Raw genomic sequence first — 269536 nt, forward strand, 5'->3', positions numbered from 1 at the left:
AAATAATGAGAAACTATCTCAAGATAATGAGAAACTATCTCAAAATAATAACTTAATAGCTCAAAATATTGAGAAACCTTCTCAAAATAATAACTTAGTAGCTCAAAACAATGATTTATCTCTAAATAATGACTTAGTAACTCAAAATAATGATTTAGTATCACAAAATAATTACTTAGTAACTCAAAATAATGACTTAGTATCTCAAAATAATGACTTGGTAACTTAAAATAATGACTTATTATTTCATAATAATGAGATACTACTAAGTAATAAGATAATTCAATATTTTGAGATAGTTATTTATATATTTTGGCATTGATTTGACTATTAATGAATTATTTTGGATATTAATTGAAATGACGTGTGAGAAGTTTAAAGAAAAAAAAAGTTATAATAAATGTAGTGAGGTAGAAAGTATATTTCCCTTTGAAATGTAGTGGAGTGGAAGTGTACTTCCCCCACTGTATTACAGTTATTAAAACTGCAGGTACTGAGTGGATATGTTTAAAGCTAAGTTGTAGCATCTATTAATATAAATATTTATGTTATTTAGGTCTTCCCCCTCCATTATTCCTTCAAGTCTAGGCTCAAAACGTACATGTATTCTTTAGTGTTTGCAGGCATTTGGGATGGTTCTTATTCTACGCCTTAACTATGTTTATTAAATGTGCTATGTGTTATGTGGTTGTTTTGTTTTTAGTCTTTCATTCTGTTTTTATTGCATGATTTTATTCTGTACAGCTCTTTAATCAACGTGTGTTGTTCTTAAATGTTCTCTATAGAAAAATGTGATTTGACTATAATTACAGTGACTGGCATCCACATGGTGGGACTTGGTTGGAGCATAATAAATCTTCCACTTCCAAGATGTTGTTGTTGTTTTTTTTAAATATTGTTTTTCAACCCAAGTTCCATAAACACTTTCCACAATAAAGGCGACCCTTCTTCTTCCAATGTGATATTATCCTGACCAGCTGTTGAACAGTATTGTGCGAAATTGTTATGCACTAAAGGTTAAGTGAGGACGCTTACAAAAATATTGCTATAGATTGTTTTTAATTATCAATTAACCTCGTGCAAAGTTCAGTAAACAGAAGAAACCTTAATTAAATGAATATGTGATGTAACCACACTTAGCATTTATAAGAGAGCCAGTTCTACTCAGTACACCTGCACAGTTTTCCAAGGTCCTGTGCACGTCGGTTGTTCCAAACATCTTGGAGAAGTTGCCACAGTACTTCTGTAGATTTCGGCATCTCAGCTGCTTCTGTCTCTTCATATAATCCCAAACTGAGCCCATGATGTTGAGTCCAGGGCTCTGTGGGGGCCATACCATCTGTTAAAGGAGTCCTTGTTTTTCTTGTCACTGAAGATAGTTTATTATGACTCTGGCTGTATGTTTGGGCTCGTTGTCATGCTGCAGAATAAACTTAAGACCGATCAGGCGCCTCCATAATGGTATTGCATCTCAAGTGCATAAAACCTTTGCATGGTACTGTGTTTATCTATTATGTTCTACTTTGGTATTTGATACTGTCAAATTAACACATTTAACAGGTTAAGATTACAGTTTCCAAGATGCACAGTCTCAGAGAGCTTAACTCTGATATCACTTCCAATTCTGTTAAATAGTATTTTTTTTAAAAACAATTAACTTAACATGTATGATGGCTTTATTATAATAAAGAAGGAAGAAGTGTGATGAAATATCCAAACAGCCTTTGCACGTAAACTCTAAAACACAAATACCTTGAAAAAAGCACCATTTGCAAAAACAGATAACAAAGACTTTCTTTTCTTGACACTAACCAAATTCACCCTGGAGTATTTGGACAAAATTGTGATTCATTCAGCCAGTTTTTATGGACCCACAGGCATGGATGCTGTCACTGTAAACAAGAACGTGTTCTTTACTGACCTGCCTGGTCAAATGAAAGTTTTTAAAGAGAAGAGTCTGTTAATCTTGGAGCGAGGGAATATATTGTATTTCATCTACATCTGTTTAGACAGGTGCTGGCCATCAGGCTTTCCGCAATGCTCGTACAGCAATGGATTTGCCCCCATGACAATGTTATGTTCACTCACTCCTCACATGGTGTGCTTCAAACATTGCTTTTGTTATTCAGAGGATGTCAACTTAGGACAAAATGTACATCTGTATTTATTTAGGGTATTGTGATTATTATGAGTTGTAAAAATGCAGCAGAGAACAGCGTGGGTTGTAGTCTTTAAAAACATAACCAATATTTGAAAAACTGTATTTTGAAAAACATTGAGCTGATTAACAACCCAACAATAAAAATTTAAAAACTTAAAATCAACAATAAGTGGGAGGAGGTGAAGGCTTTTTCAGGAGAAAGAGATAAAGAACAGGAGGACGTAAATCCTGATGGGATCCAGAACTCCAGAAAGCCTGAAGGACATTTACTAAGCATACTGAGCAAATAAAACTGTCCAACCGTTTCCTCAAATGACCCATTAAATAGAAAATACTAATAACATCACAAAACTCTTGTGGTACTAAAGATGAAGGCATGTATTTTGAAATAAAATATTTCTGTCACTTCTGGGTCTTCTGGCTCAACAACAGCGTAAACAGAGGGATAAAAAACATTGTCACGCTGTTCTACCCAGGGGGGGCAATTAACCGACGGAAGATGTACCTTAAGGAATTTCCTCCTTCTGTTTATCTTTTCCAAAACCTCTTGAAAAGTGAAATATTTAATTAGTTTCTGTCAACTTTGATGTCTGCAGCCCAACACTGACTTGGAAAGTGTTCATCTAAAAGTCATAAAACATCTGCTTTCTGCATGCTGGATACAAAAATATTAGGATTTATCTCCTGCTGCTACAGGGTGTTGTTGTGTTCAATTCAGGGTTTGAGGTATCTTGAGGGCATTAAACCAAATCTCCTCACTTTCATCTTCATCTCCCCTCCATGACTGTGAAGTAGTCACTCGGCTTATTTCACTGATGGAACAAGGTCGTGCAAATGTTGTGTCCGGTCAGTGCAATTAATATGTTTACAGATGTTGTGTTTTGGACACACCTCATGATGGCATCACATTACTCTCTGTACTCACTTGAATTAATATCAATCCTGTGGCCATTGCTTGTCCCAAAATATCCATTCACAGCATTTGTCATGAGTTAACCAGGCTGAAAACTAGGCCTACAGGATAAAAACTGCCAAATTTAGCAGAAATGTATCTCCTCCAAGATAAAGGAGATACACACCCACCCACCGTTTCTTCCACACATTTTAAAGTACTTTGATGGATCCACTTTAAAGCTGTTTTCAGCAGGTTTTTGGGGATAGCAAATTTACCAAAAAAGACTTTCTCCAAGCATTATAGCTTCTTTGTGCTTACTTTAAAGCTGAGTTTAATTCATTTATGTAAGATTTTATTGATTTTGAGGCATCACAACTTTGAGGCATTACAACAAATGTAATGTAAAGTAGAGAGTATGTTTACATCTTGAAACTGGAGAAACAATTACACCACCAGTTACTGTACAGTATATGCACATTAATGTAAGATCTGGCTGTCAATTTCGATCTGTCTGACACTGTGACTGCAGCGGCGGTGACAGTAGTGGCTTTAATTTTAATCACGTAGAAAACAAAGTGATACACCGGGGGCTTTGCTGTCCCTGCTGGACCACATGACCCAGATGCCAGTGTGGTGTCTGCTTAATTTAAGGAGTAAAAGAAACTTCTCTGCAGGATCATGACTAATGTGTATGTCATAATAATGCAAAATCCTGTTTTATACTCTGCGTATGCTTCACTTGTGCTGCACTTTAACTATAACCACCAGGCTGTATTGAAAAACAAGAAAAGCTTTGTTATAAAACTAGATGTTCTCCATGTGGAATAAATTAGCAAAAAAACTCATCACTGATGTGCTCACAGAACACCAATATAAAGGCATAGTGCTATTTTCAAGACTAAAGTTTTAACATGGTGAGTACCTTAGTGTTGCAAGTTAATGTCTACCAGGCTCTCATTTGACATTCAGCACCAGTCAAAAGTTTGGACACACCTTCCCATTCCCTGGAATGACAAAGTGTGTCCAAACATTTGACTGGGGCTGTATTGAGCCACATTCTAGACATTTTAAGACAGCAGCGAAATGAGTGGCTCCCAACATCCATGTCTCTTCCAGGATGACGATGCCCCTGTCTTTTGGGCCCGAGGGGTCAGTGGATGGTTTGATGAGTATGAAAATGATGTGACTCATATTGCATGGCCTTCACAGTCATCATATCTCAAACTAGTTGGACATGTATGGGAGAATTTGTACCGACGTATAAGACAATGCTCTCCATCAGCATCATCAAAGCACCAAATGAGGGAATATCTTTTGGAAGAATGGTGTTAATCCCTCCAGTAGAGCTCAGAGGCTGCAGAATCTATGCAAAGGTACACTGAAGCTGTTCTGGTGGCACATGCTAGCCATCACCTTACTAAGACACTTTATGTTGGGTTTTCCTTTAATTTGTCCTTTATCTGTTTAAGTTGAGAGTGTAACTTGATAGCAATAAGAAGTCTTTTTTACAATAACTGCACAGAAGAAAAGTTGTTAGCATACTTTGTTGTGCTGTAGTCATGTGGAAAGCTGATTGAATGTGCAATGTTTGCAAGTAGCAAAAGTCACAGGCTCACAGCAATACATGACTCATGAGAGGAATGTCTGCTTTATTTACTACTTTTTTATGGATTGCATTCAAAAGACAACATTTCATTTAAGAATAATAAAAGGAAATGAGCACAATACCCTTCTGCAACATTCATATGCTCGAATAGGTTTTTTTACGCCTCCAGTTTTTCCCTTTTTTTTGTAAATATCTGCAGTTGTCAAGTAGGGCTTGTAGTTTTAGCAGAGATCTTGCAAATGGTGTTACATGCACCACTTTCATTGAGGAGATGGAAACATCTGTGGAGCAGACACACCGGATATGCTCACTGTTTGACAGAAAAACTCATTTGGTTTGAAGTCGGTCCAACTCACTCTGCCGGATTTGAGCAGATCAAGAGTACACCGAAAGGGCGAGTAGCCTGGCACCATTGACGTAAAGAGGTAGAAAGTCCATCTTCTGCTGTCACAGAGGAAGATGAAAGAATTTAAAGATGCTATCTCTCTCGCTCTCTAACACAAACTTACACTTAACACCTACAATTTATTTTAGAGCACTTGTTTTTGATCAGTGAAATCCTCTTTGACTTGAATGGGAGGAGAAGACAGAGAGATGTTTCCTCTGATTAATACAAATGAGTATGCAAATAAGCCCCAGCACATATTTGCATATTCAAATTAGTGCTGAAAAGTAGTTTCATTTGATCATCTTTATGGGGTGGACTTCTTGTTGTGTATGACTCCTGAAATATCCAATATTTAAAAGATAAGGCTGGTGATTTTCCATAATTTTGATTGTTGTCAACAAAGCTCATGTAACCAACAATGAATTGATCCTACTAACAAGTACTGTGTGTGTGTGTGTGTATCCAGAGCCTGATATATCGTATTCCTCTGTGCCGTAGTACTCCATTGTTGTCATAAAACTATTGAAACCACATTAATGGGCTACATCATTGCTCTAGGTGAAATGTTCCTTCACCACAGATAGTTTGGTCATGGTAGTTTGTTTAGGAAATGCATATCACAACGATTGTCAATACCAAAAATATAGAAAATCAACACCCATATCCTTTATTTTCATGATACATATCTATGTATGTATAAATCTGTGAAAGAGACTTCAAGATGAAGTAACTGGAGACACTCAGACTGTGTTACAGAAGGAAACATCTTACCATGAAAGGACATATTTTCAAAACAGATCAATAATAAATCATTTGAAGTGTGCCGAATTTTTACAGCAGGTGCATAAGAAATGATTTAAGCTAATGTTTTCCATCAATAATCTTCCAGACAATGGCAAATATTTGGATATCTCAATGGACCTTTGAGCTCATACAGCTGCAACAACAGATAACAGATTTTGATCAAAACTCTCAATTTGTATTTAGTCACCATTGTTCCTCTCTTCTTTTTGCTTAAAAGGTTGTTTTGGCTTCCTGGCCCAGGAATTAGTGGGCATGATTTCACATCACGAAAGTATCTGCACCTGGGTAGTTTATTCCTCAGCCTATTTAGGTGTCTTCTTTGTTAACCTCTCTCTCTTTTCTCTTTCTTCCAGGTCTCCACCAGCCAGATGTGTTAGGGTTTTTGTTTTGTTTGCACATATCACGTATTTCACTCATCCACACATTGCATTCATTACTGTCGTAGCTGTCTAGCATTATTATATTTTAACTTAAGTTGATAATAAATGTTATTTTAGAAGCTTTATTCATGTGTGATTCCCTTCTTTGTTGCTGACTCTAAGCCAGTTTGTAACGCCATTATAATAAAAAATGTTAAGATATTACTTTTCTACTTTTTTGCATGTTTTCACTAGCAACCATAAGGATTATTACTACATTCTTGTCCATCACTACAATAAACGGTGAAGACAAAGACACTAATCATTTAAACGAGCAAAATGTGATAATTATAATATATATTCAGAACATTCAAGCTTTTTTTCAGTCAGGCTTAAAACATAGTGGCACTGAAGTTGCCTCTTTGTACTCAGCACTGCGCCAACAATCCTTCATACCAATAATATGATGCACTGCACTGCATGTAGGTCAACAGAAGAATCAAACACATAGTAAGATACTCTGTGATAGCTTTGACCACAAAATAACTCTTTGTGATTACTGTTTAAGATACAGTACACTGTTCACACAAACACATCTACACATTGGAGCAGAGCAGGGTCCAAGTTGGAAAATGAAAACGCTGCCTGCCAAAAGATAGAAACTGATAACTTGCTGGTCTGGTGCTACCAGGTGCAGAAAATATAAACACTCAGAACAGCTGCATCAGTCAAACAGAGTCAAGCCATGGCCTAAAGTCAAGCAAGCAGCTACTTAATAAAAAAGGACCGGAGCTTCCCTCTGCACTGCCAATACTAAAACAGATGATTCAGAACTCAAGAAAGAGGCCAGACTTAACACAAGGGGGCACCTGGGATGTTTCTATCTGTGAGAAAGTGGATAAAGTCAAAGAAAGTGTAAGGGTATATCACAGCAGATCTTTCAGTGATAGAAAAATGATTGATGCGAACATTTCTGCCCAGGTGTAAAGATGGAGGGGGATTTCAGTGTATCGAGTGTGACAAGCATTACAAACGTGATGTGAGACTGATAAAGGATCAAAGGCCCAAACACAGGATTATTCTACAGCACAGACAGTAAAGAACAAATAAATAAATACGACCAATAGAAGGAGAAGAAGGATTAATCTGGAGCATTTTTGCAAACCATAAAAATGTCTTAGGCACACAAATACTGTATATCTACGGTAGTCTGCAATTTCACATTTTAGAAAAACTGTAGTTGTATCAGAGATGTTGGAAGACAAAGATATGATTAGAAAATCTCAGAGAATATACCAAAGTGATAAACAAAAGCATAAATTCAGGTCCAAATGTAGTAGATGTACTTAATGAGATAGGTTTCTGAAAATGTTGGAATAAAATATATAAAAAACTTCAAATAAAGATTGTGAGAGCTGAGAATATCTTTATTACACTCACTTTCAGAATAATCATATAGGCTCACCTCCTGGTTAGATGTGTTTTATGAGCTAGAGCTAGTTTATTATGAACACAGAATCAAGGAGAAAGCATGCAGTATTTAATGTTTTCAGATCATTTTCTGAACACAATCACAGGTAAATCTAACAAGAAACATAATTTGGTTAATGGGACTTTAAATAAACAGAGGGGTCTCTGAGAGTTATTTTTAGTGACTGCATGTGTTCTGGGTTTGGGCCATGTTACAAGTTATGAGTTAAAGACAGCTGACTCTCAAGCAGTTTGTGTTTGCTCATAGGTTAAATGTGTGTTGAGGTTAATTCACATACTCAAAGAGACTTTAATAAAGAACAGCAACTACATATGGTTCACTTTCTCCTTCAAGAGAATGGTGATGATATTGTAAACAGGTAAAACATGACGAAAGAGCAAAATTGTGATAAGTCATTTTTTATTTATATATGGTTAACATTATGTGTCAGTGAAAGTTATGAAAAAAGTCCTGACTAGAGTTTATTATGCCATGCCACTAATCACTGGTACTTTTGATCAAATGCTTCCCTCTAGTGGTACTTTGTAAAACAACCTCTCCAATGTATTGTATTCTTAATATGAAATGGATAAACGGTAGGTTTCAGCACATTTCACTAAATCACTAACAAGCACCTTAAAATGAGAGGAAGAGGGATGTTTGATAAATATAATGTAGAGTCAATGAAGATTTTTGCAGGTTTTATATAAAACAGTATTTAGTGTAATTTAAAGCATTACTTTGATACTTTAGGAAAGCTTTAGATGAGAATATGTATCTTATGTCTCCATGGTGAAAATGTAGCTGAAACAAGCAGCCGGTTAGCTTAGCTTAGCTTAGCTTAGCTTAGCTTAGCATGAAGACTGGAAGCATGAGAAAACAGCAGGCTTGGGTCTGTCTAATGGTCTACATCAGCACCTTGAAATCTCACTAATTAACATGATATGTCTCGCTTATGTGAAAAATGACAATTCACACAAGGCTAGATATTTTCCTTGTTTCTAGTCTTTGTGCTAAGCTAATAGTCTGTTGGCTCCAGCTATAGCCTATATTTACTGTACAGAAAGGAGTGGTATGATCATCTCATCATCTAACTCTTAACAAAAAAAGAAAATAGTATTTCCCAAAATGTCAAACTATTCCTTTAAATAAGTGGCATAAGTAGCAAAGAGTTCAAGTTCAAACTTGACATTCCATATTTAAATTTACATATTTTAAATGTCAAAACAAAACACAGAAAAGTTAATCAAATCCCAGATGGTATAGTAGCACACATTTCTGTATCTTTCACTACATTCATGACTTTGCAAATGTGAGTGCTGGCTGGAGTCAGGCTTGCTGTGGTTTGCAGGCCAGCAGGTAGAAATACTTCACACCCACCACCACCTCTGTCTCTGCAGAGGTGACCCCCATTACAGACATAAACCTGGGGAGAGGAGCACAGGAGACAGAGAGTTTCATCATATCTCTCCAACATGTTAAAATATTTATGAAACATCCATGTAAAATATTTATCTTTTCTTTCACATAACACTAACATCCTGATTACTTTTTATCATGTGTTGGTAGTAAGTTTAGCTCCAGCTTGTCAAAAGCAACCAATGATGCACTGTATACATTCATCAGATTCATTTACATGTCAGTCATGGACAAAGACATGTGTATTAAACTACAATGATTAATTTAAGGCATGATTAACCGTTGACAGATGTCTTCAGAAAGTCTGACAGCCTTCTCCGTGTCATCTCTCAGCAGAGCCTGATAACTGGAGAAAGACTCCACCAACCCCATGTAGCTGGACAGAGGCATGGGCTTTCTCACCCACATACACTCCTGCCTGCAATGCATACAGTAAAATCCGACACATACACATGCAGTCAATAGATAAACATACATGTACATACATTTTTATAAATTCAGTGTGGAATTTGATGTAGATACAAATCCATCTGTCTTTAGTTAGCGTCACACCCAGTTAAATAGAGAAGGCTATTAGTGAAATTACACCCAGTAGAATATGCAAGAATGAGGGAAATTCAAGTGTGCCCAAAAATTAAAGCCAGAGTACACTAACATTTGTGACTAAACATGTTTTTGCATGACACAACGAGCTGCTGGCTGATGAAAATCTTCAGATCTGAGTCTGTATGTGTGAGAACAAAGATGTCAGCTGTCACTCACCACTCTTTGTCAGGGTAAGGGATGGTTTCGTAGGCTTCCCTATACAACTCAATCGAGCTGGGGCCGAGGTGAGGACTGCGGTAAGGATGCAAGGCTGCATAAAACTGATAAACACCAAGAGATGAGGACTCATAACACATTACTTCTGTCTGCTTCATCTACTAAACAGTAAAGTAGCTCAAATTCCTATTTATCTGTGTGTGAAATGTATGCAAGGTTTGTGTTCATGTCTTAAGATCTTTATTCAACATTTTAATGGTGTCTGATTTCAACAGCTGGATCATTTGTTGACTTGTTGAAAAATATATATGCAACCTGACTGCATTGAGATGAGTTGTACCATTCAGTTGATGAATATTTTACCCATAAAATCCACCAGATGATGCTGTGGTTCATTTTTGATGCAAGGCTGTGCAACATTCCTGCAAGAAAATCTCAATGAATATGACATGAGGATGTGACTGATAGTAGTAACACATGCAGGGCTGTCTCTTCAACTCACTGTCTCCTTTTTTCATCTTGGAATAACAGATCCACGAACTCACTACCTCCACTCCACCAAATAAATGAAATAGGGGCTCAGGTACTTTTTATAGTGTGAAGAAAGCTGATCGCCACTATAGGGAGGACTATGTTGGGCTTCTATGTTGGTTGCCTGGGTATTGAAGGGGTTTTAGCTGTTACTTTGTATAGGCTTGTTTGCATATTCAGATGATGTAACAGTGCCGAGGCCGCCTGGGACCATACTTCCCCTACATGTACACCATATATGTACCATATATGACTGATGATGTGTCTTATTCTTTCATTTTTTCAAGATTTCCTCCATAACACCTCAAAAGGTCTGCAGGAGCCCATCTGGTTGGGAACTATGTAGCAATATGTGTTAAGGTGTTGAGGTACCTACCCGATAACAAAACCACACAGATATGTCAATGTGTGGTTTAAAGATTCCTCATAACCCCCTGTACCTTAATTTGACCCCATTTAGTGACTTTAAAATCCCTTTGAATAAATATGGCTCAATTTTGAACCAGAACCCTCTCTATGTGCAACAATTCACACCAGCTGCAGTTTCCATTTTTGTGTATATGTAATAGAGCAAAAATCACTCTTCAGTTTTAACTGCTCACAGCTCATTGATATGCATGCTGTGAAGTAGACATGGCTTTGTATTAAGGAAAATAACAGGTTGGAAACCACTGCTCTAGTTAGGACAGCAACATTGAGATTGCATTATTGATTTGTTGAGCAATTATGAATGCATGTTGACGTAGGTTAACCGTATATGTGCCGCTTACTTGACCATGTGCCCTGAAATCTGTGCCCATAACTGTCTTCACAATAGAAAAAAAGGTCTCATATCCAGCTCTGCAGATGTGGTTGAGGATGTGAGTGCTCAGTCACAATAAAATGACTCATATATTATATCTGTGGGTGTATATATTCATATAATCAATATTCTGTAAGCACCTCTTTGCAGACTTGGTTGAGTGTCTGCGGGCAGCAGTCGGGGTAGCTGAGCTCCATGTCAATGGTGTAGTTGAGCAGAGCCAAGCAGCCATGAGGCTTCAGGACTCTGTGGACCTCCTTGAGAAAGCGTGGCCTGTCAAACCAGTGGAAGGCAGACATGGCTGTCACCAGGTCCACTGAGCTGTCAGCAAACGGCAGCTCCTCAGCCACACACTGTCTAAAGATGGAACAATAGCAGAAATTTGCAGCATGAAATATTTTTTTCAGTAAACACCTGAACATACAACGTGTTTGATGTTGATCCAGAGCAAAGCTGCTGGTAGTATAAAGGTTACGAGTTTGTCAGGTACCAGCTCTTGAATTATGAACTTCTTAAATTTGCTGTGTGAATATTAACCCAGGGTTTAGTGTACTTAGTGGCTCCAATTTACATTTATTTCAGATGTGCACACTGAATGTCTGGTGTGATCGTTTACTGCACTCACTGGGATTTTTTTGCATGCCTTCTCTGTCACAGTTCACTGATTTGAACTTTGCCTGTTTCTTGTTGTCTTTATTCCCATTATGCTCTGCACAAAGCATTAATCGCTGCACATTGGAAAATGAATGTGAGGTGGAAAACTTGCAGACAAAAAATGTGAATAATAACAAGATTAATAATACAACATGAATTGCCAGAATAAATTAATTGCAGATTAATTCAAAATGTATCTGGTATTTTTGTTTTGAAATAAATGATAAAATAATTGTAATTGAGTGTCATTTAAAATCCATCACTCCTAAAATCAACTTTAAAGTGTGAGAATCCAAACAACACTATCCTGTGTTAAGAGTTCATTTGTTCTGTTGTATGGGCCTCACTGCATGACCGACTTTCACAACAAGGGTCTCATTGTTCCTGCTTTGGCCAAGTTTCAATAAAGAAGCTTAACACATTCTCAGAGAAAGATGTGATGTTATGTCATGTTTTGGGTTTTTTTTTTCCTTCAAACATATACTGTAGCCTAACTTTGCATTTTATTAGACTTGCTTCATCTTAGATTTAGGTAACCCTCTTTATCCATAGACTTACATTAACTTAATTATGTCAAAAGAAAAACAAATCCTGTTTGACTGCAGAATGCCTTCAATGTCTTTCTTGTATTTTATGTGAAATATATTTTCTACAGACTCTAGTGTTTAAAAAACTTTGTGTCTCAGTTAGTTCATGCTTACCTATATGTGATGTTTGGCTCTTTAGCATGCTGCACAGCCATTTCCAGCTGGGCAGGACTCACATCTGTCCCCACCACAGAAGCAAAGTGTCTGGCCAGCAGCAAAGTGCCCTGACCTGAGCCACAGCCCACATCCACTGCAAGCTCAAAGGGCTGACCTTTCTGACAAAATATGCAACGTGCTATAAGACATTGTACATTATACATTAGTAATAAGATGCAAAACAGCATAACATGTTTAAACTCTGCAGTCCTTTTGAGGGAACTTAGTATGCCTAGTTTAATTTAAAATTCAGAACAATAAATGGTGAAGCCATCCTGCTCACCTTTTTTTCCAGGAAGTCAAGCACCTGTTGTATCAGATGATCTGATGGACAAATCCTGTACTTCCAGTAGGAAGAAGCATGATCCTTGCCTTCAAACAGGCGGTAAGCCATAGCTGGTGGATACTGCTTGACTGACTAACTTTCTGAACAGCAGATTTAGAACTGGAAACTGGAAAAGAGGAGCTATCTTCCACGTTGAAAAGACTGTATTTTCTCTGCCTGCAGTAAGATAGACACACACACACACACACACACACACACACACACACACACACACACACACACACACACACACAGAGAGACAAAAGAGAGAAACAGTGGGGTGCTTGGGAGCTGGGAGGTCCCACTACTTCCACTGAAACATGGTATGTTTGACAATGAGACCCTTTAAAGGGACAGCTCCTAAATGATTTTTTTATATAAATGTTCTCAGGGTAGTAAGTGGAGATGGACCAAGATGAAAGACAAGGGAGGCCGCAGATACCGAAGTATCACTTTTTAATCCAAATATAGCAGCCAAAGCAGAACAAAACAGAAGAAGACAGAGCAGAACAAATGATGCAACAAAGACTGAACTGGAAACCAGGGCTAAAATACAAATTGAAATAATGAGGGAATGGGGAACATGCAGGGAACAGGGAAAATAAAGAGCAAACACCATAAAAGGACTCAACAACAGCAGTGTAACGTGGGAAACCGAAAGAATAAAAACACTAAGAGTCTAAAAACCATGATTATCCATGACAGATGTGACATATTTTGAACTTATTTCTGTGCATAACAGATGCATCGATGTTAAACACATTGAATGTAACCCATGATAATCACATTCAATGAAAATCCAGGTCAGGGTCAAAGGTCTGTGTGAGTAAGGGTCAGTGTATGGGTCACGTGATGGTATGTGTTTCTGTCAGAACCAATAAAAAGCCACGGAGATGATGTGGGTGAGTAAAGAATGGTATTTGTGAAAGTGTTGCATTACAATAGCATGTGCAACGCTCCTCTGTCTGAATCTACTGGCTGGTTTCTCATATTTCCTATTCTCATGGTACTCTTTAACCAAAGGAGGTCATGTATTCATTGTCAGTGTTGTAGAAATGTGACACATGTGGTGGTCAGCAGAAGTGAATATGATAAGATATATTTAATTGTTCACGAGGGAAAATGTGTGTTGAATGCAGCTGCATATAGAAAAAAACTAGTTACATGTAACATAGATAGATCATTTCCATATGTACAAAATACAATATACTTAAAACCATTAATTATCCAATTTAATTTTTTTTTTTTAAGTTACATTCGGTCTGTTTCCCAGGTGAACAAACGACATTGGTCAATACTTGTGATAGTATTTGTGATAGTTTATAGTTAGCTTTGTTTAATCTAGTTAACTCACTTTATCCACATTGGTCAAAATCAATCTTTATCTCATCAACAAATGGTTCACACACACACAAGTCATACGGGTGGTTAAGTGGCACTCATCTTTAAAAGTTCACTCATGTACTGATAATTCTTCTTAATTATAATCTTGTTACACATATTTTATACTTGATTGCACTATTACAAACCAATATTATTGATGACCAGTTAGATATTTGCTGTTTTAATTCTGTAAAATAATACTCAAGGATTTTCATGCAAAGCCCCATAAACTGAATGCTTTTTCAACAAATGGCCAAACTAGATTATGTTAGGAGTTAGGAGAGAAACTTCTTCTTATATTATCATCTGAAGTTTAATTTTTAACACTGGTTTCCCAAGGTAAAACGTGTATAATATCACTTGTGTATTATGTCTCTCATTTGTTATTGAAACCCAGCTGGTCAAGGCAGAGTCCGCCCATCTAGAGCTAGACCTAGAGTTTCTTCTTTTTAAAGAAGAGTTTTTCTTTGCTGCTGTCACTAACTGCTTGCTCATGGGGAAATGTTTGGTCTCTGTAAAATAAAGGGCTCGGTCTACACCTGCTCTATGTGAAAAGTGCCCTGAGATAACTTCTGCTGTTATTTATGATTGTGAGTATATAAATAAAAATTAAATGGAATTGAAAAGATTCATTTTTGCTGCACAGACTTGTTCACCTTCAGTTACTTTATGAGCCATGAACATTAGGTGCTTCAGCTTCACTGATGTTGCACAAAGCATCTTCTACCTACTGAGAGAGAGCAGAGAATAAAGAAAGGCCAGTGAAGCAGTTATAACTAATAAATGGCACCCCAACTATGACATTTTTTTTAAAGAGCTTGGATTAAAACCTCCTTTAAACCAAAGCATACCAAAATTCAAGTTATGTAACCTCTCAGTGTGCCTTCAAGGCAGCAAGACATCAGCTGTGCTATTGGGAAACTGTTTATTTTTTTGTAGTTTCACTGCAAAATGAAATCTACTTTATGTTTGAGAAAACTGGCATATTACAGTAGAGGTTACCTATAAAGTTAAACTGACAAGCTTCATTTGTTTCAATCAGTCGTTGTCGTTATCTTGTCATGAATTCTTGTTATATATTAACAGAAGATAACAGAAGATAACAGGATAAAGTGAGATCTATTGTAAATAGGTCTCAACACTTTTGGTTATGACAAGCGACACACCAGCAGTGTTGTAAAGGTGATAAGTCTGTCAGATAACGCATCCAGTTAAACTGAAGTGAGTTTGCAAGAAAATTACTTGGAAAACAAAAAGGTATATTCAGAAATGTCCATATTTTAAAAGAATCAAGATTTTAATGTTTGGAAACACATCAGTTGTTCATTTCAACATCTCTGAGACACAAAAACACACATCTCTGTTTCTCAAAACACACATCCGATGATATATTGTTGATTATCTTGGTTTTGATGCCAGGACACAGTAATATTCCATTTGCCACTCTAATTCAGTGTCAGGAGACGTGACTCCCATCACCTCCAGAAACCTGTGAAACAGTGCAGTGAATGATTACTCAACTCAGTGCTCAGAGCACCACCAGAAGATGGATGAGTTAAGAAGATAAAAAATTGATTATAATGTACAGTTATCTGCTCTATATCTCTGTTTGAATGAGTTTGTGTGTGTGTAGGTTACCTCTTCTGTGTGCTGAGCAGCAGGTTTTCAGCGGTCTGGGGGTCTTTCTTGTGGTAAGCTTGAAACATGGACCAGGACTGTATGAAACCCACCAGGTTCCTCACTGAGATCGGACAGTTCACCAGAATAGACTCAATCCTGTTGTATCGTTACATAAAGATGTGTTATTATTTCATAAAAAAGACAATAAAATACTGCACTGTGACAATTTCTGGCATCATTAGGTGGTGGTGTGGTATTACCTCTTTTTGTCTGGGAAAGGGATGGCACGGTAAAGCTCTTCCAGCTTACCATCAGCTACACCCACCGGACTGCTAGTGTATGGCATCAGTATCTGCTTCACCTGAAAGTTAATGTAAATAAGTGTTATGATCACTATGTATTAGAAAATGTAAAAATGAAATAAGATGTGTTACTCAGTGAGCTTTAGAAGAGCTTTTAGAACTTTCACCTTGCAACTACCACAGCTTGAGGCTGAAGCCGATACGAGTACAAAAAAAGTACATTAAAGTGCAAACAACAGCCATTAGATGCTGGCTCTGAAAAGTCCCTAACTTTCAAAAAGTGCCAACTTCTCTTCGGAAATACGTCTTTTCTTTTTTGGTGTTTGATTTATGGTTTCAGTTGCTAAATTGAGGCCCTTCATTAAATGTGCTGGTGGTCATTTTATAAATTATTGCTTCATTAATAAAATTCAAACACTTACAGTAGACTCTGATGTCTAATGTGTGAGCGCTGATTGACAGCAGTGATTTCCAGTTTGCTCACCTGCTGCTCTCCCCAGGTCCAGGACTTCCACTGAGTTGGAATATTGACACTACATTTTCCTAAATTTAATGGTATCTGATTATTATATCTGTCCAAGCAAAATTTAGCTAAAGACACTAATGTTATCCCCAAGTGTGCACCACTCTGTGTTCCTAGCAGCACCACGCACTCCTTAACTAAAGGGTCCTGGCTCCAAATGGAAAAGATGGCACCCACCATGAGCTGCAACTCTACTCTTCAAACCAGCTCCAATGCAAACCAATGAACGATGTCACACCACTATCTTTCTATAGGCTATATTCTACGATACAACCAGGTTTACTGTTTTCCTGTTTCCAGAAAAGAGAACAACACCTTGACCCAGCTCCATGCATCGCTCATAATGATGAACCTACAGAGAATTATCAGCAACTCTGCAGCTCCCCTCACCTTTATCGAGCATTGTAATGAGTTTCAGCTCATTGCTTGACTGTCCGGCAGCAACTTTACTGTTTTGCTTCATCCTCAGTGCTCTCATAGCATTATTCAGCTGCAGCAGGTAGGCACTTTTTAGACAAGAAGCTGATATAACCCACTGCTCAGCACCAAACAGACACAGTTAGCTGTGGACTAGCTGGTTAACATGGTGGAGCATTTGGCAGCAATAGAGCCAGATATTTCCCTTAGGGGTTGATAGAGACAAAAAACACATAGCAGAAGAATTCTGGACTTCATCATGTAAACAGAAACATGACTCCAAATGAATGATAATGTTCCTTGGTAACTGCTGGATATGTAAATAACCAACTGTTAATAATTGTTATATCGACTTAAATGGTGAGAATATGTCAATGTGTTAACATCTTGTTTCTGCTGCCCCCAAGTGGCCAAAAAGTTAGACAAATATCCTTAGCCAATATGGCTAGTACACACATAAGCTCAGTATTCTTAGGCAGCCTCCCTTTATGTGTGTTCCACCAGAGGCCTTCAAAGGACCTGTGTGTAGGATTTAGTGGCATCTGAGCTACTGTAGAAACATGGTGGGCTCCATGGAAGAGGACCTGCTCTTATGAATATTATACTATGTTTTTGCCTCTTGATTCCTCTAAATCTTACACATTTTTCTTTTAAGTCCACACTCACCTCTTCATAGATGTGGCCGAGTGTTTCTCCACAGGTTTGGTAGTGAAACCAGGTGTTAGTGTCACTGAAGCCCAGCAGAGCCATGCAGCCACCAGGTTTTAAAACTCGACTTGCCTCAGCCAGGAATCGTGACTGATCAAACCAGTGGGCTGCTGATGCTGCTGTCAGCAAGTCTACAGAGCCATCTGGAAACTGAAGCTCCTCTGCTGTCCCCTTCCTGCAGGAACAATGAACACATCATACCTGTAACTCCAACTACTTCTACCTGGGTATAAAGAGATCAGCTGAAAACACAGTTTATTCATGATTTCAGTTGGGTTTGATCCATTATTTCACCAGATATTCCTTTTTGAACGTCAAACTTCATGAACTGGTTGGTAGATGCAGCAATTTAAATGCAAACAGCAGCAGGTTCTTTTGTTGATTCACCATCATGTCATACAAATACAAATATTATAGATACAATATTTAGAGCCATTGTAAAAGTTAGCCAGTTAGCTTAACTTAGTATAAAAACTGAAAATGTAACAACAATCAAAATGTAAATACAACAATTTGTGGTTTTATGGTTGATTATGTGCGGGACTATTTCATCTATTTCTTCTGAAAGATCCAGGTTTTATGCTAAGCTAAGCTAACCCTCTGCTGGCTGCTTCATATTGAACAAATACATACGAGAGACCTCTCAATCTTCGAATCTAACCCTCAACAAGAAAGCAAACAAGCACAAATGTTGAACTGTTCCTTTAAATATACATATTTAATGATTGAACATTATGATTTCATGGTCTTGTTTTGTAAAGAAAGTGTAGTTATGTCCACAAGGAGCAGCTTACACACCTGTATGTGATGTTGGAGTACCCTGGCACAGCTCTGGCCTCCTCCAGTTGACACTCACTGATGTCGATACCAACCACTTCCTGGAAGTTCGGCGCCAGTAGCCGAGAATTCTGACCCGTGCCGCATCCCAGATCCACCGCCAGCACATGTGGCTGTCCCTTCTGAGGATTTTAACAGATGTGCTTTACTTGTTGTCAGTTTTGTTCTCCAAATAAGCAGAATGCCATATTAAAGGGACTTATATGCTCTATAATGACATAGTGTACTGTATAATAACTGTATACTGTATTTGGTCATACCTTTGTGTCTAGGTATTGAAGAATAATGTTCTTGAGCTCTTCTGGAGGTGTAATACGGTACTTTTGGTAGATGGATGCATGATCCTTTCCCTCAAACAGACGGTATGACATGATGGTGTTTTTTTACTCTTCTCTTTCTGTTCTGTAAGTTAAGCCTTTGCAGGCTTTTGCTGCAAAACTGTCTCCTCCTTCAGTCTCTTATCTTGTTTGCTTCTTGTTTTCTGGTTTTTAGTCTTTTTCACCTGCAATGTTATTTCCTCTCTTATCGTGTGTTGTCTTATATTCTTGTCCGTGCGTTGTTAAAAGCTGTTTTCTGTCAGTACTCTCACACACTTTGCCCTCTTGCTGGCATTTAGCTCTTCACCCAGTTCTTGAAGTGCAGCTTTTCCCTCTCTGTTTTTATACCCAACAGACAGACAGAAAGACAGACATGGAAACAGTTGCAGTGTTAAGCAGTTACTTACAGAATAACACTTGAGAGAAGATATAGCTACAAGTTTGAAGAAAGAGAGAAAATTGTGTCTTACCAGTTGAAGGCTGCTCTTGATGTCAGTCCCAGTAACTCAGCTACACATTTGCTAACAATACATAACAGGCAGGCAGGGCCTCTTGCTTAACCCTTTTATGGCCAGAGAATATCTGCATGTTATACTGCATATTTTAACTGCAGCATAATAATATAGTAGAGTCAGTGGAAAACTATAGACAACACACTGGATTGTAATTACTGCACCAAGAATAAAAACTTGTTCTTACAAACCTTTGAAACAAGCACGTCACTTGGCATGAAATATGTGTTTGTTTAGTGTGATTAGGGTTGCCAACTAGTGATGTGTTGTTCGCGAACGAGCCGGCTCTAAGAGCCGATGCCCGTTTGAGAGAGCCGAATCTTCAGCCTCCTGTTCAGCAGTCCCTTTGGCTGAGAATCCATGCAGACAGGGGCGGGAGTTTATTTTGATGGTCACACCATTCGGCCAATCACATGCGAGGACAGACTAGGATCATACCATTATATGAAAGAAGGAAGGGAGGCAGACGCTCCAAAGACAGTGAGTGTAGTAGTACAGGCCAGATACACACAGCAGAGACAGAGACAGAGGAGGATGTGAGTGCAAGCATGTCAATGTGCTCAGTTGTTCTGTGTTCAGTTCAAGGTTTTTCAGGTGTTCAAAGGTTTGATTAAAATGTTAAACAAAAGTTACTGTATTTTTTTGCAATGAAAAAAATGCATACAAATAAGGCTTTTATGAAAACACTGAATGAAAACTTGCTTACCAATACACAAACCATTCATAATTGCTAAATCAGGCTAAAATAGAGCGCTCAGAGTGATACTAAATGAAGAGCCGTTTGGGAGCCGTAAGAGCTGGCTCTTCTAAGGGAGCCGAGCCAAAAGAGCCGAATCTTTGAAAAGAGCCGGTTTGCCCATCACTACCTCCTGGCTTGGTGAAAGTTTTTGCCTTTTTGTGTGTGTGTGTGAAACGATTTTTAAATTATTTGACTCAAACCTGAATTCAATTCGATGCATGTTTTTGCCATGGAAAACAAATTATTATTCAACAATTTATTTTTTAGTGTAAAATAATAAATCTTTTTAACAGAAATCTGTCCTGCTTAACTTAACAGAATAAAATAAATGTCTTTATTCTAACAGAAATCTGTCCTGCTTAACTTAACAGAATAAAATAAATCTCTTTCTTTAACAGAACTGTCCTGCTTAAAGCTGCAGTCTGTAGTTTTGAGAAAAAAGTGGACATTTGAACGAGTACAACCTCCAAGTCCCTCCTCCTTCCTCTCTGCTGTGCGGATCCTGCATTGTCATTCTCGTGTGAGAATAAGATTACCGTACATTTTCATATAAAACGCCCTGTCATTCATTGATTCCATTGACATTTTACAGACTATTTTGATTCTCACGGAAATACGGGACAAAGTGCGTCCCTTTTAAGCTCAATACGGGACGCGTAATTTTGTTTCTAAATACGGGACGATTCTGTTTTTCAAGGGAGGGTTGGCAACCCTCAAGCCCAATTTCCACTGGGTCCGTCAGCGGCACGTTACAGCTGCGCCGCGGTCACCGGAGCTGATAGGTAACACTATAATCAATGAGAGTATTTCCACAGGGAGCGTGTCAGCAACGTCTCAGCAACGTCCCAGCAGCGGCTCTCCGCGCCGCAGCGCTATCAATCCGCAGCATTTCTATTTTTCATGGACACGTTTCTAACTCGCGACAAGCTCAACAGAGCAGATTGCACCAGACGGGAAGTCAGACACAGAATCGGCATAATAAAACTTCCGTCCCCTTTCAAAATAAAACACAATGCGCAGATCACAACCTCACATCCACATTACGTCATAACCGGTGGCCCCAGGTCAGCAGTCAATCGATCAAAGGGTCTCGTTTCACGTCCGAGAAGCAAAGAAACCAGTTGTTTCTTGTTGTTGACTTTATAGACCCAGTTCGCGGGATCTCGCGATTATCGCGGGATCTCGCGGGAATACTGCTGGCTCGCAAGGCACCGCTCCGCTGCTGTAACGCTCCCGGTGTGAGTTGACGCTGGGCAGAGGACGGAGCTAAACTGTGGCGCAGCTGTAAGGTGCCGCTGACGGACCTGGTGGAAATCCAGGGTAAGTGTGACAGCCCGACTGCTGCCAGCAGAGAACTTTACTTTCTTGTCAGCAAAGTCACAATAATACATTTCAAGTAATAACATGCAGAGTCCTTAGCTTTCATAAAACACACTTTTACTGCATTTCATGACTAAGCTTTGTTACTTAATTAAGCTCGTGCATTTTGCAGCTGTTGTCACTAGTTTTCATTCACACCTCATAACATTTTTCTCTGTTCTCCTCAAGACACAACCTTAACCTTTCTATCTTATGTGTCCCATAGGATTTTTGGATCAAAATGTTAATAGATGTAACTATTTTAGTATCAAAGGTTAACTTCTTGTAGCAGTCCAACATGAAGTACTCTTTTAAGACAAGGTTTGGGTGGTGCAGACCTGGGTTGAAAATCAACTACAGAAGTCTTTGGTCTAGCGTCAGCATTTAGATTTGGACAACTTGGGCTACACGTAGGATGTCATTCATCTCAAGTGGGAAGTGCCCAATAGAGATGGCCCGTTCGCGAATGAATCAGTTCAAACGAACGACTCTTTAAAACGAACGAACTGACCTGATTCCCCGTTTCACTTCTCTCTCGTTCTTTCGTTCGCTATGTTCGCTGTTAAGTTATCAGAGTGGTGAAGAGGGACTGAGAAAGCCAGCCAATCGTAGGTTGTCTGTTGAGTCACTCGCTCTCAAGTTGCGTTCACAGACACGCAGGAAGGATACTGTTCTGTTGAAGCACCCTATTTCAGGGTGTTAGCGAATGTTAAACTAAATGCTTGCTTTCCTGAGTGTCTTTGAACGCATCTTGAGAGCGAATCACTGACTGAACGAGACCGACTGAGATGATTGAACGGAGCGACTGACTGAACAAGACCGACAGGAGAGATATGAACAGACTTAAGTATCTGGGCATAATCTCTCTTTTTTAATAACACACATAACAGTAACGTGGCCCAGTTCGTTACAATATATCTGCCAAGCTTTTAAACATGTTTGTCAGCATATTGGGTCTTTATTTCTTTATTTAGTAGCCCTTGCTAAAAGTGAACAAAAAATGAAGACAATAAATTAGCTGATTTAGCCAGAGTCTACTCTCTATTTACCTTCAATACATGTACATTTAATGTGAAGGTGTAAACACATTAGCCACTGTTGTATTGTACATAATCATGAAGTTGCAGCTATGTATTTACTTTGAACTACTGTGTTGTGTTGACCGTTAGCACGATCGCTTGAGAACGAGGAGCTGAGAACCGTGCATTATGATTCACCGTTAAACAACGTTGTACCGGAAATACGACTGAACGAACTAATGAACGAACTATATGAACCGATTCTTCCAGCTGAACTGACCGACGGGAACTGAATCTCGACAACGAATCATGAAATCCATCACTAGTGCCCAATGACTAGACATGCATCTATAAAGGTGTCACCGTTAGTGCTGAGTGCTTTGAATAAGAAATTAAGTTTGTGATCATAATTTTCTGTGGGGTCATAATTTTTCCAAACCACTGGCTAAACATATTGTTTATTACATGTATACGCTTTTACATTTTTTTCTTCTTTCTAATTGACCATTTGTTAAACTGAAAAACATCTTTGCTTTGTTTTGGTTACCCAGGATGTCTCTCCAGGGTAGCAAAGCGTGTTTAATTGTTCTCGAGGGATAATGGAGATAATGACCTACTGACCATTTCCAACTTCATTAATGTACTATAAAAAATACAGTGTCCCATCCCGGCGGGTCTCATTTAAGCCTTGACATAATCAAACACTGCTTCAATGGAGTTGAGCTAAACTTACATTTGTGGCGTCTAATGTCTTGATAATGTAATTTTTTCATAATCTATAAATTTCCCCAAGCTCTATGTTTGAGTACCTGGGGAGGATACACTGGAGATGTCATGGCAGAGTTGGACTTTAAGGAGGCCTGAGGGACTAGTGAGAGTCATTACAGTAACCTTACATCACTCATGACAATGTGTGTGTGCAGTATGACCAACTGTTTTGAAAAGTGTACAGTCTTAAAGATGGCAAAAGATGACATCACGTGTGTTTCATAATTATCTTTTGTTTGTTTCTGATCACCCTGAGCAACAGATGTGCCGTTAAACAATATTTTTTTCCAATTTAGAGTCGTTAGTTCTGCCCAGGGAATAACAGGATGACATTTTGTCATAAAAATCAAAATGCCAAAAAACCCACTAAATGAGGCCCCTTCATTTTCTATGACAAGCACACATACCTTGCAAGACCACGATGGCACAGCCGGCGTCAAGAGACTGTGGCGGGAGTTGTCAGCGGTTCCTGGCATAATTTTCTGCCATAAAATTTCAGCCTCTACACAATCATGTGCTTTCTCTTAACTGTTCTTACAGTGACCTAAATTGCAGATGGTCGCCACCCAAAACAGAGTGGGACATTTCTAAAGCACACAAAAACATAAATGTCTGGAGGGTAGAGTGGTCATGCTTGTATGAACATTCATAGCAAGAAGTGAAATGTCGTATTTTGAGCAAGTGGACTAGAGGACTTTTGCTTTTCACTAAACAGAGTACTGAAGTAATTTTTAGACATTATTTTCACACAGATGGTTAGAATCTACCTGGTAAAATCCACAAACACATGTACTGTACATTATAGAAAGATATTTAGATGCATCAATTACACACACACAAAGGTGAACACAGACTACTCATAGGACCGTTTGAGAGTTTGTATCTTAGGCATCATTACATTGCATTACAACAACCAGAAGCTACAATACAAAAACAGAAAAAATAAAACAAAACAAAAAATACAAAGCTATGTGATATGAAATTGAGGCCATATAAATAACATAAGCTTTGCTCTCACATGAGGCTGAGCTATAAATACCTTTATGGTCATTAACAATGTTAAGAAAAGTTACTATTTCATATAGTACTAATCTAACCATCAAAGAAAATTATACCTTTTCATATGCAGCCAATCTGTAAGAAATCGAACATGCACTAAATTCCATTGTAATCTCCTGCTGAGCATAATGACCGTCTGAATGCGTATCAACCTTTAAAAGATATAATATCAGTAGTTTGGTAACTGTGCTTTAAATTTCTTGGCAGTAGCTTATGCCGCCAACAGCTGCAATTACATGCATTATTATTTTCATTCTGATTGAAATCAGGTCAACTGTTTACATAGGTTGTGATCTTATGTGGTCTTGTGTTAACATTTGCCAAGGCATTTAATCAGAACGTCGTCCTCCCATTACTCCGTCCATGTTTTTAAAAGAAAGGAAATTAGTGGGGTCGAACTCACTTTTGTTGCAATAGGTGGTCTTCAAAGTTTTCCAACTGTTTTTAATTTGTTCAACACTTCAGTCTATCCCAGCTTCATTAATTTTCTCATCGACTAGTTTTTAACAGGTTATGTTTTATTTATCCTATCATCAAGGCATCGAACAATGCTCAGTTCTTTAAGAGTTTTAAGAGTCAAACAATCTCTCCACAGAGGCCCTGTTCAGCTTGGAAGCGGCCAATTTTTGGAAGTGGAGCAATGTATCGTCCCCACAGAGGGCATGTACAGAAAGAGCACAGCCAGAAAGTAATCAGGTGAAGTCATTCACATGGTACAATTTTTCTTTTGATCATTATCCAATTGATGGAAATGTCAGTCAATGTGGACCTGTTTATTCTGAATGAGGTGTTGATATGAAGCATTTTTTGTTCTCTGATCTTTTAAACCTATTATAGTCGAAATATTAGGCTCCATGTAGATGTAGCTAAAGTGTTTTGGACAAAATTCAGGTTGGTGGTCAAGACTCGAATTGATATTTGAACCTTATTAGAATCATAACTAGAGAATTCATTGGGGGGAAAAGGTGATCAGTACAGTACGTCATATAAACTGTGTGGCCTGATAGTGCCATTAGACAATGTGTGGAAATCATCATAGAGCTAAACTGAAGAGAATAGAGTACAATTTTAGTGGAAAATGACCAGCTCACCAAAACAGAGGAAGTTATTCATCTTTTTATCTTGGTCAGTAAATGTTTGTGCATGTTGTTATGGATCTGAGACATTTGTTCATGTGTTTTGCTTGCACACACTGAAACTTTGGACTCAAGATTCCTTATGAGGAAAAAAATTGCATTTGCGTGACAGATGCCATCTAGTGGCCAAAGTAATTATAATCTAGAGAGGAGTGATGCAACTCAGATCACTATTTATATAAGGTGATAGTTCGCTAGAAAAAATGACCAAAAATGGACTTAGCTGCATGAGACTGATGTTCGCTTCTTGTTTCAACCCGTTAGCTTTCCAACCACGAGTTGGGACGTTAAAAAAAATAACGTAAAGTGGTGTTCACTGTCGTAAATACTATTCAGGTATGACATTTAAAAAGCAGTAAACACCTTGAACACCGTTCTTTTGGTCTGAGATGTTATGTAAATGGAAATATTTCAGCTTTTTTATCTTTGTCCCGCTGATACATGTAAGGTGTTCCAGGTTCAATTTAACTTGTATTTATTCAAATTTTGTTGCTTTCTTCACATTGAATATCCTTCATTGAAATCATTATTATGACTGCTATGTTCTCCTGTTTTAAGCAACAAAGAACCATAATATAGTGTGCTTGTGAGTGTCTATAAATAAATACTGTAAAATCTAAAGAATAAACTCTCTCTGCTCTCTGGAAGCTTCATTAAGAATTAATCGCCCATTTATTAATGCATAATGAGGTATTTATGAATAAAAATAGAGCCCACTTACGAGGGGAGATGGGTCAGAGTAGGAACAGTGTGTAAGATACTTACACTAAAGTATGCACTTGATCTTAACTATCAACCTGAATCTGACCTGACTATGAGAGGCGTACTACACTCATTTTATAACAACTACATTACTTCGTGCTGTTTAATGTTTACATCAGTGATATTTATAACAACCCTGTTCTATAGAAATATCATCTGTCTATAACTAAATTGTCTTAAGTTGTCACTTTCGGTTCTGATCAGGTGAGAAACAGAAATGCTTTTTCATCGATAAGTCAAACTCATCACTTATGTGTATGATTCGGTTTAATAAATTAATTCAGTTTTGTTATGTTATATTCTATTATATATAACCTTATATATATATTCTATTATATATATTCTATATAAACGTTGTTCAAAATGAAGACCATATGGATTGAGATTTTGAAACTTCAATTATAGCAAGTTGAGGCTTTAGTTTACTTCTAAAACCCTGGTAACATGTTTGTTGATAGTTTTGGTCCTTCCCAAGATAGCATTAACATCCAAATGATTGGCATGTTTGAATCTCACGGGCAAATAGTTGTTTTCCGACAGAAGGACAAAGGGATTAACAGCAGGTATCAGTCACCACTCATGGTCACACAGAGCAGACGATGTGCTGTCTCGGTGTACTCTTCATTTTCCTCTTCTCTTCTCTTCTCTTTATGCTTTGAAATTTCAAAAACATTTAAAGATGATGGAGAATGTTTCTGTTGTCAAAATGTTTACTCTTTCTGGTTTAAATTTTACATTGGAACAAAGAATTGCTCTCTTCTTGCTAACTTTACTGTGGTATTTAATTATTCTGTTGGGAAATGTTGCTCTTACTGTTGTCATTATTATAGATAAAAACCTCCATGAACCGATGTATATCTTCTTGTGTAATCTATGCATCAATGCAGTGTATGGAACTGTTGGTTTTTACCCCAAATTCCTTCTGGATCTTTTGTCATCTCCTGTTATATCTTATGCTGGATGCATGCTGCAGGGTTTTGTAATACACTCATCAACCTGCTGTGATTTTTCTATCTTAGCTCTGATGGCATATGACAGATATGTGGCTATATGTCGTCCTCTGGTTTACCATTCGGTCATGACTAAACAGCGAGTCTCCATCTTTGTGCTTTTCTCCTGGGTATTACCTCTCTATTGTATGTTTATGAACACAGCTTCATTGCTAGAATCAAGGTTATGTGGCTCACACATAAACAAGATCTACTGTGTAAACTGGATGGTCGCTACTCTCGCTTGCTCACCAGTCAAAGCAAACACTGTTGTCGCATATTTTAATATATTGTTTTACTTTGGACATTTTGTGTTTATTATTTGGTCTTACATGTATCTGATAAGAACATGCATGTCATCCAAGGAGAAGCAAGGGAAATTTATGCAGACATGCATGCCACATTTAGTGTCTCTAATTACTTTTTCAGTATCTGTGCTTTTGGATTTATTGTACATGAGATTTGGATCAGCTGATGTATCTCAAGACCTCAATAATTTTATGGCAATTGAATTTCTACTTATTCCTCCAGTTGTAAATCCACTTATATATGGATTCAAACTTACCAAGATCCGTAACAAAGTGTTGAAATTGGTGTATATAAAAAGGACAGATGCAAAGTTTTAAGCCATGACTCTTCATGTTAGTGACAAGCTCTCACTCCTAAAACCTGCGTTGTAATAAAGTTATTGTTAGTTAAAGCAACTGATAGAGGAAATCATTTTTATAATGTATGTTAATGTAGGATATCCCCACAGTTCAGTGAGACTATCTTCATTTTGAGCTTTAAAGTATATATTTACATCCTCATATGCATATCTACATCTTATCTACAGCTCACATTAAATATTAAGCTGCTGTTTGTTCATCTTCTTCTGTGTGTCAACTTGTCACACTGTGGAGTGGTGCAAGTTTTCAAAGGATGCCAAACAAATGTGATGTTAAGTGAAAATCTGTAACTGTTAAATGATCACAGGAGTGTCAGTGAACAGCATACATTACTGTAACATCCAGGAGACATGCAGACAACATGAGTTCAACCAGGTGAGACTCAGCAGAGTAACTTTAGTGTGTGAGATAATGGCTGAAATGCACAATTTTGTTGACTGAACAAGAAATGTGGCCAATTTTCTATTTCTTATAAGCAATTGAATACTTAATTGTAAAATTGAATAACTTCCAAATTTCTAATGTTTTTAATTCAGTGTACAGTCTCCTTATAAGATGATAAGCGATGTAATCAGGAATGTAATTGTATATCAGCATTTATGTTCTGTGCATTATTTGTCTAGTTGGCTGTTTTGTGTGCATTTTAGTGTTGAGTTTCTGTATTATAAAGGTTCATCTACTGTTGTATGTGTGGCTTTGGCTTTATAAATAAACCAAACACATCTTGAAAACGACTATTCAAAGAATATTTAGACCACACAAATTCAAAGTTAAACATTTCAGTCTTATAATTCAGTGGTATTTCTATTTAAATATGACATATTCAGTGTTCCTTTTCATTGAGGGTGTCTTTTACCTCTCCTGTTTCCACTCTAAAGGTCACAGTAGCCTTCGGGCCAACAAAAATGCCTCACTCTCACTCAATCCAAAAAATATATGTGATGTAAAGGGCTGTGATGTGAATAATAATGAGCAGATAAGCGACATTAAACTGTAAACAGTGTGTAAGAGTGATGCTGCGGATTGTTATATGGCACTACTGTGGTAATGTTATGCCATGGCTTAAACAACTCATTACTGCTGTTCCAACAAGAGATTCCTATTAGCATTAAATTAATTAAATATATTTGGACATTGAACTGATTTGACAAGGCACTATTTCCTACCTAATACTACTCTTGGTAGGTGCCAAAGGCCTAATGCCTAGTCAAATTAAGGCCATTTAACACTCGGACTTGGTACTGTAACATGCCAGCCCGAAGCTATGGAGTACATTCATGTCCTCTGCATTTTTAGGGTGATTTTGAGGATGGAGCAGTCTGTGTTGGGCTTCCTTTTTCTTGTATTTACCCATGCTTTTATAACTGCCCATAATAAGGTGCAAGATAAAAATGCTAAATATATAATATTATATCATATGTATGTACACTGATACAAAAATCTAAATCTAGTCAACATATTTGCAGTGCAAAAGGTCTATTAGGCTACAGTAAAGGTGGATTTAGGCTTCTGCGTAGCAAAGACGCCGTAGGTACACCGTTGTTCCGACGCCGTCGTTAACCTTTCAAATTCTGCGCCGTGTTTTGTTGCGATGGATTTGAGAGCAGTATTTATTGATTTCATGCTCAGAGTTTGTGATATTTTCTCTCAAAACTCTGCTCTCGCGCTCAAATTTGCTGTGCGCATGCTCGCACTGTGTCCTCGCACTCAGTTACAACGCTGCTCGCGCAGATTTCCTGCGCTCACACTCGAGTTCTTCCTCTCGCACTCAGGGAGTTTGTGCTTGCGGATCTCTGCCCCGCTCTCGGATCAAAGCTGTAAACGGGTGCGTTCGCTGATCTTCGAGGAGCGTTGCATACGGGCGGGCACTCTTTCAACCGGGTTTATCCACTCCTGACCTCCCGTGCTGTATTAAATGTGGTTTCTCAGGATGTTTTTGAATGGATAGGTAATAAAATAGAAAATATCACACCATTTGATAAACATCAGATTCTTTTATATAAAGATAATCTTACCAAAGAATTTTCAGAACTGGTCAATAGGCTATTATTATAGTTTTGGGTAAATATCACATCCATTCATGCAAATGGAAAAATAAACCCAAATCAAATAAGTATTATTATTATAATACAATATAGCTATCTTAATGAAAATCACGGACGCTTGTGTATTTATTAAATTATATTTCATTCCAACAGTGGTCAAAAAAATGAAAGAAACCACATTTATTACAGCACCGGAGGTCAGGAGTGGATAAACCGGGTTGAAAGAGTGCCCGCCCGTATGCGACGCTCCTCGAAGATCAGCGAACGCACCCGTTTACAGCTTTGATCCGAGAGCGGGGCAGAGATCCGCGAGCACAAACTCCCTGAGTGCGAGAGGAAGAACTCGAGTGTGAGCGCAGGAAATCTGCGCGAGCAGCGTTGTGACCGAGTGCGAGGACACAGTGCGAGCATGCGCACAGCAAATTTGAGCGCGAGAGCAGAGTTTTGAGAGAAAATATCACAAAATCTGAGCATGAAATCAATAAATACTGCTCTCAAATCCATTTAATATGCTCTTGAATTAAGATAGGGAATAAACTCCATAGGTAAGGGGATGTGCTCCTTTCCTGAATGGTTATCGGTGTCCCTAGTTGAGTCTTTGTTTAGCTCCCGGCTTTTCCGGTCACAGTAAACAACAATGGCAACCGAAAGAGAGAGGATCTTGCTTCAGTTGTTGAATGTTGAAGAAAATATGCTTTTATTGCACTTGTTCAATAAGACGCTCTTCTACTTGGTCCATTTTCGTTGTGTCTACTTCCCTGATCCAATGGCGGGGTACAGGCGGGCGACCGGAAGTTCACAATACCGGAAATACGTCGCTACCAAGCAAACCAATCACAGCCCTTGCAATCTGCGTCGCCTCGACGCGTAGTTAGGATTTTTTGGAGGTGCACGTCAGGCGACAGCGTTCCGACGCAGAAGCCTAAATCAGCCTTTAACATCTGTATAGCAAGTGAACTAGCTCTATATTGGTGAAAATACTGTAAAAGTTAGATTTCTCTATTCTATATAACATTACACCATGCATGTTTCTTTCAAAACAAAGTTTCAAGTGATGGAAATTTTGATAAAAATAATGGATAGCCCCAAATGAATTCATGTTTTATGTTGTTTATTTTGTCCAGATATTGGAACTAGATGATGAAAGACTAAAGCTCTTCCAGACCATTGATTGGTCAGTTTGGATTCCCAGAGCGTGTGCTGTAGTCAGCCAACATATTAATAACAGTGAGAAGAGATTGTAGACGCTTTGTTAATTACACAGATAGTTAAACAGGACAGGACACAAATCATTATAGTATTTTTAAACATTAATGGATAATGATTCTTTAATAACATTTTTTGTCCTCTCTGGTATAAATGAAACAAAAAGCCAACGATTTGCCATCTTCTCTGTCACTTTACTGTGTTACTGTGTGATTTTACTGGTTAATATTTCTGTTATTGTAACCATCATCTTAGATAAAAACCTGCATGAACCAATGTATATTCTACTATGTACTTTTTGCATGAATGGACTTTATGGAACAACAGGTTTTTACCCCAAATTTCTCTGGGACCTGCTCTCTCCTGTCCATGTTATCCATTATGCTGGATGCTTTGTTCAGGCTCTAGTAATGTACTCTTTTGCTTGTAGTGACCTGTCTATTCTTGCAGTGATGGCATATGACAGATATCTGGCTATATGTCGACCCCTGCAGTACCACGCTATCATGTCAAAGCAAAAACTCTTTCATTTAGTGTGTTTCTCTTGGTTAACACCTTTCTGCACCATAGCTGTTAATATATTTCTCACGTCTAAATTACAGCTGTGCAGCTCGTATATTCGCAGGCTTTTTTGTGTGAACTGGATTATTGTTCAACTTGCTTGTTCCTCAGCTGAAACTACTATTAATAGCATCATTGCATACATAACTATAATCATTTATGCATTTCATGGTTTTTTCATCATTGGGTCCTACATGCATCTTATCAAAACATGTGTAAATTCTGTAGAAAACAGGGCAAAGTTCATGCAGACATGTGTGCCACATTTAACTTCCTTAATCACTTTTATGGTGACTGTACTTTTCGATGTTATGAATATGCGATTTGGCTCAAAAGATTTGCCTCAAACCCTTCAAAACTTTCTTGCAATAGAATTTCTTCTCATACCTCCCATAATGAATCCTATCATTTATGGTTTCAAACTCACCAAAATTCGGAACAAAATTCTCGGTTTCATTTATTTAAAAATCAAATGACTTTTGTCTCAAATCGTACAATAATGCATTTATTTTAAATAATATTTTTTTACTGATAGGAACTGAAAATGTCTATGTCCCCGTAATCTCTTATTCTGGATGCCTTCTTCAGGCTCTCGTAATTAACTTTTTTTCTTCCATTGATGTTTCTAATCTTGCAGTAATGTCATCTGATTATAAGTACATCACTAGATGACCACACTATGATATCAAAGGAAAATCTCTTTAAGTTAGTGTGTCTGTCTTGGGTAACACTTTTCTGCCTTATGTCTGTAAATACATTTCTGACATCTGGATTAAAGCTGTGTGGTTCATATATTTGCAAGCTCTTTTGTATGACTTACTTTTACCCCAGCTGAAATTACTTATACTAGCATTATTGCATAAATAACAATAATAATTGATGCATTTCATGTTTTCATTTGTTCTAACATGTATCTGAGGGGGCAAAGCTCATGCAAACATCCGTGCTACATTTAATCACTTTTCTTGTGACTGTACTTTTAGATATTATAAAAATATGACTTGGTTCAAAATATTTGCCTCAAAGCCTTCCAAACTTTGCTGCAATAGAAATTCTGCTCATACCCTCAATTATGAATCCTATCATTTATGGTTTCAAATGGACCAAAATTTGTAACAGAATTCTGGTGTTCATTAATGTTGAAATGTAATGATGTACATGTTCTTACAATAAAGACAGTCAGATTCCTATAATAATGATTTATATTAACTCACATCACACAATTATATGTCAAAATATAGAACTTGATTTTTATTACATTTAAGTGTATGTTTTCTTCTGTGTGTATTTTGAATTCTTTATCCATGAGATTTATGTTGCTAGATCAAATCCCTACTTTCTGTGTATGCATTAGGCATATTTAGCCTCAAATAATAGCACAAACAATGATGCATGACAAGAAAAAAATCATAATACCACAAAACCACTGCTAGGCTGAGGGTCAGAAAAAACATTGTGTTTTTAGGGTGATTTTGAGGAAGGAGCAGCCTGTGTTGGGCCTGTATTTGCCCATCCTTTTATATGTGTCCATAATGACTAGAAAGATAAATATGCTAAATATTCCCTATGTATGTACACTGATACAAAAATCGAAATTAAGTGAAAGTATCTGCAGTGAAAAGGGTCTATTAGGCTACAGTTAACATCTGAATAGTGAGTAAACTAGCAGTATATTGGCAAAAATAGCAAAAATACTGCAATAGTCAAATTTCTCTATCCCAACACATAACATTACACCATGCATGTTTCTTTCAAAATATGCTATGTTTCAAAAGAAAGTTTCAAAAGAAAGACATTTTGATAAAAAAATAGTGGATATCCCCAAATGCATTCATGTTTTATGTTGTTTATTTTGTCCAGATATTGGAACTAGATGATGAAAGACTAAAGCTCTTCCAGACCATTGATTGGTCAGTTTGGATTCCCAGAGCGTGTGCTGTAGTCAGCCAACATATTAATAACAGTGAGAAGAGATTGTAGACGCTTTGTTAATTACACAGATAGTTAAACAGGACAGGACACAAGTCATTATAGTATTTTTAAACATTAATGGATAATGATTCTTTAATAACATTTTTTGTCCTCTCTGGTATAAATGAAACAAAGAGCCAACGATTTGCCATCTTCTCTGTCACTTTACTGTGTTACTGTGTGATTTTACTGGTTAATATTTCTGTTATTGTAACCATCATCTTAGATAAAAACCGGCATGAACCAATGTATATTCTACTATGTACTTTTTGCATGAATGGACTTTATGGAACAACAGGTTTTTACCCCAAATTTCTCTGGGACCTGCTCTCTCCTGTCCATGTTATCCCTTATGCTGGATGCTTTGTTCAGGCTCTAGTAATGTACTCTTTTGCTTGTAGTGACCTGTCTATTCTTGCAGTGATGGCATATGACAGATATCTGGCTATATGTCGACCCCTGCAGTACCACGCTATCATGTCAAAGCAAAAACTCTTTCATTTAGTGTGTTTCTCTTGGTTAACACCTTTCTGCATTATGGCTGTTAATATATTTCTTGCATCTAGATTACAGCTGTGCAGCTCGTATATTCGAAGGCTCTTTTGTGTGAACTGGATTATTGTTCAACTTGCTTGTTCCTCAGCTGAAACTACTATTAATAGCATCATTGCATACATAACTATAATCATTTATGCATTTCATGGTTTTTTCATCATTGGGTCCTACATGCATCTTATCAAAACATGTGTAAATTCTGTAGAAAACAGGGCAAAGTTCATGCAGACATGTGTGCCACATTTAACTTCCTTAATCACTTTTCTTGTGACTATACTTTTCGATGTTATGAATATGCGATTTGGCTCAAAAGATTTGCCTCAAACCCTTCAAAACTTTCTTGCAATAGAATTTCTTCTCATACCTCCCATAATGAATCCTATCATTTATGGTTTCAAACTCACCAAAATTCGGAACAAAATTCTCGGTTTCATTTATTTAAAAATCAAATGACTTTTGTCTCACATGTTTAAGTCACTCAAAATCGTACAATAATGCATTCATTTTAAATCATATCACACAATTTTATCTCAAAACAGAGGGACTGTTTTTTCTTTATTAAGGTTAAATTCATGTTTTCTTCTGTGTAGATCCATAATATTAAAGGTGCTAAACTTTTTTCTTTTTTCATGCCCTCGACATATTTTTTTTTGCATATTTACATTTGTCTTTTGCTGATGGTCTGGTTAATTATACTGTTTCATTTTTTACTATTTGTGTTCACATCTCAGATCTTCCTTGTAAACCAAATGCTTTGCACTGACTATCTTGATACTTTTCACTAAATGCATTTTGCTGAATATGAAGTTTCTTGTTCTCTTTTCAGCAGACTTGTCAGTAACTTCTTTGTCTTTTAGAGACCTTACATCTCAGTTCAGAGAAAGTAAAATCTTAATGTTTTGGCTGAAGTTAGGACAGACCCAGAGACTATAATTGACACTGTTGAGAGTGTCTTTGTATTTTCTGCCAGCAAATTAATGGACTAAGAGAAGATAGAGATTTGTATCACACCTACCGTGTCCTTGACGAAATTGGCTCTTTGATTATTGTATTGGAAATTATTTTACCGGTCATCTCATCTCTAGTTTCTTTTTCTGGTTCATGTGTAAGCTTTGCTGATCCGAAAGAGTATTTTTTCCATGTTGAACTTGAAGTTAACATTTGAAGTTGCATCACTGAATCTCTGCTCCCATGTCCTAAAAATCTTTTTACATAAAATTTTAGCCTCTAAAAAAATCATTCCCTGAGGCCTGGGGCCCTAGTTGACTTTGGGGAATTGGCATACACCTTGTTTACTGTGGGATTTTTTCCCCATCTCTTTAGATATTATCAATACAGTATTGATCAAGTTATATAAGCATTCACTACAGTTATCTGCATAATCATTATTCAACTATTACACTAAAAATACCCAACAATACAAAATGATAGTGTCTCAGAATGGCATTGCTGTTAGTCCAGCATGGCAGATAACAATCAACATTTTGCAGCATGCTCAAGCCATGTATGGATGTATTAAAGGTTTAGTAAAGCTTCTAAGACTCGAGGCCATCACTGATGTCATGTGTGAGAAGAAGGTCAGGATGAGGGGCAAACAAGCTTCACCTTAGACGAAACTGGATGTGTATAAAACGGTTAGGGTTAGGGTTAGGGTTAGGGTTAGGCAGATTGTCACAGATTGTCACAGATTGTCATTGGGTGCCTGGTCCGCAGACCAGCCCCGGTTTACTTATGTCATGCACAGTAATCTATTATTGCATAGAACTCTGCCTGACTCAGTGTCTTTTTGACTCTGCAAGTTCTTTTGTTTTAATTGAAAATACATGTTGGGAAGACCGTCAAGTTTCAACTGGCTTTTTTCTGCAACATCACCTTTGTGAGAACTTTGAACACTCAACTTTATGTGCCCTCAGAAAGTTCATGTGACATGATTGTGGTATATGCCCTTCTCCGTAATGTCACACGTAGATGATACCCATGATGGAAGAGCAGTCCAATATGGCAAAACTATTATTCCTGTAAACTCAGTCATCAAATGGAGACAAAATTTATTTGTAGTTCATTTGATTCTGTCTTGTTTATTTCTTTCAAATAAAAACACAATAATGATCTCTTTTTTTTCTGAATATCATCTACCTTCTGAGCTATGACCAATATTTTTTATAGCAACAATGTATCAAATGACAATGTGTTAATGTCAGAGGTGTTACATCTAATGATGAAACTAAAGAGAATTGTTCTGCACAGGATTAACAGCTAGTGGACTGTGAGGACAAAAAAGGGTATTGGATTAGAATCACTGACTCTACCTTTAATGCTCTGGTTAGGACATGATAAATATGTGCTATATCCCCATTTTATTGTGTTTCTGTACAGCATCAATATGACCAATATTAGTATAAAATAAAATAACTTTGATTGCGTAAAAAAAAACCCTCAGAGCTGCATCAAGCAGATGATGATCTTGCGAAATGTCACACTTGTTAGCTGATGGGATTGTTTACAGCATGCTTGTGGGTAAAGACGACCCTGAGCAAGCTGCTGTCAATAATGGACCATGACTGCCACCCCCTGCACAGCACATTAACCAGACAAAGGAGCATGTTCAGTGGCAGATTTCTGTCGCTGTCATGCTCAAGGGACAGGTTGAGGAAGTCCTTTGTCCCCAGGGCCATCAAGCTTTATAACTCCACACTGTAGGAGAGGGATAACTGACTTTTTATTCTTATTTTTGGATTGATTGACTGACTGTATGACCTTAATATGGGCTAATGGATGCCTTAATTTCCTTTGGGATTATTAACGTATCTATCTATCTATCTATCTATCTATCTATCTATCTATCTATCTATGTATCTATCTATCTATCTATCTAATTGAAAGTAATGTAAGTGTAAAACAGATTACCCCACTCTCCCAACAACGGACATCTGTCTGACTGGTTTAATATAAAATAATCTCCAGATCTGATCTGTATGATGGGGTGATGTGTGTGTGTGTTCACTGTAACCCTAACCCTAATGTTATTCCAGCTGCTGAAAACAGCTGCTCAGCTGTAACAGATGCACAGATACTCTTGCTCTGACTGTTTCAGGCCATCCGTGCTACTGGAAGAACAATGTGGATTCTGTTCTGGCCATGGAACATTAGACCAGCTCTTCACCATCGTAAGGATACTTGAGGGGTCATAGGAGTTTGCATGTACTCTGGATATTCACTGAATGTGACAAAAAGGGTATTGGATTAGAATCACTGACTCTATCTTTAACGTTCTGGCTAGGACATGATAAATATGTGCTATATCTGCATTGGATTGTGTTTTTGTATAGTGTCAGTATGACCAATATCAGTATGAAATGGAAAAAATATAAAATGAACACTTGTATGATTCAATCAACATAGACATGTATTTTAGTTTCTGAACATTACTCAAAATATTTGAGTCCACAGTCAATGTCACTTCATCAAGTAGCTTTTGAAAGAAAGAAACTGAAGAAAGAAGCATTATTAATTAGCCATTGAAATAAAAGAGATCATTAATATAATTGATTTAACATCCATTCAGTGTGCTTGAAGGATAAAGAAATGTGATGATGTGATGAAGGAAGTGTGAAGATTGCAATTAAATCATAAAAGATGAACTCTTCTCCGGATCATTGATTGGTAGGTTTGAATTCCCAGCTCATGTGTTGAACAAGATAAAAACAGTCAAAAGAGAGAACAGACACAGGTGGGGGTTCACAGCACATGAGAAAGCAAAAAAATGGTCCTGGTATGACAGATAATGTTACTTTTGTGTTTTTCCTTTCAGGTATAAATGAAACAAAGAACCACCGATTTGTTATCTTTTATGTCACTTTACTGTATTACTGTTTGATTTTGCTGGTAAATATTTGTATTATTGTGACTATCATCTTAGATAAAAACCTGAATGAACCAATGTATATTTTATTATGTGCTTTTTTCCTAAATGGACTTTATGGATCAATTGGTTTTTACCCCAAATTTCTCTTGGATCTGCTCTCTCCTGTCCATGTTATCCCTTATACTGGATTCTTTATTCAAGCTCTAGTCTACTCTTTTTCTGGCACAGATGTTTTTCTTCTTACAGTAATGGCATATGACAGATATCTGGCTGTATGCCGACCCTTGGAGTACCACACTCTAATGTCAATGCAAAAACTCCTAAAGTTAAGCACCGTTCAGTCTTATAGGTATAAACTTGTGTTTTTCTGCTAGATTAAAATTATGCGGTCGATATATTCACAGAGTCTTTTGCTCAAATATGTTAACCACATTGTTGTATATATTGAATTATTCATTTTTGTACTTAATGGTTTGTTTATAGTTTGGTCCTACATATATCTTATCAAAACATGTGTGAATTCTACAGAAAACAGGGAAAAGTTCATGCAAACATGTGTGCCACATTTAGTCTCTGTGTTCACTTTTCATACACTATTACTACTTGATATAACGTATACTTGATATGGTTCAAAAGATTTGCCTCAAAGCCTTCAAAACTTTATTGCAATAGAATTCATTATCATACCATCCATGATGAATCCTCTAATTTATGGTTTTAAATTGACCAAGATTCGAAACAAAACTTTGGCATATTATATCATATTAAAAGAGGTATGCTAGGTCTGCTATCTTGAATGGGGATAAAGCAATTTATCGTGTGGCTTTTCTAGACTTTCCTAATGTTTTCACAATGGTAATTTAAAAATTAAAATTCTAAAAGTGAAATGAATCATTTTGGCAGGGTTTTGTGAAATTCAAAACAATCTATCCCCTGTTTTACAGCTGCAACAGTAGCGGCGGAGTGGACCACACAGCCTATGATGCAAGCATGTATCAACAGTGTTTTTGTGATTACTTTCAGTGCCAGAAGGGGTAGACAAACCCCCATGCTCCAGCTTTAAATTATAGTTATGTTTATGTTTTTTTATATTGGATGCCTTAGCCTGCTCCCTATGAGACTTGAAACTAGATAAGCAGTGGAAAATGGCTTTATGGATGGACACTGCACCACTCTGACTTACTATTAAGGTAACCCAAGTCTGATAAATGTTGAACACACTGAATAAAACATTGTGCTTTTTCCATGTCATCTAGTGGATTTCTTTTCCTGGATTTGCTATTTTGCACTTTCATTGAAGTGAAATTAAGGGTCCACCTTTTATTGACACATTGTCATGGTGAATTGTTGCTCCATTGTGCTCCACTGAAGATTGCGTCTTAAATTCACTGTGGACACATTTTACTCAACATACTCAAAGTTGACTTAAAAAATTCTTATCATATGTTCAAGAACAGTTTAGTTTCTCCTTTTTGGAATACTCTTTTCCTGCATTGATATTTCTCTTCTTGCATTGACGGCATATGACAGATATCTGGTTACAGTATATGCCGACCCCTGCACTACCACGCTATCATGTCAATGCAAAAACTCTTCAAGAGATTATGTTTCTCTTGGACACCTTTCTGCATTATGGCTGTAAAGACATTTATAACTTCTAGATTAAAACTATGCACCCAATATATCCACAGACTCTTTTGCTCAAATGGGATTATTGTTACTCTTGCTTGTTTCTCAGCTGAAATTCTTATTAACAACGTTATTGGATACATTACAACAATCTTTTTTTTACTTAATGGTTTGTTTATAGTTTGGTCCTACACGCATCTTATCAAAACATGTGTGAATTCTACAGAAAACAGTACACAGTTTATGCAAACATGTATACAACATATGCCCTCCTTTGTAATTTTTCTTGTGATAATACTATCTGATGTAATGAATATGCGATTTGGTTCAAAGAATTTTCCTCAAAGCTTTCAAAATTTTCTTGAAATATTGAATATGAATTCCTTATCATACCACCTATGATAAATCCATTAATTTATGGTTTTAAATTGACCAGGATTCAAAACAGAATTTTGCAATGATATGCATTCATTATTAACTTTCTTACTAATTAAGCCAACACCTACAATGGTACATAGTGTCCTATGATGTTTCTCATGCATGATGCTGTAAAATCTTGAGTGAATATTATGTTGTAGATTATGTTGTGTATGTTAAGTTGTAGAGATAGCAAAATGGAAATCCTGCATACATCGATAAATGTTGATCATTGTTAACTGACATTTGCATTTTATTACTTAAATTTGTGTTCACTTGTGTCTGGAGTATCTGCTCTCTTTTTCTGTGATTTAAATGATGAGTTCACAGTCTTGAAAGTCTTGAAATAACAGTCAGGTCCCCAGATGAACATTGACATTTTTTTTCCTCTTTCATTCCTCCTGTTCATACTGGCCATTAGAAGATCCCTGCATAGTGCACCCAAAGTAAGTGAGGGGGGCCAAAATCCACAAGCCTCATTCTGTGCAAAAATGTATTTAAAATTTATGAATCTTCAGCTGGCCAAATTAATCAAATGAAGTAGATATATTTCAATGTTACTGTCTTGTTGGTGCCAGAGAGAGGGGGAGGGGGGGGGGGGGGTGTGGCACTTGATAACTTGACTAAATACCTATTGTGGTTTATAAATGTATTTGGCATTGTTATTTACATCTTCTGGATGAAGCTAATGGTAAGATAAGATAAGTGCATCTTTATTGATCCCCCTTGGGAGAAATTCAAATTGACACAGCAGTACAGTGGGAAAAAAGGTAGCAGCATAAGGGTCAATAATAAATAAGACAAAAATAGGATAAAACAAAAATAAAATATTATATACAGTAAACTGGATCTTTGTAGAAATATATCATCTATATATAAATGTGCAATATGCAGAAGTTCCTGAGATTTACTTAAAGATATGCTCCTGACCACTGCAATCATTCCTATTGTTGAACTGTTAGCACATGCTTATCATATCACTTTCCATCATTATAACAACCTTTTGAAAATGTATACAGTGTGCCACAGCATCAAAATCAAAAGCTTTTTCAAAATGTTGTTATTACTACTATGTACAAGAATATTTCAACTGTGTACAAAATTCAATTAAATCTTTTCCCTGTTGTTTGAAGCATGGTTGTATTTTGATACTAATTTGTGAATGAGAGGGCTGTGTTTCTTCATGTAGAGATAATGTCAGTCTGAATGTGTCCTAGTTTGCATTGGCACACCCACTGCATCAATGCGTGGCCTCCTATCCAATGAATGAATGAATGAGAAGGCTTTTCTTTTTTTCTAGCAGGATAAATAATGTTAGTATGAACATGGCCTAAGGTTAAGTAGGCTGAGATTAAGAGCATTTGTAAAGGAGTTTAGATATAACTGATAACATTAAAAATATCACGATTTTCTCTCTTTTAGTTTAACTTGCATATGTATAACTTATCTGAGCAGGTAATTAATTGTAAAGCAGGTTGTCTTTTTGGTAAATCATTATCAGGGCTGACCTTTAGCAGTTGTATGAATATTTATGTACCAAATATTGGTCTGAGGTATATCTCTGCTAATAATACATGCTTCCTCATCATTTCTTAATGTGGTCTGTCTGCTCAGGGATTAGTGCTCACCTGCGTGGTGTAAAACAAGCATTAGGTGAGACTTACAGTCATTTTCCATGATGATATGAGGATGTCGTATATATGCTCACATTGTGGCAGTCATATTCTCGTCAATATAATTGTGCCCACATGTCAAATTCTGACAAGAGCTCTCATTTATAAATATATGTGCAGTTGAAAGAGTGGAGGATGTAATTCACTGGTAGTGTCTAGTATCTGTCTATTTTCGTATTCTCTGTCTTCTCTTTCTATGTTAATACTTTAAAATTAAAGTATGCCAGTGATAAAGTTAAACATTGAATTAAAAAGAAAAACAGGTGTGAAGCTGTCATTAAATGTTATAGTATGAAGTTTTCACACCTGGCTACAATATGAATCATTAGAAGACACATAATCTGACTGTTTTTGCTTGTTAGGCATGCCACTGAAAGCTACTTGTCTAATATTGTGTGCCAGATTTCATATTGCATAATCATATTTGTTAAACTCATGTTATGCAATGACATAAAGTTCTGCATTCATACATTATGTCATTATGTGCTCTTGCTGGGGATGCCTTCGATGATCCCTGGACCCCACATTGAGAACCACTGCTTTATTTCATGTTGAGGCATTTACACACCTCTTGGTTTTATTTACATCCTGAGCTCCCAGCACCTGCCACTCCCATTAAAAAAGACTGATGCTGTCCTTACTAAGTCCCAGGAACATTGCACACATGTATATAATCTCAGGAACTTCTGCATATTGCACATTTATACATTGCAGATTTGTTCACACAGAGATTCTTTACTAGACATTGTATTTTATTTTATCACTTTCACCCTTATGCTGCTACTTTTTTTCCACCACTGTACTGCTATGTCAATTTGAATTTCTCCCAAGGTGATCAATAATATCTTATTTTATCTTTAAACCAGTGTTGGGGAGTAACTACTTACATGTAATGGCAATAAGTAATTTAATAATAAAATAAATGTAACTGTAATCCATTACAGTTACTAAGAAAAAAAAGTATAATCAAATAATAGTTACTTATGAAAATGTTGATGATTACAAAGGGGGTTATAGTCAGACCTTTAAGATTTTTCTCAGGAGGGTTTTTTCCTCATTTTTGAATATTTAACATTCTTTGAAATTTTTTAGATTTTGTAAATAAATCATGATGTTGACCTTATTTGGAGAACACATGGACTTAAATTGTGTCACAGAACCAATTAAACCCATGCCAGACTTTTGACATTTAAAAAAAATAAAATATCCTTATTTTATATTCCAAAATCTACATGAACTAATGAATACATTTTCAAATGAGAGATAAATCTTGCTTTATAAGAAATGAGTTACATTACGTAATACATTTAAATAAAGATAACTAGTAATGTGTAACCTATTACATTTCCAAAATAACCTTTCTAACCCTGGTATTAACTGATGTTCACTCGTTCACACCGCATTCCGAGAAGACCCGCCCTACTCTGCCTCTGATTGGCTAGTAGGCATTCCCATCGGCAGTTTGATTGGTTAGAATTCGGCATGAGGCGAGAGCTGATTGGCTTAGTATAAGAACGTCAAAATCAGAGCCAATCAGAGGCAGAATAGGGTCGTGTCTTTGCAGAATGCGGGTGGGGAAAAGCAACACCGAGCGCACAGCAACCGCTCCGCACCACTTGGCGGCGATAATGCCCCATTTCTGTTTTACCAACCATGACAAAACATCAAACAGAAGAAGTAGGCCGACAGCAGACTGTGGATACTGCAGTACATGCGACCGTACAACTGATCTCAGCCCGTGTTCTGCTTTTTTTCTCCCTCCTTCCTTCAACACCAGCGACGACACGGAGCAAAACAGACGTCTGTGTTTTGAAGTGAAGTGCTATACTGAAGCCCTGCAACCAAACCTCAACTTTCCGTCTCCTGCACGATAACGTGAGTAGGCTGTTTGCGTGTTATATTTTTTTTTGGGGGGGGGGGGTGTCTGCAGAGGATGAAACAAACGGAGGGTTTGCTGCTAATATGATTTAGGTTCCGGCTATGTTTATGTAATATTAGGCTTGTAATCCACCAGAGCAGTGCAAGACACAAGGAGATGCGCCGGTCCAAATTATTTTAAACCCAAGCGTGCATCCTAAAAATGTGAACTTTTACCCTCCTCTCTGTAAGCCTTCTGTGAAATTTATCCCGCTTGTATTAAAAACACGACTGTGGGATTTTATGGCTGTCATCTTTTACCCTCTCAGCTTTTACCTCTGACAGCGCTGCTTGCCTTGTGAAGGTCTGCCAGGGACACACTGCATCATGTGCAATTCACACAGATATATATTACAAAGCATGTTAACGCAGTGCTGGCTGCATTAAACGTGTTATACAGGTTATGCTCTGCAGTGTTCAACATCTGCTTCTGTCTCTGCGTGTGCACACGAGATAAAGATGACTTAGTGATATGAGATGTGTATAACACTACAATGTATCCAGAATCAGTCAATTCCTGCTTTTTAAAATTGATTTTTTGTATATATTAAGTGACTACTGTTATGGTTTTGAATACCAAATCCTCCCAAAATGATGATTGCATCTAGACAGTGTTTCCTCTACATTGCACCTGTGAATGCTTTGACACTGCTCCATGTCTGTGTCATATGGGAAAAGCAGCCACAATTTTTTTTTGGTTCTTTTTTTTTTGGGTGTCATTCTGTCTTTCAAAGGTAGTTTATTGACTTTTTGGTGTGTTATTTTTTTCCCCCACTCAGACTTAGTGCTGCTCACCATTAAAACAAGTGGAGCTCTTTTGACAGATGGAGCCACTAGTTTCTCTTGACGTGGCCCCTTGTTCGGCTCAAATTGAGGCCAGGTTAGAGTTGCGTGTGGAGGTGGAGCTACATCTCATAATCCTTAGTGGTTTTTCAGTGTTGGATGAAGCCAGATGCACCATTTAGTGATGATTGTAATTGAAAGAATAAATAAAATGTAGAAATCTTTACAAGTTAAGTTGCTCTCGTTGTCTGCTTCAGGTTTTTAATGTACGTTTTAATGCAAACTTTGTGAAAAAATACTTATTTGCATCATCAACTAGCAAACATCTGCTGGGGGCACTAATCCTTTACTACTCATCATTCACCTCCTATTAAAATGAATGACTTATGGTCTACGTCAGACTAACAATGCATTAATTTGTGCACAAAGCGTGAAATGACCTTGCGGCCAGAACCATTAAGACCAATAATAGAACTTACATCACAGCTGTAGTCAGAGCATTGTTATAAGCATTTCATAATAAAGTGTAAAAAATGTTATTAGCTTCAATCTATTTTTAATCATTAAAAGTACCTCTAGTGCTACGATTGGGATAGTATAATCTGAATCTAATATTTTTTATAATAAAAAAAAATTAGACAGCAAATATAAAGCGTTGAAAAAAATTGTGATTAAGATCAATATAAGTTTTAAAATCTATCCTTTAGGAACGACATCAAGGCATCACAATACTTTGATACAAAAGTTTTGAATACTTTTTCTTTAAAAAAGAAAATGCTTGTATTAAAAATGGGCGTTCTAGCTAGAGATCTCCCCAGCTGATCCTGGGAATGATTTTCGGGGCTGATCCGTCCATTTATAGCTGCTAAAATAGACCTCATCAAATGCTGATCCTTTCTTTACTCTACTCAGTTGTGTTTTGCTCATGTCAGAAGGGCTGCAACTTAATTAAATAATTATTAATTAATCTTCCGATTGTTTTCTCAATTAATCGATTAATTGTTTTATTAATAGAATATCTGGAAATGGTGAAAAATGCCCATCATTTCGTAGAGTTCATGGTGACGTCTTCAACTGTCTTGTTAAGTCCTATCAACAGTCCAAAATCTCATTTATAATAAAGAAAAGCCTCAATTTCTCTACTTTGAGAAGCTACAGCCAGCAGATGTTTGGCATTTTTGGGGTGGGTGGGTGCTCTGTTGAAAGTATCTCAAATTATTGATGCTATCCTGTGTTCACCCTTTGAACTTATGAACTTATTCATCCTCTTACCTCCTCCCCAAAAAAGTCATGTTTTGCAGTCATATTATGATTAAGTTGTATTTATACCGTTCTTCACTTGTGCAGCATTGCAAGTTTTAAAGTGAGGTGTCACCACTGCCCTGAGGGAAGAGCTAATCAGTAAATAATTGATGAGTTTTATTTTTTCAAGTTCAATATGGGGACATATGAGTGAAGCATCTCATTTTAACTTGTGATGGTATCAACACTTCCCTCTCCAGCTGAGCAGTGTTTCCCTTTGAGGGTACCCCATTCCCAGAGGGATCCACCCTGCTTTAGTCACACGTGGGGTGTGAGATTTGTCTCGAACAGGTGACTCAGACTCACATTTTGCAGAGCAATGCAGGAGAATTTTGCTGACAAACACTTGTTTTTGTTTGAAGAAATTTAGAAGAATGATTGAATCTATTTGCACAACAGCTGTCAGGGGAAAGCAATTTTGTGGATTTGCCGAGTTAAACGGTGTAATTGAGGTTTCGCAAAAAAAATCGGGTGCAGCAGTCGGCTAAAACAAAAACACTGTCAGGGGCAAGCACAGCAAATACTGATCAAAGCTGAGTTGAAGGGCCAGCTACAATAGGCCTTACTGTATATTTCATAAAAGTGCTGCAGTACTGCTTCCACTTGCTGAGGTGACAAGTTTAAAGAGAAAACAGCTTAGACCAGGCTCTGAGAATACTGTACCAAACTGAGAGAGAGAGAGTGTGTGTCTGTGTGTGTGTGTGTGTCTGTCTGTCTGTGTGTGTGTGTGTGTGTGTGTGTGTGTGTGTGTGTGTGTGTGTGTGTGTGTGTGTGTGTGTGTGTGTGTGTGTGTGTGTGTGTGTGTGTGTGTGTGTACTCCATGTATATGCCTACATGAGCAAAGTTCACTCATCTCTGCAGCACTGTGCCCTCTCAGGGAAGCTTCATGCGGTTGAGATGCTCCACTGGCTGTGTGTTGGTAAACCCATGCAGCCCAGTAGAGCAGAGCAGAGGCAGATACTGACACTCCTGAGACTAAGAAATAGTTGTTGACTGTAAGAAGAAGCCCCCCCTCCTCCCCCCTCTAAATGCCACTGTGATGCATACGTGGAGACAACAGAAACTGTAGGCATCACCCTTTTTCACAGCTCCATGTGGACGTAGCTGCTTCTGCCATTGATCCGTGTGCGTCTTTCCCTGAGGACATTGTTGTTTTAGCCCCGATGAACGCACCACAGCTACATCATGTGGGGGTGGGGGGGTTGGGGTGGATGAGGCTATATAAAAAAGACTATACATTTCCTCAGGATTTGCGGGCTGATGGGTGCTGATGAGGCTGCACATTTGAAGAAAACCACAGGGGCTCAGTGTCAGCTGTAATAGTGATAAGCAGCTGGATAAACACTCTATCAGTCAAATGCAAGTATTCTCAGTGATAAGCCTACATAAAATACATCACTGATGACTTAAACTCGACCTCAAAGCTCATACTTACCAACTAATAATGTTAATGCCCTGCTTTCTCTTCTCAGTCTTTACGAGCAGGTATGTTTTCCACTGTCACGCTATCAGGAATTTTTTTTTGCAGACCAGACAAGCACCTGCCAAGAACCAAATTTGGGCAAATTGTCTCTTTATTGAGAGGAGCACCTGCTAGACCGGCGAGTAATTGTTTGCAAAGAAAATATTTGAATGTTAAGGTTAAGTCGGGGCGAAATGAAATCAGCTCTGGCTGCTTTCCCGAATGTTTACTGTCCCCAGTAGGATAGTGTTAGTGCTGCGAAAACAAACGTCAGTCCAGTTTACAGTCAGTCAGACCAGCGGCTGTTTCTGTTAAACGGACAATCGAATAAGACGCTTGAAATTTAACAACAGCTCCTGGCACGGCGTTCCTTTTTTGAGGTTTCTGTTTTGTGGATAATTTGGAAAGTGTTGCTTACAGTTTGTTGAAATACAATCTTAAAAGTCTGATTTTACATGTTTTTGTCTTAGAGCACTTTTGAACTCTTATGATCAACACATTTCCCTAGATACCTCTTATCAGCAGCCGCTTCCACTCCAATTACAAGTCATCCATTGTTTTGTGTATTTGTCCTGAAACACTTCAGGCATCCTGCTTTTGTTGTCTCTTACTTTAGTTATTGATGTAAATGTACAGTAGCTCATATTTCATGGTGTTGCGTCAACCAGTCAGTCCTTTGTTACATTTAGCAGTCTCCCCTCTTTCCTGTCTCGTCTGTTTTTAAGCTGCTTCGGTACAAAATAAGAGGAGAGCTCTTCCTGTCATCAGCAGACTGGGTCTCAAGAGGAAGAGATACACACGAGCGGCATCGCATTCGAGTTTTCACACGGCCCCTAATCAGTTTAGAAGTTTTTAAAAAATGTGCCTTTAGCTGCATCTGACAGACATGACAAGTGCCAGGTTCCTGTCTTTGTTTGAAAATGTGATGATGATGATGATCTGTTGCGGAGGAGTCACAGACATTGTCAAACTGGTTGCCACGGTTGCAACATCCAAGTTTGATCGGGGAAAGCGGCACGATTGGACTCGGACAAACAAGTTTCACACGAATCCCGAGCTTAACCCAGTTTTTCGTGAAACTTGTATCTGCAAGTAAAAAAATGGAAATGAATGCAGCGAATATAATAGGTTAACCAGGATTAAGCTCTGCAAGATGTAACTGGCAGCAGACGGTATTGACTTTTGATATTTGCCTGCTTTTTTTTTTAACTTTGAAATAAGAGTCTGGTTAAACTGTGGACTTGTTGTAAAGGTGTGTGTACAAAATTTTCTTTTGAACGCACTCATTTATTATTCTTTCTTTCTTTTTATGTGAGTTCATAAGTGACAACGATGTGTGGGTGAACAAGAGCCGGTTTTTCTTTTTCTTTAAAAAAGCTCTTTGTTCTACTCGGGTTGAAACGTACTATTTAAACACTGTTTGTGTCCTATTCAGTCGCAAATCATTGCCACAGTAATAATGAGCCTCTGTATGACCTTGCTGTTTCAAGTTCCTCCTTTAGTTCAAATTAGAACTGAAATTGACTTTTGACTTAATTTTACACGAGTGGGTTTCAATCAAATAGCCAGTCTGTGTAAAACATACTGTAATAGATGATGCTCAAGGCTAAAGTTACTAACCACAAAACAGACTTTTAGTGATGTTAAATATCTGTGTATGCATTGCAACATAAATGTACTTGTGCATGTGATGTAAAGGAGACTCATACTGATATTATAATTTATTAAGCAGTTATGGTTGCCTTCATTAATTTGAATTACAAACTGTTCAGCTGAAGCACTGCAAAGCAAGAGGTCAAAGGTATAAATTTATCCATGGTGTACTGCACAGATATAATGATGGTTCTAACAAAGCTGTCTGTGCTTTCTTCATACTGTTAAAACATTAGATCTAAGCTTTTCCTTTGGATTGGGTGTCAAGTTTGTGGCAAATACCAAAATAATATATATTTTAATCCTTACACTGGATATATATTTCCACCAAATGATATGCAGCACTTTGTAAGAGTCTTTGGGATTGTGTTTGACCATATGCCAGCTACAGTAGGAGTATGAATATCTAATAGGGGCAGTTTTATTTATTATTCACCACCGTTTCCTGTAAAAGTTTAAAAGTTATTTTGGAATTAAGGGGGAAAGTCAGCCAATATCTGTGGAGAACTTTCAGCATTTTGCAGAAGCTCTGTGGTACAACATGATAAGTGCACTACGCATTTCAGGAGAAAAAAAAGAAAAAAAGCAGGAACAACTAAAAAAAGCACTTCTTGAGCAGATGCATTTACCCAGTCCACCTTACAGTCGTATGCACTCTCAGCATTCGTGGGTCACATGGGAATTGGACCTTTTTTTCCCTTTATGCCATACTCCACTCTGGCCCTACATCAAACTACCAAACTAGGCCGAGCAGGCACCAACTTTTCAGCTAAAGCAATCAAAGAGGTTTTTACCACAGAGTCGGAAGCCTGGATGGAGGATATTTCTGTATCAGATTGTCTTGCCCACCAATGAGCAGGCAGAAGACAGCAGACTGTAATTTTGGACGGTCGAGTGATGGCGGTGAGGGATAAGGGTTTACACAAATCAAGCAGCGTGACCTCAGCTTGCGTGACTGAGACATTCTTCTCCTCCCTGAGGGTGGCCACATCAATGCCGCCTCATCACCCCTGTCACCAAATTGGTGGTGAGCAGTAAGCCGCAGGTTGTGGCCATTATTCATGCAGTATACATTAAGATTGCCACAGACTTGTGACTGCATAATGCATCACTTTGGGGACTACAATAACCTTTAAAATACAAAAAAAAGTGGTAGGTGTTGTCAGTGGGCATGCACAGTCCCATGTGAATGTGAGGGCAGTCTTCACCTCTTTTTAAGGAATTCAGAAACTCTTTTTCTCTTTTTAACATTCACTGGAGATGAGTTCTCAGTGAAAACAGAAGAAAGGGCTAATGCACATGCCAGACAACATTAGCATCAGAGCGTGAATGTGACATTACAGTCAATGCTGTATACGCAAACTCACATGTTAGCACCACAAAGGGCAGGACGAGGCCTCCGTACAACAACCAGGGCCACGCTCCAAACGGTTGAAAATTGTGTGTGAGCTGCTGATGAGAGCGTTCATGTTTGGGTGTGTGGCCGATTTGTCGTTTAAAGTGTTTCATTTCTTTATGCTGTTGTAAAGCTGCATTCAGAGGTTTGCTTTTTGTGTGATTTGAGTGAAATATTATGAACTATGGTGTGTTAAGTGCATGAACATATTCAGCGTTATGTTATGCAATATTATGCATAAATGATATGTATTTGGATCGCAGATAAGTCAGAATATTTATTATGTTGTGTTATGCTCTGCACCCTTTCCTGATCTCAGACACTCTGGCTGAATATTCATGTTGTTCCTCTGCTGTACTTCATTGAAATGACTTTGTGGCCACAGAGCTGCTCCGCTTGAGTAGTTGAAGGTAAATACAACGTGGTAGCACATGTCATTGGTACTTTGTGAGGTATGGTGGGCAATTTGGATGCTTGTTTTGTTTTTGAAATGAATAAGAGTGTGTTGACTGAGATGCTTTCTTCATCATCATCTTGATCAGAGTCTGTTTAAGTTTAGGTTTGTTTAAAGTGTTGCAGGTCAGCTGTTTGTTGATGCTGCAGTTTCATGCTCCACTCTGCTGGCGTGACTGTGATGGGCTGTGAGGTATTCAAAAGCTGCAAAGCTAATTATTAAGCTATTAAATGTGCCAATGTTTGCCTTTTATGAAGATGCACACCGTCCACATGCTGCTTTTTTCCCCCTCAGATTGAGAGTCGATTTAGAATCGCAGAAGATAAGAATCACAATACATTTGTGGATTGATCTGTTTTTGACCCGGCCTATTAGTCACAGTAAAGATTGTAATTGGTACTTTGACAGCATCAAGAAGTCTTTGTGCCTAGTTGTTATGTTCAGTATGCATTTTTATCTTCTGTCAAACCAAAGACGCTCTGTACTTATATTGTTGCTTTCTTGAAGTTTGCACCAGACTGCACTGAAAACCACAGTTTCTCTCTTCTTGTTTGTACTAAATGTATTTATTTGTCAAATAAATCAAATTAAAATGTGTTTCTTATGTCACTTATGAATAAGAGTGTCCTTGCTTTGCACAATAATTTGTTTAGCATGAGTAGCTGAAACAATTATAGTGACTAATATACTCATTATGATATATTCATTTAGTGGTTATTACTTGAACTCATGGGAGATCCAGAAAATGTATAAAAATTAATTATATTTCCACAGAGATCTCTGATGGTTATTTCTCTGTTTTCCCAAATGAATCTCTTATTTTCTCATCTACATCGTCCTTCATTTATAAGTTTAAAGCTTTCATGAGATGCCAGCGGAAATTGAAATTAAACCAAAAACTTATGAATCAACTTTTTGCATGTCTTATTTTAACTTCACTAACAGAGTAACAACTAAGTTAAATAAATATTGTTTTGGACAATTGTTTTTGTCCATTCACACCATATTGCATGTGTCAGCGTTGTTTTCTCAGAAGTATTCATTTTGCACTCATGTGGTCCATTTACTCTTAAAGTCCTCCTCAACTTTAAAATGTGTTTTGCTGAAACTTCACTTGAATGTTTGATCTTAATTGTGGGAAATGATACATGTGCAGAGTTTGATGCCAGAAAACTGCTCTCATAATCGTCTTCTGAAAGGGGGGATTCCTCTGTGCTCACCTTCAATCTGAGTTCCAATTTGTGACATCACAGCCAGTTTGGAGCCAATCACGGTCCAGTGTGCAATTTACACAAGGGTGACATGGAAACTTGAAGCCTCCAGTGCACAAACACTGATAGTAGATATTTCGTGGAAGTAGGAAACATCTAGTGTTAAATAAACTTTTGAAACTAAATATATTTGCACATTATATATATTGCATATAAGGGAGAACGGGGTAGATGTAATTTTAAGCATTTTTTCTAACGAGGTAATTGCACTTTTAAGTAGAAAATGCATAAAAAGATACAAATTATAATTCTAAGCAGAATATTTTTACATGTCTTAAAACGTATCTGGAGGGGATCTTTAAGTTCAAATAAAGTGTCGAGAAAGCACGCATGCATACTTTTAACACTGTGGGAAGATACCCCTGCTCTCTCCTTCCCTACACAGTGTACAGTACCTCACTGCCTTTACATAAGCGTTCAGTGGATCTTTAGTATACTGTAGGGAAAAAAAGCCACATTGCCGTAGGTTATGGTTACAGTGTGCTGCTCTATCTGTCAGTGTGCCACTTTGTGTGTGTCCTCCCCCCCAATACTATCTCAGCCAGGTTTTGTGAACATACGCACACATAAAGGTTCATGTCTTAGTAGTTTGCTTGTGCGTATGACCCCTGATAACATGGATTGTGTCACGATGCGGCTGTACATGTATTCAATGTGGATTAGACTAAGCCCATCAATAATGCAGGCCACATGGAGTAGCTGTGAAAAGACTCTTTTCTTGTTTTATAAGCTCTACACTCTGCTCCTTGGTTTTTCCAACAAGGTACAGTCAGACGGTAAATCCCCTGCCCACGAACAGTAGAGTGTTCTTCAAACTTTTCAATGTTTGAAGAGTCTGTAGCTGAATAAATGAATGAATGAATGAATGAATGAATGGAGTACCCCCTTCTCCTCCTCTTGCGTTCTTTCCATATTCATCAACCTTCTCTGTTTCCGTCTTGTCCTCCATATTCTACGGAGCTCTGCAGAGTCCTTGGCGATATGGCTATATATAGAAGGTAAAGGAAGAGTGAGATTAGGGAAAATAGAGTGCCTTTTAGTGCGCCGTCTTGGGTAGCTTGCTTCAGCGCTCCTGTTTGAAAGGGTTAATGACGCTCAGATTTAGCCGGTAGATTGTTTTGTCTGTGCGGGAGTGACTCAGGTTGAGGAGGTCAAGCCTCTGCAGTCTGAAATAGACTTCCTCAATTAACCGCAATTCCTTCTGGCTAAATGCCATTTTGTTAAAGAACAGCCTTTACAGCCCGAGCTTCCTTTTGCTATCATAGCCGTGAAGTTTCAGCACTGAGCAAAAAATGTCTTGTTTAAGAGTGCATCATTGATGATAAGTTATGATATTATTCTATCTCTGTTGTTGCTAGTAATTGACTGTTTGTTAAGTCCTGCTCCTTTGAATTGCTGTTTAATTACTTAGTTTTCATCTTGGAATGGCACATATGCAGTTAATAATGATGGTGGCAGATTTATTTCCCAATATTTCTTAGTTTTTTAAAACACAGGGTCTTTTATGTCAGACAGAAGTAGACAAAGTGATGCTTCTCATTTCTACCCTGTCACCATCAATTTTGGCGCCTGAAATGACAACCCCTGCCGGCAGATTTTTATCAGCTCGAGCTACAGTAGCTAGCTAATTAAGGTCAGTTTCTGTGCCCTTTATGACATTTTAATGTTTTCACCAGTTAGTTAGACAGAAAGTCAGACTGTTTTTTGTTCTAACATGAGCCTGTTGGGATTCTTAGCTTACGTATTTGTTCATATTATGAAACTGTGTGTTTTGACATTTAACATTATAATGAGAAAAGGCCTTTAGGATGGGGACTAATGGACATGTCTGCCAAGCATAACACAGTTTTGGGTAACATTGGCTTGTGTTGCTTCAGTGTAAATCCAGTAAAGAGCAGGACAGAGCTGCTAACTACCTCAACTCTTATAGCATCTAAGACTGACTTCTCTGTAGTGGAGGAATACTAGTCATTGGATGAGCTAATGTAGCCTGTTAACCCACAAATAATGTGTACTAATGATGTGCTACCTGACCATGGAGGTAGACGGTAAGCTAGTTAGCCGGAAATGATAATATTAGCAGCTTACGTTAGCTGGTAAACATACTGTTTAATCAGTTCCTTGCACTTTTTCTTTGCTGTTTTTCTGTTTTGGAAAGGTGATTTTAAAAAAGAAAAAGAAACAACCCTCAAAAATCTCTTTAAGTACTTAGCGTCACTATCACTATTCATACCACTTTGTACATTTAGAGAAACCCAAAGCTTGAAAGACCTGCTGTTGCTAGTTACAGTTGCTAAGCTGTGCTGGCTGTTCAGGGGAGGCGTTTGGAAAACTGTCAATTAATGGCAGCGTCTGCTCTTTAAATCTGCCAGCCACGCCGATAAATAGATGATGAAGTTTGTTTTTCTTGTTTTTTTGTGAGACTGATAAAGATGCTGCAGTGGAGCTAAACATGCTTCATAGATATGGAGGGGTGCTGGGAGTTGGAGCTTAGCAGGTGCTGCTGGCACATGGGGGCATATTTGTGTACTCTGCTCACTCAGTGGGAACATTTTAATTTGATCCCTTTGTTTCTATAAAACAGGTCAGGATTTGCTCTACCCCTGGGCAATTTGTGTTAGCGCTCGTAGAGAAACCACTGTAGAAATGACGCAGGAGAGGTGCAGCATCATGTGTTGTCAGCAGTACTCGTAAACTTGGCTTGTTTTTTGGAATTTATTTCCTTTGGTGACTTAGGAGCTCGTTAAGTTTTTATTTAGGCTTTATATGGATTTCATCACACACTATCAGTCATTCAGTTATTATGGGATCTGTCTGATACCCAGAAAAATAACACAAAACCAGACTGAAGACATCTTGCTTGTCTTGGCATGTTACTAACGTAACGTTCATTCATTCTTTCTGAGAACAATCAAGACAAGTGTTTCGATTGCTGGCAATATTTAAAGCACGCAGCCTCCATTTGCAACAGATAACGACAGTGTTGTCTTTTCAGAAGTGGAAAATCCACATACGTCACAGAGGAATGTTCCCTGTTTTCTGTCTTTACATGCCTGAAGTTACAGGTCATTCGCTCTGCCAAAGAAAACGATCCCAACGTCACATACGCTTTTCAATCTGGAATATATCAGTATGTGTTGAATTTTAATAAAAATAAATTAAAATTGTTTTTTGCATATTAATAATTTTAAAGCAGGAATGAATGTTTGTGAGAGATCTGCATTGTCGTGTGGATGGTGGAGGTCTGTTTTCTCTCTTTTCTTTTAGTGACAGTCAAAGTGAGGGGGGTTTCCTCTAATTAATAGACCAGTACTGCATGTAAACAATGGTTAAGGAAACTCCCAGACAGGCTATATCAGTCTGATAATTTTAGTGTCATTATGGTTGATTTTTGCTCGTAAGTGCTTGGTTCTTTTTTCTTCCAAGTCTTCCAGGAAGGCGCAATGGTTCCTCAAAAAGCAACCGCTTTATCTACATTTTTTAGGCTATTTTTTGTTGGACTTTCCATTACAAAATAAGAACATATCTCTCTAAACTAATGTGCACTAAATTCATCACATCATGTCACTCTGTCCCCCTTTATAAACTGTAGCTTTCACATCTTCTTGGCTTCTGGATAGGATCATCTCCTGGAGACCAAATCTGAATTTGTTTGAAAGACCACATTATTAAACAAATTATTCGTGTTTTTTTAAGCTACACTATTTGCATGGCTCAATGAATCTGCAATGGTAGTGTTGGTCGGGGGTTGATTTTAACCCTCCTGTTGTTCTCGGGTCAATTTTGACTCAAAATGTACGTATAATTTCTTTAAATGAGGCCTATTGACCATAATTTCCCCCCAAAAATGCGTTAACTGTGGCGATAAGTTGGAATGACTAAAAAAGAATTGGGTGATAATTTATACCTAATGCTTTATAAACAGTCAAACCAAACTGGGTTCAATTTTGACCCATGAGAACAAAAGTTGTACAGTCGACGGCAAGACAACAGGAAGGTTAAATCAAAACGTGACGCCCGTGAATCAAAACCTCAATGTCAAACCCCCAGTTTCTCACCCCCAGCTGTTTTGTTAGTTTATCCCTGTGTGTGGGTGCTTCTTTCCTGTCTTCTTCCTTTTGCACATCTCCTTTGCGTACACTCTGCACTATGTCTGTGTGAGAGAGAGGTGGCTTTGTTTTTCCAGGTGATGTCAGTTTTTGGCGGGGTCCGCTGCGCTGTAATACCACTGTTCTGGCTCACTGTCATTTGCCATTTGTTCAGTGTGGTTAGATATTGCATAAGCAGCACTGGATCCCCCAATAATACAGTCAAAACATGTTAATCTTGATGTATTTATAGCTTTTTTTTGAAGAACGCTGCATTCGGTTCAGGTTGTTAAAGTAATCAGAGTAGTTTTATAGCTATGATACTTTACATAGACCTACTTGCTGAAACTCTCAATGCATGGCAGTCGCACTCACATCATTGCAAGTATCCAAAATGGAGTGAAGCTTTATTGAATTCACACTCATGCGTGATAATAGAGGAATCTTGATAAAGTTATAGTTACAGTGTGAGAGTCCCGGGTGGCCTCGCTGTTGCACAGTTTAGGGACGCCTGTTACGTTTTCAGTTCAGCTCTGTCTCTTTCAGCCTTTGACTGCTCATCTGACAAAAGTGTCAGTAGTGGGATCACATCAGAGTTCTTCACTCGCAGTCAAATGAGACTCTTTTTTCCCCACTGATAGTCCTCTTTGTTCCTGTGTTGGTGCTTCTACACTGCGAACTGCGATATTATTTGTTAATCATATGAATCATCAGTGTTTTACTCTCAGCTCTTTTCTCTCAGTTGGTTTTTCATCTGCTTTTAAGCCTAAGATATATTTCTTCATGGACATACGCTCACACACGCAGACACACATGCTCCTCGTTATTCCCAGGGTTTGGGATTTTTTCTCTCCAGGCAACACACTCTCACTCACAGACCAAGTGGCGATGAAAGATGCGCCTGAATTACAACGTTCTGCCAGAGATCTGCTGAGTACCAGAGGCAGGTGTGAGTTTTTTTAGCATCTTTCCCCAAATGTAGCTCTTTCAAATGTGCCCTGCATGCTGCTGAACCTTTCATTGGTGCCTTTTTTTCTCTAAGAGGCTTTTCATCAACACTTTGAATTGCGGTTTGTGATTAAACCCGTCAGCATGTCCTTGGTGTGCTTTTGTTTCTCCCAAATGAATCTTTGTTTCCCGGAGAGCATCGCTGAATATTAAATTAAATTCTTACCCTAAAAGTAGAAAATATGAAGTCAGTTGTCTACTTTCAGATGTCATGAAGTGGACCTAGTGATGAGAAAAACTGGCATCAACCTGACGGCCCAAATCCAAACCGTTTGGCAGTGATCGGTATTCATCTAGGCACAGGTGCATTTCTCTTTTGAACATTATTACACAGAATCAGTCTCACTTATTTCTGCACCAGGTGTTGGTAAAGCATGGCAAACTTTCTGCCAAATATAATATTTGCCAGATTAAGAAAATGTCTATGATCGCTCTTTTCTTCTTTGTGTCTTCTTAAAGATGATTGATATTCTAATGTGAAGTCGATTTAACAGAAAATGCTGTTTTGTGGACACACGGCAACAACAAAAAATCTTTAAATCCTGGATTACATTGATATTAAAGTGTGCAATCATGATGGATAAATAACCTCATGATGGTACAACTGCAAACTTGAATAATACACTACACCCCCTCGTCCAGTAGAGGCCTGACAAGGATACTTAGGTTTTCAGCTTTGACGATGTGGTGTATTTCCCCAGAGAGACGTGCCTGTGAAAAAAAAAAAAAAAACGACCAATTTCACTACTTGTATTTCACATGTTACAGTATTTGAATTGATAAAAGTATGATTCACCCATCAAAACCTTTGTGAACTCACATGACAGTGCCTCTGAGTGTTGTGACACATGAACATCGAGCTAAAAACAGCAACAGATGCAGACGAAACGCCTTTAACGGGACAATTGTGTTTCAGTTAGGTGAAACTATTGAACTATTGTGTTGTAGCCCAACCTGATGACCTAGATAGACACAGTAGAGAGGGAGTGCTTTCAGGAGAACAGGATCTAAACAATGTCCCACATGAATGCATTAAAAAAATGTCGTGCTGTCTTTAAATAGCAGCTTAACAGCAAGGGGCATTTTGGGAAAGTTTGGAGGAAAAAGAAAGAAAAAAAAATTCCAGTAACACTCTGGTTTGTTTGGGATTAGTGAGGCAGACGGCTGCTTTTCTTTACACTTCCATTTTAATTACATTTTTGGCAGTTTGCTGATCCACTTGTCCAGAGAAACTAATATTGAGCACAGTAGTGGAATAAACAACCATCACTTAAGTCAAAGCCGTAGCTGTATATTGCTGTTCTAGTCATCTGTTGCTCAGAGGGTGAAAATGAGAAGGGCAGCGCCTAAGTTTTAGAGCTAGGGGGCAAAAGTGCAATTGTATTTTACATACAGTACAATGCGTTCCACTTTTGGCCGTTTTATTTTGGTGCTGTGCTCTGTTGTGAGTAGCGTTTGTTAGAGCTTGTTCCCTATATTAGTGAACACAAAGCTCTTTGTGTTTAGCCAGGCACAGTACACTTCCCATCCACAGCTGTGTGACACTGTTGGGTCACATTTTGCTAGTCCCTGCAGGATTTTCGCTGAGTTATTTTGGGATTATCACGGCCAAAAATGCAGCGGCTTTTCTCAAAAAAATGTGATACAATTTGTGATATTTTTGCTGTAAAAATGTGGGAACTAGGACAAATTGCAAACACTACTATGCAATCACTTTCTGTGCTGCGCTGTAATGACATAAGTTACCACGGCATGAAATGTGTGAATTGGTCCAAATCACAAGCTATCTGTTTCATGTGGAAAAGTTGCCGTAATTCAGCAAAATTGCCCTCACGTGAATTACTGCGACTGTAAAATCGCAGTTTCCCAGATGGGCCATTTTTGATGCGCAGAAGTTGCAGGAATTCTGTAAAAATTGCAAGCCCGCACAAATATTATAGAGATTGGTTGAATTAGCTCTAATTATTGCAAATGCAGGATCAGGATTTCCTGGAGGGACTATCTCACAGATAAAAGGTAATTTTATTCTTGAACTTGACCCATTTTACAGTTTATTAAATTTTCCAACCATGAGATCAGAGGCAGTCCATGAAGCAAACAGTATCACATTAAAGAAAGATGTGCTGTTTTCTAGAGTTCAAGGTGAATTATTTTATACGTACATTTATATAATAGGATGAATTGTAGCACACTGGAATGTCTTATCTTGAATTAATGTTTGCTTGGCGGCCTGTTTTCCGTGGTCGTTCATTTCTCTTTTCCTGTCTCTCTTCCTGTCACTGTATTGATACTGTGTTGTAAAACTGAAATGATTAGTTGGTTGACAGAAAGTTCTTTTTAAAGAAAAAATGCCAATAATTAACTGGTTCCAGTGTCTCAAATGTGAATATCTGCTGGTTTTCGTAGTCTTCCATGAGAGTAAGTTGATTGAGAGTTCATTTGCATTTCTGACTCTTGTTTGGGCAAAACAAAAAAACCTGCAGAATAAAACTCTGACATTTTAGAAGCAGCAACTAAACAGAAGCAGTTTAGTGTTCAGTTTCTTACCCAAGGACACTTTAAAAGGTGAATTGGACAAGATGGGGATCGAAATTCCTACCCTGTGATGACTTGACAACCTGCTCTACTTCCTGAGCCTCAGACGCCCCATTATGTAACTTGTGAACACTCTCTGTACCTGTAAAAAATGTTGTTCAACACGCATAATCTATGACCTGATTGTACACCCACAGTCCAAGTGGTAAAAAGACAGTTTTAATATTCATTAAAAGCATGTCACATTAAGGCTGGCTGGTACATCCAACAGCCACTATGAAGGAGGTGTTTGTGTCCCTCAGAGGAGTTTCGCATCCTCACAGTTTGCTACGGGCTGCAGAGCAGAGTGTTGCAGGCTCCAGTGAAATGCGGCAGCAGGCAGACAGGCAGCGCTCGTGGTTTTTGGAAGGAAGATGTAGCAGTCCTATTATTCACCTCTGTTGCAGGGATAGTGCTGTTTTATGCCTCCCAGGGGTTCTGTTCAATCATTGGCGCACACTTTATTACCTTGTTCTGTGGAGATGTGTGTGCACTTGCTGCAGAGCCCTCTGCTCTTAATTTATGTATTGCATAGGGATTTGTTTGCTGTAGCGTTTGTGCGATGTGAGAAGCATTTTTGAGCATATCAACTTCTAAAACTGCTCCTGTGTGTTGAATAAATAGCTGTGCTTGCCACGGGTCATATATGTGTATTTGGCTTCATCGTTCTTCTTTCCTCCTCTGACACCAGTGCTGTGATGATGCTGTTGCAGATTTCTTGCTACACTCACCACAGATGTTGTTATGACCCCAGTGGGTCAAAACAGGTTTTCCCCTAATTATTTGAACAACATCTGGGCACAAGGCGGAGAGAAGGTGGAGGACGACGTTCGTCCTGGAGGGCGGTCGGTTGTAATCGAACCGTAAATAAGACATGGCTCAGGGAATGTGGGATGCTTGTGCAAGCAAGCGTGGGTTTGTGTGTGGGAGAGAGGCCATTTCAATAGAGTGTGCAGCAGGGCAGGGGGGAGGGGAAGAGGTGGAATCTGCCATATGGATGAGAAAGACAAAGGGAGAAATGGAATGGAGGAGAGGAGGAAGGAGAAAAAGGGGAAGACTCAGCGGCCCACGTCAACTCACTTAATGCTCCCTGCTGGCCCCAGGGATGCTGACATCAGTTTTGTTGATTCATTCCCCCTCTCCAACTAGTTCCCCCATCTTTTGCAGTCGGTCTGTATTCGTGTTGCCCTTGTGCTCTTCTGTTTGTAATGCCCCCCCCCCCCCCGTCTGTCTTCTCGTCCTCTAGTATGACCTTGCGAGTCTGGAGTCATATTGTCAGGTCTGCTGATGCATACGCCTAATGCCAGAGAGTGTCTGTGATTGCAGAGTTAACACTGTGCATTATGTAAGCTTCCACAATATGGTATGAAGTGAAGGCAAAAGCCAATATGAGTTACCAAAAAAATGGTGGATGTAATTGCTTTAAGTAAAAAGTGTGGCTGTGCTCCGTCATTTAACACTAAAACTGTCTTGATTACATATTCAAGAACTGCCAGTGGACCATTTTGACCCCATACTGTAGATTTTAAATGCTTTAGCTGCAGGACAAAGGTGTGTTATAGCAAGACTACAAATTGCATTGGACAGTGCAGCCATATAGCCTGATGAAAATGTGTCTCTGTGCATTTAGATCCTGCTTTGAAAATACAACAGCACAGTGTAATAGTAATATGACATTGGGAAACATGTTAAATGAATTTTGCATTGCTACATGATCTGATTTTGTGTCATTTTTGTGCAAAAAAGTTGCACTAAGTTTAGATTTACATATGACTAAAAACAGGTTGCACCACAAAACTAGTTCTTACTCAGAGATTGTTACTGAATATTTCCACCTAGTGACGACCCATTTAGAGTTACTAGTAAACGTGAATGTGGAATATTGTTGAAATATTTGACCATACTATAAATAAATAAAATGCTGTTTAATAATGATGTAAACACACAAATATCACAGCATACAGTACTAGTCAACAGTTTGGACACACTCTCTCATTCAAGGGAATAGGAACTTTTAACTATCTCAGATTTGACTGGCCACTTGACTGGTGCTAATAAAGTGAGACTAAATTACCAACTAACATGTGTTAGGTTAGCGTAATTGAATATTTAAAAGCAACACAACACAGCTGCCAAATGGACCAACAGCTGGCAAAATAATTGCAGACTGTAAATGTATAAGTAACGAGCTTATCAATATCACTGCCCTTTCATTAGGGCATTAATAGATCTAACTATAATTACATTTGTAATTAAATTAACGTGTTACTTATTATATATTCTTATGGCATGTTAGACAATTTCAGCTGCAACCCAGCAGTGTCAAATGGACAGATGGGAGCAATTCAAATATAAATATAAAAACATCATTCAAAGCAGTTAGTTGGCTTACTTTCATATCTTATAAGTACAACAAGCACGAGGCTTTAGTGCCTCAATCGGTCTCTGTTTTAAGATGATGTCAGTACATAAAAGCCCAATTAAAATGGCTTTGACGTTACTTGCATCCAACAGGAAAATAAACGAAATGAAGAAGACAGAGGGAGGGGGGGGGGTCTCGTACACAGGAGCACACTCCTGCTGAGGAGCTGGCCCTCTGCAATAATGAGGGTCACCCCTTAATGGAAGGGGCGGAAACGGGTGTCTCATCAGAGCCTGGTGGAAGTGGCAGCTCCCAACAGGCCACATGTGTGCAGGTTGTGAGTCAATGAGTCAGTTTATAACTACTGGGTTGCTAAGTATGTAAAGTATCAAAGTAACGCAAGCTCATGCATACAGTCTGTGGTACTCTGACTTGTCACACTGGCAACATACAGCTCAAGAAGCTGACACAGATAAGTCATTCCCTCCGATGAGAATCTATAGCTCTCATAAAAAATCATCAGGAATAGCCAAAGGGTTTTACCGGTCTCCAAAAACTCTCCCTTCCTCTTTCTCTCACTTTTCCCGCACCAAGCTCCAAGGGATCTTCTACGAATGGTGATGCCATTTTCCGAGAGAATAGATCAGACAGTAGGTGGTGTTTTTATACACGTTGGAGCTTTGGAGCAGGTTGGGTGTGCAGCATAAGTTACTATGACAATGTACCCCGTTAAAGCATTAGGGGTGGGAATCACCAGAGGCTCCACGATACGATATTATTATGATACTTATTACTTATTATTATGATTATTATTATGATACTAATATTATTGTTTTCACCTGCAAATTATGTCCCCAAAGAAAAAGAAAACTTAAATTTTCCTTTGCAATTCCTTTTATAATAGATCGATACTTGGCGTTCATGTATCGATACAATATTGCCATGTATAATATCTCTCCCCCCCCCCCCCTATGAAGCAGCGAACCATCATCGTAACTCAGAGTTAAACCTGAAGTTACCTCACTAGCCCCAAATCCTGCTCTGTAGTACAGGCCTCTGGTCCTGCAGCACCACTAGAGACCAAAGACCAAATATTTCAAAAGAAAATTGAATTTAAGACTTTTTAAGGACCTGCAGACACCTTGTTATTCCACTTGTTGTGTACTTCATATGATGTAAATATTGGTAACGACAGCTGTAAATGAAATAAACATTCTCTCCCTGCTCTCCTCTCCTCTGCCTCTCTCTGCTTCAAGTCTTCCCTCATGAGCCGAAGAAGCCTTTCTGTCTCACTTTCTCTTAAGTGGCTTTGGCTTGTGACGACAGGAGGAAGCAGTACGGTCATTCTGCTTTCTGCTGACAGCACCGGCTCTGCTTCAGCACACCTACCTGTCTGTACTTTGACAGAATAATCTCAACTCAAAGCTCCACTAACACTCCTTTTTTTTCTCATAAGGAAATGTAGTAAATTATGTTATTCAGTCTGTAATGTAGGTAAGAAAAAGAATGAATGTAGGAAAAACTCAATTGATGCACACCAGCGGTCATTTAAATGCGTGCTGACTGAGTGTTTTTCTCCCCATGTGGGCTAATGGGGAAATAAATGAAGTCGTTATGTGCAAATGACCGAACATTGACGGACCGGTTTGACACCATGACGGCTCAAGCGTTAAATATTCTAACACCGTGATGGAGGTCAAAAGCCTGCCTCTTTTGTTGAAGCTTTTTATGTTAACCTTTAAGGACTGTAGTAGTGGAGAAATGTCAATGTTCAGCCTGCAGTTCAGTAGCTTTAGAGATGATATACCATGATAGGTGGGCTCTTCTATTTGATGTAAGAGTGCGTGAAAAGAAGCTGCAAAACAAGACACTGCTTTTTCGAGGGTCAGAGGTATATGGAGGCTTCAGATAAATGCATAGGGACACTTACTCAGAGACAGCATTTGTGTAGTAAACAAGCTATACACCTTTAACACTGTGTTGTAGTTGTAGTTTTGGTTGTCGGATCTTGTCTGCGTCTCGGCCAAAGTTTAACAAACACATAACTTCCCTAATCTTATAAACTGGGGCAATCTGCGTTGATGGGTTTCCCCCAAAACTGTGTTGGAAACACAATTATTGTGTACATGTAGAGTATGTCTCTGTTGAAGAGGAAACACTTTTGTCTTGATGCTGAAACTATCAATTAGTAGATGGCAGCAGAGGAAAGTCCCCTCTCCAGGTTAAAAATGGCTTTTGATTCCCCCCTCTCTTCTCTTTGACTACCCTCCCTCTTTTTTCATTGAAAACTGATTGTAGGTCAAAATGGAGGCTTGATGAATCACATATGCTGCTTGGAAACATGTTTGCAAAGATGACTTCATTGACATTATCCAGCAGAACAGCACAACAACCTCAGCAACCAAGGTTACAGAACGGACGGCTGTTTATGAGCGTATGCAACAAGCTGACGTCAGCGTGTTGGCAAAGTAGAAAAAAATGTTGCGAACAAATTGTTCGGAGCATGGAAAGCCTGAGCGTTTGACTCACAGGGAGCATTTCTACATGTGTTCACCTCAAGTTTCGAAACATTGAACTTGTTAAACATAGATATCTGACATCATAATAGTATTTAAATGAATGAAAACCGGGAAAAACATAATATATACAAAATCCACGGCTCGGTATGCACATCGGTTTTGCGCTTCAGTACGTTTTCCGTACATCAGTAAAAAAAGAACCAAAGGCATAAAGTAACATTTTTGCTAACTAACTAACTAACTAACTAACTAACTAACTAACTAACTAACTAACTAAAAACTATTACTAAAGAACTAGTTTAGTTGTGCTGTAGTCAGAAAGGAAACCAAGCTTTATGTTTCTTGCGTGATGTCACAAGTGATGTTTCAGTCCTTCTGCTCTTCCTCAGACTACCTGAAGAAGAGCAGTTCGGCTCCACACGTCACTTGTGAAATCCTAGTATATTATACCTGCATTGGGAGCTGCAGTGTGCAGACTTTTTCTGCTGTTACAGATTTAGTTATTTGGTCCAACACCAGCTTTCTTATTCCAGATGTGCACGTCTACTACACAAATGTGATTATAGTTGTTCTGGATGATGGCGGACATGCTGTATCATTTCACCGCAGAGATAACAGAGCACATTTTAGTAAGTGTTGCACTCGTTCAGTGTTATGGGTCTCTCATTTGTTATTCTGATGGCAGCCATACTACAGGGTAACCAGGGTAACCAGTCTATATTAGCTAAGCCAGCTGGCATACAAGCATTTTACAGCTAAGTAGTGCGATGCCAAAATCATCTGGGTTGAACTCGCTCTCTAGAATCATTGTTCTGAACGTCGGAGTAAGTGGATTTTTAAACTATTTTGACAGTAATTGTTTTGGTCATGGAGCAAACCAAACACAGGAAAGGCCACAAACTGAACTGAACATCCTGTACTGAACAGTCTGGGACGGACATGCATACCGTTACACCCTTACCTGTGAGATACAGATTAAATTGAATTGCCGCAGTATTAAGATCAACAAGGTTTCTCTACATCAAGCATCTTCTATGTGATCTGAATTTACAAGGTCTCCTGTATTAAGTATATGACTACCTGCTGATTTTAATTTAGCCCCATCTGTAAATGGGAACAAGCCTTTCATTGACTGAAGCCCACTTTCCTTTTGAAGTCCAAAAAAAAAGGGAATGAGATTTTCAGGGTATGTAAAACTTGTTTTTTATTATTGAGTTTCAGTTGTGGTTGCTGTGGCTGTATCTCCTCAGGGATTTAACAACTGCAAATTATGGCTCTGGGTACAAGTAAATGAGAGCTGGCTGTGGTGCGTAAACTAAAAAGCAAAGAAGCACTTCAGATGTCTCCAAACATGGGTTTGAATTAAGTGCCACTCAATGTTTGAAGAGATCAACTCTGAAGACTGTCTATTACTGGTAAATCAGATAGAACAGTGCTCCCATTGTTCTCGTCCTGTGCCCACAGTGGAGGTCAACATATTGCGAAAAGGGTTATTACTGTTTAAAAACCCTAATTTATAAAGGTGAGGTGATTTGTTTTATTGTCGTCAAAGTGAAATCACACACAAAACTTTATTTAAAAGCATGAATTTCTCTCATGAGCCCATTTAATAGTGATAGAAAACCAATAACATCCAACAGCAGACATATATAGATAATTCAAGACAAGCTGAGGTAGAGTTGATCATTTCCCTGCTCTAATGAACACAGTAGAGTCAGAAATGTTTTAGGCAGCAAACAAAGTATATTCGAGAAGAGGTGTGTGACCTGATTACTGTAGGCTTGCATTCCTGATGCTCGCTCTGATGCTCACTGCCTGCAGTTCCCTGCATGCTTGAATTTCCAGAATTAGCCGGGCTGAGGCTGGGTAATCCCTCCAGAATTTTTGAATTAATCAGAAGCCGATATCCAGCTCATCCACAGAGAGTCAAGTTCCTGAGAGAAAGCGTCTCTGCTATGCTAACTGCTCATATTTGGAAGTGGTTAGAAATTGTGGCAGCTACAGAATAGTAAAAAAATAAATGTGAATTTTTTAAATGTGATGTTTTGCAAGTCAAATGTGTAAATCCCATCAGTCCCTTTGTGCCTAGAGGTCCAAACTACCCTCCATAGTCCAGAGAAAATGTTATTAATAAAAGCTGGCTAATTTAAAAAATATATTTAAAGGCAGAGTGAGTTAGATTTTCCTTTAAAAAACAACAACAAAAAAACAAACAATGTATAGACTCACACAAATTAATCCCTCTCAACCATCGTTCTTATTTTGCTCTGTTTGGTGTGTTTCTGGGCGTTGGCCTTTGGGCAGTGGGCCTGTAGCTCCCAGCCAATAACATCGTGCAGGGTATGAGGGCAGGACTCTAAAAACACAGCAACATAACTATGCAGTGCAGCGTAGCGCCTCTGGTGTCATTGAGCCGGGGAGACGGGGCCAAATTTGAATGTTGTGTTTATAAACTGTAACTGACAAATCTGACTCATTCTGCCTTGAAACTGTTTCGGGCATCTTTTACAACCTGCACCCCTTGCATGTACCAAAATATTTAGTATACTTCCTGTATAGAATAAGCAGGGATAAGGTAAAGGATAACACAAATCCATGGATACCAGGACAGTTGTGCCCAAAGAAGAGTAACTCACATTGTTGTGGTGTGGAAGAAAAAGTAGACTAGCTCTTGGTTTGAATTACACAAGTACATCATTGTCTTTAGATAAAGATGTTATATTTGTCTCCTATAAAAAAAAAAGGGTTGCTGTTTTGTTGTATAGGTGATATGTTTCATACGAATGTGCAGTGAACATATCTCTATTTTTTCCCTCCTTGAACCCAGTATTAATTACTTGAAAACAGGCTCTCTGAATCCAGTGTTTGGTTTGTCCGTTCTTCACTACTGCAGATAGAAAGGTCTCATTCTAAGCTAATGAAAACAGAATTCTTAGTTTCTGGTGATTATACACTTATTAAAGCATAATGATGAATATTTTATTCCATTTCTGCCAATAGGTTCTCCTAAATCCTTTTAAAGGAACTCAGAGGAACTAATTACCTGTGGGTTTTTCTGATAATTGAGGTTTTCTCTGGATAGACACCTTGTCTGTGTTTGCATGTGAAGCGCTCCTTTTCCTGTCATTGATTTCCATCATTCATTCACTGAAATGTAGCTCTTTGCACAATTGAGTTGTGTGGGGTTCGATGGAAACATTTTGAAAATGACCTGATGGACACAAACCCATTTACATCGACCTGTTGTTGCTAAAAATAAAGATGGGAAATTAAAAGAAAAGTCATTCAGAGAACCAAAATGTGCACGCTCATCAAATGGGCTTTTTGTAATGTGGGCTACAGAGAGGCTGTTACTGTTGTTATATGTCGCAAGCTGAGGGTAATTTCACGCATGTTAAGAAACATCTCCTGCAGTTTGTTACTAGTTAAAAAACCTTCTGCAGCGGTGAGTTATTTACCCAGCAGCATCGCTAACTTTTTATCACTCACATCCCCCGCTGGAATATGAATCCCTACCTGTGCTTTTTTCCATCTGTGCATACTTTATTTATTGCTGTCTAGCAAGCCCTAACACACACTTCCCCCACCCACAAAACTAAACTTTACAAGAGAATGTCTTGTTGTCCCGAGTTGACTCATTGTACAATCCCTCTGAGGTAAAGTCATCACCCTCAAGGGCTTTATTCTCTGTAATTTGAACACTCGTCTCTCGAAGTAGTCAGTTTGCCTGAAGTTTTAGCCATTTGTTATACAGTTGAACCTATTTTCATTACTCAACTTGAACCAACTGTTAGGGAGTTAGGAGTTAGAGAGACCTTTTCACATGGAGGATGACTCCTAATACAGATGACAAGGGCATTGCATTCTATCTTAACCTGCGCCTGCGGCAGGCCTTAGTCATCTTGTTTTTCCCATCTCCTCCATGTGTCACCGCTTCAGTAGCTCAACATCATTGCTTCACACAGCTCTGGAAGACATACCGTTGAAGACAGCTGTTCTATAGCATGGATTCACTTTAAATATTTTAGTGAGATAATTTGTAAAATATTTAATGCCGAATTTATCTCCTCTAAGATGCATTGTCGTTAATATCAGTGAATTTTGCTTGTGTGTGTAAATTTGTCACAGTTTACTGTAAAGTAGAGCAGAGCTGTCTCATCTACTGCCAGCACTGCTGACTGAGGATCCGTTCAGCTGCCTCGGTTGGATGTTACAGAAACAAAGATAACTCATATTTTTTGCTTCAGTAGGAATAGAAAGATCTCCTGTACAGTTGTATTCAGTTACTATGTAAGAAGAAACAAGTAATGTCTCATTTACTCATTTCATTCTGTAGTTGGGTCTCATTCACAAATATCTTCTTTTTCTTTAGTTAAAATCTGCTTCAAGTAAGAAATTAGGTTGCTCCATCATTTTAGATGTGAAATGTCCCGTGCAGTCAGAAATTAAGATGTTGAGCAGAAATATTAATTATTGTGCAAAGCATCAGAAATAGCATAAAACAGCATAAAAAATATAGAAAACCATTGACTCATCGGAGGGCTGACATCACTCAAATAGCCTGGGGCCGTCGTGGCATCCCCCCTCTATTTCAAGCTGGAGAAAAAGGTCACACTGGCTGCTCTGCTTCTCTGTGTGACCCTGACCAAGATAAACTACGGCTACACATTTCTACGTGGAAACAGTGTGAAGACGAGCCCAGAGAAATAAAAGAACCTGGCAGGATGTCACCAGAGGTCCTTCATGTGTGCATATGAACGTATCATGAATGAAGCCCATTGAATATGTTCTTGTTATTGATTAGCTGATGAAATGCTTGAAATGTTAGTTACTAATCAGCTGGATTAATGAATTTTGGAGCAAGTTCTTTTCTCTCCACCAAGGCAATAAGCAGAGTTTGGAGGTCGCACTTTAGACCTTTGGCATGTTGACATTTTTTCTTTCAGACCTCTGACACGTGTCTGAGCCGAGTTGAAGCTCTGCTGTATCGGTAGAGAGACCACAGCGGATTAAATATTTATCTCCGTGACGCTGCCTGAGGTCTGACTCGTGCCCACTTCTCAATTACTCTTATAATATTAATTTTCCATCCACTCGTTTGTAGTCTGTGGGCAGCTAACAGGAGCGCAGACAATTATGACAGCTTTTATGATTTATGAGGCCAATGTTTGATCGCTCTATGGCAGAGATAAATGGGCTTGCGGTTAGTCAGCCAATGAGCTTTGTGTGTGTCTCTGTGTGTGTCTCTGTGTGTGTGTCTCTGTGTGTGTCTCTGTGTGTGTGCATCTCTGTATGAATGCATTCTCCGTCTCTCGCAGTCAAACATGACTCTTTCAGTGTTGCCATCATAAACTCCAACACAGGAGCTTGTGATTGATTGCGTAGTGGCAGTTATATGTCCTCTGTCATCAGTGAGCTGGTTATTTCCGGGTGATTGATTATTTGTATGCCAGCCAATGAATCAAAAAGGTTTGGCTGAGAATCTTTGGTCATGAGACTGGCATAAGTTGTTTGCCCTTGAGGCAAATTTTAAGAAAACACAGTTACAAAACACTGCTTTTTAAGGACAAAGAAAAAGCATAGCAAATATTTTTCCCTCACGTCCTGACTTTTTAACAGGACTAAGTGGATTTTAAAATGTATAGTTTGAAGGCATTAATGAGTCGGTAAAGTTGGTGTGTTTTCTCTCTCGGTTCAGTTTCTTTTCACACAAAGAAATATCCAAGTGAACCAAAATCCATCGCTACAATCCACAGGAATGTTTACTCATGGCCCATAGGTTGGTAGGTGTCTGGGGTGGGAGCTAAAACACAGGAAGAAGGTTTTTTAATTGTTTAATGTGTTATTTTTATATTTGTTCTATCTATCTGTGCTTGGTCACTGTTTTTATTGTGTTTTTATGATCTTCTGTTAATTTTACGTTGCTTAAATGGTGTATATTTGAAATGTGCTATATAGAAATAAAGTGTATTATTATTATCTTCCCTAATATTATAAATGCAAATGACTTTGTTGCACTAGTTCAGGTTGGACCTCAGTTCATTATCCGACCAGCTGCTAGCAACGGTTGATTTGGCTTGGCCACATCCCAGCATGCAAAGCACACCTGATTATGGGAGCCGTTAAACTAAAACTTGTACAGCACGTCAAGTCGTCGGGTTGGTTTGAGGTCGGATCCGGTCTCCACCCACGAACGAACCATTCCAGAGATATTTGAGACCAGATCTAACGCACCTGAGTACGATTGTTGTGTTCAGTTCTGCTCAAATTAATCGCAACAGTGCAGGGAAAAGGAACTACGCTCCGATTCAACTGACTAAAAAGCGCAAGTTTGAAAACACCCTAAAACTGTGGCATATGACGCACTAGTTAATTAGGTCTCTGCTGTATCCTCAGAGCGAGTCCTTGTCAAATGTATGAGGATGTAAGGGAAAGACTCACATAACTTCTGCTGTGAAATGAAGAGCTTGTCTGGGAAAAAAAGGACTCAAGAGGCTTCATTGTACCACTGCAATGCACTGTCTGCACATGGCTGGAAAAAAAACATCAGTTAAGATTTTGACACTAAAACCTGTTTGAGAAATGTGCATTTGTGTCTATAGTTTGAAAAGATTTATAATGATAAAATAGTTATCTGACATGCACCAATTAGACTGGCTGCTCCAGTCATTATGCAATTAATCAGTCCTGCTGCACGCCATAAATGTTATAAAATAAACTCAAGTGGAAGGCAGCTGAGGAACAAAAGTGAGATTGACTGGAAAAAAAAAAAATGCTGCTTTGCATTTCTGGCTGTTGTTATTTTCTGCCCTGGTTCTCCTTCACTGTATTCACATCTCTTAATTAGCCAGAGTACTCTGTTTTGGTCATTGAAGTGGTTTACATTATCATTCCACTGAATAGTTGAAGATAACAAATAAATGCCACTGCTGTCGAATTCTCTTGTTTGCCCTCTTTGACTTGTCTCTGTGTTTGTGTGTGTATGTATGTATGTGTGTGTATGTGTGTGTGCCCGCCCGTTAAAGCAGTCTTCAACAGAGTGGCAAATATCACACCTGCTCCCCCCCTCCCCCAGATGTTAAATCACAGAGGCACATTTGTCTTTGCTGCAGTGGTTTGAACATGGATGTTATCTTCAATGATAAATCTGGCTATGTGGCCTTATGTATATTTTCATTCCCTCCTCTCATATTTGCAGTATTGCACATGAATGTAACGACAATGCCTGTGTGTATATCAACCCAAACACACTATTTTTAGCAGCTTTTTTGTCGTTTCACCAACATAAAACCCCATAATTAATAGTGACGAACACAATGAATGAACATACACATTGTAAAATTTGTCTCAACATACTGTAGATGGTTAATGGCTATCAGAGACTAAAAGAATTGCATTGCCTGCATTGGGAGGTACTTCAAATGAGTGTTGTAATTTGATAGCATGCATTTATGTTACAAGCATTCATCTAATAACTTCTTTGTCTTTTAATGTGTTGGAAAAATGCCACTCCGCTTCACTTAACCTGGACTGGTACATTACTCTTAAGTACTCAACAAGAAACAATAGACAGTGAAGTGTAGCTTCATTTAAAACGTCCTCGGAGACTCTCATTTACCCAGACGTTGCCTATAGACGTGGTTTATGAATCACTCTAGCCTAATTTAAATAGCCACAGTTTATGGATACCGTTGGTGTTACACAGGCTCTGTCATGGAGCTGAGAGTAGATGTCGCTTTGAGGTATAAATTAAAGTTTGCATGTGTGGCTGAGGGTATTCGATGCATTTCACAAATTGATATTAATTGATTTAATTATCATTTACAGGATGAGTTTTACACTCAGGGCACTACATATGTTGGATTGTAATTTCGATTGAATAGTTGTCCCTGTGTCATAACCACCACAGCTGTGAAAAATGCCTCAGTTATGGTTTCTGGACATAAATGACAAGTATTGCTTGTTGGTGCCGCAGTGGTGCATTTTTTCCTCTGAGGGCTTAGTCACTTGCAGTTTCACTTGCCTCTCTTCTCATTGCCTGTTTTATATTCCTGCCCCATTCTACACATCTCTCTCTGGTCTTCCAGTTGTAATCATGTCACAGCTTATATAAAAAAAAAGTTTTTGATGGAACAAAACTGTTTGCATTTGTTTTTGTTTTGACAGTGGTTATCCTATCGATCATCTTTTAATTAAACCTCTGGGTAATAATGGCTATTTTCTCCCAGTCAGTCCTGGCATTTTCACAATTACGCCAATTGGCCCCGGGGTATTCTCCATTGTTTGTCCATGTGTCACAAGTGGTAGCTCAGACACGGCTGACTGGACTTTGAAAAAGCACTTGGAGGAATAATGCATTTTATCATCACATGTTGGGATTTACAAAAGCCTGCGGTCATAATAGGAGGGTTTAAAGTATTCTCATAGCGTGTGTGCTCTTTCTCTGCAGCCCTTCGTGCAATTATTACCCCATGGAGCCATTTAATGAAGCAGATTTCTTTTTTTCCTACTACTTTTAAAAGCTATTTGTAGCAGTTTGTGTGAAGTGTTTCAATCAAAGGACAGAAGCAGTGTTGATTGACCTTTTTGTATCTGGAGTTTCCCTGCTGGTCTTGACATTCTGGTCTGTGAACCGCTTGTTTTGTGCCTCCGTATCTTACATATAATATCAACCTATTGTTTCACTAAATTTGCAATTATGGGCAAGAATTTTGAATCATATGCAGAGCCTGATTAACCAGGCTGTACTTGTGTCAGACCACAGGTGGATGCTATTTGACATTCACCTTTTTTTTAGTTCACTGCAGTGTGAGGAAGTTACAATAAAATACATGAACCCTTAAAAAAGAAGACAAACTTGGGAGCTTTGAGTGTCTCCATCCAGATGACTTCAAATAATTAGGCTTATTCAGTTTCAGAAACAACCACCAGTTTCTCTATGCTTTCAGCTACATTTCACGGTAGTGACCGAAAAACGAGTGCACATATGGTACATCAACCACGGACATGACAACAAACAAAAAAAATGAGAATAACAAAATGCTCAGGTTTCAGGCAAAGGGGGGCACGTTTTCACAGATTTCACAGTTCAGACGCTGAACGATGGAAAATTTGGGGTAAACAACCTAAAAATAAACGTGTCTCGGTGACGGCAGAGATAAATGTTTGTGTCTGAACAGTATAACAGTGAAATATTGGCAAAACAGAAATATTGGTAGAACTTACTGAGGCATATTTGGAAAAGGAATCATACTCAAGAGTTATTCAGCTCCCTGGAAAAGAGACACCCTAAAAATAAGCTCTCAGTTTGCACACTGACTTTGTACTGCATTGAAAGAAAAACGGAGTGCGCCACATACACATCCGAGGTAGGAAGTCATCTGACCTGCTCCAGCTGCTCCTGGCAGTTGATGGAAACACATTTTGCTCTGAAAAATGTGCAGCGTTTTAAATTATTGAATCATCAGCACTCGTCGCTGAATCACCGAGTTCTCATTCATGGGTAGCAAAATAAAGCTGAGTTAGAGTACCGCACTCAGTTTCAGGATTGTAATTCAGCACCGACATGTATTGGATGTCAAAAATCTTCCTTCAGCAGCTGGCGACTCTGATATGATGCTGCAAGTTATACTGTTGAAAATACGCACACACACACACACACACACACACACACACACACACACACACACACACACACACACACACACACACACACACACACACACACACAGAAACACACACACATACACAGAGGTCCAAACACTTACCCACACCGAACAAGGAAAGCTTTCTCTGCTATGTGAATGAGTAGCTATGGCTGAATGGTTGAGTGTGTCCTCTGTCTCTGTGAGGTCGACAGCCCAGGGAGGATTAGGAGGAAGCACATCAAATGAATGAGAAAGGAAGAAAGAAGAGAGGAGAGAGAGAGAGAGAGGGGGAAAAAATAAAATAAAACTGATGGCTCAGGAAAACCCTGCTGCATTACACTTGCTTTTAGGGAATTAGGGTCTGAGCTTGGACATGCACACATGCAAAACATCTCTGGGCTTAAATATCTCATTAAGTCTACATCAATCTTATCAGCCCCCCCCCACATGTGTACTGTAGTTGTTGCTGGGGGTTCCTGTTTTTGTTTCTGTTTCACCCCCCCCCCCCCACCTTTTTACAGTGCACTTACACGTTTATTTTAGTAGATGTGTTCCTGCATTATTCATTACTAACTGTGGTCTTGCCTTTGGCGTTGCCTCATGGGTGGCCTACATGCACAGGTTATAATCCCACCTTGTCACTTGCAAAACGCTCTGGCTTTTTCCATTTTGTCTCCTGACACGTTCTGGCGTACGCTCTACGTAGCTGCCCAGTTGTGAAATCATGCTAAAGCTTTTATATACATTACAAAGGGTCTGTTGTCGACCGGTTGTGGGACCCTAGTCAAGATAGAGTGTGTCATTAAGTGGTAGCCAGAGCGGTTGGCAAGAAAAAAGGCAAGGGTGGGTCTACGTTGTAAATGAAAGCGGTTTGAAAATAGTCAAGTCTCCCAGACGTACGTCACAGCTGCCAGGCCACAGCATAGCTTCCTGCTCCTTCTCCTTTACTGGTTTCCATATGTTCAGTTGGCACTATATGCACGACCCGCTTATACAGCTCTACGTTTCGCATGCAGATGATGAATTTCACTCTCAATGTCAAATCTGTCATAATCGGAATAACCACAATCCGATTTTGCTTGCTTGGGATGCTTGTGAAATCAGGTGAAGGCCGACACGTCTTCTTCTTCACTGTTTATTGTGACAAATCTTAGAGGTTTTTTTATGTATGTCCCCTGAGCTGCTAGCCTGGCTCTAGGGACGGCAGTGTTGATCTGTTATTGATTGGTTAGTCAGTCAACCACTTTGCTCCTATACTGAAATATAGGACTGTGCAATATGACCAAAATCTCATATCCAGATAATTCAGTTCATATCCGATAACGATTCATACCACGATATAGCATTTTTTCTATAAATTCAATAATAGCAGTGTTCCCCACAGAATATTGAGAGACTATGATGGTCTGACCTCAGTCTGACCCTCTAGAATGGTCCGGGGCACATTTTTAAGTCACATGCATCACTCTGGTGCACTCTGAGAGCAAAATCTATAACTACTAACTATGAACTATCTATAAAACATAAAAAATATGTACTTTAAACTATTTTGTGGATTAGTACAGACATGTTTGGATCACTATGAAACTCTGGTGGCACAATTTAGAGTATGGCTGGCCAACACATTCTATATAATTAATTGGAAACACTGAATATTTTATATAAATTGACCACATAGTCCTATTTCTTAGTACGTTTTGAATTATGTACTCGACAAATGAAAAGGCACAGACTCATATTTTATCCTTTTTTTTTTCTTTTATTTAGAACGTTTGTGCAACTTTTCAGTTTACTATCTAACAAAAGTATTTTTTTGTTTTGGCTGTTCGGAGTCCTCCTACTGTTCAGAACGACCCTGTTCTGTGTTTCACGTTCAATCTTCTTCATGTTTATTTGGGTTGTCTTCATGCACATTTCCTGCCTGCATTTGTGCCGTGTGGAAGTCGTCCAAATGAGGACAAATATTGTTGTAAAGAGTGTGATTTGTGACTCAACAAAGTAAACAATTGACCATAATATGAAATGATTGACATTTTTCTATCATCACTATATCATTGAATCAAACAGCCCTGCTGAAATATCTCCACTACTGTTGGATGGATCGCTATGATCTTTAATACAGACATTCATGATCCTCAAAGGATTTCTTCCATGAGGTTGACAATTACTTTTTTGTTTAAGTGAAATGAATGAATCTTGACAGCTATAAGATGACATTTGGTGCAGACATTCATGTTCCCCTCAGTATGCATTATAAAAACTTTGTGATACTTTTCATCTAACCCTATCACCTGGTTCAAGTAAGCCAGCCTGAGCTGTTATTGTTCAACTTCTCCACTGAAGAATACGTTAAATTTCCTACTGATTGTGTTTGGGATGGTCCAGCTGAGGAGGATTGATATTATATTATGATATGCCTCTATTAGCTTTATTCATGCCCTGACATTTTCCAAATCTGTATCTTATACCTGCCTTGTGTACTAGCTGGCATTATGGAGAGTACAGATACAAACATTTATTCATTTTTAGTTCAATCACCCAAAAAAAAAGAAGGCATTTAGACTTGGTGTTGGTACATAGAAAAAAAATCCCCTCAAACTATGCCCTCCATTTTGACATTTGTGCTGACCTTTTAACTTTAGTACAGTCCAATCCCAACGGGTGCTTTCTGCATTTGGCAGCCTCCCAAAGTTAAGCATTTAGAAAAGCCATTGACAATATAATAACCACTGTGCATCTGTTATTTTGGACATTAATACTAATTCCTACCTCATTGAAGTGGATGTGAGTCACAGATGAGTCAGAGTCAGAGGTACCTTCATTCTGCATGTACATCATTATTTCTTATGCACAGCTTCTTAAACATTAGTTGTTATTGAGTTTGAATTACATACAGTGTGCAAATATAGTCGCTTGATGTTCTACACGGGAAAAAGAACAAAAAGAATAGAAGGTAAAGAAAAGGGAGAGAGATGTGTTATTAGTTTTACAGCTTGAATGCATTAAGAAAGCATTATTACTCACAGTCTACTGCACACAACTCTGCACCCTCACTGCTTACATTACACTTTTCCTCCTGCTTTTTTTCTTCATCTCTTCCTGACTATTGAATTAAACAGACCTGCTCCCCGGAAAAAACATCTTTTTGTATTTATTTCCGAGGTTAGCTCACCTGTTCGGCACAAACTCCAGTCAGCGGACATCTTTGTGTACGTATGCAGTCCAAAGCTGTCACACAACATCATGAATACAGTTTGATGGGTCGTCATAGTGACATGAGTAATGTACACTCCGGAGGGCTGTGTCATCTGGAAAAAGTGATGACTCTGCCTGAGATGTGTCCAAATAAGAGACTCTAATGGACAGACTAACAGATGGAGCTTCATATACAGAACATCAGCTTTGTATCCTCAGTTATGTTGTTACCGTTCGCTGCAACGTACAAAATAGATTGAGCCAAAATGAAAACCCTGATTGGTCTGTTTTATATTGGATTAAGGTCAGGACCTTGTCTGTCTGTGTTTACATGTGGCACCGGTGCAGGAAGAGCGAGCGCTGAAACCCTCCAGGCCGCAGAGGATGCCGGCTAACTGAACCCATCTGCTGCATTTGTTAGGCGAACGCTAGGCTAAACAGGAACTTGTTCACTTTGAGTCACAAAGTAGTTCAATGTGCTAGTTTCAGTGTCAGTTTACACGTGCAAACCGGCGACCTGTGTTATTCTCACAGCTTTGAGTCATATACAAATTAATAATGTTTACGATTCTTTATCGGTGTTGCCAAAAAAACTAAAACTTTAGGAGCCGAATGACGTACTTTGTGCCTTTGAGACCCTCGACCAGCTTGTAGGTGTGACTTTAGCAACTCTGTGCTTTAAATGTGATGATTTTAACACAACCACACACTTTGAAACAACTTTTTATCTCTTAATTGACCCGTGACACAGTGATAAAGCACAGCTCTCTCAATTATTTATCTGTGTGTGTGTGTTAGTGTGTGTTGCCTATAGTTTAGCACACGGTCACTGCTCAAACACATTCAAATCCTTGAGACTGCGGACTTTGCAGTGAACACAGAGGGGTAAAAAACAAAACAAAAACAGTAAAGCTGACTATTTTATTTTATTTTATTCAGTTTATTTGATAGAAACAATGCAAGTTAACACAGTACCACTTACACTCGTTAAAATACTGATGTTCTGCAACTCCAGTCCCTGGTTAGTTAATGATATCTAGCTACTTCTTGAAAAGTTTAAGACTCTGGCTTAAAGCAAAATACGTACGTCTTTGTGGATGCCATTAATGGTAATACACACACACACACACACACACACACACACACACACACACACTCACACACTCACACACTCACACACTCACACACCCAAACACATCGCAACATGCACGCACCCAGTTTCTGCCCACGGTGACACCACGGGGGTTTCAACGCGTGTGATGGAGTCAGTCACACGAGAGTGACCTCTTTTAATGCAGCCGCTCTGTTTATTCTCCTTCTAATGAGTAGTTGTGACTCATAATCTATACTGTGTACTAGAGCCGGGGGGTTAATCAGACCGATGGTGTGTCTGTACATTTTTCTGTGCAGTATTTGTAGCCCGTGTCACACCGAGTTATGCAAAGTGGCTCTCAGACATAATTTCCCTTGATTGGGTGACAATTATTGATGTGGTCTCTGTGTTCCCCTCTGGCAACCAACATTTAGCCTTTTGTACCAAATGTCAAGAGTTTCTCTTTAAAAATGAGGTGTACCACTGTGTGTAATGGACATTCATGCTGTTAAAGGAACATTGATGTGTTATTATTGTTGTGACAGTATTTTAATAGGACTGTGGCAGCAGTGAAGGGGGAAATTCAATAGGCGTTTGTTTGGTTGATGGTCAAATAAGGTGGCTCACATTTTTTCTGAATAATCCAAAGTTCAGTTTCCAATAGTATCCAATTCAGTTACCTCTGACGCTAAACAAATCAGTCCTCCCTGAGAGAATTACAGTAATTGGTTGAATTGCAGGCAGAGCTTGTGTATAAAACCGGTAACCAAAAAGTGATTAAATCAGGCCAAATTGAGCTGGAATGTGGTTTTTGATTAGTCATGAAAAAAAAGAAACATTTTGGTAGTTTTCGCCTCCTAATCGAGCAGTGTAGTAAATTATTTTAACTGCTTTGCCTTATTGCATTACATCTCCTGTAGTGTGACTGTGCACATGTTACACGCTGCCATGTTAATGCTCCCAAAATTAAAGGTCATCTCTTCTGTTGACTGGTGGTCTTAAATATTGTTGCTGCCTTGCGTTCAGTTCAAGACGAGCTGAAACCGAGTCTCCTGTGGATCCTTGTCGGGCTGAAATGTTTCCTGTGCTGCGTTGTGCATTGGCAGGATGCACAGAGCTGTCAACAGAGGTGTCAAAAGATGTTTTTGGAATAAGCAAGAAAAGCAGATGGGTAGGAGGGGGGGTAGAAAGGATGCGAGTTGATCTCCTTCTTCTGTAGTTTTTAAGTCCATGCCATCTTTTAATGTAACATTTATAAATGCAATATCTGTTTCCAGTTCATTTCCCCCCTGTTTTGCTTTCAATTGTGCTTTTTTTAGTTGAGCTTGTTCCATCTCCAGTTGGTGTTTCTCTTTTGACGCTGCTGCTCGTTCTGTTGCCGCCCTCAGACATGCAGAGGAGGCAGATGATGACGTTGTCCTTAAAAAACCTTTGGATTTGTTGAACTTCTCGGATGTCACAGAAGCACTACCCTTCTGCTCTTATAAGTGATTGTGTATGTGCATTTATCCACATTTTCACATCTTTTATAAAGTGTAAGATGCATTATCTTCGGCTCGTACCGTGTCACACGATCATATTCTCTCTCCTCAGAGGATGGTAACATATGGACTAAATCATGTGTATCCTTGAAATCAATTAGAGTCAATTTGAATGATTCAGCTCGGTCCATCACATTTCTCAGCGTCTTTGTCATCCATCAATGATTTTAATTCATTCTTTTTTAGCACGTGCACGCTCCCAGTTTCCCTAATGTGCCTCTGCAGCAGCGTCTGCTGCAGCCTCAGCAGGAGGAGTTTCTTCTTCCGTTTTTTAAAAGTTCAAAAGTTTAAAGCGTTATAATCATCACAATCCACGGATCACTTTTGCATTTCCATGTTTCATTTGCATACATTAACTCACAGAATCCACTTTGATTTTAATTCATGATGCGACCGCTTACTTTTTCCTCCATCAGCACTTCATCTAATCCAACAAACTTCTTTTGGAGGAAGCTCAATCCCTCCCAACTAAAGAAATCGATTTCCATGTAATCCTTCATATTGAGTTTTTTTTTTTTACTATTGTAGATTTAGATTCCAGTTGTGGCTCTGTCAGATTGACCAATCACACAATAATTATCAACTTATTGTACAATAACGTAATTATTGACATCATCACATATATATAACGGTTTATGATACATGGACATGATTTTGATAATTTTTTTAACCTTAATATTGCCACACTTCACATTAGCAGCTAAGAGGCTATTCATGTCACATTGGTGGTGCGCTTATATGGAATTAAAGGTAAATAAGTCTGTCCCGGGCCATGATGGCAGTCTGCGCCCACTCTCCAATCCCTATTATGCTATTATATTATCATTATATCAGTGGTATAAAATGATCTTTGAATGACAATAATATCGTTTATCGTGATTATTTCTGAGACAATATATATATCCAACAAAATTAGTTATTGTGACAGGACTACCTTAGGATTGTTTCCAACTCCCGTGACCTGAACATTTCTAGTACTTCCAAGTCAAAATGTATTGAAAAAGAAAAAAAAAGAAGATGGATGTAATCATTTCTGATATTCATAACTTATTTTTATCTAACTAAATATTGTGTTTCAATTCATATTTTTTAGTGTTTAGCCTTTCATAAACTAAATGTTCCCTGCTGTTTGCTCTCCTGCTTACCACACACGCACCTGTATTTAAAAGGCAGTCTAACAGCGAGCTGACAGCACACATGGTGCTACCTATCCCCTGTGTCATTCAATAAAAAATTTAAGAAAATAATTCAAACCACATTTTGTCTGCATGAAAAATCAAATTAAATCATATTACGTATTTACATAACCACAAAAGCAAAACATCTGTTCTGGCTCTAACAGCTGAAGAAGGAGAAAGAAGCTGATGCATATTGGATTCCTACATTTGAAACACACACACACACACACACACACACACACACACACACACACACACACACACACACAGAAAACATGTGATTGAAATAATAAAAATAAAACAGACCCACATACATACAAGTTTTTAATCCTTCATTTACTTTGCTGTGATGCTTTGTTGTTCAAAGCTTCTTTTTTTTTGTATTTCGTTATGACTCTGAATTCATTCAGTGTTGCACCAGCATTGCGCTCGTGTCACAATTTGACATTAACAGGGCAGCTTTGATCACATGCCTTTATTCATAGGACGGAGGGTTTATCCTGATGCATTTTTCACAAAGATTTATCAACCCGCGGAAGGTTTGCTGAACATGCATGCTTGTCTTCACATTCACACAGCAACTCATATTTATAGCCTGCTGCTATTGGCAGCTGAGCAGCTCCATTGGACTAGACTAGATGTTAATTCCCCAAAGATACCTCTGCAGTAAAAATTGGGGAGTAAGTGAGAGGGAGACGTTCCCTTCTCCCTCAACAGCTTCCCCCTTCCTAATATGTGTGACTTTGATCCTAATCCCTAATTTCAGTTTGCAAAAGTGAAAGCCTTTTGGCAGCCAACAAGCTCAAAAGCCATCAGCTGTCACACCATCTGCATAATGATGCTGAAGTTTTGTTGCAGTCATCTATCACCGCCATGGCATCATCTGGCCTGTCGGTTTCACCTGATGAAACGTGTCGTAGTTTTCAAAGAGAATTTTTAAGGCGCGGTCGGTAATTACGGCGCTTCAGCAGTAGTTGTTTATGGATTGATTGAAGCACGAGAGTCAAATTAAGTAGTAAGTTTGAGATTTGAAGGCAGGAGCGTCTGGAACGGTTAAGTAACAAAGCAAAGAAACACTCAGCGATGACTCTGATCAGTCAATGATAACTGTCAGCGGCACTGAGAGGTCACTCATAGAGGTTATGTAAAATTAAAGCATGTTTACACTTGCCAACTTACCCCTGTCATTCATCATTAATTGTATCCAAAGGCTGTTGTTTGTTCACCCGAGCACTCCGTGATTCACTTGCTAGCTCAGTAACACTGTCTGCTAGCAAAGAGATTTAGTTTTTTTAAGGTGACTGCTCCTCTACCCAGAATGCAACGAGATACCATAAACAAAGAACTAGAGCCAAAAACTGATCCATTAGATTAGAAATACCTCGAATAACCCCCCAACCCTCATAATGTGGATCTGCTTGGGACACACTTTGCAAAATATATATATTTATGGTCACAGAAAAGTTGTGACAGTTTGTCTCTCTCTGAATCATCTTTGGAGATTCACACTTTTTATTTTTAATTTTTATCATTTAAACATAAAAGCAAGGCCTAACTAATACTCTTGAGGTTCTTATTTCTATGATTCTCTGCAACTTTGTTAAAAAGGATTTAAATACTCATTTTTTTTAACTTAAAAAAGAAGAACATTACTGGATAGATGAGAATGAGATAAAGATAATACTTGAGGAATGACTGAAATAGTGTAAGCCTTCCTTCACCAAATTATACAGCAGTGTCAGATAGAAGAGTGTAACATTGGATTTTTCATACATTTCTGTCAGTATGCAACGTTAAATACTATGGTTTCAATACGATTTTATCTTATCGAGATTGTTGCTTTATAGCCTTACATAAAATGGGACAAGGAAGGCTTAACTTTAGTCTGAACTGAGAACTTGTTTTCTTAAATATAGCAACGGCATTTCTCTTAAAGCAACTAAGAGGAAATAACACCATCATCGAAACACTGTTTTTTGGATTTTAGCCTTTTGGAAATGTGAAGTCATAAATGCGAGTGAACTTTTTCCTCACTCTCTAAAAATATGGTTAATTGCACAGAGTTGGAAATGTTAATTTGCTTTGGTCAGGCTCCATGAAGCATCCGTTTGCATTTGAAAACTGTTTTGTCTTCAGGTTTCACCGATGAAGAAGATACACAACGTACAAAAGCTCAGTGAGGAATAGGCATCCTAAGCATTTTGTCCCTGATTCATTGACATTAAATCGTTTTCCGGTTGTTGTCTTTAATTTATCACAATTGACATCTGCCACCGTTGTCGGGCCGCTCGTGTGGAACTGCGGCGTTAGTTAATAAGAATGCAGAGTGTGTGCAGAAAAAAACCCACTGAATCAGGAGCTGCGTTCAATAAGATTTGCAGCTGCTGTGGATTTTGTAACAGTCTTAGGATCTCAGTGAAAATGACTGTCAGGATAAACCACATAATGCTGATTCTTTGCCAGTGCTGGGAGCCAGGCAAGGTTCATTTCTGGGACACAGGTTATCCCCATCCATTTCAGCAAAATAGAGCTGTCTAATGCAGTATTATAATGTGATTCCACTTTTGTTACAAGTGTGGAGTCGACGAGACTGAATCCCCAGAGCAGATCATAGAGCTGGTTGAATGTGCTTAGACTCAAATTGATGTATTCACTACAGCTAAATTAGCAGTAACGCACACTCTTGCCCTAGACACCAGGCAGCTTCTTTTTTTTTTTGTTTTAAGTACGAGCGAAGCCTCTTAGGGAGAAAACAAAAGGTGAGTCATAGCAACTCACAGCTTACTTGTGTCACAAATCTTTCACTGTATTAACATAAACCAGCCAAAAGCTCCTGTGGATGCTCTGGTTTCAGCGCTCGATCCTTTTGTTTATACAAAGATGCTGCTTTAAGTTCACATCCAACCATAAAGCTGAACAATTATTCTTAACCAAAAAAAAAAGAAGTTGCTTCATGCTCTGTGAGGCGAATAAATATAAGACTGAATCAAGGACAATCCACATTTATTCATGATTTGGATCCACTGAGTTCCTCCAAGGCCGTATATTAAAAAGTCAGTTTTATCTATATTACATCAATGCTGGGACTTGTGGGCCAGCTACAGCTTAGATATATTAGTGTAAACTTGAAGAGTGCAAGTGAGGATTTTCAGTACTGCAGTCCTGTAAACTCTTGAAAATATGCAGATTTTTGAAAAATGTGTGTTATGTTTCGACCTATGATATTTGCATAGACTTACAGTATTTATGTACCCGCTATGAATAAGACTAATTTGTTTTTTGCTCATTGTTTTTGGACACTTTTTGCACATGGAAAACCACATACACATGGCACATATATGAACAAATGTGTAAATCGAGGCTAACTTTGAGGAAGGTGACTCTTAGAGGTGTATACTACCTCGGTGGATGTCTTGAATACAGATGATGGAGACACACACACACACACACACACGTAGAAGGTTAGAAGATGCTGTGGACATAGAGTGTCTTCTTTCCTACCAAGTTGCCCATATGCCCAAGCAGATACCATATGGTCTGCAACGCTACACCCCATAAGCCTTTTTTTTTAAAGGGACCAGCCAAGTCACCAATCTGTCAGAGTGTACGCTATAAGTCAAATAATATTCAAGAAATTAGAATTAGAATTTTTACAATTGATTCTGCATTTTTTGGCTATACAGGTTATAAAATGAGCCAAAAGCTGGTAAAATTTAAACATTCACTAGCCATTTGCACCCTGACTGTATATGATAATACTGGCACATAGTCCATGAAGGTTTCCTGATGTCAGCTTTAAATATGCCACTGATGCAACTCTTATAATGCCTGAACATTTCTTTTTTTTTTTGCTCTTTTGTGTGTTTTGTCACAGTCGAAGGGCAGAGTGGTTGCAAAGAGTAACCATGATTTTAATTTATTTAGAAGCTTGACACTCAGTCAGCAATAAAACCTTGCCTCTGACACCTCTATTTTTTTCCTTTTTTTCTTTTGTTTTGTTTTCGAGATATCCCTCTGCCCTTGTGCCTTGTGTTGAATCACAGCCGCTAATGTGATTGGACAATAGGACAGCATCTGCTTCCTTTTCTCCATGCCTCTGAGGATGTCTTGGCTGTTTACTGCCTCTGTGTTTTAAGCGCCGTTCTGTTGCGGTATTGCTGTGGTTGGAGCTGGTTAGAGTCAAGCTGTGCGAGGCAGGGTCAGGAGGTTGTTAGCCGGCGGTTTTCTTCTAATGCCATTTTGATCGGGGATATCTTACCGACAGCCTAAAAAGATTCTGGGCCGTGTTTCTTCATGTTTGCGTCGCTGCTTCGGGTTGAATCTGTGAGGAATGTCCTCAAAAAGAATCACATGTCATCTCCTTTTAAGAAATCATACACTCATGTGCATGTCACGTAACCTTGTTTCAACACTACAGTTAAAAATAAGGGTGTTTCACTCCCCCAAAACAGTTTTTATACAAATGGAATATTTATAGATAATCATTTCATGAAAAACATTTTTTTTTTGAGAAACAACAATGGAAAAATAGGCAAAATTGAAGTCAGTATCGTTTTCATCCGTTTACATTTTGGGATCAGAGTTGGGGACAGCCACCTCTTAACCTAGAAATGATGATTTTATGTATATGTTAAGTTTACTGCTATCTCTATGTGCAATATATAATAGCAGGATCTCAGTAAACATCTCATATTTATGTACTTAAATGATTTTGTACGTTTTTTTGTTGGGGGGGAAGCAGCACCAATTTGGTAGAATGGCCAATATATGAATGAATGAATGAATGCAATCAACTCAAGTATCTACATTTATTTTTTACACTTTAATTTTTAAGGTATGAACAAAGTGACGTTATATTGTATGCCCAGAATATATCACACTTATATTAATGTTATATTATCTACTGTTTTTCTCCTGCAGGCGAGGTGTGTGTGTTCGTGTGGTGTTCGTGTGGCATACGTGGACTGCGAAGAAGTATCAAATAAATCAGCTTTCCCCTCGACTACTCAGTGGAACGGTGAGTTCAGAACTGTCACATTTCTCAAACACAGTGTGACGTACAAGTGGAACAGTGGGATTTCTAGATGATCAACATTTCAAACAGGTTGTGTGTATTGACATACAATTATAACCTAAAAAAAGGGACAGCTACCAGGTTTGGTTGTAGCTTTTTTTGTTTTGTTTGTTCTATCCCCATTTGGCAGCAGGACAACCCTTTCCTGGATGTACTCTTTGATCAGCAGAATCTAATTACTTCAACAGAAAGCTATTGATATTGCTCATGCGAGACAAGCGTTACACCTAAGCTGAAGTGTGCTGACTACACGACTCTTTCAAACCTGGAGTTACTCCAGCGACTGATTGCCAATTGAGGGGTAACGTTACCGATCATTCAGAAATGAAGAGGGTTCATGTTCAGAGCGAGCCAGAGTTCACAAACAGCGGTGTGACTTACACACGGATCTGATGCCAGTGCCACATCACCCCTGCTGTTCAGCTTTACAAAGCGTTCCGGGTTTTTTTTTTGGGTCCTTTTTTTTTTTCTCCTCTTTGTTCTTTGAGGTCTCTGAGGAGTACATTTCATATCGCTGCTCCAGCACGGCTATTTTTAGACTGGCTTGAATATCAGGGGATCCTGGGCTCTTCCTCCAACCCTTTTTTTGTCTCTCTTTGCTTGTTATTCTCTTGAATCCCAAAACCTTTTTTCTCTGCTGTGTAGGGATGATTAATTATACGGCATGGGAATCCATTTATGTACTTACAGTATATACCCATGTCCCTTTTGTCCCAAGTCCTTTCATGTGACGGTGACTCATTCACTCAAGGAATTACTTGAGATGGTTTTAAGTGCCGCTCCACCAATTTTTACACACGACAATCAGTTTACTCACTATTGGGAGCATTACTCAGTCCGAGACAACAGTTTTTTATATTTTCTTCTGTGGATCTGGAAGAGCTTTAAAAAAGTCTGAGAAAATAATCCTGGTGACATCATAGTGATATCATTGACGGTATCTCAGCTCAGACTGGAGATTGGAAAATGTTAAGCCTTCGATACAAGCTGTGATTTTATAGTTTTGAAGACGTGGGGGTGTTAACCAGGTCGAGGGGATATAAGGAAAATACTAGTGAGTTGCATTATGGAAATTGTGGGATCTAGAGTTTTTGGAAAAGTCTTTGCCTTTGTTACATCAATTTTGACACAAGTTCCCCCACTTTATGGAGTTGACATACTGTCTTATTTTTCTATTTTGGTGTTTGTTTAATGTTTTTTTGGGGGTAGGGGGCTTTAGCTGAGACACAGGTGGTGTTATTGACAAAAGAAGACATTTACTGCCCTCCCTGCACTCCATTTAAATACTCTCCATTTTCCTGCTGAGTGCTGGAGGGGAAGAACTGTCAAGTAGAGGAGGAGGATCGCCTTGAGAAGATTCTGACCACCACCTGTCGCTACATGGGGTCTATGCCCAGCTGCGCTCAGGTGATGGCACCACGCTGTCAACAGAAGGGTCTTTCTTTGTCCTCTCTTAGGGTAAAGGTGGAGAAAAAAGTGAAAAGTCCTAAAACATAGTTGTCAGCTCTGTCTGTTTGAGCCTTGCCTCGTTCATCCTCCCCCTGTAGGGAGCAGATACTCTTAAACCACAGACAGCATGAGCAGCATTAGCTTCTGTATCAGCCCCTAACACACACACACACACACACACACACACACACACACACACACACACACACACACACACACACACACACATATACACAACACATATTTTGCTTTTGGTGATGTAACCACATATTTGTTTGCTTGCATCGTCAAACTGCAAAATGGCTTTTGCATGCAAACAAGCGCGCCAAACCTGCTGTTAATTTCCATTATTTGTAATGCTGAATTTTTAGCAGATGCCCCATTCACTGTGTGCGTTTGTGCGTGTGTTTATGGCAGCAACATTCCCGTAGCCCTGTGTGGTTGAAAACACTACCCGTGGCATCTTGCCCTCCTGCTTCCACCTCTCCTCCATTATCGTAATGAATATTTAGTGCAGCATTGGCAAGATAGCCAACCAGCACTCCCCCAGTCAGACTGCGCTGAGCTGCTGCAGAAACACGAGCATTTGACAACCACAGGTGGAGAATAGTTTTCATACAATTCACTCAAGTCGAGGATAGCTTTGTTTGTTTTTGTGGATTTTACGTTAAAACAAAATGAAAAGGTGTAAAAGGATTAAAGGGTGGATGAAATGTTGCGAGAAACACCACTTTAATCCTGAAAAAACTGAATGAGAGCTTTTCAATCCCTGAACAATCGTCGAGGTACTTTTGAACCCTTAAAGCGGCCGCCTTAAAAAAAACAACACTTCTGCACTATCACAAAGCAGCTATTGGATATTACATTAGTCTCGGTGGCATTGTTGCAGATGTGAACTGATGGCTGTGACACATTACATGAGTTTATAGTGTCAGGTCTTCACCGAGTGATGGAAGATGAGAGGCGTATACAATAATAACACACCTTATCATTATTTATTTATTTATTTATTTTCTTCTTGCTGTTGCTGCAAAAGTGGCTGCCTCAGATGATTTAATCTTTATTCCTCAGGGAAGTATGCCAGCCATATTTCATTGATGTCATGAGCATAAAGTGTTTTTCTTGTGCGTGTAAGCAGAGCGCTACTGTTTGAAGGATCACCTTTGGTCCGTCAGCTAGGAGTGGGAAGTCAGGTTTGGGTCTTGTGGTGTCATTTTGCAGCAAAAAGGGCTCAATTATGTTTAATGAAAAGAGGTCTTCTGTGTGGATGGGCGAGTCACTATTTAAAGTCACACACATTAATACAAAACACATGGAAACACACAGTAAAGCTGCATATAAGCTGTTAAAACAGGGGTGTCAAACTCAATTCCACCCAAGCCCGCATTATGGTTACCCTCAAAGAGCCGGTTGTTACTGTAAGACTATATAAATGAATCCAATATGTATCATATTACATTACTGCCCCTGTATTAAATTATTATTGGATTTTAGTAATAACTTAATTCATAACTAGATCCAGAAGTAGAAGTCTGGGAAAAATAATGGCAAGCAGATATTCAAGAGTACAACTAATTTCCAATTTATTAAAAAAATGAGTTTGGTAACAAAAACACATGCTTGTAAATCGATATAAATGTAATTTCTCTCGCTTGCAAAAGAACAATTAAAGCACAGTCATTTTAAAATACTGCACACGGAGATAAATGTGCAGCTTATATATTTGATGCTTCGGCTCTGGACAGTAATGTGGAGGTTGTGATAGAATCAAATCTTCTCCAGTGACCCACATTAGTGAGAGATCACTGACGCTGCATAGGCCTCACAGCCCTACACACGCAGCCATTTAAATGATTAAAGTAACAGTAACAAATCATCATCTTGCCCTCTGCTTCATCATTTTTAAAACTATTTTCCAATTAATCATTTCTCTACAAGGTCTCTCCAGAGGAGCTCTGACCCGTCTGGCGTTGTCCAGATGTAACAGATGGCCGTTTGTTTCTTAGGGTCCCACATTATCATTAGGGAGCAAGTTTGGTTCCAATTGTCCAGCTAGTTCTTCCAATTGCTCATCTCTGGAAGTTTTCTCCTAACATCCAAGAACTCCAGACAAGGTTAAAAGAAAGTGGGAGATTTTTTTTTTTTTTTTTACATTTTGCGCCGTAGATCAGACTGATCTTTGCTCACTAAGAATCCAGGCATAGAGAAGTAAACATGTCCAAAGGGGCAAAAGCAGCTATGTAATGTTTTATTGGTAGAAAAAAGACTTGAACATATTGATTTGGCTTCTGTTCAAAGTTCAATTCCCTCTAATATCTATATTATTTTCTCATTTTCTCATCCTCGTTAATCATTTTTCCCCACTCGTATTGCTTTTGGAAAGTTCCTGCTTATGACTCTTTTTCTGTTAATGTGGTATAATGAGAACATCAGCTTTCTAAAATACCTTAAAATAAACTTTACGCTATGTTTGAGTAGGATTATGTTCCTGTGTTTTTGGCTCGTCTCTCCTCAGACTTTCAGCAGCATATGTTCTGTACTATTGAGTGGTTCACGCCATTATTATTATCGTGTTATTATAAGTAAAGTATCCATATGGAGAATACCTGCGTGTTTTCACACTTGCCACCCACACTCACTCGATCTGTTTCTCACACCTCTGTATTTAGCCGCGCTCGCTGTCATACAAAAGAACATTATACACTAACGCTGGTTTCCATCCAGCAATCCATCCGTGCCCGTGACCAGACAGGAGACAGGATGGATCCGGTATCAAAGCCCACATTTGTTTTGGAACCTGGGTTGTGTAGGAGCGGCGGCCAGATGCAAAAACAATGTAGTCATTCAGGCGGAGCTGTAATAGACGCTGCTATCGCTGATGGTGTAGATTGGACCCAGCAGAGAGTCAGTCTGCTTACTGTCTCTGTGACATCTGTTTTACACTGTACAGTACAAACTGCAGATGGGTCTTAGTGCATCTGGAGCAGTGATCCAACTTCATAATAACACAGCGACAACGTTGTGTTTACATATTTCTACCGTACCATCAGTTCTGTGTACTCCTCGTGTAAGTGATGACCACAGGTGTTATTATTAAGTGCTGACAAATTGTGTACTTAGTCAGTGTGGATATAACATACACTTTTAGGCCTTTATGTGATGTGACAAACAGAGAGATGTAATCAATTACATTCATTTGTTTAGCATTAACGCAGAACGTAACCAGCACTTTTTTATAGGGATCTATTAAATGTTCTTATTAAAGTGTTATGAGTAGAGCAGAACACAGCTGATTAGGTGATTAATCAATCAACAGAACATGTATTGCCAACTATTTTCATAAATATTTCATTTAGTTGCAGCAACAATCCAATTATTTTATGATTTCACTTTTTGAAAGGTGAATATTTACTGTTAATCCTTCTCTTATATTATAGTAAAATATTGCTGCTAATATGTGTCTTATATTATAGTATATTAAGTTTTTTATATTATTGTTTCAAATATAGTTTATTATAAATATAGTATAGTATCTTACAGTATATTATAGTATATAGTATAGTGTTTTATACTATAGTAAAGTTTTGGGTTTGTTTAAGTAGTTACTGTAGCTATTTGAATGCTGAAACGATATTTCACTGACATTTTATTGACCAAAAAATGTATTGATTAATCAAGAAAATAAGATGATAGTTAACGTATAAGTCAAAGAATTGTGACAGTACTCAGCAGGAACATTTTACAGTTGAAAAAATTAAGTTGTTAGTCCTTTCTGGTGCATTAACTATGTCATTTATATACAGTATACTTCTTAATTACGTCAAACATATGTTTCTAACATTTTTGATTTACAATATCTTATCTAAATCCTACTTGGTGTATTTAATAAGTTAAAACTGCCCAATAATATCGGCTATCATTGTGTGCTCTGGTGTTTTTGATATTAGTGCTGGGTGGAAAATAATGATTCCCATAAGAATCTATTTTTCTTGTACAAGTATAATGATACAACACAGTTGTATATTGGATACACACGAGGAGTCCACTGCCACATCCACATCCACACGCAAGTGTAGACGAGCTCGAGCTCACATTCATTTACATGCACACGTCACATACTGACTTTTAACAGAACGTGCTGATGCCAATTAACACCAGCTTGGTAGGATGATTACAGATGAGCCTACGTCAGATCAGCCCTGATCTGACACCCAATCCACACAATAATTACACACAGGCACACAGATAAAACAGCAAAGTGCTACTCATGAAAGCACCCCACGGTAATAATAATCCATCATGCACGTCTGCATAAGTTATCCTCGTTATAAGCGTTATTGTCAGCGGATGATTAAAAGTCCAGACTGTCCTCGGGGAGGTGAGTGCACACATAGCTGCGCACACGTTGGTGCACTGGAATTCAAATATTATCACTCTCACAACAGCAAACCGCCTTCCCGACCAACACAGACCACATAACAGATGGAGAAATAACGTAATACCTTTACTCAGATAAAAGAGACTGTGGTGGACAGCTGTCTTTGTGGCTCACTGGAGAAATTTGTGTTGCACACACATTTGCGTGACTTATTACACAAACAAATTTTGAGCAGAGACTCCTGTTCTCCAATGGGAACTGTCAGTTTGATTCTCTGTACTCCCTTGGATCATCAACTGCATGAGAAGAAATATTTAGCTGTCATCATTTGTGGTTTTTCTGTCCGGGCAAGCAATAATAGACAAAAAGTACATGCTTAAAATCCTGCTGAATACACCTGGAATGCAGCCTCTGTCTTTATAAAACATTTATAACTTCTTGTTGTTGAAGATAATGAATATCTGCTTTCCATGAAGTGAACCTAAAAATACACAAGACGCAAATTCACTCAAGGTAAGCCGTGCCAAATGTTGCTAAATGCCCATATAGTTTTCTCTGTGGTTGGTAGCTAGCTGTTTCTGTAGGTGGCTTTGTTTCTAAAAATATGAATGTTAAATTAATAAAAGCCATTTAGCAGAAACAATGGCTTGCAGACAATTGAAGCTTTATTTACACACATGCTTGTACTTTGCCCTCCTACACAGCTAACATACCGAGTCAAATCAGATTGTTTTGCTCTAAACCAATTTTCCTTAAAAACCTCACCGCTGTCGCCACCATTAGTGAAACGCCTTAAAGCCTAGCAGGAGAGAAAGGCTGCGATTTGATCTCCCTCACCTTGATCAGATTACACATTGGAATTAGTATAATTACAGCTGTCGCTGATTAATGGGCACGCTATAATTAGCACTCTGGATTTGGGGAAACTGTGTGTGTCTCTGTGATATGGAGACAAAGAGGATGAAGAAAAAATGGTGTGTGTGTGTGTGTGTGTGTGTGTGTGTGTGTGTGTGTGTGTGTGTGTGTGTGTGTGTGTGTGTGTGTGTGTGTGTGTGTGTGTGTGTGTGTGTGTGTGTGTGTGTGTGTGACGCTGTGGTACATGTGCATTCTCATGTTCGTGTGTGTAAGTGGTTGTTTAATAGCAGTTGAGAAGAATTAATGGAATTGGTTTTAAAGAGGAATCAGCTTAAGCCTTGAAAATAATAGTACTTGAATCACTCCTCAGTGAGTTGGTCTGCGTTCAGCTGACGTGGAACATCAGCGGAGACAGACTGATGTACACAGTGGAGCAAAACAGCAGGAAAACTCATCCTCAAGTCACCCAAATTTCATCATTTTATTAAGTTTATGCAAGTGATTCACAGGGGAGTGCAAGTCAGACAAGGTTTCATCAGTGTGCAATCATTTCATTATTAATCCTATTAACCTTTCAGGCCTACCTACTGAATCAATCATCAGTCTTTACAGTCAGAGGCGCTCTCTCTAACCTAATCGTACTCCATAGACAGGGGTTTATTTATCGATCATCACAGTAGCCTCCTTTGGTAATTTTGCAGTTTGCAGCATAGTAACTAAATGCTGCTTCTCCATGTTTAGTTTTGACTAACAGTTAGCAGAAAGCCTCCAGAGGATCATCTGAGAGGCCAAGAAGGTTTGGATGGTGAAAGATTCATTTGCAGACTATGATACAGTAGTGTTGTATTCTCCATTGTATGAGTTCATGGAAGCCAGAGCAGAGACTTTATGTGATGTGTTTAGATTCAGAAACAGCTGCATTTGCCGCTGAGAGTTTTTTCTGGAGAGATCTAATAAAAGATGTGCAGGCATCACAGGATTTATGTCAAAAGGAGACAGAGGGGAAACTTGTCTCTTCTTCTTGTTTTTAAGATGCCAGTCAGAAGACTTTCTTATTGACCTGATGTGACTACAATATACATCTAAATATAGATCTGAGTATACGGTTACAAACACAATTTGAAAGACCAAGCATCAGGTTGAGAGAAAGGTCTCAACCTGTCTGTATTTAGCTGGAGGAAATTTAGGAACATTTAATCACTGATTTGTTTTAGGCACTTGTGAAAAGAATCTGTGGAGCTGTAGTCAGTGACAGAGTGAGGTAAATGTATGTGTCATCTGCATATCTGTAAAAGGCTGATCATTAAAGAAGAATTCATTTTCATACATACACCATGTTAACATTACTTAGTTTCTGCGTACTGTATTGTTAGCGGTGATAGCGTGTATTGTTTGGCACATGTACTAACTTGGATTGACGGGAAAGGACAGGGTTTTGCAGGGACATGTTGTGCATAGTTCAGTACGTAAGTACAGATTTTCCACTGCACACCGTTCCTTTTGTATTCTCCCAAACATCTGCATTGTTGTTGCCTGCTGGATGGATTGGGCTTGTCAGTCAAGTTTGACAACATGTTCACCCTTGTAACAGTTTGTGGGTGATTAAGTCTGAGATGGGAATATGTTTTTTCCATTCATGCCACCTTTTGCAAGCTAATCTTACACGTATTGTCATCAAGATTTACTGGCTCTTCCTGCTGCAGACCTACTTTTCTGCCAAATGGCAGCAATTGCAGTCTCTTGAGCAACCAACTTGTTTGCATCTGTTTATCCCCTTCTGTGGTGAAGTGCACACATGATTAGACTTTTTTTTTTTTTTCAAATACCCCGGTATACATCGTTACAGTCTAACCATAGTCATTTAGTTTCAGTGCTTCATGGTGAATAACTTGCCACCCATGCAGTCTTGGAATATGAATTCTGTCCAAACGGGACTTTAGTAAAAGCATTTTAAAAACACAGATGATGACAAATTCGGATATCTCCAACTTTACACTTGAATGAATCACTGAGCACCGTCCTTCCTCGCTGAGGGAGCAGTCAATATAAACAAGATGGATAGTATATGGAGCTTGGCCGCACAGAAGGAGATATAGAGGAGAAAGGGAATGATAAGACATCGAACTGCAGGATTTCAAATATTAATAGAGAGGCAGTGTATATCAGACGCTGTGCATGCATGAGCTATTTGTGTGTAACAAGCTCAGCATCTCCTACCACCACATTGCAAACAGTGAGGAAGTAGCCAAGTATAATAGAGGTGCAGGGAAAAGGAAAAGGTGGTTTAGATAGATTTATAGCTGCAAGAATTTGTCGATTAATTGATTAGTTGCCAACTATTAAATTAATTGCCAACTGCTTTGATAATCGATAAACCCGTTTGAGTCATTCTTTAAGAACGAGTCCAGCTTCTGAAATGTTTTTTTTTAATAATGGTTAACCGAATATTATTTGAGTTGGGTTAGTTGAGATGAAAGAAGACATTTGTAGAAGTGATTTTGGGCTTTGGGAAACAGTGGTTTATAATTTTCACCATTTTCTGACATTTAACAGACCAAACATCTAATTGATTACTCGAGAAAATAAATCGTCCACCAATTGGAAGATTGGAGGTTCGATTCCCGGCTCCTCCAGTCCACATATCGATGTGTCCTTGGGCAAGACACGAAAACCCCAAATTGCTCCCGTTGCTGTGCCAACGGTGTATGAATGTGTGTGAATGGTTAGTTTCCTCCTGATGAGCAGGTTGGCACCCTGCATGGTAGCCCCTGTCATCAGTGTATGAATATGGGTGAATGAGACATGTAATGTAAAAGCACTTTGAGTTGTCATAACGACTAGAAAAGTGCTATATAAGTACAGTCCATTTACCATTTAGTAGAGAAACCATATCTTGGCTACTTTATTGTGGACCTGTTTGAGAGCCATGATAGATGGATAGATCGACCTATTAGTCTCTATGTATTGCATCACTAAAGTTGAGTGATGCTCTGTGTTCAGATACTGTGCACTGCTCTGTGTCGCTCGCACGCACGCTGTGACGCACCATTGATATAGAGAATGAATTAGAGTTGGAGAAGAATGGGAAATTACCTCTCTCTTTCTTTCTCTCTCTTTCTCAAACCAAATGATGGGAATTTGTCATAGTGACGGAGAACTTTAATCCGCTGCAGATGTTTGTTTTTGTTGGCCGATTCACCTGAAATATGAAATATATACAAATATATTCAGTGTTTTTGTAACTGTACAGAATGGCAGAGTGAAAGTCTAGATCAGCAGATGTTGCTCATTTTGTTATTATGAAATATGTTTTTATAATGCCAAAAACATAATCTCATACAACATTGTGTTCCACATTAATTAGTATAACATGTTGGACTGTACTAATATGCTTTGATAATGCAGGTTTATTTGGTTATTTTATGGAAATTTGGCCTCTTTTCTAAGTTTATAATACCTTATTATATCAATTAAATGAACTGAAACTAATGTATATGAGACACGGAAAGGCAATTTATTATTTTGGGCAGTTTGGCCGTTTATTTTTCATCTACCAGTCTCTTTGGGAGGAGGGTGAAAAGGTTATTTTGGACGCTAACTCAATCATGTAATTATGAAATACTTCAATTTTGCCGCCTTAAATTTAGATCAGCATGAAAAACCACAGCCTCGCCCCACGGCAGATTGTTCTCTATAGGAGATGTTGAAACATACTTGTTTACTGTCCTCCCACTGTCAGTCTCTTCCTGTCTTTCGCTCTGACACAACAACAGATTTGCTGAGGCAATGAATTTATTAGGGCGGATACTTTATTTTGTCAAACATCCAGCTCCAACTGCAGTTTTTCAAGTTATTTTGTAGGTAAAATTAGTGTCAGTAATCTTCATTGCCATCAGTGGATGAAATGGTTAGCATTTCATTTTTGTGAAGAAAAAAAAAGGTATAATTGAAACAATTGAAATCCATTTATCTCGCTGTAATTGCCAGTTAATGACTTTAAATCTGTCCTATAGCTAATGCAGCTGAGTGAAATGATGAAGATAAATGGAGATAAAGGATCATGGCCTAAAGTCTCACAAAGGGATATTGTGTGGAAATACACTGCTGAGTCAGCAATATGATACCAGTGAGTAAAAGTGAAATAAATGCTGGATTTAAAAAAAAAAACACACAGATATATTAAAGGCAATTAAAACCTTAAAATAGTATTATTTAATTATTTACATTTATTGAAATATGAAAGTTATTTTTATTTATTCTTATTTAGTTTTCTTCTCATATTTTATGTATATATTTTTGTCATGTTAGAAATAAAAATCTACATCTATTTTAGAGTAATTTGTTGTTTGAACAGTCTGTGTTTGGAGTGCTGTGTGTGTGTGTGCGTGCGAGATTGTGTGTGTGTGTTTGTGTTTTATTGGATCCATTGAGTGAATAACATTTATGATCCGTTTTCCCCCCGCGGCAGTGGGAACTTTCAACATGATTGCGTCATGGCATGAGTTTGCTGTCACATTCTACTGGAATGGTTCCCGTTATATAAGAACTGAAATTCGTGAACACACAAACAAACACGTTTCCAAACACTCCGGCTGGTTGGCTGGCACGGACACAGTATGTGAGAGCCACACTGATTGGACAAGACGGCTACCAATATGTCAAGTTTTAACAGAAAATGTCATTATTTTAGGATTAATATGGATAGTGAAAAAGAGGTTTAAGCCAAATGTTGTCATTTTGTTATGTCCGAGAGGTCTTAGAGGTTGTTGTGGAATATTCTTTCTTTGATTACTATTCCCAGAATCAATTAGCCCTTAATTAAAATACCCTATGTCCATAGATATATTGTGTTTTTCTTTAGTATAGTTAAAGTACCTTAAACAAAAGTAAAACGCTGACGTTTCAGCAAACACACACACACACACACACACACACACACACACACACACACACACACACACACACACAGCATAGCAGTTCTTTGACAGCGTGGCCATGTTGGTGTTAAGCTTCACACTGTTCACCCGTTCTGCCATAGCAAGGTTTCTTCAAGCCTGTGAAGTTGGTTGATAAAATTAGCACAGTAAATTAGCACTGATGAGTCACTCATTAGCAGCTTTGTGTATGTTGGCAGGCGGTGGGGCTGTTGTGGGCTGCTTTGCTTGTTCAGGTCTTCTATTTACAGAAAAAAGCAAATGCTAGAAACAAAAAAAATATATCTTCATATGTAGGTTTGACATTTCAGTTTGTTTTCATGATGAACAGAATGTTTGTGTTGCTGATTGTTTTTCACAGCTTTTAACATCTAGGCATTGAACCCTGCGTATGCTGCATTTGTCAAACTGCTGTGAAGCAGAATCAAGATACAGATAAAAGTCTTTTTTACTCAACATGGTAATTTCTTTATGAGTCATTAAACATGACAATCAACCTTTTTAGCTACTGCCAAGTTTTTAAGCAGCTCTAATACATATTTTCATGGTTATATTTGTTTTAACATAACCTTTATTTAACCAGAAAAACCAAATAAAAAAATCTCTACTTTCAAGAGAGTCGTGGCCAGGAATAACAACGAGTAAAGAAAACCACCATAAAACAAATATGTTTCAAATCCCATCACAATATCAGAGCGCAACACTGTGGTTATAAATCATGAGCACAGTCTCCAATACAATTATAGTAAGTATAACATCCTAAAGACAGCTTAATTCCTTAAAACGGTTCAATAGCTGTCTACATCCCAAAATAAGTATAATAAAACAAATGAACCAATCTAAAACAAAGAGGTTTATATTAATGATCCCTCAGAGAATTATCAACCGATTCTGCAGCTCTACGGCGCTTTAAAGCATCTTTCTGCTCATTGTTTGGAATTTCTGGCAACTTAAATGTTTTCTTTCATTCTCGCTGCTCTCATCAGCATCATTTCCAGCAGCAGGCAGCTGTTTTTCTTGTGTGTGAAAATATTCTAAAAACCCAGCGTACGCTTCCTGAGCAGCACCACGCAGCAGACAAACAACTGTAGAGACGAGCTGGTTTGAGTGGCAGATATTTCCATCAGGAGTTGATGAAGAACAAAACAGAGCGAGAGGAAGAGTAAATATTAGACTTAGATTTGTCAATGACGATGCTAATAGCTCCTCTTTTTTGTAAGCAGGACTTGAACGGAGGCAATACGTCAGCGTTGTGTTTACAGCTTGCCCCCCCCCCCCCCCCTCCCGAAGTTACCAAACTATCAGTCAGTACAGGTTTAAAACTTGTAAAGCCAACTTCAGTGTACAACTTATATAAGATACAATAGACAGCTGAGCTTCTCTTCATTTGCTATAATGTTTTGTTTCGTGTGCGTGTAGACAGGAGTGTCATTGTGGATTTAAACAGCCTCTCTTCAGATGCAGCGGCACTTTAGAAGCATGCTGCATCTACACAGTGTCACAGTAATGGAGGTAAATGCACTATAACAACTATTTTGTTACTCTGAGCAGCTCCGCTCACTTCGCTGGCCGTGGTTATCGTTAATTGAAACTGCCTCTGACAGTTTATTTGTTCGTGTTGCTCTGCACTTGAAACGCTTCGCATTAGGAAGTCATTCAAGGGTTTTTCTCACAGAGCACTACGGGGGGAGATTTGATATCCACTTTACCCGAAGCACGGTGGGTTATAATAAACAAAGTATCTGTTATATAGCTGCTACAGTTTCATTACAGAACGATATTGCAGATTGGCTCGAGATACCTTTTATGAATGATTTGACTATCAGATGCAGAGTTACCTTTTAAGGAAACATCTAAAGTATTGGACACATTTCTAGAAGAGATGCCAAACTTTTTTTAAATTAATAGTAACACATAAACATAAGAGTATTCTCCCCACATCTCTTAAGCCATTATAGTTGTTTTTGGCTCACTTTAAAATATACTTACTGTACCCTACAACGTGTCATGGCGTAGTTGAATGCTGGGCCATTTGTGAATGCTCAGTCAATATATGAAATATTAATGAGATAGAACGACAAATGGCCTTTTTCTTGAATGTTGCATGCAGAAAATGACAGAAATTTGCTGCCATGTTTAAGTGCACTTCTAAGCTGTCAGATGAAATTATGTATTGCTGGTTGACTGTTGAAAGAACCATAATACATATATAACTTTGGAGTGCATGCAATTCTCCGCTTCCTCAAAACACTTTGAAATAGAGGTGCAATGATTAGTTGATTAACGGCGACTACTTTTAAAACTGATTAATCGTTTTGAGCCATTTTCAAAGACCAAAATGTTAAAAAATTCTGTGATTCCAGTTTCGTACATGTTAATATTTATAGACCAAACAATCAATGAATCAAGAAAATACACTAGTAGTGTCTGTAAAAAGCTGTTGCTTCTGTTCTCGCCCTCCTGCCCTCATTTCGGTGCCTCCAAAGGTTAGTGCTGGAGTCTCCGTGCATGGAGTGAACATCGTCACCTCATAGCGTCTCTTTGGAGGTGACGGAGGAAGGAAGGTCCAGAGGTTCAAATCAGAACAGATTCAGTCGGCATCAAGCGAGCATCAACGATCTTCCTGAAGCCATTATCAATAAGGATAAAGCAACGCCTTGGCCGCATGCCGTGAAAAGGCTGCTGGTTGTGCGGTTACAAGAACCACAACAACAAAATCAGCCTTGGCAGCCCATGACCTCATTGTCTGCTCATGTCAAAAACGCTGCTTCCAACAGTCTGTTCGCCTCTCTTTGCTTCTGCTGCTGCCCACCTTTTACATCTTAATTTGTCCCATTATGTCATTTCATCTCAACTCTGCCACGTCCTCCTCTCTTCTCTCTTCTCTCTTCTCTTCTCTCTCATTCACTCTATTGTAATTACAAGCACCGATTGTGTGTGGTAATATCAGCAGTGTATCATGTCCACTTTACTGGCCTGAGGACTTTCATGCTCCAAATCATAACTTGTTCAGCTGGTCAGTATTTTAGCATTTCAACCGCACTTCTTTTTTTTTCTTTTCTTTTTTTTTCTTGCCATCATTGCATCACTAATGTGACCCATTCCCATGTTAGGAAACTAGTTATATAAACATGGCCTAGAGCATTTCAATACACCAGTGGTAGCCTCTGACTAACCCTACACAGTGTACAGTGTGTACACACAGTACGTCACTTTCCATTCAGTATTTGGGATATACAGTGTGAGAAAACAAATGCACACCCAGCACAGACGAGTGAGTGTAAGAGTGAACATTGCTTTACACTCATCTTCCACGTCCTCTAGTTGATTTAATTAAAAAATAAAGCCTGTGGGTGACTCAGTATCTGCAGAGCTTTGTTTGGTGTTATTTTTGTTTGCATTTGAAAAGGTGAATCTCACCAGCACACAAAAATGTGACCCAGACGGTCAACGCTGGCCAAAAAAGGTGTGTGTGTGTGTGTGTGTGTGTGTGTGTGTGTGTGTGTGTGTGTGTGTGTGTGTGTGTGTGTGTGTGTGTGTGTGTGTGGTGTGTGTGTGTGTGTGTGTGTGTGTTAGGAGAGAACAGAACATCGTGTCATTGAAGTCTGCTCAAGTTCAATGACAGCAGTCTACCCATAATGCTTTGTAACACATCAGAGAGCGTCTCTCGGGGCTCCAAATTACCTCTCACATCTGCTGCTGTTCTGTGCCACGAATACCCGGACACCACACACAACTCACGTAACTACTGTTGCACACACACACACACAGACACACACACGCACGCCACCAAAAGCCAAGAGATGACTTGTTTGAATTGATTAGACTGTCATAAGTGAAGTGATGATGTGCTTAAAGAGAGATGATGGTGGAAGTTTCTCTAATTGATTGTTCTGTCAATCCCGTGAATATGCCTCGCATGCAGATTGGACTAGAATGAGCTGGGATTTGCACAGTGAAACAGCACAAGCTCTTTCTGGAAGTGAAGAATAAAACACGCTGGTCAAGCAACTTGCTCCCAACTACAAAAAAAAAGTGTAGGAGTAATGTTTAAAAAGCTGCTCTCGAGCGAGGATGATTAATCGCATGCATGTTTAGAGCAAGAATATCCAATCAGGAACAAGGATTATCCTTATGTCTGCACTATTGTCTGTTATTTTGAAAAGAAATCCTTATTTTTTCTGCACCTGCATCTGCACTGGCAATTAACATGCAACATTAAGAACAATATCATATATTTGGGATAGATAAATAGGCATTAATTAACAGTACATTTGCAGAAAAACGTCTGCTGCTAGTAGATGAGAAAATGTATATTAAGAAGAATTTAGTTCCACATCTTTGCAAATGTTCAAATGCATATTATTGGCAACAACTACCATCTTCTTATTTTGATATATATATGTATTTCTTCAGCTAATGTGTTATTTATTGTGACCGATGATCTTTTGAACATCTCTCTTATGTGTGCTCAGCTCAGCTTCTGCACTGCAGTCATCGGTGATCTACACTAAAGCAACATGAGAGGCCTCTGAAGCTCTCTTTAAATTTAAGAGTATTGTCAGGTCATAATAATGTAATAGATAGCTTTTATTCTTAAGCCTTCAAGTAGGAGTAAAAGCAAAGGCATTTCTTACTTTTATGTCTTCTTTATTTCAAGTCCAAATTTGTACTTTAAGCAGTTTGATAAATACCAGCTCGGATCATTTTGTGCCAAAGAGGAGAGAGAGGAGGCCAACAAGATTTAACCCAGGTGAGTCTAGGAACTCACTTGGAGCTGTTCAGGAGACAGTTTGCATTTTTCTCTGAAGCTGTAATGTGCATTTTCCTGCTGGAGGTGAAGCGTCCATGCCCGACAAATAGAATTTCACCGGAGCAAATGGGGTGAATCTCCACAGACATTATTAAGGAGGATGAGATGCCCTTCTTCCACTGCAGCGACTCCGTGAAAGCTTTTAACGTGCAATTTGAATATGTGAAAACATTCACTTTCTGCTTGTATTCAACAGGCTGCATTAAAGATGATGGATCAGATTTTAGTGTTTCAGGACACACACACACACACACACACACACACTAGCAAAAAAAAGATGGAGATATAATGGAGGTTGAGCCCCATAAACATATAGATATAATTTGGAGTAAAAATTCATATAGAATAAGTTTGCTATATTATTGGAAATTAAAAGAAAGCTGAAATTGCCTTTTTCTGATGTTTGTCTTAGCTAGCAGCTCAAACTGGATCCACTCTGGATACATTTCCTGCATCACATGATTTATTACATTTTTATGGCACACTTTGGGGTAGCAGTGTTTGAGGAAAAACTCACCGCACAAGCAGAGAAGAGCAGACTGCGCTGTAACACCAAGCTGAAGTTAGCCTGACAAGCAAAAGACATATTTTACCCAGAAGGCTTTGTACTGAGCCTCTGTTTAGGTTTACGTGACCTCGGTTAAGTTTGTTGGTTTAACCCTTTTACAGATTTCAACACCACATCATCTATTTTAAAGGATTTTTTGGCCACTTCTAGCACGGTGGAGAAATGTTGTTATGATTGTGTCCCTCCTGCTGTGATTGTATTGTCTGTGAGAATACACAAGGCGCGAGCACGTGATACATATTTCTACTGGCGGTTTCACGCTATTCGACTGATGTGGTAAAGTGCAAAAAACAAAATGTAGCAATTAGCCAACCCAACGCTGGGGAAAAAAAACAAGCAAACTGCAAGCTAGCAAACATGAATGTAAACAATGCATAATTTAAAATAGTCAAATCTGCTGTGTAGATGTGTTATGAACACACAAAAAAAGAGTTCGACGTGTGTGTCAGGCTGGAAGAATACACACAATGTGCAATAGTGAAAGTAAACATAACTCGTTTGTTTACCCCCTCCTCTGCTATAATGCCCCCCAGTTTTATAACCACTGAGTATTTCATTTTGTCACTTCTTCAACATAGTGCTGGGTGTCCCCCGGCATTTCTGGCATCTATTAAAATACAGTTTTTGTGTCTTTTGTGTGAATAGCCACTTTGTTTGGCTATTAAACTTGATTGTTGATACTGTAGGTCAGAATAGGAAGTGTTTTAATGATCTAATGTCACATATTGCATATTATTAACAGACGCCAAAAGTTTAGAAAAGGAATAAAAGTGAATTTCTTCACCTTTCTCTCTCTTTGCATCTACGTAACATTGGATTTTAGATTTGCTTTTACTCCCATAGTGTCATTTTCTACTCTATCATGAAGCTCTCTGTGCCTTTCTTTGTTTTCACTGTTTATCTGCCCCCTCGTTCTCTCTATTTCGGTCTCTGGTTTACATTGAATGACCAAATTGGCAAATAACATTGAAGCTGAGTCAGCATGTTGGCATCACATTGAATCATTAGTCCTTCATTCCACCGCACAGCTTTCCACCAAAGCAGACAATAATGTATTATATAAAAAAATAAAGAAGGCAGTTTCCTTGAGCACTTCTTATTCAGTTAAAAAAAATACTTAACTGAAATAATAAAGCTTTAATAAAGCATTACAGACAATAAAAGAAATAATAAAAAAAGTACTGTCAAGAAGGGAATAACTGACCAAATAAATAGGGATCAAATCAATAAATGGAAAAGAAAGAATACTTGTGTAATATCGTCTCTCAGCCATTAAAAAAAAAAAAGAAAGAACAGAGTGTGGCCATTAGGGATGCAATACTGCTAAAATCTGGTCCTCCCATCAGAGGCTTGTTCTTTTAAAAAACTAAAATAGTAACCCTTACATAACCGTGGCCTTTGCCTGGTGAAAGAAGATGCAGCGCTGCAGCATAATAGCTTTGAATCTTTCTTAGAGTGCAATAACTAAATAAACAGAGAACAGATAATGAGAGCAAAAGGGCCTCTTTTTTCTTCTTCTTCTTCTTCTTTTCTCTGGTCATTGTCTTATTAAATTATAATTTTAGCCACTGAGTAATAGTCAGAGAGAGAGATGAAGTATGACATGTTGAAACGGACTTCACTGTCTGATTACAAGAGCACATTTCCAGTTTAAATCATTTGGATAATTACACGAAAAGATGGCATAGCGTTGGCATCATACTGTCATTTTTTCCCCCTTGAAACATCCTGACAGTATTTTTTTCACTCTAAAAGAAACCTCACTGCCTCCTGTGTGTTTTTTGACATTTGCAATTGTCAAAATCATATATTTTTATTTTATTTTGAGGATTCGGGTGCTTACAAAGCCCAGCAAAAAGACAAAAAAACATTAACAGACATTGAGCAAGTAGCCAGTGAGCAAGTCAGACCAGCTTTGTTCACTGGTCCATAGCAGATCAGGCCTAAGGCAGCTGTGGCCAGATGGTGAGTCCAGAAAGATGTTCCACCATCTCATCATATTGACAGCAGTGGAACGTAACTCAGTTCTCAGTTCTCAGTATTTGTGCTTTAATATTTCCATTTTATGCTACTTGATACCTCTGCTCCGCTCCACTTCTGAGGCAAAGATTTGAACTAAACTATCTGAGAGCTGTCGTTACCAGTCACTTTTCAGATTTTATATTTTAAAAAACAATATAATGGGCTCATAAAATGCAACACATAGTTAAAGATCCAGCCAGTGGTTTCCAATCTGTCCCCTAAAAGAATCAGTGTATAAGTCGTCTGTGCTTCTTGTCACGTTTCAGAGTTGTTCTACAGAGGAGAAATTTGCAATCTTAACCCCTCACATTGTTTTTATTAAGTCCAGAGAAGAAATATTATCTAAAATTTCACCAAAAAAGAAAAAAATTTAGAGAAAATTCCAAAAAATGACAACAAACTTTTGTTATTTCATCTCTCTGATCCCATTAATCCTCTGACTTCACCTCACATTTGTTGTGCGTCTCTTTGTTGGAGCCGAGGCTGGTAATCACTGAGCAGCCTGACTGTATGTGAAGCAGTTAACACCAGATCCATGTCAACCAGCTCAGTCCCAGGGGTCATTTTCTGAAGAACCTGTTTCTTTTAATACAATTTCTTGTTATACTTCTGCATATTTATTCAAGTAAGATTGATCATGATTGATCATACTTGTAAGACTTTACTTGTAACACAGTATTTTATTTGGTTCAACTGAAGTCACATTTAACTATCCCTTTTTCAACATGTTTCAACATGTTTTTTTAAATTATTTGTTTATAATTACAATCAAGATATCATTTTTTGGGGGTTATATCATGAATGTTCGTTTCTCCCTCTCAGCCAACTGAAGGTGCAAGTCGGTGTCTGTTTGTGATTGGCAGACAACAGATGGCAGGCTGAGGCTTACTGTGGAACAAGTGACAAAATAAACTAACTTGGGCTGTAGACCTGGGAAGACAGTGTGTTATTAATAGCGGTATTGCGGAGCGAGGACCACACCAGCATCAGCTGTTTAATGTGCTGCAGCTGAGCAGCTAATTAGATAACGAGCCTGCAAACTGACGTTAGCAGTGCACTTTTCCCCCGTGAATGTTTGTATGTTGGCTCCATCTTCAAGCTGAGGTCCAGATGTTTGTAAGTTAGATAAGAAGGAGGTTTGAGCAGGAAAGCTAATGTGGGCTGTTCAGAGTGTGAGCTCATGTGTAGCTCGCTGCTGTCTGCTGTTAGTTAGTGTGACCTTACTGCTTTATGCAAATATGTTTTACAATTAAGTGAACTGATGTATTTGCTGTATGGAAATTAGCTCTCCATCTGTGTAGACAGGTAAGAAAAATAAGTGCCAGCATTAAGCCAAAAATATGAAATACATATTTCTACCTTTTTTGGTTTCTGATGTTTTCTCAAAGGAGAACAGGCTAATAGCAGAGCAGATGTATGTGTGCTGTAGCAGACAAAAACATGCTATTTCATTTCATTTGGACTTCAAGTAAAGGATCTGAATACCTTTTCCAATACTGTATTTTGATAATGTGTTTTTGATATAATGTAGGTATGTAAGTCTGATAATATGTTGGCCTGTCAGCAGTACCTGAAAAAAATGGAAAACATTTTAAATCTTGTTGACGGAAACAACGTTGGCCTATAGCCAAGTCTCCTTAAACCTGGGATTTATGAATGTAGTCTGCCTGGATGTGCTTTCAGATTGTATGAATGGTGGAAATCTACTTAACCTCGCATTATAAGTGGCAGCCTGCTTGGCCACGCGGTGACCCGAGACAGTTTAAATAACTCCAAGACAAAACCTGTTTTTTTACTACTGAGCATCAGTGCGGACCCCGGTCAGTTCACCCCGAGCCTTACTCTGTTATGAAGGCTGGGCGTCAGGTTAGCTGGTGCTCATTGAGACCCTTGTGCATGATGGGTAGGATTCTACAGAGCTGCTAGAGCGGACTGGACCGAGGGAGCCACGGGAGACTGACAGGACTGGGGGGGGTGGGGGCTGATGAGCATTCAATACACGCATTCATTAAAGTGTAAAACAAGAAGGGCTTAGCATCATGAAAAAAGAAAGAATGAGAACATAGCGCGGTTGCGGTGGTTGCCTGATATCCACCGTGGTTGGCTCGTCTGTGGAGCGGTATTGCAATATTGCGGATAATGCGAAAGCCCCAGTTTCCACATTTATCAATGGAGGACTTGACTTGGCACACTTACATGATAATTACATACACTCACACCTGAGAGCTCTGAGAGTCCCCTGCTAACGGGCCACTGAGAGCAAAACATTGAATCATTTAAGTGTTACACACACACACAGCGCTAATAGGAAACAACCATGTTTGTGTTGGCGTGTGTCAGGCAGACAGAAGAAGACTTGGAGAAAGAGCGGAAAAAACAAAGAGCGGAAAATGAGGGAGTGGAAGGAGGGGGGCCTGGCACTGGGATGGAGGCCCGAACGCCACAGGCACATTTACCCATGCCTCACTTCCCCTCTGTGGTTTCTGGCCTGGCACATTGACACCAACAACAACGCACCAGGAGGCTGTCACTTCTTCTAATTTACACAAGTATTGTTCCTTTCAGACATCAAACATCATTATTCAATCAGAGTTGAAGGTTCAGGGTTGATTGATGGTTGCTACTTGTGGAACATTTTAGCATAAATTTGTGACAGAAATAAAGTAAACATTTTTATGTCAGGCCACATTCACGTGAACATGATATCTCAAGAACGCGTTGAAGGAATTTCCTTAAATTAGGCACAAACGTCCACTTGAACTTAAGGACGAACCAATTAGATTTTGGTGGTCAAAGGCCAAAGTCACTGTGACATCACGTCCATGCCATTCTCGTGAACATAATACCTCAGGAACGCCTGAGACAAATTTCATTACATCTGGATCAAACGTCCACTTGGACTCAAGGATGAACTGATTAGAATTTGGTGGTCAGAGGTCAAAGATCATTGTGGCCTCACAAAATAAATCTCATAACTCAAGAACTGATGTTCTAATTTTGACAAAGTTTCACGCACATGTCTAATAGGATAGGACATCATAACGTTCTGCAAAACACACTTTTCTAGCCATTATTCAACGTCATGACTCAGGAAGAGAATGGTAGATTGTGCCCATGTCTCACATTTGGTCGAATTGATGACTCTAATCTTGAGTGTCCACCTTGAAGCTAAGTGATGAAACGATTTTAAAGATATTCTCTGCTGCCTGGTTGAAGATGTTTTGTGAAGCATCCAACTTTTAGAATTTGTAGCTTCTTTGCAGCAACATCCAACATCTGAACATCGTCGACTGTCATGTTCACAACTTAATGTTATATGACCGAGCATGTGAACACATAAAAGGAAAGTATACCTAATACCTTTTATTAATTTCTTTCAAAGTCTTCACATATTATGACTCTGGGCAAACATTGATGTAAACTCCAACCTGACTGGTTGGCTGAGGCTTCCGACCGCAAGGCGGTATTTCTAGCTGGTTTTATTTTCTTTATCTGTTTCACATTAAGTCAAGGGAAGTATCCAAATGAGCAGAACTACTGGAGTAGTGGGGGGCATCTCAGTGGTTGTAATCATGAGAAAAGAGACTCTTACTGGTTTCTTGTTGAGTTTATTCCACTGCTCAGACTATCTGGTAGTTTAGCCACATTGCCACAGATCTCGCTTAATATATTCCCCAGAGTATAAGATGGAAAACTGTTGATGCCTTATCAATATGAATGGAGATCTCAGGTCTCATATAGTTTAGTTCCTTTCTACGAAAACCAGCTGGAAGTTAGATACAGCACCTGTAAAAAAAAAAAACAGACCCTCACACTGGACTCAACCTCCCAAACCTGCACCTGGTGAAGACCATTATTTCAATATGGAAGGATCCTGTGTGTGTGTGTGTCTTGGACTACAATTTTCCATTTGTGCTTCATGTCCACTTTAATCCAGCACCTGGCCTAAAACTGGCAGGTTGTGCACATCTCTATTCTTATTTTAAATAGCACAGCAGTCAGAAAAAAGCCTTTTCCAGTCAGTTCTTCCAATCTTACCTGGAAAAGCCAGACTTTCCCTGTTTAATTGAATTCACAGATGAGACTCAGACGTCATATTGCAGCGTACAAAGCCCATTAAACAGGTTATAAAATTGAGAAAAATTGAGTGGAACAATGTGTCTCTAGTGTTTGTAGTGTTTGTGCATTGGAGTGGATCCCCTGCTCCTTCAGGAAGAAATCTTGTTGATAAAGGCTTCCCACAAAAATGCTCCTCATTTCACCAGGTGTAAGGTTTGCCCTACTTTTCCCGGCACCTCTTTATTTTTTATTTTGAGCCATCTCATACACAATATATGACACACACACAGAGAAATGTGAACACAACATGTCGTGGCCTACTTTTGAGTACCTCAATTGCAATCATATCTGAAGCCGCTGAATTAGACGCAGTGTGAGAAAGCCTGAACCACCATTGTACGACAGAAGGCGCTGCGGAGAAGAAGAAGAAGAAAAAAAGAGGTTAGAGAGGCTCTGCAGGCTGGATTTATTCTCCATCTTGGTTAATTAGCTTCAACTTCACTTCCTTATCCAATGAGGATGTACACATGCCCATGTATGCAAACGTAACACAACCACACACATTCCCCTATAATTACAGTCAGACTTATTCTCAGGCATTTTGTGCTTACAGAGACACACACAAACACTCTTCTCTTTTAATTTTCTGCTCCCACAGAATATAATGAGGGCTCAGGTGTCAAGGCTGGATCTTTGCTCTGGGCGGTGGCTATGCAGATGTTACCTGGTGGCTCTACGTTTTCCTCCGTGAGCGTGTATATGTGTATATGTGTGTAAGTTTGTGTGTGTCTGTGTGTTTTTTTGCGGGCCAGCTGTGATGGCCAGCTGCCCACTTCACCAAGGCCTTGGCATCTCCCCAGATGGTTGACCCAGATAGACGTCGAAAAAGAGAGGAGAGGAACACACAAATGCAGTCTCTTTGATAAACATACACACTCGTATATACACCTGCGTGGGCACCAAGCGCACAGAGATGCTCACGGAGTCTCATCAGAGCCAGGTGCATGAGAAAGTCGGGGCTTTTTAAGGCTTATTTTTGGGATGACCTCAAACTTTCCTGATGCAGCAGTGTTTCATCAGAAGGCGGTTCTCTGTTGTTGAAAGGCGGGCTACCTCGCAGTGATCACAAATTGAGTTTGTTCAGCGACCTCCAAGTCTTGCAACAGTTTGCACATTGTGTTGAAAGTCTGGAAGATGTGCAGGGCTCAGTAGTCCCACATCAGCACATTTGGACCAGATCTGGTAGCTTTAAACTGGACAAAGAGGTTTGGAAAACCTGGGCAGGAAATCTACAACGTGGGAGTGAGCATGAGAACGGCTTAATCAGTAGACCTACTGCCATGACATGTTCAATGCAGAAATAACAGCAATATCACTTTAATAATTAAAAAGGGCTTGTTATTAATTTTAGTCCTCCCCAAGCTGCAATAAATGGACAAATAATTAGTTTGGATGTAGAAGTAAATAAAAAGTAGTGGTCCAAGATGGAAGAAGAAAAAGTAAAATGGGGACAGGCAGAGAGAAGAAACTTTTTTCTCAAATCAATATCAAACATTGCTTCTTTTCTTTTCTTTTTCTGTCTTTTCTTTTTTTTTGTTTATAGTGAAAATCATGATGTAAAATATTGACATTGCTCAGGCCTGCTGTAGATCTCTGCCTGAAGACTAAGTGTTGCAGCAGCATTGATTTTCTCCATTACATACAGTCAGCTAAAATTGTGTGGAAGAAAAAATAAAAAATAAAGCCGCACAGCAGTCTATCTCAGATTATTATTTACTGTGACTGTGAAGTTTGTTTAGACTTGACCCGTTTCCCAGATGAGAAACCGAAATAGCAAAACAGCAACTGAAACATGCTGACGTGTTTGGATGTGACTGACGCAGCTGCACACAAGTTGTTGCAAGTCAACTCACACAATAACAACTCCTAAATTGGCAAATTTCTCCAATCATCAACAAAAACATGCATTTATCTGCTCCTAGCAACCAGCAGCACAGCTTCTGTGTGGAATGAAAATTACAATGAAGGCTGCATTCAGAGTGAAAACAGCCCTGTGATAAAGGGGGGGTTTTAGTTGGTGGGAGCTTGTTTTTTTTAGGTACTGGTGCAGTTTGACTAACCTAGATGTTTGTTTAATGCATGTTTTTCCTTTGGATCTATTTTTCACTGTGTTGCAAGATCTCAGCTCTTGACTTTTGGAGAGTGGCAGAAAATGGATTTAAACAAAACCCAAAAAAGTTGTTACAAACTGTAGTTTTCCTTTAATCAAAGGGGCTGCTACAAATTAAAAATACATTCATGAGTCATTTTATGGATGGTCATATATGGATCATCATATTAAGATGATGTCAAACAGACTTCCTGTTGTGATGAAATAGAGTTATTGTTGATTGACAGTCACACTGAATGCCAAAATGTGAAGCTGCACTAACACTTAATCTTATTTATTACTTTTAATCATATTAAAATGTCTTTTTATAGTTGCCATGTGTTGGTTTTGCATTTTATGTTGTTATGTAAAGCACTTTGAATTGCCTCATTGTTGAAATGTTTCTACACAAATAAATTTGCCTCGCCTCACCTGTCACGACATCCGCACTGTTGCTCAGTGTAGCCTGATAACAAATAACCTCGCAAAGCTTCTTCTACTGTAAACACTAAAATGTCCTTCTTTTCTTTTTTTTTTTTTACTGAGCGATGACCATGCATGCTCACCTTCTCATTTCTATGTGTATTCACAAGGGATTTTCTCCAGTCGCATGTGTGTCTGAGTGTGTGTCTCTGTGTGTGTGTGTGTGTGTGTGTGTGTGTGTGTGTGTGTGTGTGTGTGTGTGTGTGTGTGTGTGTGTGTGTGTGTGTGTGTGTGTGTGTGTGTGTGTGTGTGTGTGTGTGTGTGTGTGTGTGTGTGTGTGTGTGTGTGTGTGTGTGCAGTCATTATCCTCAATGTCACACCGCATTGCAGTGCAGTAAAAAAAACCTGTGTGTGTATTATATAGTCGATCCAACAGTTTCAGGGCAGCCTTCCATAGGCATGTATTTCACTGGTGAAATTTAATGTGAGCTGATTATCGAGTCGAGATTTTTTTAGCATTAAATCTTTGCTTAAACACATTTTACTGTCCAATCCGTCTGATCCTCGTGTCGATCTCGCTCCACCTCTGCACATCGCTCTGTCCCTTGTTAATTGAATACACCCCCTCCTTCTGTTCATTCGTCCTTTTCCCCTCTGCTGCCAGATCTATTTCTTCCACCGTGACCTTAAGTTTTCCCTCCTCGCTCCGCCGTAACACAGGAAATGTAAGGTGGTGTCATCAACAAGGGCACACAGCAGGATAGAAAGATGAATTGGCTGAGAAAAGAGACTCATTCGTCATGGGAGAAAATGCTGACATCTTTTTTGTAACATCTAATAAAGAAGGGGAGGGAACTATTAACGGCAAGGTGAAATGTGCCGTGCATGATGTGAAGCAGGATAGAAATTCTGCTGCTGATTATGAACAACTTACCTGTGTGTGTGTGTGTGTGTGTGTGTGTGTGTGTGTGTGTTTTGTGTTAACGAGGAGCGTGCAGCGCGTGCAGTTTATCATCGCATCGATTTACAATTAAAACATCCTTGAGCATCCTTGAAACTGCTCGTTATCTGTTGCTCTGGACTACAGTGTCAGATAATCACCCAAATAGTTTGGGCATCTCGTGGTGCGGTCACGTTCACGTTTCAGAGTATCTCAATTATCTACTTTCCCCCTGAACCTTTTAATCTGATCTTTAGTAATCATCTAATCTGTGAAAAGCCACAAACTTTGAGTTGTTGTAGCAAGTCGGTCAGAATTTTACAAAATAGGTTGTGCAGCATACCTGCGACTGGAACTCCGACGCCCCAACTCGGTTTTTTCGTCAGTGTTGCCATGACAACATGCAAATCTTTCAGGATTTCCCCCAGATTGTTGTCAAAATGTTGCTCGGAGCAGCTCGGCTGAGCCTGTGTTGATATGAGGAAGGAGATGACAACTGGAATAAAATCAAAATAGCTCAGCTTGGTTGATATTCAGGGGAGTGCCTCAGGATTTAAGTCAAATCTCAAAAGAAGAAGGAGAAGCATAGAATTTAGAGGGGATGTGATGCCTTTTTGTTATGTGTGTGTGTGTGTGAGGGATGATAGTATATGCTTGCATAACATACATGTTAAACTATAAAATACATATTAGTAAACATAGTGTGACTGTAGGCCTGCTGCCCTTATCCCACCCTTCTTCTCTTCCAGCTGCTGAGTTTTGACTTTCAGGTGCGTGTCTTGCCAAAGCAACTAACACAGAGCTGCCCTTTGTTCTCCTCGTGCTTACGTCGTCCTGCACATGCACACAAGCGTTTACTATATACATGCACACAACACTGTTGGGTCAAGCGGCAGCCAAACACCCAAAGCCACAAGCAGAGGAGTGGCTCCGTCCCAAGCGGAGAGCTGGAGGGGGACCACACCCAGCAGTGGGAGCTGATGGTAGGCTTGGGAACTGAAGGGAACTCCCATAGGAAGAGTTAAGTCATTCCTGTTTAGAGGTCCTTTTATTTAGAACAGAAGCAGGTTTATAGAGACAAACAGTAGAATGTAGCAGCTCGTAAATCATATAACATACGTGACGGCGTGGCTGGAATTGAGTGCATAATCACAGTTTTGGAAACTACTAGCAGCTTGGTTTGTTTAACCTTTTTAACCTTTTTTTGGCAATTGGATGGCACTTCTGTTCTGGAAATTGCTCAGAGACCCTCTTTTTGTCAATATACATAGGAAAGTCATACTTCCCCTGAATGCACTGGGTCTTTAGTTGGTGGTTGTGAAGTTTCATGAGGCTGTGTTATCATAGAGGTCACAAGAGGTTGGAATGGTGAGTTCCTTTTTGTTTTTTTAAATGGAATAAAATTGGGCCCATTGAATCCAAAAGAGTCTGAGCTTTCTAGTCATACCTAATTTATTCAATTCCAAGACTGTTTAAGGACCCCAATATGCAGAAATATTCAAGTACATCATCTTTAGAATAGACGAAAATAACATTTATACATCATGCAAAAAGCTACATGGTGTGAGATTAGCATCATGGGCATGTCTGTAAAGGGGAGACTTTTTTCAGATATCATGAGGTTAGAGTTCAATAGACCCATTTGAAAATGGTAATGCCAGTTTTTCCCTTGCCAAAATTTAACCTAACTTTGGACCATTATTTAACCCCCATTCCCATGACATGGTGGGTGTATGGATGTCTAGTTTCATATTTTCATTTATATAGTTTCATATGATACCAAAACGTTCACTCTAGCTTTAAAACTGAAGACAGTAATTTCGACTCTGGCGTCCTTGTGGAGTTTAAGAGGTTAATGATAATTCTTGATGGATGTGTACTACTGTGTGTGTGTTTGACTTGTATGTTTGTGTGTATTCTCACTACCCCCTCCTTGTTTGGCCTCACTGTCACTGACAGTGAGTGCTGTGCACACAGTCACAATATTTACCGTATGTTCTGCCATGAGACCACATACAACATGCTCTCTGTTTATATAATTATTTATTTATTACAGTTTTTCCCTGTTTTCCTCCCACTTTGGCATGATCTATTTCACATGCAATGCAGTTTTTGTCACCTACAACCCTCACTGTTGGTGTGAGAGGGCGACAGCTTGATTCACACGGAGCCACAAGCTGCTTCTCTACCTGCCAGTGAGAAGCTTCATCGGGAGGGCACAACAAACGTGCTGGTTCACACTATCTCCCGCAGATCCCACCCGGCTCTGCATCGCCATGAACGACCAATACAATAGGCATCATCAGTGCAGTATCAGGAACACAGTCACATACTTGCATCACATGCAGCCAGTTTGATGGATTGCTCAGCGGTCAGTTCGCAATCAAAAAGTGCTTCTCTGAAAGTGCACAGAAAGTCAGAATACAAAAAAGGAGTGCTGTAAAAACCACAGATACAACAAATCTCCTTCTAACAAACCCAATAACATATTAGTTAATTCCTGTTACCTCACAACTGGATTGCATTAAGAACATGGGCCAGTTTCTTATTTAAAAAGTGAAAACTGTCATAAAAGTGTCACTAATTCTAAGTCTTTCATCCCTAAAAAAAACCCTGTTTTCATTTTATGTATCACACGTTTGTGACAAGAGCTGCACTGTCTTTGTCAGCAGCTTCTGCTCCTCTAGTTTGTGCCTTTTTGAACTCAAATGTGTCATTTTTTTCTCATTTTTACAACGGCACACATTCACACTTGGAGCTGACCACTGCAACCCGTGCAGCTGTCAGTGAAAGAAAGGCAGCAGCGAGTGCATCCCAGCCATGTTGCAGATGTAACCCGGTGACCCTTCTGTATTTTACAACAGCACAACACATGTGATCAGTTAGAGCAGTGTACTGGAAATCATTTTTAAACATGCACTTAAATGAAAAACATCCCCCATTCTCTGTGTGCTTACTGCATAATGTTAATTATATTGTAGCATTGCTGCCCTCTGCTGGACAAGTGTGAGTAAAACAAAAACACTGCCAGATATTCATCGGTACCATAGAGAAAATAACAGGACATGGTGGTACATCCTCTCTCTCTCTCTCTCTCTTGATTTTCTGCATACACACACACCCTCAATCCTTCACAATATAATCACACACACTTAAAATTAAATGACGGGTTAATTAAAATGGCATCTCTCTGTATGTACATGTGGGAACAATCTAGGTCAGAGGGAGACGCATTGTTGCATTGGGACCCTGACTGTAGCCTCTGTGTGTGTGGCCAGTGGTTACGGAGCCATTGGCCTAATTTTTTGACTGAAGACCGCGTACTGTCAAGTATGGGGTCGGGGGTCGAGGTTTACAGTCACGCACTCCTATCGCACACAGCCGACTGACTCGGTTTCTCTTTCGTAATCAACCATCAGAGCCCATTTAGAAGTGTCTTGATGAGTTATTTGTTTACTATTTCTGATCACCTCTGTCAAATATAATGTCTCCTGTATCTCTATCCACCTGATGCACCCCTCTAGCTCCAGCTTCCAAAGAGCCCAGAGTAAGTCAGCACCTATTACACCCTAATAATTTGACCAACACGCACTAACTCTCAAAAGCTCTTAAGGGCTCTCCCCTTCTGTCTCTACTAATATCTCGCGCACCATCTCCCCCTCTCTCTCTCTCCCCCCCCCCCTCTCTCTCTCTCTCCTCTTGCCAAACTCTGCACAAGATGAGATTTAGTGAGTGTTGCTTTAGGAACGTGACTTCCTCACAAGGCAATGAAACTCTACTCCTGCCTGGATATTTTTCATCTCCCTTCATATTCAGGTATTCAGGCACCACAGGACACGCTTATGTCTACATGTTGGGATTTTCTTTCGGTCGGTTCTCCACTGTGACTTGAGATAACTGCTTCGACATGCAGCTGAAACACGTGGGCAAACTTAAAATTGTAGGCTTTTCATCAGCATCTGAGGGAACCTTGTGAGGTTTGGAGCTCTTTTTTTTATTTTATGTCCTTCTCCAGATGTTAGAAAATGTGGCAAAAAGGCAGATGAATAGAGCTTGTTAGTCTCCTTGTTTTTAAACTAGCTTGTTAGCTGGATGGCTTTTTGGTTTGTGGTGCCGAATTTTTAATGAGGAATGCTTATAAAAATGCTAATGAGCATATTTTGGTTTTGCTGGAGGGTCTCGTTCGCTAATTATAAGAATAAGTATGTCAACATATCAGTCTAATGACACCGCAGAGTTTGACATCTGACCGCTTTGATACTCCAAGCGTCTCCACATGCTGGTGTTTGGTTTTACTACACTATTACAGTAAATCTATCAGCATATTTCTTAATATTACTACGGTTGTTCAACACAGATTAGGAAGTGAAATCTCCAAAGCCTCCTCTAGTGACCTCTGATTTAATCATAACCCAACAGTGAAGATAGAACATCTAAACTTCTGCATGATTGCCGGCTCTCAAATTGATATGTACAGCTTACAAAAGGCTTGATTTAAAAAAAAAAAAAAATCAAAACTGTTCCCACTGACTCTATTTTTAAGCCTTTGTGCTTTTTATTCGCAGTTGACTGTGAGTACATGTATGAACCAACAGATGGGCTCACCACAGTAGCCTGGACGGCTCGCCTGTGAAACTGTTTAAGAGGTTGTTTTCGTCAGTGGTTGTGTTTCTTCTGTCAAACCACGGCAAAAGGCCACCAGGAGCTGAATTGTTATTCGGAGTCTGGAACGTCTTTAAATTCAAGTCTGGATAACCGCAACGTACTGGCTGCTTTATAACGCAGCCTCTTTCCTTCTGTATGTCAGAGCGGTGGATAAACATTTCTACACCAACCTCTGCGGGGCATGCACCGACTCCCGTTCCCCATGTGTGCACAGTCTCTATAAATTAAATCGGAAGAAAATAGGAAGACAAAAAAAAGCAAAACAAAAAACAGTCGCCCGGCCAAGGCAGTTGTGGTGAGACTTGGCCAGTTGTAGTTATGGTTGGCCTGTACGCAGAAGCATGAATGAATTTGCGTCTGGAGTGTATTCCAGTTCACCATTTCTTCTCGTCTCATATGCTGTCTCACTTTGTTTCTGCAGGAACTTCTTCTTTTTTTTCTTGTTTTTCTATTTCTCTTTCTGCTCAGTTTAACTTTATGTGCTTCTTTTTCCTAATTTCTAAAAAAACAACAACCGTAAAACCTCAAATTCACATTTTAAGAATGTTTTATATCCCGCTGCAGAAGAGTTGAGCAGTAGTAAAAACAGTTTCACTGACCTTAAAGGACCCCGGTTAGCTCCATCGTTTGATTTGAGAACTTTTTTTTTTTCTTCACCTCATCCTACCTTTCTGCATCTCCCTCTCTTCATCTCCACGTCTCTGGCTTGCTTTGCTTTATTTCTTTATCTTGCGTCTTCACTCGGGGTTTTTTCTCTAATATCCTCTGCTCTAATTTCCTTTACTCATCTCAAGCTTTTATGTCTCTATTTCGTCCTCGCCCTCCTCTCTTATTCCTTTGCTATCATTTCTATCCCCAGCTACTGTATATCTGTACTGTATAAGCTTTGGAGCTTTTTGGCAGTGGCCTTTTTTTCTGGGGCATCTTTTTAACACCCGCCTGTAGACTTACTGATATTTTTAACCAGCTCTCTGTGGGCTTCCTCTTGAATTTAGCATTTCTTGATTAAGGAGGGTTCACATGACATCTTGGAGACATTAGTAAAGGAAGGTATCAACAACTTATCTAAATAATTTACATGATTTTATACTGGCACATGTGGCACAGTGATAATAAATCTAGCACCACGATTTATGTTTCAGACTGTGAGAGAAGGGAGTGTCTCAAGTTTCTGGTTCTAGCCTTTTAAGGCTTCTCTACACAAAGCATTTGTTCAAGGTTATTGGTGTCTCTGACGGGGATTTGAAGTCAGTGTGATCATGATACCCGTAAATGTAGAAGAGCATTATCCTGGCTCTGTTGTAACACCTTCAGCCAGGTCAGTTGTTTAGAGACGACTTAAGTTGGATGAAGTGGATGAAATCGAAAGATGGGCCTTTTAAAATGAAGCTCTCCATGTTTAGAATAGCCAAAGACCTTTTTAGAGTGCTCGGCTTCTCAAGAGACAACAGCGATGCCTGATCCATAAAAAAATGCTGTATCTGTGACATGTATCTGTGTATAAAAAGGGCCACAAATCCTACACTGTTCACTAAATGTAGATGTAAACACCACCTAATCCCCTTAAAATCCTCCAACATCACTTTAACCTCATGGTCATGTTTTCATCAAATCCAGTATACTGGAGTTCAGCCAGAACAAGGAAAATCGTGCTTCTCTCCTAATTCTATATGATTGCACTTCAGGACTGTGGACAGCCAATGTGCAGGATATATTATGCACTGTACATTTGACATAATAGAGGATATACTTACTGTCATCACTATCTCATGTTATACACTGTATATAACTGTTTGTGTTCATGTTGTATGCAGCAGACTGCAGTGGGTGCAGACTGCTGTGCTTAAAGCTGGAGTGCAGGACTTTTATCTCCCCCTTCTGGTAGTAAGAGTAATTACAAAAACACTGTCGACATGCTTGCGTCATTGGTGTCACACAATTCCTGCAAAATGACTCTTTCACCATCAGAATTTGATCTATTCGGTCTGATAAAGTTTGGAAAGTCTAGAGGAGCCACACGATTAAATAGTTTCATCCCCCTTCAAGTTAGCTGAGAATTAACTGCAAATGAGTTTGCTCAGCTGGCCAGTGTGGGAATGTCAAACCAAACACCAGATTAAAAACTTTGGTATTATGTTAAACACAGAGAGATTAATATGCCGATCATTGGCTTAATCAGAATTGTATGAACTTTGTATTGCAAGGGCTTAAATGTAACAGATGTTCATCTGTATGTGAACGTTTTGCACTGTAGGTTTAAGAAAAAGAAAGCCTGTTTTACAAATGGAGCCTTTTACTAGAGCTTAGATTGAATAAACTTCAGATAGACATCTAAATTCATTTGTTGCACAAATCTATTCAGTTCTTAACTACCTCATTAAGCAGAAAACATGCTCAGCTCCCTTCACTCCAGCAAAAAAAATGCTTCTGGAAAAAATTCAACAGTCTCAGGGAATTTTTTTGCTGGGGAAAGTGTAACAATACCAAACAGTGTAACAATACCAAAATAAACTTTCAGTTGCATAAAATCTCAGCACAGTACAGACCTGTAGCAGACATGTGTCAGGACTCAGAACGTCTGCTGCAGTAACACGTCACTCAAGCTTAGAGAGTTTCCTCTGTCTATTTCATGTGAGTTACCACTGTCTCTAAAACCTCTTTCCTTCCTCATTGCTCGCTCCACAACATGTTAGCAAACCACGAATTATAAATGTTTTTCTTTTTTGTTTATTGATTCCACCGGTCAGCAGATGTCACAAATTGTTACCATGGAAACATGGGTCATAGTTGGGATTCAGACTGAAAACAGATCTGGGCTGTTTTTGTGAGGTTGGGTTGTTTAAGGTAGCAGTGAGACAATAAAATATGATCCAGGAAGTCCAGTTAGAGTGAGAGATTTCTGCATTGAAAAGGCTTACCGCACCAAAACACTGCACATTTAATACTCACAGAAAGGATCTTTGCAACAGAAGGTATCACAGTGCCGTCCTGGTATTCATGCTGGCTCACTGTCAATATTAATGTTAGCAGTAATACCTCTCTTCTACAGTCTTAGACCATTAATCCAAACTTGATGTAAACTTCTACGGTTTCTAATCTAAACTTCGAGTTGACTGGTGCCACTTTGGTTGGTGGGAAAACTAAACGTCCTGTCTTGTCGGCTAAAGTGGTTAAATAAACAGGTTGATAGTCAATCATTTGAGAGAGAGAATAAATGTGGTTATATGTTCACTGTGGTCGATGGGGTTATGTTGGTGCAACTTTTGCATAGCGTGTAGTCTACTTACAGTCAAGGGAAAACATTTTAGCAATATTTTTATTTAAGCTTTGCACGTTGGTCTGGTTCTGATCACTGGTCTGTACACAAAGTGCCTACATTACCAGTACACATCTCTGTATATGGGCATTGTTTGTCAAATATAATGCTTACAAGGAAACCTTCAGCACCCAGATTATATTACAAGGAAACATTTGAAAAGGTTTGGACGCTGTAATCAAAGATTCAGTTTCAATAACTGGAAAAAGCCAAATTCCATTTGGAGCATGAATCCTGGTGTGTGTACCTTCTCTTGGCATCTATATCGACCGCTAATTTGGATGCACCGTGTCCTTGAAACAGTTTTACTGTCAGTAATCCAGATCTTTTGTCAGTGACTCTGCGGTCAGCCAAAATCTCTGCTGTTTACTTACTTGGAACCTTACTTACTTACTTCTCTCTCTCTCTCTCTCTCTCTCTCCCTCCTTCCCAGGTTTTTCCGATCACTGACATCACAACAAGTCAAAGGTGAGTGGATTTTTTTTGTCTGCTTTTTGCATATCTGTTGTTTGAGTCACTTTTCTTGAGACTTTTTCTTCTTACTTCACTTATTTTGATACGCTTTAGTATAGACTTGTGTAGCCTAAACTACTTTTGAGCTCAACTATACTTTCAACCATGATTAAAAATCCCCTGGGACACTTTTAAAGACATATAAAGATACATCCTCTCCTCTCTACAAAGTCCATGATCTATGAATATGAAAATATGTTTTTGTTTCAAAAAGACACCACGTCTCCTACTTCACTGTAAAGTCAACTATCAGTGTTTTTGCACTGCAGGCTTCAAGTTTCCATATCACAGTTGTGTAAGTTGTACAATGAACCAATATTGGCTTCAAACCAGTTGTGATTTCACAAATCACACTCTTCGTTACATACCTTAGACTCAGAACAGAATGATTTCAGCATGAATATGAAATAAGCTTTCTAGTCCCAAACTCTGCACATTTATCAATCTTCACAGTAAAGGCCAATCATGCAAACGAATAATTAAACTCATGTTTGAGTGGAAGGGGACTTAAACAAGCAGTAACAATCAACAACACCTTTTAGTATTAGGTGGTCCCTTTTCATCCTTATATTTGGAGCTTGGAAGATGTTTGATGGTTGCGATTATGCAATATCACCACTAGAGGGAGGCAGAGTAGTTCTGTCTTAGCTGCTGCAGGTCCCCATACTCATGTTGCAAGAGAAGAGTGTGCAAGCAAAAGAAATAGAAACCTGCACGGGTGGTTTTATTTATTATATATTATTATTATTATCTGCTTCATGCTTCAAGATGTGATTTGAGCTTTTCTATATATGTGTGTGTGTGTGTGTGTGTGTGTGTGTGTGAACATTAGCATTTTGACGTAGTATTCAGTACACCCATGTGTGTTTTTCGTGCAAAAGGAGCATTAAAGATACCTTCAACACAGTGGTACAGTATGATTGCAGAAACGTGATGAAGTGAAAAGCGAAGGACAGGGATCGTCATGGGGGGTGAGATTGTTTTCTGCTTGTTGGACACGTCAGTTACTTTAAAGGAGTGATGAGACAGGTATAGCGACTGAGATTCTGCTCCCCGTGTTAATTCACAAACCTGAATCACTGCTGGTCCCCCTCCTCCTTTTTCACACTCTATCGCCTCCCCTCTCTGACTTCTGATAGGGCAGACATGGAGTCAACAGAGTAGAGGAAAAACAGTGAGAGGAGGAGGAGGAGGAGGAAAGTGAGGGAGGGAGGGAGGGAGGGAGGGAGGGAAAGAGAGTTCGGATACAAGGGAAGGACTAAAGTAGAAACAAAGACACGCTGCAGGTGTGTGGAGTTGAGCGTTTTGAGAATATCATCAGCTTGACGGCACAAACTGGACAAGTGTGAGAGCGCTGGCTGACGGAGTTGACGGACAGGTAGACCATGTGTCGGTGCTCACAGTGAGATCCCAGCAGCTGAAGTTTGATTTGCTCCAGGTTCATTTAGTGCAGTTAGAGAGGTTTTCGGTTGATTTTTGTCTCTGTGTAAGTCTTGACCAAGCCATGGCCCTTCTTACCAACGGCGCGCAGAATCTGGGCTCCTATTACTGCCTCATCCGACGCAGGTTCAAGAGGAGACGCAAGAAACGCTCCGAACGCAAAGGTAACCCTCTCGCAGCAGCACTTCACAGACCGGCAGTGCTGCTGAGCTTGCTTGTTGCAGACCTTTCAATTTTTACTAGTAACTGGCCAGGGAAGAGAGCTGTGCACTCGCTGTAATAAACAATTTGTTTCACTTATCTGTCAAGTTTCGGGTTGTTAATGGCAACAACAGACTGCTGTAAAAATCTGCTCTTGCTCCTCTGCACAAAATACTGACAGTGCCTCACAGCTGAAAGGGGTTTAGTTCTTCAGTGTATGTTTTTCTATGGCTACACAAGCCTTCATGAATTAACTTTAGACACTTTAAATGGTAATGTTTATTTTCTCTTTTCTTTGGTGATTTCCATGTGGAGAAATGTCATTGAATTCATCTGTATTTTACAAGAAATGTACTTTCTTCTTGATATGTCTTGTCGAAATCACCATAACAGCTTTTTGCACAATAATGTCGACACTGTAGATGATAAAAGTGACATGTAGCTGAGTGATTGCTGGTCAAAAAGCATTTTACATATGTTTTTCAGTGATTGTGTTTGCGGTTTATCATTGAAATTAATATATCGTATTGATTTTATATCTAATTACATAATTGTATCATGGAAAAACAAATATCCAGTCATCAAACTTAATGTTAGTAATGATATTTATAACTTTGTTTCTTGAACTATAGACAATAAATGAAACCTATACATATATATAAAAATTAAGTATTTTTTGTTTCTCTCTTACAGCCATAAATTAAAATATATATCCTATGTTCATAAATATTACTGGTGTCAATGAACAATAAGAAACACCAGAAAACATGAATGTCTTGAATCTCATGCTAAAAAGCTGGCAATTAATTTGCAAGAGAGCAAGTTGCAATTGTACCTTCTTTCTCTTTCACCTATATATGCATCCTTATAATATTTCAACTGCAGATTTCTAAAGTAAAAATGTGAGTGCAAATCCATCATTCTACTATATCTGTTTTAATTAATCATATATATAGTTGTATTTTTGTGTGTCCTGTAGAGCCCTTCTCAAAGTAACAAATGGTATGAGCAGATTAGAGATGCATAACTATTTTATTTAAGTGATATGGCCTTTCCTTTGCACTCCATCCCTCTCTCTTTCTCTCTCTCTCTCTCTTCTCTCTCTCTCTCTCTCTCTCTCTCTCTCTCTCTCTCTCTCTCTCTCTCTCTCTCTCTCTCTCTCTCTCTCTCTCTCTCTCTGAGTGAGACAGGTCTGTGTCTATGCGTAATTGAAGTAGGGTGATGGGGAGCCCCACGGAGGCTCTAAGCTTTTCTCTCCTGAGTCTGCTCCTCTGCTTTGGGGGATTAGCCTAACAGCAAAGGTAGTAATTACTTAGGTGGCCACAGCTCACTGGTAGTATTTGCCGTGTCTCAGCCACTTGCTTTGACACCCTCCGTTCTCCAATCTCCCCCTACACCCACCTACCCCACATCATCGAGTCGGGTCCATTCATCCAAGTAAATCCACCACTGCTGATGCTGCATTTTTAGCCCCTGATTCGCACTCCAGCCCCTGCTCACTCACACACTGACTACGTCCATCAGCATTACACAGGTCTGTTTCCCACCTTTTCACTCTCCCTTATCACCATGGGAATGAAAGTGGCACTTTTTCAACGTACGGGAGAGAGAAGCGATGACTAGGCAGGACTTTGGGCCAGTGTTGCTGTGCTCGCTCACTCAGTCAGCTTTAATGCCCCGCGCTGGGAGCTTCCCTGATAAGTTGCTTAGTACTTCAGCTCCTCAGAGTGCTCGTGGGTTAGCGGCTAATGCTAGCGGTGTGGATGAGGTCACATACTTACAGAAGACAATCATCAGTAGAATAATGTGACACTGACTCAAGAAAATCTCTTCGCTCGGTTCCCTCGACAGTGAGGTCAGAGTCAGCACTACACCACTGGACTGGATAATCCATTAAGTGCAGATTAGTGTCTTCCACAGGGACACTTCAACGTGTCAATACAGGGGTTGACCAGGGTTGGTGGTTTGGAGAGCCACATCTGAAACCACTGGTCCACACTGTGCCCCTAAACACAGTTCATACAGAATATTAATTTCACTCCACTGACAGAGGTTAGTTTAAGGAAAATGTGGTGTTGGCAGCTCACTTTGAAAGTTTAACAATGATTCTGTGTGTCTGAAAGATGAATTTGAGCATAGAGACATCGTCCCAAAGCTCCCTGCACAGTAAGAATCTGACTGAGCGTCTGATCCAAACATTAACATCTCAGTGACTCACCACATATCCAAGAACTGAAAACACTGAAACTGAATGCAACCCTTAAAGCACTGCCAGTATGTCTGCAGCATCATTTGGACTGGATATATTACTATGGGGAAGGTGGTGTGATTTTTACATTACCTGCAGTCAGTGATTTTAATCCAATCTGAAGCACCTATATGGGTAATTTTTTACCCCCACCCCTGCAATAATTGCTGCTGCAGTTACCTAATGGGTAGGTCCTGCCTATAATTTAAATCACATCCAGAGAAAAGTCCTTCTATTTTGAAATGTATACGTTTAAAGTGTATTTCTGTCTTTCTGCAAAAATTCAACTTTCACAAGATTTCAGAGTGAGACTTCTTCCTGATTAATACTTGTTCAGGCACAATAACAGACAGACCGAATCAAGCAATAGGATAAGCAAATGTGTTTTATTCCTCTGTAGAGACCTTTGCATAGCGTTATCAGACACTCATAATAACAATTTGAGCCTGTCAATGTCAAAAACAACGTACATTGATGGTGTGCAGTTGCCCCGAAGGAATACACTGCAACCCAGACCAATTGTTGTCTTTAATTATTCATTTAATCAGAAAATGATGGGAAATAATGCTGAAGTTTCCTTTTAAGACTCTTTTGGGAACCGATACAATGACAGAAAAGATTTAAAACCATCAGGAGAGCAAGACCCTGTAAAAATAATCTTATAAGCTGTTATCAGATACATCTACATAGGCACCAGCTGCTGGATGTAGATTAATTACAGACCACATTGTGCAGTTTCATGTTGGTTAAAACACTGTCAGGAATGATGATTTAAATAACTGAAGAGCACAGTGAACTTGCTATTCCCTAATTCCCTTTTTTAATGTTATTCCCTCACAAGCTGAGCCTAAATAAAACAATTTAAGTGTAATATTAATTTACAGTCTGTACTCTACACACCCCTGATTAGACGTCTGCTCAGGTTGAACATGTGCAGTATTAAACATGTTTTTAAAGTACTTAGACCTTGATAACCAACCTCCTGTCCTGCTGTAGGTTTAAAATGAAGCATTTCCAACCAAGTACCAAATATGTTTTCATATGTTGGCTGTTACTTTTCGAATCAAATTTAAGATTGACAGGACCCAATGCTAGATCATGTTACATTCAGCTTCACCAATCAATGTCTTTCTTAAACATCAGTAGAGTTTAAATGAAGGGATGATGGAGCTTTTGAGATGCTCGCTTTAAAACCTAATTTTTCTCAACCATTAATGACTTTTTGTTCCTTAAATCTTATCAGAGCCTAACTGAATGCTATTTATCTTCTATTAAATTATGTTAATTCACATATAAAAAGTTTACAGTACTCTTTGTTCTGTCATTGTATTATAATGTCTTGTTCCGTGAATAATTGTATGCAAAAACAACATATTATTAATGTTAGTTATAATTTGCAACTCTAATGCAAACCTTTAGTTACGTATAGTGTTGATGTAACCAGCGACCATGTAGATAATCATATTTTTACCATTGCTTTATAAGTGAATTACCATACAGAGTAGTTACTTTCAAAATGCTGAACTTAAGCATATCTTCCAAGTAATAAGTTCTTCGATGCATCTCTCATAAATGTGCCAAGGCATGACACTCGTAGACGATGCTTTCCAATGGGCCGTATATGAAATATGGGAAATGGGGAACAGAGAGCTTTTCTGCCATGCCAGCGAAATCTCCAAAATGAGCTTTTGTAACTTGAATAGGGGGACCGAGAGTGTGAGAGAGAGAGAGGGAGAGTGAGAAAGAGAGAGAGAGGGAAGGGGGGGGGTCTGAATCGCCTGATGCTCACAATCCATCGCTTGTGGAAAAGACTTTACCTACAACAAGGTTCATTTTCTAATCTTACATCCTCTTCCTCCCTTTTTCTTTCTTACTTCATCTTTCTTTCCTCCCTCCCTTTTCAAGTCATTCCTTTCTTGCTTCCTACCTCTGCTTTTTCTTTTCATATGTTGTTTCAATTATTCGCATATTCATACATTTGTGTACTTGTAATTATCTTTATTACCATTTGTGAGATTCTATAGCACTAAATATAGTTTCTTAATTGATTTGGTTGTTTTCTCGTCCTCTGAGAAAAACCTAAGCTGCCTCACGTACTGTCAACACAAAGAAAGAATAGATGTAAAGCTTCTATAAAAGCTCAGACAAACCGATTTACATTTTTATCAACAGCAACAATGGAAATCAAATAGAAAACATGGTAATATTTATTTATCTGACAACAACAACAACAAAAAAGCTGTTGATTATGAGCAGCGCCTTATTTATTGGCGTAACATTTTCAGGCACCACAAACACAGCAGCACAACTGTCATGATAAGAAATGAGTTGTGTCTGCCTGTCTCAATGTAATTAGCCTTTATTAGCATGCTGCTAATGACTGCAACAGACTGACAGAGGAGGGGGCTGAGGACATTGTAGCGAGACTGCACAAACAACCAAGGTGTGTTAAGCTGGCGGAGAGACACTTCACGGCCCGAGAGATTTGTGTCAGCTCCTTTTATCACCGCAGAGATAAACTTCATTAGTGCAGTTTTTATGTCAGCGTAGATTCATATGGATATAAATATTGAAATGTTTTTGCTCATTTCTTAGTTGCTAGCTGAGAGGAATTTATTTTGAGCTAATGGAACAGGACATGTAGTGATAAAAATTGGATTTTCACAAACAAATGTATTATGTATAAACCCCCTCGCCTTGCAATACAGAAGAAAGCTTAATTTCAAACTTTAGCGTCTCACCACAGAAAGAACTCAACCACAATTCACGTTGCTTTTTTTTGTGTGTGTTACAAAGTGTAGCTCTTGCTGTTTTTCCCCTTCTCAGTCTCAGACTATACGTCTGTCCTCCTCTATTCTCTTCCCTCCTGCCTCCGACATTCGTCCTCTTAGGGGTCCGTGAACACTTTCCTCCTTCCTGTCAGCTGTCACGACCTTTTTCATCTGGCTGAGGTTTCCCACCCTGTCCTCTCCCTGCTGTCCATCATTTGCTTCTCTGCCTGACAGAGGCAAAGGCACGAAGTGTGAAATTCAAACTCCCAGATAAGAGTGTCACAGGCTCAAACACACACACACACACACACACACACACACACACACACACACACACACACACACACACACACAAAAGTACACGGATGCGTTCATGTCTTTGTGCAGCATTTATTGTCAAACCTCTACGCCCTTCATACACACACACCGACACATTTGGAGCAAACACGCACATCCTTCTCCTTGCAGATCAGGATCCCGGTGTGTCTAACCTGGCCTTGAATGTGACAAATGGTGTTCGCGGTGAGCGCAGGTCATCCAGGCGAGGAGAACAGGACAAGCGGAGACAATAAGGGTGCAGGGTGAGATGGACAGAAGAAGGCAGAAGAGAAAGAGCTGAAACATTTCTAAAGTTTAAAAAAACTGCAAAAGCTGCAAGTTTCTGTTGATTTCCAAAACTCTGCAGAATACTCTCAAAGTCCTTTTTGACATGAGTTGCGTTACTTTTCTCCACAACAACACGACTGTGATAGAAATCAATGAAACTCTGTTAGACCTGTTGGAAGAATGTTGGCAAACTAGAAAGAGTGCAGTTTTTTAGGGAACTGTGAGATTTACATCACTCATGAAACTTTATTTTTTATGATTTTAGGGTCGTAGTTTCAGCAAGTTTCTTCTTTGAATGTGTAATGAAGTTCAGGCTCTGTAAATGATACAATGTGTGTGTGTGTGTGTGTGTGTGTGTGTGTGTGTGTGTGTGTGTGTGTGTGTGTGTGTGTGTGTGTGTGTGTGTGTGTGTGTGTGTGTGTGTGTGTGTGTGTGTGTGTGTGTGTGTGTGTTTCTATATATTTGTGAGTGCACGTCAGTTTTCAGGAGCTCCCGTATACCTGGGTGCTCTGTTGGGTGCATGAGCATTGAGCACAGCAGTGGTGGTCCGCCGTGAGCCGCACACGCTCATACATAAACACACACACACACACACAACACACACACACCACACACACACACACACACACACACACACACACACACACACGTTCGCACACCTCCAAACACACTCAGCCATACACTCCGCTCCCCACAGGCGCTCGGTGCCTATGCTGTGTCATAAATCAGAGCTGTCACATAGATTTTACAGCTCCTAGTGAAAAGAGGAGAGGCAGCCACCCAACAACCTTGAAAAAGATGGAAGAAAGCAAAAGTAGAAGAGTTTTATTATTATTAAATCTGATACCTGGATCTTAGGAATCTTAAAACAATGACACAACAGTTTTTTAGGTTTTTTTTTACTGCAGAGAGTTTGAGTGTACATGAGAGACAAGTTCAGTGGTACTCATGATGTGTAACACTTTGTCCTAATTGACTGCGACACCAGCGAGCGCCAGCCACAAAATCAGTTTGATTGCTTTATTCTCTTTTGGAGTGAGCTGAACTTTTGTCAGATTCTCTATTTACTTCCTGTCGCTCTGGACGAGGAACAGTTGATTTATTTAATTGAAATGAGGAGTAATCTCTATGATATCTCCTCACTTCACTAGAAAAACCTAAATAAGGTAGCAGCTGGCTGGAGGGAGTTTCTGGTTGAGTTGCTGTTGGCTATATATTATGTCATTTCCAGTAAAAAAAAACATCTAAATATCACAGGAAGATAGCAAGTACTCATCCATCTTTTTCTTGAGTGGTTACATCTTCAGTCTGATATTTAGTGCATAGCTGATAAGTACATGGTTTGTTTATATGACGTTAACAGATGTGCATATTTAACGGATTTGATGTGGATAGAAAGCGTCTAATGTTACACGACCCATCGCTGTTAGGTCACGGTGTTACAGCTCTGAATACTCCAGCTCTGAATACTCCATCCATACACTCCCTGCTCTTCCAATCCTCAGCACACACGTTTCTGACACTTCCTTCCTCATCACTGTAGATTTTCTGTAGACTCTCCACAGTGTTGATTGCCTGTCCCTTTCACTTTTGTCTTTATGCTTACCATTATGACTGGTTTGAATACTAATGTCAGGTCTGCATTAACTATTAATGATTTTATGCTGCATACAGTTTTCTGCAGATGTCAGTGTAGCTTTGTATTGTCAGATGTGAGCACAGTAGGCACAAACCTGAGCCAAATCAAGTCTCCTCATGCATATACCAGGGTGTTCAAAACAGACAGGTATAGCTGCCATCTTTCTTTATGTCTCAGACTGCATTATTGTCACAAGACAATGCAGTTCCGACCACTTTGAGGTGTCGTGCATCCTGTCACTGACCTGGCTAACGTGGATACAGTCAATGACTCAGACTTTGGGTTGCCGACCTCATAATAGTTTACAAGCTAATTTGGATCACTACTCGTTGGACAAATCATGATGGAAGTTTGTGTCAGGTATTCCATTAACTAGACATTGTAAGAAGCCTTGTAGAAAGACGCGATTAGGTTGATGTAAAAAAGAAAAAGAAGAAGAAGCCAAATGATGGTGCGTTATGTGCCAGACTCTTCTTGGCTACAACTAGTTACTTCCTGGAGTCTCCGCTGGTTGCCTGGCAACTGCTCATAGCCAAGAAATATTTTGGCACATCACCATCTGTAAAATAGCAAAATTACTTTAAATGTGCTGATGACTTTTGAAGGGATTTAAACAAACACAATATTGTATGTTCTTAGGTAAACTTTAGAGGTAGAGGAAGGATTGTGTTCTTTTAACAGAGCCAGACTGGCTGTTTACCTCTTCTTGTAGTTTTTATGCTTAATGGCTTAACACAGGTTAAGAATCTGATGACCACCAGACCCCTTAGTATACTTAACAAGAACACATACATTAAAATGATAAACTCAACCCTTGTTACTTCTTTACTTTTGCAGAATCAAACTTCTCTACAAACTCTCTCTCTTTTCAGACAGCGAATACGTTTATTCCTCAATATGTCGAACTTGTGCTTGAACTGTTCATTTTATCCGAAAACCTACCTCAAACTGAGCTTGTCCAGTTTAAATTTGCTGCAGAGCTGATTGGCCGAGTTTCATGGCATGTCGGCGTCTGAATGGCCGCCTCTTAATATGCAGAGTGGATGAAAGCATGTACGTCTTGCAGTAGGGCTCAGAAGGCAAATCGCTTTTGGCAGACTAATTCACTGGTCATTAGACAGGCCAAATTGAATAATGGACTCGGAGGTAAGTGTGCATGTGTGTGTTCGTATGTGTGTGTGAGTGTATATATATATGTGTGTGTGTGTGTGTGTTTGATGAGACAGGGAGGGCGATGTTGGGTGGCCGTACTCTGTGGCCTCCTTACCTTGGCCCATCAGTTTCAATCAGGCAGCGCGACAGGCACTCCCCTTCCTAGCACGACACCTCTCCATTAGGCCACCCAGCACCCACACGTGTACTCCATTAAGGTGCGTCACCTGAGGAGGCAACAGAGCAGAAAGAAAGGAAAGAGAGGAGAAAGGGGAGAGAAAAGGGACGGCTCGGCTTTGACCACATAGAATAAAAAAAAAAACCTGATCCCATTTCTATTAAAATTCCTCTTCCCTCTCGCTTTCTTGAGGTTAATCACTGGCCTGCCAAAGCTTTATTGGGAAAGTAATGGGATTCTGGGAGGGCGACAGTAGCACTCACTTATCTAACATCATACATGGACAGTTAACAATGATCCCCCGCATTCCTCCTTGTGTCGCTCTCTCTGTCTTTATTTTATGCTCCTCTCCCTTCTTCTTAACTTTTAAGTCTTATTGCAACATCTGAGGTTTTTTTTTTACTCATCTATCTTTTTGACTCTTTAAGGAAAATCCCTGCACTTTCCGAGCTCTTGGCTGCTTCCACAAATTTCCTTACCTTTCTATCTGACTTTAGATCATAAAAAAAACCTGGAAATTCCACACTGGAAATTACTTGGACTAAAGCTTCTTCATATGCATGCTGGACCTAACCTCTTTCAGTCCATACAAAGAGCTTCCAGATTGGATACAAATATAACTTGATCTTTGTGAAAAATATACAAAATAGTTTGTAGAAAGCGTGGAAAATGTTTATTTCTTCTCTTCTTGCTGAAGTCACTTAAAAGAACAACTAATAGTTTTACTATCACACTAATAACAGGCAGGAAACACAGAAAGAAATACTTAATTCTCTTAAACTCATCTTAATTTCAAGTACAACTAAAATGTAACACGTCATATTAAACCACAAATAGGCCTGCAGTGTTCCCATTAAGAGTAATAGCACCTTGTTAAACTTAAATAGGCCTAATATGGTCTGTGATGTGATTTTTGAGGATACGGTACAGGGATGAAATGGATCGGAGTGGTGACTCTGCCTGGTGGGCCTATCAGTCTGTGTTAGAGCTGCTGAGAGGGCTGTCTCATAGGCGGGCTCTCCTGCACCGACCATTTCCCGCGGCCATTTGTCTCTGTCCAGTTTCTTTCCCTTTCCTTGCCCTCTCTTTTTTTCTCCCTTTCATCTCCTCCTCCCTTTCATCTTCGATTCCTCATTTTGGACTCCCAGACTCGTTCGATCTGTTTTTCCTCGCTTTTCTGTGGCTCTGGGTTTTTTTGTCACCAAGACAATTGTCCTGTTTTTTTCCATCTTTTCCACTTTTCCTCTATCAATGGAAGGTAGAAACATTCATTTAGTTTTAAAGAAAGAGACCTACTATTTAAATAGTGTGTTTGTTTGTTTGCTTATCACACAATCCTGTCAAACACTTGATTCTGATTGGTCTATTTATTATATCACTGTCCAGAAAGCTGTAGTCAATGTTAAGCTTAGTGAATCAGTTAACCCAGTGAGTCAGTCAGTTTAATATTAAACAGGGTTATTTTTCAAGTTAGATCAGCACAAATATATCTGTTGTTAGTTATTGGCTGCTTGAAACTTGACTGATCTATAACATATGATACATTAAGCTCTGATAAAGGCTCCTGATATCATTACATTATATTATTTGTAATTAACACAACCTTTTTAGTCATAGACAGCTTTAGGCAAGGCAAGGCAAATTTATTTGTATATCACATTTCCACAACAAGACAATTCAAAGTGCTTTACATAAAACATAAAATGCTTTAAGACAGGATATAAAAGCAACATGTGGCATTTAAATACAATTAAAAGTGTTAACCCATACATACTGTTCATATTCTGACTCATAATTAGTCTCTACACCAATTCACATTCATCAATTCCCTCATTAGTCATTAATAAATGTTTGATTAATCCTTAATGAAGCTGTCAGAGAGCAAGCAGATAGTATTCTATTCTTTTTATGGGGAAAAGTCTGGCTGAAATAAATGTTTATAGAGTGTTTTTACATTTCTCAAATGTAATAACGGGTTAAAATGTTCACCCTGAACAGTATGTAAGGTTTAAATTGGAAATAAAAATTAAGCTAAAACAGAACGAGACATATAAGACCATAAAAAGTTACAGTGTCATTTTTATCCTGATTATCAGACTTAATAACATTTCATTTCACTTCATTCATTCAGTCTGACATCATGTTCATGTTGCCCGATTTCTGTTTAAGTGTTTGCTTTGTTATAATCAGTGAGTGATGGCGCAGTTACAATAATGATCCAAGAAATACGTTGTTGATAATAGTTGTTGTTTCTATAAGTCAACATAGAGCAACCCGTAGAGCAGCAACCTCAACCATGCTTTTTACCTTTTTTGGCCATTTTTCTGTTTTTAGTTTTCATGGATGTAGCTAGTGAACTTACTAGCTATGTTAGAAGACCACATCCCCATAATTGACTCTAGGGTTGTTTCCTCAACAACCATAACTATATAAATATACAAACTGAAGATGTGGGCATGATTCACAAGTCTGGAACCAGCTAATTATTATATCTACTCCATATATATAAAGAAGCTAGATAAGGCCAAAACAATAAGTAATCAGAAAAGTAGACATAAGTTTAGTGTAATTTAATGTCTTTATCTAACTGTTACTTTTTATATCAAACAGCTTTGGCCAGATAAAGAAACAGATATATAAAATAACTTCTAACACAGGATACTAACTAGTCAAAGTCAAAATAAATCAAACACTAAGCTCAGCTCAGTACATTAATATCTTCACACAATGCCAAAAATGCAGTGAAAGCTCTCAACTAATAAACAAACCAGTTTTATCAGATTCTCAGTAAATGCAGAAATGTCACCCCAACATTACAATCAGGAAAACAAATGTCAGGGATCAAATCTGAGTTTAAAAAAACCCATAGCTGAATAATTCATAGCTTTAATAACATAGAGCATGCGTAGGTTTCAGAGCAACATGACGCTTCAGATCATATCTTTTTAATTACTCAACTAGCTTTCAAATACTTTCCTGTGGTTGGTCTTACAGTAGTTCATTTTTTCTTTAAACACAGTCAGACAGTTATCTAATCTTTCTGGCATTCACTATACTATGTGTCAAACCTCCACGTCATTTGTAACTGCGCAGCTTAAGTCAGACCATATAAAGCCATTACGAGCAGATGTTTACCTCTGGTTTCCTTGGAGGTGGAAGTTGTTGGCACTGTTCGGCCCCCCCGTCTCATCTTGTATTGCTCCAGAAGAAATAATGTGTTTTTTTTAGACATAAATTTAAAAGTGAGAGAAAGTGAAATGTATCTTTTTTTGCAGAAAGTTCTCCTGTTGATTTGCAGCTGCAGCACATTTTAGTGACACAGATTAATGTATGACACATATTGCCAGTTGAAAAAAACAATGACTCAACTTGTGCTGAAAATCTGAGGGAAAAAATGTATTGCTTACCCTGCTTCATATCTAAAAAATCTGTATCCCTTTTTTTTGGTCATCTGGCCATCTTTATATCTTTTTATTATGTGTGTGTGTGTGTGTGTCCATCTAAAAAGTGTTTATATGCACCGTTATGTGTATATGTGTCACTTACGTCAGCCATCTGCACCCGAGGCTGAGCAGTCGGTCGCTCTGGCCTCGATGGAGACAGGAAGCGAGGGCAGCCGTTTAGCTGCAACCTCCTCTCTGGCCCACTACCCAGCCCCCTGCTCGCCACCATCCCTCCATCCCCCCCTCCCTCCCTCCTTCCTTCCCTCCCTCCTGGCCCTGCTGCTGGTGCTGGAGGGAATCATAGCCACTCACTCTGATGATTTATGACCACACCTGAAGCTTGCCTAAGTTTGTGTGTGTGTGCGTGTGCCTGCGTATGTGTGTTTGTGTGCCTGCGTGTGTGTGTTAGTGTGTGTGTGTGTGTTAGTGTGTGTTACTGTGCGTGTGTAATTGTTGAGGAAAAAAAATTTAAAAATCAAGTAAGAAAGAGTCTATAATGTATGTGTGTGGGAGAGAGAGAGAAAAGTGTGGGATAGTGAAGCTGTGTGTTTTTAAAGAAAACGAAGATGGAAAATATATAAGAGAAGCTTTGAGCAGAATGATAAAATCTGAGGCTGTGTGTTTTGGGGCTTTTAATTTACGCCTTTTTTCACATATTTATAGTATGTTGTGATCATGTGCAGGGACACTATTATCCCCGGCTGGCCTTTATGACCCGGCCTATTACTGTCTCCTTCTCACTCTTCCATGAACCTTGACTCTGCCAGGCATCTGAAATGCAATCTCCCATAAAACCCATCAAATAAAAAATTCATATTGATACTCTCTGCCTCTGCCTTTCTCCACCTTCCCCTTCTCTCACCATCAGCGGCCCATGATGATAAACGACCGACTGTCAGATATTAAAGTCTGGAACACAATAAAAGACTGATTCCCCCCCCCCCCCTCTTTCGACACCTCTTCATGCCTGCAGTTCTGTTTTCTCAGTTTCAATGTTTTAGGGGAAAATATAAGTCCATTATATTTGCAATATAAGCATTCATCATATCTTCTTATCCGCAGTGAGATACTAAAAGTGCAACAGTTACAGCTATAGCTAAAGTAAATTTAAGAGTTTTAATGTGCAACAATTCCCTATTACAGCTGGAACCATTGTTTGCTTTAAGTAGCTTGTTTTAAGTAGTTTTTAAAGAAAAAGTATAAAACATCTCCTGTTTCCAACTTCTCAAATGTGAGAATCTGCTACAGAACTTAACTTTCTCATATAGTGAATTAAATATCTTCATGTTCAGACAGTCGGAGCTTTGGAATATTCATAATGAGCTTATTTAAATTTTTTATATTTTATGAAAAAACAAGTGAATCCACAAAATAATAGTTCATTTCATCCCTACACCCAATTAACTTCAAGGGAACGTGTCCAGTGTTGGATTTTCTTTTGTAATTTCATGGTAGGAATTGTTTCTTAATGAAGTGTTTCTCCAACTTTCTCACGTCAACGACCCCTAAAATGACACAAAATTAGACCACTGATCAGATTTTTGCTTTTAGATGTTTTATTACTGAAAGTTTATGAAACCAAATAGTTACACATTCTGTCGTTTTATTACTTATTGATGTAATTAAAGTGAAAAGAAGTGAGCACCCACTAGAACCTCTTCACGGGCCCCTGGTGGTCCCTGGACCCCACTTTGACAACCGTAGTTGTAATGTACTTCAATCTCAAACACACCAAAACCGAATTTCAGCCATGCACCTATATAAATCATCAGTGCCATAGGGGCTAAAAAGTGGTAGTGTGGCTGTGTCTGTTTTTTTCCCTCTTAACTCCCAGCTGAGCCTTTTCTGTTGGTCCATTAACCAGGAAGTCCTGCATCCCACTGCAAACCACCAACCAAAACAGTCAGTTAAACAGACTGTTGGCCAAGCTAGTGGCCTGCTGCAAATGACAAAGGATGATTTGATGCTGTGGATCTGATAATGACTGAAACTTGAATTCAATTAAAACATTTTCACCGTTAATATTATCAAGCAAAAGTGGGAATAATTTATTTTCCCTAAAATTACATCTATAAGTAACACAAGGACAGAATCATGGGTTTCATACAGTTGCTGACAAAAACATCTAAAAGCAAAAATCTGGTCTGTGGTCTAAATGGTGTCATTTAAAGTGAGGTGAAAAAGTTTGAGAACAGCTACATTACCAAACAATTAATACCATGAAAATACCAAAGAAAATCCAACACAGGACACTTTCCCTTGAAGTTAATTGGGAGTAGGGATGCAATTAGCTATTATATTCTAGATTAACTTGTTGTTTTTCCATAATATATATATATATTTTTAAATAATAGTTTTATATAGCATTTTTTATTGTAGAAAAGTAGCAGTAGGTTTAGCACATTTTTGTTTAAATAGACCATAAACACTGAGAGGATGTTCAGCTTCACTCGATATTCAACTTTACAAGCAAACTTTTAGAAACTGTAGCATACAAATTCAAATTATACATCAGTGTCAATTGGAAGACATGAAAAAATATGTATTAAAAAACAACAACCATCAAACTTGAACCACTGACTCTACAGACGCTGTTCATGGAAACTGTACAGATCATGAATCACAAACTGGCAGCAAAAGATGTTCAATAAAAAGTAACAGTAGAAGATCACAGTTAATACGTTGGAAAAATGATAAAATAAGAGATAGAAATGTTGTGGCTTTTCAAAGTAGAGGTTTTTAAAGATCATGGCCAGATCAGCATTGATTGTCCTTTTCATTAAATTTGTTTTCATTTGACTTGTTTTCTGTCCTGAAATGATTTTCCTCTAAATTTTGAGTTGCCATCCATTCACAAGGTCTTTAGTCCGTCTGTATCTTTTTTCTTTACTTGACTTTACATCAAAGGATAGCTATATTGAATTCAACACATCTCTTCTGTGCTTTTCAGTTAGTCTGACTTTGTTCAAACATAGTTCAAAAAGCTGCTTGGGTGAATGTAAAAAAGAAAAGTAAACTCAGAACTTTAAGCCTTGTGAGAGTGATTAAAAAAATACAAAGTACAAGTACTTGTATTTTTAAGTAATTGAGGGGAAAAGAATTTTCCCCTCAATTAGCACATATAAAAATGACTAAACGTAATAGTTTCAAAAGAAATCACAGAAAGTATAGACAACAAAAACAAAGACTAATGTAGTTTTAGAGCTACAGAAAATATCGTAAAATATTTTGTTCAAGAATTCTTCTAACCTACACTTGGATGATGGGGAATGAGGGATGTTTTTACACATTGGTGAGCAACACTGAGCTCACAGACATAAGTATGTACACGTCTCTATTTGTGTGACGATGCATGCTTTGCTTTTGTGTCTGTGTGTCTCTGTGAGCGTCAGGAGCTAAGCGGGGACTGTTTTTTAGTGTCTGTCAGCACAGCAAGCATGTCAGGCAATCTTAAGGAGGAGGCTTTTTTGTCTTTTAATATGCTGCTAATGTAGTCTCTGTGACAGTAGTAAATTCCCTCTATGGGGACGAGCATTAGTTGGTGTCACTGAGGCTCCCTGTCGACACCGCAGTCTGAAAAATAACAGGAACAAGATGATCTATTTCCATTAGAGTTGCGTTAAATGGGTTTGTCTGCATTTAAAGCTTCGACTTATTCATCCAAATACACACACACAGACACATACGAATCTACCTTTTTTAATACTGTCAAATGGTGTCATTTAAGGCCAAGCATGTAGTGGTTTCGTAGCCTTAGTAGGAACCCCATATAGATAAAAAACTACAAATAAAAGTAAAGGAGAAGCATGCTTTCAAACCTCTAATGTCTTCTCCACTGACTGTATAATCACAGGAAACCTTTTACCTGAGGTGACAGTACAATCTAGTTTATAGTCAGACCAATCAGAGGCTATCATCCTGTCCAGCGACCAATTAGAAGCCATCTTCCCATCAGTGGTGCAATTGCTGTGTCATCACTGTTACTAATTACAACTGTGTCTCCTTGTGTCCTTTTTGGTGGTATCACCTGCTATAACTGCTATATAAAGGATTTGTTGTTGTGGCATTCACCAATTTTCTCTAACTTACAAAGTTCTCTTAGCTGCCGACGAAATTCGTGGTGCAGACACGTCCATACAAGTCATGAACAGACAGTCTCGACAAGGAAAAAACCCTAATTTGACCTGAAATCATAATGAAAGTTTTAATATGATTCTGTAATTACCTGCAGTAGAAGAGAAGATACAACTAAGACAAACTGGATGCAAAAATTAGTATTTTGTTCACCACCACCACATCAGCATCATCATCACGGTTTCTGAATTTACTGCGAGGGTATTTTATGATTGCTATTGGCGTATTTCGGCACAGCAGCGTATTTATGTCAGTAGTTGTAGAGAAAAATCACTCAATTCAACAGCAGCCTCGGGGTCTTTCCACAGGTCTCCATCCACCATCATTTTCCGTTAAAACCTGGCTGTGTAACATCACCTACTGTGGGCTATAATGGTCTCTCCTCTAATATCTCCATCCCCCCTCGATAGAAAACCACATTCAGGTGAAAATATTGCTGCTAAACATGTTAGTGAAGGACATGAGCCAGAGTTAGAGATGTTCTGTGGTGATGGGAGAGGAGAGAGGGGATAAAGCACCAATACAACAGAAATCAGAAGATACAGCGAAAACAATCAAATCAGAGAAACTGTACCACACAAAAAAAAAATATATATATATATATATAAAAGGTACAAAACCCTTTTAATATAAAGGGACAGCTCAAAGATATTGCCATGAAATAAAAAAGGCTGAGTGCAGAGAAAAAGCAGGAGAGAAAGTAGTCAGAGTTAATACAAGCAGTCTGTAAAAAGCCCTCCATCCTAGTGAGAGCAGATCCATGTCCCGAGGATTTTAAGAGCTGTCCCTTACCATTTGCAGCGAAAGGTCAGGTAGATAAAGTAGTGTAAAGACAGAAAAGGCAGATATTACCTGATAACGCACAGTTAAGCGTCCCGGATAATCCCATTATACCTCCGAGACAGAACACTGAGGTTACGTGGGGATTGTACGTCGGCGAGGTAATTCGGCATCAACTATTTATTTTTTTGGATCGTTTGCTTTGAGACAGGCTGAATGTAACAGAAGCACTTATAGAGACCTTGGAGAGAGTTGCATATAGAGTTCAGCAAAACTATTGATCATGATGTCTGGAATATGTGGCGGATAAAAGAGGCAGTTCGAGGGAAAATCCTGCCCAGTATTTTAATGCATTGCTACAGCTGTGATGCATTTTGTGAGTGTTTTTTTGCACCGATGTATTTTTCTCCTTATGCACCATTTCCACAACAGTTTATCTTGCATGTTTTACTTTACATATAAGGATCCAGTTGCAAAGGGTACTACTAATGCAGTGCATGCCAAAATAGATTTTTTATGTTTTCAATTGTTTTGAATTATTAAAGGTTAAGCTCTTTGTGCAAAAAAAGAGGATTTATTACATTATTTATGTCCTGGTTTTCAATGTTTCTTTTTTTTTCTCTATTATTTCAAGTTCTAAAATTGTTCTGAAATAATTTTGTCAGAATATGACTTCCTGCAGTGGCCTCCACAGGCACTTTGTTTGAGACAGTTCGAACCCCACAGCCAGCCAAGGGCAGACCTTTCCGTCGCCTTCTGTTTTAGAAGAGATAATGATTCTCTTTTACTTGGAATAGGATTGCATTTTCTATCTCTTCTTGTCCTCTATTCTTCCCTCACCTTTACCTTTCCATCTCTCGCTCCACCCCCGCCTCAACCCCGCCGCCTCCAGTCAAGTCGACCGCTGCTGGTGCTCCCTGCGTGGTGGCGATGCTCTATCGCGCCGTCACAGCGCAAGCGAAGGGATGAGAGACAAATCAAAACCACCTTATTTCCCCTCAGTCCCTCTCACCGTGCCAGATTGAATTTGAGGTTTTTCATCTTCTTTCTCATCTTTCTCTTTTCCCTGCCTCCCTTGGCGTCCACTCAGAATTACCTGGAACCAAACCGTCTCACAACTTGATGACGCAGTATCGTTTATGCATGCGGAGGGAGATAGTCGGCAGCCCTCACTGTTGATTCTTTTGACTCACTTTAAAATCCACTGCCTCAGTCATGTGTTTTTCAGAAATGGTCAGTACTGAAATCTATCAAGAATCCTGCCTTGCTTTTACCAGCGTCTTATAAATCCTCATGCATGGAAAATGTCTAAATTGGTTTTTCATGCTATGAAGTACAAAAAAGAAGAATTTGTAAAGAAAGTGCCTTCAGAAAACAGCTGTTTTATGTTCGCAAAACTTCCATTTCTTGGGCAATTTTGTTGGCAAGTGGTGTAACTGCTTTAAATTCCCTAAATCGCCAAATGTAGACCATGAAATGTCTCTAGATCGTGTTAGCACAACACATTTTTAGCTAGGTAGGGAATCATTGTTAAACATTATGTTGATTTTTAAATTTTATAATTGATTTTTTTCAACTAATTGATTAATAGACTAACTGCTGCAGCTGTAGATCTGTACTAATAATGTTGCGTCATCATTACATAGGTATTTTTCTCATTCCCAATGAATATGTGAGTTTTAATTTTAGGTAACAGATTGCAGTGAGCAGGTTTTTTATGAAATCTGCAGTGCCCTTTAGGACTGCCTAGCCACTTACCTCAGGATTTACATCTCAGGATACACACACACACACGCACACACACACACACACACACACACACACACACACACACACACACACACACACACATACCCACATACCTTATGAATACTTTGTTGGACTTTCCTCACTGATTAAACCTGATTTTGGGAATACTTACAGATTTATGTCCAAGGCAGTCTCATCTGAAAATCAAAACTGACAGGCACATTTGCATCGTGTGCTGATGAAGCTACACAGCTGTGTGTGTGTGTGTGTGTGTGTGTGTGTGTGTGTGTGTGTGTGTGTGTGTGTGTGTGTGTGTGTGTGTGTGTGTGTGTGTGTGTGTGTGTGTGTGTGTGTGTTAGAGGAATGAGACAGAGAAGTATGTGAATAAAACCAAAATCAAATTTTTATATATTTGGTTTTACACTTAAATATAAGTTAATATAAATATATATCTAATCTAATTAATCTATTCACAAGTGTGCACTTCCACATCTGTCCAGGTCACTGACATGTACAGTAGACATTATTTGGCTATTAAAGTCCACTTTGAGACGTTATAAATCTTCATAGCCAAAAAGTTTAAAGTCATTAATTAAAATCTTGAACTATAAACTTTCATGGCAACATAAACCACAGTTGTAACAATGTGAAAGTAGTGCGACTAGTCTTGTGTGTCGATGTGGTTATGGGTTGCCGGATGAGGGGCCACCTGGCTCCTGCTACCTGAGGAAAAATGAGTCTCATCATCCACTCTGTTGGACCCACTCCCACCCATCTTCCCTTCTCACCCCACCTTTTCATTTTCAATTATGGGTTGGAATATGAATCTTTAATAGGATGATAATTGTGCTAGCATATTTGCTGTCACCCACCATTAGCCCAGATTAATTAGCCCATTTAGTTTAGCTTAAGAAAGTGTCTGGCTGAGGAATGGGGGCACTGATGGAAGGCGGGTAGAGCAAAACTAGAATCAGCACAATCTGTTCTATATCATAATGCCATCTTTCTCCTGCTTTCTCTCTGTCTCTTTGTGTCGTTCACCTCTCTCCCTCTTTCCCTCTTTTTTCCTTCTATCCCTCTTCGCCGCCTTAACTCTCTCTTTCCCCTCATCTAACTTACTCTGTTAGTCTGTTTCACCAGTCTGCGCTCATCTACCCCGCTCTCAGTAATACTTTTTTGTTGCACCATGAATTTTCAAGTGGTTGGCAGGGAGACTGATGAGGAAGTAATGCAGTTGAAACTTTCTTATAACTATTAATTATGTAATTAGCATAATAGCATATAAGCCAATGGTGCAACTAGTTCAACCAAGCCTCTTTACTCAAAAGCTATTTTCGGAGGTCGTGGATTTGACGTGTGCCAGACTGAAAGGATGACCAGACGTGAACCTCACTAAATAAATGTGTGATTCAGAATTGATCATGAAATAATCAGTAACATTTTATTATAAGTTAAATGTTAAACAATATATACTCACTGAGCACTTCATTAGGTACACTTGTTTGATCTAATGCATCCAATTCAACAGCTCTGCCATAAACTACTCAACAAATCGATGTTCCTTATATTTTGTCCAACCCAATTAACATACATGAAGGGGGCACTTTTCAGTATAATGCATTGCAGTACACCAACACCACCCACTTAGACCTAAAATTAAGCATAAAGTAGAATAATCACCTTTCTGACAACAACATCTTAAACGTATACTCTTCTTAAAAGTAGAATTTATGACAAAGCTGTTGGATTAGATTGCATTACATAGCACAGGTGAACCTGATGAAGTGAATGTATATCCAAACAATTGATCAAATGTGTAATGGACAAGGGTTTTCTGAAATTATCACCTGACTCTGCAGTTCCCCTCAGACCATTTTAGCATCTTTCAGCTCATCGTTTTGGTTATCTATCCTGCAACTTTATGGTTTTGTTTCAGTCTCATGTACCTCGTTTCCAGCAACAGCAGGCAGCTGTCTTCAAAGGAAAAACTGCTGATAACCCCACTTAACACTACCTACTCAGCACCAAACAAAGGAAACAGCAAATATAGAGGAGCATTTAGCAGCTAAACATCAAGAACCATCCTGTAGAAGAGTTTAAAGAGCTAAAAAAACAAATTTTAAAGGCGACGGGCTAGAAACGCCTCTACAAATGAAAGCCAACGTTGCTTTATATATGCTGGATGGATGTGTAAATAATAATGATTTCACTGCAGTTATTTGGATTTGATCTGCTGGCTTCTTCACAAGTGGAGAGAGATGACAGGTTGACATTTGAGATATGAGAGACAAGATCTGAAAGAAGGTCTTACTGGAAGTTTGGTTTTCTTAATGATCATCATCGACTGCTTTGGAAACGAACATATAAACTGAAAAAAAGCTAAAATAGCCCGAGAGTTGGATGGTGATCGTCAGTGTAATTAGCAAAGTAGCATTAGTGAACATTTCAGATTGCAGGGAAATCATTTGATTTAGTGTTACTGTGAAAATATTGCTTAATGGAGCACTCTCGCACCTGCGGATATGTTCTGTGTGTGTGTGTGTGTGTGTGTGTGTGTGTGTGTGTGTGTGTGTGTGTGTGTGTGTGTGTGTGTGTGTGTGTGTGTGTGTGTGTGTGTGTGTGTGTGTGTGTGTGTGTGTGTATGTGTGTGTGTATGGCAGTGGAGTGTCTTGGCCACATCACTAGCTGTATATCTCTCAGCAGGCAATGGGAAATGAGGTCTAATCGGAAGGATATTAAAGTCACAATAGACTGCTCCTGCTATTAAGGCCTGTCAGCCCTGGCCTCCTCTCTCACCTTGATATCTCCCCGTCTCTGAATATTTATATGCCTACATCACGGGCTACTTACACTGTGTGTGCGGTGCATGCGTACCTGCGTGCGTGTGTTAGTGTACCGAGCTAGAAATGTATCATCGCTGTAGTTATTCAGCGTCAATAGCTACTTTGAATGTGCATGTGTATTAGTGTGTCCCTGTTTAAGCAGTCCGCCCGTCTGTCCTCTGATCCGCAGGTGCAGTGGGGGCGAGGCTGCTCTCAGGCCAGAACAAACCTGTCGCCATGGATGTGGATGAGGAGGAGAATATGAGTGAGTCCGCTCAGCTTTGTCTCGTGTGTCCATACTTGTGTTTTTGTGTTTTAGTGCAATAAGCTTTAAAAAGAAAAATTTATGCTTGTATATTTGTGTTACTGCATGTTTTCCCCTTGTTTGTCTTCCTGTCCTTCTCAGATGCGTAATCAGTATGAACACATCGTGCTTACTTATATTACCCAAATATAAGTGCAGTACTATCACTTTGTGTAATAGTACAATGCAAAACTAATCAAACTGAATGCAAACCGAATCTGCAAATACAAACATGTTTTGTTTTTTTAAAAGTTGGCCTAAAAAGCTAAATTATTTTGTTTAGTTGCCCCTCTGTCAGATTCCATCAGCATGATGAGGCGCTATCATTTGTCCTTACCTGAACCAAGACAGAGATACACACACAAACACACAAATACACTCACTAATATAACTATAACTTTTTTATAAAAGAAATTAATCAGTACATCTGAGATTCTTCAGATCATATTGCAAATTTCCTCTGCTTTGATTTCCCCCTTTAGAAAATCTCCTCTCCAGCTTATTGAACTTTAATTAGACATTTTGGTTTGAACTCAGTAACTGAACCTCAGACGGCAAAGAAAGTCATCATTAAATGTCTTTTCTTTTCCTTTTTCGCACCTTAACACTTTTCAACTTACATTCAAAAAGAGCTGTCATCTCATCCTAGTAGCACCCTAATCTGCAACACAAGCCATCGTTTCTTAATGTAGTGTCACACTTAATGTTTCTGAGATGAGAAGAAGCATGTTGTTGTGTTAAGTCAAATAACCACAGAGTTGCAAAATACTTTGTTGTCTCTCAGAGGCGGCCTCTTTCCTACATTTACACTTCTAGTCAAAAGATGTATTTGAAGATAAAACACAGTCCAAGCTCACACAGGCCTATTTCTTAAATACCAAGGGAACGTCGAAGAAACACATGAAAGACTTTTTTACTTTTATGTGACAACCTTAGCAGCTCTTTAAATTCTTTAATCACACGAATCAAAAGCACAACTAACAAGTTATACTCGAAATGAAGTTTTGAAAAAAAAACTATTTGGTTCATGTAACCACCACAGGGCATTTTGGCACTGAAAATCCAAGCATATGGGAGGTTTTGGGTTTTTTTTTTCTTCTTGCGAAGCTAATGGATGCTGATTACACAAATGCTGGCATGATAATGACCACAACTGCATATGTGTGCCATAATTCAGTGCATGGTGTCGTGGCTGATGCTCTCTGGCTTTTGTCCTCAGATCTGGCCTTAAAGCTTCAGAGTATCCATCATCCAGCCAAAAGTTAGGCATACTTTTTTTTAAGTGATTTTCATTCAGCTCTTTAGATGGCCCTTCAGTGAAAGTTTATACACTATGTATATATTTTTTGCCATCAAAAATTAACTTGAAACTGAGAAAGGGAGCTCTGAGTTTTTATATCTGCCATTATGTTCACTGTATTTCTGTTTAGCATGCTAGTATTTCATTTTATATATAGATTTATTTTGATTGGAGTATTGATGGCTATATTGATCACTAGGTGAACATGTGTATAAGTATATTAAGTCCTGAGATTGCCAGTAGTTAAAGGCTCTACTCATTATATCGTTGGCAGAGAACTCTATATTTTAAATTGTAGAATGAAAATCTATGTCTGTGTTCAACTTTTTCTCTTCGGACATTCAGTTTTTATTACTTATTTCTTAATGAATGCCCCGATATCAGTGATGGTTTAAGGTTATTGGCTGGAATTGTGTCCCTGTCCTAGAAATTGTACCTATCGCCATGTTGATAAGTGACAGTTCTCCTTGGTTGGTTCTGTGCACACTTCTTCTGTCCCTCCTTTCCCCATTTCATCTCTTTTTTTATCTGCAAAACTCCACAAAGACTGCATGCACACCCCAAAAAATATATTGCATGTTTTCAGAGCTCATAATCTGAAGAATGTGTAGTTTGTATACTTGATCTTAGGAAGACATTTTTAATATTTTTGCTTGTCTTTTTCTTTTCCTTGCCTTGCGACATGTCAATTATAGTATGCAGATGGTAGCAGCATGTCAGTGCATTTTTGAAAGCCAAAACACTGTGATCTCTGACAAGCTCCATGGGTGGGATCTCAGAGGCACAGGGTCATATGAATGGCGCCTCATTAGAAAACCGTTTTTCTGAATTCAGATTTTTCCTCATTTTAAATACGACAGTCATTCTTCTCAAATTCTCATGCAAAGGGGGGTAACCACACATTTTGACCTTGTACCCTGTCGCCAGTCTCAAGCCTTTAGGATCCTGCAGTAGGTGGAGTCCTCTCCTTCTGCCTCTTTGATGTATTCTCCTGTTTGCCTGGTCCTCAGCTCCTCCCCTGCACTCCTCCCCTGCACTCCCTCAACCCAACCTACAATCCCACTCATGCACACTGCGGCCTCTCTTTCTCCTGAGTACCGCAAGGAGTAACCTATCAAGCCTTTGCTGAAGGATGTTATAAATGAAAATTTTTGACAATATTCCATCCACTTTGCTAACTGGGTTCAGTGATATGTGTTCCCCAGTATATTAATATACCAGCAGTTTCAAACTGAACACTCTACCTCATTTCCTTGTAGGCAGCAAAGTGATAAAAATGGATGAGGAATAGTTCTGTGTGTATTTGTCTGTATGTCTTTGTTGAGCGTCAATATGTATAATCACAGTTGTTTACATTTATGTTTTTAGATCAATACAACATGAAAAGTACACTAGTTGTTTTAATCATAAAGGCATTTCCCCTCACTTTCCTCCTGACCCTTAGAAAAACAAGTCTATGTGACAGATTTAATAATGACAATATATTAAGAGATTGATTTCAAACTTGAATACCATTTGACCAGAATATGGGCCAAAAGATTTCCAAACAGTTTTCCATCAATGTCTTGAATGTGGACCAATGTATATTTAGGACCTGTCATGTCCTTTAAAAACCTAAAAGCCAGCATCTCTTTCTATGATAAAGGAACACAAATCATTGGTTCAGTTCCAAAGAGTGATAAAGGAATCTATAAATTTTGCATTTACAAGATCCTGCAACGAAGGCGTTGTAAGTTACTCTTTCTGGGCACCGCAGGTTCGAGCAGCACCGACGTTAAGGAAAACCGAAACCTGGACAACGTGTCCTGCAAAGACGGTGTGGGTGTGGCTGAACAGCTCCCCAATGGAAGCGGCCTGGGCAGTCGAAAGCGGCCCTTAGAAGAAGGAAACAATGGCCACTCGCACTCCAAGTTCCGGGCCAAGAAGCGTAAGAAAACGCCGGGGCCTGTCCTGCCCAAGAATGCTCTGATGCAGCTGAATGAAATCAAACCAGGTCTACAGTACAAACTGCTGTCTCAGACAGGACCGGTCCACGCACCAGTTTTTGTCATGACCGTGGAGGTCAATGGACAGATGTTTGAGGGCATGGGCCCAACGAAGAAGAAGGCTAAACTGAATGCAGCTGAGAAAGCACTGCGCTCCTTTGTCCAGTTCCCCAATGCCTCTGAGGCACACCTGGCCATGGGTCGAACACTGACAGTGAACACAGACTTTACATCTGACCAAGCTGACTTCCCAGACATGCTCTTCAATGGCTTTGAGACACCAGCCGTACCTGAAGAGTCCTTCTATCTAGGTTCCAATGGTAACGGCTCATTAAACTCACTAGGGGAGTACCCACTTCCCACACCACCTGGCAGTAACCTTGTCCAGGCACCATTGCCCCCTCCATCGGCATTCAGCTCACCCTCCAGTGGCAAAAACCCTGTCATGATCCTCAATGAGCTCAGGCCGGGCCTCAAATATGACTTTGTGTCGGAGAGCGGTGAGAGTCATGCCAAGAATTTTGTGATGTCAGTGACAGTGGATACACAGACGTTTGAAGGCTCAGGGCGCAACAAGAAGCTGGCTAAAGCCCGGGCAGCCCAGGCCGCCCTCTCAGCTCTGTTCAACATGCAGTTAGACCAGACACCATCCCGGCAACCCATACCAAGAGAGGGATTGCAGCTTCACCTACCGCAGGTAAGATGTTTATCTTCTTCATAGATTGTCATACATGTAAAGAATGTATCAGAGTAATTATAAACTCAACACTAAAGGAAACAACAAAAGGATTGGAAAACGTCTTCATCTATCAAGTATTAAAGGTCAGTTTCAGCTCAGGGATTGTCTTACAATGAAGTCAACGAACTTCTAGGAGCCAAAATTGGTTCTGCAGTCCTAGAAAATATAGGTTATCTTTAATGACCACATTGTTTGTTGAACTGAGTACGCCAAAGAGTCCCTACTGAATCTAGGGGTTGCAACCTTGAGCTACAACTGGTATCAAGCTAAAATGCCTCATGCGTGAAAGCTCTTCATCATGCAGTCACTTATTAACAGCCACAAATATGAGTGCAATCACACTTTGTTTTGCATCACAGCTCATAAAGTGAACACCCTAGGGTGCCTTGAAAGACACCTAAGTAAGACTGTTCATACTCTACATTGAAGCTCCATAAAGCCCATACTGTCATGCTATAGGATATGTAATTTGAATATAGGTTAGAAAAGTATGAATATTTAAATATGCTTTGGTTAAAGGAATATGTAGTTATAGTGCAAGTCCTCTAATTTTAAAACATTGAAGTATAGAGTAATGACCATGGGACACATTTAAATAACCTCAGTTTGTAACTTTATTACTAGAAATAACCGTCAAGGTTATAAAACGTTTTATCTCAGGAGGTGCTTTTGAGGGATGTAGAGGCATATTGCTCACATCACTTTCATTTTTCAGATTCTGCCCTCATTAAGGCTGTCATCTTTGCCAGGCTTGACACATTAATTAAGATGTAACAAGAGAGTCAAAGATGACAGAACTTGAATTCACAAAGACTGAGACTGGATTTCAAAGCAGATAGAGCTGTGATACTCAAAGTGAACATTTCTTTAAAAAACATTTCTACAGGTCTCCTAATCATAAGATGCCAGTACCTCATCTACATCTTATTTCCCCCCTAAAGTTCGTCTGCAACAAGCATCGTCACACCTGCTTTCAGTTATATTTTCAACTTTGTTAAAGAATATAAGTTGTCAGATGAATAATAGCCTTCTCTTTAATTGATGCTTACTAAATTGAATGGCTGCCAATTAAATGATACCCTAATTAGTCAGTCCTAAAGAAGTTGACAGAAGACATGGACAGGGCTTATCTGTAAAGAATCGTTGTTTCATAGTATAAACCTCTCCTGAATCTGACGTTTGGATTGCAGAAAGGTCCACTCACGACTGCTTCAGCTATCAAACGTTTACTGTTCGAGTATATAATCATCAAAACTTCATTCACATCAGGTTAGCGGAGACTAAGGACAGGTTGTTGGTTTTAATACAACTGCAGAAGGTGGTCGGAGTCACGACAGTGTGTGAAGTTAGATAACAAAGTCAGAAAAGCTAATCAACGTGACACACAGTAAGCAGTTCCTGCCTTTTTTTCTCTTCTTTCCTTACTCACTCCCTCCACTTGTCAACTGATTCATTCGACAAAGAACCAGATTCAATGTTAGAACAACCACTAATTAATCTATTAATTCCCTGTCACTTGGTATTCATTCTCTGCAGCCTGTTTCCATCTGGCAAGGCAGTAATGGAGGTAAATGGTTTAGTTTTGTATGTCGGGGTTTGAGTTGGTGCTTTTGAAGTCCAAACTATAAAAGTCATCTCAAACCTCATGGTGTAATTTCGGAAATATTATGGTATGCAACGAGGAGGATAGGTATTATTAAAACCTTTGGTTGACATGCAGCTTGTGTTTTTTTAGTTTTTTTTTAATCCAAAAACAAAAGAAAATGATCATTACTTGTTTTTTTAATCCTAGAAATGAACAGTCATTTCTACACCATAGACGACCTTGGCACTCGAAAGTTAAACGATCTGTCTACGAGTGGGTGACTCCGAAGTAGCAGAGAAGTAATACTGGACTAATGTCTTTAATTTGTGGTCATCCAGCCGTCATGTCTCCTCTCGGTTGTCGTCAATTTCCATCAAATTAGCGCTGGATAAAGAGCCAGCGAGAGGAGGTGGCTGCCGGAGAACGAGAGACGGTTTCCCCCAGATTTCAGATTATGGTTTCAAACCTTGTGAAATGTCCACAAGCACTTTGTTCCCATCTGTTGATCAGGTTTACTTCTTTTGTTTTTGCTTTATTTTGTTATTCACCGTCAGAAGGGAGATGGTAAATTATAACTGTCAAGACAAATTCAAGCAGCGTTGCTGGAAAGAAGGTTAGGCATACCTCAGGGAGTAAACCCAGTTTCACGTGTTGCCATTTTTGACTCTTGTTTGGAGCTGAATGCGAACAGTGTGACAGGTACATGGTGCTCTAGGGGAGGATATTATCAGACACGCTTTGTAAGCTGACATATCTGACACAAGCTTGTGTTTGTTTGGCTGTGTGTGTGTGCGTCTTCCTTTTGTTTGTCTGCATGCGTGCGTGTGTGTGTGTGTGTGTGTGTGCTCACAGGTTCTCGCTGATGCCGTCTCTCGCCTGGTGGTGGATAAGTTCAGTGAGCTGACAGAAAACTTCACCTCCCCCCATGCGCGACGGAAAGTCCTAGCAGGGGTCGTCATGACAACAGGTAAAATTGGGGAAGAGATGGTTGGTGGTTTTTAGGCTGGGGAAATACAGCACCAACAACAGTTGATTTTCTAGTGGTCATGCAAAGGAAAATTTAGGTTGCAATGTTTGTAGACAAAAGATGACAATATTCACAGTTAAGCATAAGTTGCTCACACTAATAATGTCTCCTTAGACATGTTTTGCCTTCTTAGCAGCATATGCAACAACATTTAATAGTCGAAAAACCACCACCTTTTTGCTTTCAATCCTATCACCATTGGTGGAATGAAACAGTGTAATTATTATTTTAATAAGGCAGTTTTTATTTGCTTTTCAAGAAACTATAACGTCTCACAAAACAAAGACATAAATGGAAAAGATATCAATAATAACAATAAAACTAAGAAAGACCGGAACAGGGAAAAGAAAGTATTGACATTACCTATTATAATGCTGTCACTTGTCAGTGTTACTGAACACATAGCTGTACATTAGCCTAGATTAATTCAAGTATTAATGCTTAACTACAAAAGTAATCAGCTACACTAAATGCTACTTAAACATTAATGCATCTGTATTAATATTCAAATGATATACTGTAATTTACAGTAGTATAACACTCACAGGGGCCTTTTTTTCTGAATGTTGTACTTTTCATTTTAATACTTAATGCATTTTGCCAATAAAAAAAAGTGTAGAGTGCAGTTTTAATCTGAATAATTCCCCCATCACTGCCTGTCACACTGTGGTTAAGACCAGCAGACTCTTGAATATTAATCCTTTTAGGAGACATTCAACATGAATTACAGTTTTACAGTGCCACCTTTTCCCCGAAGCCACACCAGTGAATTTATACAGGCTGTGAGAACTTGCCAAACTATCTGTAACAGGGCAAAGACAGTATTTGGAGGTTTTGATTGAACAGTGTCAGGATGTGTACTAAAGCCATCTGAGCCGCCATGATTCCCAAAATTACTCTTTAAAATGATGTCTCTTTCTCCTTCGGCAATGTTTTTCTTAGGCATAGACACAAGGACACTGATCCAGAAACAGCTTCCCTTTTTTTTGGTCAAATTTGAGTTCATCATGTGTGTTCTCCGTCTGTGCATTATTAATATGAAGGACAACTTTTGCAAATTAATTCAATCTTGTGCACTCAAGGGCATAAAAGCACAATTTAGACCAATACCACAAGTACACAATGTAGTCCCCTCTCTCTCTCTCTCTCTCTCTCTCTTCTCCTCACTCTCTCTCTCTCTCTCTCTTCTCTCTCTTCTCTCTCTCTCTCTCTCTCTCTCTCTCTCTCTCTCCCTTTCTCTTCTCTTTCTCTCTCTCTCTCTCTCTGTCTCTTTCTCTCTCTCTCTCCCTCTCTCTCTTTCTCTCTCTCTCTCTCTCTCTCTCTCTCTCTCTCTCTCTCTCTCTCTCTCTCTCTCTCTCTCTCTCTCTCTCTCTCTCTCTCTCTCTGTGTGTGTATGTGTGTCCATTGACTTGTATATCTTTGTTCCCTATCCCCCCCTGTCAGGGACAGATGTGAAGGAGGCACAGGTAATTTGTGTCTCCACAGGAACCAAATGCATCAACGGTGAGTACATGAGCGACCGTGGCCTGGCACTCAATGACTGCCATGCTGAAATAATCGCCCGACGCTCGCTCATGAGGTACCTCTACACCCAGCTGGAGTTATTCCTCAGGTCAGTGGACAGAGTTAAATTTGTTTTCTTCGAGCACAGTTTAGTGTTGGCGGCGTTGCATGGAGATTGCTTGTATTGATAATGCTATTACAATTTATTTTTTTACACTCCTCTCAGTGTGTCTAATTCAATTCAGTCCAGTTAAATGAGCTAAAATGGAGAAAGAAAAATGTAAATGCTGGTTTTGTGCTGTTTATTTATTTATTCTGGGCCCATTTCACATTTGCTGTTTGTCTATCGCCATAGCAACAGCAAAGACGAACATCAGAGCTCCATATTCATGCATTGTGACAAGGGAGGCTACAGGTTAAAGGACAACATCCAGTTCCACCTCTATATCAGCACCTCGCCCTGCGGAGACGCCAGGATCTTCTCTCCGCATGAGGCCGGAGTAGAAGGTACAGAACAATCCCAGAACAGCCGCACACTCCCGCCTCGCTCCCTCCTCGTTCCCGCCTCTCACCTCCTCTCCCAGGCTCAGCCCCACGTGTTTTCAACACGGTCTCGCCTTAGTTGAGCATTCCATTTCAACAGCAGTTTATTTTATTTTATTAAATCTGTAGGATTTCCTCATATGCTTGGTTTCATTTAATTAGAATTTTACTGCGACGTCCAAATACGCATTACAGATACATTTAAACAAGGCTCGAGTAATTAGAGCTTTTTGTCATTCTCTGTCTGTCCCTATCAGTCTTTCTGCCTCCCCGGCCCACACACACTGTCTGTCTGATTAACCTCCCTCTTACTCTTGTCAAAGTGTTTGCAGTCGCACATGGCAGACTGAATAGAAAACAACCACATTCAATTAGTCACTGAATAGATGGCGCCTGCTGGTGGAACAGCAGAAAACGTTGATAACATAATAAATAATTTTGTGGAAGCTATTTTTCTCCTCTTTTCTTAGAATTCCTGTTTTGTCATGTTGTATTTTGTAGATATGTTTACACTGATAGGGGATGTTTTCTCCTAGCTTTTTTTTTTTTTTTTTTTTTACATGTGTCTTTCTTTTTCCCTCTTCCCTTTGTCGTCTCGCTCAGACCAAGGAGACAGACATCCCAACCGAAAAGCACGGGGCCAGCTAAGGACCAAAATCGAGTCGGGGGAGGGCACCATCCCTGTGAGGTCCAGTAACACCATCCAGACCTGGGACGGCGTCTTGCAGGGAGAGAGGTTACTCACCATGTCCTGCAGTGACAAGATTGCAAGGTAATTCACGTCAAATTCAGCTCAGTTACAGCTCAAGTTTTTAATGTTCAAATTAACTATTTTGTTTGTTGCTCCTTGTGCATAAAACATAACTATAACAGACTTCATGATAGTCTTTTCTTATGTTTTATTTAATCATACTCTAATGTACGGCATTATATCCTGGCTTTGTCAATCTACTAAGTCATTTGAAGTCTATCATTTTCTTCGGGCAGTGTCAGGGACAGCAGAATTGATGGATCTTCTGTCTCTTGGGCGTTTTTGCAGGCAGATCATAGCATCTTTAGTCTCTGTCCATGTTCAAGGCAACAGTGTGTCCCCCTCCTTGTGATAAACGATAAAACTTCTCCATAACTCTTCTCACAAGCCGCCCTCATCCTCCTCCTCCTCCTCCTCCACCTTCTCCTTCTTCCTCTTCGTCCAGGATACCTTGCCTGTACACGCAGCCTGATTGAATGCTGAGTGTGTATTTGATGAGGGATACGCTTGCTGTGAAGCGAGCGCCTTGTCGTTTGCATCGTGTGACAAGTGTTGTTACCCTTTCAGCTTGTCAGTACTGGTAGTGATTCAGTGCGGTTGTCCAAAAACAGAGGGTCGTAAAGTTCATAGGGGGCAAAAGAGGTTGGAGACCGTCAGGGTGGGAGAATAATGCCAAGAACCAGCCAAATACTGTTAAAAAATGAAAGTGGTTTGTAGATTTCAGACACAAAATAATGATTTACTATTGAGTGGCTGATGAAACTGAACATTTATCTTTCAGTGGCTTGTAAATCTTCACATTTTAAAAAGTTAATTTCCCATCTGGAGACAAAACTTGGCCCAAGTTTTTTATATTGTATAACTAGAAAGAACAAGCAGTATTTTAAAGCTGACTCAAATTACATTAGAAAGAACTAAATAAAATTGTCCCTTACAGTTAAGATAAGGATTAAGTATTAAAATTATATTTCTTCCACTTTGAGACAACTCTTAATGCAATGCTGCTCACTTTCACCCGAGCTCTCGTGGCACAGTGTTGTTCACCCACTCCTGTCCCCCCATGTGAGTGATTGGTAGCTGCAGGGCTGCTATTTAATACAGAAGCTAACTGGCACACGTTGACCGTCCCCTCAATGTTCCCTCCTTACGTATTGTTTTCCCTCCTCTCATTTTCTTTTGATTACATGCCCAGCCCCACGGCTTCAAGTGAGAACAAGCAGTTCTCTGCCGCACGTTGTTTTCAGCTATTTGACTCAAGTCATTAGCAAACAGCGCTCTTATGGGTTATTTCTCCATGTTGGTCCTGTTGCGTCCTCCTGTCGATGTTTCTCTAACAGCTGAAGTTAGACTTTCTGACTAGTTCTTACCCTGCTCTTGTGTTTTTGGGCATACCGTATGACTGTAGATGCACAGAGCATGATATTGAATAAAATAACATTGAAGAAACACAAAGACGGTTACAGGAATGAAATTGAATGCCTCCAAAAACATAACTCAGAATGTGTGTGTGTGTAGTTGTGTAACCCTGTTAAAAACATTGATGGGAAAAGTGTATGTGTGTGTGTATGTTACCGCAGTGTGTGTGTGTGTGTGTGTGTGTGTGTGTGTGTGTGTGTGTGTGTGTGTGTGTGTGTGTGTGTGTGTGTGTGTGTGTGTGTGTGTGTGTGTGAGGCGCAAACTGTTATGAAGCTGTTTGTGCTGAATGTGTGTTTTACTGCTCGCAGCTATGAACTCAGAGATATCATTTTGCCCTCCCTCAGTTTCACACACACACACAGTCTCGCTCACACGGAGAATATTGCATGTGGAAACAACAGTGCCTCTGTGTAGCCTCAGGTGTCTCCTCATTGTTCTGGGCCCGTGTTGGTCATTTCACACACTCTCAGTCAGCCTGAAGTGAAATAGAGACGGAGAAGTGTTCATCAACTCACTGTTAACTCAGTGTCTTGTTTCATTTGATTTGTATTGTTCCATGAATGATAAAGCTGGCAGTACTCTATATTTTTTGTCAATAAATCCTATAAAAAGACTTAAATCATCAATGATTAGATGACTTATTGCCTTTTTATTATTATATCACTTATTACCCATAGCTCTACATTGAGTGATATGATTGTAGTTTATCTAGAGTTAGTTGCACAATACGTATTAATCCACAGTTGAAAATATTCCCTTACAAAGACACTATTTATTCCTGTTTGATTATTAAATTTGGTATTTGTTGCCTGTTGTGAAATACGTTAGGAATGAATGAGCTTGGGGCTGAGAACTACAGACAGGTTAGAAAAATACTAAAACATTGTTGAAACTAGGGCTGCAACTAACAATATCTTCATTATCGCTTAATCTGTGATTATTTGATTAGGTCGTTTGTCTCTAAAATGTCAGAAAATACAGAAAATGCCCTTTATACGTCAAAGGTTGCATCTATTAATGTCTTATTTTGTCTGAACAACAGTCCAAAACTCAAAGACATTCAATTTACTATCATGTATGACAAGGAAAAGCATGAAATCATCACATTTGAAAAGCTTAAAGCAGCACATTTTTTTAACTTATTTGCTTAGAATATAGATATGACTAAAATAATAATTGATTATCAAAATAGTTGACAATTAGCTCTAGACTAAATATATTTTTGGCCAGTGTTATCCTTTTAAACACCCTGCTTCTGTTTCTCATCTCCATCTCTCCCACTTATCCATTTCTTTCTCTCTCTCCCTCTCTCCCTGTCTCTCTCTCTCTCTCTCTCTCTCTCTGTCTCTCTCTCTCTCTCTCTCTCTCTCTCTCTCTCTCTCTCTCTCTCTCTTTGGGCAAGTGATGCTTCACGGACCATGTCAATGGGAAAATGAATGAAATATACAGACGTTTTGGGGAAAATGAAATTGGCTACTTCAGAGTGTACACAACTAAAGGATTGAGTGTGACTGTGTGTGGTAGATTGCACCGGCTGGTTATATATTAATATATTTTGTATGTGCCGCTGTATGTATGTGTCTACCTATGCATAGACAACTTTAGCATATTTGTTTTTATCTCCTGTATTTCCTAACAGTCTCCTAAAAGGAAATGGTCTCTTTGAAGCATTCTGGAGCAAATCAATAATATTTCAGTACCTAAACAACTTCCTCTCCTTCTCACATCTGTCAGACAGTCAACTCTTTTTTTAAGGCTGGTCACACTGCTTTCTACTTTTTACATGTCATCTGTTTAAAGTCATCTGCATTTTTGTGAAGCATATCGGCACAGTTAAGAAGACAAGGAGCTGACAGCTTATAATAACTACCCGAGTGAAAAGGGGAAAAGTCCATCCATCCTCTAGAGGGTTGGGGATGGGGGCTGGAGCCAATCTCAGCTGACATTGGGCGAGAGGCGGGGTACACCCTGGACAGATCACCAGTCAATCACAGGGCTAATATATTGTATGGTTCAAACACAGGACCCTCTTGGTGTGAGGTTAGTGGTTGAAAAGTTGGTGTCAGAGACTTTAAGAATTTATTACAAAGCTTTCTAATAGCTGCAAATAACACAGCCGCTGGTCCCTATGGAAACAAGATGTATGTCAGAAATATTAGGTAGAAATAAATTTTCAACTATTTCAAAAAGGAGCTTGAAAGTTGTGTTTTTGGGTAATCAATGGTTGCGTTTTACCTCTGCAGGTGGAACGTGGTGGGCATCCAGGGCTCTCTGATGAGCTACTTCACAGAGCCGATCTACTTCTCCAGCATCATCCTCGGCAGCCTTTACCACGCCGACCACCTCTCCAGAGCCATGTACCAGCGCATCGCAGATATAGAGGACCTGCCCCAACAGTTCACCCTCAACAGACCTCTACTCAGTGGTAAGTCTTTCATTAATGTGGAGCAGATGAGAAAAGAACAAAAAAACAACTCTGATGAGATTTCTGCTAAAAGCTTTAACTAACCAAGAGCTCGGGGCTGGAATAATAGCATGAGCATGTTCACATTTTTATGTTTTTGGGGACATCTCCTTGTTAATCTTTGGCAATCAGACTCCAGCTGTCTAAATATCAAAGATGTAGGCTATAATCCAAAGCAGTAAACACATTTATCTTCCTCACTGGTCAATCCACAGCAGGAAGACAGTTATTGCTTTTTTTTTCCCCTCTCTGTTTGATCGGAGCTGACATTTACCTACTTCTTGGGGAATTTGAATAGCTTTATCATTTTGTGTAAATTTTCAGCATCGGCTTGACCTTTAAAAAGGTCGTATAGACCAGGGCTCCTGAAGCTTTTTATTATTATTTTCTTTCTAACTTTCCATTTTTAGACCGTTCAGGCTTCGTCTTCCGGTCGCATGTAAGATTTCCCTGACGTCTTTGTACCAAACACATGTGGTATAGAGCCTCATGCAAATCATGTCAACATCTGGAGAAATTCAAAGCTTTTATAGGCCTGCTGTGCCTAGTTACGGTTGCTAAGCTGTGACTGAACAGTTGCTGTTTAGGGTCAGGGTTTTAGCAATTAGCCAGTTATAACAAATCACCTACTCCAATACTGAAAATCAGATAGGTGAATTCATACTGAGGTCATTTTTTTTTCTTTTTTTAGCTCCTAGGGGATCATAAGGGTGTCATGTGAGAGAGTCTGGATCTGCGTGTTGCTCCCTCTGCTCATCCTCTCTGGTTGCTCTTTCAATGGCGGGTAAAGGAGATAATAGTAGGGGGGGACATTAACCTTTTCCGCTTTACAGAGTTTTTAGCGGTGAAGGGCTATGGCGTCAGAGCACTGAGGATTTCACCCCCTCTAAATCATCTTCTGCCACAAGTGCTGCCAAATGGGACCAAGGAGCTTAACACACAGACACACACACACACACACACAAAAAGCAAGACACCAGGATATTTATGGCGTCCATATATCTCCAATTTATGCCTGGGATGCAGTGGATGCAGGGAGCAGGCTCTGTCCTCAGAGTCCCATCCATGAGGTTGAGTTTTTGAGATTCATAATGTGCAGATGTGGTTCTCACAGTGTTGACAGTAAAAAACATGTATTCAGTATATTTCTTTCATTCCCTGATCCTGGGTGTTTATGCTTTCAAGGTATAAGTAATGCAGAAGCCAGACAGCCAGGCAAAGCCCCAAACTTCAGCGTGAACTGGACGGTGGGTGACCAGGCGCTGGAGGTGATCAACGCAACCACCGGCAAGGACGACATGGGCCGCGCTTCACGCCTCTGCAAGCACGCCCTGTACAGCCGCTGGGTGCGCCTACACACCAAGGTACAGAGAGTGTGCATGTGTGCTAGCTTACATGCACACACACAAACACACACAAACACACACACACACACACACACACACACACACACACACAGACACACACATACATGCATTCATACATACTGCACCCAGGTTTAGTGAAGCATTTGGGTCTGTATCATAAAGTACCAGATTGGTTTTGTAGTAGTTTAGTTCATCTGATTTGAACAATTTAATAATATTTAGAAGAATTATTCAGATCTGATTCATGCCACATTAAAAAAAAGCTTAAGTTTAAAGAGCAGTCTTAAAATAATCCTAACATACCCAAATGTACATTAAAGGAGTAATTGGTCGCATCAATTATTCCTCCTGTCCATATCGTCTACAAACAGATTCCTTTCTAAGATCATTTTAATGTAATTGATGGAGACAAATTGATCCTCTAAAATTATAGTCTTTTTACTACCAATTTACTGTGTCCTTGCAGAGGGATAGAAGGAGGATTTCATAATGAACTGATTGTAACTTTGGAAAAAAATCAACTTGATTAGTCTAAGATTGCTCAAGTCTCATATTATCTTCAGCTGAACTAGAATGTATTTTTACATAGAATAAAACTGTGGATTTTGTTCCCCATCATTTCCATTAAAGTTGCTTTAAGGGATCTCTTTGCTGCCAGTATGAAGAAGATAAACTCATAGAATTATAATGATAGCTATTTAAATGTGCATAGGTGCATGTGAGGATTATGTGAAGATTTTAAAAGAACATGTTTAAATTCAGGATGGATGAAGTAAGTAGAGATGGGGGAGTGGTGGAGCACTGAAAGAATGTAGAGTTGAATTCCAGCAGTAGTAGGTTAGTTTCCATACCGTATGATCTGACATATATACAGCCATAGACAGATTTAGACAGATATTGATAGTTTGATAAAAAGCTGACGACGTTAATCCTAAAGTGAGAGATCGATTGGTGCATCTCTAATAACTCCAGTACGATGATATTCGATGAACTTTAGATTTTGGTCATTAAGCTGTTGTTTACTTCCTCGTCTCTCCTCTCCTCTCCAGCTGACATCCATCCTGCGGATCAAGGTGCTCAGGCCAAGCTCCTACCATGAAGCCAAGCAGGCAGCCACAGAGTACCACAACGCCAAGCAGGCGCTCATCAAGGCTTTCCACAAGTCCGGCCTAGGGGCATGGGTCAAAAAGCCCATTGAGCAAGACCAGTTTACCCTCTGCTCCTGAGGGAGTAATGGGACCAAGGGACTCCTAAACCCCCACTCCCACCCCCCCACCCCCACCCCGACCCAGGCCTGAAAGAAAGACAGCCCCGTATTAACAACCAGCCCGCAAAGACACTTACCTCCGTCCCATAACGTTTGCACGCATGTGGAAATAAACGTGCATAGTTTCACAAACCATCCACAGCTCATCATTCTCATCCTCAGAGGACCTCAGCCTCACCGTGTCATTTCTCATCATATTGACTTTTGTCCTTTTTATTTAGATTTTTATGGATGGTGTGTTTTTTGTTTTTTCATCTACTTGTTTTCTGTTTTAAAACTGGAATCCATTGTTTTACGCCTCTTTGGTTGTTTTTGGTTTTTCCAGATAAATCTTGTTTTTATGACGTAGATGTGGACGTTAAAATTCTACATTTCTGTCTATTTTCATTGATAGATGAGTGTAGTCAGTTTAGGGTAAAATGTAGAAACAGAGGCTGATCATTGTCAACTAAAACCAACATGTATGGACCTATAAAAAAAATGTACTTTTTAAAAATAATAACTATGACAAAGTTTTAATTTAAAGATGCTTAATCTTCAAGATGTAAATCTAGTACTGAAAAGACAGAGAACAGAAAATAGTTATAACATTTAAATGTGTGTTATTTGGTCCGTTCCTTAGATGAGACTCTATGTTTTTTAGCCCCTGTATTAAAGATGAATATGTTAAAAAAAATACTGTGGCCCTGATCTATTCACTGACTGGAAATAATATGTAGGCCAGGTGTCACAGCAGTTTAGTACATTTTTTTTGTTGGTTTTAGGTCTTATTCATTCATTCGTGCGTATGTTCTGTAAGTTATTTTATGTTACTCTCATTTCATACTTGAACAGTGGGGGGGTAAGGGGGTCATGTCGAGTGTCTCGTAGCCGCCCTGACTCCTCCCCCCCTCGCCTGGGTCTTGGGACAAGTTTTGGGAGGTGCTGCACGTTGTATTTTTTTCCTTGATCTAAGCCATGGCTTTGCATGGGAACTGAACTGGGAGGCCCGCAGAGCAGAAAACATGTGGTGGAGAGCCCTGTGCGTCCATCAGTGAATGATTTTGAATGAATGCCAGCATATTCCTCCACAGGCAGCTTTGAATCTGTGTCTCTATTTTCTAGATTTCTTGTGATTGTTTGTTTTTGGGTTGTTGTTTTTTGGAGGGAGGGGGGGGGACATTTTATTTTTATTTGTTGTTGTTGTTTTTTCTTGAAATTGGGCATTTTGAGGATTGGGGGATTATACTGCAGTGAAATCAGTGATAGTCTAAACAGACCTCTCAGATCTTGTAACTATGTCACTTTGTGGCAGGGATTCATGATAATTGATCTACTCATACAAGGCATGGTCTGTGTGCTGTCTATGTAGTGCCACATGCAGTGCGTGACGTTACATTATGCCTGTAGTGATTGTCTGAGGTGCAAACATGTTGTAATCCCTGCAAACAGTGAAGTAAGACACATTCACTGTACCAACAGACTCACAATACTAACATCTAAACTGTACCAGTAGGTTACTATCCAATGTATCACGTTGATGTCATTTTAGACGGCCTGTTCTCTCTTCTACATCCACGTCAGAAACACATTAGGTGCGTAGTTCAGAAAGACCCCCTTCGTGAGCTGACTCGACACCTCTACTGTACACCCTGATGATGTTATTCGAGTGCTTCAAACTAAAACGTCCTCGTGTTTTTAAAATGTATTGGAAAGCGAGGACGCCGCGATTAACTCCTATTCCCAGTGGTAGGACATGTAGGTGTGTGTGTGTGTGCAATCTGTGTGCTCAGGCCTCTTTAAGCGTACTCTGTGGAAATCTTCACCAAAGATGATGTCCATGTGTGTGTTTCAGCCCCAATATCTCCCTTACCAAGATGATTTTTTTTTTTTAAATATCTCATATAATGTTTTATTTTTGGCATCAACCTTTTACCATTTGGTTTTTGTACTGTATATCCACTGAACAATGTACTGATTTGTACAAAAAAAAACTGTGTATCCCATTCAATATGGGGTAAAATACAAATGTCAGGCTTCTTTAGTGCATCTGTAGCTGTCGGTGACCACGTGTATATTGTGACCTGCGATCATTATTGCTGCAGTACAGTCATTGATTTTTAATTTTAATTATAATTTTATTTTTTTGTATATAAGGAACAACAAAAATGAATTAATTATGTTCCCTGTACAATCAATTCTTCCCATCTTGAACTGTTTTAGACTTTTTTTACCCTTTCCCATGTTGCTGGGATTGTGAAGATGTTTATGTATTAGTGGTTCTACGTGATTCACTGGGCACCATTAAGCATGGCACCAACACTGCCGGGGTTCTTAACAGGCTTCATCCCCACTGTAGCCACCCATGTTTAAAGAATATATATGTATATGTATGTATGTATGTATATATATATATATATATATATATATATATATATATATATATATATATATATATATATATATATATATATATATATATATATATATATATATATATATATATATATATATATATATATATATATATATATATATATATATATATATATATATATATATATATATATATGCACTGTAAGGTGCCTCAGCTACAAGCGGCATCCACCAGCTGGCACGTGTGATGTCATATGTACCTTTTTCACTTATATTTGGTTGTTTTATGACTCTGTATTAGAAAACTAAAAAAAAAAAAAGAAGAAGAAGAAGCAGGAAAAAGGGAATTTCCCAGAGTTGGAAGAATTTAAATTGTTTTTTTGTTTTTTTTAAATCAGAGTAGATGGGAAATGGGATATGGTGCCCCCTTAGAAATAGACCCAGACCAAAGTCACAAGCACTACTCCTGATGTCTCTTTTACTGTCACTTTCATCACAAACAGGAGTCTGAATGAAGCTTCCCTCCCCCCCTTAAACCCCAGACTTTCTTCCTCTCCCGTTATGATCTCCCTGAGGGTTTATTTGTTTGTTTGTTTTTTTGTATATTCCCCTTCTTAAAGACTGCCTGCTTCTAGAGTTTTGTTCTTCTTTTTTGACTGCACTAAAGATGTCAACTGATGATGTCATGATAAGAAACCGTCCCCGTTTATGGATCGGATGGCAACTATCACAGCAAGAAAAACTGAATCTGAACTGCATCTGCTTAACCCTTTGTGAATCCTCAAATGATGATGATCAGTGCCCCTCCTGCGGTCGCCTCTGTGGTTGGAGAGGGAGGGGGCTCCGGAGCGGTCTCAGTAGGGGGGGGTTCAGAGCCACTGCTCCCGTGTTCTCCAGTTGTCTGATGTTTGAAATCCTCTGCCAACAGAATCCACAACCTTGCATGTACTACCAACACTGAAGCTGCACCTAGCATGATGACAAACTTTTAAAGGACTCGTGTAGAAAAAAAAAATTAACTGCTAAAGATAGATATATAAAATGAATAAAAAACGAATAAAAGAGTTCTTAGTTTACTTTTGCACATGGTTGAATTTCTTTTCTTATCAAGCGCTGAGTGTTGGTCTGTCTGCATTTGAAAAACACATATAACCACTTCTGCTGGAAGTCTGAAGTGTCCACATATTTTAACTGTATTTAGAACAGGGGTGCAATTAACTATTATTTTCAATACTGATTGAACTGCCCGTTATTTTCTTGATATATTGATTAATTGTTTTGTCTCTAAAATGTCAGAAAATTATGAAAATGACCCTTAAAATTTCCAGAGTCTTAAGGTTACAACTGTCCAATATCCAACAAGGAAAAGCACATTATAGTAGCTAAAATCAGCAAATGTTTTTGGCACATTTGCTTTAAAAAAATGGCCAAAAAGATTGTTTTAATTAACAAAATAGTTGCAGATTAATCGACTAAACGTTGCAGCTATAATTTAGTGAGCACTGAATGAAGAACACGCTGGATGTATATTTTCACTTTTGACTGACCAGAGTTTAACATGTGGTCAAAATGTCAAATTTTTTATCATCAGTCACTTTCAAATGCAGGTAAAAGCAGTTGAGGACAGTTTATAACTGACAGCAGCCAGCAGGACTGGATGAAAGCATCTTTTTTGGCTGAATTTGATGTTTTTGTGATTTCAGTGAGGACAGATTTAAGCAATATCAGCCATCTTGATACATGAATACTCACAGAAAAGAATGAACTTATAGAATAAGCATTGGTGTCTGACACTTGTCAAATGATATGATGTGTGTGTGTGAGTGTGTGTTGCATGTAATATTTACAAACGTACGTATATCGGCAAAAACTCCCCTGTGCACTTATTAAAATGAACAAAGGGGGGTTGCCATTGGAAACATAAATGCGTCATACTTGTATGGATTTATTTGTCAGGGACTATGTACAAAAAGACAATTTAATCCTTACATACTGTTCAGGGATACATTTGACCCATTTTAACATTTGAGAGCTGTAAAAACACCCTATACACATGCTAGGGTGGACTTTGTCTAATGTGACTACGAATATACAAAAATGGAAATAAAATGCAGCTTATACACATTTTTGTATAAGCAAATGTCCAAATTTGACCTGTATTTATTCAGAAATTACCATTCGAACATGTTACTATATTATTTATATTCTATAAAGTGGTAATTGTAAATGTCTCCATAAATTAACAGAATACACTCTTTATTAAGGATTAACCAACCATTAATTAATGAGTTTATTTTAATTTCTTTATTTAATTTATGAATGTGAATTGGTGTAGAGACTGAATCAGAATATGAACAGTATGTGAGGGTTAATACAATGAAAAGAGATGTTTTGTAACAGATATTATATATTAGTCAGCTGCTACTTATTAATAATAATTTACATCTACAGTCTGTGGGCAGGTAGACACAAACACTAACACAACTAATGCAATTAATAGAAATAGAAGTTTGAAATACAATAAATAATAAGTCACAGACACATTGACACAGCATAAAGCATCTTTAACCTGTCAAATTGTCTGCTGGTGTTTGTATCCAGCATAGTCTGTTTATTAAAAGTCCCTTATGGTGTAGAAACTATCTACATCATTATTTAAATTCACCCTTGTGTGTTATCACTAGAGGGTCTTTCATCCTTTTATTAAAACCTTTTTTCTTTCCTCAAGCAATTGAACAAGTGATAATCGCTAAATCATTTCAAAGATGTATTATGAATGTGTTGCTAGAAGCTTGTTTTGCTTGCTGAGGGAAACATATTTTAGTCGACACAAATTGCAGATGTGCTTGGTGTCAATCAGACTCAAGGTGAGGGTGGATTAGTCAGACAGAAGCGTCTCATGCATTTTACTGCCGGTTTTAATCTTCAGCTCACACACGGAGTGAAGTCAGGTCATCAAGTTTTTCTGTGTGAGAGTATGTGCGTATGTATTTCTAGTAAAAACACAAACCTTTTTGGGACCAGTAGTCTTCATGGGGGCCGAAGCCTGGTCCTAATGAGGCGAAACGTCATCTCTAAGGTCCTGGTTCAGGTTAGTGTTGGGGTTTGGGTTAGGCTGTCTAAATGAATGGAAGCCCAGAATTACTGTCTTAAGGAGGATAGCTGTGCAAACTTTGTGTGTGTGTGTGTATGTGTGTGTGTGTGTGTGTGTGTGTGTGTGTGTGTGTGTGCGTGCGTGCAGTAGCTGTGAGGAACACTTCAAGTGCTTTTAAGTACAAGTGTTCAGTCAGCAAATTAAGAAATCCGGAGTTTTAAAACAGGAATTGTAGAAATGATGGAAGTCATCCATCTCACAGAGGATACTTTCTGAAAGTGGTGCAAGTGTGTTTGTGTCTCTGTGTGTGTTCAGTATGCCAGCAGATAGTGCCATCAAATCAATAATTAATGACAAATCAAGCTTCGAGCTTTAACCAGTAAAGCTCATCTGCTCAGAGCTCCATTGACATGATAGAAGCTGAAGATGAAAAATAGCACATTCAAACTGTCATGACGAGCAAACGCAGAGCAGACCAAAACATGTTAAAAACCTTCAAGTCTTTAATAATTCAGAACCCATCTGCTGAATCTTCACAGTCCTGCTGCTGCTTACATAAACATTAATCTATCAGGATAAAGGTACTACATTTTACACCATATATATAACCATACATCAAGCATGTTTAACTATTCCTTACAGGGCCGTGTGACTGCAGGTTTTTGCTCCAATCAAGAGCACAAGATTCGACTGAGATCAGTTGATTAAATGAGTCAAGTCTGGTGTGCTGCTTCTTGGTTTGAATGGAAACCTGCAGCCACATTATGGCCCTTTATGGAATAGTTTGTAAATGCCTGCTTATATATATATGTGCTTTAAAAAAAAAAAGCCGAGCAAATTTGTGAAGAGGACATAGATCTATTTTCCCTGACACCATCTGAATTGTTATGATGATTAACTAAAGCAGCAGCAACTCTTTCATACTGGTGAAGTGAACACAGTACATTATATGAGACTGAAAAGTATAAACTACTATATATGCAAACATATTTCAATTTTTTTAATTTTTGTGCAGCTGATACACATTTTTTGTACATAGAAGGTGTTCCAGGTTAAACTTTGCCTGTTTTTATTCAAAAAATATTACTCATTCAATAAAATCAATTAAATTAAATATAGCTTTCAAGTTTAGGTCACATAAGACCATAATGTAGTGTCACTGTAATGGTTTGTTTTCTATAAACTAATAGCACAAAACATAAAGAATACACTGCCTCCACTGTAATGATTAATCACACATTTAACACCTGATTAGGTATTTCAGAATCAAAAATGTACTTCTGATTCAGAATGACATAATATGGCATTACAATAAATATTTAAAATAGTCACACATTTTATTACAATCACTTGACATATGGTATTTTTGTATTAGATTTAAAACAGTGGTCACCATCCCTGCTCCTGGAGATCTACTGCCCTGCATGTTTTAGGTAGCTCCCCACTCTAACACACCTGATTCTAATTATTAGCTCATTATCAAGCAGCTGAAGCTCATCGAAGACTTGGTAATGAGTTATTATAATCAGGTGCAGGGGCGATTCTAGGATCAGACCTTTAGGGGGGCTCAGCTCCTAATGAGAAGTTGACATACAATGCCCTGAAAGTGTTCAAACCCCCTGCTACATTACTAATTTAGGATGATGTAAATTAAAACAAGAAAAATAAATATATAGTTGAGTGGTGTACTATTGTGTATAATAATAATGGTTCAGAATAAACAGATTTCTACAGAGAAGACCCTTAGATAGTTAATGAACCCTGAAGGGTAAAGACAATATTAATGACAGAACTATCCAAAGTACATTAAACCTGTTAAAATAAAAACCATCTGAACCTGTAGCATAATTGTTTGTCTCATCTCTAGGTGGTGCTGAGATCAAATTAAGGGGTGCTTCAGCTCACCTAAAAAGGGTCTAATGTCGCCACTGATCAGGTTGATACCTAAAACATGCAGGGCAGGGTTGGTGACTACTGCTGTAGAATAACAAATATTGACATTATTTTTAAGAGAAAGATTGACTGTTATAATGATTTATAGAATGTGATTGTAAATTGATGGCAGAAAATCTGATGTGGCCATTAATTAAAGTGTATTCATATAGGCACTCCACAATATTTAAAAAAGAATGTTAAATACATGTAAAATGGAAAACTTCACTAAAATCTCACATTGTGTATACATTTACAGTGTACAGTTTTATTTACAGAGCATTAATAGAAAACCAGAGTCAACATCACTGTAGACAACCATGTAAAACAAGAACAACAAATCTGGAGATAAAACATACATGAAACATGAACACATTGAGCAGAGGAGGGCGAGGCTGCCCGGCGCTCTGCTGCAGTGTGGGTGTGAGAGCGAGGGCAGCAGCTTGTACCCCTGAGAGAAATGACAAATCATTAGCTCTGGTCCAGGCGTAAATGGGAGCCGCACTCTTTCAAGGCCCACATTTCCAATTCAATTTTCTGCTCAACAGAGTTGATGTATGTGGCGAATCACACGGCAAGACCAGTCTCCACCTCGGCCGGCTCCAGCCTCCTCTTATTCACTGGCTAGAGTACCTATGTGACCTTGTGTGTGTGTGTGTGTGTGTGTGTGTGTGTGTGTGTGTGTGTGTGTGTGTGTGTGTGTGTGTGTGTGTGTGTGTGTGTGTGTGTGTGTGTGTGTGTGTGTGTGTGTGTGTGTGTGTGTGTGTGTGTGTGGGTATGTGTGTGTCTGATATACAGTGGTAGGATTATTGTCATTGCATTTACAGCAAAGAGACAAGTGAAAAGAGTCACTACTCTACTGTACAAACATGTTCCTAAAAGAATAAATCAAAATCATTATCCATTCAGAGTAACATGTTTCATGCTATAAGCTTACAATGAAGAATTAACCCTCTGCAGTCTGTCTATTCATATCTGGATCATGACTGTGAAACGTAACTTTATGTGTAGAGACAAGCTGAAAAAACCAGTCAAAGGTGCTGATGTGGCTTCACATGTATCATTATATCAGATACGGTGTGAGTTAATTTTCAAATATGCATTCAATTAAAAGGAATAAAAATGAATCAGCATAAAATCCCTTTATTACATGTAAAGAGACTGTATTAAAGGTTATCTTTGTACTTTTTCTTCTGTATTTGAACATATGAGAAGTGAAGCCATGTTTTCTACAATTTTAATGATTATTTTTTGTAATCATATTTTCAGTGATAAGTACCTGTGTTACATTTTTTCTTTTAATTTGTTTTCCTGGTAGCTTTACACCCTAAGCCTAATTGATAATTTAGACTTATAGCTGAGTTTGTGGTGAAAAGAAAGATACGATGCATGTAAAGTAAGGCAAAACCAGTTTATTTGTGTTGCACATTTTATACACAAAAGCAATTCAAAATGCTGTATACATGCATTTAAAAACCTCCAATTAAAAGAATGGAAATAAAACTAGAAACGTTGGATTAGAAATGTAAAGGTGCAAAAAAAAAATATAATGAAATTAATACATAGAAAGTTGGGAAGGTTTAACAAAATTAACCTGGACTACAGAGGGTGAAGTCAGTAAGAAGAAGAGGAAACTAAGACACACATCTGTAACAAACAGTGCTGTTAAACAACAAAATGATGTACCGATCCTCATGTACTGAACCCGTTTTGCACACACTTCACTCAGCAGACCTGCAGACTGTTACAGATACAGAAATGGAGAACGTTGTAGAAAGTTGCACCTGTTCTCCCTGCAAATATACATGAGCTCCAGTCTCAATGTTGTGCAGAACAGCTGAAAGCAGATCAATAAGTTTCCTCCACTCCAATCTGAACCAACAATACTAGACTTTAATCTTTTATCAGCTGAGTTTTTTAAGAATCGACCAACATGAAGACACCGCTCAATGTAAAATAATTGACTCAACATCGACAGTCAGCTGGTAATTGCTAAACCAACTCTGGCTAGGTGCTCATAGTGATGCATTGTAATTTACTCTGAGGTAATGCTAAGTGTCGCTGTGTGTGAGAAGAGTATAGATAGGCTAAGTATAGAGAGGGAAGTGTCAAGAGGAGACGTAGATTGAGCTTATCTGTGAGCTCAGGCCTTCCTTTGTCAGAACACCTCCTTTCTGATGAAGACTCTTTGAACCTGACAGAATAATTAAAACGGAAGGAGGAAAAGCTGACATTTGCATTTTGACCTTTTTTGATTTACGCGGCGAAATTGTTCCGCAGTTTCCTCCCGAACACATTATAATATCATTCTGTCCCTCATGTCTGTGTGTGTGTGTGTGTGTGAGAGAGAGGAGTGTGTGTTTGTGTGTACAAGTGTGCATTCCAAGAGTGCAAAAGGTGCACATAATAGTTATATATGCATACAGTGTGTATTTTTATGAGTGTGTTGGAGAGAATAAAGGAGTAGATTTACGGCATATTACCCAGCCATCTCTTCATTAAAGAGCTGTTTCCTAGCGAGCGGGCTCTATTTGAATAGTTAAATTGTTCAAGCAGTGTGCAAACAAGGACTAATAGCTCAGTGTCCTTGTCACTGATGGCCCCAAAGTCAAATTGAAGATCCTTGAACCTCAGTGTGTGTGTGTCTGCAAGTTTAATAGCATTTTTAGTAAAAAATCATTTCTGTAAATTCAAAGGTTCCAGTTTTGTTTTCAATTGTCGCTTTCGTGTGTCAAAGGACAACTTTTAAAAATCAGAGCGTCTTTTTCTCTAAAGGATGTTTGTCTTTTAAAGGTAGTCAGGTGTCCATGTGAACAGAGAAGCAGGTTTTCCTAGCTGTAATTACTCCTCCTGCTCATACTGAAAAGAGTCTTTCATGATGCACTCCTAATGTAAGTAATGGGAGACAAAATCCACAGTCCTTGCTTTGTTCAAAAAGATATTCAAAAGTTTATCTGCAGCTAATATGAGGCATAAACCATCCAAATGTGTTAAATCAAGTCGACATCTTTCAAAGTTACAACCTTTTAGTACTTTTTGTTTTCACTAACAGCTCAACAAAGAAACACTGTGCAGGGAAACAAAAAGAAGGAATGTTTTTATACTAATAACTTTGGAAGTTACTGCTTGATTTGACTAATCAAATTGGCTGAAGCCTCATATTAACTTTTTAAAATATATTTTTCTCAAAATGAGGACTGTGGATTTTGTCTCCCACATACACTTACATTGAAAGTACATTGGAAAATATGTTTTAATAGCCACTATGAACAAGAACAATAATTACAGCAAGCAAAACCTGTTTCAGTTTTTAAATGTACAGCTGACTATTTTTAAAAGACAGGCTTGAAAAAAATGTAAAAACTCTCCTTTAAAGGAATAGGGTTTTGTTTTTTTTAGGAAATACATGTAGTCGCTCTCCAGGAATTAGATAAGAACATCATCTGCGAAGATTGTCTGCAGGAAATTTGTCTACCTTGTGTGTCATTTTTACACAAATGAGATATAAAGTGTTAATTGGTGAGATTTAGAGGTGCCTGTGGGCAGATTTTGTTATGTTTGGATGGAGTCAGGCTAGCTGTTTCCCCCTGTTTCTAGTTGTTATGCTATTTAATGTGCAAGCATGAGAGTGATGTTAATCTTCTAATGTAACTCTCAGCTAAACTATTCATGGGTTTGTTTTTTCACTTTGCTTAAATAAAGACAAACCATATCGATATAGGAGCACTTCAACTTCTTGCATATTAAGATGAAATTGGGTGGATAGTAAGTATCATCTCCTTCTCAGGGTGATTTTAACACAGCCTAAACAATCACCTTTGTGAGACAGCATATCTTTCTGTCACACCGTCCTTCAGAAAGTGTTTTTTTAAAGAAATACTCTCAGAAATGAGACTCTGACGTCCCGCTGCAGAGTCTCCTGGTATCATTTGTCCAAGGTTACTGAGAACAGGAGACTGGAGTTCTGGCAAAGACTTTCATAGAAAAATGAAACCTTCAGTTTTGCAGTTGGTGTGAAACAACCTTGTATTGTGAGCACAGGTAAGGTTTGTGTATATGAAATACATAAATATGTGTGTATACCATGGAGTATGTTGCTTTAAAAAGATGCAGGGCAGTTTAAATGCATTCGGATTCTTCTGTTAATGTCACATCACTACAAAACATCTTTTATTTCTAGAGGGTTGTCTGTGAAAAAGGTTTTTTGGTCCATTTCATTTCTACTTGCTTGCAAAAGTCTTTGTATTTCTAAAGCTATATGACAGTTTTTTGGAGGCATGAAATGTTGGAAAAGAATTTTAGACGTAGACGTTCTGTCACAGAGCTCTGAAACAGCGCTGCAATGAGCCAGATAGGGAACTATCAGGCCCAGGATATAGGGAAGTCTAAGTACAAAACACATTTGTTATGAACCCAGGAGTAAAAGCCTATGAAACATATTTCTTAAGAAAAAAAGTATCTGTGTGTGTGTGTGTGTGTGTGTGTGTGTGTGTGTGTGTGTGTGTGTGTGTGTGTGTGTGTGTGTGTGTGTGTGTGTGTGTGTGTGTGTGTGTGTGTGTGTGTGTGTGTGTGTGCGTGTGTGTGTGAAGGGATTAGTGGGAAAGTCTCAAGAGTTTTTGACGAATTATCTTGGGTCTGTCCCAACTGATCTGAAAGACGGAAAACTCAGAAAAAAGTGGGAGAAAAGCAGGCACACAATTGCTTCAGATGTCTGCACCCACTGTGAAAAAAGAGGGGAAATAATACAATGGAAGTATGAATAATTTAATCGTTTCTCAGCGATCAGTTCTTTCAGAAGATGCTACAAAAATAATATTGAAGAATGTAACTTCCTGACCCATATAAAATGTTTTCTGTTTTTCTCTGAATTCAAAGAAATGCAAAATAAATGTGTTTTCAGGATGTAATTATTTATAATGAGGTTTTTTTTTATGTCACTGTTGAGAGCTTGGAAAACATTGACTTCTGCTGATGTTTTTCAGTAACTGTCAGCTTCGGTTTTGTTGCAAAAGGTAAAAGACACAAGACCCCAGTGGTGCCTTAACAATTTAAAAAAAACCCCGCTCATTAATCCAAACTATGACAGCAGAAAAAAACTATATCTGGGCTCAATTTGTGGCATTGCAGCTCAGTCCTGCTTTGTTTTGGCCTGTGTTGTTTTCGCAGTTGTCAAGGAAGACCATTTAACAAAAGAAACAGATGCAGCCTGAGACCAAACTCACCTCACTGGAACGCTACCCAGGGACTATAGATCAAATAACAACCACATTTGCAACAACATAGTAACTGTAAAGCTTCAAGGAGAGGAGCTCATCTTGCAAAAGATGATAAATGCACAGTAAAATATTCAATAAGTGGATGATTCATGGGAGATTAATGTGTGTGTGTTGTATGTGTGATGTATGGAGTTACATACAGTAACATTACCTGTGCTTATGCCCCAAATAGGATCAAGTGTTTGTAATCAAACCCAGATAATGCTAGAATTAACATCATATGATATCATTTAAATACGATTTCATTGGAAAGACTTATACACCACTTCAGACTTGAGGTGACTGTATTATACAGCCACCTAGTGGTCACATACAGTAATGCCACTATCTGTGAAATGGTATCTACAGTATACTTAAAAACATATATTTAGATTGTATTTTCTGCTACTATAGCTTCAAATCTGATTTTTATTTCCACCACAAAAAAACATGGATGAATAGAACCATAAATGAAATGTAATGTTTGCATTTAGTGTTTTTAAATTGTATGTTTGTTTTTTTAATGTATTGCAGAAATATGTTTAAAAAGTGTCCTGCATACTACACTGTTCATCATGTTAGACTTCTGTGTGCTGCAGGACTTTGGCTTTCTTCATGTGTTTTTGGCCACTGTTGAAAGAGAGAGAGGACACATATGAACAAAGAATAAAGTTTAATGATGTTATGATCTATCACTAAGCCCTGCAGTGTGTATCAGGCTGTGCCATTATTAATCTGACACAATTCTTCAGCCCTGACCTGACCTGACATACCATTGAACCACCAAAGAGCAGACACTCGGTGGCTCGTCTCGGCCTTATATCTATATATAGGCATCTGAATGTCAAGGCTCGCTCAGTAGTCCAGCCACCATCTGCTAATCTAGTTCCACTTATCTTACTAATAGCCTCTAATTAGCAACCCCTTTCGGCATGAGAACGTTTCATGATTCCTGTCCTTTGACCTGTTTTACCCAATAAAGGAGCATGGTTTCAATATGAACTTGTGCATGTGAGTAAGAGTGCAGGCAAATCTGCAGGGTCATCAGATGGGCCCTTCACAATACAGAGAAGGCTCAACATTGTGTTTCAGTGTCTAAATTAAGCTAGTTAGGGGTGTTAGAACCATATTATTTTTGCTGGATTCTTTTCTGTATCGTTATTATTATTTTCCAACAGATTTCACATTGAAGTGGTTCCACAGCGTGAACTGTTCAAATTGCAAAAGTGAAGTTTGGAAGCATAGATAGTTAGGAAGCATAGATAGTGAGGGAGCTGATCTAGTTTGGTTCATTATCCTTTAAAAAAAAATCCTTTTGTGCTTGTGGCAATTATCAGAGAAAACTAAAATCAAGGACAAATATTTAATGTTTAACTATCTATCTCTAAACCCTGCAGTGGGTATCAGGCTGTGCAATTATAAATCTGATACCATTCTCTACTCCTGACCTAACATACCATTGAACTACCTTAAAATCCTCCTCTGACTCAAGCAAAGAGCAGATACTCAGCAGCACAGCCCACCCTCATATCTATATATAGGCATCTGAATGTCATGGCCTGTTCAGTAGGCAAGCCACGTTAATGCAGTTCCACTTATTTTACCAATAGCCTCTAATTAGCGACCGCTTTAGCTTGAGAACTTTTCATGATTCCTGTCCTTTGACCTATCTTACCCAATAAAGGAACATGGTTTCAATATGAATTTGTGCAAGAGAGTAAGAGTGCAGGCAAATCTGCAGGTGGGCATCCTGAGTTGAGCCCAAGACTCAGAGAAGTCTGAACATTGTGTTCCAGCATCTAAGTCGAGCCAGTTAGGGGTCCGAGCATGTTGGAGACATACTGTTTCTGATGTTTATTCTAGAGTATTTTCCATAGCACATTTTTCCACCAGATTTCACATGAAAGTGGTATAGATAGATAGATAGATAGATAGATAGATAGATAGATAGATAGATAGATAGATAGATAGATAGATAGATAGATAGATAGATAGATAGATAGATAGATAGATAGATAGATAGATAGATAGATAGATAGATAGATAGATAGTTGGGGGCTAGATTAGTTTATTATCAGTAACAATAATGCTTATAAAGACTGATCTAATTATACGCTCAAAACCAAGAGAGGGTACCAGGAAGCTTCTTGAAATACCTTCCACTTGTACTATACTATGTATTCAGCTATAGCTATCCTATTTCATTACAATGTCAATTATATCTTTAATTACTGCTATTTATCATGTGTTATTTCCATGTTATCGGGTCTCTGAGCATGAGCAATCTGCAAAGGTTTCTTCATCCATATAGTACCAGCTCCTATTTACCATAGATACAACAACACAACCCTCCGATGTAAGATCACTTCTGTCTAATAACAACAACCAGCTAACAACATGTTAAGATAACTTGTATGCTGCCATCACTGTCAGCGCTGCTCATTTACCTCAACAAAAAACATAATTGAGTAACACTTAACAATTAAAGCTAAGCTATATTTCCAGCTCTGAGTTTAAGGACTATATTTTCAATTATAGTGAGTTGACAAATATAAAATCCAGGAGTTTTCATGGATCTATCAAGAATGAAAACAATTCACATTTATGTGGCCAAGAATATCACAGATTGGAGCTTTAAAAGAAGAGTTTGGTTCAGTTTTCAAGACAAAATCATACTTACAGTAAAATATAAACCAAATTGTCTAATATGAGTGTGATTGTTATCAAGATTGTTTCTGCAGATCTGTGACCAAAACTTCTCCCACCTCCTGAACGACCCTCCTGTTTAAACTTGATACCTGGAAAAGTCTCTCGCTATCATCCATATGTCAAACCTATTGGAAAAAATTCTGTCAAAATATTGAGAGTGGAAGATGAGGATTAAAACAGTAGGGGTTCAGTCTGTTGACAGGTGTCTCCCTCTTTCCCTTCCTCCCCCAAACTGTCATTAGAGAAGACAGTCACTCACAATAAGCCATGTCACCAGGCTAGTAGGTGTAGAGGCGGCTACAGTGCTTCCCTACAATGTCTGCAAACCCAGTCAGCGATGGATCTGCAGAAAGGCTCGAAACACATCCAAAGCTGAACACATTGTAATTGTTACGGTGGTTTATTGTTTTAAGCTGACTGTATTTTTGTAACAGTCATCAAAAAAATAAAAAAATCAATAGTGAAAATATGAAACGGACACAGAGAGAGAGAGAGCAGTGAAATATAAAATGAAAAAGAGTGAGGAGAGAAAGAGCAACAAACAGATGGCAGGTGTCAGTTACAGTGAGGAATCATGCGGTGAAGTCTTACAGTCCAGTTGGAGCCTATTTAGGACTGAGTGAAACACAAAATATCCATTCCTTACTTCCCCAACACTTCCCACACTGGCATTAAATATACATAACTACAGAAGCACTAATAGCCTTTATTCTTCTCCTGCTCATCACCATAAATATGCTATCCAATGTGCTTGAATCCTTACGTAAGAGTCCCAAAAAATGCCACAAAATCAGCCTCTGGGCCAAAAAGTATTTTTCAAAGGTACTCTTTTTTGGGTTTGAGTTGGTTGGCAGAGAGAGATTGTTGAAAAACAGTCAGAGGATGGTTAATAAGATTTGACTGAGTCTGATAACATCTCAAAGGAGCACAAAGGAAATTAAAAATGTCATATTTTAATTAGTCTAAACATTGATTAAATTATGATCGAGGGTCTAAGTATTTACCAAAGAGGATTCTAGGAACGTAGTAACCATCCGGGGCCACACTGTTGTCTTCAATCTCTTGATAAAGAGAAGAAGAAAAACATGACAACAACCACAGCAGTCAGTCAATTAAAAGTTAATTAACAATAAAGTAAAACAAAAAGCGATTGATATTTTTAGGGCATGGTTACTTTTAGATGTCTCATTTTAAAACTTTGATCATTTATCACTGAAGATCACCTTTGACCATATAAAAACCATATATAATTTATCCAACTATCCTATTTCATTACATAGCTATTCTATCCTTAATTATTACTACTTCTTATATGTTATTTCTATATGTTCACACTGTATTACACTGAAGGTTTCTTAGTCATTTTCAAAATCAAATGAAGCAATACATGTTTAAGCTTTCACGGGCAGTCTGTAAAATATTACAGCTTTTGTCCTCCAACGGAACAAAAAACAAAAGTAAAAGCCAGACTTTGCCCTGTAGGTATTCTTTATTGTTTATGTGTTGAGAAATGCCACTTGAGACTTCTATTAAACTTACTTTCAGGAAACCAGCTGAGTGATAAATGAATATAACTGTAGCCTGTCATTGCATACTTGGCAGGTACTGCAGTATGTGCCCATTGTGTTCCCCTTGAAACTGAGCCCAAGTCTGTGTGAGAAAGGCAATATGAGATGTGAGAGCCTATATTTTCAACATTTTTTCTGCAGGAATAATAATAAGAGTGTCTCCAGTACTTCGAGTGTACAGGCAGCCCACTTGATGATGGATGGCCATCAGAGGCTTCTGACTGTGCGAACAAAACCGCAGAGAAACAACTCAACACATTCCTCAACACAATAAGCACAGTGATGGGTGTGAATGCAGTCTTGCACAACATAATCCCTGACAGATAGAAATGCCTTGAGATATTTAAAGAGAAATGACAATAAAATATTTTTTTTTTGTTGCTTTCATGGGACAGTAAAGGAGCTGTTTTCTATACGAGGAGCACACAGTTTTAGAACAGATATAGCTCTCTATTATACTTTAACTTTAACTAGCAAACTACATAATCATCCTTGTGGACTGGTGGATTTTCAAGACTTGAATACTGTATACTGTAAACACAGTTATGGTATTTAAAACAAGAACATTATAGAGTTGAGATACAGTGCAGAATAATATAGACTGATGGATACTGAGTTGGTCGTTATCAAACACCTGATCTTTAACAAGTTTGTTAGGTCACTATGTGTCAAAAAACAAAAGACAAAAAATGCTGACACTATGAAAAAGAAAGAACATTTAAATATATATCCTTTAAAAATATGATGATTCTCTGGCAAGTAATAAAGCATTTTGTTGAATCTCAAATCCATTTATGGAGGCATATTAGCAATGGACATCAGACATAATGATATTCCTGGGAACAGTATGTCACACAGAGTATGTGTTAAGATTGGAAAGATAAGGATTATATTTGCCTCACCTTCAATACATGCCGAATGTCCTTGACTTGTACAAACTACATGCTGTCATTTCTACATGATTACCATGTTGACCAGAACCATGAATTCAGTTACAGTGGAACAAAGTGAATTGAAGATTATCTAATCAGGCTTACTAGAAGACGGATGTACTGTTCCATTTGAGTGCATTGTGATATCTAAAGGTAACTTTGCCTCCCTTTCAATACAGGGGAGGCTTTTAGCTTTGTAGTGCTGAAGGTCCGTGACTTTTACAGACCACATCCTGTCATTTCTACATGATTAACAGCGCTGACCAGAACCATGAGTTCAGTTACAGTGGAACAAAGTGAATATTTCATTCTCCACTGTAATGTTCTGTCTGAATGGAGCGTTATGGAGCTGTTTAAATCATAACTTAGAAACAGAATAGAATAGAACTTGTTTTTGGCTCACCAATAACAAACATACAGTAGACAAAATGACATAAGATCCATAGAATACATAAACATATTTCTTAAAATCTATCTATCTATCTATCTATCTATCTATCTGTCTATCTATTTGTATGTCTGTCTCTCTATCTAAAATATGTAAAGTATAACATATAAGTGCATATCAGTTCCTGTGTGTCTGTATTGCGTATTGAGCATTTGGAAGTGTTTAAAATATTGATTGCATTTGGGATTAAACACTTCTTATAAATATACCTGGTTGCCAAAGGAACTCTGTAGTGCCACAGTATAAAATTCTACAGTTGTACAGATATATTTTTACACTTAGATACATATTTATGGGTTTGAATTTTATTGAAGTATTTTAGGATATAGGGGGAATTCAGGGGGAAAATTTAGAGTGTCCAATTAGCCTAATCTGCATGTATTAGGGATGTGGGAAGAAACCTGAATCCCAGGAGAAAACCCACGCAAACACGAGGAGAACATGCAAACTCCACACAGAAACAACCAGCCGGACAGGTGGAGGTGAAGATGTCTCTGTGAGGCTGTAGTGCTAGTCACTGAGCCAACGTGCTGCCCTAAAGACGGAGGAAAGGTTAGGAACGGTATAAAAGGGGCAAAGGAGAGAGGCTGGGGTAGAGAAGGTGGTGGCAAGGAGGGCGGGTGGGGTTGGGCATGATGGAGGGATGGTGGGCCGAATAAAAGGTGGAATGAGGGACGTGGGGCTGTGGGAAGATGGGAGGCTGGGAGTTATGAAAAAGGTGGAATGAGGCAGATTGGGGACGATGGGGGACAGGTGGAGGGGAAAGGAGGGAGGATGGAGAGGTGAAGGGTGGAGGGAACTACTGCTGTCCAGCTTGCACTGAACAACCAGCAGCTTCGTCCATCTAACTGTTGCTGTTTTATTTATTTTTCTTAAAAATCCTCCTCCACAAACCCTTATTTTTCTTCTCCCCTTTTTCTTTCTGTTTCTTCTCAGTCGCCTCCCTTTCTCTCAGTTGTTTTTCAACCTTGTCCTGCATTTCTATAAGTGCTTTCTCAATCTTTTCCTGTTGTACTTTCACTTCTTTTTCGGCCCTCTCTCGTTTTTCGTTCCGTTTTTTCTCAATTTTTTAACCAGAGAGACACCAGGCAGGACTTCAGGCTGAGCAGAGTCCTTGGCAGTATGCTGAACCTTCTCCACCAGGATCGGAGACATGGATGGGGTGCCACAATAAAAACCTTGGTGTTCCTCTTCTGGCTGGCAAGTGGGGCATCATACAGGGTGGTCTCAAGGGTGTTTGGGATGCCTCGCTCCACTGTCCACCATATTGTCCACCGAGTTACTGGGGAGGTGGTGGCCATTCGCCACAAGGTCATCCACCTCCCAAAGACCACTGAAGACCTGGCGGCAGTAACTCGTGGGTTTGCAGGGCTGGCAAGACACAGAGCCTTTTTAAAGGCTGCTGGAGTGATCTACGGCTGCCATGTCAGGATCAAGCCACCAAGCGGCCCTCATGGTCACTGCTACCTGAACAGGAAACTGTTTGCATCAATTATCCTGCAGGCAGTTTGTGACCATCAGGGCAGCTTTGTAGACATGTACGTGGGCTGGCCGGGGTCGGTGCACGACTCCAGAGTACTCCGGCACAGCCCACTGTACAGACAGGCTGTCTACCCTCCTCTAGGGCACTTCATCCTTGCAGACGGTGGGTACCCGTGCCTCTAGCAACCACTCTCCCTCATCACTCCCTACAAGCGCCCGGTGCAAGGTGTGGGAGCCCAGCGCTTTAATGGCCATCATTCCAGGGCATGCTCTATCATTGTCTAGCGAAGCTGCCTGTGACTGAAATTCGGGGCAGGAGCTGTCCCTGACGGGACAAATCAAAATCACCCAAAATACGGGATGTCCCGGCATATGCGGGACGGTTGGCAACCCTATATTACTTTTGCTGTTTTCAAAGAAATACTCCGTTTTTCAGGGATTGGTTGAATATGTATGTAATGGGTTTCACCGAACAGTCAATAATGTTCTTAACCATGGACATGTCCATATCATTCCAGTCTGTTGACTTCTTATTTTTGAATCCTTTGACAATTTGTGTGCTTGCAATCAGATATATTGCTGCTAGCGCAGATTTCCTGTGCTTGAGCTCTCCTTCTTGTGCTCGGGTTGCTTGTGCGCGCTCACGAAACTTGTGCTCCCTTACGAAACTTCTGCTCTCGGATTTTTTAGTGCAACAACCCTGTCAAAATTCTCCAGCCAATAGGCCCTTTTCACAGAGACGTCAGACAACTTCCGGGTTGGAGCGAAGCAGGGTATCGTTACATCAGGTTTGAGCCCTTTCAACGGAAGAAGACGCGGGATCACACACAGCGGGACAGCGCTCAACAAAATTAAGTGTATTTTCTAAAGGTAAGATTGAGACTAATATTTCACTTGTCGTAGTATATGTAATATTCATTTCCCTCGGTATCGTTGGCGATCGTTGCAGTTATTAGCTGCCTTGAGGTGCAAAATAACGTCAAGATGCATGCTAACCGGCAGGCTAACAAGTATAGATCTATGGCCAACAAGCAGTAGGAGTGAATATGATAACGCGATGCTGTCCACCTATTAGAAATCTGATGTCGATGTAATTCATCTTTTTTCCCCTCTCCCTGTTTCCTTGTATCCATCTCTCGACAGCATACTATGGCACACTGCTACTGCAGCGTCCCAGGCTGTTCCAACAATAAGAAAAATTTCCTGCATCTTAGTTTTCACGACTTCCCAGCTGATGCTGGGCTTTCTGCCTGTTGGGTGAGGGCAATACGGCGAGATGAGGGGCCAACTTTTTCAATCCTTCGTGGGAGCACTTATATCTGCAGTCAGCACTTCACACCTGAAGAGAAGTATGTATCTGTCAGTGGGCGAAGCAAGCTGAAGAAAGGAGCAGTGCCATCTAGATTCCTGTGGAATGACTGGGGCAAAGGTAAGAGGGCTGTGTAAAGGGGAATTACCGTTTTGTTGTTTTTGTTTTTTACAGGACCTTATTTCTAGAATAAAATACGATCGTTTACTCACCCAGATAACTTTGGTGTCATAAGTCTTCCCGACGAGAACATTTAGTCACCTGTTCATGCAGATGTACCGTATGTGTGTGACTCCATTCATGAATGCTTTTTAAAACTCAAGAAAGACAGATGACGTGTGAAGAGTTCTTTTAAAATTCTTCATTGAATAGACAGAAATAATTTTTGCCACCAAATAACAATCAACATATTTGTTATTGTAGGAAGAGGCTCACAAGCTCGGGAATCACCATACCAGCGTGCAAGAAAACGCCTTGCAGAGGCAGATGACAGTGTGATGCCTGTCCCAGAGAGTAGCACAGAGGATGTACCCCATCCGGATCCAGTGCTAACAGCCCGCGACTACACCTGCCGTCCCTCTCCTGGTCAGTATTTAAAAACTTAAGCCCATTCCTTCTTTCTTACAGAAAACTGAGACATGTGTAAATCATATCATTATCTACATGCTATCAACCTAAATGACACAAGGCCATGCAATACAATACTGACAAGTTATGGCAATAGACATTACCTGGACATTACCTCTTTATTGTGGTGACTTACCTGGTAACTCTATCAATTACTATTGTGTTTCTTCACCTCATAAAAGTTACGAGTTTCTGTTAAGATCATTAATATCATCCAGTTATGTGTACAAACTGAAAACAGATAAGTAAACCAAATAAGGTTTTTTTCTCTTTGTCCTCTAAAGGTAAAATGGACAGTGCTGCTAGGATGATTCAGCAGTTGAAGGTGCAAGTGGTTACACTGGAACACGAAATCCGGCAGCTGACACTGAAAAATCAACAGCCACTGATTTCTAGGTTCTGTGTCACTGATGAGGACTACCGTTACTACACGAGATTCAGCTCCAAGAAGGTCTTCACTGTGTTCTGGGAGTCTGTTTACCCCTCTGCATCCAGTGTTGCCAACTTAGCGACTTTCTCGCTAAATCTGGCGACTTTCCAAACCCTCTTAGCGACTTTTTTTCTCAAAAGCGACTAGCGACAAATCTAGCGACTTTTTCTGGTGTTATTGGAGACTTTTCTGGTGTTTTGGAGACTCTGAAGTGAAAGCACGTATCACTCTGCAGTTACTTTCCTCAACGAGCAGCGGGTGCTGCCGGCCCGTGAGCCCCGCCTCAAAGCACTCACAGCAGGCAGTCAGGTTCACAGTAGCCTCGCGCAGGCACAGCAGTCCCAGCTGCAGTCAGAGCAGAGAGGAGACCCACACCACTCCGCATCCAGACTGCAAATGAATCGCGCATGCGCAAAGTCACCGCTGTTCCCGCCCTGGTTTACAGAGCGGGACGTAAATGTAAATGTTTCTTCACTTCACACTACAATAAATAACTGCATTTGACTCACACAGCCTCAGTCACTTACTCACCTCGTCCACTGTGTGTGTGCCTCTGTGACTATACACTAAACATCAAGCTAGCTAGCTAGCTATGTCTAAACTTTATTCTCAAAAATACAGAAAGGAGTGGGAATCAAACCCTGAATTCAAAGGTTGGTTAAAGCCATTTATTGGTGATGATACACGGGCATACTGCATGTATTGTAAGGCTGATTTCTACGCCAAACTTTGAGATATAAAAAAACATAAGACAACACAAAAACACATTCAAAAGGCAAAGCCTTACAGTTCCACTCAAAGCAAGCTGCCATTGATCAATAAAAACATTGACTCTGCAAAAAAGGCTCAAGCCACCATTGCGTTAGCTATTGCTGAACACTGTTCCATGCTGGCATGTGATCACATTGGGGAAGCATGTAAAGCTGCTTTCTCAGACTCCACTGCTGCTACTCACTTTAAAATGCACAGGACAAAGTGCACGGAAATGATTAATGGTGTTCTAGCACCATACTTCCTTAAAAAGTTGGTTGCAGATGTGGGTGACCATAGTTTCAGTCTCCTCCTCGATGAGTCCACAGATGTAAGTGTTTCTAAGTACCTTGGTGTTGTGATAAGGTACTTTAGTGACACCAAACACACAATTGTGTCAACATTTCTGGGGCTTGTTGAGTTGGAGGGAGGAGATGCCAGATCTATAACCCGAGCTGTTGTGGCTTTCCTGAATAAGTGTTGTCTCCGAAAAGAAAAACTCCTGGGGATAGGGACTGACAATGCCTCAGTTATGACCGGGATTAACAATGGGGTCCATAAAGTGTTGAAGGAGGAGTATGGCCTCAAAGATCTGGTGCTTATTCGCTGTGTGTGTCACTCTCTCCAGCTTGCTGTTAGTCATGCATCGAATGACACCTTGCCCCGTAGTGTGGAGTATTTAGTAAGGGAGACTTACAACTGGTTTTCAGTGTCTCCGAAGCGCAGGGAGGCCTACAAGGCCATATATGAGACCATCCACTGTGGGGAGAAACCGTTACTGATAACCAAGGTGTGTGCCACACGTTGGCTGTTCATTGAACCAGCGGTTTCACGCATTTTGGACCAGTGGGAGGCGCTTAAATTGCATTTTGCACTCACCAAGTCCAGTGAACACTGCTACATGGCTGAGGTTTTACACTCTATGTACAATGATCCTCAAAACGTCCTCTATCTGACTTTTTTGAAGTCAGTGCTGGGTGAGGTACAGTTGGCCATCAAGGCTTTTGAGGGAGAGCAGGTGGATCCTCTTAAGCTTCTTGACAGCTTGGTTAGCTTAATACAGTCAGTGAGTAGCAGGGTGCTGAATCCACTGGCAAAAATTGATGTACTCAAAGAGCCAATTGATGGGTACATCAGTCCCAAACCATACCTTGGTTATCTTTTTGAGTCGAAGTCAGCTGAGCTCCACCTTGTGCCTGAGGATGAGAAAACTGTACGTAAGCGATGTGTAGCCTTCACCATCTCACTCACTAATGAGTTGAGGGTGAGACTGCCGAACAACATAGAAGCACTGCAGTACATGTCAGTCTTTAATGTACAGGAAACATTAAAACACAATAAAAACTTGGGAGAAATAGAGAAAATAGCTAAGCTCCTTGGCTATTCACCTTCAGACATGGACAAGATTGTCCAGCAATGGCGTGCCATCCATCTTAAGAAATGGAATGACACAAACACCACAGTGGGCTTCTGGAGTGAGGTTTGGAAGTTCAGGGATGCAGCTGATATCAATCCATTTCAGGAACTTGCCATGGCTGCTGTGACTGTGTTGTCCTTGCCAACTCGAATGCTGAAGTGGAGAGATTATTCAGCCAGATGAGTGTGGTGAAAAGCAAACTGAGAAATCGAATGTCCTTGCAGACCCTTAACTCCATCCTGTATGTCCGATATGGTCTGAAGTTGTCTGGTGAGGCTTGCTATGAGCACAAGCTGCCTGACAGTGTTTTGCAGCTTTTTGGCACATCAGCAGCTTACTCATTCAAGTCAGCTTCCTCAGTTGCTGAACCTGCCATAGAAAACCTTGACCAAAATGAAGATGACCTACTCTTTCTGTGAGCCAGCACAACGTGTGTGTGGAGGGGGGTCTGAAAAAAACAAACAATGAAAGTGAATTTGTGCTAGTTACCACCATGTTCTCACAAAAAATGTTCATGTTTTACTGTGACTTGTTGTAAGTGTAGCATAAGGTTAGAAACTAAACCAAACTTAAGAAAACAAAAAAAAAACACACAAAAAACAAAAGAATTAAAAAAAACACAAAAAACAAAAGAATTAAAAAAATAATAACTAAAAAAAAAAAACAACCCAAAAAAACTAAAAAAGTAACTCTGCCAGAGTGTCTCTTTTTGGTCACTTTGCCGGTCCCAAGCCCGGATAAAAGAGGAGGGTTGGATGTAGAGCTAGCCATTCTTTTTTTTTTTTGATATACTTTATTGATTCCAAGGCAAGCTGGGAAATTACAGTATAGCAGCTGCAGCTCGACGGGAGCTGCGGCTACAGGCAGCCACCTGGGACGGTGTTTCGGTTTAACTGGTGACTGTGTTAACTGGTGACTTTCACGTCGTTGTTCTCCTAAAAATGACTTTATAGTTTAATAATGTTTCATCTGTCTTTAATATCTAAGTATCTAACCATTTGTGTAAGTTCAATAGTGTTCAATTTCTCGTAACGTATCTTAAAATGTGAGAAAGTCACCCGTTAACACGGCCACCAGTTAAACCGAAACAACGGCGCCATTTATTTTTAATTAATTAATTAATTTTTACTAGCTCTAATCATTCATACACATTCATACACCGTTGGCGCAGCAACAGGAGCAATTTAAGGTTAAGTGTCTTGCCCACAAATTGCTCCCGTTGCTGCGTCAACGGTGTATGAATGTGTATGAATGATTAGAGCTAGTAAAAAAAAAAACCACCCTGAATAAGTCTTTTGATTAAATTTGATATTCTAACATTTAACATTTAAAACAGAACAAAATTGATTTAAAGAACAAACCAAGAATCAACAGAAGAAAGTACTTCTAAACATATTTAGGCTTTTTTTAACTCACTTTTTGTCGCTCCCACGATGTTATTCCTCTCTCCTACAGCACCATATGCAAATGACCAATTATGCAAATTAAGCGATGACGTCATTTAGCGACTTCTAGGACAGCCAATAGCTACTTTTCTTACTGAGGAGTTGGCAACACTGTCTGCATCAAAGCTTGTCTATTGGTCTAAAGCACAGCGAGCAGCGGAAGTGATGCCTAGCCCACAGCGAAAGCTTGAACTGATAGATGAATTGTCGCGTAGCAGCTGGGCTTCAGGAGAAGACCTTGTCATCTCTCTTTGAGGTCAGTGTGTCATCTGTGAGTCGCATCATTCTAACATGGACAAGCTACCTCTACCAGGTTCTGGGATCCCTACCATCATGGATGACAAGAGCGCAAGTGCAGGCCACAATGCCTGACAAATTCAGGCTCTACTGTTCTCAGCTCAGAGTCATCATAGACTGCACTGAGATCCGCTGTGAAACAGCATCTTCCCTCTCATTACAGTCAGAGACATTCTCCAGCTACAAAAATCACACCACCTTCAAGGGTCTGATTGGTGTTGCGCCATGTGGTGTTATCACATTTGTTTCTACGCTGTACACTGGCTCTGTTTCAGACATTGAAATAACAAAGAGATCACACCTTCTACAGCTACTCCAGCCAGGGGATGAGGTAATGGCAGACAAGGGCTTCCTGATTGAGAAGATGCTGTCAGAGGTGGGGGTAAAACTCATTATCCCTCCATTAAAAAAGTCCACCCAGCTCAGCAAGGAAGACACTCAGAAGACCCAGGCTATTGCTCGACTGAGGATCCTAGTGGAAAGGGCCATACGCAGGGTCAAGGAATACCACATTTGGGATGGGCTTGTTCCACTCTCTATGGTAGGATCTGTCAATCAGCTCTGGGCCATCTGTTGCCTGATGTCAAACTACCAGGGACCTCTAGATATCAAAGAGGACAAACCAGTCTGAGACTTGAGTACTGCAAGTGACTATACAGCTGTGGCCCTGTGTACTGTACATAGTTAATTAATGTAAGTGTTAAATGAACTGATTGTTTTGAAAAATAAAATACTGTTTGTACAAAAAATGAAATGCTGTTTGGCTTAAATTCTAAGTGGGGTGAGGATGACTACAATAAAGTAAAAACACTAACATACATGAATTATTCAGTAGTAACGGGTACTTGATTCTAAGGAGTTTGAACTAAGCAACTACATGACCAATGTTCACGTTTATAAATCACTGATTCAGAGTCCTTGTATAAACATTCATCTTTATATAATAATATATAATATTCTTCAAATACATCAATATCATATCATTCACAATATCAGACATCAGGGTGTCACTCTCAAAAACATGAGATCAGTATTAAACAGTTTGAAAATTGCTAACACTTGCTTTTTTACATAAAAAAAACTAAATCATTTTGAAAACATTTAAAAACTAATCTAAACCATTTTTACACTTGTGTAGGAGGAACTGGCATACACGAAGGGAAAATTAATACATGGAATAATGCACACTCACATATCTACATATTTACATACAGTACATGTCTACACGCATACACAAATCCACATACATACCTACATGAACACAGTCATTTTCCAGTTTTACTGGATAAGAACACATCCATGTAGATGTTGAAGTAGAACTCATCCAGCTTTTGGCGCATGAACAGGATAAGCTCCTCTCAAAGATGCGTTCTACAGTGATGTCAGTGTGTGTATCAGTAACAAAATCACACCACTGAAGTCAACTTATGGCCAGTTGTCCCTGCACCTGGTAGTAGTACTTGTGTGTCTTGTGTAAGTAGGCTTTGCCTTGGACTGTGTTCAGATGTTTCACTTGGTGAATGCTTTCCACATCGAAGGTCTTGACCTCTGCCAGACCAAATGGTGGTTCTTCGCACGGGTTGAATACTTTGGCATCCGGGCTAGCCCCAAGGTGAGGTGCGTCTGGGTGTATTATAACACCAGAAGATGTCACAGATACATCACAGAACTCTGAATACTGCCGCAGTATCTCCGCCTCCAGGTCCAAACCTCGTTTCATGGCAGCAGTCTGAGGAGTTCCCCTAAGGATGCGAGAAGCCAAGGCTTTGGCAGAAGACTCCCCGCGAACATGGCATATCTCACGGAATCGGCTGGCTGTGAGTCTGGGTTTGCGTACCAGGGTCCATAACTGGCATTCTGACTGCTGTCTGGTTTCAGTTTCAATAGCAGCTGGGATCTCCCGTGTTACCTTTAAAAAAAAGAAAAAGAAAAAATGAATGCACATCACATTAATTGTGAATATTGACAGATAACACTCTTTATGTGAAAACCCTCGAAAAATAAAGGTTAAATAAATCAATAAAAAACCTTCAGGCTCTCCAGGTGGCATTGTTGTTTGTAATTGAGCTCGTAATTTCCTGGGAATTTAAAACTGTAGCCATCAACAGGTAACTGTGGAAACGCAGGGGCATCAGGGTGTCTAATACAGTCTTTACTTATTTCAGTAGGGCATTGGTAAGAAAGGACAGAGCCAAATGGCACATGGCCAAATTTAGAGTCGACCAAATTAAGGTTCTCAACCCCATGTAGCATTTTGCATAACCCTGGTTGAGGATGAATGTCTCTGAGTTTTTCTCCACTGGCCATCATATGCGGATCTGGAAGAGGCCCTGACAAAAATAGAGAGTGAGTAAATGAGAGGAAAGAGGATGAGAGTAAACAAAGACAAGACAGAAGATGAGAACAGAAGAGTATAAAGAGGAGCGTAAAATTCATTCAAACTCACCAGCATATGCTCTGTACAGTGTGCACTTTGCACCAGTCCTCACACTTCTTCGTGTTTTGGGCTTACACACTGTCATATCATTTGTTGCCTCTGGTGCAATTCCCTATAACAATAACAACAACAATAATAATAATGATGATACAGGCAATGAGAACTGCAAGTCCTACATTTTCAAGAGTAGTAAATATAAATATCTGACCTGTGTCCTTGGCCGGTGCCAGGTCTGCAGCATGCTGGTGCAGGACAGTGGCAATGGCACAGTCTTGAACCCCAAGGTACTGTAGTGTGCTGTCTGAAATAGCAGGGCTACCATGTGATTACACAAAGCTTTACCTGCGACACAGGAACATGCCATGCACTCCAGTGCCACGGGGTCCTCTCCAGAGTCAATTGTAAACTTAAAATAGAGACATGATGTGTTAAGTTCATAATTTCTAAATTATCAAAACAGTAACATGACAGAAAGGAGTGCAATTACATGCCCAGAATAATGATGCGCTGAGCTGGTAAATTACTCCTCTGGGATACATGAAGTTATGTGAATTGAATTGAATTGACATGACCACTTCAATGATAATCCAGAAATACAATAATACGCTGATTATTAGTGGGCATGTAAAAAAAACTCGTCAACAGTGTCTTTCTCAGTCTTTGTTGTCCTCAACTAACCTAGGCCTTAACAGTTATGTGCACAGCTGTTTTATTGATTGTGGCTCCTAAAATACTGACATGAGACTGAGAAAAACACTACACCCACAGTGGAACTTCGTGGGATACTGCAAAGTCTGCAACCGCAGCTTAACACAACAAAAGAGCCCTAAAACCGAGCCCTAAAATCATATTTAAAAAACCTGGAGATAATGAGGCTCCTCGTTTTTCTTCATTGACCTGTGACAGCGTGCTCTCACTGTGACCAAGTGGTCAACAGCGTTTGACACTGTTACAAAACAATGTTCGGTGAGAGAAGGCTCGGCATTGCACATAAAGGCTAAACAATATTAAACTATATTCAAAGCACGACAGGTTAACAGCTGTGAAATAGAATAGTGGATAAAACAACTGTTAATAATATTTATAAAGCCACCATAGCAACTTAATCGAGAAACAGATAATAGATTATCAAAACACCTGTAGCCTACATTAAGTTATCATTACCCTAGCATCTCCGCTAACGTCAGAGCTAAGAAGACAAAACACTTACCTTCATAATTAAACAGGTACTGTTCGATAAAAAACTTGTAACCTTTGTCAAGCTTAGAGGCTGGAGTCTTTGAAAAATGTTCTGCCAGTCTGTTAACGTCTCCTAAACGAAATTTTGGGAGCTTGAGGAGTGACTGTGTGAATTCCATTTTGTAAACACCGCTCAGTGAGATAGGATCAGGATAGGATAGTCAGGATACCCGGCTTCGCGCCAATCCGGAAGTTGTGTGACGTCATGTGAAAAGGGCCTATAGAGGGCCAGCTAGAGTTGACCAATCAGATTATCCCTGCTTCTTTGTGGGTGCATTCGCTGTTCGCTGTGTCGGGGTCTCCACTGTGTCCATGATTGTGGCTGACATGGTATTTGGGACTGCCTTGTGGGGGAGTTCATGGCTGTGCCCACCACAGAGGAGTGGAGGTCCATCGCAGAGGGGTTTGAGGAGTGGTGGAATTTTCCTCTCTGCTGTGGAGCTGTGGATGGGAAGCATGTGGCCATTCAAGCCCCTGGCAAGTCAGGATCCCAATTTTATAATTATAAGGGGCATTTCTCAATAGTCCTCTTGGCTGTTGTGGATGCCCATTATTGTTTCAGGGTGATTGATGTCGGGGGCTATGGAAGGACGAGCGATGGTGGTATCCTGGCCAACTCAGTCTTTGGTCGAGCACTCCGCTCTGGCACCCTCTATCTGCCTGCTGACTGGCCGTTACCAGGAGCTGACCAGAGAGGACCCCAGCCACACGTCTTCGTTGCTGATGAGGCCTTTCCACTGCGGAGAAACCTCATGAGGCCATTCCCCGGGCGCACCCTTCCCAGTGACCGTCGGATCTTCAACTACTGTCTGTCACGGGCACGGCTGGTGGTGGAGAATGCCTTTGGGATCCTGGCAGCCCAGTGGAGGATCTATCGGCGTTCCCTTGAGGTCCGTACACATGTTGCAGAGAGTTGTGTGAAGGCAACATGTGTGCTACACAACTTCATGCGCAAGACGCCGCCGCCTGCGATGAGGGGCAGAATCCCAGGTTGTGACGTGGAGCCGCTGCCAGGTCTGGGAAGACTTGCAGCGAACAACTCTGCAAGAGAGGCCGTCAGGGTTCGGGAGACCTTCACCGCTTACTTCTCCGCAGAGGGAACGGTCCCATGGCAAGCCAGCGTTTAATGCACAAGCATTCCCCCAACGGCTCTTTTAAGAGCCACCCACACATTGCAATTGAGCAAACATCCTGCAGTAATACTATAATGAAACAGAAATAAAAATGAAATGTATATAAGCACCAAAAATAATATGCCTGTGTTTATAAATGCTAGGTTATAAATTCATATCATATTGTGAGATATTAACGCTTTAATTTAGCATGTCTGCAACAATACAATACAATAAACATAAAAATAAATACAGACATGACAAATATGCTGACTATCATATCAATGGTGCCATCTGGTATTATTCTGGTATTGTTTTGTCCTGTAAATGATTAGTCAGTGTCCCACATAATGCTGTTTTTAATGATTTTATGATTAGAGGCACAACAATTCATAGCATTTAAATTTCAATTTATATAAGGAAGTCTGGTGAGAATTCTCACTGTAGGAAAGAGTAAACAAAAGACAGCTGAGATTTGTATATTTTATTTATAAGAAATTATAATTTAAAAAAAAATATATATACAAACAACAAAAAAAAATGAAGAGCCTCAGTGACACATATGAACAAAATGAATTATTCCTCAAAAGTCTGATACGTTCCCTGCAGTGATTGTTGCCCCATTGCTAATGAGCTATTCGGCAGGTTCCAAATTGAGCACAACAGTGCTTGATTCATAAATACGTTTATGAATTTGAAATTTTACATAAGCCTTTCTTTGGGGCGGAAATCTCTCCAGGGAAGGAACCAGGCTTTTGAGGAATAATTCATCCTCTGAGGGGGGAGTTGGCTGGTTCTGGAGGGTTTCCAGGAGGAGAGCCTCTATTTTCCCCCGACTGCTGTCTTCCTCCATGACTCTCTTCCTGGCCCTCTTCGTCCCTGTATAGCATGGAAAAAACATATTTTATGAAACTACTACCGTCCAAAAAATGCAATAGTTGTAAGTAAGTCAATATCCAAGTAAATATTTGATTAAATATTTAAATCAGGCAACAAACAAAAATACATCAGTCAAACATGAAAGGCAATCAATACAGTACTTGTCATAGTGGAAAACACCCTTCAAGCAAAAATTGTACTCATACCATTAAAAAAAGGCACTCAATTTTGTTATCTTGTACATACCTTTTGGTACAGAAGCAGCAGAGACAGCAGAGGGAGAGACAGCTGGACCATCCATCAGGGGGAGCAGCAGCAGACTCTGGCTCACTGTCAGAATCTGCTTGGTCTGTAGTAGTGACAAACATGTCTTAGTTTTTTTTTTGGTACATACAGTATATTAATTGTCTAGGTTATTCTAACTTTAACTATCAATTACAGCACATAAAGCATTTTACAGATGCAGTCATTTAATACATGATACAGTTCTAGCCATAGCAATATATATCCTCCACTAGTTTCCATGCTGTATATGTGTGTTCATTCATCAACAAACCTCTGATGGCAATCCCTGATAGGCCTGCTGTCTCTCCCTCGTCTTGGACTGACTCTACACTGAACTCCGCGGTCCCATCTCCCTCGACCCCCAGCCCCATGTTACCGTTTGTTTCTCTGGGGGTAACAAAGGGGTCGAGGAAAGAAAGGGCCGCAAAGTACTTCCACTTCTTTGCTGTCCCTGCTGCTGCCCCACTCCTGGTCTCTGCCCTCTTTCTCTTTTCCCTCATGTACGTGTCGCTGAGGCTCTTCCATTTCCTGCGACACACATCAACTGACAAAACACACGTAAATTAACTGTTGAATCTAATAAACCAGTAACTTTATCCCGGGAAAGCCAGCTACGTTAACTGGGGCTATGCTAACGCTAATGTTCATAGATGCTAACCAATAGCTGCAAACAAGCAACAATACTATATTATGTAGTAATATAGTATTATATAGTTAAGATATTCTCTGAACTATATTATATAGTAATTAGTAGTAATATAGTCTAATATGGTATAAGTATAATTTAAATTGGAGGGGAGCAACTGCATCTTCAATAGCATCAGCCGTTCTTTGCTGAATCTGCTTCACGGTTTTTCTCCATGTGCGGTATGAGAAAAAATATCTTTGTGAGACTTAAAGAAGATGTTTTGTACCATCAGCTTGTAAAAGGGGCAGCAGCATACATTTTAATAAATCGAGCAGCTCATTTCACCGTAAATTCGAACCACGGATATATTCTGAGTCAGTTAGTCTGAAACTCTTCGGATGGCTGCTTCACTTTAGCAATGTTACCGTTAGCTTCAGTAACATTACCGGTAGCTTCAGTAACGTTACCGTTAGCTGTCTGAGGGTTAATGTTGACATCACCGGTGCTTCGTGATTAACATTTAAGCCGACACCCGACAGTCCATGTTTGTGTGCCTTCAAGTTGATATCATTGCAAGCTGCTCTGTATATGCTAATGAGAGACGTTTCAAATAGGGAGTGGCACTGGACACGCTATTGTGTAAACAATTATTGTATAAAATACTTTGTGAAATGCTTAAAGTTCACCAAGCTATTTTACACAACAGTTATTGAGCTATTTTACACAACACTAGTGTGATTTAACTGTGTCATGTCTATGTATTGTAAAGTACTGTGAAATGATTTAAACAGTAAAAAAAAATAATACTAAATTGGCACATCTATGATAGATTATGGTTCGCTGCTGTGCCATGGTAATTTTTATCCGAATCAATCCCAACCTCAATCCTAGCTCATTCAATTTATTGTCTGTCTTCTTCCAGTTCACATGACTGGGGCAGAGAAGATGGGTGACCTTCTTGCCAACATGAATTTGCTCTCAACAGGTTTTCACATTTAAAAATTAAAATTGAAATCTATTGTGATGATTATCTGAAAAGTAATTAAAAACATGTCCACTGATTTCTAAGAATAATTTATGGAGGTGTATTAATAATGGATATCAGAGGTAATGATTTTCCTGGGAAGAGTATGTCACACACACACGTGTTTCATGTCTGTGTGTTAAGATTTGAAGAAGGATTAGGATTAGTTTCACCAATACAGGGGAGGCTTTTGGCTTTGTCGTACTGAAGGTCCATGTCTTTTACAGACCACGTTGTCATTTCTACGTGATTAAAATGCTGACCAGAACCATGAGTTCAGTTACAGAGGAACACAGTGAATATATCATTCTCAACTGTAATGTTAAATTTGTCTGAATTGAGCTTTCATTTTGTTTTAATCATAACATGGAAACATAATATTTGCTTCCACTTTATAGTATAAAGCCATACAATTGTACAGACATATGAAACTGACATTTATTTATGGGTGGGTAGATAGATAGATAGAGGAAACATGCAAACAACCCGCTGGAGAGGTGGTAGTGTCTCTGTGAGGCGACAGTGCTAATCACTGAACCAATCCTCACGTGCTGCCCTAAAGATGGAAGAAAGATAGGATTGGTAGAGAGGATGGGGGTGAAGAACGTGGAGTAAGGTTAGCGAAAGGAGAGAGGGTGTGGGAGGGGAAGATTGGAGCCAGGATAGGGAAGATGAGTGGATGGGAGTTACGAAAAAGGTGGAATGAGGCGGAAAGGAGGGAGCTACTGCTGTCCAGCTTGCACAAAACAACCAGCACTTCCTCCATCTGACTGTTGCTGTCACATTTCTTTTTATTATAAATCCACCTCCGAAAACCCTTCATTTTTCTCCTTCTTTTCCCTCTTATTGTTGTCTTTCTTTACCATCATATGTCTGCACAGGCTGAGCAGGAGTTTCATATTCTCCCCTGTTTTAGTGACTCAAACCTTCCACTCCTGTTCACTTTCTCTGCCAGTTGTTCTCAGACTGGAGAGACTCAGTCTGCTCGCTGATGAGTTTGTTCGAGACCTTTGCTCCTCTCTGTCTTGATTTTCTGTCTGTTTTTTTGGGGGTCATCAAGTTGTTCTTAAATTTTTTGCAGCTCCTCTGTCTGCATTTGGACAACTTGCTTAAGAGAGGAGATCTCTGTGTCCCTCTCATCAATGGCGTTCTGGCTCCAGATGGTTAATTTTCTCCGGCAACTCGTCCTGGAGGTTCACCTGGAGAGCTGGCTCTTCTTGCTCAGAGGTGGTTTTGAGATTTTCTGCCTGATTGGACATCAAGCTGTTTTTAATTCTTTGCAGCTCCTCTGCCTGCATTTCCACGAGTTCCTTAAGAGAGGAGATCTCTTTGTCCCTCTCAACAATGGCGTTCTGGCTCTTTTTTAATTGGCTCATGTGTTTCCATTTCTGGCTCAACATGTCTGATTCCAGGTTGACTTTGTCAGCCTGTGCAGAGTCCAAAAGTGGTTTGACTCGTCAATTACACCCTCAGCTTGTCTGAGGGATTTTCTAAGATGGATGGTGAGAGTTGTTTCATTTTCAGGTCCTGGCTGTGTTGTGTTGAGTTGTTGGCAAACCTTGCCTGGTGTGAGGGGTAGTGTACTCTACTCATTGTTTCTGCAGAGACGAATATAATAAATGTTTGTTAGTCCTGTAGTTGTCTGTTAGTAGACAAGTTGTCTGTCCCAGACACACGTAGACTGTGTAGAGTTGCTACTGTTTTTTCTCGATCTTTTCCTGTTTTAATTTCTGTTTTTCCTCAACCTTCACTTCTTTTTCTCTCCGTTTTTCGTTCTTGCTGAGCAGGTGTTGCATGTGTTCCTCCATCTTGGTGACTTTTGTCTTCCATCTCTGCTCATTTTCGGTGAGCTCACTCTGATACATCCTCTCCAGAGCGATGCACTTGGTCTGCCAGTTATGCTCCGACTGACTAGATTTAGTTTGCTCGCAGATTAGTTCGTTAGACACATTGTCTAACGTGACTAAGAGATGGCTCCTCTCTTTCTTCAGAGCGAGTATGTCCACATCCCTGAGGTGGATTTGCTCCTCCAGCTGGTTAGTTTTCTCCAGCAACTCGTCCTGCAGGTTCACCTGGAGAGCTGGCTCTTCTTGCTCAGAGGAGGCTTTCTTCATTCTTTCAACTTGCTTAAGAGAGGAGATCTCTGTGTCCCTCTCATCAATGGCATTCTGGCTCCAGGTGGTTAATTTTCTCCGGCAACTCGTCCTGGAGGTTCACCTGGAGAGCTGGCTCTTGTAGTTCAGAAGTGGCTTTGAGATTTTCTGCCTGATTGGACATCAAGCTGTTTTTAATTCTTTGCAGCTCCTCTGCCTGCATTTCCACGAGTTCCTTAAGAGAGGAGATCTCTTTGTCCCTCTCAACAATGGCGTTCTGGCTCCTTTTAATTTGACTCATGTATTTCCATTCCTGGCTCAACATGTCTGACTCCAGGTTGACTTTGTCAGCCTGTGCAGAGTCCAAAAATGGTTTGATGAAGTGGAACCACCGGTTCCGCTCATCAATTACACCCTCAGCTTGTATGAGGGATTTTCTTAGATGGTTGGTGAGGTCATTTTCAGGTCCTGGCTGTGTTGTGTTGTTGGCAAACCTTGCCTGGTGTGAGGGGTAGTGTACTCTACTCATTGTTTCTGCAGAGACGAATATAATAAATGTTTGTTAGTCCTGTAGTTGTCTGTTAGTAGACAAGTTGTCTGTCCCAGACACACGTAGACTGTGTAGAGGATCGTAGTGGTCCTCGGTAGACTGTAAACTCTGGTACACAATACTGTGTGTAGTTAAAGTGAGTTATAGTTCTGTACTCTGAGATACACAGTATTTAACTACGACCGAAAATATTACACTATGACTAACTTACCTTTGTGAGATGAATGTGAAGTTTTCTGAAAAATGTTCTACACTGTCTCTCAGCTAACGTTAACAGAGCGGCGCAGCTAACTCCAGCTAGTAACAAACGAGGGCGGCTGACCAACACACACAGCAGCATTAAACTACTTAAACCAACTCTAAACTGAAGAAAATAACTCAGTGCTCAGTCTGTCCCACCTCAATAACCCTGCACCCTCTAAGTGTGTTGGACAGTGATGCCTTTCTCCAGAAGTTAAAGGTGTGTATAAATAAAAAGATATAAAAAGTTAATATGAACAGCGGAGCACTCCCACCCATTATTTTCATACAAACAGGAGGCTGTGATGCTTTCAAATTAATGAATTAATTTAACTTTTGGCTGCGGACCATTTATCTACTTATCTACCAGTTGTGTTTAATGCAAGGTCATTGATAAACTGTGGAGATAATAAAACAGTTGTGTTGCCACTAGAAAACCTGTGTAGGCCAACTTTTTTCCATACAATGAATTTATCAGGAATTGATAAAGAATCGGATTGATAAGCAGAATCGACAATGGCATTAATATCAATAAAATCTTATCAATTCCCATCAAGTGAACACAATTTCTTCCAATAGTCAGCATCAGCAAACATTCGAGTCAAAATAACACCATGAGAGATGTGCAGCTAAGGAGGATTATTGTTTCTTAAATCAGGGAAAATCACAGAGAAATTTGGTTTGGACTCATTAAAGCTAATCGTTAAGTCAATTTCTTTCTAAACTATGCAGATTTAAAATGAGAAATAAAGGGTTCAACTGCGGTTCTTTTAAAACCCAACAGGGACATTCAAACAACGGTTGCATTCATTTAGGTCAGAGGTAAGCAAATAGCAGCCCGTGGGCCAAATTCAGCCCTATAGCAAAAATATTTGGCCCTCTGATGAAAATTCTGACTTTCGATTGTTGACGTCAAAGCTTTAACATAATATTTCACAAATCTACAAGTAACATAATAAACGCAAGGCTCCTTTAAATCCCAATTATTGTCATATATCCTTGTTACATATAATCCTGCCCCCACGCCAGCAGAGGCAATAAATCTGTCATGCTATCATAAGTCCAATAAACCTTGCAGAAATTAAAGTTTAACACATGAAATTTAACAACTTTTGGCTGTGGAAGAGAAATGCTGTGTTGATGCCATTTTCCCTTTTAGATACAACCTTTAACTATGTTGTAAATCTGTTTTATTCTTAAATGAATTAGAAGAAATAAACTTGCATTTTCACTACATTGATTAACGGCCCCCACAATGAACAATCCTGAAAAAACGGGCCCATCATGGAGCTTAACTGCCGACCCCTGATATACGCTATGGGATGTGTCTCAGCCACCATATTGGATAGGGGTCTCGTCACTCTCTAGTAGAGAAAAACAATACAATATAATACCTTTATAGCTCTGATGTTCTAAAGAAAGAAATGCCAAAACCAAAAAACAAGAAATAATTTCATGGACGAGTTTTCACACACAACATTCAAGTAATAACAGTAGTAAATTATATACACCATCCATAAATGTTGCATTACCACCATTTACTGGTAATCTCTTGATCTTCCCTGCATTTGTGGATTTTCTGTGACACACAGCATGTTAGAACAGTCTCAATAGGTTGATATTCACAAATAAATTGGCAAATAAGTGGTAAGTTCATCTTTATTTATTTGCATATAAAGAAAAAAATGCATAATGCAAGAAAAGTAATACATGCAGAAAACAATATTGTGATAGTAAAAGTTTTTTCTCCATCAACCAAAAGCGTAAAACTAAAGAATAAACTCTCTCTGCTCTCTGAAAGCTTAATTAAGGATTAATCACCAATTTATTAAATACTGATGATGTATTCATGGAAAAACTGTAGTTCAGAAATCATGTATAGAGACTAACTGAGGGGATACTAGAGTTTAAAAAAAATTACTCAAACAATATAAACAATTATTGGTGATCAATGCATTGACTTATCATTTGAAGATCTATATTAACATTGATTCATCAGGATAAGTATAATATCAGCAAAATCCATGAATCTGGAGTGCTGGATTAGATAATGTGTTTGTGTTAAATGGGAGTGAGGAAACACATCAGCAGCCACAGAGAACAGAACCACACATGCCTTTTTTAGATTGACTAAATCTCAGCAGAATCTCGCTGCTCTTTTTGAATTCAGCCTTTAAATATAAGAAACGTATGGATAATGGTTTAAAACTCCTGTCAGTGCCCCTTTCCACTCGCACTGGTAAAAAAGAACGAGTTGATCCTCGGACGCTGCACTGCTCCTACTGTATAGGATGAGTCAAATGAGGATCAAATTCAGTTCAATGTGTGCTGAGAATTGACAATAAAGAAATCTGTTGTGCATCCATTGATCCACAGTTTAATTTGTGTAAAAGTATCTGACAGTGGAACTGGGGGTTGTGGTAAGAGCGAGTGGTGCAGTACAATCAAGTTATATTAGCCGGACACCACTAGAGGGCTCAGCAATACACAGTTGCACACATCTCTCATGCACTGTTCATCATACATCTCCACAACCCTACCCACGCCCGCCGATAGGGGGGGACAAACGGGTCTGTTGTCCCGGGCCCAGGGTAGGGGGGGGCCCAGAACTGGGCCCACATTAAATTATGGAATCATTTTTCAAAATAGGCCTATCTGTGGAAAAGATGTGTAATATTTGAGTTACATAAAAGCTTTTAATTGTTTTCTTCCTAATCACTCTTGAAATAGTGGTCAAGAACCACCCCACCCCCAACACAAAAATGGTTTGGCCACTGATCAAAATTTGATGTTGTCATTTGAAGTTCAGTACGCTAAAAATGTCCGGTCAGCCCAAGTCCAGTGCTCAGAAAAGTAAAGAAAAGATAAGAGGAAAATAGAGGCCTTAGAGATTTTCTAAACAAATATTTTATAAAAAGGTGGTGACGGTGAAGCTGGAACTAGTAAAGTCAACGTAGAGCAAGGTAAGAAACAGCGCAACCAACGTTTACCGGCAGCCTTGTAACGTAACCTAACAGGTCAGCTCTAATGTTAACGTCCAAACTACAAACTCATTTGCGCCAAAACGAGTCGTCCTCCAGGCTGCAGGAAATATATTGCTCTCTATGCACTGCAGGCAGAGAGGCGAGCGCTTAGGGACCGTTTACAAATTGCAGTACCAATGTAAAAAATATTCAATATCTCCACTTTTATTCACTGTAGTCTCACCAAATTCACTCCACACATCAACACAACGGTCACCTGATAATCACACTACAACAGTTATTTCATAAAAAATATTTTTGGGGAATTTTATTGTGAAAAATCATCAATAGCGTTAATATTATACACTGTAGGATGACCAAAATCATGATACACAACAAGGGTCACCTGATAATCATACTACAACAGTCATTTCAGAAAAAAAAACTTTTTGCATATTTTAGGGGAATTTTATTGTGAAAAATCGTCAATAGCGTTAATATTATACACTGTAGGATGACCAAAATCATGCTACACAACAATGGTCACCTGATAATCATACTACAACAGTTATTTCAGGAAAAAAAATTGCATATTTTTGGGGAATTTTATTTTGAAATATCGTCAATAGCGTTAATATTATCCACTGTAGGATGACCAAAATCATGATAAACAACAAGGGTCACCTGATAATCATATTACAACAGTCATTTCAGAAAAAACTTTTTGCATATTTTTGGGAAATTTTATTGTGAAAAATCGTCAATAGCGTTAATATTATACACTGTATACTCACCAAAATCATGCTACACAACAATGGTCACCTGATAATCATACTACAACAGTGATTTCAGGAGGAAAAAAAGTTTGCATATTTTTGGGGAATTTTATTGTGAAAAATCGTCAATAGCGTTAATATTATGCACTGTAGGATGACCAAAATCATGATACACAACAAGGGTCACCTGATAATCATACTACAACAGTCATTTCATTAAAAAAATTAATCTTTTTTCATATTTTTGGGGAATATTATTGTGAAAAATCGTCAATAGCGTTAATATTATACACTGTATACTCACCAAAATCATGCTACACAACAATGGTCACCTGATAATCATACTACAACAGTGATTTCAGGAGGAAAAAAAGTTTGCATATTTTTGGGGAATTTTATTGTGAAAAATCGTCAATAGCGTTAATATTATACACTGTAGGATGACCGAAATCATGATACACAACAAGGGTCACCGGATAATCATACTACAACAGTCATTTCAGAAAAAAATATCTTTTTGCATATTTTTGGGGAATTTTATTGTGAAAAATCATCAATAGCGTAAATATTATACACTGTATACTCACCAAAATCATGCTACACAACAATGGTCACCTGATAATCATACTACAACAGTGATTTCAGGGGGGAAAAAAAGTTTGCATATTTTTGGGGAATTTTATTGTGAAAAATCGTCAATAGCGTTAATATTATACACTGTAGGATGACCAAAATCATGATACACAACAAGGGTCACCTGATAATCATACTACAACAGTCATTTCAGAAAAAAAAACGTTTTGCATATTTTAGGGGAATTTTATTGTGAAAAATCGTCAATAGCGTTAATATTATACACTGTAGGATGACCAAAATCATGACACACAACAAGGGTCACCTGATAATCATACTACAACAGTCATTTCAGAAAAAACTTTTTGCATATTTTTGGGGAATTTTATTGTGAAAAATCGTCAATAGCGTTAATATTATACACTGTATACTCACCAAAATCATGCTACACAACAATGGTCACCTGATAATCATACTACAACAGTTATTTCAGGAAAAAAAAATTGCATATTTTTGGGGAATTTTATTGTGAAAAATCGTCAATAGCGTTAATATTATACACTGTAGGATGACAAAAATCATGACACACAACAAGGATCACCTGATAATCATACTACAACAGTAATTTCAGAAAAAAAAATATTTTGCATATTTTTGGGGAATTTTATTGTGAATAATCATCAATAGCGTCAATATTATACACTGTATACTCACCAAAATCATGCTACACAACAATGGTTACCTGATAATCATACTACAACAGTCATTTCATTAAAAAAAATTGCATATTTTTGGTGAATTTTATTTTGAAATATCATCAATAGCGTTAATATTATACACTGTAGGATGACCAAAATCATGATACACAACAAGGGTCACCTGATAATCATACTACAACAGTCATTTCATTAAAAAAATTAATCTTTTTTCATATTTTTGGGGAATATTATTGTGAAAAATCGTCAATAGCGTTAATATTATACACTGTATACTCACCAAAATCATGCTACACAACAATGGTCACCTGATAATCATACTACAACAGTGATTTCAGGAGGAAAAAAAGTTTGCATATTTTTGGGGAATTTTATTGTGAAAAATCGTCAATAGCGTTAATATTATACACTGTAGGATGACCGAAATCATGATACACAACAAGGGTCACCGGATAATCATACTACAACAGTCATTTCAGAAAAAAATATCTTTTTGCATATTTTTGGGGAATTTTATTGTGAAAAATCATCAATAGCGTAAATATTATACACTGTATACTCACCAAAATCATGCTACACAACAATGGTCACCTGATAATCATACTACAACAGTGATTTCAGGGGGGAAAAAAAGTTTGCATATTTTTGGGGAATTTTATTGTGAAAAATCGTCAATAGCGTTAATATTATACACTGTAGGATGACCAAAATCATGATACACAACAAGGGTCACCTGATAATCATACTACAACAGTCATTTCAGAAAAAAAACGTTTTGCATATTTTAGGGGAATTTTATTGTGAAAAATCGTCAATAGCGTTAATATTATGCACTGTAGGATGACCAAAATCATGATACACAACAAGGGTCACCTGATAATCATACTACAACAGTCATTTCAGAAAAAACTTTTTGCATATTTTTGGGGAATTTTATTGTGAAAAATCGTCAATAGCGTTAATATTATACACTGTATACTCACCAAAATCATGCTACACAACAATGGTCACCTGATAATCATACTACAACAGTTATTTCAGGAAAAAAAAATTGCATATTTTTGGGGAATTTTATTGTGAAAAATCGTCAATAGCGTTAATATTATACACTGTAGGATGACAAAAATCATGACACACAACAAGGATCACCTGATAATCATACTACAACAGTAATTTCAGAAAAAAAAATATTTTGCATATTTTTGGGGAATTTTATTGTGAATAATCATCAATAGCGTCAATATTATACACTGTATACTCACCAAAATCATGCTACACAACAATGGTTACCTGATAATCATACTACAACAGTCATTTCATTAAAAAAAATTGCATATTTTTGGTGAATTTTATTTTGAAATATCATCAATAGCGTAAATATTATACACTGTAGGATGACCAAAATCATGATACACAACAAGGGTCACCTGATAATCATACTACAACAGTCATTTCAGAAAAAAAAATATTTTGCATATTTTTGGGGAATTTTATTGTGAAAAATCATCAATAGTGTTAATATTATACACTGTATACTCACCAAAATCATGCTACACAATAATGGTCACCTGATAATCATACTACAACAGTTATTTCAGGAAAAAAAATTGCATATTTTTGGGGAATTTTATTTTGAAATATCGTCAATAGCGTTAATATTATACACTGTAGGATGACCAAAATCATGACACACAACAAGGGTCACCTGATAATCATACTACAACAGTCATTTCAGAAAAAAAAATATTTTGCATATTTTTGGGGAATTTTATTGTGAAAAATCATCAATAGCGTTAATATTATAAACTGTATACTCACCAAAATCATGCAACACAACAATGGTCACCTGATAATCATACTACAACAGTGATTTCAGGGGGAAAAAAAGTTTGCATATTTTCGGGGAATCTTATTGTGAAAAGTCGTCAATAGCGTTAATATTATACACTGTAGGATGACCAAAATCATGATACACAACAAGGGTCACCTGATAATCATACTACAACAGTCATTTCATTAAAAAAATTAATCTTTTTTCATATTTTTGGGGAATTTTATTGTGAAAAATCGTCAATAGCGTTAATATTATACACTGTATACTCACCAAAATCATGCTACACAACAATGGTCACCTGATAATCATACTACAACAGTGATTTCAGGAGGAAAAAAAGTTTGCATATTTTTGGGGAATTTTATTGTGAAAAATCGTCAATAGCGTTAATATTATGCACTGTAGGATGACCAAAATCATGATACACAACAAGGGTCACCGGATAATCATACTACAACAGTCATTTCATTAAAAAAAAAAATGCATATTTTTTGGGGAATTTTATTTTGAAATATCGTCAATAGCGTTAATATTATACACTGTAGGATGACCAAAACCATGATACACAACAAGGGTCATCTAAGAATTATACTACAACAGTCATTTCAGAAAAAAAATTGCATATTTTTGGGGAATTTTATTTTGAAATATCGTCAATAGCGTTAATATTATACACTGTAGGATGACCAAAATCATGATACACAACAATGGTCACCTGATAATCATACTACAACAGTGATTTCAGGAGGAAAAAAAGTTTGCATATTTTTGGGGAATTTTATTGTGAAAAATCGTCAATAGCGTTAATATTATGCACTGTAGGATGACCAAAATCATGATACACAACAAGGGTCACCTGATAATCATACTACAACAGTCATTTCATTAAAAAAATTAATCTTTTTTCATATTTTTGGGGAATATTATTGTGAAAAATCGTCAATAGCGTTAATATTATACACTGTTTACTCACCAAAATCATGCTACACAACAATGGTCACCAGATAATCATACTACAACAGTGATTTCAGAAAAAAAAATTGCATATTTTTGGTGAATTTTATTTTGAAATATCATCAATAGCGTTAATATTATACACTGTAGGATGACCAAAATCATGATACACAACAAGGGTCACCTGATAATCATACTACAACAGTCATTTCAGAAAAAAAAATATTTTGCATATTTTTGGGGAATTTTATTGTGAAAAATCATCAATAGCGTTAATATTATACACTGTATACTCACCAAAATCATGCTACACAATAATGGTCACCTGATAATCATACTACAACAGTCATTTCATTAAAAAAAATTGCATATTTTTGGTGAATTTTATTTTGAAATATCATCAATAGCGTTAATATTATACACTGTAGGATGACCAAAATCATGATACACAACAAGGGTCACCTGATAATCATACTACAACAGTCATTTCATTAAAAAAATTAATCTTTTTTCATATTTTTGGGGAATATTATTGTGAAAAATCGTCAATAGCGTTAATATTATACACTGTATACTCACCAAAATCATGCTACACAACAATGGTCACCTGATAATCATACTACAACAGTGATTTCAGGAGGAAAAAAAGTTTGCATATTTTTGGGGAATTTTATTGTGAAAAATCGTCAATAGCGTTAATATTATACACTGTAGGATGACCGAAATCATGATACACAACAAGGGTCACCGGATAATCATACTACAACAGTCATTTCAGAAAAAAATATCTTTTTGCATATTTTTGGGGAATTTTATTGTGAAAAATCATCAATAGCGTAAATATTATACACTGTATACTCACCAAAATCATGCTACACAACAATGGTCACCTGATAATCATACTACAACAGTGATTTCAGGGGGGAAAAAAAGTTTGCATATTTTTGGGGAATTTTATTGTGAAAAATCGTCAATAGCGTTAATATTATACACTGTAGGATGACCAAAATCATGATACACAACAAGGGTCACCTGATAATCATACTACAACAGTCATTTCAGAAAAAAAACGTTTTGCATATTTTAGGGGAATTTTATTGTGAAAAATCGTCAATAGCGTTAATATTATACACTGTAGGATGACCAAAATCATGATACACAACAAGGGTCACCTGATAATCATACTACAACAGTCATTTCAGAAAAAACTTTTTGCATATTTTTGGGGAATTTTATTGTGAAAAATCGTCAATAGCGTTAATATTATACACTGTATACTCACCAAAATCATGCTACACAACAATGGTCACCTGATAATCATACTACAACAGTTATTTCAGGAAAAAAAAATTGCATATTTTTGGGGAATTTTATTGTGAAAAATCGTCAATAGCGTTAATATTATACACTGTAGGATGACAAAAATCATGACACACAACAAGGATCACCTGATAATCATACTACAACAGTAATTTCAGAAAAAAAAATATTTTGCATATTTTTGGGGAATTTTATTGTGAATAATCATCAATAGCGTCAATATTATACACTGTATACTCACCAAAATCATGCTACACAACAATGGTCACCTGATAATCATACTACAACAGTGATTTCAGGGGGGAAAAAAAGTTTGCATATTTTTGGGGAATTTTATTGTGAAAAATCGTCAATAGCGTTAATATTATACACTGTAGGATGACCAAAATCATGATACACAACAAGGGTCACCTGATAATCATACTACAACAGTCATTTCAGAAAAAAAACGTTTTGCATATTTTAGGGGAATTTTATTGTGAAAAATCGTCAATAGCGTTAATATTATACACTGTAGGATGACCAAAATCATGACACACAACAAGGGTCACCTGATAATCATACTACAACAGTCATTTCAGAAAAAACTTTTTGCATATTTTTGGGGAATTTTATTGTGAAAAATCGTCAATAGCGTTAATATTATACACTGTATACTCACCAAAATCATGCTACACAACAATGGTCACCTGATAATCATACTACAACAGTTATTTCAGGAAAAAAAAATTGCATATTTTTGGGGAATTTTATTGTGAAAAATCGTCAATAGCGTTAATATTATACACTGTAGGATGACAAAAATCATGACACACAACAAGGATCACCTGATAATCATACTACAACAGTAATTTCAGAAAAAAAAATATTTTGCATATTTTTGGGGAATTTTATTGTGAATAATCATCAATAGCGTCAATATTATACACTGTATACTCACCAAAATCATGCTACACAACAATGGTTACCTGATAATCATACTACAACAGTCATTTCATTAAAAAAAATTGCATATTTTTGGTGAATTTTATTTTGAAATATCATCAATAGCGTTAATATTATACACTGTAGGATGACCAAAATCATGATACACAACAAGGGTCACCTGATAATCATACTACAACAGTCATTTCATTAAAAAAATTAATCTTTTTTCATATTTTTGGGGAATATTATTGTGAAAAATCGTCAATAGCGTTAATATTATACACTGTATACTCACCAAAATCATGCTACACAACAATGGTCACCTGATAATCATACTACAACAGTGATTTCAGGAGGAAAAAAAGTTTGCATATTTTTGGGGAATTTTATTGTGAAAAATCGTCAATAGCGTTAATATTATACACTGTAGGATGACCGAAATCATGATACACAACAAGGGTCACCGGATAATCATACTACAACAGTCATTTCAGAAAAAAATATCTTTTTGCATATTTTTGGGGAATTTTATTGTGAAAAATCATCAATAGCGTAAATATTATACACTGTATACTCACCAAAATCATGCTACACAACAATGGTCACCTGATAATCATACTACAACAGTGATTTCAGGGGGGAAAAAAAGTTTGCATATTTTTGGGGAATTTTATTGTGAAAAATCGTCAATAGCGTTAATATTATACACTGTAGGATGACCAAAATCATGATACACAACAAGGGTCACCTGATAATCATACTACAACAGTCATTTCAGAAAAAAAACGTTTTGCATATTTTAGGGGAATTTTATTGTGAAAAATCGTCAATAGCGTTAATATTATACACTGTAGGATGACCAAAATCATGACACACAACAAGGGTCACCTGATAATCATACTACAACAGTCATTTCAGAAAAAACTTTTTGCATATTTTTGGGGAATTTTATTGTGAAAAATCGTCAATAGCGTTAATATTATACACTGTATACTCACCAAAATCATGCTACACAACAATGGTCACCTGATAATCATACTACAACAGTTATTTCAGGAAAAAAAAATTGCATATTTTTGGGGAATTTTATTGTGAAAAATCGTCAATAGCGTTAATATTATACACTGTAGGATGACAAAAATCATGACACACAACAAGGATCACCTGATAATCATACTACAACAGTAATTTCAGAAAAAAAAATATTTTGCATATTTTTGGGGAATTTTATTGTGAATAATCATCAATAGCGTCAATATTATACACTGTATACTCACCAAAATCATGCTACACAACAATGGTTACCTGATAATCATACTACAACAGTCATTTCATTAAAAAAAATTGCATATTTTTGGTGAATTTTATTTTGAAATATCATCAATAGCGTAAATATTATACACTGTAGGATGACCAAAATCATGATACACAACAAGGGTCACCTGATAATCATACTACAACAGTCATTTCAGAAAAAAAAATATTTTGCATATTTTTGGGGAATTTTATTGTGAAAAATCATCAATAGTGTTAATATTATACACTGTATACTCACCAAAATCATGCTACACAATAATGGTCACCTGATAATCATACTACAACAGTTATTTCAGGAAAAAAAATTGCATATTTTTGGGGAATTTTATTTTGAAATATCGTCAATAGCGTTAATATTATACACTGTAGGATGACCAAAATCATGACACACAACAAGGGTCACCTGATAATCATACTACAACAGTCATTTCAGAAAAAAAAATATTTTGCATATTTTTGGGGAATTTTATTGTGAAAAATCATCAATAGCGTTAATATTATAAACTGTATACTCACCAAAATCATGCAACACAACAATGGTCACCTGATAATCATACTACAACAGTGATTTCAGGGGGAAAAAAAGTTTGCATATTTTCGGGGAATCTTATTGTGAAAAGTCGTCAATAGCGTTAATATTATACACTGTAGGATGACCAAAATCATGATACACAACAAGGGTCACCTGATAATCATACTACAACAGTCATTTCATTAAAAAAATTAATCTTTTTTCATATTTTTGGGGAATTTTATTGTGAAAAATCGTCAATAGCGTTAATATTATACACTGTATACTCACCAAAATCATGCTACACAACAATGGTCACCTGATAATCATACTACAACAGTGATTTCAGGAGGAAAAAAAGTTTGCATATTTTTGGGGAATTTTATTGTGAAAAATCGTCAATAGCGTTAATATTATGCACTGTAGGATGACCAAAATCATGATACACAACAAGGGTCACCGGATAATCATACTACAACAGTCATTTCATTAAAAAAAAAAATGCATATTTTTTGGGGAATTTTATTTTGAAATATCGTCAATAGCGTTAATATTATACACTGTAGGATGACCAAAACCATGATACACAACAAGGGTCATCTAAGAATTATACTACAACAGTCATTTCAGAAAAAAAATTGCATATTTTTGGGGAATTTTATTTTGAAATATCGTCAATAGCGTTAATATTATACACTGTAGGATGACCAAAATCATGATACACAACAATGGTCACCTGATAATCATACTACAACAGTGATTTCAGGAGGAAAAAAAGTTTGCATATTTTTGGGGAATTTTATTGTGAAAAATCGTCAATAGCGTTAATATTATGCACTGTAGGATGACCAAAATCATGATACACAACAAGGGTCACCTGATAATCATACTACAACAGTCATTTCATTAAAAAAATTAATCTTTTTTCATATTTTTGGGGAATATTATTGTGAAAAATCGTCAATAGCGTTAATATTATACACTGTTTACTCACCAAAATCATGCTACACAACAATGGTCACCAGATAATCATACTACAACAGTGATTTCAGAAAAAAAAATTGCATATTTTTGGTGAATTTTATTTTGAAATATCATCAATAGCGTTAATATTATACACTGTAGGATGACCAAAATCATGATACACAACAAGGGTCACCTGATAATCATACTACAACAGTCATTTCAGAAAAAAAAATATTTTGCATATTTTTGGGGAATTTTATTGTGAAAAATCATCAATAGCGTTAATATTATACACTGTATACTCACCAAAATCATGCTACACAATAATGGTCACCTGATAATCATACTACAACAGTCATTTCATTAAAAAAAATTGCATATTTTTGGTGAATTTTATTTTGAAATATCATCAATAGCGTTAATATTATACACTGTAGGATGACCAAAATCATGATACACAACAAGGGTCACCTGATAATCATACTACAACAGTCATTTCATTAAAAAAATTAATCTTTTTTCATATTTTTGGGGAATATTATTGTGAAAAATCGTCAATAGCGTTAATATTATACACTGTATACTCACCAAAATCATGCTACACAACAATGGTCACCTGATAATCATACTACAACAGTGATTTCAGGAGGAAAAAAAGTTTGCATATTTTTGGGGAATTTTATTGTGAAAAATCGTCAATAGCGTTAATATTATACACTGTAGGATGACCGAAATCATGATACACAACAAGGGTCACCGGATAATCATACTACAACAGTCATTTCAGAAAAAAATATCTTTTTGCATATTTTTGGGGAATTTTATTGTGAAAAATCATCAATAGCGTAAATATTATACACTGTATACTCACCAAAATCATGCTACACAACAATGGTCACCTGATAATCATACTACAACAGTGATTTCAGGGGGGAAAAAAAGTTTGCATATTTTTGGGGAATTTTATTGTGAAAAATCGTCAATAGCGTTAATATTATACACTGTAGGATGACCAAAATCATGATACACAACAAGGGTCACCTGATAATCATACTACAACAGTCATTTCAGAAAAAAAACGTTTTGCATATTTTAGGGGAATTTTATTGTGAAAAATCGTCAATAGCGTTAATATTATACACTGTAGGATGACCAAAATCATGATACACAACAAGGGTCACCTGATAATCATACTACAACAGTCATTTCAGAAAAAACTTTTTGCATATTTTTGGGGAATTTTATTGTGAAAAATCGTCAATAGCGTTAATATTATACACTGTATACTCACCAAAATCATGCTACACAACAATGGTCACCTGATAATCATACTACAACAGTTATTTCAGGAAAAAAAAATTGCATATTTTTGGGGAATTTTATTGTGAAAAATCGTCAATAGCGTTAATATTATACACTGTAGGATGACAAAAATCATGACACACAACAAGGATCACCTGATAATCATACTACAACAGTAATTTCAGAAAAAAAAATATTTTGCATATTTTTGGGGAATTTTATTGTGAATAATCATCAATAGCGTCAATATTATACACTGTATACTCACCAAAATCATGCTACACAACAATGGTCACCTGATAATCATACTACAACAGTGATTTCAGGGGGGAAAAAAAGTTTGCATATTTTTGGGGAATTTTATTGTGAAAAATCGTCAATAGCGTTAATATTATACACTGTAGGATGACCAAAATCATGATACACAACAAGGGTCACCTGATAATCATACTACAACAGTCATTTCAGAAAAAAAACGTTTTGCATATTTTAGGGGAATTTTATTGTGAAAAATCGTCAATAGCGTTAATATTATACACTGTAGGATGACCAAAATCATGACACACAACAAGGGTCACCTGATAATCATACTACAACAGTCATTTCAGAAAAAACTTTTTGCATATTTTTGGGGAATTTTATTGTGAAAAATCGTCAATAGCGTTAATATTATACACTGTATACTCACCAAAATCATGCTACACAACAATGGTCACCTGATAATCATACTACAACAGTTATTTCAGGAAAAAAAAATTGCATATTTTTGGGGAATTTTATTGTGAAAAATCGTCAATAGCGTTAATATTATACACTGTAGGATGACAAAAATCATGACACACAACAAGGATCACCTGATAATCATACTACAACAGTAATTTCAGAAAAAAAAATATTTTGCATATTTTTGGGGAATTTTATTGTGAATAATCATCAATAGCGTCAATATTATACACTGTATACTCACCAAAATCATGCTACACAACAATGGTTACCTGATAATCATACTACAACAGTCATTTCATTAAAAAAAATTGCATATTTTTGGTGAATTTTATTTTGAAATATCATCAATAGCGTTAATATTATACACTGTAGGATGACCAAAATCATGATACACAACAAGGGTCACCTGATAATCATACTACAACAGTCATTTCATTAAAAAAATTAATCTTTTTTCATATTTTTGGGGAATATTATTGTGAAAAATCGTCAATAGCGTTAATATTATACACTGTATACTCACCAAAATCATGCTACGCAACAATGGTCACCTGATAATCATACTACAACAGTGATTTCAGGAGGAAAAAAAGTTTGCATATTTTTGGGGAATTTTATTGTGAAAAATCGTCAATAGCGTTAATATTATACACTGTAGGATGACCGAAATCATGATACACAACAAGGGTCACCGGATAATCATACTACAACAGTCATTTCAGAAAAAAATATCTTTTTGCATATTTTTGGGGAATTTTATTGTGAAAAATCATCAATAGCGTAAATATTATACACTGTATACTCACCAAAATCATGCTACACAACAATGGTCACCTGATAATCATACTACAACAGTGATTTCAGGGGGGAAAAAAAGTTTGCATATTTTTGGGGAATTTTATTGTGAAAAATCGTCAATAGCGTTAATATTATACACTGTAGGATGACCAAAATCATGATACACAACAAGGGTCACCTGATAATCATACTACAACAGTCATTTCAGAAAAAAAACGTTTTGCATATTTTAGGGGAATTTTATTGTGAAAAATCGTCAATAGCGTTAATATTATACACTGTAGGATGACCAAAATCATGACACACAACAAGGGTCACCTGATAATCATACTACAACAGTCATTTCAGAAAAAACTTTTTGCATATTTTTGGGGAATTTTATTGTGAAAAATCGTCAATAGCGTTAATATTATACACTGTATACTCACCAAAATCATGCTACACAACAATGGTCACCTGATAATCATACTACAACAGTTATTTCAGGAAAAAAAAATTGCATATTTTTGGGGAATTTTATTGTGAAAAATCGTCAATAGCGTTAATATTATACACTGTAGGATGACAAAAATCATGACACACAACAAGGATCACCTGATAATCATACTACAACAGTAATTTCAGAAAAAAAAATATTTTGCATATTTTTGGGGAATTTTATTGTGAATAATCATCAATAGCGTCAATATTATACACTGTATACTCACCAAAATCATGCTACACAACAATGGTTACCTGATAATCATACTACAACAGTCATTTCATTAAAAAAAATTGCATATTTTTGGTGAATTTTATTTTGAAATATCATCAATAGCGTAAATATTATACACTGTAGGATGACCAAAATCATGATACACAACAAGGGTCACCTGATAATCATACTACAACAGTCATTTCAGAAAAAAAAATATTTTGCATATTTTTGGGGAATTTTATTGTGAAAAATCATCAATAGTGTTAATATTATACACTGTATACTCACCAAAATCATGCTACACAATAATGGTCACCTGATAATCATACTACAACAGTTATTTCAGGAAAAAAAATTGCATATTTTTGGGGAATTTTATTTTGAAATATCGTCAATAGCGTTAATATTATACACTGTAGGATGACCAAAATCATGACACACAACAAGGGTCACCTGATAATCATACTACAACAGTCATTTCAGAAAAAAAAATATTTTGCATATTTTTGGGGAATTTTATTGTGAAAAATCATCAATAGCGTTAATATTATAAACTGTATACTCACCAAAATCATGCAACACAACAATGGTCACCTGATAATCATACTACAACAGTGATTTCAGGGGGAAAAAAAGTTTGCATATTTTCGGGGAATCTTATTGTGAAAAGTCGTCAATAGCGTTAATATTATACACTGTAGGATGACCAAAATCATGATACACAACAAGGGTCACCTGATAATCATACTACAACAGTCATTTCATTAAAAAAATTAATCTTTTTTCATATTTTTGGGGAATTTTATTGTGAAAAATCGTCAATAGCGTTAATATTATACACTGTATACTCACCAAAATCATGCTACACAACAATGGTCACCTGATAATCATACTACAACAGTGATTTCAGGAGGAAAAAAAGTTTGCATATTTTTGGGGAATTTTATTGTGAAAAATCGTCAATAGCGTTAATATTATGCACTGTAGGATGACCAAAATCATGATACACAACAAGGGTCACCGGATAATCATACTACAACAGTCATTTCATTAAAAAAAAAAATGCATATTTTTTGGGGAATTTTATTTTGAAATATCGTCAATAGCGTTAATATTATACACTGTAGGATGACCAAAACCATGATACACAACAAGGGTCATCTAAGAATTATACTACAACAGTCATTTCAGAAAAAAAATTGCATATTTTTGGGGAATTTTATTTTGAAATATCGTCAATAGCGTTAATATTATACACTGTAGGATGACCAAAATCATGATACACAACAATGGTCACCTGATAATCATACTACAACAGTGATTTCAGGAGGAAAAAAAGTTTGCATTTTTTTGGGGAATTTTATTGTGAAAAATCGTCAATAGCGTTAATATTATGCACTGTAGGATGACCAAAATCATGATACACAACAAGGGTCACCTGATAATCATACTACAACAGTCATTTCATTAAAAAAATTAATCTTTTTTCATATTTTTGGGGAATATTATTGTGAAAAATCGTCAATAGCGTTAATATTATACACTGTTTACTCACCAAAATCATGCTACACAACAATGGTCACCAGATAATCATACTACAACAGTGATTTCAGAAAAAAAAATTGCATATTTTTGGTGAATTTTATTTTGAAATATCATCAATAGCGTTAATATTATACACTGTAGGATGACCAAAATCATGATACACAACAAGGGTCACCTGATAATCATACTACAACAGTCATTTCAGAAAAAAAAATATTTTGCATATTTTTGGGGAATTTTATTGTGAAAAATCATCAATAGCGTTAATATTATACACTGTATACTCACCAAAATCATGCTACACAATAATGGTCACCTGATAATCATACTACAACAGTCATTTCATTAAAAAAAATTGCATATTTTTGGTGAATTTTATTTTGAAATATCATCAATAGCGTTAATATTATACACTGTAGGATGACCAAAATCATGATACACAACAAGGGTCACCTGATAATCATACTACAACAGTCATTTCATTAAAAAAATTAATCTTTTTTCATATTTTTGGGGAATATTATTGTGAAAAATCGTCAATAGCGTTAATATTATACACTGTATACTCACCAAAATCATGCTACACAACAATGGTCACCTGATAATCATACTACAACAGTGATTTCAGGAGGAAAAAAAGTTTGCATATTTTTGGGGAATTTTATTGTGAAAAATCGTCAATAGCGTTAATATTATACACTGTAGGATGACCGAAATCATGATACACAACAAGGGTCACCGGATAATCATACTACAACAGTCATTTCAGAAAAAAATATCTTTTTGCATATTTTTGGGGAATTTTATTGTGAAAAATCATCAATAGCGTAAATATTATACACTGTATACTCACCAAAATCATGCTACACAACAATGGTCACCTGATAATCATACTACAACAGTGATTTCAGGGGGGAAAAAAAGTTTGCATATTTTTGGGGAATTTTATTGTGAAAAATCGTCAATAGCGTTAATATTATACACTGTAGGATGACCAAAATCATGATACACAACAAGGGTCACCTGATAATCATACTACAACAGTCATTTCAGAAAAAAAACGTTTTGCATATTTTAGGGGAATTTTATTGTGAAAAATCGTCAATAGCGTTAATATTATACACTGTAGGATGACCAAAATCATGATACACAACAAGGGTCACCTGATAATCATACTACAACAGTCATTTCAGAAAAAACTTTTTGCATATTTTTGGGGAATTTTATTGTGAAAAATCGTCAATAGCGTTAATATTATACACTGTATACTCACCAAAATCATGCTACACAACAATGGTCACCTGATAATCATACTACAACAGTTATTTCAGGAAAAAAAAATTGCATATTTTTGGGGAATTTTATTGTGAAAAATCGTCAATAGCGTTAATATTATACACTGTAGGATGACAAAAATCATGACACACAACAAGGATCACCTGATAATCATACTACAACAGTAATTTCAGAAAAAAAAATATTTTGCATATTTTTGGGGAATTTTATTGTGAATAATCATCAATAGCGTCAATATTATACACTGTATACTCACCAAAATCATGCTACACAACAATGGTTACCTGATAATCATACTACAACAGTCATTTCATTAAAAAAAATTGCATATTTTTGGTGAATTTTATTTTGAAATATCATCAATAGCGTAAATATTATACACTGTAGGATGACCAAAATCATGATACACAACAAGGGTCACCTGATAATCATACTACAACAGTCATTTCAGAAAAAAAAATATTTTGCATATTTTTTGGGATATTTATTGTGAAAAATCATCAATAGTGTTAATATTATACACTGTATACTCACCAAAATCATGCTACACAATAATGGTCACCTGATAATCATACTACAACAGTTATTTCAGGAAAAAAAATTGCATATTTTTGGGGAATTTTATTTTGAAATATCGTCAATAGCGTTAATATTATACACTGTAGGATGACCAAAATCATGACACACAACAAGGGTCACCTGATAATCATACTACAACAGTCATTTCAGAAAAAAAAATATTTTGCATATTTTTGGGGAATTTTATTGTGAAAAATCATCAATAGCGTTAATATTATAAACTGTATACTCACCAAAATCATGCAACACAACAATGGTCACCTGATAATCATACTACAACAGTGATTTCAGGGGGAAAAAAAGTTTGCATATTTTCGGGGAATCTTATTGTGAAAAGTCGTCAATAGCGTTAATATTATACACTGTAGGATGACCAAAATCATGATACACAACAAGGGTCACCTGATAATCATACTACAACAGTCATTTCATTAAAAAAATTAATCTTTTTTCATATTTTTGGGGAATTTTATTGTGAAAAATCGTCAATAGCGTTAATATTATACACTGTATACTCACCAAAATCATGCTACACAACAATGGTCACCTGATAATCATACTACAACAGTGATTTCAGGAGGAAAAAAAGTTTGCATATTTTTGGGGAATTTTATTGTGAAAAATCGTCAATAGCGTTAATATTATGCACTGTAGGATGACCAAAATCATGATACACAACAAGGGTCACCGGATAATCATACTACAACAGTCATTTCATTAAAAAAAAAAATGCATATTTTTTGGGGAATTTTATTTTGAAATATCGTCAATAGCGTTAATATTATACACTGTAGGATGACCAAAACCATGATACACAACAAGGGTCATCTAAGAATTATACTACAACAGTCATTTCAGAAAAAAAATTGCATATTTTTGGGGAATTTTATTTTGAAATATCGTCAATAGCGTTAATATTATACACTGTAGGATGACCAAAATCATGATACACAACAATGGTCACCTGATAATCATACTACAACAGTGATTTCAGGAGGAAAAAAAGTTTGCATATTTTTGGGGAATTTTATTGTGAAAAATCGTCAATAGCGTTAATATTATGCACTGTAGGATGACCAAAATCATGATACACAACAAGGGTCACCTGATAATCATACTACAACAGTCATTTCATTAAAAAAATTAATCTTTTTTCATATTTTTGGGGAATATTATTGTGAAAAATCGTCAATAGCGTTAATATTATACACTGTTTACTCACCAAAATCATGCTACACAACAATGGTCACCAGATAATCATACTACAACAGTGATTTCAGAAAAAAAAATTGCATATTTTTGGTGAATTTTATTTTGAAATATCATCAATAGCGTTAATATTATACACTGTAGGATGACCAAAATCATGATACACAACAAGGGTCACCTGATAATCATACTACAACAGTCATTTCAGAAAAAAAAATATTTTGCATATTTTTGGGGAATTTTATTGTGAAAAATCATCAATAGCGTTAATATTATACACTGTATACTCACCAAAATCATGCTACACAATAATGGTCACCTGATAATCATACTACAACAGTTATTTCAGGAAAAAAAATTGCATATTTTTGGGGAATATTATTTTGAAATATCGTCAATAGCGTTAATATTATACACTGTAGGATGACCAAAATCATGATACACAACAAGGGTCACCTGATAATCATACTACAACAGTCATTTCAGAAAAAACTTTTTGCATATTTTTGGGGAATTTTATTGTGAAAAATCGTCAATAGCGTTAAAATTATACACTGTATACTCACCAAAATCATGCTACACAACAATGGTCACCTGATAATCATACTACAACAGTGATTTCAGGGGGAAAAAAAGTTTGCATATTTTTGGGGAATTTTATTGTGAAAAGTCGTCAATAGCGTTAATATTATACACTGTAGGATGACCGAAATCATGATACACAACAAGGGTCACCTGATAATCATACTACAACAGTCATTTCAGAAAAAAATATCTTTTTGCATATTTTTGGGGAATTTTATTGTGAAAAATCATCAATAGCGTAAATATTATACATTGTATACTCACCAAAATCATGCTACACAACAATGGTCACCTGATAATCATACTACAACAGTGATTTCAGGGGGGAAAAAAAGTTTGCATATTTTTGGGGAATTTTATTGTGAAAAATCGTCAATAGCGTTAATATTATACACTGTAGGATGACCAAAATCATGATACACAACAAGGGTCACCTGATAATCATACTACAACAGTCATTTCAGAAAAATTTTTTTTTGCATATTTTAGGGGAATTTTATTGTGAAAAATCGTCAATAGCGTTATTATTATACACTGTAGGATGACCAAAATCATGACACACAACAAGGGTCACCTGATAATCATACTACAACAGTCATTTCAGAAAAAACTTTTTGCATATTTTTGGGGAATTTTATTGTGAAAAATCGTCAATAGCGTTAATATTATACACTGTATACTCACCAAAATCATGCTACACAACAATGGTCACCTGATAATCATACTACAACAGTTATTTCAGGAAAAAAAAATTGCATATTTTTGGGGAATTTTATTGTGAAAAATCGTCAATAGCGTTAATATTATACACTGTAGGATGACAAAAATCATGACACACAACAAGGATCACCTGATAATCATACTACAACAGTAATTTCAGAAAAAAAAATATTTTGCATATTTTTGGGGAATTTTATTGTGAATAATCATCAATAGCGTTAATATTATACACTGTATACTCACCAAAATAATGCTACACAACAATGGTTACCTGATAATCATACTACAACAGTCATTTCATTAAAAAAAAATTGCATATTTTTGGTGAATTTTATTTTGAAATATCATCAATAGCGTTAATATTATACACTGTAGGATGACCAAAATCATGATACACAACAAGGGTCACCTGATAATCATACTACAACAGTCATTTCAGAAAAAAAAATATTTTGCATATTTTTGGGGAATTTTATTGTGAAAAATCATCAATAGTGTTAATATTATACACTGTATACTCACCAAAATCATGCTACACAATAATGGTCACCTGATAATCATACTACAACAGTTATTTCAGGAAAAAAAATTGCATATTTTTGGGGAATTTTATTTTGAAATATCGTCAATAGCGTTAATATTATACACTGTAGGATGACCAAAATCATGACACACAACAAGGGTCACCTGATAATCATACTACAACAGTCATTTCAGAAAAAAAAATATTTTGCATATTTTTGGGGAATTTTATTGTGAAAAATCATCAATAGCGTTAATATTATAAACTGTATACTCACCAAAATCATGCAACACAACAATGGTCACCTGATAATCATACTACAACAGTGATTTCAGGGGGAAAAAAAGTTTGCATATTTTCGGGGAATCTTATTGTGAAAAGTCGTCAATAGCGTTAATATTATACACTCTAGGATGACCAAAATCATGATACACAACAAGGGTCACCTGATAATCATACTACAACAGTCATTTCAGAAAAAAACTTTTTGCATATTTTTGGGGAATTTTATTGTGAAAAATCGTCAATAGCGTTAATATTATACACTGTATACTCACCAAAATCATGCTACACAACAATGGTCACCTGATAATCATACTACAACAGTCATTTCAGGAGGAAAAAAAGTTTGCATATTTTTGGGTAATTTTATTGTGAAAAATCGTCAATAGCGTTAATATTATGCACTGTAGGATGACCAAAATCATGATACACAACAAGGGTCACCTGATAATCATACTACAACAGTCATTTCATTAAAAAAAAAAAATGCATATTTTTTGGGGAATTTTATTTTGAAATATCGTCAATAGCGTTAATATTATACACTGTAGGATGACCAAAACCATGATACACAACAAGGGACATCTAACAATCATACTACAACAGTCATTTCAGAAAAAAAATTGCATATTTTTGGGGAATTTTATTTTGAAAAATCGTCAATAGCGTTAATATTATGCACTGTAGGATGACCAAAATCATGATACACAACAATGGTCACCTGATAATCATACTACAACAGTCATTTCATTAAAAAAATTAATCTTTTTTCATATTTTTGGGGAATATTATTGTGAAAAATCATCAATAGCGTTAATATTATACACTGTATACTCACCAAAATCATGCTACACAACAATGGTCACCGGATAATCATACTACAACAGTGATTTCAGGGGGGAAAAAAAGTTTGCATATTTTGGGGGAATTTTATTGTGAAAAATCGTCAATAGCGTTAATATTATACACTGTAGGAAGACCAAAATCATGATACACAACAAGGGTCACCTGATAATCATACTACAACAGTCATTTCAGGAAAAAAAATTGCATATTTTTGGGGAATTTTATTGTGAAAAATTGTCAATAGCGTTAATATTATACACTGTAGGATGACCAAAATCATGACACACAACAAGGGTCACCTGATAATCATACTACAACAGTCATTTCATTAAAAAAAAATTGCATATTTTTGGTGAATTTTATTTTGAAATATCATCAATAGCGTTAATATTATACACTGTAGGATGACCAAAATCATGATACACAACAAGGGTCACCTGATAATCATACTACAACAGTCATTTCAGAAAAAAAAATATTTTGCATATTTTTGGGGAATTTTATTGTGAAAAATCATCAATAGTGTTAATATTATACACTGTATACTCACCAAAATCATGCTACACAATAATGGTCACCTGATAATCATACTACAACAGTTATTTCAGGAAAAAAAATTGCATATTTTTGGGGAATTTTATTTTGAAATATCGTCAATAGCGTTAATATTATACACTGTAGGATGACCAAAATCATGACACACAACAAGGGTCACCTGATAATCATACTACAACAGTCATTTCAGAAAAAAAAATATTTTGCATATTTTTGGGGAATTTTATTGTGAAAAATCATCAATAGCGTTAATATTATAAACTGTATACTCACCAAAATCATGCAACACAACAAGGGTCACCTGATAATCATACTACAACAGTCATTTCATTAAAAAAAAAAATGCATATTTTTTGGGGAATTTTATTTTGAAATATCGTCAATAGCGTTAATATTATACACTGTAGGATGACCAAAATCATGATACACAACAAGGGTCACCTGATAATCATACTACAACAGTCATTTCAGAAAAAAACTTTTTGCATATTTTTGGGGAATTTTATTGTGAAAAATCGTCAATAGCGTTAATATCATACACTGTATACTCACCAAAATCATGCTACACAACAATGGTCACCTGATAATCATACTACAACAGTGATTTCAGGAGGAAAAAAAGTTTGCATATTTTTGGGGAATTTTATTGTGAAAAATCGTCAATAGCGTTAATATTATGCACTGTAGGATGACCAAAATCATGATACACAACAATGGTCACCTGATAATCATACTACAACAGTCATTTCATTAAAAAAATTAATCTTTTTTCATATTTTTGGGGAATATTATTGTGAAAAATCATCAATAGCGTTAATATTATACACTGTATACTCACCAAAATCATGCTACACAACAATGGTCACCGGATAATCATACTACAACAGTGATTTCAGGGGGGAAAAAAAGTTTGCATATTTTGGGGGAATTTTATTGTGAAAAATCGTCAATAGCGTTAATATTATACACTGTAGGAAGACCAAAATCATGATACACAACAAGGGTCACCTGATAATCATACTACAACAGTCATTTCAGGAAAAAAAATTGCATATTTTTGGGGAATTTTATTGTGAAAAATTGTCAATAGCGTTAATATTATACACTGTAGGATGACCAAAATCATGACACACAACAAGGATCACCTGATAATCATACTACAACAGTCATTTCATTAAAAAAAAATTGCATATTTTTGGTGAATTTTATTTTGAAATATCATCAATAGCGTTAATATTATACACTGTAGGATGACCAAAATCATGATACACAACAAGGGTCACCTGATAATCATACTACAACAGTCATTTCAGAAAAAAAAATATTTTGCATATTTTTGGGGAATTTTATTGTGAAAAATCATCAATAGTGTTAATATTATACACTGTATACTCACCAAAATCATGCTACACAATAATGGTCACCTGATAATCATACTACAACAGTTATTTCAGGAAAAAAAATTGCATATTTTTGGGGAATTTTATTTTGAAATATCGTCAATAGCGTTAATATTATACACTGTAGGATGACCAAAATCATGACACACAACAAGGGTCACCTGATAATCATACTACAACAGTCATTTCAGAAAAAAAAATATTTTGCATATTTTTGGGGAATTTTATTGTGAAAAATCATCAATAGCGTTAATATTATAAACTGTATACTCACCAAAATCATGCAACACAACAATGGTCACCTGATAATCATACTACAACAGTGATTTCAGGGGGAAAAAAAGTTTGCATATTTTCGGGGAATCTTATTGTGAAAAGTCGTCAATAGCGTTAATATTATACACTGTAGGATGACCAAAATCATGATACACAACAAGGGTCACCTGATAATCATACTACAACAGTCATTTCAGAAAAAAAACTTTTTGCATATTTTTGGGGAATTTTATTGTGAAAAATCGTCAATAGCGTTAATATTATACACTGTATACTCACCAAAATCATGCTACACAACAATGGTCACCTGATAATCATACTATAACAGTGATTTCAGGAGGAAAAAAAGTTTGCATATTTTTGGGTAATTTTATTGTGAAAAATCGTCAATAGCGTTAATATTATGCACTGTAGGATGACCAAAATCATGATACACAACAAGGGTCACCTGATAATCATACTACAACAGTCATTTCAGAAAAAAAAATATTTTGCATATTTTTGGGGAATTTTATTGTGAAAAATCATCAATAGTGTTAATATTATACACTGTATACTCACCAAAATCATGCTACACAATAATGGTCACCTGATAATCATACTACAACAGTTATTTCAGGAAAAAAAATTGCATATTTTTGGGGAATTTTATTTTGAAATATCGTCAATAGCGTTAATATTATACACTGTAGGATGACCAAAATCATGACACACAACAAGGGTCACCTGATAATCATACTACAACAGTCATTTCAGAAAAAAAAATATTTTGCATATTTTTGGGGAATTTTATTGTGAAAAATCATCAATAGCGTTAATATTATAAACTGTATACTCACCAAAATCATGCAACACAACAATGGTCACCTGATAATCATACTACAACAGTGATTTCAGGGGGAAAAAAAGTTTGCATATTTTCGGGGAATCTTATTGTGAAAAGTCGTCAATAGCGTTAATATTATACACTCTAGGATGACCAAAATCATGATACACAACAAGGGTCACCTGATAATCATACTACAACAGTCATTTCAGAAAAAAACTTTTTGCATATTTTTGGGGAATTTTATTGTGAAAAATCGTCAATAGCGTTAATATTATACACTGTATACTCACCAAAATCATGCTACACAACAATGGTCACCTGATAATCATACTACAACAGTGATTTCAGGAGGAAAAAAAGTTTGCATATTTTTGGGTAATTTTATTGTGAAAAATCGTCAATAGCGTTAATATTATGCACTGTAGGATGACCAAAATCATGATACACAACAAGGGTCACCTGATAATCATACTACAACAGTCATTTCATTAAAAAAAAAAATGCATATTTTTTGGGGAATTTTATTTTGAAATATCGTCAATAGCGTTAATATTATACACTGTAGGATGACCAAAACCATGATACACAACAAGGGACATCTAACAATCATACTACAACAGTCATTTCAGATAAAAAATTGCATATTTTTGGGGAATTTTATTTTGAAATATCGTCAATAGCGTTAATATTATACACTGTAGGATGACCAAAATCATGATACACAACAAGGGTCACCTGATAATCATACTACAACAGTCATTTCAGAAAAAAACTTTTTGCATATTTTTGGGGAATTTTATTGTGAAAAATCGTCAATAGCGTTAATATTATACACTGTATACTCACCAAAATCATGCTACACAACAATGGTCACCTGATAATCATACTACAACAGTGATTTCAGGAGGAAAAAAAGTTTGCATATTTTTGGGGAATTTTATTGTGAAAAATCGTCAATAGCGTTAATATTATGCACTGTAGGATGACCAAAATCATGATACACAACAAGGGTCACCTGATAATCATACTACAACAGTCATTTCATTAAAAAAATTAATCTTTTTTCATATTTTTGGGGAATATTATTGTGAAAAATCATCAATAGCGTTAATATTATACACTGTATACTCACCAAAATCATGCTACACAACAATGGTCACCGGATAATCATACTACAACAGTGATTTCAGGGGGGAAAAAAAGTTTGCATATTTTGGGGGAATTTTATTGTGAAAAATCGTCAATAGCGTTAATATTATACACTGTAGGAAGACCAAAATCATGATACACAACAAGGGTCACCTGATAATCATACTACAACAGTCATTTCAGGAAAAAAAATTGCATATTTTTGGGGAATTTTATTGTGAAAAATCGTCAATAGCGTTAATATTATACACTGTAGGATGACCAAAATCATGACACACAACAAGGGTCACCTGATAATCATACTACAACAGTCATTTCATTAAAAAAATTGCATATTTTTGGTGAATTTTATTTTGAAATATCATCAATAGCGTTAATATTATACACTGTAGGATGACCAAAATCATGATACACAACAAGGGTCACCTGATAATCATACTACAACAGTCATTTCAGAAAAAAACTTTTTGCATATTTTTGGGGAATTTTATTGTGAAAAATCGTCAATAGCGTTAATATTATACACTGTATACTCACCAAAATCATGCTACACAACAATGGTCACCTGATAATCATACTACAACAGTGATTTCAGGAGGAAAAAAAGTTTGCATATTTTTGGGGAATTTTATTGTGAAAAATCGTCAATAGCGTTAATATTATGCACTGTAGGATGACCAAAATCATGATACACAACAAGGGTCACCTGATAATCATACTACAACAGTCATTTCATTAAAAAAATTAATCTTTTTTCATATTTTTGGGGAATATTATTGTGAAAAATCATCAATAGCGTTAATATTATACACTGTATACTCACCAAAATCATGCTACACAATAATGGTCACCTGATAATCATACTACAACAGTTATTTCAGGAAAAAAAATTGCATATTTTTGGGGAATTTTATTTTGAAATATCGTCAATAGCGTTAATATTATACACTGTAGGATGACCAAAATCATGACACACAACAAGGGTCACCTGATAATCATACTACAACAGTCATTTCAGAAAAAAAAATATTTTGCATATTTTTGGGGAATTTTATTGTGAAAAATCATCAATAGCGTTAATATTATAAACTGTATACTCACCAAAATCATGCAACACAACAATGGTCACCTGATAATCATACTACAACAGTGATTTCAGGGGGAAAAAAAGTTTGCATATTTTCGGGGAATCTTATTGTGAAAAGTCGTCAATAGCGTTAATATTATACACTGTAGGATGACCAAAATCATGATACACAACAAGGGTCACCTGATAATCATACTACAACAGTCATTTCAGAAAAAAAACTTTTTGCATATTTTTGGGGAATTTTATTGTGAAAAATCATCAATAGCGTTAATATTATACACTGTATACTCACCAAAATCATGCTACACAACAATGGTCACCTGATAATCATACTACAACAGTGATTTCAGGAGGAAAAAAAGTTTGCATATTTTTGGGTAATTTTATTGTGAAAAATCGTCAATAGCGTTAATATTATGCACTGTAGGATGACCAAAATCATGATACACAACAAGGGTCACCTGATAATCATACTACAACAGTCATTTCATTAAAAAAAAAATGCATATTTTTTGGGGAATTTTATTTTGAAATATCGTCAATAGCGTTAATATTATACACTGTAGGATGACCAAAACCATGATACACAACAAGGGTCACCTGATAATCATACTACAACAGTCATTTCATTAAAAAAATTAATCTTTTTTCATATTTTTGGGGAATATTATTGTGAAAAATCATCAATAGCGTTAATATTATACACTGTATACTCACCAAAATCATGCTACACAACAATGGTCACCTGATAATCATACTACATCAGTGATTTCAGTGGAAAAAAAACTTTGCATATTTTTGGGGAATTTTATTGTGAAAAATCATCAATAGTGTTAATATTATACACTGTATACTCACCAAAATCATGCTACACAATAATGGTCACCTGATAATCATACTACAACAGTGATTTCAGGGGGAAAAAAAGTTGCATATTTTTGGGGAATTTTATTGTTAAAAATCGTCAATAGCTTTAATATTATACACTGTAGGATGACCGAAATCATGATACACAACAAGGGTCACCTGATAATCATACTACAACAGTCATTTCAGAAAAAAATATCTTTTTGCATATTTTTGGGGAATTTTATTTTGAAAAATCATCAATGGCGTTAATATTATACACTGTATACTCACCAAAATCATGCTACACAACAATGGTCACCTGATAATCATACTACAACAGTGATTTCAGGGGGGGAAAAAAGTTTGAATATTTTTGGGGAATTTTATTGTGAAAAATCGTCAATAGGGTTAATATTATACACTGTAGGATGACCAAAATCATGATAAACAACAAGGGTCACCTGATAATCATACTACAACAGTCATTTCAGAAAAAACTTTTTGCATATTTTTGGGTAATTTTATTGTGAAAAATCGTCAATAGCGTTAATATTATACACTGTATACTCACCAAAATCATGCTACACAACAATGGTCACCTGATAATCATACTACAACAGTGATTTCAGGAAAAAAAATTGCATATTTTTGGGGAATTTTATTTTGAAATATCGTCAATAGCGTTAATATTATACACTGTATACTCACCAAAATCATGCTACACAACAATGGTCACCTGATAATCATACTACAACAGTGATTTCAGTGGAAAAAAAACTTTGCATATTTTTGGGGAATTTTATTGTGAAAAATCATCAATAGTGTTAATATTATACACTGTATACTCACCAAAATCATGCTACACAATAATGGTCACCTGATAATCATACTACAACAGTGATTTCAGGGGGAAAAAAAGTTGCATATTTTTGGGGAATTTTATTGTTAAAAATCGTCAATAGCTTTAATATTATACACTGTAGGATGACCGAAATCATGATACACAACAAGGGTCACCTGATAATCATACTACAACAGTCATTTCAGAAAAAAATATCTTTTTGCATATTTTTGGGGAATTTTATTTTGAAAAATCATCAATGGCGTTAATATTATACACTGTATACTCACCAAAATCATGCTACACAACAATGGTCACCTGATAATCATACTACAACAGTGATTTCAGGGGGGGAAAAAAGTTTGCATATTTTTGGGGAATTTTATTGTGAAAAATCGTCAATAGCATTAATATTATACACTGTAGGAAGACCAAAATCATGATAAACAACAAGGGTCACCTGATAATCATACTACAACAGTCATTTCAGAAAAAACTTTTTGCATATTTTTGGGGAATTTTATTGTGAAAAATCGTCAATAGCGTTAATATTATACACTGTATACTCACCAAAATCATGCTACACAACAATGGTCACCTGATAATCATACTACAACAGTGATTTCAGTGGAAAAAAAACTTTGCATATTTTTGGGGAATTTTATTGTGAAAAATCGTCAATAGCGTTAATATTATGCACTGTAGGATGACCAAAATCATGATACACAACAAGGGTCACCTGATAATCATACTACAACAGTCATTTCATTAAAAAAATAAATCTTTTTTCATATTTTTGGGGAATATTATTGTGAAAAATCGTCAATAGCGTTAATATTATACACTGTATACTCACCAAAATCATGCTACACAACAATGGTCACCGGATAATCATACTACAACAGTTATTTAAGGGGGAAAAAAAGTTTGCATATTTTGGGGGAATTTTATTGTGAAAAATCGTCAATAGCGTTAATATTATGCACTGTAGGATGACCAAAATCATGATACACAACAATGGTCACCTGATAATCATACTACAACAGTCATTTCATTAAAAAAATAAATCTTTTTTCATATTTTTGGGGAATATTATTGTGGAAAATCGTCAATAGCGTTAATATTATACACTGTATACTCACCAAAATCATGCTACACAACAATGGTCACCGGATAATCATACTACAACAGTTATTTCAGGGGAAAAAAAAGTTTGCATATTTTGGGGGAATTTTATTGTGAAAAATCGTCAATAGCGTTAATATTATACACTGTATACCCACCAAAATCATGACACACAACAAGGGTCACCTGATAATCATACTACAACAGTCATTTCAGAAAAAAAAATATTTTGCATATTTTTTGGGAATTTTATTGTGAAAAATCATCAATAGCGTTAATATTATACACTGTATACTCACCAAAGTCATGCTACACAACAATGGTCACCTGATAATCATACTACAACAGTCATTTCATTAAAAAAAAAATTGCATATTTTTGGGGAATTTTATTTTGAAATATCATCAATAGCGTTAATATTATACACTGTAGGATGACCAAAATCATGATACACAACAAGGGTCACCTGATAATCATACTACAACAGTCATTTCAGAAAAAAATATCTTTTTGCATATTTTTGGGGAATTTTATTGTGAAAAATCATCAATAGCGTAAATATTATACACAGTATACTCACCAAAATCATGAAACACAACAATGGTCACCTGATAATCATACTACAACAGTTATTTCAGGAAAAAAAAATATTTTGCATATTTTTGGGGAATTTTATTGTGAAAAATCATCAATAGCGTTAATATTATACACTGTATACTCACCAAAATCATGCTACACAATAATGGTCACCTGATAATCATACTACAACAGTTATTTCAGGAAAAAAAATTGCATATTTTTGGGGAATTTTATTTTGAAATATCGTCAATAGCGTTAATATTATACACTGTAGGATGACCAAAATCATGATACACAACAAGGGTCACCTGATAATCATACTACAACAGTCATTTCATTAAAAAAAAACTTTTTGCATATTTTTTGGGGAATTTTATTTTGAAATATCGTCAATAGCGTTAATATTATACACTGTATACTCACCAAAATCATGCTACACAACAATGGTCACCTGATAATCATACTACAACAGTGATTTCATTTAAAAAAAATTGCATATTTTTGGGGAATTTTATTTTGAAATATCGTCAATGGCGTTAATATTATACACTGTAGGATGACCAAAATCATGATACACAACAAGGGTCACCTGATAATCATACTACAACAGTCATTTCAGAAAAAAAAATTTTTTTGCATATTTTTGGGGAATTTTATTGTGAAAAATCATCAATAGTGTTAATATTATACACTGTATACTCACCAAAATCATGCTACACAATAATGGTCACCTGATAATCATACTACAACAGTGATTTCAGGGGGAAAAAAAGTTGCATATTTTTGGGGAATTTTATTGTTAAAAATCGTCAATAGCTTTAATATTATACACTGTAGGATGACCGAAATCATGATACACAACAAGGGTCACCTGATAATCATACTACAACAGTCATTTCAGAAAAAAATATCTTTTTGCATATTTTTGGGGAATTTTATTTTGAAAAATCATCAATGGCGTTAATATTATACACTGTATACTCACCAAAATCATGCTACACAACAATGGTCACCTGATAATCATACTACAACAGTGATTTCAGGGGGGGAAAAAAGTTTGCATATTTTTGGGGAATTTTATTGTGAAAAATCGTCAATAGGGTTAATATTATACACTGTAGGATGACCAAAATCATGATAAACAACAAGGGTCACCTGATAATCATACTACAACAGTCATTTCAGAAAAAACTTTTTGCATATTTTTGGGTAATTTTATTGTGAAAAATCATCAATAGCGTTAATATTATACACTGTATACTCACCAAAATCATGCTACACAATAATGGTCACCTGATAATCATACTACAACAGTTATTTCAGGAAAAAAAATTGCATATTTTTGGGGAATTTTATTTTGAAATATCGTCAATAGCGTTAATATTATACACTGTAGGATGACCAAAATCATGATACACAACAAGGGTCACCTGATAATCATACTACAACAGTCATTTATTTAAAAAAAAACTTTTTGCATATTTTTTGTGGAATTTTATTTTGAAATATCGTCAATAGCGTTAATATTATACACTGTATACTCACCAAAATCATGCTACACAACAATGGTCACCTGATAATCATACTACAACAGTTATTTCAGGAAAAAAAATTGCATATTTTTGGGGAATTTTATTTTGAAATATCGTCAATAGCGTTAATATTATACACTGTATACTCACCAAAATCATGCTACACAACAAGGGTCACCTGATAATCATACTACAACAGTGATTTCATTTAAAAAAAATTGCATATTTTTGGGGAATTTTATTTTGAAATATCGTCAATGGCGTTAATATTATACACTGTAGGATGACCAAAATCATGATACACAACAAGGGTCACCTGATAATCATACTACAACAGTCATTTCAGAAAAAAAATTTTTTTTGCATATTTTTGGGGAATTTTATTGTGAAAAATCATCAATAGTGTTAATATTATACACTGTATACTCACCAAAATCATGCTACACAATAATGGTCACCTGATAATCATACTACAACAGTGATTTCAGGGGGAAAAAAAGTTGCATATTTTTGGGGAATTTTATTGTTAAAAATCGTCAATAGCTTTAATATTATACACTGTAGGATGACCGAAATCATGATACACAACAAGGGTCACCTGATAATCATACTACAACAGTCATTTCAGAAAAAAATATCTTTTTGCATATTTTTGGGGAATTTTATTTTGAAAAATCATCAATGGCGTTAATATTATACACTGTATACTCACCAAAATCATGCTACACAACAATGGTCACCTGATAATCATACTACAACAGTGATTTCAGGGGGGGAAAAAAGTTTGCATATTTTTGGGGAATTTTATTGTGAAAAATCGTCAATAGGGTTAATATTATACACTGTAGGATGACCAAAATCATGATAAACAACAAGGGTCACCTGATAATCATACTACAACAGTCATTTCAGAAAAAACTTTTTGCATATTTTTGGGTAATTTTATTGTGAAAAATCATCACTAGCGTTAATATTATACACTGTATACTCACCAAAATCATGCTACACAATAATGGTCACCTGATAATCATACTACAACAGTTATTTCAGGAAAAAAAATTGCATATTTTTGGGGAATTTTATTTTGAAATATCGTCAATAGCGTTAATATTATACACTGTAGGATGACCAAAATCATGATAAACAACAAGGGTCACCTGATAATCATACTACAACAGTCATTTATTTAAAAAAAAACTTTTTGCATATTTTTTGTGGAATTTTATTTTGAAATATCGCCAATAGCGTTAATATTATACACTGTATACTCACCAAAATCATGCTACACAACAATGGTCACCTGATAATCATACTACAACAGTGATTTCATTTAAAAAAAATTGCATATTTTTGGGGAATTTTATTTTGAAATATCGTCAATGGCGTTAATATTATACACTGTAGGATGACCAAAATCATGATACACAACAAGGGTCACCTGATAATCATACTACAACAGTCATTTCAGAAAAAAAAATTTGTTTGCATATTTTTGGGGAATTTTATTGTGAAAAATCATCAATAGTGTTAATATTATACACTGTATACTCACCAAAATCATGCTACACAATAATGGTCACCTGATAATCATACTACAACAGTGATTTCAGGGGGGAAAAAAAGTTGCATATTTTTGGGGAATTTTATTGTTAAAAATCGTCAATAGCTTTAATATTATACACTGTAGGATGACCGAAATCATGATACACAACAAGGGTCACCTGATAATCATACTACAACAGTCATTTCAGAAAAAAATATCTTTTTGCATATTTTTGGGGAATTTTATTTTGAAAAATCATCAATGGCGTTAATATTATACACTGTATACTCACCAAAATCATGCTACACAACAATGGTCACCTGATAATCATACTACAACAGTGATTTCAGGGGGGGAAAAAAGTTTGCATATTTTTGGGGAATTTTATTGTGAAAAATCGTCAATAGGGTTAATATTATACACTGTAGGATGACCAAAATCATGATAAACAACAAGGGTCACCTGATAATCATACTACAACAGTCATTTCAGAAAAAACTTTTTGCATATTTTTGGGTAATTTTATTGTGAAAAATCGTCAATAGCGTTAATATTATACACTGTATACTCACCAAAATCATGCTACACAACAATGGTCACCTGATAATCATACTACAACAGTGATTTCAGGAAAAAAAATTGCATATTTTTGGGGAATTTTATTTTGAAATATCGTCAATAGCGTTAATATTATACACTGTATACTCACCAAAATCATGCTACACAACAATGGTCACCTGATAATCATACTACAACAGTGATTTCAGTGGAAAAAAAACTTTGCATATTTTTGGGGAATTTTATTGTGAAAAATCATCAATAGTGTTAATATTATACACTGTATACTCACCAAAATCATGCTACACAATAATGGTCACCTGATAATCATACTACAACAGTGATTACAGGGGGAAAAAAAGTTGCATATTTTTGGGGAATTTTATTGTTAAAAATCGTCAATAGCTTTAATATTATACACTGTAGGATGACCGAAATCATGATACACAACAAGGGTCACCTGATAATCATACTACAACAGTCATTTCAGAAAAAAATATCTTTTTGCATATTTTTGGGGAATTTTATTTTGAAAAATCATCAATGGCGTTAATATTATACACTGTATACTCACCAAAATCATGCTACACAACAATGGTCACCTGATAATCATACTACAACAGTGATTTCAGGGGGGGAAAAAAGTTTGCATATTTTTGGGGAATTTTATTGTGAAAAATCGTCAATAGGGTTAATATTATACACTGTAGGATGACCAAAATCATGATAAACAACAAGGGTCACCTGATAATCATACTACAACAGTCATTTCAGAAAAAACTTTTTGCATATTTTTGGGTAATTTTATTGTGAAAAATCGTCAATAGCGTTAATATTATACACTGTATACTCACCAAAATCATGCTACACAACAATGGTCACCTGATAATCATACTACAACAGTGATTTCAGGAAAAAAAATTGCATATTTTTGGGGAATTTTATTTTGAAATATCGTCAATAGCGTTAATATTATACACTGTATACTCACCAAAATCATGCTACACAACAATGGTCACCTGATAATCATACTACAACAGTGATTTCAGTGGAAAAAAAACTTTGCATATTTTTGGGGAATTTTATTGTGAAAAATCATCAATAGTGTTAATATTATACACTGTATACTCACCAAAATCATGCTACACAATAATGGTCACCTGATAATCATACTACAACAGTGATTACAGGGGGAAAAAAAGTTGCATATTTTTGGGGAATTTTATTGTTAAAAATCGTCAATAGCTTTAATATTATACACTGTAGGATGACCGAAATCATGATACACAACAAGGGTCACCTGATAATCATACTACAACAGTCATTTCAGAAAAAAATATCTTTTTGCATATTTTTGGGGAATTTTATTTTGAAAAATCATCAATGGCGTTAATATTATACACTGTATACTCACCAAAATCATGCTACACAACAATGGTCACCTGATAATCATACTACAACAGTGATTTCAGGGGGGGAAAAAAGTTTGCATATTTTTGGGGAATTTTATTGTGAAAAATCGTCAATAGCGTTAATATTATACACTGTAGGAAGACCAAAATCATGATAAACAACAAGGGTCACCTGATAATCATACTACAACAGTCATTTCAGAAAAAACTTTTTGCATATTTTTGGGGAATTTTATTGTGAAAAATCGTCAATAGCGTTAATATTATACACTGTATACTCACCAAAATCATGCTACAGAACAATGGTCACCTGATAATCATACTACAACAGTGATTTCAGTGGAAAAAAAACTTTGCATATTTTTGGGGAATTTTATTGTGAAAAATCGTCAATAGCGTTAATATTATGCACTGTAGGATGACCAAAATCATGATACACAACAAGGGTCACCTGATAATCATACTACAACAGTCATTTCAGAAAAAAATATCTTTTTGCATATTTTTGGGGAATTTTATTTTGAAAAATCATCAATGGCGTTAATATTATACACTGTATACTCACCAAAATCATGCTACACAACAATGGTCACCTGATAATCATACTACAACAGTGATTTCAGGGGGGGAAAAAAGTTTGCATATTTTTGGGGAATTTTATTGTGAAAAATCGTCAATAGCATTAATATTATACACTGTAGGAAGACCAAAATCATGATAAACAACAAGGGTCACCTGATAATCATACTACAACAGTCATTTCAGAAAAAACTTTTTGCATATTTTTGGGGAATTTTATTGTGAAAAATCGTCAATAGCGTTAATATTATACACTGTATACTCACCAAAATCATGCTACACAACAATGGTCACCTGATAATCATACTACAACAGTGATTTCAGTGGAAAAAGAAATTTGCATATTTTTGGGGAATTTTATTGTGAAAAATCGTCAATAGCGTTAATATTATGCACTGTAGGATGACCAAAATCATGATACACAACAAGGGTCACCTGATAATCATACTACAACAGTCATTTCATTAAAAAAATAAATCTTTTTTCATATTTTTGGGGAATATTATTGTGAAAAATCGTCAATAGCGTTAATATTATACACTGTATACTCACCAAAATCATGCTACACAAAAATGGTCACCGGATAATCATACTACAACAGTTATTTCAGGGGGAAAAAAAGTTTGCATATTTTGGGGGAATTTTATTGTGAAAAATCGTCAATAGCGTTAATATTATGCACTGTAGGATGACCAAAATCATGATACACAACAATGGTCACCTGATAATCATACTACAACAGTCATTTCATTAAAAAAATAAATCTTTTTTCATATTTTTGGGGAATATTATTGTGGAAAATCGTCAATAGCGTTAATATTATACACTGTATACTCACCAAAATCATGCTACACAACAATGGTCACCGGATAATCATACTACAACAGTTATTTCAGGGGAAAAAAAAGTTTGCATATTTTGGGGGAATTTTATTGTGAAAAATCGTCAATAGCGTTAATATTATGCACTGTAGGATGACCAAAATCATGATACACAACAATGGTCACCTGATAATCATACTACAACAGTCATTTCATTAAAAAAATAAATCTTTTTTCATATTTTTGGGGAATATTATTGTGGAAAATCGTCAATAGCGTTAATATTATACACTGTATACTCACCAAAATCATGCTACACAACAATGGTCACCGGATAATCATACTACAACAGTTATTTCAGGGGAAAAAAAAGTTTGCATATTTTGGGGGAATTTTATTGTGAAAAATCGTCAATAGCGTTAATATTATGCACTGTAGGATGACCAAAATCATGATACACAACAAGGGTCACCTGATAATCATACTACAACAGTCATTTCAGAAAAAAATATCTTTTTGCATATTCTAGGGGAATTTTAATGTGAAAAATCGTCAATAGCGTTAATAATATACACTGTAGGATGACCAAAATCATGATACACAACAAGGGTCTCCTGATAATCATACTAGAATAGTCATTTCAGAAAAAACTTATTGCATATTTTTGGGAATTTTATTGTGAAAAATCGTCAATAGCGTTAATATTATAAACTGTATACTCACCAAAATCATGCTACACAACAATGGTCACCTGATAATCATACTACAACAGTTATTTCAGGAAAAAAAATATTTTGCATATTTCTGGGGAATTTTATTGTGAAAAATCATCAATAGCGTTAATATTATACACTGTAGGATGACCAAAATCATGACACACAACAAGGGCCACCTGATAATCATACTACAAAAGTCATTTCATTAAAAAAAATATTTTGCATATTTTTGGGGAATTTTATTGTGAAAAATCATCAATAACGTCAATATTATACACTGTATACTCACCAAAATCATGCTACACAATAATGGTCACCTGATAATCATACTATAACAGTGATTTCAGGGGGAAAAAAAGTTACATATTTTTGGGGAATTTTATTGTTAAAAATCGTCAATAGCGTTAATATTATGCACTGTAAGATGACCGAAATCATGATACACAACAAGGGTCACCTGATAATCATACTACAACAGTCATTTCATTAAAAAAATAAATCTTTTTTCTTATTTTTGGGGAATATTATTGTGAAAAATCGTCAATAGCGTTAATATTATACACTGTATACTCACCAAAATCATGCTACACAACAATGGTCACCTGATAATCATACTACAACAGTTATTTCAGGAAAAAAAACTTTGCATATTTTTGGGGAATTTTATTTTGAAATATCGTCAATAGCGTTAATATTATACACTGTAGAATGACCAAAATCATGATACACAACAAGGGTCACCTGATAATCATACTACAACAGTCATTTCATTAAAAAAAAACTTTTTGCATATTTTTTGGGGAATTTTATTTTGAAATATCGTCAATAGCGTTAATATTATACACTGTATACTCACCAAAATCATGCTACACAACAATGGTCACCTGATAATCATACTACAACAGTCATTTCATTAAAAAAAAATTGCATATTTTTGGGGAATTTTATTTTGAAATATCGTCAATAGCGTTAATATTATACACTGTAGGATGACCAAAATCATGATACACAACAAGGGTCACCTGAAAATCATACTACAACAGTCATTTCAGAAAAAAAATATATTTTTGCATATTTTTGGGGAATTTTATTGTGAAAAATCATCAATAGTGTTAATATTATACACTGTATACTCACCAAAATCATGCTACACAATAATGGTCACCTGATAATCATACTACAACAGTCATTTCAGAAAAAACATTTTTTTTGCATATTTTTGGGGAATTTAATTGTGAAGAATCATCAATAGTGTTAATATTATACACTGTATACTCACCAAAATCATGCCACACAACAATGGTCACCTGATAATCATACTACAACAGTCATTTCATTAAAAAAAAACTTTTTGCATATTTTATGGGGAATTTTATTTTGAAATATCGTCAATAGCGTTAATATTATACACTGTATACTCACCAAAATCATGCTACACAACAATGGTCACCTGATAATCATACTACAACAGTCATTTCATTAAAAAAAAATTGCATATTTTTGGGGAATTTTATTTTGAAATATCGTCAATGGCGTTAATATTATACACTGTAAGATGACCAAAATCATGATACACAACAAGGGTCACCTGATAATCATACTACAACAGTCATTTCAGAAAAAACTTTTTGCATATTTTTGGGGAATTTTATTGTGAAAAATCGTCAATAGCGTTAATATTATACACTGTATACTCACCAAAATCATGCTACACAACAATGGTCACCTGATAATCATACTACAACAGTGATTTCAGGAAAAAAAAATTGCATATTTTTGGGGAATTTTATTTTGAAATATCTTCAATAGCGTTAATATTATACACTGTATACTCACCAAAATCATGCTACACAACAATGGTCACCCTATAATCATACTACAACAGTGATTTCAGGGGGGAAAAAAAGCTTTTTGCATATTTTTGGGGAATTTTATTGTGAAAAATCATCAATAGCATTAATATTATACACTGTATACTCACCAAAATCATGCTACACAACAATGGTCACCTGATAATCATACTACAACAGTTATTTCAGGAAAAACTTTTTGCATATTTTTGGGGAATTTTATTGTGAAAAATCGTCAATAGCGTTAATATTATACACTGTATACTCACCAAAATCATGCTACACAACAATGGTCACCTGATAATCATACTACAACAGTTATTTCAGGAAAAACTTTTTGCATATTTTTGGGGAATTTTATTGTGAAAAATCGTCAATAGCGTTAATATTATACACTGTATACTCACCAAAATCATGCTACACAACAATGGTCACCTGATAATCATACTACAACAGTGATTTCAGGGGGAAAAAAAGTTTGCATATTTTTGGGGAATTTTATTGTTAAAAAATCGTCAATAGCGTTAATATTATGCACTGTAAGATGACCGAAATCATGATACACAACAAGGGTCACCTGATAATCATACTACAACAGTCATTTCAGGAAAAAAAACTTTGCATATTTTTGGGGAATTTTATTTTGAAATATCGTCAATAGCGTTAATATTATACACTGTAGGATGACCAAAATCATGATACACAACAAGGGTCACCTGATAATCATACTACAACAGTCATTTCATTAAAAAAAAACTTTTTGCATATTTTTTGGGGAATTTTATTTTGAAATATCGTCAATAGCGTTAATATTATACACTGTATACTCACCAAAATCATGCTACACAACAATGGTCACCTGATAATCATACTACAACAGTTATTTCAGGAAAAACTTTTTGCATATTTTTGGGGAATTTTATTGTGAAAAATCATCAATAGTGTTAATATTATACACTGTAGGATGACCAAAATCATGATACACAACAAGGGTCACCTGATAATCATACTACAACAGTCATTTCAGAAAAAAAAATATTTTTGCATATTTTTGGGGAATTTTATTGTGAAAAATCATCAATAGTGTTAATATTATACACTGTATACTCACCAAAATCATGCTACACAACAATGGTCACCTGATAATCATACTACAACAGTCATTTCATTAAAAAAAAATTGCATATTTTTGGGGAATTTTATTTTGAAATATCGTCAATAGCGTTAATATTATACACTGTAGGATGACCAAAATCATGATACACAACAAGGGTCACCTGGAAATCATACTACAACAGTCATTTCAGAAAAAAAATATATTTTTGCATATTTTTGGGGAATTTTATTGTGAAAAATCATCAATAGTGTTAATATTATACACTGTATACTCACCAAAATCATGCTACACAACAATGGTCACCTGATAATCATACTACAACAGTGATTTCAGGGGGAAAAAAAGTTGCATATTTTTGGTGAATTTTATTGTGAAAAATCGTCAATAGCGTTAATATTATACACTGTAGGATGACCGAAATCATGATACACAACAAGGGTCACCTGATAATCATACTACAACAGTCATTTCAGAAAAAAATATCTTTTTGCATATTTTTGGGGAATTTTATTGTGAAGAATCATCAATAGTGTTAATATTATACACTGTATACTCACCAAAATCATGCCACACAACAATGGTCACCTGATAATCATACTACAACAGTTATTTCAGGAAAAAAAAATATTTTGCATATTTTTGGGGAATTTTATTGTGAAAAATCATCAATAGCGTTAATATTATACACTGTATACTCACCAAAATCATGCTACACAACAATGGTTACCTGATAATCATACTACAACAGTCATTTCATTAAAAAAAATTGCATATTTCTGGGGAATTTTATTTTGAAATATCGTCAATGGCGTTAATATTATACACTGTAGGATGACCAAAATCATGATACACAACAAGGGTCACCTGATAATCATACAACAACAGTCATTTCAGAAAAAACTTTTTGCATATTTTTGGGGAATTTTATTGTGAAAAATCGTCAATAGCGTTAATATTATACACTGTATACTCACCAAAATCATGCTACACAACAATGGTCACCTGATAATCATACTACAACAGTGATTTCAGGAAAAAAAAATTGCATATTTTTGGGGAATTTTATTTTGAAATATCTTCAATAGCGTTAATATTATACACTGTATACTCACCAAAATCATGCTACACAACAATGGTCACCCTATAATCATACTACAACAGTGATTTCAGGGGGAAAAAAAAGCTTTTTGCATATTTTTGGGTAATTTTATTGTGAAAAATCATCAATAGCATTAATATTATACACTGTATACTCACCAAAATCATGCTACACAACAATGGTCACCTGATAATCATACTACAACAGTCATTTCATTAAAAAAATAAATATTTTTTCTTATTTTTGGGTAATATTATTGTGAAAAATCGTCAATAGCGTTAATATTATACACTGTATACTCACCAAAATCATGATACACAACAAGGGTCACCTGATAATCATACTACAACAGTCATTTCAGAAAAAAATATCTTTTTTCATATTTTTGGGGAATTTTATTGTGAAAAATCATCAATGGCGTTAATATTATACACTGTATACTCACCAAAATCATGCTACACAACAATGGTCACCTGATAATCATACTACAACAGTGATTTCAGGGGGGGAAAAAAGTTTGCATATTTTTGGGGAATTTTATTGTGAAAAATCGTCAATAGGGTTAATATTATACATTGTAGGATGACCAAAATCATGATACACAACAAGGGTCACCTGGTAATCATACTACAACAGTCATTTCAGAAAAAACTTTTTGCATATTTTTGGGGAATTTTATTGTGAAAAATCGTCAATAGCGTTAATATTATACACTGTATACTCACCAAAATCATGCTACACAACAATGGTCACCTGATAATCATACTACAACAGTGATTTCAGGAAAAAAAATTGCATATTTTTGGGGAATTTTATTTTGAAATATCGTCAATAGCGTTAATATTATACACTGTATACTCACCAAAATCATGCTACACAACAATGGTCACCTGATAATCATACTACAACAGTGATTTCAGTGGAAAAAAAACTTTGCATATTTTTGGGGAATTTTATTGTGAAAAATCATCAATAGTGTTAATATTATACACTGTATACTCACCAAAATCATGCTACACAATAATGGTCACCTGATAATCATACTACAACAGTGATTTCAGGGGTAAAAAAAGTTGCATATTTTTGGGGAATTTTATTGTTAAAAATCGTCAATAGCTTTAATATTATACACTGTAGGATGACCGAAATCATGATACACAACAAGGGTCACCTGATAATCATACTACAACAGTCATTTCATTAAAAAAAAATTGCATATTTTTGGGGAATTTTATTTTGAAATATCGTCAATAGCGTTAATATTATACACTGTAGGATGACCAAAATCATGATACACAACAAGGGTCACCTGATAATCATACAACAACAGTCATTTCAGAAAAAACTTTTTGCATATTTTTGGGGAATTTTATTGTGAAAAATCGTCAATAGCGTTAATATTATACACTGTATACTCACCAAAATCATGCTACACAACAATGGTCACCTGATAATCATACTACAACAGTGATTTCAGGAAAAAAAAATTGCATATTTTTGGGGAATTTTATTTTGAAATATCTTCAATAGCGTTAATATTATACACTGTATACTCACCAAAATCATGCTACACAACAATGGTCACCTGATAATCATACTACAACAGTTATTTCAGGAAAAACTTTTTGCATATTTTTGGGGAATTTTATTGTGAAAAATCGTCAATAGCGTTAATATTATACACTGTATACTCACCAAAATCATGCTACACAACAATGGTCACCTGATAATCATACTACAACAGTGATTTCAGGGGGAAAAAAAGTTTGCATATTTTTGGGGAATTTTATTGTTAAAAAATCGTCAATAGCGTTAATATTATGCACTGTAAGTTGACCGAAATCATGATACACAACAAGGGTCACCTGATAATCATACTACAACAGTCATTTCATTAAAAAAATAAATATTTTTTCTTATTTTTGGGTAATATTATTGTGAAAAATCGTCAATAGCGTTAATATTATACACTGTATACTCACCAAAATCATGCTACACAACAATGGTCACCTGATAATCATACTACAACAGTGATTTCAGGAAAAAAAAATTGCATATTTTTGGGGAATTTTATTTTGAAATATCTTCAATAGCGTTAATATTATACACTGTATACTCACCAAAATCATGCTACACAACAATGGTCACCCTATAATCATACTACAACAGTGATTTCAGGGGGGAAAAAAAGCTTTTTGCATATTTTTGGGGAATTTTATTGTAAAAATCATCAATAGCATTAATATTATACACTGTATACTCACCAAAATCATGCTACACAACAATGGTCACCTGATAATCATACTACAACAGTGATTTCAGGGGGAAAAAAAGTTGCATATTTTTGGGGAATTTTATTGTGAAAAATCGTCAATAGCGTTAATATTATACACTGTAGGATGACCAAAATCATGCTACACAATAATGGTCACCTGATAATCATACTACAACAGTGATTTCAGGGGGAAAAAAAGTTGCATATTTTTGGGGAGTTTTATTGTTAAAAATAGTCAATAGCGTTAATATTATGCACTGTAAGATGACCGAAATCATGATACACAACAAGGGTCACCTGATAATCATACTACAACAGTCATTTCAGAAAAAATTTATTTTTGCATATTTTTGGGGAATTTTATTGTGAAAAATCATCAATAGCGTTAATATTATACACTGTAGGATGACCAAAATCATGATAAACAACAAGGGTCACCTGATAATCATACTACAACAGTGATTTCAGGAAAAAAAATTGCATATTTTTGGGGAATTTTATTTTGAAATATCGTCAATAGCGTTAATATTATACACTGTATACTCACCAAAATCATGCTACACAACAATTGTCACCTGATAATCATACTACAACAGTGATTTCAGTGGAAAAAAAACTTTGCATATTTTTGGGGAATTTTATTGTGAAAAATCGTCAATAGCGTTAATATTATATACTGTATGATGACCAAAATCATGATACACAACAAGGGTCTCCTGATAATCATACTTGAACAGTCATTTCAGAAAAAAACTTATTGCATATTTTTGGGGAATTTTATTGTGAAAAATCGTCAATAGCGTTAATATTATACACTGTATACTCACCAAAATCATGCTACACAACAATGGTCACCTGATAATCATACTACAACAGTGATTTCAGTGGAAAAAAAACTTTGCATATTTTTGGGGAATTTTATTGTGAAAAATCGTCAATAGCGTTAATATTATACACTGTAGGATGACCAAAATCATGATACACAACAAGGGTCACCTGATAATCATACTACAACAGTCATTTCATTAAAAAAATAAATATTTTTTCTTATTTTTGGGTAATATTATTGTGAAAAATCGTCAATAGCGTTAATATTATACACTGTATACTCACCAAAATCATGCTACACAACAATGGTCACCTGATAATCATACTACAACATTGATTTCAGGGGGAAAAAAAGTTGCATATTTTTGGGGAATTTTATTGTTAAAAATCGTCAATAGCGTTAATATTATGCACTGTAAGATGACCGAAATCATGATACACAACAAGGGTCACCTGATAATCATACTACAACAGTCATTTCATTAAAAAAATAAATCTTTTTTCTTATTTTTGGGGAATATTATTGTGAAAAATCGTCAATAGCGTTAATATTATACACTGTATACTCACCAAAATCATGCTACACAATAATGGTCACCTGATAATCATACTACAACAGTGATTTCAGGGGGGAAAAAAGTTTGCATATTTTTGGGGAATTTTATTGTGGAAAATCGTCAATAGCGTTAATATTATACACTGTAGGATGACCAAAATCATGATACACAACAAGGGTCTCCTGATAATCATACTACAACAGTCATTTCAGAAAAAACTTTTTGCATATTTTGGGGGAATTTTATTGTGAAAAATCGTCAATAGCGTTAATATTATACACTGTATACTCACCAAAATCATGCTACACAACAATGGTCACCTGATAATCATACTACAACAGTTATTTCAGGAAAAAGAAATTGCATATTTTTGGGGAATTTTATTGTGAAAAATCGTCAATAGCGTTAATATTATACACTGTAGGATGACCAAAACCATGACACACAACAAGGGTCACCTGATAATCATACTACAACAGTGATTTCAGGGGGAAAAAAAGTTTGCATATTTTTGGGGAATTTTATTGTGAAAAATCATCAATAGCGTTAATATTATACACTGTATACTCACCAAAATCATGCTACACAACAATGGTCACCTGATAATCATACTACAACAGTCATTTCATTTAAAAAAAATTGCATATTTTTGGGGAATTTTATTGTGAAAAATCATCAATAGCGTTAATATTATACACTGTATACTCACCAAAATCATGCCACACAACAATGGTCACCTGATAATCATACTACAACAGTTATTTCAGGAAAAAAAAATATTTTACATATTTTTGGGGAATTTTATTGTGAAAAATCATCAATAGCGTTAATATTATACACTGTATACTCACCAAAATCATGCTACACAATAATGGTCACCTGATAATCATACTACAACAGTTATTTCAGGAAAAAAAACTTTGCATATTTTTGGGGAATTTTATTTTGAAATATCGTCAATAGCGTTAATATTATACACTGTAGGATGACCAAAATCATGATACACAACAAGGGTCACCTGATAATCATACTACAACAGTCATTTCATTAAAAAAAAACTTTTTGCATATTTTTTGGGGAATTTTATTTTGAAATATCGTCAATAGCGTTAATATTATACACTGTATACTCACCAAAATCATGCTACACAACAATGGTCACCTGATAATCATACTACAACAGTCATTTCATTAAAAAAAATTGAATATTTTTGGGGAATTTTATTTTGAAATATCGTCAATGGCGTTAATATTATATACTGTAGGATGACCAAAATCATGATACACAACAAGGGTCACCTGATAATCATACTACAACAGTCATTTCAGAAAAAAAAATATTTTTGCATATTTTTGGGGAATTTTATTGTGAAAAATCATCAATAGCGTTAATATTATACACTGTATACTCACCAAAATCATGCTACACAACAATGGTCACCTGATAATCATACTACAACAGTCATTTCATTAAAAAAAAATTGCATATTTTTGGGGAATTTTATTTTGAAATATCGTCAATAGCGTTAATATTATACACTGTAGGATGACCAAAATCATGATACACAACAAGGGTCACCTGAAAATCATACTACAACAGTCATTTCAGAAAAAAAATATATTTTTGCATATTTTTGGGGAATTTTATTGTGAAAAATCATCAATAGTGTTAATATTATACACTGTATACTCACCAAAATCATGCTACACAATAATGGTCACCTGATAATCATACTACAACAGTGATTTCAGGGGGAAAAAAAGTTGCATATTTTTGGGGAATTTTATTGTGAAAAATCGTCAATAGCGTTAATATTATACACTGTAGGATGACCGAAATCATGATACACAACAAGGGTCACCTGATAATCATACTACAACAGTCATTTCAGAAAAAAATATCTTTTTTCATATTTTTGGGGAATTTTATTGTGAAAAATCATCAATGGCGTTAATATTATACACTGTATACTCACCAAAATCATGCTACACAACAATGGTCACCTGATAATCATACTACAACAGTGATTTCAGGGGGGGAAAAAAGTTTGCATATTTTTGGGGAATTTTATTGTGAAAAATCGTCAATAGGGTTAATATTATACATTGTAGGATGACCAAAATCATGATACACAACAAGGGTCACCTGGTAATCATACTACAACAGTCATTTCAGAAAAAACTTTTTGCATATTTTTGGGGAATTTTATTGTGAAAAATCGTCAATAGCGTTAATATTATACACTGTATACTCACCAAAATCATGCTACACAACAATGGTCACCTGATAATCATACTACAACAGTGATTTCAGGAAAAAAAATTGCATATTTTTGGGGAATTTTATTTTGAAATATCGTCAATAGCGTTAATATTATACACTGTATACTCACCAAAATCATGCTACACAACAATGGTCACCTGATAATCATACTACAACAGTGATTTCAGTGGAAAAAAAACTTTGCATATTTTTGGGGAATTTTATTGTGAAAAATCATCAATAGTGTTAATATTATACACTGTATACTCACCAAAATCATGCTACACAATAATGGTCACCTGATAATCATACTACAACAGTGATTTCAGGGGTAAAAAAAGTTGCATATTTTTGGGGAATTTTATTGTTAAAAATCGTCAATAGCTTTAATATTATACACTGTAGGATGACCGAAATCATGATACACAACAAGGGTCACCTGATAATCATACTACAACAGTCATTTCATTAAAAAAATAAATATTTTTTCTTATTTTTGGGTAATATTATTGTGAAAAATCGTCAATAGCGTTAATATTATACACTGTATACTCACCAAAATCATGATACACAACAAGGGTCACCTGATAATCATACTACAACAGTCATTTCAGAAAAAAAAATATTTTTGCATATTTTTGGGGAATTTTATTGTGAAAAATCATCAATAGCGTTAAAATTATACACTGTATACTCACCAAAATCATGCTACACAACAATGGTCACCTGATAATCATACTACAACAGTCATTTCATTAAAAAAAAATTGCATATTTTTGGGGAATTTTATTTTGAAATATCGTCAATAGCGTTAATATTATACACTGTAGGATGACCAAAATCATGATACACAACAAGGGTCACCTGAAAATCATACTACAACAGTCATTTCAGAAAAAAAATATATTTTTGCATATTTTTGGGGAATTTTATTTTGAAATATCGTCAATAGCGTTAATATTATACACTGTATACTCACCAAAATCATGCTACACAACAATTGTCACCTGATAATCATACTACAACAGTGATTTCAGTGGAAAAAAAACTTTGCATATTTTTGGGGAATTTTATTGTGAAAAATCGTCAATAGCGTTAATATTATATACTGTATGATGACCAAAATCATGATACACAACAAGGGTCTCCTGATAATCATACTTGAACAGTCATTTCAGAAAAAAACTTATTGCATATTTTTGGGGAATTTTATTGTGAAAAATCGTCAATAGCGTTAATATTATACACTGTATACTCACCAAAATCATGCTACACAACAATGGTCACCTGATAATCATACTACAACAGTGATTTCAGTGGAAAAAAAACTTTGCATATTTTTGGGGAATTTTATTGTGAAAAATCGTCAATAGCGTTAATATTATACACTGTAGGATGACCAAAATCATGATACACAACAAGGGTCACCTGATAATCATACTACAACAGTCATTTCATTAAAAAAATAAATATTTTTTCTTATTTTTGGGTAATATTATTGTGAAAAATCGTCAATAGCGTTAATATTATACACTGTATACTCACCAAAATCATGCTACACAACAATGGTCACCTGATAATCATACTACAACATTGATTTCAGGGGGAAAAAAAGTTGCATATTTTTGGGGAATTTTATTGTTAAAAATCGTCAATAGCGTTAATATTATGCACTGTAAGATGACCGAAATCATGATACACAACAAGGGTCACCTGATAATCATACTACAACAGTCATTTCATTAAAAAAATAAATCTTTTTTCTTATTTTTGGGGAATATTATTGTGAAAAATCGTCAATAGCGTTAATATTATACACTGTATACTCACCAAAATCATGCTACACAATAATGGTCACCTGATAATCATACTACAACAGTGATTTCAGGGGGGAAAAAAGTTTGCATATTTTTGGGGAATTTTATTGTGGAAAATCGTCAATAGCGTTAATATTATACACTGTAGGATGACCAAAATCATGATACACAACAAGGGTCTCCTGATAATCATACTACAACAGTCATTTCAGAAAAAACTTTTTGCATATTTTGGGGGAATTTTATTGTGAAAAATCGTCAATAGCGTTAATATTATACACTGTATACTCACCAAAATCATGCTACACAACAATGGTCACCTGATAATCATACTACAACAGTTATTTCAGGAAAAAGAAATTGCATATTTTTGGGGAATTTTATTGTGAAAAATCGTCAATAGCGTTAATATTATACACTGTAGGATGACCAAAACCATGACACACAACAAGGGTCACCTGATAATCATACTACAACAGTGATTTCAGGGGGAAAAAAAGTTTGCATATTTTTGGGGAATTTTATTGTGAAAAATCATCAATAGCGTTAATATTATACACTGTATACTCACCAAAATCATGCTACACAACAATGGTCACCTGATAATCATACTACAACAGTCATTTCATTTAAAAAAAATTGCATATTTTTGGGGAATTTTATTGTGAAAAATCATCAATAGCGTTAATATTATACACTGTATACTCACCAAAATCATGCCACACAACAATGGTCACCTGATAATCATACTACAACAGTTATTTCAGGAAAAAAAAATATTTTACATATTTTTGGGGAATTTTATTGTGAAAAATCATCAATAGCGTTAATATTATACACTGTATACTCACCAAAATCATGCTACACAATAATGGTCACCTGATAATCATACTACAACAGTTATTTCAGGAAAAAAAACTTTGCATATTTTTGGGGAATTTTATTTTGAAATATCGTCAATAGCGTTAATATTATACACTGTAGGATGACCAAAATCATGATACACAACAAGGGTCACCTGATAATCATACTACAACAGTCATTTCATTAAAAAAAAACTTTTTGCATATTTTTTGGGGAATTTTATTTTGAAATATCGTCAATAGCGTTAATATTATACACTGTATACTCACCAAAATCATGCTACACAACAATGGTCACCTGATAATCATACTACAACAGTCATTTCATTAAAAAAAATTGAATATTTTTGGGGAATTTTATTTTGAAATATCGTCAATGGCGTTAATATTATATACTGTAGGATGACCAAAATCATGATACACAACAAGGGTCACCTGATAATCATACTACAACAGTCATTTCAGAAAAAAAAATATTTTTGCATATTTTTGGGGAATTTTATTGTGAAAAATCATCAATAGCGTTAATATTATACACTGTATACTCACCAAAATCATGCTACACAACAATGGTCACCTGATAATCATACTACAACAGTCATTTCATTAAAAAAAAATTGCATATTTTTGGGGAATTTTATTTTGAAATATCGTCAATAGCGTTAATATTATACACTGTAGGATGACCAAAATCATGATACACAACAAGGGTCACCTGAAAATCATACTACAACAGTCATTTCAGAAAAAAAATATATTTTTGCATATTTTTGGGGAATTTTATTGTGAAAAATCATCAATAGTGTTAATATTATACACTGTATACTCACCAAAATCATGCTACACAATAATGGTCACCTGATAATCATACTACAACAGTGATTTCAGGGGGAAAAAAAGTTGCATATTTTTGGGGAATTTTATTGTGAAAAATCGTCAATAGCGTTAATATTATACACTGTAGGATGACCGAAATCATGATACACAACAAGGGTCACCTGATAATCATACTACAACAGTCATTTCAGAAAAAAATATCTTTTTTCATATTTTTGGGGAATTTTATTGTGAAAAATCATCAATGGCGTTAATATTATACACTGTATACTCACCAAAATCATGCTACACAACAATGGTCACCTGATAATCATACTACAACAGTGATTTCAGGGGGGGAAAAAAGTTTGCATATTTTTGGGGAATTTTATTGTGAAAAATCGTCAATAGGGTTAATATTATACATTGTAGGATGACCAAAATCATGATACACAACAAGGGTCACCTGGTAATCATACTACAACAGTCATTTCAGAAAAAACTTTTTGCATATTTTTGGGGAATTTTATTGTGAAAAATCGTCAATAGCGTTAATATTATACACTGTATACTCACCAAAATCATGCTACACAACAATGGTCACCTGATAATCATACTACAACAGTGATTTCAGGAAAAAAAATTGCATATTTTTGGGGAATTTTATTTTGAAATATCGTCAATAGCGTTAATATTATACACTGTATACTCACCAAAATCATGCTACACAACAATGGTCACCTGATAATCATACTACAACAGTGATTTCAGTGGAAAAAAAATTGCATATTTTTGGGGAATTTTATTTTGAAATATCGTCAATAGCGTTAATATTATACACTGTATACTCACCAAAATCATGCTACACAACAATGGTCACCTGATAATCATACTACAACAGTGATTTCAGTGGAAAAAAAACTTTGCATATTTTTGGGGAATTTTATTGTGAAAAATCATCAATAGTGTTAATATTATACACTGTATACTCACCAAAATCATGCTACACAATAATGGTCACCTGATAATCATACTACAACAGTGATTTCAGGGGTAAAAAAAGTTGCATATTTTTGGGGAATTTTATTGTTAAAAATCGTCAATAGCTTTAATATTATACACTGTAGGATGACCGAAATCATGATACACAACAAGGGTCACCTGATAATCATACTACAACAGTCATTTCATTAAAAAAATAAATATTTTTTCTTATTTTTGGGTAATATTATTGTGAAAAATCGTCAATAGCGTTAATATTATACACTGTATACTCACCAAAATCATGATACACAACAAGGGTCACCTGATAATCATACTACAACAGTCATTTCAGAAAAAAAAATATTTTTGCATATTTTTGGGGAATTTTATTGTGAAAAATCATCAATAGCGTTAAAATTATACACTGTATACTCACCAAAATCATGCTACACAACAATGGTCACCTGATAATCATACTACAACAGTCATTTCATTAAAAAAAAATTGCATATTTTTGGGGAATTTTATTTTGAAATATCGTCAATAGCGTTAATATTATACACTGTAGGATGACCAAAATCATGATACACAACAAGGGTCACCTGAAAATCATACTACAACAGTCATTTCAGAAAAAAAATATATTTTTGCATATTTTTGGGGAATTTTATTGTGAAAAATCATCAATAGTGTTAATATTATACACTGTATACTCACCAAAATCATGCTACACAATAATGGTCACCTGATAATCATACTACAACAGTGATTTCAGGGGGAAAAAAAGTTGCATATTTTTGGGGAATTTTATTGTGAAAAATCGTCAATAGCGTTAATATTATACACTGTAGGATGACCGAAATCATGATACACAACAAGGGTCACCTGATAATCATACTACAACAGTCATTTCAGAAAAAAATATCTTTTTTCATATTTTTGGGGAATTTTATTGTGAAAAATCATCAATGGCGTTAATATTATACACTGTATACTCACCAAAATCATGCTACACAACAATGGTCACCTGATAATCATACTACAACAGTGATTTCAGGGGGGGAAAAAAGTTTGCATATTTTTGGGGAATTTTATTGTGAAAAATCGTCAATAGGGTTAATATTATACACTGTAGGATGACCAAAATCATGATAAACAACAAGGGTCACCTGGTAATCATACTACAACAGTCATTTCAGAAAAAACTTTTTGCATATTTTTGGGGAATTTTATTGTGAAAAATCGTCAATAGCGTTAATATTATACACTGTATACTCACCAAAATCATGCTACACAACAATGGTCACCTGATAATCATACTACAACAGTGATTTCAGGAAAAAAAATTGCATATTTTTGGGGAATTTTATTTTGAAATATCGTCAATAGCGTTAATATTATACACTGTATACTCACCAAAATCATGCTACACAACAATGGTCACCTGATAATCATACTACAACAGTGATTTCAGTGGAAAAAAAACTTTGCATATTTTTGGGGAATTTTATTGTGAAAAATCATCAATAGTGTTAATATTATACACTGTATACTCACCAAAATCATGCTACACAATAATGGTCACCTGATAATCATACTACAACAGTGATTTCAGGGGTAAAAAAAGTTGCATATTTTTGGGGAATTTTATTGTTAAAAATCGTCAATAGCTTTAATATTATACACTGTAGGATGACCGAAATCATGATACACAACAAGGGTCACCTGATAATCATACTACAACAGTCATTTCAGAAAAAAATATCTTTTTGCATATTTTTGGGGAATTTTATTTTGAAAAATCATCAATGGCGTTAATATTATACACTGTATACTCACCAAAATCATGCTACACAACAATGGTCACCTGATAATCATACTAGAAAGGTGATTTCAGGGGGGAAAAAAAGTTTGCATATTTTTGGGGAATTTTATTGTTAAAAATCGTCAATAGCGTTAATATTATGCACTGTATACTCACCAAAATCATGCTACACAACAAGGGTCACCTGATAATCATACTACAACAGTCATTTCAGAAAAAAAAATCTTTTTGCATATTTTTTGGGAATTTTATTGTGAAAAATCGTCAATAGCGTTAATATTATACACTGTAGGATGACCAAAATCATGATAAACAACAAGGGTCACCTGATAATCATACTACAACAGTGATTTCAGAAAAAACTTTTTGCATATTTTTGGGGAATTTTATTGTGAAAAATCGTCAATAGCGTTAATATTATACACTGTATACTCACCAAAATCATGATACACAACAATGGTCACCTGATAATCATACTACAACAGTGATTTCAGGAAAAAAAATTGCATATTTTTGGGGAATTTTATTTTGAAATATCGTCAATAGCGTTAATATTATACACTGTATACTCACCAAAATCATGCTACACACAATTGTCACCTGATAATCATACTACAACAGTGATTTCAGTGGAAAAAAAACTTTGCATATTTTTGGGGAATTTTATTGTGAAAAATCGTCAATAGCGTTAATATTATACACTGTATGATGACCAAAATCATGATACACAACAAGCGTCTCCTGATAATCATACTTGAACAGTCATTTCAGAAAAAAACTTATTGCATATTTTTGGGGAATTTTATTGTGAAAAATCGTCAATAGCGTTAATATTATACACTGTATACTCACCAAAATCATGCTACACAACAATGGTCACCTGATAGTCATACTACAACAGTTATTTCAGGAAAAACTTTTTGCATATTTTTGGGGAATTTTATTGTGAAAAATCGTCAATAGCGTTAATATTATACACTGTATACTCACCAAAATCATGCTACACAACAATGGTCACCTGATAATCATACTACAACAGTGATTTCAGGGGGAAAAAAAGTTTGCATATTTTTGGGGAATTTTATTGTGAAAAATCGTCAATAGCGTTAATATTATGCACTGTAAGATGACCGAAATCATGATACACAACAAGGGTCACCTGATAATCATACTACAACAGTCATTTCATTAAAAAAATAAATCTTTTTTCTTATTTTTGGGGAATATTATTGTGAAAAATCGTCAATAGCGTCAATATTATACACTGTATACTCACCAAAATCATGCTACACAACAATGGTCACCTGATAATCATACTACAACAGTGATTTCAGGAGGGAAAAAAGTTTGCATATTTTTGGGGAATTTTATTGTGGAAAATCGTCAATAGCGTTAATATTATACACTGTAGGATGACCAAAATCATGATACACAACAAGGGTCTCCTGATAATCATACTACAACAGTCATTTCAGAAAAAACTTTTTGCATATTTTGGGGGAATTTTATTGTGAAAAATCGTCAATAGCGTTAATATTATACACTGTATACTCACCAAAATCATGCTACACAACAATGGTCACCTGATAATCATACTACAACAGTTATTTCAGGAAAAAAAAATTGCATATTTTTGGGGAATTTTATTGTGAAAAATCGTCAATAGCGTTAATATTATACACTGTAGGATGACCAAAACCATGACACACAACAAGGGTCACCTGATAATCATACTACAACAGTGATTTCAGGGGGAAAAAAAGTTTGCATATTTTTGGGGAATTTTATTGTGAAAAATCATCAATAGCGTTAATATTATACACTGTATACTCACCAAAATCATGCTACACAACAATGGTCACCTGATAATCATACTACAACAGTCATTTCATTAAAAAAAATTGCATATTTTTGGGGAATTTTATTGTGAAAAATCATCAATAGCGTTAATATTATACACTGTATACTCACCAAAATCATGCCACACAACAATGGTCACCTGATAATCATACTACAACAGTTATTTCAGGAAAAAAAAAAAAATTGCATATTTTTGGGGAATTTTATTGTGAAAAATCATCAATAGCGTTAATATTATACACTGTATACTCACCAAAATCATGCTACACAATAATGGTCACCTGATAATCATACTACAACAGTTATTTCAGGAAAAAAAACTTTGCATATTTTTGGGGAATTTTATTTTGAAATATCGTCTATAGCGTTAATATTATACACTGTAGGATGACCAAAATCATGATACACAACAAGGGTCACCTGATAATCATACTACAACAGTCATTTCATTAAAAAAAAACTTTTTGCATATTTTTTGGGGAATTTTATTTTGAAATATCGTCAATAGCGTTAATATTATACACTGTATACTCACCAAAATCATGCTACACAACAATGGTCACCTGATAATCATACTACAACAGTCATTTCATTAAAAAAAAATTGAATATTTTTGGGGAATTTTATTTTGAAATATCGTCAATGGCGTTAATATTATACACTGTAGGATGACCAAAATCATGATACACAACAAGGGTCACCTGATCATCATACTACAACAGTCATTTCAGAAAAAAAAATATTTTTGCATATTTTTGGGGAATTTTATTGTGAAAAATCATCAATAGCGTTAATATTATACACTGTATACTCACCAAAATCATGCTACACAACAATGGTCACCTGATAATCATACTACAACAGTCATTTCAGAAAAAAAATATATTTTTGCATATTTTTGGGGAATTTTATTGTGAAAAATCATCAATAGCGTTAATATTATACACTGTATACTCACCAAAATCATGCTACACAATAATGGTCACCTGATAATCATACTACAACAGTGATTTCAGGGGAAAAAAAAGTTGCATATTTTTGGGGAATTTTATTGTGAAAAATCGTCAATAGCGTTAATATTATACACTGTACGATGACCGAAATCATGATACACAACAAGGGTCACCTGATAATCATACTACAACAGTCATTTCAGAAAAAAATATCTTTTTGCATATTTTTTGGGAATTTTATTGTGAAAAATCATCAATAGCGTAAATATTATACACAGTATACTCACCAAAATAATGCTACACAGCAATGGTCACCTGATAATCATACTACAACAGTCATTTCAGAAAAAATTTTTTTTTTGCATATTTTTGGGGAATTTAATTGTGAAGAATCATCAATAGTGTTAATATTATACACTGTATACTCACCAAAATCATGCCACACAACAATGGTCACCTGATAATCATACTACAACAGTCATTTCAGAAAAAAAAATATTTTTGCATATTTTTGGGGAATTTTATTGTGAAAAATCATCAATAGCGTTAATATTATACACTGTATACTCACCAAAATCATGCTACACAACAATGGTCACCTGATAATCATACTACAACAGTTATTTCAGGAAAAAAAAATTGCATATTTTTGGGGAATTTTATTGTGAAAAATCATCAATAGCGTTAATATTATACACTGTATACTCACCAAAATCATGCTACACAACAATGGTCACCTGATAATCATACTACAACAGTTATTTCAGGAAAAAAAAAATTGCATATTTTTGGGGAATTTTATTTTGAAATATCGTCAATAGCGTTAATATTATACACTGTAAGATGACCAAAATCATGACACACAACAAGGGTCACCTGATAATCATACTACAACAGTCATTTCAGAAAAAAATATCTTTTTGCATATTTTTGGGTAATTTTATTGTGAAAAATCATCAATAGCGTTAATATTATACACTGTAGGATGACCAAAATCATGACACACAACAAGGGTCACCTGATAATCATACTACAACAGTCATTTCAGAAAAAAAACTTTTTGCATATTTTAGGGGAATTTTATTGTGAAAAATCGTCAAAAGCGTTAATATTATACACTGTAGGATGACCAAAATCATGACACACAACAAGGGTCACCTGATAATCATACTACAACAGTCATTTTCAGAAAATTTTTTTTTTTGCATATTTTTGGGGAATTTTATTGTGAAAAATCATCAAATGTGTTAATATTATACACTGTATACTCACCAAAATCATGCTACACAACAATGGTCACCAGATAATCATACTACAACAGTGATTTCAGGGGAAAAAAAAGTTTGCATATTTTTGGGGAATTTTATTGTGAAATATCGTCAATAGCGTTAATATTATACACTGTATACTCACCAAAATCATGCTACACAACAATGGTCACCTGATAATCATACTACAACAGTTATTTCAGGAAACAAAAATTGCATATTTTTGGGGAATTTTATTTTGAAATATCATCAATAGCGTTAATATTATACACTGTAAGATGACCAAAATCATGACACACAACAAGGGTCACCTGATAATCATACTACAACAGTCATTTCAGAAAAAAAAATATTTTTGCATATTTTTGGGGAATTTTATTGTGAAAAATCATCAATAGCGTTAAAATTATACACTGTATACTCACCAAAATCATGCTACACAACAATGGTCACCTGATAATCATACTACAACAGTCATTTCATTAAAAAAAAATTGCATATTTTTGGGGAATTTTATTTTGAAATATCGTCAATAGCGTTAATATTATACACTGTAGGATGACCAAAATCATGATACACAACAAGGGTCACCTGAAAATCATACTACAACAGTCATTTCAGAAAAAAAATATATTTTTGCATATTTTTGGGGAATTTTATTGTGAAAAATCATCAATAGTGTTAATATTATACACTGTATACTCACCAAAATCATGCTACACAATAATGGTCACCTGATAATCATACTACAACAGTGATTTCAGGGGGAAAAAAAGTTGCATATTTTTGGGGAATTTTATTGTGAAAAATCGTCAATAGCGTTAATATTATACACTGTAGGATGACCGAAATCATGATACACAACAAGGGTCACCTGATAATCATACTACAACAGTCATTTCAGAAAAAAATATCTTTTTTCATATTTTTGGGGAATTTTATTGTGAAAAATCATCAATGGCGTTAATATTATACACTGTATACTCACCAAAATCATGCTACACAACAATGGTCACCTGATAATCATACTACAACAGTGATTTCAGGGGGGGAAAAAAGTTTGCATATTTTTGGGGAATTTTATTGTGAAAAATCGTCAATAGGGTTAATATTATACACTGTAGGATGACCAAAATCATGATAAACAACAAGGGTCACCTGGTAATCATACTACAACAGTCATTTCAGAAAAAACTTTTTGCATATTTTTGGGGAATTTTATTGTGAAAAATCGTCAATAGCGTTAATATTATACACTGTATACTCACCAAAATCATGCTACACAACAATGGTCACCTGATAATCATACTACAACAGTGATTTCAGGAAAAAAAATTGCATATTTTTGGGGAATTTTATTTTGAAATATCGTCAATAGCGTTAATATTATACACTGTATACTCACCAAAATCATGCTACACAACAATGGTCACCTGATAATCATACTACAACAGTGATTTCAGTGGAAAAAAAACTTTGCATATTTTTGGGGAATTTTATTGTGAAAAATCATCAATAGTGTTAATATTATACACTGTATACTCACCAAAATCATGCTACACAATAATGGTCACCTGATAATCATACTACAACAGTGATTTCAGGGGTAAAAAAAGTTGCATATTTTTGGGGAATTTTATTGTTAAAAATCGTCAATAGCTTTAATATTATACACTGTAGGATGACCGAAATCATGATACACAACAAGGGTCACCTGATAATCATACTACAACAGTCATTTCAGAAAAAAATATCTTTTTGCATATTTTTGGGGAATTTTATTTTGAAAAATCATCAATGGCGTTAATATTATACACTGTATACTCACCAAAATCATGCTACACAACAATGGTCACCTGATAATCATACTAGAAAGGTGATTTCAGGGGGGAAAAAAAGTTTGCATATTTTTGGGGAATTTTATTGTTAAAAATCGTCAATAGCGTTAATATTATGCACTGTATACTCACCAAAATCATGCTACACAACAAGGGTCACCTGATAATCATACTACAACAGTCATTTCAGAAAAAAAAATCTTTTTGCATATTTTTTGGGAATTTTATTGTGAAAAATCGTCAATAGCGTTAATATTATACACTGTAGGATGACCAAAATCATGATAAACAACAAGGGTCACCTGATAATCATACTACAACAGTGATTTCAGAAAAAACTTTTTGCATATTTTTGGGGAATTTTATTGTGAAAAATCGTCAATAGCGTTAATATTATACACTGTATACTCACCAAAATCATGATACACAACAATGGTCACCTGATAATCATACTACAACAGTGATTTCAGGAAAAAAAATTGCATATTTTTGGGGAATTTTATTTTGAAATATCGTCAATAGCGTTAATATTATACACTGTATACTCACCAAAATCATGCTACACACAATTGTCACCTGATAATCATACTACAACAGTGATTTCAGTGGAAAAAAAACTTTGCATATTTTTGGGGAATTTTATTGTGAAAAATCGTCAATAGCGTTAATATTATACACTGTATGATGACCAAAATCATGATACACAACAAGCGTCTCCTGATAATCATACTTGAACAGTCATTTCAGAAAAAAACTTATTGCATATTTTTGGGGAATTTTATTGTGAAAAATCGTCAATAGCGTTAATATTATACACTGTATACTCACCAAAATCATGCTACACAACAATGGTCACCTGATAGTCATACTACAACAGTTATTTCAGGAAAAACTTTTTGCATATTTTTGGGGAATTTTATTGTGAAAAATCGTCAATAGCGTTAATATTATACACTGTATACTCACCAAAATCATGCTACACAACAATGGTCACCTGATAATCATACTACAACAGTGATTTCAGGGGGAAAAAAAGTTTGCATATTTTTGGGGAATTTTATTGTGAAAAATCGTCAATAGCGTTAATATTATGCACTGTAAGATGACCGAAATCATGATACACAACAAGGGTCACCTGATAATCATACTACAACAGTCATTTCATTAAAAAAATAAATCTTTTTTCTTATTTTTGGGGAATATTATTGTGAAAAATCGTCAATAGCGTCAATATTATACACTGTATACTCACCAAAATCATGCTACACAACAATGGTCACCTGATAATCATACTACAACAGTGATTTCAGGAGGGAAAAAAGTTTGCATATTTTTGGGGAATTTTATTGTGGAAAATCGTCAATAGCGTTAATATTATACACTGTAGGATGACCAAAATCATGATACACAACAAGGGTCTCCTGATAATCATACTACAACAGTCATTTCAGAAAAAACTTTTTGCATATTTTGGGGGAATTTTATTGTGAAAAATCGTCAATAGCGTTAATATTATACACTGTATACTCACCAAAATCATGCTACACAACAATGGTCACCTGATAATCATACTACAACAGTTATTTCAGGAAAAAAAAATTGCATATTTTTGGGGAATTTTATTGTGAAAAATCGTCAATAGCGTTAATATTATACACTGTAGGATGACCAAAACCATGACACACAACAAGGGTCACCTGATAATCATACTACAACAGTGATTTCAGGGGGAAAAAAAGTTTGCATATTTTTGGGGAATTTTATTGTGAAAAATCATCAATAGCGTTAATATTATACACTGTATACTCACCAAAATCATGCTACACAACAATGGTCACCTGATAATCATACTACAACAGTCATTTCATTAAAAAAAAATTGCATATTTTTGGGGAATTTTATTGTGAAAAATCATCAATAGCGTTAATATTATACACTGTATACTCACCAAAATCATGCCACACAACAATGGTCACCTGATAATCATACTACAACAGTTATTTCAGGAAAAAAAAAAAAATTGCATATTTTTGGGGAATTTTATTGTGAAAAATCATCAATAGCGTTAATATTATACACTGTATACTCACCAAAATCATGCTACACAATAATGGTCACCTGATAATCATACTACAACAGTTATTTCAGGAAAAAAAACTTTGCATATTTTTGGGGAATTTTATTTTGAAATATCGTCTATAGCGTTAATATTATACACTGTAGGATGACCAAAATCATGATACACAACAAGGGTCACCTGATAATCATACTACAACAGTCATTTCATTAAAAAAAAACGTTTTGCATATTTTTTGGGGAATTTTATTTTGAAATATCGTCAATAGCGTTAATATTATACACTGTATACTCACCAAAATCATGCTACACAACAATGGTCACCTGATAATCATACTACAACAGTCATTTCATTAAAAAAAAATTGAATATTTTTGGGGAATTTTATTTTGAAATATCGTCAATGGCGTTAATATTATACACTGTAGGATGACCAAAATCATGATACACAACAAGGGTCACCTGATCATCATACTACAACAGTCATTTCAGAAAAAAAAATATTTTTGCATATTTTTGGGGAATTTTATTGTGAAAAATCATCAATAGCGTTAATATTATACACTGTATACTCACCAAAATCATGCTACACAACAATGGTCACCTGATAATCATACTACAACAGTCATTTCAGAAAAAAAATATATTTTTGCATATTTTTGGGGAATTTTATTGTGAAAAATCATCAATAGCGTTAATATTATACACTGTATACTCACCAAAATCATGCTACACAATAATGGTCACCTGATAATCATACTACAACAGTGATTTCAGGGGAAAAAAAAGTTGCATATTTTTGGGGAATTTTATTGTGAAAAATCGTCAATAGCGTTAATATTATACACTGTACGATGACCGAAATCATGATACACAACAAGGGTCACCTGATAATCATACTACAACAGTCATTTCAGAAAAAAATATCTTTTTGCATATTTTTTGGGAATTTTATTGTGAAAAATCATCAATAGCGTAAATATTATACACAGTATACTCACCAAAATAATGCTACACAGCAATGGTCACCTGATAATCATACTACAACAGTCATTTCAGAAAAAAATTTTTTTTTGCATATTTTTGGGGAATTTAATTGTGAAGAATCATCAATAGTGTTAATATTATACACTGTATACTCACCAAAATCATGCCACACAACAATGGTCACCTGATAATCATACTACAACAGTCATTTCAGAAAAAAAAATATTTTTGCATATTTTTGGGGAATTTTATTGTGAAAAATCATCAATAGCGTTAATATTATACACTGTATACTCACCAAAATCATGCTACACAACAATGGTCACCTGATAATCATACTACAACAGTTATTTCAGGAAAAAAAAATTGCATATTTTTGGGGAATTTTATTGTGAAAAATCATCAATAGCGTTAATATTATACACTGTATACTCACCAAAATCATGCTACACAACAATGGTCACCTGATAATCATACTACAACAGTTATTTCAGGAAAAAAAAAATTGCATATTTTTGGGGAATTTTATTTTGAAATATCGTCAATAGCGTTAATATTATACACTGTAAGATGACCAAAATCATGACACACAACAAGGGTCACCTGATAATCATACTACAACAGTCATTTCAGAAAAAAATATCTTTTTGCATATTTTTGGGTAATTTTATTGTGAAAAATCATCAATAGCGTTAATATTATACACTGTAGGATGACCAAAATCATGACACACAACAAGGGTCACCTGATAATCATACTACAACAGTCATTTCAGAAAAAAAACTTTTTGCATATTTTAGGGGAATTTTATTGTGAAAAATCGTCAATAGCGTTAATATTATACACTGTAGGATGACCAAAATCATGACACACAACAAGGGTCACCTGATAATCATACTACAACAGTCATTTTCAGAAAATTTTTTTTTTTGCATATTTTTGGGGAATTTTATTGTGAAAAATCATCAAATGTGTTAATATTATACACTGTATACTCACCAAAATCATGCTACACAACAATGGTCACCAGATAATCATACTACAACAGTGATTTCAGGGGAAAAAAAAGTTTGCATATTTTTGGGGAATTTTATTGTGAAATATCGTCAATAGCGTTAATATTATACACTGTATACTCACCAAAATCATGCTACACAACAATGGTCACCTGATAATCATACTACAACAGTTATTTCAGGAAACAAAAATTGCATATTTTTGGGGAATTTTATTTTGAAATATCATCAATAGCGTTAATATTATACACTGTAAGATGACCAAAATCATGACACACAACAAGGGTCACCTGATAATCATACTACAACAGTCATTTCAGAAAAAAATATCTTTTTGCATATTTTTGGGTAATTTTATTGTGAAAAATCATCAATAGCGTTAATATTATACACTGTAGGATGACCAAAATCATGATACACAACAATGGTCACCTGATAATCATACTACAACAGTGATTTCAGGGGAAAAAAAAGTTTGCATATTTTTGGGGAATTTTATTGTGAAATATCGTCAATAGCGTTAATATTATGCACTGTATGATGACTAAAATCATGATACACAACAAGGGTCACCTGATAATCATACTACAACAGTCATTTCAGAAAAAAATATCTTTTTGCATATTTTTGGGGAATTTTATTGTGAAAAATCATCAATAGCGTTAATATTATACACTGTATACTCACCAAAATCATGCTACACAACAATGGTCACCTGATAATCATACTACAACAGTTATTTCAGGAAAAAAAAATTGCATATTTTTGGGGAATTTTATTGTGAAAAATCATCAATAGCGTTAATATTATACACTGTATACTCACCAAAATCATGCTACACAACAATGGTCACCTGATAATCATACTACAACAGTTATTTCAGGAAAAAACTTTTTGCATATTTTTGGGGAATTTTATTTTGAAATATCGTCAATAGCGTTAATATTATACACTGTAGGATGACCAAAATCATGATACACAACAAGGGTCACCTGATAATCATACTACAACAGTCATTTCAGAAAAAAACTTTTTGCATATTTTTGGGGAATTTTATTGTGAAAAATCATCAATAGCGTTAATATTATATCCTCTATACTCACCAAAATCATGCTACACAACAATGGTCACCCGATAATCATACTACAACAGTTATTTCAGGAAAAAAAAAATTGTATATTTTTGGGGAATTTTATTTTGAAAAATCGTCAATAGCGTTAATATTATACACTGTAGGATGACCAAAATTATGATACACAACAAGGGTTACCTGATAATCATACTACAACAGTCATTTCAGAAAAAAAACTTTTTGCATATTTTTGGGGAATTTTATTGTGAAAAATCGTCAATAGCGTTAATATTATACACTGTATACTCACCAAAATCATGATACACAACAAGGGTCTCCTGATAATCATACTACAACAGTCATTTCAGAAAAAACGTTTTGCATATTTTTGGGGAATTTTATTGTGAAAAATCGTCAATAGCGTTAATATTATACACTGTATACTCACCAAAATCATGCTACACAACAATGGTCACCTGATAATCATACTACAACAGTCATTTCATTAAAAAAATAAATATTTTTTCATATTTTTGGGGAATATTATTGTGAAAAATCGTCAATAGCGTTAATATTATACACTGTATACTCACCAAAAAATGCTACACAACAATGGTCACCTGATAATCATACTACAACAGTGATTTCAGGGGACAAAAAAGTTTGCATATTTTTGGGGAATTTTATTGTGAAATATCGTCAATAGCGTTAATATTATGCACTGTAGGATGACTAAAATCATGATACACAACAAGGGTCACCTGATAATCATACTACAACAGTCATTTCAGAAAAAAATATCTTTTTGCATATTTTTGGGGAATTTTATTGTGAAAAATCATCAATAGCGTTAACATTATACACTGTATACTCACCAAAATCATGCTACACAACAATGGTCACCTGATAATCATACTACAACAGTGATTTCAGGGGGAAAAAAAGTTTGCATATTTTTGGGGAATTTTATTGTAAAAAAATCGCCAATAGTGTTAATATTATACACTGTATACTCACCAAAATCATGATACACAACAAGGGTCACCTGATAATCATACTACAACAGTCATTTCATAAAAAAAATAAATCTTTTTGCATATTTTTGGGGAATTTTATTGCGAAAAATCATCAATAGCGTTAATATTATACACTGTATACTCACCAAAATCATGATACACAACAAGGGTCACCTGATAATCATACTACAACAGTCATTTCATAAAAAATTTTTTTTTTGCATATTTTTGGGGAATTTTATTGTGAAAAATCGTCAATAGTGTTAATATTATACAATGTATACTCACCAAAATCATGCTACACAACAATGGTCACCTGATAATCATACTACAACAGTGATTTCAGGGAGAAAAAAAGTTTGCATATTATTGGGGAATTTTATTGTGAAAAGTCGTCAATAGCGTTAATATTATACACTGTAGGATGACCAAAATCATGATACACAACAAGGGTCACCTGATAATCATACTACAACAGTCATTTCAGAAAAAAATATCTTTTTGCATATTGTTGGGGACTTTTATCGTGAAAAATCGTCAATAGCGTTAATATTATACACTGTATACTCACCAAAAAATGCTACACAACAATGGTCACCTGATAATCATACTACAACAGTGATTTCAGGGGACAAAAAAGTTTGCATATTTTTGGGGAATTTTATTGTGAAATATCGTCAATAGCGTTAATATTATGCACTGTAGGATGACCAAAATCATGATACACAACAAGGGTCACCTGATAATCATACTACAACAGTCATTTCAGAAAAAAATATCTTTTTGCATATTTTTGGGGAATTTTATTGTGAAAAATCATCAATAGCGTTAACATTATACACTGTATACTCACCAAAATCATGCTACACAACAATGGTCACCTGATAATTATACTACAATAGTGATTTCAGGGGGAAAAAAAGTTTGCATATTTTTGGGGAATTTTATTGTGAAAAATCGCCAATAGTGTTAATATTATACACTGTATACTCACCAAAATCATGATACACAACAAGGGTCACCTGATAATCATACTACAACAGTCATTTCATAAAAAAAATAAATCTTTTTGCATATTTTTGGGGAATTTTATTGCGAAAAATCATCAATAGCGTTAATATTATACACTGTATACTCACCAAAATCATGATACACAACAAGGGTCACCTGATAATCATACTACAACAGTCATTTCATAAAAAAAATTTTTTTTGCATATTTTTGGGGAATTTTATTGTGAAAAATCGTCAATAGTGTTAATATTATACAATGTATACTCACCAAAATCATGCTACACAACAATGGTCACCTGATAATCATACTACAACAGTGATTTCAGGGAGAAAAAAAGTTTGCATATTATTGGGGAATTTTATTGTGAAAAGTCGTCAATAGCGTTAATATTATACACTGTAGGATGACCAAAATCATGATACACAACAAGGGTCACCTGATAATCATACTACAACAGTCATTTCAGAAAAAAATATCTTTTTGCATATTGTTGGGGACTTTTATCGTGAAAAATCGTCAATAGCGTTAATATTATACACTGTATACTCACCAAAATCATGCTAAATTTGCACAACTGAAACATCTGTACATAGTTTTTCATTATTTGATTGGTGATGGCAATCTAACCATTTATTAAGCTTTTCAAATGACTCTGACTCAGGTGTGATCTCCTTTTACAGTATTGACAGTAATGTCTGAAACAATAAACTTTTTTTTTTTTCAGAACTGGAGTGATTTAAATATTTGCAACATGGGCATTGGTGTTCTCCTTAGGTCTACTACATTTTCTTATTGGTGGATAACATTTGACTTTGAATATAAAAAAATAGCTTGAGGAAAAATTATTAATATATATTCTAACACATGTTCTATATCGTGTCAAGACTATCTTGACCGGTTTGCCGGTCACACAAGAGATGTCTGGTATGATCCGGCGGGGCCGGGACCAGCCCCACAGCCAAGACCACCTCAATTAGGTTCTGTTGCTTCCAGTGATCTACGGGTCCTTTTGGAGGCCAGCCAACATGTGTGCTCGCTCGGAGGGGCAGTGCCGCAGAGATGTGGCTCGTCTCCAGCAGCACTTAGAGTACCTAGGCCTGCACCTCAACAGGAAGAAGAGCAGGCTCCAGCCCTCACAGTCCACGGAGTTCCTAGGCATGTGTTTGGATGCCAGGGCAGGGACTCTTTACTTGACTCCTGTGAGACAGGCCGCCCTCAGGGCTTGCTTGTCCCAGTTCCGGCTTGGGGCCAGGGTGACCTGGCTATGTCTCCGCCTCTTGGGGTTAATGGCAGCCACAGTGCATGTCATACCCCTGGCTCTTCTGAACATGCGCCCAGTGCAGCGCTGCCTCCTAGACCTTGGATTTAGCCCACAGATGAATCTGCAGGCCAGCGTATTGGTGATGCGCAGACTGTGTGTGGCTCTCCGTTGGTGGCGGCGGCCGACCAACTTGGCACGTGGGACGGTACTGGGGCTTGTGTTGCGTCGCCAGGTGGTTTCATCAGATGCATCCCTGGTAGGCTGGGGGGCTGTCCATGAAGGCAAGGGCATCAGCGGCCTTTGGCACGGACCCTGGTTAGCGCAGCACATAAATGTTTTGGAGCTGCAGGCTATCCATTTGGCTCTTCTGCACTTCCTGCCAGAGCTACAGGACCGCCATGTGCTCGTGAGAACAGACAGTACAGTAGCGGCGGCATATATCAACAGGCAAGGGGGCATAGGTTCCCCTCGCCTGTGCAGATTGGCTCGGGCAATATGGGAGTGGGCTCATCCCCAGTACAAGTCCCTGAGGGCCACATACGTGCCGGGTCGGGAGAACCTTGCTGTAGATCGGCTCTCTAGGGGGGACCCCTTCCCGGAGAGTGGCAGCTGCATCCAGAGGTTGTGAGCGGAATATGGGATCGCTACGGCACAGCCGTGGCAGATCTTTTTGCATCCAGGGAGAACACTCATTGTCCCCTCTTTTTCTCCATGGGGATGGACAATCCTCCCTTAGAGACAGATGCGATGGCACATCAGTGGCCACTAGGCCTCCTGTATGTCTTCCCTCCGTTCCTCCTCCTGCACCAACTCCTACAGAGAGTCCAGCCTCATCCTGGTGGCCCCCAATTGGCCCCAGATGATTTGGTTTGCCGAGATTCCGCCCCTTCTTCAGGGACAACCTTGGGAGCTACCCATTTGCCGGGACCTCCCGTCCCAGGCCGAGGGAACTCTTTTTCATCCTTTTCCCCAGGGCCTCAGGCTTTGGGCATGGCCCCTGAGAGGGCCAAATTTCTAGCCTTGGGATTCCCCCAGTCTGTAGTGGGTACTTTGCAGGGGGCCCGGGCTCCCTCGACCAGGGTTGCTTATTCCTATCGTTGGGGGGTGTTTCAATCATGGTGTGCCTCACGACACGTGGATCCCCTCTCCTGTATGGCCCCTGGTATCCTTCAGTTCCTTCAGGAGCTGTTAGAGGCAGGCAAGTCTCCCTCGACGTTGAGGGGGACGGTGGCAGCCATAAAGGCGGCCCATGTTGGGCCTCGTAAACTGGCACAGGGTTGTTGTGACCTTATTGCTCAGTTCTTTAGGGGGGCTTGTAGGGTTGCTCCCTCTCCCAGGAGGCCGGGTGTCCCCCCATGGGATTTGGAGATGGTTTTGTCAACCTTGCGGCATGGGCCGATCGAGCCTCTGGAAACGGTTGAGCTGAAATGGCTTTCGCTCAAGACTACATTCTTGTTGGCTATTGTGTCGACAAAAAGGGTGGGTGAGCTACATGCCCTTTCCGTGCATGAAGAGTGCTGCCGCTTCTTGCCTGGGAATGCTGGAGTGCTG

General features: G+C 37.1%; 6 protein-coding genes and 1 pseudogene across 8 annotated transcripts; 5 read left to right on the forward strand and 2 right to left on the reverse strand.

Moving 5' to 3' along the window:
* Nucleotides 1–8976: 8976 nt before the first annotated feature.
* On the reverse strand, nt 8977–13168 carry LOC133993185 (putative methyltransferase DDB_G0268948). Its single transcript, XM_062432060.1, has 6 exons — nt 12879–13168; nt 12554–12714; nt 11339–11555; nt 9866–9969; nt 9384–9521; nt 8977–9110 (listed from the first exon to the last, which is right to left on the reverse strand). Exons 1-6 carry the CDS (start codon nt 12987–12989, stop codon nt 9014–9016), a joined length of 828 nt encoding a protein of 275 aa, XP_062288044.1. The 5' UTR covers nt 12990–13168; the 3' UTR covers nt 8977–9013.
* A 2393-nt stretch (nt 13169–15561) lies between these two features.
* On the reverse strand, nt 15562–19869 carry zgc:162396 (uncharacterized protein LOC555292 homolog). The gene is made up of 7 exons (XM_062431781.1): nt 19498–19869; nt 18971–19363; nt 18672–18832; nt 17832–18048; nt 16184–16284; nt 15942–16079; nt 15562–15792 (listed from the first exon to the last, which is right to left on the reverse strand). Exons 2-7 carry the CDS (start codon nt 19079–19081, stop codon nt 15702–15704), a joined length of 819 nt encoding a protein of 272 aa, XP_062287765.1. The 5' UTR covers nt 19082–19363; nt 19498–19869; the 3' UTR covers nt 15562–15701.
* A 7191-nt stretch (nt 19870–27060) lies between these two features.
* On the forward strand, nt 27061–27996 carry LOC133992638 (olfactory receptor-like protein COR6). The gene has a single exon (XM_062431324.1). It carries the CDS (start codon nt 27061–27063, stop codon nt 27994–27996), a length of 936 nt encoding a protein of 311 aa, XP_062287308.1.
* A 3400-nt stretch (nt 27997–31396) lies between these two features.
* Nucleotides 31397–32326, forward strand: LOC133992973 (olfactory receptor 11H6-like). The gene has a single exon (XM_062431782.1). It carries the CDS (start codon nt 31397–31399, stop codon nt 32324–32326), a length of 930 nt encoding a protein of 309 aa, XP_062287766.1.
* A 1573-nt stretch (nt 32327–33899) lies between these two features.
* LOC133993158 (olfactory receptor 11H6-like) lies at nt 33900–34829 on the forward strand. Its single transcript, XM_062432025.1, has one exon. It carries the CDS (start codon nt 33900–33902, stop codon nt 34827–34829), a length of 930 nt encoding a protein of 309 aa, XP_062288009.1.
* A 3321-nt stretch (nt 34830–38150) lies between these two features.
* LOC133992639 (olfactory receptor 11H6-like) lies at nt 38151–40331 on the forward strand (annotated as a pseudogene).
* A 3323-nt stretch (nt 40332–43654) lies between these two features.
* Nucleotides 43655–163327, forward strand: adarb1b (adenosine deaminase RNA specific B1b). Of its 3 annotated transcripts, none has more exons than XM_062431142.1 (12): nt 43655–43835; nt 57501–57597; nt 86324–86420; nt 121482–121516; nt 144915–149010; nt 151490–151604; nt 153108–153276; nt 153523–153674; nt 154314–154482; nt 158121–158302; nt 159527–159705; nt 160758–163327. In XM_062431142.1, exons 5-12 carry the CDS (start codon nt 147898–147900, stop codon nt 160932–160934), a joined length of 2256 nt encoding a protein of 751 aa, XP_062287126.1. In that variant the 5' UTR covers nt 43655–43835; nt 57501–57597; nt 86324–86420; nt 121482–121516; nt 144915–147897; the 3' UTR covers nt 160935–163327. The 3 variants fall into 3 exon arrangements, with proteins under 3 accessions (XP_062287126.1, XP_062287124.1, XP_062287127.1); XM_062431140.1 differs by lacking the exon at nt 57501–57597 and having other exon boundaries at nt 144915–144989; nt 147339–149010; XM_062431143.1 differs by lacking the exon at nt 57501–57597 and having other exon boundaries at nt 144915–144989; nt 148085–149010.
* Nucleotides 163328–269536: the final 106209 nt, after the last annotated feature.

The sequence above is a fragment of the Scomber scombrus genome, chromosome 13 (genome assembly GCF_963691925.1).
Source record: "Scomber scombrus chromosome 13, fScoSco1.1, whole genome shotgun sequence".
In the NCBI taxonomy this organism is placed as follows: Eukaryota; Metazoa; Chordata; class Actinopteri; order Scombriformes; family Scombridae; genus Scomber; species Scomber scombrus.

Coding starts and splice junctions, on each gene's coding strand:
- LOC133993158 (XM_062432025.1), top strand. CDS start 33,900: ATGGATAATGATTCTTTAATAACATTTTTTGTCCTCTCTGGTATAAAT.
- LOC133992638 (XM_062431324.1), top strand. CDS start 27,061: ATGATGGAGAATGTTTCTGTTGTCAAAATGTTTACTCTTTCTGGTTTA.
- LOC133992973 (XM_062431782.1), top strand. CDS start 31,397: ATGGATAATGATTCTTTAATAACATTTTTTGTCCTCTCTGGTATAAAT.
- LOC133993185 (XM_062432060.1), bottom strand. CDS start 12,989: ATGGCTTACCGCCTGTTTGAAGGCAAGGATCATGCTTCTTCCTACTGG. Junction 9,522..9,865: donor CCTTACCCTGACAAAGAGTG/GTGAGTGACAGC, acceptor TATGCATTGCAG/GCAGGAGTGTATGTGGGTGA. Junction 9,111..9,383: donor TCTGAAGACATCTGTCAACG/GTTAATCATGCC, acceptor TCCTCTCCCCAG/GTTTATGTCTGTAATGGGGG.
- zgc:162396 (XM_062431781.1), bottom strand. CDS start 19,081: ATGTCATACCGTCTGTTTGAGGGAAAGGATCATGCATCCATCTACCAA. Junction 18,049..18,671: donor TACTCCAACATCACATACAG/GTGTGTAAGCTG, acceptor TTGTTCCTGCAG/GAAGGGGACAGCAGAGGAGC. Junction 16,080..16,183: donor CCTTTCCCAGACAAAAAGAG/GTAATACCACAC, acceptor ACGATACAACAG/GATTGAGTCTATTCTGGTGA.
- adarb1b (XM_062431142.1), top strand. CDS start 147,898: ATGTGGACCAATGTATATTTAGGACCTGTCATGTCCTTTAAAAACCTA. Junction 149,011..151,489: donor TGCAGCTTCACCTACCGCAG/GTAAGATGTTTA, acceptor GTGTGCTCACAG/GTTCTCGCTGATGCCGTCTC. Junction 153,277..153,522: donor CAGCTGGAGTTATTCCTCAG/GTCAGTGGACAG, acceptor CTATCGCCATAG/CAACAGCAAAGACGAACATC.